This window comes from Camelus ferus, chromosome 5, assembly GCF_009834535.1.
Source record: "Camelus ferus isolate YT-003-E chromosome 5, BCGSAC_Cfer_1.0, whole genome shotgun sequence".
Classification (NCBI taxonomy): domain Eukaryota; kingdom Metazoa; phylum Chordata; class Mammalia; order Artiodactyla; family Camelidae; genus Camelus; species Camelus ferus.
Window position 1 is genome coordinate 91840478 of NC_045700.1, and position 268181 is coordinate 92108658.

The 268181-nt window shown below is 47.1% G+C and overlaps 7 protein-coding genes and 1 non-coding gene across 12 annotated transcripts; 6 read left to right on the forward strand and 2 right to left on the reverse strand.

Annotated features, from left to right (window-relative positions):
• The first annotated feature begins 228 nt into the window (after nt 1-228).
• Nucleotides 229-75177, forward strand: LOC102523029 (UDP-glucuronosyltransferase 1-6). Of its 4 annotated transcripts, none has more exons than XM_014564722.2 (5): nt 18722-19700; nt 70677-70808; nt 71501-71588; nt 71877-72096; nt 74296-74595. In XM_014564722.2, exons 1-5 carry the CDS (start codon nt 18840-18842, stop codon nt 74591-74593), a joined length of 1599 nt encoding a protein of 532 aa, XP_014420208.1. In that variant the 5' UTR covers nt 18722-18839; the 3' UTR covers nt 74594-74595. The 4 variants fall into 4 exon arrangements, with proteins under 4 accessions (XP_006191190.1, XP_014420208.1, XP_014420207.2 ...); XM_014564721.2 differs by lacking the exon at nt 18722-19700 and adding an exon at nt 44830-45725 and having other exon boundaries at nt 74296-75177; XM_006191127.3 differs by lacking the exon at nt 18722-19700 and adding an exon at nt 62284-63187 and having other exon boundaries at nt 74296-75177.
• LOC116663805 (UDP-glucuronosyltransferase 1-3-like) lies at nt 33735-34745 on the forward strand. Its single transcript, XM_032480540.1, has one exon. The coding sequence runs from the start codon at nt 33834-33836 to the stop codon at nt 34728-34730; it is 897 nt and encodes a 298-aa protein (XP_032336431.1). The 5' UTR covers nt 33735-33833; the 3' UTR covers nt 34731-34745.
• On the forward strand, nt 39011-41753 carry LOC116663804 (UDP-glucuronosyltransferase 1-3-like). Its single transcript, XM_032480538.1, has one exon. It carries the CDS (start codon nt 39350-39352, stop codon nt 40244-40246), a length of 897 nt encoding a protein of 298 aa, XP_032336429.1. The 5' UTR covers nt 39011-39349; the 3' UTR covers nt 40247-41753.
• On the reverse strand, nt 55604-56586 carry DNAJB3 (DnaJ heat shock protein family (Hsp40) member B3). Its single transcript, XM_014564704.2, is given in 2 exon segments — nt 55604-55832; nt 55835-56586. Coding segments are annotated over 2 exon segments (450 nt in total). The 5' UTR covers nt 56199-56586; the 3' UTR covers nt 55604-55746.
• Nucleotides 75178-80314: 5137 nt separating the features above from the next.
• On the forward strand, nt 80315-123586 carry MROH2A (maestro heat like repeat family member 2A). Its single transcript, XM_032479181.1, has 41 exons — nt 80315-80396; nt 80628-80809; nt 82196-82327; nt 82540-82702; nt 84720-84818; nt 85406-85557; nt 86105-86248; nt 87319-87411; nt 87650-87728; nt 87856-87969; nt 90201-90277; nt 91191-91310; nt 91621-91731; nt 93575-93722; nt 94703-94743; nt 95257-95398; nt 95652-95704; nt 96032-96139; nt 101296-101415; nt 101615-101737; nt 102862-103014; nt 104178-104300; nt 106024-106103; nt 107697-107802; nt 108587-108682; nt 110692-110796; nt 111943-112065; nt 112650-112769; nt 113575-113727; nt 114160-114314; nt 116226-116385; nt 116457-116662; nt 117009-117146; nt 117744-117858; nt 118950-119096; nt 119198-119380; nt 119902-120057; nt 121671-121802; nt 122442-122544; nt 122772-122837; nt 123316-123586. Exons 1-41 carry the CDS (start codon nt 80315-80317, stop codon nt 123435-123437), a joined length of 5025 nt encoding a protein of 1674 aa, XP_032335072.1. The 3' UTR covers nt 123438-123586.
• A 3099-nt stretch (nt 123587-126685) lies between these two features.
• Nucleotides 126686-139147, reverse strand: HJURP (Holliday junction recognition protein). 2 transcript variants are annotated; one of them, XM_032480541.1, is made up of 9 exons: nt 138984-139147; nt 138714-138780; nt 136280-136335; nt 135103-135196; nt 133193-133257; nt 131925-132017; nt 130668-130746; nt 128147-129737; nt 126686-126940 (listed from the first exon to the last, which is right to left on the reverse strand). In XM_032480541.1, the coding sequence occupies exons 1-8, from the start codon at nt 139077-139079 to the stop codon at nt 128368-128370; spliced, it is 1920 nt and encodes a 639-aa protein (XP_032336432.1). In that variant the 5' UTR covers nt 139080-139147; the 3' UTR covers nt 126686-126940; nt 128147-128367. The 2 variants fall into 2 exon arrangements, with proteins under 2 accessions (XP_032336432.1, XP_032336433.1); XM_032480542.1 differs by having other exon boundaries at nt 138714-138841; nt 138984-139113.
• Nucleotides 139148-180671: 41524 nt separating this feature from the next.
• TRPM8 (transient receptor potential cation channel subfamily M member 8) lies at nt 180672-255175 on the forward strand. Its single transcript, XM_032480543.1, has 25 exons — nt 180672-180761; nt 184096-184169; nt 187137-187293; nt 187924-188101; nt 190608-190780; nt 192591-192765; nt 193592-193659; nt 195583-195780; nt 200312-200414; nt 202497-202615; nt 206646-206936; nt 208532-208627; nt 209449-209578; nt 210957-211102; nt 214026-214138; nt 214506-214722; nt 224374-224465; nt 225703-225844; nt 226908-227079; nt 229153-229330; nt 238008-238198; nt 246335-246434; nt 247500-247533; nt 251839-251931; nt 254830-255175. The coding sequence occupies exons 1-24, from the start codon at nt 180672-180674 to the stop codon at nt 251887-251889; spliced, it is 3288 nt and encodes a 1095-aa protein (XP_032336434.1). The 3' UTR covers nt 251890-251931; nt 254830-255175.
• TRNAG-ACC lies at nt 201713-201784 on the forward strand. Its single transcript has one exon. It is a non-coding gene; the product is annotated as a tRNA-Gly (tRNA).
• Nucleotides 255176-268181: the final 13006 nt, after the last annotated feature.

Genomic DNA, 268181 nt, shown 5'->3' on the forward strand with positions numbered 1-268181 from the left:
TCTTTCTGAGTCTTCAGGGTCCAAAAGCATTGCTTAATAATTCTGTTTCTAAAAGGGCATTGCAGCGCGTGACCTCTGCCCATGGCAAAGATCAAAAGCCATTCTCATCTGGAACACATAATACTAGTATTTCAGCACTGCTATTCATCTGTTGTTCTTATGAGTAAATCATTGGCAATGAATTTTTTTTTTTTTTAGTTAATGTATAAATACACGCCCTTTCCTGGGACAGGTTTTGTGCCTGCACTTCTGGCTATCATGTTACATGAGCTTTGAATCCAGGTAGCTGAATTGCTCTGGGCTGCAGTTAATCTGATGGCTCCTGCAATTTTAACCGGCTTCCTTCCTCTATACGTGTGTCTGCTGCTGACACCTGGCTTCGCTGAGGCAGGCAAGCTGCTGGTAGTACCCATGGATGGGAGCCACTGGTTTACCATGCGTTCGGTTGTGGAGAAGCTCATCCACAAAGGGCATGAGGTGGTCCTAGTCATACCAGAGGTGAGTTGGCACCTGGGAAATTCATTCAATGTTACAGTGAAGACTTATTCCACGACTTACACTCTGGAGGACTTCAATCGTGAGTTCCAGATTTTCTCTGATTTTCAGTGGAAAAATCCACAGCTAAGTTTATTTTCTTTCTTAATGAGTCCAGCCAACAAAATTTTTGATGATTTATTTTCACACTGTAGGAGTCTGTTTAAGGACTTAAAATTAGTCAAATACTTAGAAGAGAGTTCTTTTGATGCAGTGTTTCTAGATCCTTTTGATATGTGTGGCTTAATTGTAGCCAAATATTTTTCACTCCCATCTGTGATCTTCAGTAGGGGAGTATTTTGCCACTACCTTGAAGAAGGCACTCAGAGTCCCATGGCTCTCTCCTATGTCCCTAGAGGCCTCACGGCGCTCTCGGATGTCATGACTTTCAGGGAGAGAGTACGGAACCAAATCTGGCACTTGGAGGAACGTGTATTTTGCCACTATTTTTACAAAAACGTTGAAGATATTGCCTCTGAGATTTTCCAAACGCCTGTCACAGCATATGATCTCTTCAGCCAAACATCAATTTGGTTGTTACGAGCGGACTTTGTTTTGGACTATCCCAAGCCTGTGATGCCCAACGTGGTCTTCATTGGTGGCATCAACTGCCAGGAGAGAAAGCCATTGCCAAAGGTAAGTTACTTGTCCTTTAGCATATTAAGAATAATCTAACTTTGGACATTAAAAAAAAAAAAAGATTCCTTACCAAACTGTGATTTGTCATTTATATCCTTTGCATTTGTAATTTCTTTCTGGTTGACCAAATTATTTTGTGCCAATTCATTTAATTGTGTGTTATCAAATTTTATAAAGCTGCCCTCTCTGATATGTATGTATGTGGAGGAGGAGGAGGAGGAGGAGGAGGAGGAGGTAATTGTATATAATTTTCAGGCTGCATTTTTTAATACTGTTTTTGGAAAAATACTGGAAAATATAGTAAGAAATGGATTTTGGTTAATCCAGTGCCACCCCCTATAGGAAAATGCTTTTAACAATTTTGTGTGCATTTTCCCCGATTTTTCTGAAATTATTAATACATGTGCACATATCGAACATAAATTCTCATACTCACTTTGTTAAAATGCAGTCTACCACCAGACTAGACATATTGTTCTTTTCCTTGCTTATTTGACTTGCCAGTAAGTTGTGGACATCTTTACAATCAGTACACACAAATCTGTCACATTCTTTTAAATAGTTGCATAAAATTCTTTACTTTTATTTTGTAGTTTATTCAACTAACCAATATTAATAGCTATTGTTATTGATAGATATTAATAGCTTTTCCCACTTTTGCTTTTATAAGCAAGATTGTATTAAACATTCTTAATTTCTTTACCTTCTTGTGTTTCTATTGTCTTGTTCTTATCTCCATAAGCGAGAGTCCTTAGGAGTAGGGTTGCTGGGTCACATGGGAGGCACATGCTGTATTTTAATAAATTAGACAGATTGCTATCAAAATATTGAACAACTTGATGCTTTGGTCAGAAGTAGGTCAAAAGAGTTCTGTTTTTGCCTACCCTCTCCACCTCCAGATGTTGTCCAAGTTTTAAATTTTTTGGCAAAAAAAATTCTCCATGGCTGTATCAATTTTTATTTCCTGTTTTCATAGATATATTGGCCATTTGCATTCTCTCTTTTGTGAAGTATGTATTCACATTCCTTAATCATTAAAAAATATTTGGTGGGGAGGAGGGTATAGCTTAGTGGTAGAGTGTGTGCCTAGCATGCGCAAGGTCCTGGGTTCAATCCCCAGTCCCTCTGTTAAAAAAAATAAATAAATAAGTAAATAAAAACCTAATTACCCACCCCCCAAAATATTTTTTTAGTGGAAGTATTGGGGATTGAACCCAGTACCTTGTGTATGTGCTCTACCACTGAGCTATGCCCAATTCCCTCTTAAATCATTTTTATAGGGCTTTCTTTTTATAGTTACCATAATTAATAGTAATATAATTATCTCAAGTCTCTTGAGTATTGGGAATATTAACAACTTTTTATATGTGCTGCAAATAATTTTTTCCTTGTGAATATTTTTAATCTCTTTCATCTGCCCTTATATAGGATTTTCATTTATGGGTAGTTCAAACTGGTTGACTTTTCCTTTAATTGTTTCTGGATTTCAGCTTGTTTCGATCTTTCCAAGCTTGACATACATAAGCATTTTTTCCATATTATGTTTTAATGCTTTAATTCCTCCAACATTAATTTTATTTCTTACAATGAGAACTTTACATGGTATAAAGGTCTGACTTTATTATTTTTCTAAATAGACTGTCCATTGTCCGAACATCATTTAATGAAAAATCCTTTTTCATCCATTGAATTGAAACACATTATCATATTTTAAATTTCCATATTTTTTTGCATCTGCTTTTGAACTTTCAGTCTTGTTCCACTGATTTATCTATTCATGTTCCAGTCCATATTTTGATTATGGTAGCTTTGTAATAAGTTTTAACATGTGGTAGAGCATGCCTCATACTCATTATTCTTTTTTTCCAAATTTTCTTGGTGATTCTCATAATTTACTCTCTTTCACAAAACTGCATATTGTTTTATCTAGTTCCAAAAAATAAAAATAAACCACTAGATTTCTGTTAACATTGTGTAAAATATTTTTACTAATTTGAGGAAGATTAACATCATCTTTTTGCTATGCTTTTTCTATTCAGAATATAGTACTTCTCTTTATTTATTCAGATCTTGTTTTATGTCTGCCAATGAAAATCTGCATTTGACTTTGATATCTTTTATTTTCTCTTATTAAAATTTATTCCTAGGCATTTTATTATTTTTGAAACTATCATGAATAGGGCATTTTTTAGAGAATAATTTTGTTTTTTGCACATTTATCTCGATCTAGCCATATTACTAATTTCTCTTGTTAATCTGTACTATTTCTTTCTTTTTTCCTTCAATTAGAAATAATTCTCTCTCTTTTAAAGGGAAATACCAGGGATTAAACCCAGGAGCTCGTGCATACTAAGCTTGTGCTGTACCACTGAGCTATCCCCGTCCCTCTATAAGATTTCCTAGGTGTACAATATTATCTGCAAATAATACCCCCCTTATTCATACCTCTTATTTTGTTTTACTGAAGTTGAATCATTAGTTCAAAACAATTATTCAATAGTTTATGAATAATTTTGAATAGTTGATTTAGCCAGTTTGAATTAGAGTTTAATCACTTGCAGTTGAAAAGTACTTTTCAAACACAGGAGTAAGATTCCTGGCAAATGCATAGTCTATAAATCCAGATAAAACACCTGGTGGCTTATCTCAGCCTATTCTTTTATTAGGGAAGTACTATTCATTTTTATCGATTGACCTGGCTGCTTGTAAGTCTCAGTGTATTTTGTAATAGGGTCATAGTTTCTCATATGTTGAGGGTTCTTTCTGCTTTGAACTAAGGAGTGGTTATAGATGGATTATATGCTCAGTGAGATTACGTTGTGGACACTCTGTTTATGTAGCTCCTACTACTTAAAGCCTAAATCAAGTCTGGCTGGGACAACATTTTGTAAGGGCCTCTGCTCACTTTGCCTTACCCAGTGAGGGCACCAGGACCCTCACATAGTTGAGGAAGTTTCACCCAGATTAGGTACACACACACACACACACACACACACAGACACACACAGAAGCCAAGACGATAGTGTTGGATTTATTTAGTTTAACTGAATGGACAATACTATAGAGCTACAGTCATCAAGAAAGCATGGTATTGGTACAAAAACAGACATATGGGCCAATGGAACAGAATAGAGAGCCCAGAAATGAACCCACAAACTTTTGGTCAACTAATCTTCGACAAAGAAGGCAAGAATATACAAAGGAATAAAGACAGTCTCTTCAGCAAATGGTGTTGGGAAAACTGGACAGCAGTATATAAAGCAATGAAGCTAGAACACTCCCTTACACCATACACAAAAATCAACTCAAAAGGGATCAAAGACTTAAACATAAAACAAGATACAATAAACCTCCTAGAAGAAGACACAGGCAAAACAGTATCTTATGTACGTCTCAAAAATGTTCTCCTAGGGCAGTCTACCCAAGCAATAGAAATAAAAGCAGGAGTAAACAAATGGGACCTAATTAAACTTACAAGCTTCTGTACAGCAAAGGAAACCATAAGTAAAACAAAACGACAACCTAAGGAATGGGAGAAAATTTTTGCAAACGATGAAACCAACAAAGGCTTGATCTCCAGATTATATAAACAGCTCATATGACATAATAAGAAAAAAGCAAACAACCCAATCCAAAAATGGGCAGATGACCTAAACAAGCAATTCTCCAAGGAAGAAATACAAATGATCCACAGGCACATGAAAAAATGCTCAATATCACTAATTATCAGAGAAATGCAAATCAAAACTACAATGAGGTATCACCTCACACCAGTCAGAATGGCCATCATTCAAAAGTCCACAAATGACAAATGCTGGAGAGGGTGTGGAGAAAAGGGAACCCTCCTACACTGCTGGTGGGAATGCAGGTTGGTGCAGCCACTGTGGAAAACAGTATGGAGATTCCTCAAAAGACTAGGAACAGACTTACCATATGACCCAGTCATCCTGCTCCTGGGCATATATCCAGAAGGAACCCTACTTCAAAAAGACACCTGCACCCCAATGTTCATAGCAGCACTATTTACAATAGCCAAGACATGGAAACAGCCTAAATGTCCATCAACAGATGACTGGATGAAGAAGAGGTGGTATATTTACACAATGGAATACTATTCAGCCATAAAAACAACAACGTAACACCATTTGCAGCAACATGCATGCTCCTGGAGAATGTCATTCTAAGTGAAGTAAGCCAGAAAGAGAAAGAAAAATACCATATGAGATTGCTCATATGTGGAATCTAAAAAAAAAAAAAAAAAAAGAACATAAATACAAAACAGAAACAGGCTCATAGACATAGAATACAAACTTATGGTTGCCAAGGGGACGGAGAGTGGGAAGGGACAGACTGGGATTTCAAAATTTGTAGATACTGACAGGCATATACAGAATAGATAAACAAGATTATACTGTATAGCACAGGGAAATATATACAAGATCTTGTGGTAGCTCACAGAGAAATAAAATGTGACAATGAATATATGTATGTTCATGTATAACTGAAAACTTGTGCTCTACACTGGAATTTGACACAACATTGTAATAATAAGATATGTAAAAATGTAATAAATAATGTGAAAAATGTAAAAATAAATGAAAAAAATAGTTAAGCACTTTTCATCACACATGTGCTAAAAGGGAATTTAAGTGATTCCATATAGCAGAGAACATATTATTTTGTTTGTGTAAATTCAAGCTGCAATGGCAGGGATTGGCAAACTTTTACGGAAAGGGCCAGAGTCAATATTTTAGACTTTGCAGGCCATATACAGTTTCTGTCACATAATCTTGTTTGTTTGTTTGTTTTTGTTTGATTGTTTATAAATCTTTAAAAGTGTAACAACCATTCTTAGCTCATCAGTCAAATAAAAATCAGGTCGCTCAGATTTTCCAGTCCCTTTGAGGTGGGGGACAAGATTGCTGGGCCCCCAGGGAAAAGTCAGAGGTACGACACCTGAAGAAGGGGAATCTAGGAGGAAACATAAAATTTAAATATATTGTAATGTTCTATTCACTCTGAAAAACAATTACATCACCAGTTAATAAGAAATATGTTAGTTTAAGTGATGCTCCTGGTACAAAGCAAGGTTACTCAGAGTAGCAATAAGTTTAATGTAAAACATTAGAAAGATAACCTAAGTCCCTCTGGTCGCCTGTGGGCCCATGGTTTCTGTATGCATTTATTTTTTAAGAAAGGTGCTGCGATTGGGTGCAAAGGTCATGTTTTTGCTACTACAGTTTGGGTTCCAAAACTCCCCCTGCACGCATCTTCTCATCAGTAACAACAAATGTATTGGAAACAGTGTAATTCTGCAAACTTCTCAACCCCCAGGGACCCCTCATGTAGGACTTACACATGTCCCTTGACCCATGTGGCTGAGGGGACAAGCGGTCTCTGTCCTGGCCCAACTGGACTGCCCTTTTCCTCAGTTGTCTCACTTCTGGCTCTTTTCTAGGGGCATGGGCAGAAATCTTGTCCCCCACCTCCGAAGGAATGGGACATTTCCTGGGTCACATGGTTGGATTTTCTCTCTACTGCACACCCCAGTCTGGACTAGAGCTTCCCAAAAGAAAAAACAAAAGCCCATTCTTTCTTCCTGGATAAGATACTTAATTCTATAGACTTTACTTGGAACCTATCGTGCAATTTACCAAGAGATATTGAAATATGATGGTTTCCCATTGAAATTTTCCAGGCTTAAGTTTGCAATCCTACTGGGCTAGGTCTGTGCTAAAGGTCAGAGGGCTGGAGCAGTTCTGGTCCAGGGGACAGACTTGGAAAGTGGATCTGAGCACACAATGTGCAGAAGTGCACAGAAAGGGGAGCTTGGAGTCTAGGGAAATCAGGGGGGCTCCAGAGAGGAGGTGATTCAGACCTGGGATGGGAAGGCTGTCAGGAAAACTGAGGAGAGGCATCCAGCCTCACAGATGGTCCATTGCCAGCCCTGCCTTGCCCATTTTGCTCTCTTGGGCATAGGCCGGTGGCATTTTGGACACCAAGGCTCAGACCGGCCACCCTCTCCTCAGGCTGGGACAGAGCCAGGCCCATACCAGCCTTGGAGGGAAGGAAGGAGCAGGGGCTCAACCCTTTCCAGTGTGACCTCTGTCGGGTACCTGGGGCCTTGCAGAGAGGTCCTCGGCTGAGCTCGTATTAACTTGGAATTACTGTCCACAGACTCAAGCTGGTAGAGGCGAGCTGAAGGCTGCCCAGAGGCTCCTGTTTGTGGCTGTCGAGGAGTGACCGTGGGTCTAAACCTTGCGGCTGTCACTCCGCAGACGGTTGTCAGACAGACAGCTGGCAGAGGCGAGCCCTACGCTCCCTGCGGGGCATCATTGCCTTGTCTGTCTCCCTGTGGTGTGTGCACTCTTGGAGGCCAGGGGTGAGTCTCCATCCTTTTTAAAAATAGTCTTGATTTTTTAGAGAGGAGCTTTAGATTTCCAGCAAAATGAGGTAGAAGGTACAAAGATATCCCATGGACCCCTTGACCTTTTTTCGTCCTTGGGGGTCTAGTCCAGTGCTCAGCAGATGTTTGGTGAATGAGGGACTTTTTGGCCTCGTGGGAAAGTGAAATAATGCTCTTTCTAGAAACTGGAGAGCCTTCCACCTTAGGCCTGTTGGAATTAGGCATGGCTTTCTGCTCTTGGCAAGACCAGGCTGTGGTTCTTTTGCTGGCAAGGGGAGGCAAGTTGCAGGACTCTGAGAGGCTGGGCCTCTCCCCTTTGCTCTTTGTCCACAGCCCCACTGGGCACCAGCCAGCTGCTGCCTGCACCTGCCGCCTCTGCCCGAGGGTGAGGCCCTGCAGCTTCCTGACCCCATACCCAGTTTATTGCAGCTCATGGGTCATCTGGAGCAGGTCAGAGATATATAAAACCTAATGGATTTTATAGCCACCACTTACAGAAAGAAATCTATAAAACATATTGAACCATATATGGTTTTACATATGTTTAGTTACATATGTCTATAAGTATCTATAAAATATATGGTTTTATATATCTATTAAAGGATTATATGTATCCTAAGCTTTCCTATAGCTGAAAGTTTATATAGATATTTTAAAATTTATATATTATACATTTATGTATATTTATTTAAATTTTATATAAAATACATATTATATACAGAATTTAAAACATATGTATACTTATAAATATAACTATAAAGTAAGAATAATTCTCAGAGAGCAATTCTGATCTCAAAGAGGACCCTTTAACAAAGAGCCTTTATATACAACATAACTACACAAGCAAATTTTCATCAAAAGACCTAAGGACACCATATATTTCTCCTGCCTTATTTCAGATGGGCAGGCAGTCTCTTGGTAAGACACACAGTTTGCTGAGCAGTTTACCTTGCTTGAGAACAGGAGTCATAGTTTGAATCTCATCTGTCCTAGAAGAAGGAAACATCGATTGATGATAGAGTGTGCGCTGTGTGTAGGTATTCGGGTGTGTGTGCATGTGTGTTTGTGGGCTGTGTCTCAGGATCCCTGGAGGGAGTTTTCTTGAAAGTTTCCTATCACAGAGTCTCCTTGAGTCTGTCCAGGGGGATGATAGTCAAGGATGTAATTAAATACTTTAACAAGGATGGCAGATCATCATTCAGGAGAACTTTAAAATAGTTTTAAAGGGGAAAAAAAAAAAAGGAAATCACTTCCAGTCTTTTTCAGTTTTTGGTGAGTCCCAGTAGAATTGATTACCAGATCCGCTGGGTTCAGTCTATACAATTCAGAGTAGTTGTTCCAGCTCTGGAGACCTGGAGGCAGCATGAGTTTACACAGCAATAAAAGACCTGTGCTTCCTTATTTCTCTGAGATTCTGGCTCCATTCCAAAAGTTAAATTCAAATTTATCTATTAGTGGGGGAATCTAATGCCCCTCACCATGACTGTTTATTTCTGCTTTTAAATTCTCAAAGTTTTCAGTATACCCAAGAAATAGAAATAAAAGCAAAAATAAACAAATGGGACCTAATTAAACTTACAAGCTTCTGTACAGCAAAGGAAACCATAAGTAAGACTAAATGACAACCTATGTAATGGGAGAAAATATTTGCAAACGATGAAACCAACAAAGGCTTGATCTCCAGAATATATAAACAGCTCATATGACATAATAAGAAAAAAGCAAACAACCCAATCCAAAAATGGGCAGATGACCTAAACAAGCAATTCTCCAAGGAAGAATATGAATGACCAATAGGCACATGAAAAATTGCTCAATATCACTAATTATCAGAGAAATGCAAATCAAAACTACAATGAGGTATCACCTCACACCAGTCAGAATGGCCATCATTCAATAGTCCACAAATGACAAATGCTGGAGAGAGTGTGGAGAAAAGGGAACCCTCCTACACTGCTGGTGGGAATGCAGGTTGGTGTAGCCACTGTGGAAAACAGTATGGAGATTCCTCAAAAGACTAGGAATAGACTTACCATATGACCCAGTCATCCTGCTCCTGGGCATATATCCAGAAGGAACCCTACTTCAAAAAGACACCTGCACCCCAATGTTCACAGCAGCACTATTTACAATAGCCAAGACATGGAAACAACCTAAATGTCCACCAACAGATGACTGGATAAAGAAGCTGTGTATATTTATACAATGGAATACTATTCAGCCATAAAAGCGACAACATAATGCCATTTGCAGCAAGCAACATGGATGTCCCCGGAGAATGTCATTCTAAGTGAAGTAAGCAAAAAAGAGAAACAAAAATATATAATATCACTCATATGTGGAATCTAAAAAAAAAAAAAGACAAATGAACTTAAATATAAAACAGAAATAGACTCACAGATATAGAATACAAACTTGTGGTTGTCAGGGAGAGGGGAGTGGGAAGGGACAGACTGGGAGTTAGAGATTTGTAGATACTGATGGGTATATAGAATAAATAAACTAGTTAATACTTTATAGCACAGGGAAATGTATTCAAGATCTTGTGTAGCTCACGATGTGAAAGAATATGAAAATGAATATATGTATATTCATATATGACTGAAAAGTTGTGCTGTACACCAGAAATTGACACAACATTGTAAACTGACTATAACTCAATAAAAATAATTAAAAAATAAAAAAATAAAAGTTATATTTAAAGTGAACTTTAAGCAAAAAAAAAATTCTCGAAGCTTTCAAACATGCACAAAAGAAGAGACCTTAGGGTAATGAATCTCATATATACACACTCAGGTTAAATAATTTTCAGTATTTTTCTGTAGTGATTCATCTATCTCCTTTTTCTCTTTCTTAAACACATTTTTTGACTGTCATTTTTAAAAGGAAGTCCTTGATATGTCATTCCATTCATTAATACTTCACTAAATATAAAAAGTAAAAGACATTTATTACATGACCACATTATCATTATCACACCTAAAAAGAAATTCTTTAATATTATCTACTTTACAGTCTATAATTAATTTCCTCAATAGTCTCAAAAAGAAATGTCTTTTATATATAGGTCAGTGGAATAGAATTAAGAATCTGGAAATAAACTCATACATCCTTGGTCAATTGATTTTTGACAAAGCTGTCCAAATCATTCAGTGGGAGAAGAATAGTCTCTTCAACCAATGGTGCTGGGGACAACTGGATATCTACATGCAAAAGAATGAAGTTGGATCCTTACCTCACATCATATGCAGGAATTAAAGTGGATCAAAGACCTAAATATAAAAGCTAAAACTCTTAGAAGAAAACATTGGAGTAAATCTTCATGACTTTGGATTTGGCAATGGTTTCTTAGATATAAGATTAAAAGCTCAAGAAACAAACAAAAAACAGATAAATTAAATTTCATCAAAATGAAAAACTTTTGTACATCACAGGACATTACCTAGAGAGTAAAAAGACAACCCACAAGATAGGAGAAAATATTTACAAATTATGTATCTGATAAGGTTCTAGTATCTAGAATAGATAAAGAGCTCAAACCATCCAATTAAAAAATGGGCAAAGGTCTTGAATAGCTATTTCTCCAAAGAAGATATAGAAATGGCCAACAAGCACATGAAAATAGGCTCAATATCATTAATTACTAGGGAAATGCAAATCAATACCACAATGAGATACCATTTCACAGCCAATATGATAACTACTTAATAAAAACAAAAATAAGCATTGGCAGAAATGTGGAGAAATTGGAATATTCATACCCTCCTGGTGGGAATGTAAAATGGTGCAGCTGCTGCGGAAAGCAATTTGGTAATTCCTCCTCTATAAGTGAAACAGAAGTACCATATGACTCAACAATTCCACTCTTGAGTATATTACCTAAAGAACTGGAAAATCAAGTACTGAAATAGAGTGGTACAGGGATGCTCGTAGCAGCACCATTCACAATAGCCAAATGTCCTTTAACTGGTGAATGGATAAACAAAATGTGGTCCATCTGCACCATGGGATATTACCCACCCATTAGAATGAATGAAGTACTGATACCTTCTGCAACGTGGGTGAACCTTGAAAACATAATGCAAAGTGAAGGAACCCAGACACAAAAGACTGCATGTTGTCTGATTCCATTCATATAGAAGACCCAGAATAGGCAAATCCATAGAGACACAAAGCAGATTAGCAGTTGCCAAAGGCAGGAAGATAGGGGACTGGGGAGTGACTGCCTAATGGAGAAGAGCTTTCCTCTTGGGGTGATGAAATTGATCCGGAACTGGATAGCAGTGATGGCTGCACAGCATCGCGATGACTGAATTCTACTCAATTGTGCACTTTCAAATGACGAAGATGGAGAATTTTACGTCATGTATACGTAACCAGAATTTTTTTTTAATGGGAAAAAATGTCTCTTGACAGTTGATTTATTTGAATTAGGATACAAACATGTTTCCCATGTTGCATCATTTCTTCTGGTTCCTCCCTCTTACAAATTGCTGTGGCTTATTGCAGTAACTGGATTGGTGTCCTGAAGAACATTTCATGTTCGAGTTTGTCTGACTGCCCCCTTGTGGTGATGTTTAACTTGTTCCCGTAAACTGGAATTTAGTATGGGTTGGATTGATCTGGGTTCCACTCTTTTGACAAGCACACACATCAATAGTGCCGTGGCCTCGGTATTGCATCATATCAGAAGGCAGCCCATGTCTGCCTGTTCAACTTTTAGTGATTCTGATATTGATCTGAGTGCTGAGTCACATTGTCACCTGTCTGCTTTGGCTTCCCAGAAGTCCTGAGGGAACCAGATGGGTGATCAGTATGGTTTAGGTTGGACGGGTTTTAGCACGCAACCTTTTGGTATGGAATTAGGGACCCAAGACATCGTTGATATGGTTGACAAAGCTCTTTGTCTTTTAGCCCCTGCCCGCCTTGCCAGCCATGTCCTTTTCCCTTTTTATGTTTCAGCCACACTGCCTGCTTCCAGTCTTTCATATCACCATGTTCCACCCTACCTTGGGGCCCTCATGCCACCTGTTCTGGAATTCACAACAGGAATTCCTTCTGGAATCCTCTTTTACCCATTCATGGTTGACCTAAATTCACTTATTTTTCATTTTGGTTTCAATGGCAGGGAGGGTATAGCTCAATGGTATAGTGAGTGTTTAGCATGCATGAGGTCCTGGATTCAATCCCCAGTACCTCCACTGAAAAAAAAAATTGCTTATCACAATGGCGATGAGTGAGTTCTCTGATGACTCTATGCTGTAAACTCCAGGCAGGAGTCACATTTGGTTTTTCCGTTGCCCTATCTCTTAGTACCCAGCCCCATGCCAGGAGCACATGTACTGGATGAATGAAACACACTTGGAGTATAAGGGTGTGCCAAAGCGTCTCAGCCTCAGAAGGTTGTTTTAAGAGGATGAAAGTCACCTGCTCCATGTCAGACTCCTTCGTTTGTGGATTCTGCCACTCCCGTTATGAATACAAAGAGGCTCGCAGGGCCGGAGAAGTGAAAATACTTGTCTATGTCCTGTATTTCAGTCAAATCGTTTTTCAAACATTCAGATCTACTCTCCAACATCTTTCAGTTTTGGGGGAGGGAGCAGAGGACACTGGTCTCTCTAAGAGGTCCCATGATAACTAAGAAATCGCTAGTGGCTGAGAGAACTTGTAGGAAATTTTAGGTTCTCTCTATGGTTCCAAGCTGTTTCTCTGCTGCATTGGCACAGCTCCTACCTAAGGGACCCTTGGCCTTCATGAACGTTTTGCTATGTGAAACAGAGTTGCTGTGGGTGTGGGGGCGGGGAAGCATCAAGGGATTGGGTCCTGTGTTTGATCTGAAATAGAAAAATACTCTGAAGGCAGAAGGGAAGTCCAGGATTCAGCAGAAATTGCAAGCAGGCGTCAGGACATAACACGCTGCGTGGGAAGGGCATGGAACAGGATGTTGAATGGATGTGGGACTCAGTCTTACCTGGATCGTCAGGAACAAGATGACCCCAGCTGGTGTCTACATAGACTTGACTCTAAATTTCACAAAATCTTTCGGCTGACTGTTCTCCTTGACTATCTCCTCCATCCCTCTTCCTTGCAGCTCCCCTGGGACTTTTTTTTTTTTTAACCTCTATTCCATTCCTCTTCTCTCCCTCCTTTCCCATCCACGTCTTGCCTTTCTGTGTCACTTCCTCACCATGAACCCTGCCCTACCGTGGCCTACAAGACTGCCTACTGTCTGACTCATCCATGGCAGGTGTCGGCATTAACAAGTGAGGCACTAAGCTGTGCCCCAAGTTATGGTTTAAACGCTGGAAGGCTTCAGGAGGTGGTGTTTGGGCACATGGACTCTGGAGCCATCCAAGCATGTCTTCACGACAACTCCAGCTCTGACACCTCACAGCGCCATCACCTTGGGTAAGAACCACAGGTTCCAAATAGGCTAAATGGGATAAAATAGTACCATCCCCACAAACCTCTCTTCCAGATCAAATACGATAATGCACGTGAACATTTGTGCTGGGCGTGCGGCGTGGGGTCGGTGACGGTCGTTACTCTGCTGTGACTGGGCGGTGCTGGGTGTTTCCCAGCACGATTATTTCCAACCTTCACTGTATTAACATTCGCCGTGCCACCAGGCTCCTTTCAAAACAACAAGATCAGATGTCAATATCCTCCTCTTGTTGGGAGCTTCCAATGAGTTACTTAACCCTCAGACAGACTGTCCCCTTAGGGAGAGTTTAGAACTTAAATATAACAAAAGCCAATATAGGTTGGTATTATTATTAACCCCCATTTTGCAGAGAGTGAAGCTGAAGCTCAGAGAGGCTGAGTGACTTGCTCGTGGTCACACCTCTGATAAGTGGGGAAAGCAGGATCCTTTTTTTAAAATGAGATATAATTCACATATCATAGAGGTTTGCCCCTTTAAAATGTACAATCTATGTTCTTTAATACATTTGCAGACATGAGTAATCATCATCACTGTGTAATTCCAGATCACTTTCTCACCCCAAAAGGACATCCCTTGACCTTAGCAGTCACTCCCCATTCTCTCCAGTCACTGGCAACCATGAATTTACTCTCTGTCTCTATGGATTTGCCTGTTCTGAACATTTCACACATATACATAGTTCTTTGTGACTGGCTTCTTTCACTTAGTTTTCAAGGGTTATTCATTTTGTAGAATGTGCTGAGATTTCATTCCCTTTTATGGCTGCATACTATTCCATTGTCTGGGTATGCCACATTTTGTCTATCCAATCATCAGCGGATGAACAGTTGGGTTGTTTCCACTTCTTGGCTATGATGAATAACGCTGCTATAAACATTCATGTACAGTGAACCCAGGCATTGTGATTTCAGAGGCCAAATGCCTAACCTTTCCCTTGACTGCCTCCCTGTGCAGACTGGGAACATCTTGGGAAGTGCCCTACCTGTGACCTTTTGGGAAGTTAAATGCAGTGAAATTTGCCCAGGATGAGCTTCACTTAGATCTCATGGCCTCTAATCTCTCATTTGTTGGTTTTCTAGTGTTACAGAACAACACACAGTTGGCTCTTTTGTTATTTAACATAAAAGGTCCTTCATTGAACAGGTATCTATTAAATAGAGCCTTCTACGAGCCTGGCTAAGTGCTGGGGATGTGGCACAAGCAAATGAACATGACCACCAGCCGGAAGCTTGCCATCCAACGGGGAGGCAGACATTGGTTAATTACAAATTATGAAACATACTTTGAAGAAAAGTAAAGGGTCCAAATAGAGCTGACACTAGGGGGCCTTGCAGGACGAGGAGGGCGATCTTAGGAGTTGGGATGTGGGAAGAGAGTGTGCCAAGTAGAGAAGACAGCAGCTGCAGCCCAAAACCAAATATCACGAGATCTTTACTGCTGAAACCTGGGCACGTTCTTTCCCCTTCACCCTTGTGTTCGAAGTCTCCTTACTCTAGTAAATGCAGGTGAGTGGAAGTCCTACTTTGTATCTCTTCTGAGTGGTCCCTTTGTCATGGTTATTTAGTGTCCTGTGCCCCTCCCCATTGTTTTTGGCTTCTGGGACCACCACCCACGCTGATGCAGCCCCTCCCAGGAAGTCATAAACACAGCCCCTACGATAGGACACGTGCCCACTGGAAATGACAGACTGGGCAAGCTATACTTCCCTGGATGGTCCTGTCCCATCCATGGTGATTCAGACTTGACTATTTTGGATCTACGCCAAGACCTGGGCCCGGAGCATTCTGACTTCAGAAGCCTCCACCCTACAGCCTACCTGCCCCCATATCCTCCATCAAATATACTGTCTCCTAGGGAGACCCTGACCCTCCCCCCAGGATGCTGCCATGAATTTACATCTTGGCTGCGTTCCTGGGGCCAGCCCTGTGCTCCCAATGGCCCTTTCCAACCCATCCCTCAGGCTTCTTCTCCTTTCTGAGCCCCAAAGTGCTTTCTGAGCCAACAGGCCTGGGTTAGGACAGGGCCTTGAGAACCAGTTAAGCTGTGCGTGACCAGCTCTGGGCAGGTCTGTTTGAGCCATGCTAGGAACCACCTCTCACCCAGATGGCCTGCTTTCCACATCTATCACCCTATTGGACCTCCCTCAGCAAGGCAGTACATCAGGCAGGACAAACGTGATCTCCCTTGGTCTCAGGGAGAGTTGAGAAGCCTGAAAATCAGGAGATGGATTATATCCTGACCTGTGGGTGGCAAGGCTGGAAGCCAGCTCCAGGCTTTCTGACTCCTCCTCTGGGGTTCTGACGACATGCCAGCTATCACAGAGACTTGCACACCTGAAATCGAACACTTAAAGACCCACGTGTTCTTTTGGAGAAGAAGTTTGTCAATGACCCTATAAGCCTGTAATCTGTCCCTTGCAAAAAATGGAAAACATGTCACTCTTCTGACTAATTTTTCTGGGGTAGGGTGATCATAGTTGCTTTTCTTTAAAGATGTTATTTATGTTAAATTGTAATGCATTTATTCCTGTTATCTTAAATACATTAACAAAGAAGCAATTTTTTAAACGTGACAGCTTTAATTTCTAAAACAGCTCATTTGGGTAGACATAACCCACAGATACAAAAGTTCTGCGGGTCTTCAGTCATCGTTAAAAGTGTCAAGGAGTCCTGAGACTGAGAAGTCTGGGACTGGTTGACCGAGACATAAACAATTCTATTTTTTTCCTTCTGAAGCTGCCAAAATAAATGTTTTACCAAAAACATGCCCTTTCCATAGGCAGCAAGCCTCAGTTTCTCACTTGGAAAAGGATGGTCAGATCTGCTTTTGGGGTCTGTATTGTGCAAGAGTGTGTATGGGTATCAGGTTAAACTGTGTTCCCCCCAAAGAGATTTGAAGTCCTAACACCTGGTACTTCAGAATATGAACTTCTTTGGAAATAAGGTCCTGAGTTCAAATAAGATCTTTGAGGGGAGGGGCCTGATCTAATATGACTGGTGTGCTGAGAAAAAGGGGAACCATGGACACAGACACACATGCAAGGAGAAGGCAGAATGTGAAGGCAGAGATGGGGTGATGCATCCACAAGCAAGGGACACCAATGATGGCCAGCAAACACCAGAAGCTAGGAGAGGGGCCGGGAGTGGACTGTTCCTCAGAGCCTCCAGGACGAATCAGCCCTGCCCACGCCTTGATCTCAGGCATCCAGCCCCTGGAAGGGTGGGAGTGCCCTTCTGCTGTTTGGGCTACCCTGTGTCAGTCTTGGCTACAGGGGCCCTCAGCAAGGGGGCACTGGGAAGTTGTTTTGTGAGCCAGAAAGTGTGCTGCAGTGTCTAGGGTCCTGATGCTAGTTACCTTTTTGTTTTTTGTTTTTGTTTTTGTTTTTGTTTTTGTTTTTTATAGTTAGCTTAAGGCCAGTTTATTTTTAAAAAGGTTATACTCCATTCGTAGTTGTTATAAAACACCGACTACATTCCCTGTGTTGTACGACACACCCTTGTAGTTTATTGACTTTATACAGAGTACTTTGTGCCTTTCACTCTCTCCGCATCTTACCCCCCTTCCCTCTCCCCACTGGTAACCACCAGCTTTCTCTCTGTATCTGTGAGTCTGTCTCTTTTTTGGTATACGCGCTTGTTTGCTGCGCTTTCTAGATCTCGCATGTAAGTGAGAGCACACAGACAGGCTCCCACTTCCAGGGAGAGCGGCCTTTGTGTGCTTCAGACGCCAGCTGGTTGAGTCACTACCATCAGATCCCCGTTCCCTGATGCTTTCCTTTTGTTTTCTATTTCTGCATTTTCTCCCCTTTTAAGTTTTTGCACACAGTGCAGGCCTGGCTTTTTCACTCCTTGAGACTCAAAAGAGCTATTTTTTGACAACAGAGGGCTCCTCAACTCATCCACACAGAAGCTGGCTGCCTGATCAGAGCCAGAGGGGGCGCCTCTGACGGAGCTGCAGATTAGTGGTTTAATTTCCTAATTCTCACAGTCCCCTGGGGGTGGCCGTGGGGAACAGATGCATCCCTATGTGACAGATGTGGCAATTCAGGCACGGAGAGGTGGATTCTCACACCTGGGAAGGAGGACTCCAGAATTCCTGCTCTGAACCACAGTCAAAGAGGGCACTGTGGTCTTGAAGCACCTGTCTGTTAGGATTTATTGTTCTGTTTTCTGATACACAGGGAACCCCCAGTAGCAGTGGTTAAACCAGAAGGAGCAGCGGGGCGGGAAGGTATATTGGCTTCGTCTGTGCCGTGGGTTTTCTTGCAGCCCAAATTTGACTCCAGCCCTCGCTGTGGTGACAGGGTAGCCAGGATTTGGAGTGAACAGCTCCACTGTGCTGTTTCCAATTGTGAACTTGGCATCTGTGAAAGCTTCGTCTCGGTGATGAGAAAAGTTTTCAAGGAAAGGGAGAAGCACTTGACAGCTACTGGTCCCCAACTGCGACACTGATGTTGCAGAATCTGGAGCGCTCGGGGTGGAGGGTGGCGGCGGGCTTCCTGGGGGGGCCCTCCAAGTTGTCCTCCCCGGTGGGAGAGGGAGAGACAGGCTGTGGGGATGCAGACACAAATTAACCTGGAAGCTCCAGTGAAAGCTGATAAGGGCTCTGATTGTTTCCAGTAAGCGGTGTGCTTTAATATTTTGGGTTAAATATTAATTTGGGTTCTTTCATATACAAAGGCCACTCAGAGCAAGGAGAGGTAAGCTGGGTTTGTGAAGAGTCCTGATTAAATCAGTTTAGGGAGACCTGCCAGGAACCCTGGGGTTCTGACTGTGTGAACTGCCTCTTCTTGTTGCTACCTGCGCCTCCTCCAGCATGGCTTGCTGGCTCCCTGCGCTCCGGAGAGTTTCTGCAGGGGCTTTCTTCTTAGCCCTTTGGGGCGTGGCTGTGGGTGACAGGCTGCTGGTGGTCCCTCAGGATGGAAGCCACTGGCTCAGCATGAAGGACATAGTCGAGCATCTCAGCGAGAGAGGGCATGAGATCCTGGTGGTGGTGCCGGAAATCAATTTGCTTCTAAAAGAATCCAAGCACTACACAAGGAGAATCCATCCAGTGCCCTATGACCAAGAGGAGCTGGAGCGCCGTTACCGCTTTTTTGGGAAAAACCACTTTTCTGAGAGATGGTTCCTGAACACCCCTCTGGTCGAGTACAGGAGTAACATGATTGTTATTGGCATGTATTTCCTCAACTGCCAGAGCCTCCTGATGGACTCCGACACCCTGAGCTTCCTCCGGGAGGGTCAGTTCGATGCCCTTTTCACTGATCCTGCCTTACCCTGTGGGGTGATCCTGGCCGAGTACCTGAGCCTGCCCTCCGTGTACCTCTTCAGGGGCTTCCCGTGTTCCCTCGAGCACACGTTCACCAGGACCTCAAGCCCCACGTCCTATGTTCCCAGATTCTATACTCGCTTCTCAGACCGGATGACTTTCCCCCAACGGGTGGCCAACTTCCTTGTTAAATATTTGGAAAACATTTTACTTTACTGTCTGTATTCTAAGTATGAAGACCTCGCATCAGATCTCCTCAAGAGAGATGTGTCCTTACCTGCCTTGTATCGGAAGGACACCATTTGGCTGATGAGATATGACTTTGTATTCGAATATCCTAAACCAGTCATGCCCAACATGGTCTTCATTGGGGGGACCAACTGCAAGAAGCCGGGAGCCCTGTCGCAGGTTGGTGGCTGTGTTTCCTTTGGATTGCCCTGTTTCTTCATGGGCAAACATCCTTCTTAAATCCTCTGTCTCCCCTCATGCATTTGGCCCCTGGAGGGGCTGCCTGAAGAAGGGATGCCAGGCTTGGTTCGAGGGGCCAATGGGAGATCTGAGGCTGAAGATTTTTGTTTTTTTTTTTTTTTTTTTTGGGGGGGGGAGGGTGGAGGTAATTAGATTTATTTATTTGTTTGTTTTTTTTTAATGGAGATACTGAGGATCGAACCCAGGACCTTGTGCATGCTGAGTACATGCTCTACCACTGAGCTACACCCTCCCCTGCTGAGGCTGAGGTTTTGAATGATGCTGAGGCCTGGAACAAAGACAGGGCTCATTTCTGGCCACAGCAGGAGATGTCTTTAGCTGATTTAGGTAATCAGTCACAGAATCATAGAATGAGCCTTAGAAGTTTCCATTCCAAATCCGACACTTAGCTATTGAGGAAACAGGTAAGGCTAAACCAGGAAGACACAGAGCTGAGAGGTTAGGCCAGGTCAAAAGCCATTCTCCTACCTCTGTGTGTCGCTTTTTCCCTGGGCCCTAAACTAGGGGTCAGCACACAACAGTCAGTACCCAGAATCTGCCCAGAGGCCTGGTTTCTTACAGCCCAGAGCAAAGAATGGCTTTTACATTTTCAAAGGGATGTTAAAAATAACAACAGTAAAGAATATGTGACAGAGATGTGTGTGGTCTGCTAAGTCTGCGTACTGACTGACCCTTTATAGAAAGTGTGTTGACCTCTGACCTAAAGCAAGTGTTCTGAGATGCCTTCCTGACATATGGGGAAGAGCTACTTTGGAAAATAAAAACTTATGAGTTTTTTTGTTTTTGTTTCTGTTTTAATATGTACACCTTTAAAAGGCTTCAGATCACTCACATCAGAATTCTTTTTTTAAAAAAGAATTTATTTAATTTTTTGGGGGTGGGTAGGGGAGTAATTAGGTTTATTTGTTTATTTCCATGGAGGTACCAGGGATTGAACCCAGGACCTCGTGCATGCCAAGCATGTGTTCTACCACTGAGCTATACTCTCCCCTCAGAATTCTTTTTTTTAATGCATTTTTTAATCAGAAAGAAAGCCTCCAATAAGTCCCAAAGACCCTTACTACTCTTCTTTAACATCTGCTCATTTCTTTTCTTTTTTTTTTTTTTTTAACATATTTTTATTGAAGTATAGTCAGTTTGCAATGCTGGTGTACAGCATAATGCTTCAGTCATTCAGGAACATACATATATTTGTTTTCATATTCTTTGTCACCGTAAGTTACTACAAGATATTGAATCTGGTTCCCTGTGCTCTACAGTATAAACTTGTTGTTTCTCTGCATCTGCTTGTTTCTTTGCTAACACATTGGACAGTTGGCAGCAGCTGTGGAAGCTGGCGGGGCCAGGGGTGATAAGCTTAACTGGACTGGTTTTAGGAAGCACAGGGCATGAAATAGGAATCCCATGTGTTAGGGAAATTTAACTATGAAGTTAATGAGCAAAAATGTACTAAGAAACATTTGGCATAAGAAGGAAAAAAAATATCATTTTTGGTACCTTGGTACCAATCATCCTATTTTAGTCATATTGAAACTAAATTTGAGTTATATTTAGTCCTACTGAACACCAGACTGTAATGAGTGTGCTTTTTCAGCCCTGTGAACCTTTGTCAGGTGCTTGGCTCACATTTGGACTTCCACTGCAATCTCGTATGTCACCATAGGGAACATTCCCTTCTACAGTATGTGATTATCAATTTGTATTTGTAATGATTAGGGATTAAATCCCAGAGATCAGAATCAAGTTTCTTTTGACAAATGATCAAACTATTTCAACAGTGTGAAAAAAATGTGCACTTTGGAGTCATGGTGATGTTTTGGAATCCTATAGATGTGGTGGCTGCATGACACTGAGAAAGTACCATATGCCACTGAATTGTTCACTTTAAAATGGTTAATTTTGTTATGTGACTTCATCTCAATAAATTACTTAAAAAAGAAGATACATTATAGATTAAAGAAAAGTGCCTGATTTATAGCTAAAAAACTCTAACAAAACACTCCTTAGTAGGCAGACAACATGGTCAAGCCATATATAAATGCAATACAAATAAAAACACACTTGACTTCAGAAATAATAAAAAATATTCAAATTAATATATTCTGAGATTCAATTCTGCTTATCAAATCAGCAAGCATGTTTTATAGGTAACTGTTGGCCTAGCTTTAAACAAATACTCATATATTGCTTTCAAAAATGTGCAAAGCCTTATGAAAACTGGAGTTTGGTGAACCTTCCCTGCATGAAGCTATGATTCACAATTTAGGAGAGTGGGCCCATTCTTAGGGTAACCTGGGGGGCTCTCAGCCTCGCCTGCGTGAAGAGCATGTGAGCCCTGCCCCCTAAGGCACATGGTGGTGTGACTCTGACCCCAGCCTTTCCTGCCTCCTCTGCCCGAGGGGGGGCTCAGCCACCTCCAGGGCTCCCCAGGTGTTGCTCAGAGAAGCCCTTGGGCCACTTGGCTGGAGGTTCCCACTGGGAGACCCTCAGAAGCTGGGCCACGGGGCAGCCTCAGATGTCCTGAAGCCACTTGCCCTGCCCCTGCCCAGGGCCTCTGCTCAAACCTTGTGTGCTTGACACCCGGCCCCAGGGCACTTCTGCTTCTGCCGCTTACTCGAAGGTGCCTTTCCCTCTGTCCATAGGGGTTCTGGTCTAGGCCGCTTGCTGGAACGCTCCCTCTGTTATCCTTCTTGCTTCTCAGTTGAGACCTGTCTGTCCTTGAGCCAACTGGGAGGCTCAGGTTTCAAGTATCTCCATCTTAGAAGAGACTTTCACTGTACATTTCATTATTAGAGGGCCTTTGGAGTGTTTTCTCAGAACAAAGGAATTCAGGGGTAAACCCTAGTGTCATCCACTAGCAATGCAGGGAAGTGCTCACAGCTTTGGAAGGACAGGTTTCCACTCGCCTTGCTCAGGAGCGCACAGACCTTGGAGGCAAGTCCTGGCTGGCGCTCAGGCTCTGGGAGCAGCACAGCCGCTCTGCCCAGGCTGCGCTGCCGCAGGGAAAGAGGGAGAGCTTGGCCCTGGCCTGCGCTGGGGCAAGGAAGGGCCAGCTCTCCCTCCCCTGCTGGTTCCAGGGATTCCTTCCTGTCCTCATCACATCCGGAGGGTAAGAGCTGTAAGACCTGGATTTGAACCTGCTGTGTGGTTGAGGCAAGTGGCTTCCTTCTGAGCGCTCATTTCTCCACCTGTGAAATGGGAACACTCAGGCAGTTGTGGTGTCGAGCGGTTAAGAGTGAGCTCGAGGGAGAACATTGAAAACTGTGAAGGCAACTCAAATGGAAGAGAGAGTTAATTTGGGATGGAATAACAGGATGGGGGCCCCTCAAACAGGAGGCAGTTCCTTTCTCTCACAGAAACAAGCAGACTGATGCTTCGAGGTAAGCTGAGGATGCTGCCTAGGGCCACGGGATGCAGCCGGGAGCAGAGGCAGGGTGAGAACCCGCTCCCGGGTCCCTCTCCCTCCCGCAGGTCCGGCCTTCTTTTTTCCAATTATGCAAGACCTGGAAAGTCTCAGCCTCACAGAGGGAGAAAGGAACTGAGTGAGCCAGCAGGTCTAGCCAGCCTCCCCCTAGCTGTGTGACCATGGACTTGGGCTTATTCAGCTGAAGTGGGGATGATAACACCTGCCTCGCCCTCGCAGCGTTGTTTGAGGATGCAGGGCAGCATGTGACGGTCGGTGGAAACGATGGCCCGATCCTTCTCTTCCTTAGACTTTAGCTCAACGCTGGTTGAAACTTTCTCTCTATGAGATGATAAAAGCAATGTGGTCTTTTGGGGAGCATTTACCTAGAAAACCAGATCCCAATTCCTCAGGACTATGCTCTTCTGTCCCCAGGTTTCCTCCTCTTGTGCTCCAGAATCGTCTAGATAATAGTTCTCAAACAGGGGCGATTTTGCCTCTCAGGGGCAATGTCTGGAGACTTTTTGTGTCACAATTGGGGGATGACATTGTCATCTAGGAGGTAGAGGCTATTAAAACATCCTACAAAGCACAAGAAAAACCCACCCACCTGCTCCCAACAAAGAATCATCTAGGCCAAAATAGCAATAGTGCTGAACTTAACACTCATCTAGACAAATTCTGAGTGCCTACCAGTGACTTCTTCCCAGCTGGACCCCAAGGTGGGTGGTGAGGGGGCAGCAAAGATGCTCTGCCCATCCTTTGAAGCTCACCTTTTTTCCCTACTGGAGTCTCTATGAGCAACACTCACTCAGGCTTACTGAGCTGGGGATTGAAGTTTAGACAAGTCAAGGGAACAAAACCCCAAAATGCCAAGTCATTCTTAATAGGCACTTTTAAGGGTACATGACTTCTGCCAATGTCTACAATGACTTTGATGGATTGGTTCTCTTTCAAAACCCTGTGTTTATCTTTATGATTGGTTATCTTGGAAATTAACAGACATGCAGTACATTCTGACAGCACTGTTTCTGTTAATAAGTAATTTCCAATACTAGACTGAGTCAGGGTTAAAAAAGAAAGAATTCAACATGAGTATCTGAAAAACTAGAAACTTGGCTAAGCAATGATTTAGATGATTCTAGGAGAATGAGGTAAAGTGGGCTTAAAAAAGAAACTTTACTGAGATATAATACATAGACCATACAATTCATCATTTAAACTTTATAATTCAATGGCTTTTTGTATATTTGTAGATTTGTGCAACCATCACCACCATCAATTTTAGAACATTTTCAGTTACCCCCCACCCAAATAAATTCTTTAGTGTCAGTACTCACTCCCTATTCCCCCGTCTCCCCAGCCCCTGGCAACCACTACATTTCTGTCTCTACGAATTTGCTTATTCTGATCATTTAATACAAGTGGAATCATATAATACGTGGCTGGCTTTTTTCACATTGCGTGTTTTCCAGGTTCATCCATGTTGTAGCATCACTTTTTATTGCTGAGTCATTTTGCTCTATGGGTAGACCATACTATGTATATCTACCTGTCATTTGATGAACTTTTGGGTTATTTCCACTTTTTGGCTATTATGAATACTGCTGTTGTGAATGTTCGTGTATAGGTTTTGTGTGGACATGTTTTCACTTCTCTTGGGTATACATTTAGGAGTGGAATTGCTGGATTTGGTAACTATGCTTCATCCTTGAGGCACTCTTTTTCAAAGTGGCTATACCATTTTAAAAATTATGGTAAAATACACATAAAATAAAATTTATCATTTTATTTTTAAAATTATTTTAACTTTTTAAAATTGAGTTATAGTCATTTTACAATGTTGTGTCAATTTCCAGTGTAGAGCACAATTTTTCAGTTATACATGAACATACATATACTCATTGTCACATTTTTTTTCTCTGTGAGCTACCACACGGTCTTGTATATATTTCCCTGTGCTATACAGTATAATCTTGTTTATCTGTTCTGCATATGCCTGTCGGTATCTACAAATCTTGAAATCCCAATCTGTCCCTTCCCATCCCATGCCCCCTTAGCAACCACAAGTTTGTATTCTATGTCTATGAGCCTGCTTCTGTTTTGTATTTATGTTCTTTTTTTTTTTTTTTAGATTCTACATATGAGCGATCTCATATGGTATTTTTCTTTCTCTTTCTGGCTTACTTCACTTAGAATGACATTCTCCAGGAGCTTGCATGTTGCTGCAAATGGCATTACGTTGTTGTTTTTATGGCTGAATAGTATTCCATGGTATAAATATACCACATCTTCTTTATCCTGTCATCTGTTGATGGACATTTAGGCTGTTTCCATGTCTTGGCTATTGTAAATAGTGCTGCTATGAACATTGGGGTGCAGGTGTCTTTTTGAAGTAGGCTTCCTTCTGGTTATATGCCCAGAAGCGGGATTACTGGTAAGTCTTTTCCTAGTCTTTTGAGGAATCTCCATACTGTTTTCCACAGTGGCTGCACCAACCTGCATTCCCACCAGCAGTGTAGGAGGGCTCCCTTTTCTCCACACCTTCTCCAGCATTTGTCATTTGTGGACTTTTGAATGATGGCCATTCTGACTGGTGTGAGGTGATACCTCATTGTAGTTTTGATTTGCATTTCTCTGATAATTAGTGACATTGAGCATTTTTTCATGTGCCTATTGATCATTTGCATTTCTTGGAGAATTGCTTGTTTAGGTCTTCTGCCCATTTTCGGATTGGGTTTTTTTTTTTTTTCTTATTATGTCGTATGAGCTGCTTATGTATTCTAGAGATCAAGCCTTTGTTGGTTTCATCGTTTGCAAAAATTTTCTCCCATTCCTTAGGTTGTCGTTTTGTTTTACTTATGGTTTCCTTTGCTGTACAGAAGCTTGTAAGTTTAATTAGGTCCCATTTGTTTATTCTTGCTTTTATTTCTATTGTTTGGGTAGATTGCCTAGGCGAACATTTTTGAGATGTATGTGAGATAATGTTTTGCCTATATTTTCTTCTAGGAGGTTTATTGTATCTTGTCTCATGTGTCTTTGACCCATTTTGAGTTTATTTTTGTGTATGGTGTAAGGGAGTGTTCTAGCTTCACTGATTTACATGCTGCTGTCCAGTTTTCCCAACACCATTTGCTGAACAGACTTTCTTTATTCCATTGTATATTCTTGCCTTTGTCGAAGATTAGTTGACCAGAAGTTTGTGGGTTCATTTCTGGACTCTCTATTCTGTTCCATTGGTCCATATGTCTGTTTTTGATTTCTTTACACTAATGATGAATCAACAGAAAAAGAAGGTAAAAAAAAATTCCCTTTAAAATAGCACCCAAAGTAATAAAATACCTAGGAATAAATCTAACCAAGGAGGTGAAAGACTTATACATGGAAAACTATAAACCATTGATGAAGGAAATTAAAGAAGACTTAAAAACATGGAAACATATCCCATGCTCCTGGATTGGAAGAATCAATATTGTTAAAATGGTCACACTGCCCAAGGCAATCTACAGATTTAATGCAATCCCTATCAAATTACCCAGGACATAGTTCACAGAACTAGAACAAATCATAATAAAATTTATATGGAACCACAAAAGACCTAGAATTGCCAAAGCATTACTGAAGAAAAAGAAAGAGGCAGGAGGAATAACTCTCTCAGACTTCAGACAATACTATAGAGATACAGTTATCAAGACAGCATGGTATTGGTACAAAATTTTATCATTTTAAATTGTGGAGTTCAATGGCATTTAGTATAGTACATTCTCAGTGTTGTACACCATCGCCACTACCTAGTTCCAGAACATTTTCATCACCCAAAGGGAAACCCTGCCCCCGTTAAGCAGTCACTCCTCATTCCCCCCTCCCCACTGCCTTTTGTAACCACTAATCCATTTTCTGTCACTGTGGATTTGCCTACTCTGGATACTTAATAGAGACAGAGTTATACAATAGGTGGCCAAGGGAAGGTAATAGTTCAGTAATAGAGCACATGCTTAGTATGCATGAGGTCCTGGATTCAATCCCCAATACCTCCATTTAAAATAATAATAGTAAATAATGATAATAAAAAGATAATAATGATAATGTACATTAGATGGCCTTTTGTATTTAGCTTCCTTACTTAGTTTAATGTTTCAAGATTCATCCACTTTGTAGTATGAATCAATATTTCATTTATTTTTATGACTGAGTAATATTCCATTGTAAGGATGTACCTCATTGTTTTAATCCATTCATCAGTTGATAGATATTCGGGCTTCCACTTTTTGCTTTGTGAACAGTGCTGCTATGAGCATTTGTGCAAGTTTGAACACTCGTTTTTGGTTCTTTCAAGTACATACCCAGGAATGGAATTGTTGGGTCATATGGTAATCTTATGTTTGACTTATTGAGGAACTGCCAAACTCTTTTCCACAGTGGCTGCACCATTTTATATTCCCACCAGCAGTGTATGAATGTTCTGGGGAATATAATCCCAGCAGGGTTAACTTTAGAGTTAACAATACTGTATTATATGCTTGAAAGTTTCTTAGAGAGTAGGTATTAGATGTTCTTACGAGAAAGAAATGGTAATTATGTGATGTGATAGAGGTGTTAACTATCCCTACTGTGGTAATCATTTTGCAGTATCTGTGTGTGTCAAATCATCCTGTTATATACCTTAAACTTACCTATAAATAGCTAGTATTTATTGAGTGCTTACTGTATGCCAAGAACAATTCTATGCACTGTACATGGGAATCTCTTACTACATAGATCCTTCTGCAAGTGGTGTATTTTATTCACCACTTTTCTGCAGGTTCTGTCCATGGTCGTTCATGTAAGCTTCTTTCTTTCTTTGTAGCTGTATTATGTGAATATGTCACTGTTCATTTAGCCTTATTCTTGTTAATGAGCATTTAGGTTGTCCTTTTTCCTTTTTTAACATTAAAAATATGTTTTAAAGTTCTTAAAATCTGGGTCTTCTCTGTAGTCTTGTCTCCCCTACCTCCCACAAACATAATGTTTAAATTACACGAAGACCAGGAGGCCTCTCCTCCCAGGACAGACCACTGCCCATTTTTCCTGGGGTCACCTCCTCCAGGACCGTGACCATGTCTTGGGCACCTTTGTATACTTAGCCAGTGCCTGGCTTATGGGAGGTGGCGATACACTCTTCTCAGCTGTTTTGAACACCAGACTATGTACTGTTCCCAGACTACCCCAAGGAGCTGGTCCTTCACTTATGCTGGTTTCTCTGCCTAGAATGTGTCCTCCTCCAAACATGTTCTTTCATTCATGTGTCCTTAACAATTTATTCATGTCTTTAGTAGACCACATCTTGTTACACTTAAATGATTTGTTTGTGTTTATTTTCCCCTCAAGGCAAAGAGTAGGTCTTGTGTTCCTCTCTATCCTTGGTAACTAGCATTGCACCTGTCATATATTTGTGGAATTAAGTAAACACAAAAGTGTCTATGAGAAATAACGTTTTTTTTTTTTTAATTTTTAAAAACTAGAAAATAGAACACACAGAAAAGTATATCAAATACATATGCTCATTTTAATAGATAAATATAAACTGAGTAAACTCCCATAACATTCACTCCAGTCACAAAATAGATGCAGTCAGTGCCAGACACCTGCTCTGGGTACCTGCTCTGTACCCTTTCTACCCTTGTTCTGATTTCTGTTGATGATTATGTCCTTTTTTTTATTATGGTTTTGCTATCCAGCTGTGCATCTCTAAATAATATAGATGAGTTTTACTTGTTTTGGTACTTTATATAATTAGAATCATACTGGGTTTGTTTTCCCCTTGCTTCTTTTGGCCAATTTTATGTTGAGAGATTCGTGTTGTGTGTTCTTGCAAGTTGTAGTTTGTGCATTTTCAGTGCTGAGTAGCATTGCATTGTGTGAATATGCCGCAATTTTATTCATCCATTCTGCTGTTGGTGGACATCGGGTTGTATCGAGCTTTTGACTACTGTGGACAAGGGTACAATGAACATGGTTTTACATTTAGTGGGATTCTTTAGTGTACATATCTAGGGGTGGAGCTGCTGTGTTTTAGGGTATATATAACTTAATTTAAAAAAATAACGAGAAGGGGGGAGGGTGTAGCTCAGTGGTACAGTGCGTGCTTAGCATGCACAAGGTCTTGGGTTCAATCCCCAGTACTTCCATTAAAAAAAAACCTAATTACCTTCACCCGCCAAAAAATAAAAAAGGGGGGGGGGAAAGAAGAAGATAACAAGAAACATTATCCAAAGCGGCTGTATCACATTACATTCCCACCAGCCTTGCAGGAGAGCTCCTATTGCCTTAGAGCCTTGCCTTCGGTTAACACTGTCAGATTTAGCCATTTTTGCTAAAACGTTTGCTACATTGTGCAGTGATATCTCATAATCTTATTCGGTATTTCCTCGAGTGCTGAAGTTATTGGTTATCTGTACAACTAAAGAGCGTGAGGATCTTTTCACATGTTTATCAGTCATTTGCCCATTCAAGTCTCTTGCCATTTTTGTATCGGCAAGGGTAAAATTTTTATACTGGTTGTTTGTCTGCTTGTAAGAGTTATTTATGTAATCTGGATATTCATTCTTTGGCAGCTACTAGGTATGGCAAATATATTCTTTCAGCCTGTGTCCTGTTTTTTATTTGAACAAATTACAATAAACATCTTTGACTGTGCCTTATTGTACTCTTATGGGAATTTCCATATGGTAGATGCGAGGAAGTGGACTTGCTGGGTCATGTACATTTTATTTTATCTATCTATCTATCTATTTATTTATTTTTATTGAAATATAGTTGATTTACAATGTTGTATTGGTTTCTGGTGTACAGCAAAGTGATTTGGAGATACATATATATATATGTATGTATATATATAATATATATTCTTTTTCATTATGGTTTATTTCAATATATAAATATTTTTTTATTTCAAGATATTGAAAACAGTTCCTTGTGCCATACAGCAGGACCTTCTTGTTTATCTACTTCATATACAGTGGTTTGTATCTGCTAATCCCAAATCCTAATTTACCCCTCCCCCACCCCTTTCATCTTTGGTAGCCATAAGTTTGTTTTCTATGTCTGTGAGTCTGTTTCTGCTTTGTGAATAAGTTCATTTGTATCATATTTGAAAGTCCACATAGAAGTGATATCATACGGTATTTGCCTTTCTCTGTCTGATTCACCTCACTTAGTATGATAATCTCTAGGTCCATCCATATTGCTGCAAATGGCATTATTTATTATTTTTTATGGCTGAATAGTATTCTATTTTTAATGTATATGTGTGTGTATACACACACACACACACACATACATATACCACATCTTCTTTGTCCTTTCATCTGCTGATGAACATTTAGGTTGCTTTCATGTCTTGGCTGTCATAAATGGTGCTGCTATAAAAGTTGGGGTGCACATATCTTTTCAATTTGGAAATTTCTCTGGACATATGGGTCTTGTACATTTTAAATGCCAATAATATTAAGACTTCTTCTCCCTTCAGCAATGTATAAGTGTACTTTTTCTTCAAATTCTTGTCTACACTTACCTTCAGATTGAAAGTTTTTGCCAACTCAATAGGTGAAAAAAATCTCAAGGTATTTTAATTTACATTTCCCTCATTAATTATTTATTTAAACATCTTTTTTTTTTTTAAATGAAGTTGTTTGACCAGTGAAGAAGAGACCTGGACTTGACCCCCTCACTTACTAGAACTGATGCAACTTCTGATCACATCAGCTCTTTGAGCAACCCCACCATATTCTTGACTCAGTGAATTTGCTCTTGTTGCTTGCAGTATTATTGGCTCAAATACTGGGGAGATCTCAGGGTATACTGGTTAGATATGGCTTGTTCCAGGGCTCAAACCATGACCCCAGGACCCATTTTTCATCTGTAATTCTTGTGTCTGCTTCCTTGGTGATTACAGCCTTCTCAGGGTCATGATACCCCAGCAGTGGGGGCTGTGGCCTGAGTCCTTTCCTCAGGATTCCTAGTAAGGCGCCTCTGCTTCACTGGCTCTCATTAAGTCACGTGTCCATTTCTGCACTAATCCCTGTGGCCAAAGGGATGAGATGTGCTGAGTAGTTGAAGCCTGGGTTGCACGTTCGATCCCACAGTGGCTAGTGGTCCCTCACCTGAACCATGTATGAGAGTCCAGGGGAGGTGGCCGAGATGAGCCTCTCTCCAGGGGCTCCAAGTCCAAGAAATGCCAGTAGAGATCAGATGACACCAACGTCTAAATAAAATGCCACTGCGTTAATTTAGAATTAGAGAGAGCTCTTTAATGTGACAAGAACACTTTCACTCCTCTGCAGGAATGTTCCTGCCCTCACCCCTCACTCAAGGGTGTTTTAACGGGTTTGTGGGAATAGTTCAGGGGCTGAAATGCCTCACTAATAGCTGAGAACCCCTTTCCAGGGCCCCGTCTACCCACAACCCCCAGATCCATACCACCTTCTCCTGGGCGGCGTGGGATACCCTCTGCAGACCTGCCCCGGGCGTCCTCTGGGCCCCTCCTTTGTGAGCTGCCTTCTTTCTGTGAGTGCCCCCTATTGGATACTTCAGTGACTGCCTGTCAATCTGTTTCCAGCACTACTGCAACCTTTATTCTGGCCCTCACCTCCCACAAACCACAACCGTCACCCTTACTAATCCCCTAAGCACTCTGTGTATCCTCACTTGGCGTGATGTCTTTTTCAGTGGTTGTAAACAAAGGGCCAATGACCACAGTGAGGAAACCCATAAAGTTCACCAGGAGAGTCTCCCCCAGGGTCCACTGCAGTCAGAGCTGGACGCGTCCCGGGACTGCTGAGTCCTCAGCAGGTCCAAGGGGATCCAGCTTGGTTAACTAGCAGCTCTGCCACCAGACACGGTGCCACTAGAGGCGGGGGTGGCTGGGGACCCGAACAGCAGCTCCTGTTACTGAGGACAGTCACGCAGCTGCAGCGGCAACAGCACACTTGGAGTTCCGCCTTCCCCGCGCCCTGCTCTGCTCACTCTCATGCCTTTGCACACGGAACGTGGGACACGAGCAGCCTCGATCCCACATGCACACGGGATTCTGCGTGGCTGTCAGTAGCAGTGAATGGGGAACAGAAATGACAGCTGTAAGCGGGGAGCAGAGGTCAGAAAATGACCTTGGGGCAAAGGTGCAGTTGTGAGGCTGGGATGGAAATAAGATTCCGTAAAAGAGAGCACAGATGTGGCTGTTGGAGGGGAAGTAAGAACACTGGGACCCTGGACTCACAGCCTACAAGGATGGATAAGCCAGGTGCTCCCTGCCCAGTGGCAGCTCATGTGACCCAGGAAGCATCGTGTTGGGCACGTGTTTGCTCGGTGCTGGATTCCGTTATCAGTGAAGTTCCCTAGTGGGGGTCACTTACTCCCAAAGGGAACCCTCAGCCTCTCCAGCACGTGGCCTGGCACTTGTTGTGGCTATGGGGAGCGCCAGGATGCAGAAGAGCTTGCTCAGGGCGAGGGAAGCCTGGGCAGCCCAAGGAGCCCTCTGGCCGCATCCCCAGGGCAGAAAGGACAAGGAGATGTTCAGATGTACTGAGCACGCGTGGCGTCACTCCCTGGGGCGGGGCTGGACTCGTGGGCATGTGAATCAAGAGTTGCGCAGGGGACCCCACATTATGTACGCCTCCTGTGCTGGAGGAATCTGTCCTCACCAGGACTTAGGGCTGCAAGTGACCTTGGAGAAAAATTTGCACATAAACTACGAGACGCAATAAAGGTCCAGATTAATGGACACCCCAGGCCCTAAACAGAGTAGCAGAAGACTTGAGCCTCCAACAGTCAGGAGAAGAATTCAGGGAGCCTGATCTGAGACCAGGGAACGGCTCCCTTCGGTCCCATGGCGAGCAGCCCTGGGGGACAGTGATCTGACCTCCCATGTCATTGCTAAGGGGGGTCTTACCCATTGATGCTTGAGATGATGGCAACTCTTATTCCATGAGGCAGATATAGAATGTCAACCAACACTTCTGTTGTCTTCATCAAGGATCCCTAAAGATAGTTCCTTATCTGACAGCAGCTTCAAGTAGACTCCTCTGTGCACACTAGGAAAGGCGTCCTGGGGTGGGACAGGAATGAGACAGACAGCCAGTGTTGTCTCCATTGAGAGAAAGCTGTCTTAGCAATACTGTCTGATTTCCTGGATGTGCTCCATGTTCCCCATGATGGCGGGAAAGAGTTTTAAGAGCTTCCAGTAGGGTCACCTGCAGCAGAGAGGTTCTGGATGGGGACGAAGGCTGAGGTGTCTCCTCATACCTCAGTGTCACCTTCACAGAGCATGGTTCACAGAGAAACAGGAGAGGATCCAAGGAAACGGGCGTCCACAGCCTCGCTTTGGAACTGGATGAAAAATAAGAGAGTGAACTGGAATGCCCCCAGAGGGAGCAGCAGAGTCAGATGAGTTGTTTTGGAGATAAGAGAGATTGGTCTTTAGCTGGGAGAAGGTAGAAATGTTGAAAGACAGGGATAGATTTATTCTGTAATGATTAATGTAAGGAGGGGACTTGCCTCCAATTACATGCCATTTTGCTTGCGTGGCTGGGAGATAAGATAAAGACAGTGGAAACCACTGTAGGAGGCACAGCCTGCCCCGCAGTCAGTTGCTTCTGGCTCGGGCCACCGCGGCCATGGGACCCCAGGTGCTGGCTGGACTGCTGCTGTGCCTGTGCGCCGGGCCCTGGGCCGAGGGCGGGAAGGTGCTGGTGGTCCCCATGGAGGGCAGCCACTGGCTCAGCATGCGGGAGGCCGTGCGGGAGCTCCACGCCAGGGGCCACCACGCAGTCGTCCTTTCTCCAGAGGTGAACACGCACATCAAGCCAGAGGACTTTTTCACCACGGAAACCTACGCTACTACGTACACGCAGGACACACTTGATTACCTCATGATAGCCCATATTCATCTGGTTTTTGAGAGAGTAAATTTTCTAAAGACGTTTTGGAATACAATGCTAGTTTTGAAAAATGTGTCTATGATCTTTCAAAGGTCTTGCGAGGCGCTGCTGTCTCACAAGGATCTGATCAGGCGCCTGAATGCCAGTTCCTTTGATGTGGTGTTAACTGACCCTGTTTACCCCTGCGGGGCAGTGCTGGCCAAGTACCTGTCCCTTCCTGTGGTGTTCTTTCTGCGTTTCATTCCATGTGACTTCGATGTTGAGGGCACAGCGTGCCCAAACCCTTTCTCGTACGTTCCTAGGCTGTTAACAAGGAATTCAGACCACATGACATTCCTTCAGAGGGTCAAGAACATGCTGTACCCTCTGGCCCTGAAGTACATTTGCCACGCATCTTACACTCCTTACCAACGGATGGCGTCCGAGCTTCTTCAGAGAGAGGTGTCGCTGGTGGAAGTTTTTAGCTCTGCGTCCGTGTGGCTGTTCAGAGGAGACTTTGTGATGGATTACCCCCGGCCAGTCATGCCCAACATGGTCTTCATTGGGGGTATAAACTGTGCCAACAGGAAACCACTATCTCAGGTCTGTATTGGTGCTTTTATTCCGTCCATGTTCCAAGTGCGACCCATTTAAAAAAGGACTTATATTCAGGTACTTATTTATCTACTGATGTTTCTAAATATTTCTACCTCTCAGTCTCTTGCCAACAGTCCTGGGTGAGCTAAATCGTTAAAGAGTCTCCAGTAGTGTGGTGAAGGCTTGTGATGGTCTTTGAGAGGAGTGACAGGAAGGGGTGAGGGTCTGTAATAGGTTTGGGAAGCAATGGTGTGATTCAACCCAGACTGCCCTTTGGTAAAGGCACCACGTCGTGGTTGTGCAGTTTTCTCCAGCTGAGCAGGAGCAGAGAACTTGAGCCGTGAACTCATCCACCGGGGTTTTTGCTTCATGGTGTTCAGTAGCAGGATTTAAGAACTAGCAAATTGCATTTGTTGACACGATAGTTCTTAGTGGTGTAGTGTTGGAAGGGACTGAGGTGTGGTCACAGGAGACCTAAACACCCAAAGGAGGCAGAGGTTTCAGAGAGGTCTAATAAACTAAATGGGAGTGACACAATGGTGGAGAGAGAAGACGGGGTTCCTGTGATCGGAGCAAGAGATCACCGAGTCCAACTTTTGAGAGATGGAACCGTGCTGACGAGGTGTCTTCTGCCCGAGAGTTGGTGTCTGGTGTGTGATGTGGGGATGTACCAGAATTGGACTGCATGTCTTCTACTTGGGACACTGAAGTCATTAAGGATGGTGGGCAGGGCTAGGGAGGAGATAAAACTGAGGCTATAAATGTAATGAAGGTGGGGGTAGGGATGCTGAGAAAGGAGTCTCAAAGGGAAGGGTTTGTTAGGCAGGGTCGACCGCATCACCAGACCTATCCCGCCACACCCCACCCCAGGTTTCCGTGGCAGTAACAGGGCTTTCCTGATCATTCCAGAGGCATCTTACAAAACCCCGGATGTTTGGGTTCAATTGAAATAGGACTCTAGGGGGCTGGATTTGCTTCTTAATCTACCGAGTTAGCCATGTATTTTGCCCGTTTATGCCATAGTCATTGAATTGATCTTAACTGCTATGGCTTTAAATGTCTTCTAGGTTTTGTATTTTTACTGTCGTAGCTCTGTTTATTAATGTATATATTATTTTCAAGAACACCGACTTCATTTTCCTTTTTTGCTCACAACACAGATAATCAATTTTTTTGTGTGTTTATTTTTTGGTCTGTGTTTCTGTTTAGTTTGTGTTGGTGGGGGGAGGTAATTAGGTTTATTCATTTAATTTTTTAATAGGGAGGCACTGAAGACTGTACCCAGCCCCTTGCGCACGCTAAGCGTACGATCTACCGCTTGAGCGCTGCCCTCTTCCTGCAAAGGATCTGACCTACTTGGTTTTCTTCTTCCTTGAAGTGGTGCATTTGTCCCGTTACACAATCTGTATGTATCCGTTAGATTTGTAAAAAGTGAAAAGTCGGAAGGCATTTAAAAATTATTGCCGCTGTTTTCCTTCTAGTTTTCCAATGGGAATATATTGTATGGAGTTTGACTGCATTGGTTCAAGTCTTCACTCCCATTTTTCTAGCTGCATGACCTTGGGTGAGTGACCTAAGCATTCTGGCCTTAGTATTGCCACACTGAGCACACAATAAATATGATCCATTTTCGTGATTTAGAAGATGCCGAGCAGGACAAGGTATGTCATCTGGAGGCATTTAGATAGGTTTGTGCCAATTATTTGTTACACGACAGATCATTTACATTGAAATCCTCAAGTATCATAACAGGTTAAGCACACCGTTGTCATGTTTGTTCCACTAAATGGTCTTTTACTTTGAATTTTGTCACTTTTATTTATTTTGTTTTGTTTACCCTTATATATCACTCCTTTAAATGTTTATGGAAATTGATCTCAAAATATGAAAGATTGAAGTCTAAATCTATTATATGTGTGTTCCTTTTCCTTCTTAAGATTTAGGATGGGTTGAATTATCTTATTGGTTTTATAAAAAACTCTAGGATTTGCTGATTCTTTGTACTATTTTTGTTTTCTCTTCCATTGATTGCAGTTTATTTTTAAATGAATGATATCATCCTTGTTGCCTTTGGTTCATTTTAGAGTTGCTTTTCTCATTTCCTTAGGTAAGCCTTAGGTCCTTGAATGTTTTCTTAATAATGAAGAATTGAAAGTCATAAATAAAACATGTTCTTGATCCCTAGGTTTTGGTATAAATTGCTATCATTTTCTTTTTGTTCACGTTAATTTCTGTTTTTGATTTCTTCTTTGAATCAGTGGCTATTTTTTTTAAAAACAAAGTTTGTTTTATAATTCCTATCTAGTTAAGATATACTGTGGCTATGTTCTTTTTCTTCTAAATATCTTGCACTGTAATCAGGGAATGTTTCTTGTGAAGTCACAAATTAAAAAAATTTCTTACTAGATTTTATTCTGGTCTAGCATAGAATCATCCAATAGAACTATAGTGTGAGCCATGTATGTAACTGAGAGCTTTTTAGTAGGCATGTTGGAAAAAAACCCAGGTAGGAGTAAATTATTTTTAATCAATATTTTATTCAATCAAATATATCAAAAACATTATTCTTTAAACTACACGGAATACAAAATTTTTTTCAGGAGCTTGTTGCCATCACCCCCCCCTCAATTTCTTGAGATACAGTTGACATGCAGCACTGTCCAAGTTCAAGGTGTACAGCAGAAGGACATGACTTCCCTATCCCGTGATGCGATTACCGCGGTAAACTGAGTGAACATCCATCAGCTCGTACAGATACAAAGTTAAAGTGAAATGTTGCCCCAGAGAGTCTCCCCCAGGGTCCACTGCAGTCAGAGCAGGACACGTCCCGGGACTGCTGAGTCCTCAGCAGGTCCAAGGGGATCCAGCTTGGTTAACTAGCAGCTCTGCCACCAGACACGGTGCCACTAGAGGCGGGGGTGGCTGGGGACCCGAACAGCAGCTCCTGTTACTGAGGACAGTCACGCAGCTGCAGCGGCAACAGCACACTTGGAGTTCCGCCTTCCCCGCGCCCTGCTCTGCTCACTCTCATGCCTTTGCACACGGAACGTGGGACACGAGCAGCCTCGATCCCACATGCACACGGGATTCTGCGTGGCTGTCAGTAGCAGTGAATGGGGAACAGAAATGACAGCTGTAAGCGGGGAGCAGAGGTCAGAAAATGACCTTGGGGCAAAGGTGCAGTTGTGAGGCTGGGATGGAAATAAGATTCCGTAAAAGAGAGCACAGATGTGGCTGTTGGAGGGGAAGTAAGAACACTGGGACCCTGGACTCACAGCCTACAAGGATGGATAAGCCAGGTGCTCCCTGCCCAGTGGCAGCTCATGTGACCCAGGAAGCATCGTGTTGGGCACGTGTTTGCTCGGTGCTGGATTCCGTTATCAGTGAAGTTCCCTAGTGGGGGTCACTTACTCCCAAAGGGAACCCTCAGCCTCTCCAGCACGTGGCCTGGCACTTGTTGTGGCTATGGGGAGCGCCAGGATGCAGAAGAGCTTGCTCAGGGCGAGGGAAGCCTGGGCAGCCCAAGGAGCCCTCTGGCCGCATCCCCAGGGCAGAAAGGACAAGGAGATGTTCAGATGTACTGAGCACGCGTGGCGTCACTCCCTGGGGCGGGGCTGGACTCGTGGGCATGTGAATCAAGAGTTGCGCAGGGGACCCCACATTATGTACGCCTCCTGTGCTGGAGGAATCTGTCCTCACCAGGACTTAGGGCTGCAAGTGACCTTGGAGAAAAATTTGCACATAAACTACGAGACGCAATAAAGGTCCAGATTAATGGACACCCCAGGCCCTAAACAGAGTAGCAGAAGACTTGAGCCTCCAACAGTCAGGAGAAGAATTCAGGGAGCCTGATCTGAGACCAGGGAACGGCTCCCTTCGGTCCCATGGCGAGCAGCCCTGGGGGACAGTGATCTGACCTCCCATGTCATTGCTAAGGGGGGTCTTACCCATTGATGCTTGAGATGATGGCAACTCTTATTCCATGAGGCAGATATAGAATGTCAACCAACACTTCTGTTGTCTTCATCAAGGATCCCTAAAGATAGTTCCTTATCTGACAGCAGCTTCAAGTAGACTCCTCTGTGCACGCTAGGAAAGGCGTCCTGGGGTGGGACAGGAATGAGACAGACAGCCAGTGTTGTCTCCATTGAGAGAAAGCTGTCTTAGCAATACTGTCTGATTTCCTGGATGTGCTCCATGTTCCCCATGATGGCGGGAAAGAGTTTTAAGAGCTTCCAGTAGGGTCACCTGCAGCAGAGAGGTTCTGGATGGGGACGAAGGCTGAGGTGTCTCCTCATACCTCAGTGTCACCTTCACAGAGCATGGTTCACAGAGAAACAGGAGAGGATCCAAGGAAACGGGCGTCCACAGCCTCACTTTGGGAACTGGATGAAAAACAAGAGAGTGAACTGGAATGCACCCCACCAGAGGGAGCAGCAGAGTCAGATGAGTTGTTTTGGAGATAAGAGAGATTGGTCTTTAGCTGGGAGAAGGTAGAAATGTTGAAAGACAGGGATAGATTTATTCTGTAATGATTAATGTAAGGAGGGGACTTGCCTCCAATTACATGCCATTTTGCTTGCGTGGCTGGGAGATAAGATAAAGACAGTGGAAACCACTGTAGGAGGCACAGCCTGCCCCGCAGTCAGTTGCTTCTGGCTCGGGCCACCGCGGCCATGGGACCCCAGGTGCTGGCTGGACTGCTGCTGTGCCTGTGCGCCGGGCCCTGGGCCGAGGGCGGGAAGGTGCTGGTGGTCCCCATGGAGGGCAGCCACTGGCTCAGCATGCGGGAGGCCGTGCGGGAGCTCCACGCCAGGGGCCACCACGCAGTCGTCCTTTCTCCAGAGGTGAACATGCACGTCAAGCCAGAGGACTTCTTCACCACGGAAACCTACGCTACTCCGAACACGCAGGACGAATTTGATTATGTCATGATGGGCCAAGTGCATGTGCTATTTGAAAGAGTAAATTTTCTAAAGATGTTTTGGAATACGATGGTAGGCTTGAAAAATGCGTCTTTAATCTTTCAAAGGTCTTGCGAGGCGCTGCTGTCTCACAAGGATCTGATCAGGCGCCTGAATGCCAGTTCCTTTGATGTGGTGTTAACTGACCCTGTTTACCCCTGCGGGGCAGTGCTGGCCAAGTACCTGTCCCTTCCTGCGGTGTTTTTTTTGCGTGGCATTCCGTGTGACTTCGATGTTGAGGGCACAGCGTGCCCAAACCCTTTCTCGTACGTTCCTAGGCTGTTAACAAGGAATTCAGACCACATGACATTCCTTCAGAGGGTCAAGAACATGCTGTACCCTCTGGCCCTGAAGTACATTTGCCACGCATCTTACACTCCTTACCAACGGATGGCGTCCGAGCTTCTTCAGAGAGAGGTGTCGCTGGTGGAAGTTTTTAGCTCTGCGTCCGTGTGGCTGTTCAGAGGAGACTTTGTGATGGATTACCCCCGGCCAGTCATGCCCAACATGGTCTTCATTGGGGGTATAAACTGTGCCAACAGGAAACCACTATCTCAGGTCTGTATTGGTGCTTTTATTCCGTCCATGTTCCAAGTGCGACCCATTTAAAGAAGAACTTATATTCAGGTACTTATTTATCTACTGATCTTTCTAAATATTTCTACCTCTCAGTCTCTTGCTAACAGTCCTGGGTGAGCTAAATCGTTAAAGAGTCTCCAGTAGTGTGGTGAAGGCTTGTGATGGTCTTTGAGAGGAGTGACAGGAAGGGGTGAGGGTCTGTAATAGGTTTGGGAAGCAATGGTGTGATTCAACCCAGACTGCCCTTTGGTAAAGGCACCACGTCGTGGTTGTGCAGTTTTCTCCAGCTGAGCAGGAGCAGAGAACTTGAGCCGTGAACTCATCCACCGGGGTTTTTGCTTCATGGTGTTCAGTAGCAGGATTTAAGAACTAGCAAATTGCGTTTGTTGACACGATAGTTCTTAGTGGTGTAGTGTTGGAAGGGACTGAGGTGTGGTCACAGGAGACCTAAACACCCAAAGGAGGCAGAGGTTTCAGAGAGGTCTAATAAACTAAATGGGAGTGACACAATGGTGGAGAGAGAAGACGGGGTTCCTGTGATCGGAGCAAGAGATCACCGAGTCCAACTTTTGAGAGATGGAACCGTGCTGACGAGGTGTCTTCTGCCCGAGAGTTGGTGTCTGGTGTGTGATGTGGGGATGTACCAGAATTGGACTGCATGTCTTCTGCTTGGGACACTGAAGTCATTAAGGATGGTGGGCAGGGCTAGGGAGGAGATAAAACTGAGGCTATAAATGTAATGAAGGTGGGGGTAGGGATGCTGAGAAAGGAGTCTCAAAGGGAAGGGTTTGTTAGGCAGGGTCGACCGCATCACCAGACCTATCCCGCCACACCCCACCCCAGGTTTCCGTGGCAGTAACAGGGCTTTCCTGATCATTCCAGAGGCATCTTACAAAACCCCGGATGTTTGGGTTCAATTGAAATAGGACTCTAGGGGGCTGGATTTGCTTCTTAATCTACCGAGTTAGCCATGTATTTTGCCCGTTTATGCCATAGTCATTGAATTGATCTTAACTGCTATGGCTTTAAATGTCTTCTAGGTTTTGTATTTTTACTGTCGTAGCTCTGTTTATTAATGTATATATTATTTTCAAGAACACCGACTTCATTTTCCTTTTTTGCTCACAACACAGATAATCAATTTTTTTGTGTGTTTATTTTTTGGTCTGTGTTTCTGTTTAGTTTGTGTTGGTGGGGGGAGGTAATTAGGTTTATTCATTTAATTTTTTAATAGGGAGGCACTGAAGACTGTACCCAGCCCCTTGCGCACGCTAAGCGTACGATCTACCGCTTGAGCGCTGCCCTCTTCCTGCAAAGGATCTGACCTACTTGGTTTTCTTCTTCCTTGAAGTGGTGCATTTGTCCCGTTACACAATCTGTATGTATCCGTTAGATTTGTAAAAAGTGAAAAGTCGGAAGGCATTTAAAAATTATTGCCGCTGTTTTCCTTCTAGTTTTCCAATGGGAATATATTGTATGGAGTTTGACTGCATTGGTTCAAGTCTTCACTCCCATTTTTCTAGCTGCATGACCTTCGGTGGGTGACCTAAGCATTCTGGCCTTAGTATTGCCACACTGAGCACACAATAAATATGATCCATTTTCGTGATTTAGAAGATGCCGAGCAGGACAAGGTATGTCATCTGGAGGCATTTAGATAGGTTTGTGCCAATTATTTGTTACACGACAGATCATTTACATTGAAATCCTCAAGTATCATAACAGGGTATGCACACCGTTGTCATGTTTGTTCCACTAAATGGTCTTTTACTTTGAGATTTTATCACTTTTATTTATTTGGCTTGGTTTACCCTTATATATCACTCCTTTAAATGTTTATGGAAATTGTTCTCAAAATATGAAAGATTGAAGTCTAAATCTTTTATATGTGTGTTCCTTTTCCTTCTTAAGATTTAGGATGGGTTGCATTATCTTATTGGTCTTCTCAAAAAAAAAAAAACCAAAAAACTCTAGGATTTGCTTATTCTGTTTACTATTGCTGTTTTCTCTTCCACTGATTGCAGCTTATTTTTAAATGAATGATATCATCCTTCCTGCCTTTGGTTCATTTTATAGTTGCTTTTCTCATTTCCTTAGGTAAATCTTAAGTCCTTATAAAAATAATGAAGAACTGAAAGTCATACATAAAACATGTTCTAGATCTCTAGGTTTTGGTACAAATTGTTATCATTTTCTCTTTGTTCACATTAATTTCTGTTTTTGATTTCTTCTTTGAATCAATGGCTATTGATTTTTTTTTAAAAAACAAGTCTGTTTTATAATTCCTATCTAGTTAAGTTATACTGTGGCTATGTTCTTTTTCTTCTAATTATTTTGGACTATAATTAGGGAATGGTTTCTTTTGAAGTCACTGATTAAAAAAATTTCTTACTAGATTTTATTCTGGTCTAGCATAGAATCATCCAATAGAATTATAGTGCAAGCCATGTATGTAACTGAGAGCTTTTTAAAGGCATGTTGAAAAAAAAACCCAAGGTAGTAAATTATTTTTTAATCTATATTTTATTCAATCAAATATATCAAAAACATTATTGTTTAAACATACACGGAATACAAAATTTTTTTCAGGAGCTTGTTGCCATCCCCCCCCTCAATTTCTTGAGATACAGTTGACATGCAGCACTGTCCAAGTTCAAGGTGCACAGCAGAAGGACATGACTTCCCTATCCCGTGATGCGATTACCGCGGTAAACTGAGTGAACATCCATCAGCTCATACAGATACAAAGTTAAAGTGAAATGTTGCCCCAGAGAGTCTCCCCCAGGGTCCACTGCAGTCAGAGCAGGACGCGTCCCGGGACTGCTGAGTCCTCAGCAGGTCCAAGGGGATCCAGCTTGGTTAACTAGCAGCTCTGCCACCAGACACGGTGCCACTAGAGGCGGGGGTGGCTGGGGACCTGAACAGCAGCTCCTGTTACTGAGGACAGTCACGCAGCTGCAGCGGCAACAGCACACTTGGAGTTCCGCCTTCCCCGCGCCCTGCTCTGCTCACTCTCATGCCTTTGCACACGGAACGTGGGACACGAGCAGCCTCGATCCCACATGCACACGGGATTCTGCGTGGCTGTCAGTAGCAGTGAATGGGGAACAGAAATGACAGCTGTAAGCGGGGAGCAGAGGTCAGAAAATGACCTTGGGGCAAAGGTGCAGTTGTGAGGCTGGGATGGAAATAAGATTCCGTAAAAGAGAGCACAGATGTGGCTGTTGGAGGGGAAGTAAGAACACTGGGACCCTGGACTCACAGCCTACAAGGATGGATAAGCCAGGTGCTCCCTGCCCAGTGGCAGCTCATGTGACCCAGGAAGCATCGTGTTGGGCACGTGTTTGCTCGGTGCTGGAATCTGTTATGAGTGTAGTTCCTGACTGGGCATCTCTTACTCCTCTAGGGAACCCTCAGCCTCTCCAGCACGTGGCCTGGCACTTGTTGTGGCTATGGGGAGCGCCAGGATGCAGAAGAGCTTGCTCAGGGCGAGGGAAGCCTGGGCAGCCCAAGGAGCCCTCTGGCCACATCCCCAGGGCAGAGAGGACAAGGAGATGTCCAGGTGTACTGAGCACGCGTGGCGTCACTCCCCGGGGCAGGGCCGGGCTCGTGGGCTTGCAATCCAAGCAGTTGCACAGGGGACCCCATGTTATGTACGCCTCCTGTTCTGGAGGAATCTGTCCTCACCTGGACTTAGGGCTGCAAGTGACCTTTGAGAAAAATTTGCACATAAACTACGAGATGCAAAAAAGGTCCGAATTAATGCACACCCCAGGGCCCAAACAGAGTAGTGGAAGAATTGTACCTCCAACAATCAGGAGAAGAATTAAGACAGCCTGATCCGAGGCCAGGGGACGGCTCCCTCCTGTCCCGTGGTGAGCAGGCCCTGGCGGATGGCGTTCTCTGACCCCCCGTGTCACTGCTAAGGGTGGTCTTGCTCGTGGACGCTTGAGATAACGGTAACTCTTATTCCACGAGGCAGATACAGAATCTCAACCAACCCTTCTGTTGTCTTCGTCAAGGATCGCTGCAGATACTTCCATGTCTGAGAGCTGCTTCAAGTAGTCTCTCCTTGAAGAGTCACGAGAGGCGTCCTGGGGTGGAACAGGAATGAGATGGGCAGCCAGCGTCCGGTCCCCATGGACAGAAAGCTGTCTTAGAAATGCCTGTTTTCCTGGATGTGCTCTGTGTTCCCCATGACGGTGGGAAAGAGATTTAAGGGCTCCAGATAGCGTCACCTGCAGCAGAGAGGTTGTGTTTCGAGATGAGGCCTTAGGTGACTCCTCAAATCTCAGAGTCGACTTCACAGAATACGGTTCACAGAGAAATAGGAGAGGATCCAAGGAAACGGGCGTCCACAGCCTCACTTTGGGAACTGGATGAAAAACAAGAGAGTGAACTGGAATGCATCCCCCCAGAGGGAGCAGCAGAGTCAGATGAGTTTTCCCAAGGTAAGAGGGGTTGGTCTTTATCTGGGAGAAAGTAAAATGGTGAAAGACAGGGAGAGATTTATTCTGTAATGATTAACGTAAGGAGGGGACTTGCCTCCAATTACATGCCATTTTGTTGAAATGGCTGAGAGATAAGATAAGGATGGCGGAACAAATGTAGGAGGCACAGCCTGCCCCGCAGTCAGTTGCTTCTGGCTCGGGCCACCGCGGCCATGGGACCCCAGGTGCTGGCTGGACTGCTGCTGTGCCTGTGCGCCGGGCCCTGGGCCGAGGGCGGGAAGGTGCTGGTGGTCCCCATGGAGGGCAGCCACTGGCTCAGCATGCGGGAGGCCGTGCGGGAGCTCCACGCCAGGGGCCACCACGCAGTCGTCCTTTCTCCAGAGGTGAACATGCACGTCAAGCCAGAGGACTTCTTCACCACGGAAACCTACGCTACTCCGAACACGCAGGACGAATTTGATTATGTCATGATGGGCCAAGTGCATGTGCTATTTGAAAGAGTAAATTTTCTAAAGATGTTTTGGAATACGATGGTAGGCTTGAAAAATGCGTCTTTAATCTTTCAAAGGTCTTGCGAGGCGCTGCTGTCTCACAAGGATCTGATCAGGCGCCTGAATGCCAGTTCCTTTGATGTGGTGTTAACTGACCCTGTTTACCCCTGCGGGGCAGTGCTGGCCAAGTACCTGTCCCTTCCTGCGGTGTTTTTTTTGCGTGGCATTCCGTGTGACTTCGATGTTGAGGGCACAGCGTGCCCAAACCCTTTCTCGTACGTTCCTAGGCTGTTAACAAGGAATTCAGACCACATGACATTCCTTCAGAGGGTCAAGAACATGCTGTACCCTCTGGCCCTGAAGTACATTTGCCACGCATCTTACACTCCTTACCAACGGATGGCGTCCGAGCTTCTTCAGAGAGAGGTGTCGCTGGTGGAAGTTTTTAGCTCTGCGTCCGTGTGGCTGTTCAGAGGAGACTTTGTGATGGATTACCCCCGGCCAGTCATGCCCAACATGGTCTTCATTGGGGGTATAAACTGTGCCAACAGGAAACCACTATCTCAGGTCTGTATTGGTGCTTTTATTCCGTCCATGTTCCAAGTGCGACCCATTTAAAGAAGAACTTATATTCAGGTACTTATTTATCTACTGATCTTTCTAAATATTTCTACCTCTCAGTCTCTTGCTAACAGTCCTGGGTGAGCTAAATCGTTAAAGAGTCTCCAGTAGTGTGGTGAAGGCTTGTGATGGTCTTTGAGAGGAGTGACAGGAAGGGGTGAGGGTCTGTAATAGGTTTGGGAAGCAATGGTGTGATTCAACCCAGACTGCCCTTTGGTAAAGGCACCACGTCGTGGTTGTGCAGTTTTCTCCAGCTGAGCAGGAGCAGAGAACTTGAGCTGTGAACCATCCATACTGAAAACAGAATTGTTTCCTTAATTTCTCTTTCTGGTAGTTCATTGTCAGTGTATATAGAAATGCAACTGGTTTCTGCAGAATAAATTTGTAACCTCAACTTACTGAATTCACTGATGTGTTCTAGTTCTTTTTTGTGGCACCTTTAGGATTTTCTATGTAAAGTAAGTATCTTATTATCTCTAAAGAGTGATCATTTTATTACTTCTTTTCCAATTTTGGTACTTTTTTTTCTTTTTGTGGGTAAGGCTTACAGTATTATTTTGAATAAAAGTGACAAGAGTGGGCATTCTTGTCTTGTGCCTGGTCTTAGAGGAAATGCTTTCAGCTTTTCACCATTCAGTGTGATGCTAGCTCTGGGCTTGTCATGTATGTGTTTAAGTAAGTTAAGGCATTTTACCTCTGTACCCGCTTTGTGGAGAGTTTTGTCATAAATGGATGTTTCATTTTGTTAAAAGCTTTTCTCACATCTATTGAGATGATCATATGACTTTTAATCTTCAATTTTTTAATAGGGTGATTGATTTGTAGATATTGTACCATTTTTGCATCCTTGGGATAAATCGTACTGGATCGTGGTGTATGATCCTTTTAATGTATTGCTGAGTTTGGTTTGTTAATATGTTGTTGAGAATTTTTGCATCAATGTAACTCAGCAACATTGGCCTGTCATTTTTTGTGTAGTTGTGTGATATCTTTGTCTGGTTTTGTTATCAGGGTGATGTTGGCCTTCCAGTATGAGTTCAGAAGCATTTCCTCCTCTGCCATTTTTGGAATAGTTTGAGGTGGTCAGATGTTAAGTCTTCTCTAAATGTTTGGTAGAATTTACCTGTGAAGCCTTCTGGTCCTGGATGTTTATTTCTTGAGAGTCATTTTATTGCTGATTCAATTTCGTAACTGGTAATTGGTCTGTTCATACTCTGTTTCTTGCTGGTTCAGTCTTAGGAGAGTGTGCATTTCTAGGAGCTTGTCCATGTGTTCTAAGTTGTTCCTTTTACTGGCATATAAGTATTCACAATAATCTCTTATGGTTCTTCATATTTTTGTAGTGTTGGTTGTGGCTTCTTCCTTTTTATTTCTGACTTGATTGATTTGAGCCCTGTCTTTTTCTTGATGAGTCTGGCTAAAGATTTATCAATTTTGTTTATCTTTTCAAAGAATCAGTTCTTAGTTTCATTGATCTTTTTAATTTTTGCTTTTACCTTTATTAGTTATTTCCTCATACTAACTTTGGGGGTTTGTTCTTTTTTTTTGTTTGTTTTAGTTGCTTTAGGTGTAAGTTTAGGTTGTTAATTTGAGATTTTTCTTATAAGGTAATCTTACTGAGATTACCTTATTCTTAAGGTAGGCTTATATTGTTATAAACTTCCCCTTTAGAACTACTTTTGCTGTGTCCAGTATATTTTGGATCATTGTGTTTTCATTTTCATTTGTCTCCAGGTATTTTTAAAATTTCCTCTTTGATTTCTTCAGTGACCCACTAGTTGTTTAGTGGCATATTGTTTAGCCTCTGTGTGCGTGTGTGTGTTTTCTGCAGCTGTTTCCTTGTAGTTGATTTCTGCTTTCATTGTGGTTGTAAAAGGTGCTTGATATGATTTCAGTCTTAAGTTTACTGAGACTTCTTCTGTAGCCTAACATGTGATCCTTCCTAGAAACGTCTCATGTGCACTTGAAAATAATGCGTATTCTGTTGCCTTTGGATGGAATGTTCTATGTATATCTACTAGGTCTAACTGGTCTAATGTTCGTTTAAGGCCAGTATTTCCTTAATGATTTTCTGTCCAAATGATGTGTTTATTGATGTATGTGGGTTTTTTTTAACATATCCTAGTATTGTTGTTTACTGTCAACCTCTCCTTTTATGTCTGTTGATATTTGCTTTTGGTATTTGGGGGCATATATATTTACAATGGTCATATCCTCTTGTAGAATTGATCCCTTGATCATTAGGTAGTGTCCTTCTTTGTCTCCTATTTTAGTCTTTGCTTTAAAGTCTATTTTGTCTGATGTAAGTATTGCTACCCCAGCTTTCCCATTTGCATCTTATATCTTTTCCCATCCTTTCACTTTCAGTCTCTGTGTGTCTTTAGATCTGACGTGGGTCTCTTGTAGGTAGCATATATTATGGGTCTTGTTTGTATATGAGTTCAGCCACCCTGTGTCTTTTTATTGAAGCATTTAGTCTATTTATATTTAAAATAATTATTGATGGGTATGTACTTATTGCCATTTTGTTCATTGTTTTGGGGTTGTTTTTGTAGTTCTTTTTGTTGTTGTTGTTGTTCCTTCTTCTTTTGCTCTCTTCCCTAGTGATTTGATGACTATCTTTGGAGTTACTTTTGGGTTCCTTTCTCTTTTTTTGTATGATTTATAGATTTTTAGTTTGTGGTTACCATGAGGTCTATATATAGCAATCTATTTCTCTATCTATCATTATATTATTATTTTAAGTTGTCAATTTCTAGTTCAAATGCATTTTAACAACCCTGAATTTTTACTCTCCCCCCACGTTTATTGTTTTTGACATCATATTTCACATCTTTTTGTTTTGTGTAGCCCTCAACTACTTATTGTGGATATACATAATTTTACTACTTTGTTTTTTAAACTTCCTGCTAGGTTTATGCCTGGTTGATATACTTTTACTGTATATTTGCTTTTACCAATGAAAATTTTCCTTTCCTCATTTTCGCATTTCTAGTTGCAGCCTTTACTTTTCACTTAGAGAACTCCCTTTGACATTTCTTGTAAAGCTAGTTTCATGGTAGTGAACTCTAAGCTTTTGCTTGTCTGTGAGGCTTTTAATCTCTCCTTTGAATCAAATGAAAGCCTTGCAGAGTAGAGCACTCTTGGTTGTAGGTTTTCCCCTTTCATCACTTTGAATATATTGTGCCACTCCCTTCTGACCTGCAGAGTTTCTGCTGAAAAGTTAGCTGATAAACTTACGGGTTACCTGTGGGGTCTGAGGTTTCCCGAAGCTGGTGATGGCTTGCTGGTGCATGGGGCCAGGACCCAGGGGATCCTGGTGCTGGTGCCAGCCTGCTTGTGGGTGGGCTTGGTCTTGGGGCTAATGCTGGCTTCCTGGTAGGTAGGGCTGGGTCCTGGAGTCTCTGGCTGCAGGGCCTAGGGATCCTGGAGCTGGTGTCAGCCTTTTGGAAAGTAGGGCCAATGTCCAGGGGGTCTCTGGGCTAGCGCTGGTGCGCTGGTAGGTGGGTCCGGGTCCTGGGCCATCTGATGGACAGGGCCAGGTCTGGTGGCTGGGACCAGGCCCCGTGTGGTGGGAGTTCAGGGAGTTCTAAGGAAGCTGGCCTGCTGGTGGGTGGTCTGTGTCCCCACTCAGCTAGCTGCTTGGCCCCAGGTGTCTTAGTACTGGTTCCTACAGGGTGGGGCTGGGTCCTGGCACTAGTAAGCTAGAGGCAGGATTCCAAAATGGCACTTGCCAGCACCAGTGTCATCGTGGTGGAACAGAGCTCTCCAAAATGGCTGCCGCCACTGACTGTATCACCAAGATGATCTCTAGTTGCCTCCTGCTTCTGTGGGAGATTCTCCAAGATCAGCAGGTGGGTCTGACTCAGGCTCTTTTCAGATTATTGCTCTGCCTGGGGTCCCAGTGTGTGTGAGATCTTGTGTGCACCTTTTAAGAGTGGAGTCTTTATTTCCTACAGCCCTCTGGCTTTCTTGAAAGCAAGCCCCACTGGCCTTCAAAGCCAAATGTTCTGGGACCTCTTCTTCCTGGTGCAGGACCCTGGGCTGGGAAGCCAAATATGGAGCTCAGACCCCTAGCTCCTTAGGGAGAATCTCTGCAATTGTAGTTATCCTCTCATCTGTGGGTTGTCCACCTAGAGGTGTGGGCCTTGATTATACCACGTCTCCACCTCTCCTACACAGCTTGTTGTGCTTCCTTCTTTATAGGTTGTAGAAGAACTTTTATGCTAGTTTTCAAGTTTTTCTCATTAATATTTTCTCTGTAAATTGTGATAATATTGGTGTGCCCATGGGAGGAGGTGAGCTCAGGGTCTTCTAATTCCTCCATCTTGATCACTCCCCCCAATATAAAATTATTAATGAAGTATTTCATATTTTTTCTTTTATACTAAGCCTTCAAAATCTGATATGTACTTTACACTTTCAACATGTATCAATTTGGACTATCCACATTTCAAGTCATGTGTAGCTAGTGGCTACTATATCAGATAGCATATGATCAACGTTTGTAAATATTCCATATATACATACACCTAAAATGTATATTATCAATTAAAAAAACTTCAATATGCACAATTCTGAAAATGATGTCTTAAAATATTTCCCCATTTAACTGAATTTTGCCCAATTTACATTTGGAATTTTTAATAATTTTTACTTTAAACATATAGCTGCTCAACTAGGGCATATAGGTATATGACTGCTGTATTTTCTTCATAAAATTTGCCTTTTAAAAATGTTCTTGGTAAACATTCTTTTACCATCTTAACCATTTTTAAGTGTAGTTTAGTAGCCTTAATTACACTCACATGGTTGTGCAACCTATCTCCAGAACTCATCTTCAAAAACTGAAACTCTATACCCCTTAAACAACACATCCTCACTTCCCCTACTCCCTAGTCCCTGGTAACCACCATTTTATTTTCTGTCTCTAAGCATTTGACTACTCTAGGTGCCTCATGTAAGTGGAATCATACAGTATTTGTCTTTTTGATCTTGATTTATTTCACTTAACATCATGTCCTTTAGCTTCCTTCATGTTGTTTTATATGTCAAAATTTCCTTTCTTTTTTAAGATCAAATAATATCCCATTGTATAGACAACAGTTTGCTTATCTATTCATCCGTCAATGGATATACAGTTTGCTTATCTATTCATCTGTTAACGGACATAGGTTGCTTTCACTTTCTGGCACTTGTGAATAATGCTGCTATGAACATGGGTGTACAAATATTTCTTCAAGGCCCTGTTTTCATTTTTTGGGGGGTATATACCCAGAAGTGGAATAGCTGGATCATCTGGTAATTGTATTTTCAGTTTTTTGAGGAACTGCCATTCTGTTTTCCACAGAATGGAATGCACTGCACCATTTTACATTTCCACCAACAGTACACAGGGGTTTCAATTTCTCCACATCCTGTCCAACACTTGTTTTGCTCTGTTTTCGATGACAGCCATCCTAATAGGTGTGAGGTGACATTTCACTGTAGTTTTGATTTGCATTTCCCTAATGATCAGTGATATTGAGCATCTTTTCACGTGCTTATTGATCATTTGTATATCTTCTTTGGGGAAATGTCTAAGTCCTTTGCCAATTTTTGAATCAGGTCTTTTTGTTGTTGAGTTTTAGTTCTCTATATATTCTGGATATTAATCTCTTATAAGGTTTGCAAATATTTCTTCCCATTCTATGGTTTGCCTTTTTAATCTGTTGATAATGTCTTTTGATGCACGTATTTTTCATGAAGTCCAATTTGTCTATTTATTCATTACCCATGAATAAATTTTGTGTAATTTTCAAGAAATATTTGCCAAATTCAATGTTGTGAAGCTCTATCCTATGTTTTCTTCTAGGAGCTTTATAGTTTAAGTCTTATATTTAGGTCTTTGATCCATTTTGAGTTAATTTTTGTATATGGTGTTCTTAAGAGGCCAACTTCATTTTTTTTTTTTGCATTCAGATATCCAGTTTTCCCAGTACCATTTGTCGAAAAGACTGTCCCTATTGAATAGTCTGCACCCTTGCCAAATATAACTTGACCATATATGTGACATCTATCTCTTTCAACTTAAAAAGAAAACTTTATTAAAATGTTTCCTTAAATTTTCTTTAAATAACACTTAAAAAATTCCATCCAAACTCATTTTTTTTTGATGTAAGAATTCTATCCATTCATACAATATAATTGCTTGATTTTATTCCTTCCCTTTAGTATCAGCTCATTCTTTTTACATAAGTGTTTCCTTTTTCCAAACAATTTTTTTTTTGTTAAGTTGGGAAGTCTCTGGCACTTTTCCATTTCCATGTAAATGCAGTACAGCATCTTTAAATCTCTGTCTTTCCTCCCTCTTTGATTTGTGAGGATCCCTGTGGTTACACTGAGCCTATCCCGATAATCCAAGGTAATCTCCCATTTCAAGACCCTTAATCATATCTACAGAGTCCCTCTGCCATGTAAGGCAACACAGTCAGAGGTTCCAGGGATTAGAATGTGAATGTCTTTGCAAGGCCATTTTTCTGCCTACCATACAGAGTCAGCCTAAAGTTAAGCCCAGATCTTACTGAAAGTTTTCCTCTAACTTATTGAACTTTTTCTTCTGGTTTCTTTTTTGGGAACATCTGTCATTCATAGATTTCTACTTTTCAAGCTCTGTTGCTATCATATTCCTATCCAATTTTATCTTCTCTATTTTTCTGATGCATTCTGGGAGATGATTTCTGGAAAAGCATATTTCTGTCACTGATTTTTCTTTCTGCATTATCAATTCTGAACTTTATTGCTTTCAATGTGCATTTTAAATAATTCATTTTTTTGCTTCCTTCAAGTTCCTGGCTCCCCCACCCATGATCTGAATATTCATTTTCAACAAATAATTTTGTTTTCATAAACTTCCAAAGTAAAGAATTCATCTGAATTTTGTCAAATATAGATACCTTGAATGAAGCACCCTTCCTGATCTTACACAAGTATTCTCATCCACTAAGTTGGGAAAAAACAAATAAAAAACAAAAAGTTTCTTTCTGATTGGGTATATTACAAGTTGCATATTAATAAGAGGAAAGAGCTTTATTAAGTTACTAATAAGTCCAAAATTCAGCTGCATAGGCTAAAGATGGTGAATAGACTTTTCCATTAATGTGGTCATTGACTATTTCCCAGCGTGTAGGCAAACGAGACTGCTGATTATACTGACTGGTGGTAGTTGAAATTACACAGAAAGGGTTTAGAGAGCGGGAGAAGAGGACATAAAAGGAATCTGTGTTTACTGAGACAATAGGATGAGAAAGAATTAAAAATTTCTTCAGAAGTAAGCATTTAGGTGAATGACTTCCCAAGATGAGGAAGGACTTTCTCCATTTTTGGAGACAGAAGAGTGGAATTGCAGGAGAAACAAGATTGATCCCTAATGGTTACTGGAAGAGAGTTATTCTCTGTACCAAATGTTTTCAGTTGTGTGAAAAAAGCTAAAATAAAAACAATTAAGTGCGAAGCTCCAACAGGGAAAGTGGCTGTTTGGATTCTGCTGAGATGACCACAGGTCTCCAGGTCTCTTGGTGCTCACAGGAACACAGCTCTCTCTGCCTGGCTATGTCTGTGGGAAGGTGCTAGTGATCCCATGGAGGGAATCCAATGCTGGGAACTTAAGCTGGTCATTTTTGCACCAGAGGAAATGCCTTTCTTCCACTCTGAAGGCCATTCAAACCTTTCCATAACAAAGGAAGACTGATATACAGACCCAGAGCAGTGCTATTTTTTGAGTCAAGACATTTAAAAAAAGATTTTCAATTTTGAAAATTCTTTAAATAAAATGCCTTTTATTTCTGTAAAAGGGAAACTTTTCCACTTAGCAGAACTAATCCAGGATATATCAAAACTGAAGGCTGTCTTTGCCCTCAACTATTATGACTACCCAGAGCTGTTAAAGACCCATGACCTCTGGGCCACCTTGGTGTGTCAGTCTTACTGGATTCAACTGAAAACTTACCTGACCACTGAACAATGGGGACTTATTTTAACCAACAGTAGAAATTTAAGTGCATTTATTCTGCCCTAACCAGAGTGGTAATTTTCAACTCTTAATTAGCATAAGCTCCATGAAACTGTGCACCTTCCTTCCTATCACCTCAAAACTTCTAACATCCCTTCTCTCCCTGCTTCCCTCAACAACTATGAATGTCTTCACCAGTGTGGGTTCCCTTGCCTGGCAAGCACATGAAAAGGCCCAGGAGTCTGTTTTATTGTGATACTTCTTGCACGGAGCACATAAGCAGCACTGCCCAGGTACCTCAGTGACTGTTTATTTGATATGGGTTTAAGACTCTGTCCCCATGGGAGAGTGGCTGAATCCTGTGTTCCTGCTGTGTACTGTCTGTGTGTCATTCCATGGGGGTTGGACTTTAAGGGACCAAAGGGTTTCCAAACTCAATCTCACATATTCTTAGTTTGTTAACAATGCACTCAGGCCACATGTTGCACTTCCAGTCTGTCGGGTTCAGTTGTCTTTTGGCCCTCATGCCTTACACAAGTCTTTCCTTGGAGATGACCAAGGGGGATGGCGCTTACTTTGTGATGGACTATCCCAAGGTAACCAGACCCAAAAAGGTCTTCTTTGAGGGTATAAACTGTGCCAACAGAAAGCTACCCTTTGAGACGTATTTACGCTGTTTCAAACAGTATTCCAAACTTTCCACTATTCCAAGCTTTCCAATATTTTTGACTTTTGTCAACCTAATTTGAAATGAGATAACATCCTGCAAATGGCAATGGGATAGTTTTGTGTAGCCTTGTGGAAATGCTTTTGACATTTCCAGCAATCATAGCTGTAGAACCAATTTGGATGCAGGCAAGCAATGAGATTTGCATTAAGTTTTTGAGTCAACACCGCCACTGGGCTTTTTTGTTTGCTTTTGTTTCGAATTGCTGTCAAGTGATCTGAATAGTGTCCTAAGGATGCTATTAACCAGTCATATAACTGTGAGGGATTCACCTCACTATTTTGCCTAAGCCTTTGGAGGGAGCATGCTCCCCACTAACACTGACTTCAGTCCAGTGAAAGCGATTTCAGACTTCTAATTTTCAGATCTTAAAGAGACTAAATAATGCATTGTTTCAAGCCACCAAGTTTGTGGCAATCTGCTACAGAAGCCACAGAGAACTAATATATCACTTCTGCCAGGTTTACCTGCTTCTAAAAGGCCTAGGCTTAAGGTTGCATCTAAACTGTCAACTATTACTATGTCACCAGCATTTACGTGGAACTGAAAACCACCCGTTAAGTCAGGAGCACTAATATATTCATATCTCCTCCTACTACATGCTAAAAAATTGAAGTAAACTGATTCATCTTGGCAACGTTAACTTCAGAGCAAACTCCTTGGCTCGAACTTCAAACAAAATGGAAAAGCAAGGTTCAAGGTGCTGCGGTGCACAGTTTGTCCCAGTACTATGAAATAATCACTGTCTGCCTTGGGGTTATGTTTAATAAATAGCAAAGTGCATACAGATATTTACAACAGTTTTAAAGAAAAACAGAGGTCCTATTTGTGTGGTCCCAACAGTAACAATGAATAGGGTGCTGGCGTGACCTGTTTATAAATTCTTGAGTACAGTTGTTTTGAAAGTAGAGTTCACTTGCAATCTTCAAAAAATGAATGTCCTGCTAGTCCTCAGAATGCGCTCTAAGTTATACGTGGACTGGAATCACTTGATGTCAATGTGCAGCAACTGCTCTTTGCCATTTATTATCAGGGACTTTAGCTCTCCGTCTTCTTCCACTTCTACCCTTTCTTGGCCATTCTCAACGACTCTCTTGGTGGTGATTTTTTTGCCATTAATGATTTCGGTGGAAGTCGACACGGATTTGAAGTTGCCCGTCCCACCACTACCGCAAGACATGGAGAAGGAAGAAACGCCCCCGTTCCCCACGGAACCAAAGGAAGTAAATCCTGTATCAAAAGAAGAAAAACTACCTCCAAATGCTGGAAATCCACTGAAAGTGGAGGAAAGGGGTGCGGATCCTCTGCATCTGCTTCCCCGGGAGCTCCTCCGACACCCTAAAATGTTCTCAAGCGAGTCTCCAAAGAAATCAAATGAAAATGGGTCTCGGCCGCCGAAGAACTCCCTGAAGACGTCGGCTGGGTCGCGGAAGGTGAAGACGTCCTCGAAGGGGTCCTCGAAGGGTCTGCCGCCGCCGCCCTCCACCCCGGCCTCGCCGCATCGGTCGTAGACGTCCCTCTTCTTGGCGTCTGACAGCACCTCGTAAGCCTGGGCCACTTGCTTGAATCTCCTCTCCGCCTCCTCCTTGTTCTCGGGGTTTTTGTCCGGGTGCCACTTGAGCGCCAGCTTGCGGTAGGCCTTCCTAATGGCCTCGGACGAGGCCCGGCGGGGCACGCCCAGCACCTCGTAGTAGTCCACCATGCCGGGCGGCCGCGCGCAGCCCGCGGGCCACGGGCTCGGAGCGGCGCGGCTGGCAGCCCCGGGGCGCGGGCCCAAGTGCCGCCCGCAAGGGGCGCCCCTTGTGACGAAGCCGGCGTCTCACAGGCCGAGGCCGCGCCCCAGAACGCAGCGCTCGCGTCCCGGAGTGCACGCCCCGCGAGGCGCTCTGTGCCGTGGTGTTGCACGCGGGCGCGGAGGCCCCGCCCACCGCAAGCCCCGCCCACCAGGGCCCCAGCTGAGCCCTGATCCCCAAACAGGGGCTGTGACGGGCTGCCTTAGGGAATGATTTTCTGAGCGTAGTCTTTACACCAGGCTTCCCGCCGGCCTGAGGTAGTGACGGGATTGAGTTTAGTCCGACCCAGGGCTGAAGGACAGCCTTATCGTTCATCAAATGTCCTAGCATTCGAATGATGCTAGGACGGCATTTCTCCAACTTTTTTGGCTTCAGGACTCTTTTGTTTTTGTGGGTTATGTCTATCGGTACTTACCTCATTACAAGTGCAAACAATCAAAAGCTAATTAGTCAATTTAATAATGATAAACCCATCACATGCTAACACAAATCATATTTTTATGGAAAAATAACTTATTTTACATAAAAAACTCTTTCTGGCTTTATAGAAGTGCTAGACTTTTACATCTGTTTCTGCGTTCAGTATGGTGCTGGACTGCGTGTCAGGGAGCCACTGGGAAACTCCACTGTACACATTAGTGAGATGGGAGGGAAAAAGCCAAATATCATTATTACAGAAATAGTTTCAACTTTGCAAAATTCTCTGAAAAACTCTTGGGGATTCCTAGCGTGCCTTAGCCCACAATCTGTGAACTCCTGGTCTAGTATATTAAAATGATTAAAATTTGCTGGCCATGTTTATAGTGCTGTGTGGGTAAACTTGGAGCACAGTGATTGTTTCCACTAAAAGTGCTGTATCACAACTGTGATTTTCTTTTTGATATTTCTTGACATCTGACTTCACTTCCTCCTTATTCTCTTCCTGACACTATATTCTTTGCTTTGATAAATGGTGAAACAACACCAATAAAGGTCGCTTAGTTCCAAGAGGAAATGATTAACCAATGAACTCAACATTTCATCATAAAGGGCGGTAGATCCAAAAGGGTGTGCCATTTCACCAGAGCAAACTGCTGACTTTGTATCACCTTGAGAGACTGAAGCCCTGGACTTGGCACAGGCTACGCACGCAATAAACAGATCAGGGGTAGAGTGCATTGTGAACAAAGCAATATTGAAAAGTACAAGGTGTGTTTTGGGAGAGTTAAGTGATCCAAATGGCTAGAAGGAGCAGGGCAGAGGGAGGGATCAAGCAGAAGGGCTAGAGAGGAGGAATGAGCTTGGCCAGGGGAGCAGGAGTCCATTCTAGGGAGTTCTGACGGCAAGGCTGTGGAGTCTGAATTCCATCCTGGGCCCTAGGGAGCTGCTGACCAAGATTTCAGGGGCAGAGGTTGTGTAGGGCCATATGGGGGCAGCTGATGCAAGGAATCAAAAGGGACAGGTAGGGGTTACAGTTACTGGGGGCTGAGGCCCTGGAGCAGGACTGTGGGAGCTGGGTTTGAGAAGCAGTGGTAGAATAGTCTAGATTCAGCATTTGCTTGCTTGCATGTGGGGCCTACAGCAGCAGGAGAAGGTGTGTCACCTCCATACAGAGACATTTACTGAGTCTTACTGTCTGCAAAACTGTGGGCTGCCACCTGAGTGACAGAGTGGTTCCAAAGCTGAAATTCTGCTTTCAGCTTTATAAATAAATAAATAAATAAATAAATAAATAAATAAATAAATAAATAAATAAATAAATAAAATGTGAGAATGGGTGTCAGTCTAGTAGCAGAGACAGGTAGGCAATCTGCTAGGCATACAAGGCAGAATAGAGCAAAATGCTGGAGATTTAAGGAAGATGGCTTTGTTTCTCCCTGAAGGGTCCCATTGATTATCTGGAAGGCAACAGACTTATTTACATAGCCCCGTTAGTGACAAGCAGCTCCAATCTAGTCCCATCAAAGGAGCTAGGAGTGTGTGGAGTGGTGGTTTTCTTAGCTATTGACTTCAGCTTTAGAAGGAATCACCTTCCAGGGGGTTCCCATGAATGATCTTGCAGACAGCCCACTCTTTAGCAGGCCCCAAAGCAAGAGCACATTGCTGCCCTACTCTGTGTTTCCTTGGCCACGCATGCTCCTCGACCAGAACACATCTTGCCTGCCCTGTATTTGGTTGTTTGTCTGTCTGAGCCCTCTTGACAGGCATGAACCATCTCTAACTTGGATTTCTGGTCCCAGCTCCTAGCACAGCGCCGGGAGGGCCATTTGGTGAGGAGGGGAATTAGCAATGGATTTTGAGTGTCAGGTCTGCTCAGGTTCCAGACAGGAGCTTAGTAGTGGTGTTTGGTCATAATTCTTGAGAATGAATGTGGGTTGCCCACTATTCATACAGGTAAAGAACAGTTCCTAGTCATGGGTCATGGGCAAAGTCATGACCCCAAACCATCCGAGTGCACAGAGGCCTCAAAAAGTTCTAAGACTCTGAGTGATACAGGAAAGCCATAAAATCATTACAGTGGTGATTGTGTGTATTTACAGCCCCTTTCCTCTGTGTGATCTGCAGATGAACTCTCATGACATCGAGACTTCAGAAGAGTCATTGCCCTTAATGCTTAAACTGGACTATGAATTTCAGCATGGCAGATAAGTGTACACCAATGAGTCTTTTCTGCTGATCCAGGATCTGGGTTCTACGGAGTGGGGGGTGCTTGGGGCTGGGTGTGGAAGGGAAGGGGGAGCTTCACAATGCATGAGTGTGAGCATGGGCACATGTGTGTCCCCAAGCATAAGCCAATACAAGCCTGGAGGTCAGTGGAGGAAGGATGGTGGTAACAGGAAAAGGGACTCTAAGTACCAATTCTAAGTACCAGAATGAGACGGGATCCTGTGAACATGCCCCACAGGGCATCAAAGCTTTAAAATTAGCAGTTTTTCCGTGACTAGAGAGATCCCCAAGTACGGGTGGCCAGTGATGTCCGCGGTTGTAATATTGGGCTCTCTGCTTTCATCCTGGGATTGTATAGAATAACAATTTATCCCAAAAGGAAAGAGTGAAGTGCTCTGTTCTGTGCTCCGATTCGCCCTTTCCTGGGGAGAGGCATTTCTCTTTGGCAACTAACATACTTGCCCCTGACCCATCACCTGCCCTTTGGAGCACCGGCCTGTGCTGAGTATTGCTCTGTGAGTATATTCTCCTTAATCCCAAAGTCCTGCCATCTGCCTGCCGTCCGGTTATGTTTATCGTGTAATGACTGTGGGCATCACAGCCGTGCTTCTGACTTCTGACTGGTTATAAATTTCCTTCTCAGCCTTAACACCGTGGTCTGGGCCCTGCTAGCAGCTGCAGGGAGTTGTGGGTAAGAGGCAGGGCCTTTGGGCTCTAACACCTGGGGCCTGGGTCTCAGCTCTGCCACTTAATAAAAGCAGGCCTCTGGCAAATCACGTGTCTCTGGGAAGCTCAGTGCCTTTGTTTGTAAATGGCAATAACAGCATTTGCCTTCACAGCCTAATTCTAGGGGTAACTAAGCCATGCTGTAACGTGCTTAGCTCCGTGCCTGGCACAGAGCGCATGCACAAGAAATATGTGTTCTTCTTCATTGCTTTTGTTCATCTTTCCCCCTTTGCCTTCAACCAATCATCAGAATTCTCCAAAGTGTTTTCTTTCCCCTGGACCTTGGGCCTGTGTGATGAGTACAGTTTAACTTTTATTGCTTCTATTATTTTGATTTCTTATTTACAGAGTGTTCTCTCACTGTCTCCCTGAATGAGTACAGACCTGTCCTGAGAAAGGCCTTCTGTGCCCACGGAATGTAGCTGGCCTCTTTCCCTGCCATTGTCTGTTCCGGCAGCATTCATTTCCTTCTTAGCCTGCTAAGACACAACCTCTGACGTGTCTGTTTCCCTGTTTGAATCGTTAGTCTGTCTCTCTAGATGGAGCATGAATTCGGGGGTGGGGGCTGGGGGTAGGGGTGGGGACCACATCTCTGGGGGTCTCTGCTGGAGCCTCTAGGCCCTGCACTGTGCTGGGATCAACAGATACCAGCTGGATGAATGATTTAAAACACGATGTGCTGCTTGGGCAGAACCTTGAGTGAGCTACAGAGAAGGACGTACTTAAAGGCTGCTTGCAACGTCATGTTCTTTTCTTTCTGAAAGGCATATTCAGCTTTCAATTTCATTTCTGAAAAGGAGTTCTGCTTTGTTATCACAAAGCCTCCTTTCCTCTTGGATAATACTCTCTTGGTCCATGGAAATACTAATCTAATGGATTCAAAGGTGTTGGAGATGCTTTGCCTTTTCTGTTTACTCAAGAATGTGATTTCATCAAAACAGTATGGTGTTGGCACAAAAGCAGACATATAGATCAAGGCAACAACACAGAAAGCCTAGAAATAAACCTACACAATTAATTAATCTTCAACAAAGGAGGAAAGAATATACAATGGAGAAAAGACAGCCTCTCCAGAAAGTGGTAGTGGGGTAGCTGGACAGCTGCGTATAAATCAATGAAGTTAGACCCCTCCCTCACACCATGCACAAAAACAAACTCAAAATGGCTTAAAGACTGAAATATTAGACATGATACTGTAAAACTTCTAGAAAAAAACATAGGCAAAACATTCTCTAACATAAATCAGAGCAGTGTTTTCTTAGGTCAGTCTCCCAAAACAAAAGAAATAAAAGCAAAAATAAACAAATGGGACCTAATTGAACTTATAAGCTTTTGCATAGCAAAGGAAACCACAAACAAGATGGAAGGACAACCTACAGACTGGGAGAAAATATTTGCAAACGCTGCAACCAACAAGGGCTTAATTTCAAAATATAGATAGCTCATACAACTCAATATTGAAAAAACAAAAGCAGCTCACTCAAAAATGGGCAGAAGACCTAAACAGACATTTGTCCAAAAAGGATATACAGAGGGCCAACAGGCACATGAAAAGATGCTCAACATCACTAATTATTAGAGAAATGCAAATCAAAACCACAATGAAGTATCACCTCACAATAGTCAGAATGGCTGTCATCAAAAAGTCTACAAATTATAAATGTGGAGAAGGGTGTGAAGAAAAGGGAACCCTCCTACACTGTTGGTGGGAACGTAAATTGGTGCAGCCACTATGTGTACCACAGTGTAGAGTTTCCTTAAAAAACTAAAAATAGAGTTGCCATATGATCCAGCAATCCCACTCCTGGGCATAAATCTGGAAAAGATGAAAACTCTAATTTGAAAAGATACATGAACCCCAATGTTCATAGCAGCACTATTTACAGTAGCCAAGACAAGGAAGCAATCAAAATGTCCATCAACAGATGGATGGATAAAGATGATGTGGTATATTGAGGAATACTTTTCCACCATAAGAAAGAATGAAATAATGCCATTTGCAGCAACATGGAGGGACCTAGAGATAATCATTCTGAGTGAAGTCAGACAGAGAAAGATAAATATTATATGATATCACTTATAAGTAGAATCTAAAGTATGATACAAAAGAACTTTTTTATAAAACACAGATTCACAGACATAGAAAATGAATTTATGGTTACCAAAGGGGAAAAGGGGGAAAGGATAAACTAGGAGTTTGGGATTAACAGATACACATCACTATATTTAAAATAGATAAACAACAAGGACCTACTATAGAGCAGAGGGAACTACATTCAGTATCTTTAATTATCTATAATGGAAAAGAGTCTGAAAAGAATATGTATATATGTAAAACTGAATCAGTTTGCTGTACACCTGAAACTAACACAATATTGTAAACCACCTATAGTTTAACTGAAAAAAAAAGAAAGAATGTAATTTGAGTAGCTGAGAAGGAATTCTAGCCAGTTAAACTATTGTTGCCTATGAGAGACCTAATAAAGTTCAGCCCTCTTTATCTCTAAATGTAAACTTCCGGCTGCCTCTTGCTGACTGTCAGCTATAATCATGTGGCCTAATGAAACATTAACTTGGTGTGCAGTTTGGCTCTTGCGTTGTGTAAGCGGGAGAGGGCAAACCTCCGGCAGATGACAGTTTTGGTAGGAACAGCAGGGGCACCATGACAACGGGGTCCTGGGATCCACGTCTGCTTGTCCTGGGACTGCTGCTGTGGGCGCTTGGCCCCGCCACGTCCCAGGGCGGGAAGCTGCTGGTGGTCCCAGTAGATGGCAGTCATTGGCTGAGCTTGGTCAGGGTCGTCCAGGAGCTGCAGCAGAGGGGACATGACATAGTGGTCATAGCACCTGATGCCTCCACGCACATTAAAGAAGGAGCATCTTACACCTTGAGGAAGTACCCCGTGCCATTCCAGAGGGAGGAACTGGAAAAGACTTTCATCACACTCGGGCGTAATGTTTTTGAGAATGATCCTTTCCTGCAGCGTGTGATCAAAATGTACCAGAAAGTCAAAGAGGATTCCGCTCTGCTCTTGTCTGCCTGCTCCCATCTGCTGCACAACAAGGAGCTGATGGCCTCCCTGGCAGCGAGCAGCTTTGACGTCGTGTTGACAGACCCTTTCCTTCCCTGCGGCCCCATCGTGGCCCAGTACTTGGCTCTACCTACTGTGTTCTTCTTGAATGGACTGCCCTGCAGCCTGGACTCTCTGGGTACCCAGTGCCCAAACCCACCGTCCTATGTGCCCAGGCCTCTGTCCTCTAACCCAGATCACATGACCTTCCTGCAGCGGGTGAAGAACATGCTCGTTGCCTTGTCAGAGAACCTTCTGTGCAGTGTGGTTTATTCCCCATATGCATCTCTTGCCTCGGAAGTCCTTCAGAAAGACGTGACTGTCCAGGACCTTCTGAAATCTGGGTCTATCTGGCTTCTCAGAAAAGACTTTGTGATTGATTTCCCGAGGCCCATCATGCCCAACATAGTTTTTATTGGTGGGATCAACTGCGCTAGCAAAACCCCACTATCCCAGGTGTGTATCGGAGTGGGAACTTTATATGCCCGTATTCTTGCAGGTGCTGTGGCTAGATGAGTTTGCACAGAGATAAGCTGAATGAGCACGCTGAGATAGATTCAGATGTCCTCTCGTGTTTATGTCTATCTTGCAAGTCTCCTAGTTCTGAGTTGTAATTTATATATCTTTGGCATTATCTCTAAATTATTTCTTTTATCGGACACTTCAGGGAAGTATACTTTGGCAGTTTTATTCTGCGTGCTCCAGTGAAGTGTAATCAATTCGATGCAACACGGGTTAGACGTGTAGGGCGCTGGGTCCAGAGTTCCTCGCGGAGAACAGAATTGTGCAGCATGCACTTTGCCCTTGATTGGGTCAGGCTTACAAGATTCAAGATTGCAGAAATAATTCTTTGATATCTATTGATCCTGGCAGGGCAAATTGCCTTTATGTTCCTGATTAAAAGTCCAGCCTCTAGGTATTCTAAGAGGAAGCTGAATCCTGCAGTTCTATGTCCTCTAATAAGCAGATAACCAGACAGCCAGGTTCTGACACTGGGCAGAAAGTTTTCATGTGTCTCATTCTCTTAAATGCTTATATGTTATTTTTTTTCCCATCCAGAACTGGAGGTATGCAAAAAAGTAAATCTCAACAGAGGTGAGAGAGGGTAGCAAGAGAGGTCCCTTCAAATGGAGCTTTGGGAAGGATTCTCCAAGGAGCTGACATTTCAATGGGTATTCATGTATTTATGTTTCAAGTATTGGTTAAGGATCTGCTGGTAGCCAGCACTTTCCAGGTGCTGATTCTGGCTCCTACTAAGGGGCTATCATCAGCCTTGCAGAGCAATGAATCTTATTTTCATTGTGCCTCCGACATGATTCATATTTTAAATGGTCATGTAATTTTCATAGCAAGGTGAAACTTCGGGCAGCAGGAAGAACAGCAGGTAAGAAAGCAGATGCTGGGTGGATGTCTCCACCCCAGTGCGGCAAAACAGGTTCTTCTTTGTGGGGCTCTGACTACTCCCCTATAAAGTGGAGAGAGATCTCATAAGCTCTCAAAGCTCTCATGGCAATAAGAGTCTGATACCCTACGGCCTGTTGGACCAATCTGTGTCCAAGGGGGTGGTCTGGTGAAGAAAGAAAGCGGTGTTGATTTTCTGAAAGCAAATGTAGAAAACCATTAATGATTCTTTTTTAGATAGGGGAAAAGAAAGAGGTGAAGTATCATCAAACCAGTGAATGTATCCCAGGTCAAAGGAAAGAAAGCTAGCTAGCAAGTCCAAGCTAGGCAGATATTAAAAAGAAATATTTTTGGCATCATTATGAAGAATCCAAGAGAAAGCAATTGTGTTTCATAATCACTTTGAAATTTAAAACTTGGGAGACATGCATTCATAATGGAAATTCCATTTGAAATAGAAAAGTTTATCTAGAAATCTGCATGGACATCGTCAGTTACACTAGCCTTCTCTCTCTTCCTGGGACATTCCAAAATCTCTCCCAGTTCAAGACCCTTGAACATGCTGTTCCCTCTTTCTGAGATGCTGTTCCCTGAATTTGTTAGGTGGCTGTCTTCACGTTTTTCAGGTCAGCTTCAATGTCACTTCCTCAGAGAGTCCTTCTCTCTAAGATAGCATCTTGTGCTGTTTCCTTTGTAGCATGTTGAATACCTTGATCATTTTGTTGGGATAATTGTTTATCGACTGTCTCTTCCATATGTGTGGGGGCAGGGACCCCTTCTGCCAGGCACTGCATCCTTAACACCTGGCAATGGGTCTGCATGTGATTGATGTCCTGTCAGTATCAGCATCTTTGGCGTGTAATAGACACTCACCAAGTGTTTGTTAAATGAACGAATGAAAACAAAAGGGATATGAACTGAGGACTAGTCATCAGATAAATAGTAATCCTCAACAGTTCTTTATACTCTTACAATTACAGAAAGAACATATGTACACATTTTTTGTTGCTTATTTTATTTAAAAAAAGGTAATAAAGTATCCTCATTGCTCACTTATCAATACATCACGAGTATGGCTCCAGTTCTAAATAGTGCATCTATTTTTATCTGCTGCATAATATTTCATGGCACTCACGTGCCACAGGTTACTTGTTAGGCATCTAGCCTATTCTCCTGTGAGGGAACACTGAAGTTTGTACCCCAGGGTATTTTGTTGTTCTTGTTGTTACTTCAAACATTGCCTTAACAAGGATCAAATATTTTGTAGCTTCCTTCCTATTTGTTCTGTTTATTTCTTATTTTTCTTCTTAACTGTTCAACAGCATTTTGGGGGGTCACTTCTGTGAACATGACTTTTTTTTTCCATTTCTGTCTCCAGCTGGTTATCCATTCACTATTCAGCCATCTCACCAAACTTTTGATTTTCACCATTAAAAATCCCCCCAAACCTAGCATGCAGTCATTTTCCAAAAAATCTGAAATTTGTTTCTTCCGTTCTCAGTTCTATACCAAGTCTTTTTGAATTCACTAGACTCTCTAAAAGCAGCTGAATGATTTCGGTAACAGCAAGAATTCATCTTGCTCCTGATTTTAATGGAAATTGATTTTCATTTCATCATTTTGCATTATGTTTGCTATTGCTTTTTGGCAAATAGTCTTTATTTACTTTAGTGATTTCCTTCTTTATTTAGGAAGTTTAATGGGAGAGGCTGCAGAACTGTATCAACTGCGTTTCTTGATACCATATTTTCTCCCCTGTAAATTTGTCTAAGTGGTGAGTTGCAATGACTGTGCGTTGGCTGCTGCCCTGTTTGGTGCAAGCGAGCTTAGGTTTGAGAATGTCTTTGTGAGTTGTACCTGATAATAGCTCTCTTTGTCCTAGTTAAAATGCTTTTAATTTGAAATTCCACTTTCTTGAGATTCATATCACCATTCCTGCGTTGTTTTTGCTTACATTTCCCTAGTGCCTCTTTAGTGCTCCATGGCTTCCAGTTTCTGCTTTCTCACTAAACAACATGGAGTTGATATGATTTAACCTGGTCAGGCAGATTCCATTAATAGGTGAACTTTGCCTGCTTGCACCTAACAACTGATAGACTCGATTACAACTCTTTTTTTTTTTTTTTCAATTGAAGCGCCGTCAGTTACAATGTCAGTTTCTGGTGTGCAGCGCAGTGTCCCAGTCGTGCATGCACATGCATGTATTCATTTTCATACTCTTACAGCTCTTCCAGATTATTTTCATTTTGCTTTGTCATCTTCCCTCTTCTTGACTGTTGCTGGTTTGTTATGTTGCTATTATCTTTTTTCCCCTTTGTTAATTAAAGAAGGCTACTCAGCATGTCCCTTCCGCTGGTGGAGACCACCTTTTTTTTTTTTTTTCCCTTTTCAGTTTTATTAGGTAGAATTATTACAGTTTGACTACACATATACATAACATTGCATATAAATACATATATATATATATAAAATACTGCACTTTTTTTTGTTTACACATATGTACTGTTCATTATTTCTAAGAAAAGATTAGAGCTTTAGCTTTTCAAACTTATATAGTTATCAAAGGAATGAAGCCAACCACAGAATAAGAATCAACAGAACGTGGTAATCCAATCATAAATGACGGTCCATCTAAGTTATAAATAATAAGTAGTTAATTTGTGTTCTATTCCCCCTCCTAGATTCCACATATAAGTGATATCATATGGCATTTTCCTTTCTCTTTCCAGCCCACTTAACTTAGAATGATGATCTCCAGGTCTATCCATGTTGCTGCAAATGGCATTATTTTATTCTTTTTTATGGCTGAGTAGTATTCCATTGTATAAATATAACACATCTTCTTTATCCAGTCATCGTTGATGGACATTTTGGTTGTTTCCATGTCTTGGCTATTGTAAATAGTGCTGCTATGAACATTGGAGTGCATGTGTGTTTTTGAATTTTATTTTTCTGGTGGAGACCATCTTGTTCCCAATATTCTTGGTGAAAATCCTGAACTTTTCAAGAATAAAGGTAAAAATCTTCACTTGATAATGAGAGTCCATAGAGAAAGCATAGCCTGGTTCTGGGCATATCTTGGGATGCCTGAAAGAATAAAGGTGCTAGAACAGTACTGAGAGCAAAGGCATGGAACTCAAGAATTCCAAGAGGGAGAGACTATCTTTGTGGACATGTAGAGATTGAGAGATGACATCCATGTTAGGTCTGATGGAAAGAGACAAACTGAAGGTCAGTGAGAACAGACTTGAAGGTAACAAGGAGATGAAAGAGTGGTGACCAGGGAAGCTTGCAATATTTGTTAAGTGGCCCTGAATGGATAGTGGTAAAGTGACATGTTTCCAACATACACAATGTTTAATGAGGCTTCTGGCGGATCAGAAGGCATTTGGGAAGGGAACATCAAATAAAAGTCTGGAACTAGAAATACTAAACTCTCAGCAAAAGTCAGGACTTGTACTAAAGGCCTCCTTGGAGTGAGCAAGAATTTTCACTTCAGAGGTGGCCTCATTTGGGGGAAGGGGATAAGAGGTGGGGGGCTGAGATTTATTTCAGTTATGTTGCTTCACTCTTTGGCCCTTCCAGAGGCTGTGAAGCCAGGGCAAGGTTTAGGAGAAGTTTTGCCAAGTAGGGGCTGGACCTCACCACTATCGAATCCCTTAAGAGCTGGCCTGGAATCTGTACTGACCGTGATAACACACTGCTGTTTGCCCTTCTGTGATCTGTAGGTGAACGTTCATGCCACTTAAACTTCAGCCAAGTGCTGTTAATTAACTCTGGGTGTTTATGGCCTTGTGGCTCCTTTTGTGTTAACCACTTCCTGCTGGTTGCTGAGTGGGTGTGGAAGGCTGTGAAGGAGGGAAATTAGACTTGGCTCTTTCTGGACAAGGTTAAAGTAAGAGTGGGTTTCATGAAGGAGTGGGGGCTTTGGGAAATTTAGGTTAGCTGTTTAGCCTCACTCAGGAGAAGAACTTAAAGGCTTGGAGGTGCGCTGTCTCTCCCCAGGAAAGAGGAGTGCGGTGCAGACCTAGGGAGAAGGACTCTGGGAAAACCATCCTCACGATGTTCTTACCACAAACCAAAGTGCAGCGTGGCGGTGGGGAGGATGATTCTGGCCTCCCTGACCTGTTAGATGAGCTCAGTGGGAAAGGTGGAGACACAGCTGCTGAGAGACAGAGGTCTTGAAGAGGGCCTGAGGCTGGCGGAGGCGGACGAGCTGGTGGCATCGCGTTGGTATTCAGGCTGTATCGGTCATACTCAGAATCAAAACTTGGGAGAGGTCTCTGAAAATCGTGTGTGCTGAACCCTGCCTTGGAGTCTCCTGTCTCATATCCGGGGTCACTAGCATCCTGGTTTTCCCAGGACTGTTTTGGTTTTAACACCGGAAGTCCCAGGAACCCCACTCAGTTCTGGGAAAACACACAACACTAATGCCCTTGGCATTCTTTGGAGACTCTCAGGGAATTAATTAGATCATCAATAACTGACTGTTGGGGGAAAATTGCCCTGTTTATGCCCTGTACTCTTTCCTCTAAGTGCCTGCATGTGTGATCATGCAAGTGTGTGTATGTTTCCTGAAACCTGGAGCACTCTGCATTTGGCTCTGAAGGTTGGCAACAGATCAGGCTGAGCTAAGACTGTTGTCCAGGACTGAATCTAGAAGCTTCCTTACTCTCTTCCCTTGACACAACCACCAGTACGTTCCCATTTCAATACTGCAGTTCCTGATTGAATTATTTTAAGCATCCTTTCAGAGCTTCTGTTTGACAACCACCGGTAAGTCTCTTCCTTATTGCCTTAGGGATGGGCCTTTGCCAGGTTGTAAACTCTAATCTGTATTGACTAGTTGGATCCCTGCCACCTCTGATTCTCACCCCTATACACACAGACATTTTCTAAAATCCCATCTTCTTGCTTCATTCAAGGGAACCACAGATCGCTCATGTTCGAGCAATGGTGAGATTCGTTGTTAACTGGAAAATCACTCACAGTTTACAGCTCAAAACCACCAAAACTCACTCAATTAAAAAGTTACTCCTTGATGAAAAAAGGCGACTTAGTGGCAATGCGGTGTGGTTTGCTAAGGGAAGGACTGAATCAACTCAGCCCCCAGTTTTCTAACAGTGCTGCCTTACTCGCAGCAGGGGAGCAAGCTTGTGTCATCTGCAGAGGGCTGATCATGCAGCCCTCTCTCTGTTCTTCATTCCTTATTCCTTGGGTCATCTGGCCCAGAAGTTCTTCAGAAAGCCCCACTGCCTCATTTTGAGCTTTGTCCTTGGATAGGCAAGGCTGTACTGCCCGTGGGTGGTCTTTGATGGATACCTCCTGGGACAAGGGGGCAGCCTTAGAGCTGAGCAATGGACACACCACTGTAAGGAGTCCGCTTCTGGAACAGGACGTGAGTGCTCTGTGAGGGTCACATGCTGCGTGGTGAAGACACTGTCTATTGCTCCTTCCCACTGAGTGGCTTTGGTAGTCAGGGTACACTCACACACCCTTGACCATCTCTGAACTCCACAGAAGGGGCTCAGATCACTGGGACACACTTGGCAAGGGGTTCTGTCTCCCATTTTGTATCTTTCATACCTAGGGAGGAAGGATTTGCTTTTTAGAGTATGGAACCAGCAAAGAAAGATTGAAGTATATTTCAGTATGTTCTTCTTGCTAAAGCAGGCAAGTTGACTTACCCTCTTTAGAAACTCTTCTCCAGGGAAGGTGGAAAAATGCGTGGTTGACTGGTTAAATTTCAGCACCGAGTTGATGTTAATATGATCTTTAAACATCCAAGTGTGTTGGCTGCCACACGGGGAACTGTGATATCAGCTGGAGGGAAGCAAGAGCTGTTAAAGGATGTTTTGGCTATTTGAGGTTTTTCCTGAATCGTGAGTCTAATCTTTAACACTCTCTGTAGCTTTGTGCTTTGACTCCATTCCTTTTTTTTTCCCAACATAAAAAGAATATTCTAGAAGCTTTGAAAAGTAATACAGATCTTTACTGTAGATTTTCTTAGAGAGGCAGTGCAGGAGCTGTAGAGACCGTAGAAAGCTTTCTGAGATCCTTTTTGGACAACTTTCCTCTCCTCCAATGTTTCCTTTCACAGAATCTGCTGAAAGGCTCTCTCCTCTTTTCACGAAGCCCCTTCATCTTTCCTCCCCGCTTCCCTATTGCATTTGGCTGTCTCCGTCAGCCCCCTCCCAAAAGCCTGCTTTCTTCCAAGACTGTCCCAGCTGCCTGAAGCCCAGGGGAAGTGGATCTGGTCTTACCTCTGATCTCTTTTCTTTTGGAAACTTGGCACATTGCCTGGATTCTGCATCTGAAAGAAGAACCAGAGTGACCCCTCCGTAAGCAGGACGCCTTCCTCCCTTGGGATGGAAGGGTACTGGGGAGGGAGGAGTGGTGTCACACAGGCTGGTATTTTGTGTCTCTACCACACACACTCTTTTAATCACACTCTTAAGAGGAGGATATCTGATCCAGACCTTAATGTAAGCAGTCACCAAAGAAATGAGAAAAAACTAACTGGAGATTTCTTTTCTGGTCCTAGGACTTTGAGACCTACATAAATGCTTCTGGAGAACATGGAATCGTGGTTTTCTCTTTGGGCTCCATGGTCTCAGAGATTCCGGAGTACAAAGCTATGGAAATTGCTGATGCTTTGGGCAAAATACCTCAGACAGTAAGAAGATTCTATACGATTTCTTTCTTCCTTCTCAAGAGCTCTGACCCCAGACTTCAGCACCTAAATTAATTCCACTAGTTACGCTTTAGCCTTGGGTCTCCCTGCCACTTCTCAACCATTAATGCAAGTTCTTTTTTGTTTGTTTGTTTGCAATTTCACTCTCAACTGCTCTGCTGAGCCATGGTCCACTTCACCAAGAAGTCTCTTTCTCTCTTAGTGACTCAAAAGTATATTAAGGCAAATTTATTTTAGAAACAAAATGACCAGGATAGTATTTCTTCAGACCGCATAAGAGTAGTTCTCCAAAAAGCTGTGGGTTAGGACACTGGGTTCATTTCTTATATTTCTGCTTTTGTAGTTCTACACCCACTCATTTTATTAAGTAAATATTCCATTGAAGTGCAAAAAGGTGCAAAAGTCATAAATGTACAGCTTGATGCATTTTCACAAATTCACAAAGTGAACACACCCATGGAATCAAGCCTCTGGAGCAAGGCACCGAATGTTAGCCGTCCCCAAAAGCTTTCTTAGTTACCACACCTCCTACCCTTGCCGAGATTATATTCATTCAGAAGACTAGTTACTCTAGTTACTCTAATTTCTAGTAACTAGTTTCTAGTTACTCCAGCAGCAGCCTTATTTTAAAAATCCTATCATGTTCCTCAGCTCTGTTCTTTTGTTTCTGCAAGGTCCTGTGGCGGTACACTGGGACTCCACCACCGAATCTCGCAAAGAATACGAAACTTGTCAAATGGCTGCCTCAAAATGATCTGCTTGGTATGTGAGGAGGATTCGATTGATGTGTACGTCACATCAGGGTTAACTGAAGAAAGTGGCTTAGGCACGGCCGTTCTAAAGGATTGTTCAGCTGGAAAACATCATGGCCAGTGTATCCCACTTTGCTTTTTACTGGGGCATCTCGACCCACGCTTTCTCCTGCGTGTTTCTGCAAGGGCCACCTGTGGATGGCATAGGGTCCTCAGAGTGCTTTCAGAACCTAGATGATGCCAGATTATGAAGCTCAGTGACCTGACTGCTGGCATCCCTCCCTGTTTTGCTTCTCAGGTCACCCCAAGACTCGTGCCTTTATCACACATTCCGGCTCTCACGGTGTCTATGAAGGAATATGCAACGGTGTCCCGATGGTGATGCTGCCCTTGTTTGGTGACCAGATGGACAACGCAAAGCGCATGGAGACCCGGGGAGCTGGAGTGACCTTGAACGTCCTGGAAATGACCTCTGAAGATTTAGAAAAGGCCCTGAAAACTGTCATCAATGACAAAAGGTAAGAGACAAGGTATCAAGGAATATTACTTGTATTTTGGCCATCGCTTTACAATAAATATTCAAATGTGAAAACAAATTAAAATTGAATTTATAAGTAAGATGCTTTTTTTTTTTAATAGAATTTATCACAGAAATGATTTTAAATATTATTTCCCCTGGTGTACTTAAAATTCCAATTTATAAAAAACAATGCCAAAATAATAGATGAGTTCTTGCAGAGAAAGAAGTATTTCATTACAAGAAGCACAATGTCCGTAAGATAAAAACAAACCAGGTGCTTAGAAGTATGGCTTTTCTTACCACTGAAACCTGTGAGAGATTTTGTCCATGGGGGCTTATAAATATATGTGTGTGTGTGTGTGTGTGTGTGTGTGTGTGTGTGTGTGCGCGCGCGCGCGCGCGTGTGTGTGTGTCTCTCTCATGCGATATCACAGACAAAGGCTTATAATAAAAGCTAAGGTAAGTTTGCTCAGGTGTGGCTCTGAAATGATTCAAAGGGCAAAAGCCATCAGATAAAATTATCTCTGCATGAAATTCATTGTACTGCTGTCAACAGCTACTAGTAATAAGTTGATCAAAACCCTATGGGAAGAAGTGACGGCCAGGAGTGAACTTCACCCTGTAATCAGTTATGTGTGTGTGTGTGCATGTACCTGGGTGTGGATGTGGATGTGTCTGTGAAAACCTTCACCCCTTGTTGCTTCATTTTGAAAGAGACATCCATCAGGAGGACAGAAGTGAAAAGACTGGAGTGTGTTCAGATGGGAGGAGACACTACACAGGGAGACACACCAAGTCTGGACATGGGAAAATGGGGGCAACATCATGCTGCTCACATGTGTGTGATGCCAGTGCATAGAAAAGAGTTGCCTCCATCACCCCGGGGTAGAGTGCCCTCAGTGTTGGTAACAACCTGCCCAGAGTGATTGGTGTGGCTCTTACCCATCATTCCAATCAGCCTCTGGCCTCCCAGCTTGTCAGTGTCAGGTCGTGAGGCTCCCATTAGTGGTGTGATTTTGATCTTTTATTCAGTGGGAGGGACAACTACTTATAACTCAAAAATGACTTGGTAGAATTTCTCTGGTACATTACTATTTAAAAAACACTAATCAATCAGCTTACATTATTAACTAACTTCATCTATTCACTTCTGAGCCATCTCTATCTGATTGTGAATCTCCATGTCCCCAACACTGTAAGCTGAGACTGTATCTACATAAAATAAAGAGAAATGGAAAAATTTCCAACATCAGATTATGTAACCAGGCCATAACAGATGCTCAATAAATATTCAATGAATGAATGAAAGTCTAGGAAAATCTACCTTGTTTAAGAGAAGGTTTATACAAAATGAAGATGTTTAACAGGATTTATGGCCAAATATTAACAATACATTATAATAATGTATCTAATAAAATGATGGACATGTTTAAAGACAGCAATGATCATACCTGCTCCTGAATAAGTGTCTTGCTTTTCACTTTCTTCTCTCTTCTCTTTCCCTTTCCTTCTCCTCCTCCTCCTCCTTTTCCTTCTCTTTCTCCTCCTTGTCTTTCTTCTTCTAGTGCATTCATACTAAGGGCTGAAGTGTCTAACCCATTTTGGATTTGGATGTTCTGACTCAGCTATCAACACTGTCCAAAATGAACAGGAATCCATTTTGCTTTAACAGGCTGCATAGACACTGCCTCATGCAAAATTTAGTACCTGGATGGCTTGATGTTTCAACAATTGAATTGAAAGTATGCCACTGTCTTAGAGATGGCCCTTAAAAATGTGTTTTACTTTGGCTAGAGGTGATTGTTTACAATCTCATTGAATGGGAAATCATTAACAATTTCCGACGTGACCTTTTCCTTTATTTCTTTATCTTGTTACCAAAAGGCATTATGATCTAATTCCCTAAAAAGAAAAGAAGAAAAGTAGGTAGCAAGTTTCAAATAATTAAAAATTATAATTTCGGCTTCCAATTTTCTTTTTCTTTCTTTTAGAGATAAAGAATATTGTGTGTGTGTGTGTGTGTGTGTGTGTGTGTGTGTGTGTGTGTGTGTGTGTGTGTGTATGTTTTCTGGTTGTAATAGAAGCTCTGCCAAGTCTGGAAAATCTGGTAGTGTTCCTAACTAGAAGCAAGCATAAAGGGGGACGGTTCACTCCTGTTGGTGTTCCAGGCATTCACACAACTGTCTTCTGTGTTTAGCTATAAGGAAAACATCATGCGCCTCTCCAGTCTTCACAAGGACCGCCCCGTGGAGCCTCTGGACTTGGCTGTGTTCTGGGTGGAGTTTGTGATGAGGCACAAGGGGGCGCCGCACCTGCGCCCTGCAGCCCACGACCTTACGTGGTACCAATACCACTCTTTGGATGTGATTGGCTTCCTCCTGGCCGTCGTACTGACAGTTGTCTTCATCGCCTTTAAGAGCTGTGTCTTTGCCTACAGGAAATGCTTCGGGAAAAAGGGGCGAGCTAAGAAAGCTCACAAATCCAAGGCACACTGAGAAGTGGGTGGGAAATGAAATAGGTTGCAAATTTGCAAACAGATAGAGGCAAGTTAAATTCATGTTCTACTTTTTAAAGAAATACTTTGCCATAAGGTGACATCCCAGAATGTTTTTTAAAAAATAAAAAATGATCTAATGGCTGGTCACACACACAGGCAGAGATATGTGAATATTTTTTCTGCCCTCTCCAATATCTTTAATCTGCACTACACTGTCATCTTTCAAATGATGACTTGCTAAGGAGGCTGGATGGGTTCTTCAATCTGCAAGTACTTTCCTACTCAGAAATGGGGCCTATTTGAGAGCCACAGCTGCCCGCTCCTCGGGTGACAGTTATAACCTCATCTTCTGGCTTCTCTAGATGGCTGTTACTGACTCTTCAAGAACGGTGTATGATTTCTGAGTTTGGAGGGGAAAGAATAAGGTGTGAAACTGATGGGTGATGTGTCTGAGCAGATAATCATTGCTTGTGCCAAATGAATCTGAATTTGATCAAAGCCCAAAGTACGGTGTCTGGCAAGTATATTTTCTCTGATGTTTCCCATAACTAAAAACATATTAATAAATTCATATAAATTATATTTTAGGTGTTCTTTTTATGGATGTTGTGTTTGTCATTAAACTACATGTTCTTATTCCAAAAGTAATGCATGCTTCTGACAGAAAATTTGAAAAATATGGAGGTGTCACATACACACAAGGAAATTACAATCACCATTAATCATGTTCTCTTGAAGTAAGCACAGTTACTCTTTTGGCAAATACGTATACTGACGAATATATCCAGTGTTTTCTAACATTCTTTCTTCACTTCAGTCTATTGTGAATGCCCTTTCCAGGTCTTTGTATAACACTTCATTTGTTTTTAGTGGCCAAGGAGTATTCTAGTGCATGAATATACCAGGATTGATTTAACCCCCACTTCCGGGTGGATTTACTTTTCTTTTATAAAAAAGACCTCACTGAATATCCTAGTAGCTAAGTCTTTGCACATGCCTGACAATTTCTGTGGGAAGTGCCTTACAAGAAATCAATGGTTGTCTCAGTTTTGGTTCCCTTAAGGTGAGGATTCAAGGCTCCCCCTTCCCTGACCCATGGAGTCACAGTAATGGGCTCCTGGTGGCCATGTTTTCCCTCTACAATCCCTCCCTCACCACTCCTGATTGGACAAGGAGTAGACCTTTGGGAAGTAAAGGAAACCCTGAAGGAAAGTGGGGAGTGATGACCACCAAGGGGGCGGCTCTCTGGGGGTGACAGGAGCCGAGTCCTGCTGGTTGGCTCTGGGAGCCAGTGCAGAAAATACACCAGACTTATCCCACCTGAGAGGCAAGGCCCTTAGGGAGCTGAGCGCTTGTCCCAGGTGGTGTCAATTTCCCCGCACTTCCGGTTGGCCACAAGGGCAGGCAAGGGGATTTAAAATCCAGAGAGAGCCCACAGGAGACAGATGGAGGTGCAGTGCTGGAGGTCCGGCCCCGCGCACTAGAGATAGAACACAGGGGTCTGTGTGGGGCACTGATGCGAGGCTCTCCCGGGCAAAATGTCTGAGATATTCCCAAACTGAGTCCAGAGCTGTTCAGTCAGCACTGAGAGAGCCAGGTTCCCACACCCTCTTCAGTATAAAGGAGTATCTTGGGAAAAAAGCGCATCAGTCTGATTGGCAAAAGTGGGATTTTAAGTTCATTATTATTAAAGGTTGAGTTTTTTTCAAGCTCACGAGCCATTTGTATTTCTTTTTTGGAGACTCTCCTTGTCTGTCTTCCTGTGGGGTGTATTACCCTGAGGATTTGGTAAGAGTGCTCACTGCAGTACTGAGAACACCTTTCTGACATATGCGGTTTTTCTCCCACTTGTTTTTGCCTTTAATTTTGTCCACACCTTTGTTGGTTTCTTTCTTTTTCTGCTTTGTGTTACAGGTAGAAGTTTTAAACGTGTAAGCTGCAGGAGGTAGATACAGCTCAGTGGTAGAGTGCGTGCCTAGCATGCATGAAGTCCTGGGTTCAGTCCCCAGTACCTCCATTAAATAGATGAATAAAATAAATTATTCCCCCCCCCCAAATAAAAAAAAAATGTGTAGGCTTCAAATTGGAGCTGAGGCTTTCTCCTGACTCCAGCCCCATTTATTCCTTCCCCAGGCAGCTTCTGGAACACAAGCTGTTCACACCAGTTCCCTCCCCACACTGCTGCGCCCGGTGGTGACTCATGGACTATGTCCTCCCTCCTTCAAGGCCCGTCCTGGTCCACTCAGGGACAATCTCCAGCCTCACTGCCCACAGCTCCTTGCTGCTCCTGCCCCTCCCCCCGCCTCCCCCTCATCTCTCTCAGGGAGCCTGAGCTGTTCTAACCTCCCCACTAGTTCATGCTCCTTTGCACCTTTGTGTTTCTAGTCCTTAGGCCCTCTTGTTTACAGGTAAGAGACCCCAACTGGGATATCGTAAACAAAAAAGGGATCTTTTTGTGAGGAGAATGGATTCCTAAGGATGCTAGGCTCATGGCCAAGCCTCCAGAGGGGCTGGGCTGAGTGGAGCCTCTCTTGCCCCCTCCCACCCCTGTGCACTCTGGATGCCAGCTTTACCAGTCCTGGCCCTCTCTACTCCTCAGTCCCCAGAACCCTCAGTCCTGAGAGTCCACAGGGGACTGATAGGATTCTCCCCTACCCAGAGTTTCGAATTCCTGGGAGAAAGAATCTGATTGGTCCGGCTGGATCAGGTGACTACTACTGGCCCAATCAGGAGTGGTGGGGGAGGGATTATCGAGGGAAAACATGGCCATTGGGAGACTGTAACTGTGACTCTGTGGGTCAGGGAAGGGGGAGCCTTGTGACCTGGGGAGATTCCTCCAAAGGTGTGCACTGCGTTCATCCATGCTTTCCTTGGCCCTTTCATGCATTTAGGCTCTCAGGTTTCTAGAAATACTGCGTTTTCTTATTTTCAGCTCAGTTCCCATAAAGCAGAGGTGGGAAACTCCACTGAGTGACAGACCTTAAGCGTGGCTGAGTTTATGAATTGATTGATCTCGTCCTCTTCTGTCCTCTCTAGATCATGTGTTCAGGGGCTTCTCCCTTTTTGCCACAGCTTGCCCACTCACCTAGTGTGTAATAAATGTAAGGCCCCTTTCTCCACCCCTCCTGCTGGCCACACCTTTCACAATATGACTTTGCAGCTCTTCCTGTCGAGAGGTGGAGAATGTTTCCCCACCCCTCAAGTCCAGACCTCCTTGTGACCTGCCTTGGCTGATAGAATGTGGCAAGGTGATTGGTACAGTTCAAGTCTAGGCCCTGAGAGGCCTTCATGTGTCTGCTCGCTCTCCTGGAAACCTTCCCAGATGCTATGAGAACACCCTGGGCCACCCTGCTGCATGATGAGAGACACGTGTCCTGATCACCCTAGTCTCTTCAGCCAATAGCTAGACAACTGGCAAACATGAGTGTGAGGCCATTCTAGACCATCCAACCCTCATCTAACCCATCAGCTGACCACAGATTCATGAATGACTCCAGTTGTACTTGAGGGACATAGCCCAGATCAACAGAACTACACAGCTGACCCCATAGACTTGTGAGCAATAATAATAAACTGTTGTTTTCAGTCACTAAGTTTTGGGGTAGTTTGTTACACAGCAATGACTAACTAGCACATTCACTTCCTGACCCTAAGTCCATGATCTTTCATGTATGGGGTCTTTAGACCCTCAGAGGACAAAAGTGTGTCCTACCCACCTTTATATCCGCCATAACATGGAGAGCCATGCTTAGCTGTGTGTGGCAGGCATGCAGTCAGGGTCTGGGGGAAGGAGCTGCAACCATGTCACTCGAGTAGTCGTTGAAGGAGAAAAGAAGGCCCACAGGGGAGTTGGAGGAGGTGGAGCAGAGGGGACTTTGAAAGAGAGGGCATGTAATAACTGTCTTCTGGTATCTGTTCCATCATGATCAACATGTCTCCAGAGGGCAGACTGAGGAGCGACGCATGGATTTTGTGGGGAAGAAGTGCTGGGTACTATGTAGAGGAATCTGGGTTTCTGCCCCCTCAGGTTCAGTGAAGTAGGAATGGGCTACTGAGGGTCATGAGCTCCCTGGTATGAGAGGTGTCCAAGCAGAGGCTGAGGGGTTGCCTCTTGGCAGTGGACAGACACTGAGTGGGAATTCTAGTTAAGCAGTCCTGGACCTGGGGGACTCTGGGTCTTACTCTGTTGCCCTGTAATGCATAGAGATTCATGATTTTATTGCTCAAACTGTTGATCTGGACTGTCTCTCACAGCTACAAGTGACAAGGAAATCCTTTGGGCCCCACTTTCGGTTCAGGGAAACAGAGTCGCTGCCTTCCTGTCATTGAAATTCTTTATCGTCTACACTTTCTGCCAGTGGGCCACCCGGCCCCATCCTGCAAGCCTTCCAGGCCTTGGGTAAGGGAAGTCCTCTTCTCAGGACCCCTCTGTCATCCCTGACCCCTCCAGTTGCCCTGATCACACCTCCCCACCCTGGGCTCCTAATCACATCCCCAGGGGACTTGGCTGTGAATCGCCCTTCCCATTTCTCTTCTGCAAACATACCCCACTACACATGTGGGTGACAGAAATGTTGAGTGATCACTTAATGTGGGGTGTTTTATCGCAGGACCCACTCCTCAAAGCCCTGGGTTCATTGAGCTCAGGGAGGCAGTTGGATCTCAGAGTTCCAAGGGTCTGGGGCCCAACGGTGATGATTCTAGTGAAAACCTCCAACCCTGCCAGGGGACCCACTTCCCACCAGAGCTGCGACTGAGGAGCCCAAAGCTGTCACTTCTTCATCAGCCCACCCTGCCACCATCCACATGACCATTGATGTATGTCAAGCAGAGAGCGGAGCTTTTTCTTGTAGTGTATTTTTATTCCGTCCAGGAGAGAACTCTGAGTGAAGGTCAGTAGTTGGGTCCTAGACTAGCTCCTTAAAGGATTCCCAGGAGGAAGGGAGCACAGGATGGTGGAAGGCCCTGGGATGGAGTTTGAGAAATTGGGACAGGAGGGAAAAGGATCTGGGTGCTCATGTGGACACCTGTGTTGGTGTTGTCAGCACTTAAGAAGCTGCTGGTGTCAGGAGAGCCCCTTGCAAGGAGCCGTGAGGGCTGCTGGAGCAGATTTCCAGTTAATCATTAGTTTTCAGTGTCTAGACGAGGGGGAGGAAGGGCCCTAAGTCTTAACGAAGTTCGGTCATCTATTGCTGTGTGACAAATCACCTCCACTTAGTGGCTTAGAGCACTTGTTTATAATCTCAGTTTGCATGATTGGATTCTGGGCATGGCTTAGCGGGGTCCTTTGCTCAGGGTCTCACAGGCTGCCCTCAAGATGTTGGCCTGGCGCTGCCCTTCCTGGAGCTCTGTCCATTTTCAAGCTCATGTGGTTGTTGGCAGAATCCAGTTCCTTGTGGCTGTAGGACTGAGGCCCTCGGTTCCTGGCCACAGGGCCCCTCCATAGGCAGTTACATCAGGGCTGTTCCATTCTCATGGCCAGCAGGGCAGTCGCTCTCTCCAGTCTGCTAAGATGACGTACTATGATCATGGGAGTGGGTTCTCATCCCCTTTGCCGTATTCTATTGGCTAAAATGTGGGTCTAACCAAGTCATGGGTTCCTCCCACACTCCAGGGAAGTGGGTTACGCAGGGTGGGACTCACTGGGGGTCGTCTTAGGGTGTGTCGACACACCGAGTATTTTACAAATCTTATTATCTCAGAAGAGCTTGAGGGAGAGATGGCGGAAGCAGCAATAGACTCAAATGAGGACCTGCCAGAGGCAACAGAGGACCTGGAACCTCTGGCACCAGAAGACAATGGTAAGAAAGTCACGCCCATCCCTGTACTCCTGCCTCATTTTGGCCACTAACTCCTTGAGGGCAAGTCCCAGCCAAGGTCTCAGTTTCTTCATCTGTTCAGGGGACAGGAAGGTCCCCGTCTGACCGTGCCGCAGGGGGAGCTGCAGCTGGCAGGTGTCAGGGAGACTGGGGTGTAGGAACACCCCCTGTAATGCTCATCTCAGCATCACACCTGCATCACCTTTGTCTCAGGTACCTTCCAACAAGTCACAAACCTCCTCAACATCATGGACGGTGAGTCGGCAAAGACGGATGCTGCTGGGGCAGGTCCTGACATGCGCAAGACGCTGGCCTCGGTTATCATCGCGGAGAAGGCCACCACCGAGCCCTCTGTGGTGGTGAACGTGCTTGCCCGCTGCCTGCAGGTGCCGGAGGTAGGGCCTCCTCACCCTCAGCTCCTCCTCTGAGCCCGGCCTCCTGTGGCTGTTTGCACATCTGTCCACTGCTCCGCAGAAGTTTTCTGACCGTTGTAGGCATGGGGCTAGGTGCTGGGGTCCAGAGGTGGGCAAGACTGGGAGGTACTCACTCCTCAACCAGGTCATTTAAAATGCTGATGAGAGCCATCTAGGAAGCAAAATAGGGTGCGTCCTCTTGGACTTGCAAGAGGGTCAGTGCTGAGTCTGTGGGGGACCCTGACCACTGACCATTTGCCACTTACCTTGCTGAGTGTGCCGGACTGAAAACAGTGAAGAGAGAACAGATTTGCAGTCCACACTGGCAGGGCCAGTTGAATGAGCCTGATGGGTGGAGGGAAGGGGGAGGCGTTGGAGATGGAGGAGTCAATGTCAAAGTCTTGGTCAGTTCAAGGGTGGTGGGTGAATCTGCCCTATGGAGTATTAATCATTCTGAGCCCAATTCCGATGTGTTGGCTTTTTTGCCCCTAACACCACCAAGCAATTCCCTGGTATTAGCTGGGTGTCCTACAATTTAACCCAATTCTGACACTGTCGACCCGGAAATAGTGTCAGATTCCACAGGTTAAGGGCTCAGTTGCATAAGACACTACTCCCTTGTCCCAGCTTCAGACACCAGCCATAAGTTTGGCCAACTGGCTATAGATTAGAGGTTCCCATGACCCTCTCCTTGGGTTCAACTAATTTGCTAGGGTGGCTCTCAGAACTCAGAGAAACATTTTACTTACCAGATCACCAGTTCATTATAGCAAGATGTAACTCAGGAACACCCAGATGGGGGAGATGCAGAGGGCAAGTGATGTGGGAAAGGGCACGAAGCTTCCATGTCTTTCTGAAGGGACCACTCCACTCTCCCCAGATCTCTGCGTGTTCTACTAACCTAGAAGCTCTCTGAACCCTGTCCTTTTGGGTTTTTATGGAAGCTTCATTATATAGGCTTGGTTAATTAAATCGTTGGTCATTAGCAATCGATTCAGCTTCCAGCCCCTCACCCCTCTGTGGAGGTCAGGGGGGGAGAATGAAATTCCCAGCCCTCTAATCATAATCTAATCAATTGGTTCTCCCGGCAGCCAGCTGCCATAGTTAGGTGTGGACCAAAACTCATCAGCACAGCAAAACACACCTCTATCACTCTCATCACTTAGGAAATTCAAGGATTTTAGGGGGTCTGTGCCAGAAACTGGACGAAGACTAAACATAAGTTTCTTCTTATAAATTCCAGGTATGTCGGAGGAGGACCAGTGGGAGGGAGAAGATGGCGACTTGGTGTGCTCGGGCGGGGCTGGGTGCATCCCAGGCCCCACTGCCCAGGCCAGGATCTTCCCAGCCACCACGCTTGTTTCCCAGATTTCTACTCAGCGCAAAGTCAACATTTACAACATCCTCCAGGAGGTCATCCAGCAAGAGGGGCAGCTGGAGGAGCACTGCGTCCAGAGGCTGGTCGCCATTGCCTCCAAGGAGATGAGGGAAATCCCAGAGGTAGTGGAGCCCTGGGCCCCACCGGTGCCTGCCCCCTGCCAACTCAGGGGCTGAGTCTCGGTTGGCAGGGCCTGGGATGCCCAAGGCCTTTGTCCAGTTACCTCTTGGGGCAAGAACTGGTTGAGAGGGTCCGAAGGAGCCCAGTGGGGCTGGAGCAGGTGCAGGGCAGAAGCTGGTGGTGGGACCACACATCCGTCTCCTGTCCCCTGCAGGTGGAGGGCTATATGGAGGCAGAGGTGGCCAGCGATACCCTGGTGGCTCTGTCCCGAAACCACTTCAGCTTGGTGATGTATGAGCTGCAGCACCACCTCAAGCCCCTCAACCTCACGGAGGAATTCGTCATCATCACCCTGGCAAAGCTGGCCAACGGCAACGGTAGGGCATGCAGGGCCTCAGCCCCAGCATCTGGCCTCCTGCCTGGTCTCTGCCCTTGTCCCTGCCCCCTTGCATGTCTGTCTCCTCTTACGTTTCTCCAGCATTCCTTCCCTTCTTCTCTGTGTGTCTCTCTGTCTCAGCTGCTAAGATTCCTTCTCTGTGTTTCCGCCTCTCATTTCTGTGTCTTTCTTCCCCATCACTCCTTCTCCTCCAATTCTCCTTCCCCTCGCCCCCGCTGGCTCCATTCTTCTCCCTTTCTCCCTCCCCCTCTGTCTCTTTACTTCACAGACATGCGCTCAGTGCCTGCTTCAGGCAGGCCTTATGGTGAGTGCTGAGCCACAGGTGAGTAAAACACTGTGAGCAAGTAAACAAGGCTGCAGACAACCATCATACAAGAAGGCAGCCATGGAGAGAACAGCCAGGTGGCTGTTTGACATCATGATGAAGGGAGGGGGCCTCATCTCTGTGGGACCTCACTGAAGTGGCCATACTTCAGCTGTGACCTGAAGGGCCCGGTGGTGATATCTGTGTGAAGGACTGGATGAGAAAGGACGTTCCGCATGGAATGTGCAAAGGCCCAGTGGCAGGAGAAAGCTTGGTTTCTCTGACAACTGAGAGGTCACCATGGCTGGAGTCAGAGAGGAATTGGAGAGCTAGGCAGGGTCTAGTGGGAGTGGTGCAGTCTGGGCTTCATTTGAGGGCGCTGGGAAGCTATTGAAGGATCTCATGCTGCGGAGTCGCCTGATGAAAGCATCCAGGAAGACGATTCTAGCGGTGATGTGAATGAAGAGGTGTGGGTGGTGTGCAAATGTGAAGTGACAGTGACTCAGACTCACTTGGTGAGTGGTGGACTTACGTGAGCAGCAGATGGGGCTCCAGTGAGTGGCCCTGCTGATGGATTGTGTGTAAGAGACACAGGAAAGGAGAAACCAAGAACTCCTAAGTAAACTGGGTGGGTTTACTTCCTGAGAGCGAGAACTTGGGGGTCAGATAAAGACTTTCTTTTGTATGTCTCAGGTTTGCATCCCTTGAGAGATGTCCAAGTTCAGAGGTCAAGGGGGCAATTAGTGTGTGAAGCTGAGTTCAGAGGGCAGATCTGGGCTATGCCTTCCTGCCAGGGCGGCCTCAGAGTTTAGGTGGTGTCCAGAGCCACTGACACCAAGGGAGTGAAAGCGGAGACAGGAGAGGGCCAGCCCCTGGCCAGAGAGGCCCCACGCCTGAGAAGGCATCGGGGGACCAGCAGTGAGATGAGGACCGTGTGGTGTCGTGGGGCCTGTGAGGAGGAGGGGGACTCGGAGGGGCCCAGGGGCCAGTTGTGGCCCGCCCTCCTGGCGTGGCTGGGAAGATGAAACTGGAGGGGGCGGCTTGCTGGGGATGGAGGCCTGGCCGTCAGGAGAGAGATGGGGGGAGAGCCAGTGGAGACTGGAGGGGAGAGGACTAAGGTGGCAGCTGAGGGGGCTCTGGGGGGCAGGGGAGGGCAGGGCTCGTGTGTGCGCCGAGGCCGGAGCCTGGAGGGGGCAGATGAGGGGTGCAACTCAGAGAGGGGGAGGGAATCTGAGGAAGGGGAGTTGGGGGGGGCTCAGGGGCGGGGCCTGGAGGCCAGGGTCTGTCTGTCACTCTGTCCTCTTTCTCCTCTCCCCTCCCCCATCTCTGTTTCCCATATCCCTCTACTCTCTTTTCTTCTGTTGCTTGTCCCCTGCTCTCACTTGCTCACTCACTGTCTCTGTTTTTCATCCCAGGACGTGTGGGACACCCAGAGGGGCTGGGAGGGGTTAAGGAAGCCCGCCCGCTGCCTCCTTGCCCGCTTCCTTCCTCCACTCTTCCTCCTCCTCGTCATTCCCTACCCTTCCCCTCCCCCTCTCTTTCTCACCCCCTCCCCCTTAGCCTCTTTACCTCCCAGTGACTTCCGTCCACAGAGGGGCTCCCTGGCTCCGGGGCTGGAGGTGTGGGTGGTGGAGCTGTCCCCTCTGCTGACCCTTACCCCTGACTCCCTGCGACCTCTGCCCCTGGCCCACAGTGTTTGAGTTCATGCCATACATGGGCATCACCCTGGCCACCATATTCACCATGCTGAGACTCGCCAGCGAAGCCAAGATGCGTCAGGTCATCTGCGGGGGTACGTGCCCCACTAGGCCTGCAGGTCTGGCCAGTCAGGGTGCTGGGGAGGGGAAGCAGGGTCAGCAGGTGAGATTCCCAGGGGCCGGAGGCCAGGGAAATGTCTCCAGGTGAGGATTGCCCCTGGCAGGTCTTCGATGCCGCCTACTTCTGACCACCCGGCCCCAGGTTTTGATTACTTAATATTTTTGCGGGCCCAAATCTTGGATACCTGAGAAAAGTAGGGCAAAATGTGTTTGACCTCGGCTGCAGTGGAATCCCCAGGCTGTGAGCAAAGAGCCATATTCCAGCCCCGCCACCTTGACCTCCACACATGAACTTCTAGGGCTGGGACCCAGACACACCCGCGTGCTACCCCCTGGGGGGCGTTTCACACACAGTCATGCAGGGTAAAAATCAGGGAGCTGTGAGAGGGTTGGGAGGGCAGAGAGGGAGGGGCAAAAGATTTTTCTAGCAGCGTCTTTGGCCATCTCAGTAGTCCACTAGTTATGGGAGCGTGTGAGCGCTCCTTCCTGGAGAAGACGGCCTAGGACTGCTTTGTCCTGCACCCCGCCCACCCCGGGGCTCACTGCGCATCCCCACGGGTAGCCATGGAGACCTTCTGTGAGGCGGTGCAGTTTTACCTGCGGCATCTGGAGGACAGCGTGTACCCCGTGATGACCGAGGAGCAGTTTGCTGTAAAGCTGTTCCCCATGTATCGCTATTTCGTGACCGTGTGGCTGAGGAACCATAACCCCGAGGTGAGATGTGTTCTGCTCGGGTGTGCCCCCATGGTCCCCCAGTCAGGGGGGCTGGCAGGGCTGAGACACCCCTGGGTCCAAGGAGATGGTGACCCAAATAGAGGCAGGATCAGGAGCTTCCGATGCTGAACCCCGTGGGCCCTGGGCCTCCAGGAGGCCCCTGGAGATGCTGGTTAAGGGTCCCTGTTACACGCGTGCTGGGCGCTCTCCGGGTAATTTACCTGCGGGAGAGGCTTCCACCCCAGCTCTGTGCTGCAGGAAGTGAGGTGAAGGGTCATATTCCAGCCACCTCCCCTCTCCCCGACCTCTCACATGAACCTCAGAGGCTGGGACCCAGACACATCTCATTTTACAAGTGAGGAAGCTGAGGTCTGCCCAAGGTCACCTAAGTGACACAGCCAGGACTCATGGGGCCTCGGGGAGGCCTAGACTCTACTTCCAAGGTCGCCTGTGTCACGTGTCTTTGATTCCATGGATGGGGCTGACATGACTGGGCCTAGCTGGGGGTCCTGGGCCAAGGGGCCTGGAGACCCTACTTGTGTGATAGGTGAAGCTGGGGGTCATCAAGTCCCTGAAGCCCATTCTGAGCCTCCTCCTGCCCAACGACGACCTGCGGGAACAGGTGTACGACTACATCCCGCTGCTGCTGGCCGAGTACCGGGGCAGCCTGGAGGCGCTCTTCATCACACAGGTGAGGGCCGGGTGGGCAGCAGCCTGGGCCAGAGGCTTGGGATATTTGGGACTCCCAGGTGTCCCATGGGGTGTCTTCTGGGTGGACAGTGGGGCTATGGGGCTGGGCACCTGTAGGGTTTTCAAGAAACAGATGATGCCAATCCAAATGGCAAGAGTGAGGTCCCCTTTGGGTCTTGGAGGCCATGGTGAGGTCAGTTTCCTAGAGCTGCCGTAATAAAGAACCATGAGGCAGGTGGCTTAAAGCAACAGATATTTATTCTTTCGTGGAGACTGGAGGCCAGAAGTCCGACATCAACGTATTGGCAAACTGTGCTCCTTCTGAAGGCTCTGGGGAGGGTGGGCGTGGGTGGGAATCTCGCTTCTTCCAGCTTCTGGTGGCCCCGGGCATTGCCTCACTCCAGTGTCCCCTCCATCTGCACATCTTCTCTGTGTCTCTCTCTGTGTCCTCTCCTCTTCTCACAAGGACATCAGTCATTGGCTGTAAGGCCCACCCTAAATCCGGGATGATCTCATCTAGAGATCTTTACCTAATTTATCTGCAAAGACCCTATTTTCAAGTAAAGTCACATTCTGAGGTTCCGGGTGGACGTGAATTTTGGGGGGACACCATTCAACCCCTGACAGCTTGGAATGCATGTGTGATGGAGCCTCTGCAAAACTGTGTGTGGAGGTGTGACCTGGGCTGATGGTTATTGTGAAGGGGTCACTCATCTACAGACAAGAGGTGGCCCTTTGCTGTGAAAGCTGGGAGCAGAAATGAATGTGACAGATTTGGGGAGCCAAACGTAAATCATTCTGTCTAAAGATCGGCCTTCACTTTCAGGTGAGTGGGAGAGAAAGGTGAAAAGGGCCTTGAATGCCACACGCAGTGGCCCTGGCACTGCCCAAGTGTTACTATGTGTGGGAGTCGCCTGAGGGCTGGTTGAAACAGAGTCTGGGCAGGAGCTGGGAGGCCGCATGTCTAATGAGCTCCCAGGGGATGCTGATGTGTCTGGTCGATGGAAAACGTCGAGTAGCAAAGGTCTAGATTTTGACCCTGAGTTGGTAGAAGGTCATGTGTCACCACAGGTCTTGAGGCAGATCCTGGAGATGTCGGTCACCACCAACACCCCCATCCCCCCAATGCAGCTGCACACCATTTTCACGGAACTGCACATCCAGGTGAGGCCAGCAGGCTCCACGGGGCATGGCATTCTTGGAGTGGATCGGCGGGAAGCGGGCTGCGGTCGGTGGTGTGGCCGACCAGGGCCAAGGGTGAGGTGGTGGTGCAGCCCCGGTCTCGCCCACCTGCCTCCTGCATCCCGCTGGATGGGAGGTTGTGACGCTCCAGCACCTGCATCCCCCTGCCCCCCGATCCAGCTGTGATCTCACCTACCCTCCCCGCACGCCCCCTCCCCAGGTGTGTTCCAAGGCCCCTGCCCAGCAGCAGTACAGCAGCCAGAACCTGGCGGAGATCGTACACTGCTTCATCGCCCTCGGTGAGGCTCCCCCAGGTCCGCGGTGAGCCTCCGGGAGCCCCGGCCCCTTGGAGCCCCGGGCCCGGGGCTGCCTCGTCCTGCTGCTCCAGCTCTGTGGGCACAATTAAAGCGGTCCTTCCCCCTGCAGCCCGCTCCTACCCCAAGGAGCTGATGAAGTTCTTCCTCAGCCAGATGGAAATGAGCAACGAGGCCACCCGGGTGGGGACCCTGGCCCTGATTAGGGCAGTGGTGAGCGCAGATGGTGAGTGAGGGCAGGGAGGCGGTCGGGGTTGGTGGCAGGGTGGGGGGGTGTGGGCAGGTCTCCCCTGTCTCTAGTCCTCCTTCATTTCCTCTGGGCTGAGGAGTCACAGCTCTGGGTGGCTTCACATTTTCTACCCTTGAACCTCACCAGCTCCGGAACCCACCTCCACACCCTCATCCCTCTCCTTAAACCCTCAATCTGTTTCTACTTGAGTCTGAATTTCAAACTGTTGACTCAAATCTTAGTGTAACCCCCAAAGCTAAATCAAGGACTGAATATAAAACCTAGTTACACCATGTAGGTGGAACCGTGAATTCCCACTGACCCAGTGCTGAACCTTAGTCTGATTCTAAATCCCTAAGCCCAAACTCTAAACCTGGCCTTGATATTCAAGGGAAATAACTGTCTCCGGCAGCACCAGCTGCTGCATCAATTTGAACAAGGTTCCCCCTACTGGCAGCACATGGTCTTGCATGACTTGAGAAGAGCTTGGGTGGCTTCAGTTCAGCCCTTCAGCTGGGTGCCCTTGCGCAGTGCACAAACTGGGCAACTGTATGTGAAAGATCTTCTACTTTCTACTGACAGTAAACCCCTCTTTTAAAGAAATGCAAATTTAAGCAACAGTGAGACCCTTTTTTCCTATCTGATGGGCAGAGATGATAAAGATAGTGAACAGAGCTGGTGTAGCCATTTTTCAGTAAAAGGCCAGATAGCAAAAACATTTTCAGTTTTGCAGGCCACAAGGTCTGTGACAATTACACAACTCTGCCATTGCACAGCAAAAGCAGTCATAGACTGCAGAGCGTGGCTGTGCTCCAGTAACACTATTTACGAAAACAGCCCTGGGCTAGATTTGGCCTTAGGGTTATACTTCGCTAATCCCTGGTCTAGAATTTAAGAAACCAGACTCTTACACTTCATTGACAGGGGTGTAAACTGATAAACGATGCTGGGTGCTCGATCAGATAAGGCCCAAAACTCCGGCTCAACAATCCAACATTTGGTCAGTTTTCTAAAGGCAATAATTGCCCAAAGGTAACTGGACAAAGATGGTCATCATGACTTTGGGCATAAAAGCAAAACATTAAAAACAACCTACATGTTTTTCTATAAGGAATTTGTGGAATTAATGATAGTATATCCACATAATGGCATATTACATAACCTATACTTTTTCATGGAAAAGCTGCCCTCTACAATAAGTGTAGCAATACAGAATGGGACAGAATATACAGCATGACCGCGGTTATGTGAAAAGTCTATGTGCCTGTTTATGCATAAACAGGTTTAAAAGGACACACGAACTGTTAAAGGTGGCTATGTTTTACTTTAATTTTGCAATGAACATATACTATTTTAATAACCGGAAAAAGAGGTTTCCATTTTGAAGATAAAACCTCTAAATGGTAACATTCTTCCTTGGTGCCTGATGGCCCGTCACCTTCTACCTTGGCCTCGTTTCCTCCTTTTCCTCCATCAACATTAAATTCTAGTAACATCTAGCCTTGAGTGTAGCATCAGCCTGATTGCTTAACTCTAATTCCATCCATACACTGTCTCCAGAAATTTCTCACAACTCTTCCTCAATTCCCTTAATCTTCCTCCTTCAGTCGGGGGTCTGGTTATCAGCCCTACATCCAGCAAACACACAGCACCCTCATGCACTAGGCACGGTGGTAACTCATTACTGCTCACAGCGGCTCTGCGAGGGAGGTGCTCTTGATATCCACCTTTTACAGGCGAGGCAACTGAGGCACAGAGGGGCTAAGTAGTTCACCTAAGGTCACACAGCTGGGATGTAGTGGAGCCAGGGTTTGAACCCTGGAAGCCTGGCCCCAGAGCCCAGGCTCTCCACAGCTGAGCTTTGCCACCTGTGTTTGTCCCCGGTGTGTCCAGCACCATGTGTCCAGCTGAGGGAACTAAATAGCTCTTAGGGGGAGACTCCGTGCTCAAGGAAAGTCCACTGTGTTCAAAAGAGACACATACAAAGCAGAGGTCAAGGGAGTGAAGCATCAAAACAACGTCCCCTGGGGCTGGGGTGGGGTGGGCACCGAGAACACAGGGAGGTGGTCAGAGTGGCCTCCGAAGGAAGTGCCCCTGGGCTTGTGGGGGTGAGTCTGAGGCCCTAGGGAGGCGCGACTTGGACGAGTCCCCTGCACCTGGCTCCCAGGCACCTCTGCAGAGCCTGGCCCTGAGGCCGACGGACCTCCAGGCAGGTTTTCCTCTTTCAGAGCCCAGAATGAATGTCAGGACCATCTACCTGGCCATCCGGGTAGTCAAGAACACACTCTCCGACTCCCGGTCCAAGGTAAGAGGGTGGAGATCTGGAAAGGGATGCGTATGGGACCTCTGCCAGGGATGCAGAGGGACCGCGGCTGCAGCCTTCCCTGCCCTCCAGCTCTGTGTGGGGAGCCCCGGCCGCCTCCTCAAGTAAGGCCCATGGATGGAAAACCTAGCTTCCCAGACAGCACTAAGTACAGCTGCGGGAGAGGGAGGCCCATCCAAGCTGTGGCCCTGCTCCTGAGGCCCTCAATACCCAAGGACCTAGAGTTTTGCAGTGAAGGGTCTCAGATGCCACCCTGGACAGAGGAGCATGAACCCACCTTCTGGTCAAGCTGCTTGGCTGCCAAAGGGTTTTATAAGGTCTTGACCATATTTGAAAAAAGCAAATAAAGGCTAAAAATCACCGTCTTGGCTCTTCTGCAACCACAGTCCCTGGAGCATAGCTTTGCTTCTGGCCCCTGGGCCGTGGGGGCTGCTGTTTGGGTCATCATGTCCCAGAGAGGGGAGGTCCAGGATGGAGGGGTCTGCACACACAGGGGAGGGAATGGGGTGTTTGGCTGGAGACGTAGGCAGAGCTGTCCTATACCTGGAAGTTGTCAAGGGAAGAGGGAACAGGCTTGATCTGTGTCACCCCCACATATGAGCTCCAGGGAGCCCAGGATAAGAGTCATGTTTTCCTCAGCAGGGCTGCCTGAGGCTGGAGCAGCCCATGTAGGGAGAGTGTGCTCATAGCTTTGAAGGGCTCAGGCGAGGGCCTGGGTGGGCACGCTGTCCTGGGGGACCCCCGGAGGAGGCTGTGGACAGAGTACACAGTAACCAGGTGGCCCTGAGGCCCCTTCCAGACCAGAGCACCCTTAGCCCTAGCTGTCTTGTGTGCAGGATTGGTCTTGGATGCTGAGCCTCTGACCCCCAGCCTGTCCCCTGCCTTGTCCCCTCAGGTGAGGATGGCTATTCTTCGCATCATTGGCCAGTTGGTCCTGTCTGGCTTCCAGGACAGAATCAAAGGCTGGGGCCTGAAGTACGTGTCTGTGCAACTTACCTTATCCACCTACAAACTGGTGAGTGGCCCTGACTAGCAGACTCCTGGGGAAGCTGGACTCTGGAAGGGGTTTCCACAGCATGGAGGCAAGAATGCTGCTCGTTGTACCTGGGCTTGAACCTACACGCATGTACTTTCAAGACACAAGTCCACAACACACACAGTGAGCTGCAGGGGTCTAGAACATGCTGAAACACGTGAGCAGCTGTGGGCATACTGGATACTCAGAATCTGAGTATCGAGCCTCATGGGGGTGAGGAGACCACAGCCAAGACCACGGCAAGACCCTGCCAGCCCACAAGCAGGGACCCATTGTTTCCATCTTCCAGACAAATCGCCGGGAGAGCTTTTATCAGAGGGACCTGGAGGAGAAGATGGTCCACAATGTCACCATGGATACCGTGAAGATCATAACCTCTTCTGTCAGTGGGGTGACCAATGTACGTGAGCCCCACCCACCCACCCAGTGGGCTGGCATGCTGGATCTGACGGCTCATGTCTGCCCTGTGCCGGGCTTGAGGGGAAGAATGCAGGCCCAGAATTCTGCACTCGTGCTCCCATTCCCACCACCTGGGATGACTGAGGGGTCGAGCCCTGATCTTCCAAATACCTGAGAGCTTGTCTTTCAAGATTCAGTTTTAGAGCTGGGTCTTTGTGGGAACCCAGGGGCCCCAGATGCCAGGGCAGTGCCTGGCACACCGTGGACTGAAGAAGTATCAGTTGACTTATTGCCTGAAATGTTTCCATTACCTTAAAGCCTCTTCAGCCCGGGTGTGTGTTTGTGTGCAGGCATGTACGTGTGTGTGTAAATAAGTGATTTTAGTGGTTTAATTCCACAAACATTCAGTGAGTTCCTATTATGTGAAAGACACCAGAGTATATGCTGGGAAGGCTCAGTATTACTCCAGGTTATTCACAGGCTTTTAGGGGAAACACAGGTGTCAACTTCTAGTTGCAATACAATGTGACATAGCAATAAGATAGGAAAAATTTAACATGACAGCGTAAGGAGGGACTCATGGTCCATTAAGTGAGGCCATGGGCTAGATGCTCCTTGTCCAGTGGCAGTTTATCTTAATTGCAGAAATAATAGTAATAATAATATAAATGACTGCAATCCATTGAGTGCCTACATATAGCAGGTACTGTACTAGGTGTGCAACATCATAGAATCTCATTCAATTATCCCAACAACACTTTGAGGTAAAGTCTGTTATTATTACCCTGCTTTTGTAGATGAGGAAACCAAGGCTCAGAGGGACTCATTAATTTGTTCAAGGCTTCTAAGCTGGTAAATAGTGGAGCCAGGATTAAAATGCTCTTTCCAGTTCACCATGCTGCCTCCCTGGGGGAACCCAGGAGCCGAGGATTCGGCTAGAAAAGGGCAAGCAACTTCACTTGTTAGTTAGTAGCACAGGAGCTCACCCCAAACTCCGAGGGGTGGGCGTGGGACTCAGGGGGACCAGGATTCGCTGGGGGTGTTCAGTGATCATCTGAGAGAAAGGGGAGATGGCAGGTGAAGCTGGGGGGCTAGAGACACAGCTCTAAGAGTCTGTAGAGAAACAGAATCAGTAGGAGATACAGATATATGTATGTACGTGTATGTGTATATAGTTTGCTTTATTTCAAGGAATTGGTTTATGCAGTTGTGAGGGCTGATAAGTCTGAAATTTAGAGGGCAAGCCAGAGACTCACACAGGAGCTGGGGCTGTAGTCTTGAGGCAAACTATCTTCTTCCTCAGGGAAACCTGTTTTTCCCTCTCAACTGATTGGATGATGTGCACTCATGGTATCCGGCATAATCTCCTGGAAGTATTATGGACTTTCATCAGATTTACAAAATACCTTCACAACCACACCTAGATTAGCATCTGATTGAATAACCGGGCACACTCACTTAGCCAAGTGGACACAAAACAGGACCATCCCAACTGGCGAGCATGGCTGGGTTGTCTGGCCCATGTCATCTCCGGAGGATCTGGGGTTAGAGGGAGGGCGCTGGTCAAAGAGGATGTGAGGGGAGTGGGGTTGGAGTGAGGCCAGCAGGCAGGGGGGTTGGGGGCCCAGGACTAGCTGACCCCTTCAGCCATGTCCAGTAGGTGCCACTCACACGGCCCTGACAGAGTGGGGCTGGCAGCAGCCTCGGGGCTGAGGTGGTCAGCGGGTCAGAGCGCGGTTCTGGAGAATTGAGGGCGAGGCAACACCATGGGGGAAGCCTGACCTGCCTCCTTGCATGGCCATTGGTTGCCCCAGCTAATCCTGCCCCCTTTCCCCGCCGCCCAGGAGTTCTGGGTGAGGCTCTTGTGCTACATCATGGAGACCGATTACATGGAGGCCTTGACCCCCATCTGCATCAGCCTCACGAACCTGGCAGAACAGCAGCTCCACACCAAGGATGTGGAGGCCAGTGCGACCAGCAGGAGCAGGCACGGTGAGCAGCAGCCCCGCGCCAGCTCACCAGGGTGCCCCAAACCTTGGAAGGCTTCCCCTTTCCAGGAAGCATTCTGGCTTCCAAGCAGCCAGGCCAGAGGCCACCCCTGCCGTATCTAAGGAGATTGAAATTGTACAGAGTTCCTCAGGAAGGTCATTCCTCACGTCCCTGCCCTCCGGCCCAGGCCCCACCTGCAGAGGGCCTGGCTCAAGCTCTCTCCAGGTGTGACCTCTCTGGGCCTCGGTGAGCCAGCTGGGGGAGCTACAGACATTCCCATCTGAGTCCTCTGAAACCAGCCCCACTGGGGTCCCCTCAGATTGAGCACATTAACACCAGACTCTCAAGAAAGTGACCAGGCTGACCTACTTATGGATGACACCGCTGTCACAAGGCAATGGCTCTCAAGGGCCTGGGGCATTGTGGATGGGCATGGCCAGTGACCAAAGGTGACGAGGAGCCTTCCAGGACCCAGGAATGGTGAAGGGCGGAGGCTGCTCTGAGCAACCAGCTAGGCTACCCTTTTAGGGCTTCCTCAAACCCCCACCCCGACTCTGGGGCTGGGTCCTCTCCTGGGCCCCCCACCTGCAGCTTCTCAGCAGGCCTGGCCCTCCCTCACCCATGGGTCCAAGTGCTGTGAGTTTACTTCTCAGGGGCTCATTGCCTCCCAAAGCCAGCAGAGGGAGGTGAAGTGAGGTGATGGGAGACAGACTCTCCCCTAACGGGTCCTGGTGTCCATTACAAAGTGGGCGAGTCCTGAGAACGCCATCTTCTAAGCCCCAGCCCATACGCCCTCCTCCAGCATAAGCCAATTCTAATGATGTTCTTTGTGGAAAGTCCCCTGTGCTGACCATCCTCCATTCTGGGGCAAGGGGATGCTGTCGGGAAGCACCTTGCAGGATAAAGCACGCCCGAGGGCATAAAAGCATGTGCTGGGATGGGCTGGGCAGCTTCAGCAGAGGTCGCAACTTCTTCTTTCTCAGTGGACCTGCCCGCACCGCAGAAGCTGCTGGCCCGTCTCCTGGTGAGTGGCTCACTTGGGCCCTGGACTCCTCTCCCTTGAGCACCTAATTCCCGGAGCCTCCTGGGAGAGGAGGGAGCTGGAAGCCTGACAGGCAGAGCTTTCCAGGTCTCTGTTGGCCCTCTGGGGTAGATGTGGTTGGGGCAGTATGCTCCCAGATTCCTCTGCTTGGCCTTTGAACGGTCCCAAAGCATCCCCAGGACACTGCCTGTAGCCTGCCAGTCCCCAGGGGATCGGCTCAGTCCTGCACCCATGTGTCGTCCTCCTTGTGTTGACCCTGGACACCAATCCCTGCTCCGTGGAAGCCAGGGTAGGGAGGGAGCCCACAGTCCCCCCTCTCATCTCCTTTCCTCCCTGCAGCATCCTTTTGGGGGATGCTCTGATCCCCGAGACTCTGTTTGAAAACAACCCATCCTCTCCAACTCTCCCCTTTATGAGCATGCAGCCAGGTTGAGGAGCGAGGGCCTGGGGCTGCCCAGCCCGGGCACAGCCCCCTGGAGTCTTGGTGCCCTCCAGGTGCTGATGTCATCTCCCTACAAGGGGGAGGGCCGTGGGATTGCCATGCTCAACCTTCTGAGGACCCTGAGCCAGAGCATCGCACCCTCCATGGCCGACATGTGGGAGCTGGAGATTCCGCTGCTGGTCAAGTACCTGGAAGGTGAGGTGCCCGGGTGTGCACCTGAGCCTGCCCCCGTCAGTGTACACGCTGGGTACTGATCACATGACCTCATCAACAGGATCCAAGGCTCCCAGGGGCTGGCACAGTGTATTTTAGTCCTTGGGAAGGTGGGGAGGAAAATGCCGAGTGGTGAGCCCATCTGCGGAAGTCCTCAGACACCTGCTGAGGAGGCGACCTAGGGTGGGGTGGAGGCAGCAGGAGACACTAGCATGTGTGGTCCTTCTCTCTGCAGAACATACTGAGTTTACTTGGAATCAGAAGACTTGGGAGGACAAGCTGATTCAGGTAGAGGCGACCCCACCTGCTGAGGCCAGGGTGGGGAGACAGGGCTGGGGGAGGGCTCCCAGTGGGGTTGGTGGGTGGGGAGTTAAGAGGCCCCTAAGGGACATATTCTCCTTCTGTCAGAGGACTGGGGGAGTACATACGTGTCCACAGCAGGAGAGGACAGAGAGCTTCCACCCTGGGGACCCAAGAGTCCAGGAAAGCAGCACAGGGTGGCAGCCCTCCCGCCAGTCCCCAGCCCACAAAACATTAGCCCTATTTGGGTTAAGCGGTCTAGAGATGGGTGGAGGGGGCTAGAATATGGCCCACCGATGTCTTCTGTCTCCCCAGTTTCTGAGAAACTCCCTCAAGAAGACTCGGGGTTCCAACTGGAGCCTGCGCCTGGGCAAAGAGCTGAACAACCAGATCGAGAGCTTCGACAGCCCCTCCCTGGAGAAGGTTGGTTCCTGGAGGCAAGGCAGTCCAGATAGGGAGGGACAGTAAACCGGAGAGGGTCCCGTGGTGTGTGTGAGGCCAGCTGTACCTGTGGCTGTCCACAGGGTCCTGGGAGGAAAGGCTGGTCTAGACTAGTGGGTTTTAGTTTTTGTTTTGTCCTGTTTTTCCTTAAGAACCTGCTTTGTTGGAGCTGGGACTCTCTCCTCCAGCCACCAGTTTCCCCTTCTTCTCACTTCACTCCTTTCAATATAACAACTTTTGTCAGCAGAGTCAATAGGCAAGGAATGAGATGTCTGAACATGTTTTGGTAAATAGTGAAAAGGGTGAGGATGACATTGAACCACAAAAGGTCAATGAGGGAAGAAGATAAGGCCTGGAGAGGGGAAAAGGAGTGGGCAAGCTGGGATTTGGAGCTGGACCCCCAACTTCTAAAGCAGGACACCTTCTATCAAACGATGCTGCACAACCTGTCCCCACCCCCATCTCCACCCCACAGATTCGTTTCTCACCCCTGACTCATCCAGCTATTAACTCATGGCCCCCACATGTGTATATTCCATTCTAAAAGGGTCTTCACAAAATTATAAACATTGTTGAAAATCAGAGATGATCTCAACCAATGGGAAGCATTTCATGTTCATGGATTGAAAGATAATATATTTAAGATACATTAAGAGGGTGACATCTCTCATTTATCTACAGATTCAACATGATCAAACATGATCCTTACCATAATCTCAGCTGGCCTTTCCCCCACAAGATTGACAAGGTGATCCTAAAATTCATAATGTAAAGGGCCCAGAGTAGCCAACACAGTTATGCTTAAAAAACGAAGTTGAAGGGCTCAGGTTTTGCAATTTGAAGACTTCCTGCATAATTGCAGTACACAAGGGAGTGTGGTACTGGCATTAGGATAGGTAATAGACTGATGGAATAGAATTGAGAGTCTGGAAAGAAACCTCACATTTCCTGTCAATTGATTTTCAACAAGAGTGCCAAGACAGTTCAGTGGGGAAAGAATAGTCTTTTCAACAAATGATGCTGGGAAAACTGCATGCCCACTTACAAAAGAATGAAGTTGGACCCCTTCCTCATACCATACACAAAAATTAACTTATAATGGATCATAGATTTAAATACAAAAGCTGGAACTATAAAACTCTTAGAATAAAACATAGGTGGAAATCTTCATAACCTTGGCTTGACCAAAGTCTTCTGAGATGTGACACCAAAAACATTGAGTGATGAAAGAAAAATGAGATAAATCGGACATCATCAAGACTGAAAACTCTTACGCTGAAAATGGTACCATTAAGAAAGTGAAAAGACGACTCACAGAATGAGAGGAAATATGTGCAAATCTAGTTCCTGATGAGGACCATGTGTCTAGAATATATGAAGAACTCTTACAACTCAATAATAAAATGACAAATAAGCCAATTAAAAAAGTGCAAAGGTTTGAGTAGATATTGCTTCAAAAAAGATACACAAATGGCAAATAATCACATGAAAAAATATTCAGGATCATTACCATTAGGGAAATGCAAGTCAAAACCGCAACAAGATATTACTCCACACCCACAAGGATGGCTATAATAAAAAAGATAATAACAAATATTGGCAAGAATGTGGAGAAATTTGAACCCTTCTATATTGCTGGTGTGAATACAGAATGGAGCAGTGTTTTTGTAAAACAGTTTGACATTTCCTTGATATGTTAAATATAAAGTTACCATATGATCTAGCAATTCTGCTCTTAACTATATATGCCTAGGAGAAATGAAAACGTATGTCCACACAAGAACTTGTACATGAATGTCCAGAGCATATAACCAAAATATGGAGAAATCTCGAATGTTCATCAGTGGGTGAATGGATAAACAAAATGTGGTATATCCCTACAATGGAGTCTTATTCAGTCATAGAAAGGAATGATGTCTTAACATATGGTACAAAAGGATGACCTTTGAAAACATGCTAAGTGAAAGAAGCCAGGTGCAAAGGAACACAGAGGACCACATATGGTATGATTCTTCTCATTTGAGATATCCAGAATAGGCAAATCCATAGAGACAGAAAGTAGGTGAGTTGGTTGGCAGGGACTCGCGGGCATATGCAGTGATTGCCAATGGGCACAGGGTTTCTTTTTTGGGGTGATGAAACTATTCTAAACTTGATTGATGATGGTTGTACAGTTTTGTGAATACGCCACTGAATTTGTAAACTTTAAATGGGTTATTTTAATGGTGTGTAAATTATATCTCAATAAAGATGTTTAGAAAAAGATTTTTACAGGTGTCACTTAAAACTTGCATTTGTTCAAATGTATACCTTTCATAGTTGAGTATGCAAAATAACAAATAGTAAAGTGTATCTTCTATCTCTAAATGCTATAGAGGTGTGGGTATAAGGTTTTATCAGATGTCCATTTAAGGCCAGATGCCCATTTGAAAGAAACGTGTATGTAATATTTAATAAGCAAATGCTTGTAATTCAACCACATTACAGTAATTACCTAGTTTCAGGAAAGTAAATAAATAAATAGGATTTTATTGGCTCAGATAACTTAAAAAGTCATGATTAAATACAGTGGCTTAAGGAATTTCCTCAGGACTCTCTCAGTCTCTTCATCGCTCAGACTGGCATCTTCCAGGTAGGGGCAAGATGGCTAATGTAATGTCCAGACTTACTACCCCAGTAGATAGTCATTCCCAAAATTAATATGCAGAAATCATCATCTTTCCTGTATACAAATACAACAAAAATACAATGTAACGAAGAAAGATCCTAGTGAAAGAAGCAACACACACACACACAAACTGGAAAAAAAAATGTAAAAAAAAGAAAAAAACATAGCAGCAACACAATGTAAAAATTTATAATCAAATAAGATAGCAACGAGATGAAATATATGGAACCAAAGTGAAGAACTCCAAACCACAAGGAGAGGCCGGGAAGCTGCCTGATAAAATTAACACCATCTCTGGTTCTTGGATAGGAAGTCTCAATGTTGTTAAGGTGTCCTTTTTTTCTCAAATTAATCTGCAATACAATTTGTTCCCAGTCAGATTCCCAAAAGGAGTTTTTGTGGAAATGTGACAGTTTTACGGAATTTGACAAGATTATTTCCAAGTTCATCTGAATGGAAAAAAAAACAAAAAAACAAAAAAATGAAAGACAGTAGCTAAAAGCACATTGAAAATGCAGCTTGTGTTTGTGCTCCTAGAACAGATCAAAGATGTAAGTGTACAAAATGAAATACAACCAGGGACCATCTAGAAGAATATGTTGATGAATATTTTTGTAATCTTCGTGTGGAACAGGCCTTCATATGCGTAAAAAGAAACCAAGAAAGACAAAGGAAACAAAAGAGGCCGTACTCTATGAAAATAAAAATGTTCTGTGTGACTGAACAACATCAGTTTGAATAAATTAAAAGGGAAATGAGACATTGGGAAACATACCACTGAGAGGGGTCTGCCAGCTGAGGCTCCTGATACATGGTTGTTAAGAAATGAGCCTATGAAAAGACAGCCTACAGGAAAGGAGAAAATATTTGCAACAATGCGACTGACAAAAGGTTAACATCAAGAATATACGAACAGCTCATACAACTCAATACTGGAAAAAAAAATAGGCGGAAGCCCTAAATAAACATTTTTCCAAAGAAGACATACAGATGGCCATCAGGTATATGAAAAGATGCTCAACATTGCTAGTTATTAGAGAAATGCAAATCAAAGCCACAATGAAGTATCGCCTCACACCTGCCAGGATGGCCATCATCAAAAAGTCTACAGATAGTAAATACTGGAGAGTGTGTGGAGAAAAGGGAACCTTCCTACACTGTTGGTGGGAACTTAAATTGATGCAGCCACTATGAAAAACAGTATGAAGTTTCCATAAAAAAACTGAAAACAGAGCTACCATAAAATCCAGCAATCCTACTCCTGGGTCTATATCCAGAAAAAAATGAAAACTCTAATTCGAAAATATTTGTAAGCCCTCAATGTTCATGGTGGAACTATTTACAATAGCCAAGACATGGAAACAACACAAGTGCCCATCAACAGACAATTGGCTTAAGAAGATGTGGTATATACATACCATGGAGGATTACTCAGCCATAAAAAGAATGAAATATTGCCATTTGCAGCAACCTGGATGGACCTGGAGAATATTATACTAGTGAAGTAAGTCAGACAGAGAAAGATAAATACTATATGATATCATTTATATGTGGAATATACAAATGAATGTATCTACAAAACAGAAACAGACTCACAGATATAGAAAGCAAACTTATGGTTGTCAAAAGGGAAGAGGGAAGATGGGGGAGGGATAAATAGGAGTATGGGGCTAATAGATACAAACTACCATGTATATAATATATAAGCAACAAGAACTTACTTTATAGCACAGGGAATTATATTCAATATCTTATAATAACCTATAAGGAGACATAATCAGAAAAAAAATCTGAAACCCTATGCTGTCCACCTGAAGCTAACACAACATTGTAAATCAACTACACTTCAATAAAAAATAACTGAGCCTCACACCATGCTTGATTTTAAATCCTGCTTCCACCAGTTCCTGCAAGTTTCCTCACCTCCAGATACTGTAATCACATTTACCTTACAGAGTTGTCATGTGGATTACACGAGCTGATAGATGTTTGTTCTTGTTATTTTTCCAAATATACACACGTTCTTACAAACAAAAAATAAAATAGGGGAAATAATCCAACAACGGGGAAAGAATATAGGCAGAAATTCAAAGAGTGGATCATGAGAAGACGCAAAGATGACTAATCAAAGAAACAAATCAAAATGCGAACGTTCCACCTTCAGTGATAATATCCTAAGTCAGAGAGAATGTGGGAAAACAGGTGCTCTTAGACGTGCTGGTGGGAGTGTAAACTGATTCAACTTATATAAGAGAGAAACCTGTCCCTCACTATTTGTAACATGCCTGCCTTTGTACAGTCCGACCCCCCAGAATAACCTGAATATTTCCTTTAAAGGATCTACAAAATGCATAATGTCTGCCCCCTTTTTTTTTAAACCTAGAGGAATGGGTAGCCAACTCCCCACGGCAGTGATCCCAGAGTGGGTCAGAGTAGGCCTGATGCTCGCTTCCTCCTTCTGCCTCTCCAGGGCTTTCTGTACCAGGCCTTGGGCTTCACCTTGGCCGTGGGCCTGGAGGCTGACAAGGTGGAGGTGCAGCTGCTGGAGCTGCTCTACAAGACAGACTACAGTAATGACTTTGACCGGGAGGTGAGGGTGCCCTGCCGTCCCCTCTGGACCTTCAGGGGACGCGGTGTGTGCACGCATGTATGTGTGCATGTATGTGTGCACGCGTGTGTACATGGCATGCAGGAGTGTTTACCTGGGCGTGTGTGTGCATGTGTATGGGGGGGCTCCTCTCTTGCCCCTGCCTGCTGCCCTCACCCTGCCCGGCTGGGTGTCCCTGCAGGGTGTGATTCTGTGCTTTGGCCTGTGTGCCCGGGGCCAGGTGAAGACAGTGCTGAATGTTTTGCATGACTTTGAGGAGAGGATCCAGGAGTCGGAGCAGTACTGGCAGATCGGCGCTTGGCGGGTGAGGCACTTTGCTCCACAGTCAGGTCCAGGGGGCCTCTTAGAACGATGCTCTCCGCATCCAACCGAGGTTCTTGCTAGATTTCAGTAAGGAACTCCCGCTGTGTGTCCTTCACCAAAGTGGCTGAGGTCCGGAGGCTGCCTCTGACAAACCTTTGCTCTCAGATTATCTGAAGAACATAGGCTGGGTCTTTTCTGAGCCCAGAGATTATAAAGGAGTCCTAGCTCCTGGCTACTCATGGTGACCCCCTTTGGCCAGCAGCAGGGGTCTTTGCAGGCCTCACTCCAACCCCCTGGATCTGAAGAAGCTCTCAGGTGGTGCCCAGCAGGTGCTTGCCGTGTGCTGGGAGCTCTGCCTCAGTGAGTCAGTGGAGCTGGGATGGAGGGGCTGTAATGTCCACTGTCCTACAAGTGAGAGCTCAGAAGCAGGTTCAAAGGCCCGCAGAGGACCAGTGCGGATGCTGGGGGTTGGACCACACAGCCGATGGGCGGCCTCCGGAGGCTGCCCCTCCAGGCCATAGGGTGCGGTGCCACAGGTTGGCTGAGTCCCCAGTGGGCAACCATCGAGAGTCACTGATGCCTAAGGTTTTGCCTTGACCTTGGACCCTTGCCCTGGGGGTTTGGTAGTTTGAATGGGGAGATTTGAGAGTGTCCAGGCTTCAACCCCAGCTTCTCTACAAAGTGAGACCTGAGAGCTGGATTTCTGTTCGAGGCCTGGAAGGAGGGGGACCCCTTACCCTCCTTCCTGGTGGGCTTGGTGGCCTCTGACACCTCCTCCCAGGAGAGCAGGGCTGAGGCTCTCTTCCCACTGCATCCCCAGCATCATGAGAGCCCCTGGCCCAGAGCAGGTGCCCGGCAGGTGAGAGGATGAGTTGGGGCCCAGCAGCCTCTGTTTAGGGGTGTCCACGCAAACCACCTTCTCACAGCTAATGGGCAGTCGTGGCTCTGGTCTGACTTGCTCACCGCTGTACACCCAGGGCCTGGCATGTAGGGCTCAGTAAAGACACGTTGAATGAATGAGTGAATGAGTGAGCATTTCAGGCACCCAGGAAATAGTCAGCTGAAAGATCAGACCCTCCCTCTCCATCCGCTCAGTGGTTCTTCCCCTTCTCGTTGGCCTTGCAGAAGGACCACCCCTGGAGGCGGGAGACCGTGAAGGGCACCCTCATGGTGATGTACAGCTGCGTGGCCTCACATTGCCACCCACAGATGCTCCTCACCCACCTGGACAACCCGATCACTGCCAAGATCATTCATCACTACTCCAGCAGCTGCCAGGTAAATGTGGGTTGCCACACACCCACTCCGGTGCCCAGGGACACCCTCCTTGAGCCGGGCTGGCAGAGAGTCACTCTGCACCATTACCAGGACACCCCCAGCCCCACCCAGGGGACATCCAGGAGTCCTACTTGATACCCACCGTTTGGGAAGCCCTTTGCCACAGTCTGTGCTGTTCTCTGCAGCTGTGGGGTTAGGGCCGGGGGGCATCCCCCGCCCTCGATGGCTGGGCGGGGTGAAGGTGGGTCCCTGAAGTCACAGCAAAAGCCCCCCACTCTGCCCGGCCTCTCTCACTCCCTCTGCCCTCACCTCTGCCCCTCACCTCGACACCCGACCCCAGCCCTTTCACAAGGCACAAGAAGTGTGGTTGTCTGCAGAGATGCAAAAAGACTGGCTACTTTCTTGGAAAGATAAGGAGGAGAAAACAGAGGATAAAGCAAACATAACCTAAGTTTTATTGTTTTTAAGTTTGCAGTAAAGTACACATGGGATTTGCCATTGTAACTGTTTTTAAGCACACAGCTCAGTGGCATTAAGTACACTGAAACCGTTGTGCAACCATCACCGCTGTCCACCTCCAGACCTAAAACCAAACTAAAACTCTGTCCCCACCAACTCCCCTCCCCTCCCCCTCCCTCCACTTCCTGTCTCTATGCACCTGTCACTCCAGGTGTCTCATATAACTGGAATCTCACAGTGTCATTCTTTTGTGACTGGCTTATGTCATTCAGCATGATGTCCTCAAGGCTCATTCATGCCGTAAAGGCAAAAACAATTTTATCTCTGTAACTTATTCTGCCTCTTCGGTAACACACAGGGCTCGGAGTCCCCGGTCCGCGAAGTTGCCCACTGACCAGCATCGCTGTCCTTGGGCGCAGCGCGGGGGTCTGGGGGAGGCAGCACTTTCTGCGGGGCACTGGAGGGTGGTGTGCCCTGTCCAGGGCCTGGCCCGTGTCCCCACAGATGGTAAATGCTCTGTCAGGTGGCTGGAGGACAGCATGGGGCTGGCCGTCTCTTGGAGCACCCTGACGTTGACTCTTCTTCAGCTGGGGGAAGGAGCATCCCATGTGGCCACAGGGTCCAGGAACATGGGCTGGCGCCTGGGGTCTCTGGGGCTCACTCACAGCATGCCCCTCCGGTCCCTCGTCTTGGTCTGTGCATAGGACATCTACCTCAAAATAGCCTTCTTGAAGAGTATGGTGCAGGTCACCAATGCCATCAGAAACATCAAGGACCTGGAGGACTTCCAGCTTGCCCAAAAGGCGACTCTTACTGGCATTATAATGGTAAGCTGGGAACTTCCTTGGTCCTGGGCGGATTTGGGGTCTAACTCTGCTGACCGGCTTCTCCCTGGTCAGAGAGAGGCCCTGAAAGCATCTGAGGGACAAGGGGGTGACGGGGGTCTCTGAAGCCCCTCCTGTCTCAGTTCTGCTTTGATCCAACTGTAAAACTTCTGGGTGTGACATTCTGGAATCTGATGAAGGGTTTCATGGCCAGAAAACAGTCTGGAAAACAGGGTTGAAGACCCCGCCCCTCTTGGGCCCTGTGATGCCCCAGAGACGGCCAGTTCAGGGCTGGGAGACAGAGTACCCTGGGTCAGTCCAGATATAGTCCCAGTATTTCTGCATCGGAGGGGTCGGGGGTAGGGATCTTTTGCAAACAGGACTTAAAGTGTCACTGAACTCAGATCTGGCTGCTCGCTGCTTGAAAATCAACACTCGAGAGGCAGATGTTGGTAGAAAGGAAAGTTGCTTTTAATCAGAAAGCCGGCAGTCTGGGGAGAAGGTGGGCTCATGTCCCCAGAGCCAGCTCCCCAGGTTCTGTTCGGCCATGAAAGGTTTAAAGGAAGAGGGGAAGGAGCCTCAGCTAGTCGCTGAGGCGGGAGCAGACTTGGAGCCGCCTCTGGCTGTGCGCAGGCTCGCCGGCTTCTCGTCATCTTTCTTTAGTGCTTCCTTGTTCACACAGCTTGTATGTGAGATTCCTGAAGGGGAAGCCAGGGAAGAGATCTGGTCACCTGTTCTTTACTTAATCTTCATTCTTACTTTTTTGAAGACAAGGTACTGTGGGGTCAAAAGAATTGAAAGGTGTGCTAGTCAGAGTCAGTCCTGCTCAAGAAGGAGCAGCTAATGCCATGTCTGCAGTCTGGTCATCGCGCAGTTAGCCTTCTCCCTCTGGTGACAGTTATAGTGTCGGTAAAACAACTCAGGAGTGTGGTCACACAGTGAGTCTGGGACTCTGTTGTCCTCATCATAATGGCTTGAGCCTGCTCTTTTGTGACTCAGGGAGGCATGGGAGACGCCACTTTTCTACACACAGGAGGCAGGGGACGTAGGTAGAGGCTTTTGCGCTTGGGAGGGGGGTGGTCCGGGCAGAGTTCTGCTCGGTTCCAAAGCTATTTTTGCACAAAACTCTGTTAAGATCTTGAAAGTGTCAATGGTCCAAAGGCAAGAAGCCGTGACAGGGGGCTGCTGAGGGTGTGTGAGGCAGCCAGTGTTCCTGGTCCCCAGACCTCCTCACTCCCTGGCAATGCCTTGGCCCCTGGAAGCCACTCCAGCCACTCCTGGAGGGAAGTGAGTTGTGGGTGGAACAGGAGGCCCTGATTAGGAAACACCCAGTTGTTAGGCTCCCGCCGGGGGCCGGGAACTTTATGCCTGTAATACCCGCTGGCCTGGCCCAGTGCTCATTTCCATGCACGGGATCAGGAGCGGGAAGCGCCTTGCCCAGGACACACAGCCAGCGAGTGCAGACCTGATCCAGGAGCCCAGGCCTCTCTCAGCCCCACTCCTCCTGCCAGATTTTGCTGCCTTCCCTACCTAGAATGTCGAAGGCCACTGACTGTAAAAAGAATGAAAATGGTGTGGGGTATCAGAGCTGATCACACAATGTCAGGCCTTCCTGGCTGTCACCCCCGAGTGCAGCCGCCATCATGGTCACTGTCGGCCCAAGCCACTCGGCTGCCTGTCCCGGGACTCTGGGTGGCTGGGAGCTCACTCCCTGCTCTCCGGACAGACGATCATCAAGGCAGAACCAACTGACAGCCTGGTTTCTCCTGTACGGACGATGGCGATGGAGGCCCTCTTGCACCTGAGGTGAGCTGGGCCCCTGCCTGGGTCCCAGATGCCTCCCCTGGGTGGAGGCAAAGTCTGAGACACCCCCCCCCCCCGCCAGTGCTCTGCGGGGGCTCGCACCTCCTTTGCCCTCTCCTCCTCTGTAGCCAGCAAGTCGGGATGCAGCTTCCAGGGCAATGGGCCTTCCTAGGAAGTGGGGAGGTCTGCTCCCACCAGCTCTTTCCCATAATTCTCAGCAATACTTCAAGTCAGGCTCTTCTCTTTGGATTGGGAGGTGAATGGCTGGTGGTGGGTGGGCTACTCCTTGGTCCCTTAGGGGATGTTTTGAGCTAGAAATCCCACAGTGGTGATGCATAGCACAGCAGGGAAAGACCGTCCTTCAGGTTGGGCTGGGCTCAGTCAAGGAATGTATTTATTGATCCAGTATTGATACAGTTAATACAAAGTAATAGAAGGCTGAGGTTTGCCTTCTGGGAATTGTCTGTCCGCTGGTGGGGCAGGGGAAGGTGCGGGAAGAAAGGTGTTTGTAAATGAGTATTTGAAGTGGCCAAGTGGGCTCTAGGAATTCTTCACCTATGGCGTCAGAGTCAACATTTAGGCTCATAGCAGAACTCTCTGTCGCTTTAAGAGGGAGCACATGGGCAGATTTCAAACAAAATTCACAAACATCCCTTCGGGGACTTGGAGGTAAGAAACACACACACAAGGAATTACAGGTCGGAGCTGAGTATTTGTAGGAAAATAGCTAAGTAAAACCAAACAAGGGGGCTGCTAATAAGATGCCACTCAGTCGATATAACAAAGGCTGTCAAAGGCCTTGGTGGGAGAGTTGGCTTTTGACTTAAACAAAATGACCAGATTTGGGTAGGAGCTGAACTGGCAGGGTGAAGTGCAGGACCCCTTTGGGGGCAGGGATTTAAAGCTGGTGGTGGCTCCCAATGCTGGAGGCACAGCAGAGCCAGCGGGGAACTTTGAGCGGCGCTGATACCCACCCCCACCCTAGACCCTTAAGTAAGATCCCCGGAGCTGGGCATGGCCCTTGAAGCCCTTAATTGAAAAGCCCTCCTGTGATCTTAGTGGGCACCTAGGCTTGAGAACTGTCTATGAAGTGGGCAGAAAGAGAATGAGCTAGCACGCACCAAGCAGCTAGCTACCACCCCAGAAGGTTTATTAAAACACCGACGGCTGGGCTCCATTTTGGAGTTTTTGGTTCGGTAGCTCTGCGGTCGAGCCACAGAATCTGCATTTCTAATAAGCTCCAGGTATTACCATTGAAAACCCCTGGGCCAGGACCAGCCTGGGAGGCAGAGTCCTTGGTTGTGGTTAGGGAGGAGTGATGGAATGTTCCAGAACAGGAGAGGGGCAGGCTCAGCACAGGCGATAAGTAGGAGAGGTGGCCCTGGGCCCCTGAGTCTCCCCATCAATCACAGACAGTCACTGGATACTGGTGGTGGGTGGATCCAGGGCCCTGGGAAGGGATGCAGGTCTGAGCCCCCAACCAGGGATGCTGGCCTCTCCCTCATTCTCTGACACACCTCCACACCCCAGGCTGGGCAGAGGGTGGCGGGTTCTCAACCCCCCACTGACTGCTCCTCTTGTCACTTCTTTCTCTAGCAAACTGAAGCCTTTCTACTCCACAGAGGAAAGCAGTGAGCTGATGGATATCAGTATACATTCTGTCATTTCTCTCCAACCCCCAGGAGAAAATGAGTCCATTAAGGTAGGTCCCTCTGGGTCACCTCATTTTCTGCGTCAGGACTTGGAAGTTCACATTAACACGGGCAGTGCCGAGAGCCCACCGTCCTGAGCCACCTGGGAGTGGCTGGAGGCAGCAAAGTGCAGCAGGCTCTGTCAGTAAGTGTAAGGGAATGCTGGCTGCTGTAACAAACTTCGAAATCTCCATGGTTTAACATGATGAAAGTTTATTTCTCCCTCACATTAAGTCTAATTGGCAGCAGAGGTGGCGATGAGGCTGCTTCATGCGGTTATTCAGGGACCCAGGCTGACAGAGGCACCAGCGTCTCCAACGCATGGCTCCTAAGTCCCTGTGGGCACTGATACCCAGCTTGAGAGAGAGCCTGGAGGGTTTCTAAGCCACTTTGCCCATCTTCCACTGGCCAGAACTCAGTCACATGGCTCCACCTGGATGCAAGGGATCCTGGGAAATGTAGTCCTTGCCTGGATGGCTGGTTTCCAGTAATGCTGTGGAAAAGGAGGACAAATCTTTTGTGGGCAGGTCGCCATCTGTGCCTGAAGGTCTTGGCCCCAGATGAGGGGTCAGGAGACCTAGGCTCTAGGAGTTCGGTTTTCCCCTTTGTAAAACGGGTCCCTCTAGAGGTTGTCTCACACGTCACATGAGAAGCTAGGTTTAGAGAACTCAATCTAAGCAAAAGTCAAAGGGCGATTATCAGACCATCTCACAGTACGTGACCCTGGAGTGGACCTGCACAGAGTCGGAGTGGGTGGCTGTGTGTGGCTCCAGCTCTCCCCTCTCTTGACCGCAGACCCTCTATGTGAACACCCTGTGCGCCCTGGAGCAGCTGATGGAGGGCCTCATGCAGAGGCAGCTGGACCCCAAGGGGCTGCAGGAGATGGTGCATGTAAGTTGTCTGGCGAGGGGCCAGAAGCCAGGGTGGCTACCCCTCCCAGAAAGCTGGCTTGAGAGCCAGAGGCTCTGTGGGAAGCAGGGGTACACATTAAAAATTGATTGGGGGAATTTTGTTTAGATAAAACTTCAAAGTGGCTGAGAAGCTGCAAGAATAGTACAAAGAACTCCTGTACACTTTTCAACCAGATCCACGGTTCTTAATAATTTTGTGACTTTCTTTTTCTTTCTTTTTCTCATTCACACACACACACACACACACACACACACACACACGCCCCTTTTGAATCACATAGTGTTGGTTGCTGACATGAAGGACAAAAATGTTCTCTTATATAACAACAACACAGTGATCAAAACAAGGAAATTTAATATTGAAGCAATGCTACATTCTAATCTACCTTCTAATTGTCCCAATAATATCCTTTTAAGTTATTTTCCCCCAAACCTAGGTTCTAATCTGTATTATGCATTGCAATGAATTGTCATGTCTCCTCACTCTCTCTTTCAACCTGGAACAATTCCTCAGCCTTTCATTGTCTTTCATAATGTTGGTATTTTTGAAGGGTGCCAGTAGGGTTTTTTCTTTTTTAATTAGGTTGTTTACTTTCTCATTATTGAGTTGGAGGAGGTTTTAGATGTTCTGAAAACAAGTCCTTTAGGTGATCTGCAAACATTTGCTCCTGGTCTGTGACTTACCTTTTCATTAATTTCAGTGTCTTTTGAAGAGCTGAAGCTTTTAATTTCGATGGAGTCTAATTTATCATTTTTTTCTTCTATGGGTCATGCTTTTCGTGTCATGTCTAAGTAATCTTTGCCTAACCCAAGACCACAAAAATTTTCTCCTAGATTTTCTTCTAGAACTTGGCAGTTTCAGGGTGTAGAGTTAAGTCTATGATATATTTTGGGTTAAGTTTTCTTTTTTAATATGAATCAAAGTTTATTTTCTTTTATTTTTTTGCATCATGGATAACCAATTGTTTCAGCATCAGTATGTCAGCAAGACTATCTTTTCTCCATCGAATTACCTTTGCATCCTTGTCAAAAATCAATTGACCACGTATGTGTGGATCTATTTCTGGACACCCATCCTGCTCTATTGATATATTTGTCTTATCTTTACACCAGTGTCATCCTGTCTTGATTCCTACAACGTTACATTAAGTCTTGAAATCAGGAGCAGACAGTAGGAGTCGACTGCCTTTGTTCTTTGTCACTGCGCCCCACAAATATTATATGTTGTGTTCTAATTTTATTTCAGTTCAAAATACATTTTAATGTCTCTTTCGACTTCTCCTTTGACCCATGGTTATCTAGAAATTTCTAATTCCAAATATTTGAGAGTTTTCCAGAGTTTTTTTTTTTTTATTCCTAATTTAACTCCTTTGTAGTCTGAGGACAGAATTTGCATAATTCAAGTCCTTTTAAATCAATTGAGACTTATTCCATTGCCCAGGTGTGGCCTGTCTTGGTGTATCTGGAAAGTGTTCTGCTGCTTTGGGTGGAATGTTCTAGATATCAATTAGGTCGGGTTGGTTGTCCGAGCTTTCTGCATCTTTCCCGATTCTGTCTCCTTGGTTATCAGTTATTGAGGGAGAAGCTGCTGAAATCTCTGACTTCCACTGGGGGTTTGTTTATTTCCCCTTTCAGCTTCATCAGTTTCTGCTTCGTGCTTTGTTAAACTCTGTTACTAGGGACAGTGACCACACAGGCCCCGGAGTGCGGGCTGGGCTGTGTTCCCGGCCTCTCACCCACAGGCAAACATTTGGGACAAAGCCAAGCTTGTCAGTCCAGCGCCTTCCTGGTGGGGTGCTGGGGGTGTTCTTTCTTCTCTCACAACCTCATCCCCCTAGGGGTGCGTGGGGCCTGGAAAGAGACCAGCGTCTAGAACCACCCAGGCCCTGCAAGTTAGACTCTGAGTGGGAGAGACCAGGAGAGCAGGCCAGGGAAGGGCTGGCCTCTGGATTTCAATGTCCCTTTCTGTGTTTCACGCTCTACTTGTAGCTCCTGGAAAAGTGGATCTTGTCGGAGAAAGAATGGGAGCGGGAGAAGGCCATGAACCTCCATCTCCACCTCATGCAGGTCTACGTCCAAAGTGTTGGCGTCTGTGTGAGTCCAGAAGCCCCCTGCCCCCCAGCCTGCCGCTCTGACACCCACAGAGAAATTCCTGTCTCTATTCATGAGAAGAGGAAATGCGTTTGAAATCAAGTCCTGCCCCTGGAAGGGTCCCCTGGCAGGAGGCTGCCTCGCTTGGGAATGGCAGAGGACGCTCTGGGAGGAGCTGGCCCTGGGCCCTCGGGTGGCGAGGGAGGGGGTGGGCGTGGCGTGGATCGGGTTTCATGGGGCCTGAGGTGCATGCAGGGGTGAGGCCACACCACTGTGAATACCACCTTGGTCAGGAAAGTGAGTATATACTTAGATGAGAAAATAAATCACTACCAAATCACACATTTTACAAAGCTTGACAAGTGCCACAAGCATCACAACATCTCGAGAAGCGACGAGGTGTTCTGGCTGGTTAAGCAGCTGACACGGCTCCGTGAGCCCCTGCCGCCCGCGCTTGCTGGCGTCACACTCTGATGGTCTGGTCTTCAGGGACAGTGTGGGTAGGACGGGGGTGTCCTGGGGCTGGGGTGTGGGGACAGGCCTCACAGTCTAGGGCTGGTGCACAGTGAGAACAAGGTGGGCAGGACCCCAGTCCTGGAGCACCTTCGGGGGGACCCAGGCCCAGCAAAGCAAGGCCTGGGCCAAGGCCAGTGCTAAGTAACATCTGAGGGCAGGTGCTGCGCAGAGTGCGGTGCCTGAGTTCTCTGTCGTGGCTCTCACGACGTTTCCTGAAACAAGAGGCACCATTATCGCCTGTGATTGACAGACGCCTCTGATTTACATGAGGGCCGGAGGCTAAGCACCCAACCCAGGTCACACAGCGAGGGAGCGGGGATGCCCAGATTTGAAGCCAGGTCTCAGTCACAGGAACCAGGTGGGCGCCCAGACGCAGTACCTGGGCCCGAGGTCACAGGGGCGAATCTGAGCAGACTTCTTGGACCCTGGCTACTCGACCTCCAGGGGCGCAGCTGTGGGGCTCGGGAATGGAAGCTCAGGCGCAGGCAGGCGGTGGCAGCCTCCCCCTTCCCAGACAGGAGTGGTCTCAGAGCGTGTTTACCCTCTCTGGCTGCTGGTTACACTGCCTTCGGGCAGCACCACGTGTGCTTGGCTGGACAGACGGTGTGAGCCTTGAGGTCTTCTGTACTTCAGATCCCTCTGAAGCTGGGGCAGTTTGGTGCCCTGATCGGACTCATCGCCCCATGCACCTGTGACTCGCACAGAAGAACCCGCATGGCCTCAGTGGACGTCCTGTCCCGCCTGCTGGACCTGCACTGGTATGGGGAAGGCAGGTCATGAGAACCATCGTCTCCAGGCCGGGAGGGTTAACACCAGCAGCGTGGGCTATGGGGCTGTCTTGGGGTGGGGTATGTGGCCTCTCTGTGTAGACAAACAAGGGTGACCAGCAGGGATGGTGGAGGGGATGCAGAGCTCACTGAGATGGCATGGAAGCTCCCAGAAGGAGAGGCTCATTTGGTCAGCTGACTCACTGAGGGAGTGTGCTGGGCACTGAGGAGCCCCACTGGACACGGTCAGCTCACAGGCACTAAAGATGCAAAACTGGCCAGAGATGAACTCAGAGGAAAGCAGCGTGGTGACCTCCAGAGGGGGAGAGCTGGCCTCTGGCTTGGCAGCTGGCGGAGCGTCCGTCATAGGAGGGCATCCGGGAGAGCTGGCGTCTGAGCTGTGCGGAGAGGTGGTGCGAGGGCAAGGCTGTAGGATAGGAAGTCCAGGTGCTGGAGGGCAGTCCAGGCCGCGGATCCAGAGCGCCCCGAGGGCTGGGGCAGGAGGCCTCCATGATGCGGCCTGTGGCCCGGCCTTTGTCATGGCTGGTCATGCCTGAAATTGTATTCCCACCAGCAAGCCAGACCTGCTCCTCGTGGGGTGCTTCCAAGGAGTTGGAGCTTGAGAAATGTAAGGAGGACCTGCAGGGCTCAGACATGGAGAAGATTTTCAGTGCATCCTTCAGAATCGCCAAGGTGACGAGCCAGCAAGGTTGTGTGGGCTGTGGTCTCTGGGTGCCTGGGCCACCTCTAGGGGACAGGACCTTGCTCAGTTCCACACCCTCATCTGGGGGTCACGGCTTCTACAGCCCTTGGTCAAATTCATGCCGTGTGTATTTAAATGGCCTGTAATATGTAAGGTCCCCATTGTGGTGCCTGGCACATAGTAGGTGCTTAATGGCCCCAGGCTGTCTTCTCTTTGTCCCTATCATGTGCCACACTGAGGGTGGAGGGGGCCCCGGAAAGAACTGAACATGAGGCCCTGCACCCAGGTGGTGGTACATGGGCAGGCTGATGGTGCACTGGTGACCGGAAGCATCCAGAGCCGCCCACGCTCTAGGAGCTGCAGAGAGGCGAGGTCCCTCCTGCCTCACGGGGCAGAGGAGACTTTGTGGAGCAGGGCGGGTGTGCATCGGCAGGACAGGTGAAAGGATGTGGGGGCTCAGGGCATACCCTGAGCAAAGGCTGCAGGGCAGCAGAGTCAGGACAGGGAGGGTTTGGGGAGAAGCTTCCTGTCCGGGGTTCACTGGGGTAGGTGATGAGGTGAGGGAGAGGTTGGGGTGCCTCCTGGAGGCTTTGAAGTAGGGGCTGGTGACTGAGATGGCCGGAGGCTGGGCTGGGAGGCGGGAGGAGGCAGTGGCAATGGTTTGAGGGAGGATGGGGGCCTGGGCTGGGGCCGTGATGTTGGGCAGAAGAGCAGGGACGTCCGTGGTGACAGGTGGGCAAGGAGATCCTGGGGTCCTGGTTGCCAGACCCCGGGAATGCCCTGCTCTTGTTTTAGGTGGCCTGCTCGCAGTTTAACTGTGATGAGGTGGTCTCGCTCATCCGGAAACTCTGTGAGAACATCGGGGCCACAGAGCTGCAGCACGACAGGGCCTCCGCCGCCTGGATGGGCACCTTCCTCCAGATGCGGGTCAAGGAGCTGGAGGACAAGGTGGCAGAGCCGTGGCCTGGTCACCTGGGGCCTGAAGCTGCCTGGTGCACCCAGCCTAGAGGGACGGGCAAGGGCCCAGCCTCACTGGCTGAGGAGTCCCTCCTTCCCCGCCCCCCCGTCCCCCCCCCCCCCCGCAAGCCCATGGCTGTAAAGAGGAAGAGGAAGTAGTGTTCTAGAACAAGAAAGAGCACGTGGAAGGTAGCTCGGTCAGTAAGTGGATGGTGGGCTGGAGGCCCGAGGCTCTCTCTCCTCGACCACACAGCCTCCCACACCGAAAGTCTGACAAAATCCTGCAAGAGACTAGAGGATGCCTTGGAGGGGGTGCTGGTGGTTTAACCTACCCATCTTGGGCAAGAGTCCCGGAGGAGGGGTGTACAGTGGGTGAGGGCAGGCGGTCCACGAGGGCTGGGCTGATGCCCTTCCCCTTCCCAGGTGGCTGAGATCCTGGGCGCCATCCTGGTCCACCTGCCCGTGGTGGAGCAGCCGGAGGTGCGGCGCATCCTGACCGAGGGCATCCTCCTGCTGGCATACCACCACCAGGAGACTGTGCTCACGTCGCTGCTGCGGCAGCCCCTGCCCATGGAGAGGTGGGTGCCCTGGGGGTGGGGCCAAGGCCTCCAGCTTCACCCAGTCCCTGCCCGACTCACCACCATCAACACGTCCCGGAAGACTTGGGTAGTGTCTTGTCTGACCCTGGGGCAGGTCAAACCCTCTTCCTGAATCGCCGTCAGCGGTACAGCTTCTGGGAACCTTGGACCTGGAGTCTTGATTTTACAGCTCCATCCTATAACTTCCTGCATCACCCTCTCTGGGCTCAGAGAGGACTGAGTGGAGGACTGAGCTTGGGGCCGGATAAACCACAGGATGTGGCCCCATGGCCCGAGCAGGCCTCTGGAGAAGCTCCACTCTGTCCTCCCTCCTTCCCCACCAAAGTCCTGAGAGTGAAGTGACTGGACCAGGTGCCCAAGGGAGGAATGACAGAGCCTTAGGCCCCTTAGGAGGCCTCATAGTAAAGTAGGGCAAACCCTCCTTCTTAAATACACAGTGTTCAGTCCTGGTGTCTCTGTCACAGTGTCGCACAGGCAGCTGGCAGGATCTCACCAGTTTGGGGAATGAGTATGTTGGTATGGTACTGGAATTCACTGGGGAGGGCCTAGAAAGAGCTGGGCAGGTGTTCCCAGATCAGTGGAGACCGAGGAGCAAAGGGCAGCCTAGAGACTTGGTGGAGGGAGATGTGGCAGATGCCATGGAAGATGCTATGACCAGAGAAAAGAGAGTTTGGAGCAAAGTCATCAGATCTAGAAACTCCCAGGCTGCCCTGTGTGAGATGCAGGCCTGGCTCCACCCTTGAGCTGTTTCTTGGAATGACAGCCCTGCCCTGGGTCCAGGTGGGAAGGTGGTACAGGTGGCTTGATTTAATGAGGGTTAGCCCCTCTTGGAGCAGTGCTGGGGTGGGGCCTCTGGCTGGCGTTTTTGGTGACCATGTTATGCTGGCTTTCACTGTATTGGTTAGCTATTGCTGAGTAACAAATTGCCACCAACTTGGAATAACAGCCGTTTATCACCTCCCAGATCCTGTGGTCAGGAGCCTGGGCTTGGCTGAGCTGGGTCGTTTGCTCAGGGTCTCACAGTGCATCGAGGCATTGGTGGGCTGTCTTTCTTTCTGGAGCCCAGGTCTTCCTTCACTCTCATGTGGTTATCTCTTGAGTCATAGGCCTGAGGTCCCCGCCTTCTTGTTTCCTTACACTCCCAGGGCTTCTTTCAGAGAAGCTGTTGCTAGTGAGTGTGCTATGCCCACCCTCCATTCAATTCTTGCCACCAGGCTCCCTGCCACACCCCCCACCCAAAAGTCACTTCCCTGCACTTGAGTATTTGGTTTTGTGGATTCAAACAGGCAGTTTGATCCTGTTGTATTTGTGGTATTAGTGCTTCAGAGCCCACCAGCCCCCACCTGCTTGTACCTGTTACATCACTGTCCTGGGGCCCTTCCCTTCTTGGCAGGGCTGTGGGCTTGGACTTGGGGATCAGGCTGTAGTCTGGCAGGTCACCTGACCTCCACAGGCCTCCTTTCCTCTTCTGTGGAATTGGAGACGGAGGCTCCTTCCACACTGACATGTTGGGATGAGTAAAGTGATGCAGCATTAGCAAGCTGCCTAGTGCCCACCCGACATGGCCGGGCACTTGGAAGCTGTGACAGGACACATACTTAAAGTCATCACACAGTAGGTCCGGTGGGGTCTCCTGGGGTCCCCCAGCAGCAGAGCTGGGGCTTCCGAGCGGGGCCATGGTGTTCCCAGCAGTACCGTGAGCAGAGCACATGGCTGGACGTGGAGCTGGGACCCAGCTTCTAGTTGCTCAGGCTTTGGTGGCTCACTCCACCTCCCTGAGACCCAGAGTCCAGCCCGTACCCAGGGGGCTGCCCTAGAATCCACAGGGGCTCTGACCCACCAGGACTCATGGCCCCAAACCCACAATCCTTGTCCCCTGTCTTTGGCTAGCCACCTGATGGAGGTGTGGCTGGCTGTGGTGGAGAATGTGCCCCTTGCCCGGGAGATGCTCCGCGGGCTGATGGGCCGGCTGCAGTTGAAGTTCACGCCCAGGGCCAACGCCACCTCCAAGGCCGACATCTGGCGCCTGGCCGCAGTGGACCCTCTGATGGTGAGTCACAGGGCAGGCCCTCCTTGGGGGCTCAGTTTGAACCCCGACACCTCTGGCCCTTCTATCTGCAGATCCTGTGCACCATCTACCTTCTCATTGAGAAGATGGACAAGGGCGACATGCTCCCGGGGCTCTTCCCGGACCTCGTCTACACCCTCCTGCTCCAGCTCAGCAGCAGCCAGGAGCCGGAGCCCGTGTCGCCCGTCTTGAAAACATGGAGAGTCGTCCACACGGGGACTCTTCCCGAGGAGATCAACCTGCAAAGGTACTCTCGAGGGTAGGTGGGCGTTGGGTGCAGAGCAGCAGGCCTGGGCTGGATGCGGCCTCATAGAAATCACTGGACTCCAAGTGTTACCTCCACCGGGAAGCCCTCATCAACCCCTCCTGGTGGGGAGGCGTTCTTGGAAGCTAATCTTACTCACAGCCCTCCCACCTATGAGTCTAGCACGGTATGGTTTTCAGAGTTTGAAGACTCACCCTCTCCCACGATGGCTCTTGGCCCCTTGAGTGAGGCCCCTCTGGTGTTGGGCACCCCTTCCCAGGCCTGGGTGTGGAGCGTGCCCCTCGGAGGCGTGATGGGTGCTCCTGGCAGGGCAGCCACGCCATGATGTGGCTTCTTCCAGGATCACGATCAAATCCATGCAGCTTTTGTTCAGGAGACTCAACACTGAGCCGCTGCTTCACAGCCTGGAAGAGCAGGGCATGTGGGTGCTCCTGGAGAGCAGCGAGACGTTCCTGCAGGGAGTGAGCCTGCTGGCCAGGTGGGCACCCAGCTCCACGGGGCAGGGCGGTGGGGGCTTGCAGAGACATCTCCTTGCTGCAAGGTCTGGGTCGTGGCTGAACCCCTCACTAGAGGGGATGGCTATGTTGTCCTGTGTCCCAGACTCTGGGTGGCAGCAGGGTGCAGGCAGAGAGCATCTTTTCTTCCAGCCCTTCCTGCTCCAAGGCAAAAAAGTGAGGTCCAAGGCAGGTGGGGTGTGCCCGAGGTCACAAAGGGCTTCTGAGCTGGGCGGGGACTGGGAATTACTTCCTGGATCCTGAGCTCTTATGGGTGGCCCTCATTCTGGTCCCTTTTATTAAAAGGAGATGGAGGGGGGAGGGTATAGCTCAGTGGTAGAGCGCGTGCTTAGCATGCAAGAGGTCCTGGGTTCAATCCCCAGCACCTCCATTAAAAAAAAAACAAAACTTAATCCCCCTCCCCAAATAAATAAAAGATACCTTTTAAAAAAAGGAAGTGGAAAGTCAGTACTGCAGTGACCCCTGACCTCTTAGGATACCTGACCCAGGGCGCCCTGCCCCAGAGCAGCTGTGCCCTCAGGAGCTGAGAAGCCCCCTCCCCGCGGTGCTGTCCTCTGCAGGCTGTGCGTGTGGATCGCGGAGGGCTGCGGGCAGAGGCTGTCGGAGCTGGTGGTCAAGGGCATGGAGTCGAAAACCCTGAGCTGGCGCATCAGCAGCACGGCGGTCTGCGCGGAGGTGAGGCCGCGGCGTGGGAGTGGAGGGGCAGGGCGGAGGGCGACCCCCGGGGTCTCCTGGGGACTCTTCTCAGGGGCAGACTCCCTGGTTCTGAGGGGCATTTGAGTCTGGTGGAGGGGCAGGCGAACATCCCTCAGTGTGTGTTCATTCACTCATTCGCTCCTTCGTTCATTCATCACATGAGTAATTTGGGGCAGGCACTACGGGATGCGGCCTGGGCCCTGATGCATAGCAGATGATGGATGTGTGCCGTGGTGAGTGCGGCAACACCAGGGAGCCAGAGGCGGGCTTCCCTTTGGAAGGCGAGCCAGGCTTTGCCAGGCAGGAAGGGGTGGGGGTGATAGCCGCTGGGGCCCAGCTACCCTTCCATGCATTTGGGGCACTTATGGGTCCTGGAGGAACTGGCCAGAAAACTCTTAGGAGAAATTCTGTTGGCTGCCTGATGCCCAGTGTGCCGTAGGGACCAACCACTGACCGAACGCAGGGGACAGCAAACTTGCTCTATAAGGGGCTGAGGATTTTCAGTTTTGGAGGAACCAATTAGGTCTTTAGTTTTCTTAAGGTTTATAAAACACACGTGCACACACGCATGCCGAGGGCTCCCCGTCGACTTGAGGTCCTGGCATTTTGCGTGCCGGCCGGTAGTGACCCTCTGAGTCCCAGATGAGTGGAATCCATGCTTCTTGTGCATTCCTGTTCAGACACGGTGGGCAGGGCGGTTGCCCACGGTAGCTGCTCCCATCGTGTTAACTGAAGAAATAAATGACGAATGAGTGTGTTCATAGAGGTCACCCTAGCGAGCGTTTCTGACGTCTTTCCTTATCAAATCCTCACAGCAACCCCATGAGGCAGGCCCTGGTATTGCCGTCCCTTTACAGATGAGGAAACTGAGGCTCAGAGGGGTTGAGTGGCTTGCCAGGGTCCCACAGCTGGCCGGCGGAGTAGCCAAGAGTTGGTCCCGGGAGCTGGGGCTCAGAATCCTCTCCTCGTCACAGAGACCACGCTGTGCAGGGACTATCATCACACGTCCCATTTTGTGGCTGAGAACTGGGCCTCTCTTGGGGATAATTGTGGAAAGTTCTCCTTTCCAGTTCATGAGCTACCCGATCCTGTACCAGGAGAAGCTGCTGAAGCCGGCGGTGCTGATACTGGAGAAGGGTGTGGACCAGGAGGATGAGGCCCTGCGGGTGCTCTCCCTTCGTGCCCTCGGCAACATGGCCCTTGGCGCCCCCAAGAAGGTCCTGCGCCCAACCCTGAACCCAGGACCCAGGGGTGCAGGATCGTGTGTCCTGGTCAACCGTGGGGCTGACAGCTCCCCGTGCTCTGACCCCCCCACCAGGTGAGGCAGTACCGGAAGCTCCTACTGAAGAAGTGCCTCTACTCCCTGAGGGGCCCCGTGAGCACCAGCGTGACCTCCGAGGGCATGGAGGCCCTGGCCAAGGTCTTGGCTGAACTGCGGGAAGGGGACATGGGGCCGGCCTTTGACGCCATCTCCGAGCGGTGCAGAACCTTCTTTGACAGTGTGAGTCCTCACTGGAGACTAGCTCAGCCCCTGGCCCTCGTGGGGTCCTGCAAATGTCTGTGGACGCATGGGTGCTTCTAATCCCCTAAAGAAGAGGTGTGTTCTGGCGCGAACTGGGCTGCAGGTCTGACTTGCTGCCGATGTATCTGCCAGTTGTTTGATCTTGCGATCTTGTAAGAAATGAAAAATCTTGTTCTAGGACCCATGGGACCCTCCTCCCCTGCTTTTACTTCCTGGCAGCCGCGCTCTTCGGGCACCTGTGACGTGTGGGGTGGGGATGCTGCCGGGCGGGCAGATGCAGTCAGATCCAGCACAGCCCTCGTCTAGGGAAGAGGAGGTCACCCATACCAGAGTAATGCCCTGTCCCGAGTGCCCTGCAGGAGAGGCTCCATTCTGATGGAATGACCCAGAAGGCTTCGCAGGGGCCAAGCCATTTAAAAGGGTCCACGGAGAATGGCTGGGGTTTTGTTGGGCTTCTTGCTTCCCGAATTTCAGAACTTGTTTGTACATCTCGGCCACAGGAGAGCGAGCTGCTGCGTTTAAAAGCCTTCATCCTCTTCGGGAAGCTGGCAAAGGTGGTCAGGATTTCCAAGAAGCATTTCTTCAAGGAAGAAGTAAAGAAAGCCTGGGTCCCCCTCATGCTGCATTGCCAGGACCCCAGCTCTGAAGCAGCCCAGGTAAGACACAGCTGGGCTTTGTGTCCGAAGTCTGGGGCCTGCTGTCCCCAAAGGGAGCACATGCTTGGGGTCCAATGGCTCAGCTAGCGGGGCTCCTCCTACCGCACTTAGCCTCCCCGCCAGCCCAGAGCCCACAGTCTGCTGATTCCTCGCGCCAGTTTGGGGAAGGGACCATTCAAGACGCCCACAAACTGGCTTATTGAGGAGTCTCGGCTCTGTCGGGGGAACACGGCAGAGTTTCCTTCTTCTGCAGGCACCTTCACCAATCGCCCTTTCTTCTATCAGATCCTGTAAGTTGCCATCACTTTGGGGAATTACGACTCAGTCATGTTTAAAACACACCTTAAATCTCTCCTTACCGGCTCCCAGTGGGGCGGGCTTGTGCTGGGGCTGCCAGCAAAAGTGGAGGGGGCCTGGCTCTCTGAACATGATTCTCCCCCTCTCCCAGGCTCCTCTGTTGCTTTGGGGTGGGAGGAGGGGGAGACCCCCACCCCTCGTTTAACTGCTGCCTCCTCAGCTAACACTGGCTGGCTGGGGACACATACGTATGGAACGCCCCGCCCCACATACCACCCAGGACCCTGATCTCTGTCTTCTCTCCTCCCTCTAGCCTGGGGAGAGCGGCTGGGGAGATGGCTGAGATTAGGGGAGGTTCTGCCACCACCCAGTAAGCCATGGGGATACAGCCGGCCTCCAACGAGGGGTTCTCAGCAGGGCACTTTCAACTAGTGCCTTGGCCCCCGTTCTGGGGTCACAAGTCCCTTCAGTTCTGTTGCTGAGGGCTGCAGGTTTCCATGTGGGGCATGGGTCCAGGTAGCATCCTCAAGCTGACACACTCCGGACTCAGGGTGGCCCCCACCCCACCTCCCTGCCCCGGCTCTACCTCGGGGACACTGGTGACCCAGGGCACGAAGTGTCACGTCTCAGAGACTCCACTCCTCACTAATCCACACTGCCTTCTGTCAGCAGCTCACACTCCTTTCCCATTTCATGAGCAGCTGACTTGCAGGGCAGGGCTTCAGGGAAGGGAGTGACCAGAAGGGTGACCGAGAGACTTTGATGAAGGAACCACAAAGAGCAGAGACCAACACTGGAAGGCGCTCACCCGAGGGGTCACTGCTGCCACTCCTGCTCCTGGATGAATAGATACCCCAACCTCTCTCCCTGCTCTCAATCAGTATCGCCCCGTGGCCTAACCCCACTGGAGGCCAGAGGCGGGGGCCTGGATGCTGCGCACCCAGGGACGGGGAGAGCTGGGCGGGGGGGATAGGGGGACGAGAAAGCCCATCCCATTCTGATCCTGAGGCTCCGGAGGGGCAGGTCCCCGGCAGGGCTGCTGAGGGCGCCAGGGTGCTGGCTAAAGGGGTGAGGGGGCTGCACCTGTCCCCAAGGGGCTTTTCAGTAAATGCACATGCAGATGTTATATATGCTGGCAGGGCTCGGGTCCTAGGCCCCCTGCCCTGGCCTGCCAGCCCGCCCTTCTTTGGCTTCCTGAGGCTTTTCGGGGGCTGCCCTCCAGCTTATCTGTGAAATGCCAGCCCTGCGAGCCCCGCCCCTTGTGGGGAGCCCCTGGGTCTGCCTGACGCCTCTCCTGCTGTCCTGTGTCTTTCCAGGCCTGTGTGGTTACCATGTTCCAGTGTGTGCACTTCTGGGGCTGGAAGGCCCTGGAGAGCTCCTTGGACAAAAGTGATGCCTTTGCAGCCAAGGAGATGACCGTTTTCCAGATAACCCTGTGCTCTGTCCTGGTGAGGAAGCTGAGGGGGGATGGGCCCGTGGGAGGTGGCCCCCACCAGTGGCTTGGGGCTTGGGATTTTGCTGCCACAGTCTTCATCTTGTGACCCTGCGTTCACCTTCTAGACATGAGGTGTCGAGACCAGCTCTGTCCACTAGAAACAGAATGCAAGCCACATACTCATTTTGAAATTTTCTAGCAGCCATGCCGAGAAAAGTGAAACCAAATTTAATGGTAGATTTTATTTAACCCAGTATATCTAAATCGTTATCATTTCAACGTGCAGCCAGCATAAAATTATTAACACAATAGTTTATGTTTCTTGGGCACTGTCGCCCGTATCCAGGGAGCACTTTACGCTTAATTCAGATTAGCTACATTTCAGGTGCTCAGGGCCCTCATGTGGCCAGTGGCTACCGTACTGGGCAGCGCAGGGTGTGGGCAAATGTAATCTCTCTGGGCCAGACAAGAATAACAGGGGGCTGAAGTCCTTAAGCTGTCCGGTTACTAATTTGCTGTGTGACTCTGGGATGCGCACTTGCCCTCTCTGGGCAGACCCTCCAGCATCTGACGGATGTGAACGCCCTTTGTGAGCGGTCAGTCTCCAGGACCTCACCCTTCACGGCTCTGAGTGACACTTGTTTTTTTGCAGACGCAGAAAAAGCCTGCAGTTCTCTACAGCTTCTTGCTAGAAACAATGACCTATGTTAAAAGTAACTTGTCAAGGATCAGAATCGCTGCATGTAACCTGGCAGGTGAGCGGGCAGCTGTCTCCTGATGCAGGTGGGATATTGAAGGCCACTGGGTCGAACCCAGGTCTGGGTAGGGGGCAGGTGTTGGGGCCCCAGGCTCAGGGGGAAGCTTCCTCTGTGTGTCCTATCGCACTGTGGTCCTCAACTAGGCGTCTTCAACCCTGAACAGGTACCCTCATCTCTCGCTGCCTAACATTCGTGTGATGAGTATTTCCTGGCTATCATTTCAGGAATCATTATGAAGCAGATGCCTGCACATTACCTGAAAAAGCTGGACTTTCCAGCGTTACGGAGTTGTAAGTAGTGGAGGCTCAATTATGAGTCAAAAATGAGTCCACTCAGTTTATTTGGGAGCTGAGTGAAACTGCCCGAGGGAGAGTCAGCTGACGCTGGCTGTATTTGGGGGCCAGGGCACAGGTGGATGAACCTGCCCCCAGTGCTTTCTGCCCCTCCCCATCACACTCATTGACGAAATGCCTTGCCCTGGTCCCCACGACTGATCCACACAACAGCTGGGCTCTGTGGGTGATCTTTCTGCCCCTGTTGGAGAAGTAACGGAAGCCCCCAGAGTTGGAAGGTGTGTGAGAAGACACCTGCCGTCTTCTGAATCCAAATACAGGGGATTGAAGTCCGCAGCCCCTGTGAGCCCCCTGCCCTGCAAGCCCCTCGCCCACAGTTGGCTTCCAGGACCTTCTATCAGCTCACGCTGCCCAGGGATGGTGGAGGGCGCGGGCCTGACCTCAAGGGTCCCAATTCTCCTGTTCACGTTCACAGCTCTGCAGGAGCTACAGCTGGACTCAGATCCTGGGGTCTGGAGGGCAGCCCTGGAGACGCTCAAAATCTTGGATACCTGTAGTCAGCACCAGTGTTTGACTTCCCCAGAAAGAATTTCCTAGGTGGACTGAATGCAAAATGTAACTCCCCAGAGTTTCAAACCCCACCACCGCAGCGTGAACCATTTTGAATTTAGTTTGTAAGAAAAGCATTGTTCTCAAATAACCAGTGCCCCTTTCCCTCCTTCCATTGAAATAAACCTCCCTTGCTATTTGGAGAGTGGATTCCTGACTACAAAGTGACAGTCTCCCAGAGCCAAGACAGTGGGGCAAAGGCGAACTTCGGTCCTAACAGGGGTGCTTCATTCTTGTGTCCTCTGCGTGTGTGTATGTCAGGCAGCCAGCCCCTCAGCCCAGAGGATCTGGACCCCACTTTGTGTCTTCACCTGTGTTTCAGTCCCAGCCACGCAGACAGTGTGTTCACTGCCAGGCACTCTGCCAGGGTAGCCAGGCGAGCCCAGCTGCTGTCAGGCTTCTAGGGACCTCGCTCTTAAAGGGAAAGGAGGCATCTGCCAGCCACTGTGATACACACACACACTAGGGTGAGGGAGGGCGGCTGCAGGTGGGGGCAGTGCTGGTGAAGTGCAGGGGGTCTCCACAGCCTGGAGATAATCCGGGGGGAGGGGGCCGGTGTCTCAGGGTGGAAGTGACACCACTCCAAGTCTACCCTCACCCTTTCCACATCAGGGCCAGGCTGGGGAGGGACCCAGCGAGGTCTGGAGCAGAACCCAGCTGAGGGTCAAAAAGGAAAAATTATCTCCAAGTCCAAGAAACCGGGGCAGAGGGGAGGAGAGCAGGGAAATTCTTCCTATACTCAGGCCATCAGCAAGACAGTCTCTGGTTGTCCCCAGAGCAGGTGAAGGTGGGATTTCCAAACCATTCCCACTGCAGCTGCCCAAGGCGGTCACCACCCTGGGCCCCATGGCGGGAGGGCTGCTGCGCGGTCGGTCTAGGAAAAAAACCCACACCAGTTTCCCAGAGGAGCGGTCTCACACTGGAGTAGGCAGTGAAGTTATTTCCTGCCGAGGGATTGCGGCTGGAAGACTCGGATACCACTGATACAGTGGGAAAGGGATGTGCCCTTCAGTACAGGTACTGGGGGAGCCGAGCAAGTGTGCAGTCAGGTCTCGAGTCGAGTCCCTTCATGCCGTGCAGAACATTTCCAGATGGTTTATAGACCCAAACCCAGAAGGCAAAAATGTAAGACAATATATTTTTGATCCTGAGAGTAGGGTCGGTTTTTTAAAAAAAATTATTATTTATTTATTTTGGAGGGGGTGGTAATTAGGTTTATTTATTTTTCTAGTCAAAGTAATGGGGATTGAACCCAGGACCTCATGCATGTTAAGCAAATGTGGTTTTTCTTTTAAAAGCAATAGAAGCAGTAAAAATAAAGGATTAACTTTTCTGTGTTAAAATATAACTGCTGTACAATAAACTGTCATAAAGCTAAACAAGTCACAGGTGGAAGAAGTTCCTTGCAATTGATATAAAACTAAATTGGATCATATAACTGGATTGACCTACAGAATACAACCAAATCAGCAATACAGCAAATTAAAAAGCAGTGTCATGAGAGGACCCTCGAAAAGCCAGTCCCCCCAGGAAGGCAGGCAGACGGCAGTGCTGTGCATTTCAGGCACCCATCACGGTGGCGCTGGCTGGTGGCAGCAATGTACAGAAATGGGAACTTTTATGTTGCTGGATAGAGTGCAAACGGGATTAGCCATTTGGGAGAGCAATTCGGCAAAAATTACGGGAGTTGAAGACACACCTCTCTGTGACCAATCACCTCTGGGTGGAGCTGCAGGTAGACCTGTATATGGATGGCTGGACACGTTCTTAGCAGCAAACATCCAGGACAATGGGCACCAGCCACCTAAGGAACTCTTAAGTCAGAGACACACCTGTGCATCAGCTCCCGTCAGATGCAGACGCCTCTCAGTGAAGCAGAGTTATAGGGTACATTTAGCACTAAATTATTCCTGTAGACTGTTCTGTATGAGGTCCTTTGTTGGCAGATCCTACACATTGGCTCAGAACCATGCCCAGTCCCTTCTGCCTCACCTTCCTCCACTAGACGATAGAGCAGCAAGAACTGTTTTCCAGCCTCTCTGGCAGCCAGGCTCGTCCTGGCCAATGAGACCCAGCAAGCTGGCTAGGTGTGGAGGGGGAGGCCAGGCACAAGCAGTTTAGGACAAGGATGACAGTTTTCCTGAAGAAGGAGGGTTTGTTCTCAGGAAGCCACTGGCATGAGGGAAAGGTCAAAAACTGCAGGGGCCACCCAGCCTGGTCTGAGCCAGAGGTCCCCTGCCGGCCTGCGTGGAGGGAAAACAGGCCTCCTATGAGGTGTGAGGCTCCTGGCCAGGCTCTCAGCTACAGGCAGTGCAGGCCCTCCCGTTCACAGGGCTCTGGACTGGGCGTGCCTCCCGATTCACACGTGGAAGCTCTAACCCCGTGTGATGGTAGCCGAGATGGCACCTTTGGGAGGTAACTGGGTGTAGATGAGTTCATGAGGGTGGGGCCCCATCACAGGATCAGTGCCCTGACAGAGGCACTGGGGCGTGACGTGGTGAGAAGGCGGCCATCTGTAGGGCCGGGAGAGCGTCCTCCCAGAGCCCGCCACGCAGGCTCCCTGGTCGCAGGCTTCCGGCCTCCAGAAACAAACTTCTGTTGCTTAAGTACCCAGGGTTTAGTTTTTGTTAGGGCAGCCAGAGCTGACTAAAACACACAGTGCAGGAGGGAAGGGTGCCTCAGCCCAGGGAGTGGTCGCCTTGGGGGAGGGGGGCGGGAAAGAAAGGAACATAATTTAATCTTGTCTCTAACATTTCACTTATAAAATCCATAATGCACAGCAATATATTAACAACCGTTTACTCAGGATGGCTGGCACATGAGATTTGTCACCGTGTTCCAAATATCTGAAATACTCTGTTAAAAAAGTCACCATGATATCCTATTATAAATAGCTTAATAAAAGTCATCATCCATCATGGATGCCAAGGGGCTGCGGGGGTGCTTTGGGACCATCACAGGCTGTTTAAATGCAATGTTTTCATCTAAAGACATTAAGATGTTAGGAATCATGTTTTATAGGTGAGTTTTATGATGATTCAATCTGCTACCTCCTAATGTGGGAGATACCAAGTCCCATGGGTGTGAACTTAACAGACGAAACAGCTGTGTCTTCCTTCCAGGATCATTGTGTCCAGGGCTTAACCTTAGAGAATCCTCTGGACATCTCTAAATTTACCAACAACAACAACAAAAACATGGGGAAAATAGGCCTATAAAGGATAATGTTAAAAACGTTAATTGAGCAACTTTATTCAAATAATTTCTATACTAAGAACTCAGAGTCATCTCAATGGAACCAATTTCATTGAAATTTGCTTTGAAGGGCAGGTAAGTGAAGCAAATTCTCATATATTCCTTAGAATTAAAAAAAAATACACAAAGCACAAAGGGAAAGAGGGAAATATTCTAAAATAACTTGGCTATAGATTTCCAGCTTTGAGTCAAAATCATTTTTCTCTTCCATTCTGAAAGATGTGTTGTTCTTTCCTCTAGAAGAAAAAAAAGAGAAAATGATTTCAGTACAACTCTGCTAAGATTCCCAGTGCCAGCCTCCAAAAGCTTACATGTTGCATTTACTCCACTGAGTAGATATACATTTTTGAGAGTCGTTATAGAAAATGCTACCACGCTTAAGAAATGCCCTAAGGAGTGTAAAAAGGAAAGTCACGGTAACCTCTCAAGCAGGCACTGCAGCCTGCTGGTCAAGACCGTGGGCTTTCAAATCCCGGCCCAGGCACGCGCTGCCGGTGTGCGTGCAAGAGTTAAGACTTAAGCTACATTTCCTTATTTATAAGAAGAGCTCGCACCTGCCTATTGCACAGAACCCCTCTAATCAAAGGGTTCGTGTGGGGATTAAGTAAGGAAGGTGTAAAAAAGGCTCAAGGTGGCCTGGGGCACAGCAAGCGCTCAGATGTCAGCCATTAAAATTCCTCGTGTGGTCACAGCTCATGAAGATTTGGTCCCTTTCCTCAAGAAATTAATGATGTAAATAGAGAAAGAAGAAAAAATACAGAAGATAGTTAAGTGTGTTTATGCCGTAGTTTCAGAAGCTGGCCAAACCAAACTCAGTCAAATCCCATCAGCAGGTGGATGAGTGACGTGGACTCGGAATAGTGTCGTCCGAATGCCGGCTGGCGACGCTGAAGTGCGTGCTGGGAAGCCTGGCACTCCCGTGAGAAACCTGAACTCGCGGAGACTCGTCCCTCCCACCTGTCCACCCTCAGCTTGTCTCTGGAGGAAATAAATGGTGCACGCTCGTTAAAGCTTCGGCTTCAGGGATGTGCACAGGCTAACTTGTGGCCGGGTGGGTGGGCACGGGGGCTTCAGGCCCAGCGGGAGTGTGTGGCCCGGCCCCTTACATGCGTGAGATGCGGCCCTGGGGGCTCTTCCTGGACCGCCTCCTGCTCTGCCCACATCAGGGAATCCAGCAGTGAACAGAGTCGTCATTTCCAGGTCAGCCTTCCCTCACAACACCTGCTTTCTGAGTGTGAGATGAAGGGGCTGGAAATGACAGTTTGCCCAGGATGGACAGTGCCTTAAGGGCAGCTTTTTAGAAAAATCCCCTAAATGCAGTCTGTTGGAAAATGTGTGAAAAATGCCGACTTTAAAGGAAAAGAATCTGGGAGAAAGTCTGGAAGATTTAACACGTAAGGATCCTGCTATAAAATACCCACATCTGACAGACAGAAACGCACCTTCTTCTCTTCCCAGTTGGGCTGCAAAGGGCCAACCTCTTCCCAGGGGCTCAGGGTGGGCCTGCCCGCAGGGGAGAAACCCCGAGGTCCGGCCCATTGTCCGCAAACCTGAGGGTCTGACAGTCGGCGTCGTTTTGTGGGGAACCGATGGTCCCCACTGGCATCGAGGGCAAAGGCTGCAGAGGGAGGGGCCCTGACAGTGCTTGAGCTCAGGGGACTTTTTATGCTCCACGGGATGTGATGGTGACAACTTTGGGGGACCATGGAAGCCAGCAGTCTGAACTTAATTTTCCAAAGAAGTCTTCTTTTTGACACCGAAGTCTCACACTTGCTTTCTCTGGAGATGCTCCGGTACACGAAGGCGCCTGCATCTGCTGAGGCGATTTTTGGCAATACTTCTGATGGAGCTTGTCAAATTTTTCTTTAATAACATCGTAACGACCTTTTGTAGAGCCTGGAGGTTGTACCCTTGGTACTGAAATGGCTCTGCTGAGTGATCCTGACTCTCTCAATCTTCCCAGATCATTTCCTTGACAAACGCGGCCAGAGGTCTGCTCCGAGCGGCCTGGGCTGAGTGCGGGGTCGGTCTTCGAAAGGGAGGGGAAGGAGCCCCTCTCTGGCAGGCAGCGACCAGCTCTGACAGAGCTTTTGCCCAGGTTTTCAAAAGCCTCACTTAGCCTCTTAGCTTTTGCTCTGAGGAGAGGGCTACCTGGCCTGGGGGCTTCTAAGCCCCGGTGGCCACCTTTGCTCCCTGGACCCCCTGTGTACGCACCCACAGCTAAGGAGCCAGTGGGGTAGGTCAGACACAGCTGCTTCCTGGGACTCAAGCAGTATTCCCGGTGAAGCCTGTCAAATCTGATCTCAATCTCCCTGTGCCGATTCCCCGCCTCGCCCCACAGAACGCTGGGCCTGGAAGCTATCTTCACAGGAGAGATTAACCACTTCAATGTCATAAATCTGTTTTCCTGATCAAGATGATGCACTGCATTGGAGTCTAAGTAAGTCAGTGAAGAACGCTTCTGGGGTGTTCTCCAAAGCTCCTTCCAACTTGGGGCGAACGCCTGGCTTTGGGGTCTGTTTACTTCTAGGAAAGCCTCTCCGGATTTCAAACCTGTCTTATGGCCAGAAACATCGAGTAAGTTCTTGCAGTCTCTTAACACTGCCACGTCCTTCCCGGGCCCGGAGCAGGGTGGATGTCTCTCCTGGGGGCTCCTCCGGGCGTGGCCGCCTCCTCGGCAGCCCGTCCGGTTCGCCCTGCTCTTGCACCTGTATCTCCGTCTCGAGTTCCAGTTCCGGCCGATGAACGTCTTGGTGGTGATGACGCAGGAAGGCCTGGCGCCCAGCAGCCGGCTCATGGAGTGCAGCATGCCCGCGTACAGGTCGCTGAGCGTTGCGTTGCAGATGTCGTCGGCCTCAAAGCACTGGCTACTTGAGAAGCTGCTGGCGCCAGTCCCGTGTGAGGGGGGGCTGTCACTTGTCGGCACCACAGCCAGGTCGGCTGGGCACAGGGGTGAAGCATCGCCCTCTCTGGGAGATGAAATTGGCTGAAATGGGCCAGCAGAGCTCTTTTCAGAGATGTCACCACAGCGTCCTGGAGAAACACACACAAGGCAAAGCCATGTTACCATTTAAAACCTCCCAGGCGCAGAGATCAGGAGACTGAAGGCTGGATTGTGACCATCATGGTTTTCTCCCCAAGCAATGCCAAGAACAGAAGCAAAAGGAAGTCTCACAAATACTTGGGAGTAGACACAGAGGTTTCTTTCTATCAGACCTAAATTTCAACTCTCCACCAGCTTTCCCAGGAGTTTTCCTCTCCCTCGTGACGGTTTAGAAGTTGGTTTCCTTTTCAAAGACTGACTAGAAACCAGAAAATCACGGCTCTGTCCGCCTACAGGGCTGGGGGGAAGGGACAGGACTCCTGAATATAGCAATTCGTTCGCTCTCACGTTTGCATCCTGATAAATGTTTTATACGTTAAGAAGATAAAACTAAACCAACAAAGACAGGGATCACTCTAAAATTGAATACGGACAGAACAGATGCCCCTGGCTGTACATCAAGCCAACAACCACGGAAGAAGCGAACAGAATCCGAGTAACTCTGAACGGGCTCCCCCTGTGGGACATCGTCTGAGGATAAACGTGCTGCGTGGGGATCCCGAACCTTCCTGAGCACACTGGCAAGCAGGTGGGACAGGTGCGGTGACTCTGACATCACCTCGTGCTGCACAACCACCCAAATGAGCGTCACCACCGGGGGAGGGAGTGGGTGACTCTGTAATCAGAGTCGGGGTCGAGGCACTACCCATGGAGACAGGTCAGGGGACATAGAAGCCAGAGTGGAAGGGGCTCCTCTAGGCTAAATGTGGGATGGCCTGGGCATCGTCAGTCTGAAAACTGACAATGGATTCTACCATGTGAATCAAAAAAATAAAAGTCCGTAAGTTCTTATTGATCCTAGAAAAGCCGGGCTCCACCAAAAGTGAAAGGTCCGAGCAGTGTTTTTACGTCACACTCACGGCGGGCAGGCCTGGCGGGCGAGGCCAGCGAAGGGCCCAGGGTCACAGGCGAGTCCTTCCCCTCTCCGGAACCGGCGCACTGAAATCAAAGCAAAGGACCTTAACAAAGGAACTGTCAGGTGTCGACTGGGGTGCACGACGTGGTCCCTCCCAATGCCAAGCCTGCAGGAACCGCTCTCCCAACAGCAGATGGCGCATCTGAGCAGCAGCTGCAGCAGTGACACGTGTGACCGTGATGAGAGTGGCCGGCTGGGCTTCCAGCAGTGGTGGGAAGAGCCTGGTAAAATCCAGGAGCTTCTGCCCACGTGGCCTCTAGGGCCTCCCCCACCACCACGGCCACACGTTGGCTGGGAACTCTCTCAGGAGGTCTGGTGGCTTTTCTTCCTCCACCGTTTCCTCCAACAGCCAGAACCCTGGGGGCCAGGTGGCTGGTGGGATGCAACAACAGCCCCAAGACAATAGAGCCCTTCCCAGCCCTGGTCTCCTCCCGCGACTGATGGGCAACCAAGAGGACACGCTGGCTGCTCCCGGACACAGGTCAAAGGCATTTCCAGCACATCCGCTAATTCAGATAAAGGCTTCTCACTGTCAGCAGCACAATAAGATGTACACATTCTTGCTACGCTGGCTGCCTTTGAGATAATTTATTATTCCACGACACATACTTCCTACTTGCTTGGTATTAAAATGTCTTTTGGTCTATGCACTGATACCGGCAGAACTTGGAAAACTACAGAGCTGGCATCCACACGTGAACCTCCTTCTCCAGCTTTTCGCTCTCCTTCCGGCAAAGCTCCAGGAAACCAGCTGCAGTGGAACCTGGGGGAGGGGCTGGTGAGGCTGCCCACCTCCCAGAGGGCTCCCCGCACCCACCATCGCCCCTTACCCTGGCATCATGGCTGAAGCAGGCGGAACAGGCACCTTGCTGCCGATGCCAGCCCCTGCTGGCTTAGCAGGGAGGGAGGGCGGGTGGTGGGAGCTACGGCTTCCCTAATCCTGCAGCCCAAGGGCACAGGCTCTACCAGATTTCAGGAGCTGCCCTGGAACACAGCGGACAGCTGATCACACTGCCCTGGGGGACCGTTCACCAATGAAGAGCAGGGGCTGGGGAGCCAGTGAACAAAATGGTTTGGAAACAACCGCTCAGATGCTCTTTACAGGCTCCCAGCAAGTGAACGAGACATGCTCACACAGAACTCCACACGTCTCTAGCCCGCGGTCCGCCTCTGTGAGGCTGCACTCGGGGAGACAGCGTACCCCTGAACGCCCTTCGTCCTGCAGCAGGGCATCCACTTGCGTCAAGTACTTCTTCCTTAACTCGTTTTTCAAAGGGCTCCACGGCACTGCAGGCTGAAACCAAAGAGAAGTCCGTCAGGGTGCGCCCGCGCCCTCGGGTACGGCTGGGCCCCTGAACTCTGCAACACCTGGCAAGCTCATTCATGAACAGGTCTTAAGTGAAGTTCCTCAAAGTCGGTCCTTCGCCTCCTGCTGTTAGCAGGACAAAGGGGTCCAGCCCCTCTGAAAAGCCACCTGATCCAGGAATCTGACTTTAGGGACTTTATGCAGTAGTGGAAATCCAGAAGAAAATGAAAGGACAAGAGACAAAACATACAAGTGTGGAGAGGTTTGTGACAACACTATTAGGCCTGGGGAAAAAAAATGAAGCAATCAATACCCCTGGGTGAGTTCAGAACTCACTTACCAGAACTGACCCCAGTCGGTGTGTGTATAAGGAGAGAAGTTTGGCGCTCAACCCAGGGCTGCAGAACGGCGGCCTCTGCTACCCCACTTGAAACAGGGGGTCTCAGCCTCCACTGTGCACCTGGGTGGGGCCGAGTCAGGGCCCTGGGGCTGCAGGCGGTGGGGAAGGGCCAACACTGGTTCTTGGCCATCCGGGACCGCCTGGCCCCTTCACTGCCATCCCTACACAGCACTCCTTCCTCCCCAGGGCCACTACCTAGTGCTAGGCAGACACTGCAAGTCACACACGAGTCTGCGGGCTAACCTCTGGACAAAGAGAGCGACTTTAGAGGAAAACCACACACCAGTGATTCTAGCGCCTGACACACGGGGTCAGGTCAGACGCTCCCAGTGGGTTCCGTCCCGTGTGTTCCTGTCCATCCTGAGAGCTGATCTGGAAACACTCCCTGGGGCCCCTTCCCCTGTGACATTGTCTCTACAGGGGAAGATTGACTTAGAACAACTTTCAACATTGCGAGGCCAGTCAAGGCCAATGGCGCACTGGGAACTGCAGCCAGGATCGTTCTGTTTGCGGAAGGAAAACCACCCAACATTCACGTAAGTTCAGTAAATCAGGCTGGAACCGGGGCAGTAAGTGTCAGAGGCCAAGGGCTAGACTGAGAAGGAGCGACTTGCTGCCTGAGGGGACCTGAGTGGAGGGGACAGAGACTTGAGGGGCGGTGCTAGCAAAGCGTGAGCCTCAGAATGGAGGAAGACGCAGGTGACGAGGACATGTACTTGCCGAGCCCCAGCTCTGTCCCTTCATTACGAAAGGCAGGTCTTACCGTTAAGTTCCCAGCGATCACATCCTCCTGGTATAAAGTTGTATCCACATCACTGCTTTTTGAATCTAAAAGCCAAAAAGGAAATTTCCATCAGAATTTAAGCAAGCTTGCATTTTTCTCTCAAGGACAGCTTTTGCATCACTCGGGTGTGTTCTGTAGTTAACACTCTCATCGCTTCAAGCGTGCCCCTTTCATAAAGGCGCTGCCATCGCAGGTGGCTAGTGGTTACCACATTGGACCGTTCAGCTCAAGGATAACCATTTCTAATTATTTTAAGCAGTCCGGGAAATTCATGGACCTAAGGATTTATGGAGTTAAAATTTGGATTAATACCAGTAAACAAATAACACCCATGAGTAAACATCTTCATTAAGGTTTTCTAGTTCTGGACGGAAAGATCACTGGTTTCCCTTTTAGGATGAAACTCATATTACTGACTGCCTGGTGCAGGCAAGGGCCCAGGCAGAGCGGACAAAGGCTGCCGAAAGGCCAGTCTCACCAGACAGGGGTTGCAGAACAAGGGCGAGGTCTGTAATGACACAGCGGTTTAGCTGCTGCAAGGGGAGGAGCCAGAGGCGCAGGGCTTAAGTAAGAGCAGGGGCTGCTCCAGTCTAGGGATCAGGGGCTTCCTGGAGGCAGTGAGGACAGTGGGCAGGTCAGGCATGGTCTGAATTCTGCTCTTTCCCTAAGAGCAATGGGGGCCACTGCAGTGCTTCAAACAGAGAAGCCGTGTAACCAGATTCCACGTTCAAAGGTGTCGGTGGGTGAAGTCCAGGAGCTGGCACTCTGGGGGTGCAGGGGGTGCTCAGGGCAGAGGAACAGGAGAGGTGCTGGTGGGAAAAGGCACAGGACAGCGACATCTTGGATACAAGGAAGAGGGAGGGGCTGAGACAAAGAGGACATTGAGTTCCGCTCATTCCTCAGGGAAGACGGTGGTGGGCTGCGTGCTGAGGACAAGTCTGCTGGGTTGGCTTTTTGAGTTTAGATATGCAGTCTAGACAAAGTGTGCAAGGAGAGAAGCCGCTGGACAATCAACACACGCAGATGGGGTCTGGGCTGGGGATTCCACCAGAGTGAGGGCCAGAGGTTGAGCAAAAATGCACAGCTCTCAGGAGAGGGCATCTTTGAAGATGGGGGGCGGGCTGATGGAGGGGCCAAGAGGGAAGGAGGAAACCCCGGGAGGTCCGGAAGGCACAGGGCTGTGAAGCCACAGCCAAACTTTCCAGAAGCTTCAAATGCTACTGAGAGGGTAAAAGGATAAAAATCAAAGAATGCCAACTGGGATTCAGCAAGCGGGTCACCGGGAGCCTCACTAACAGCTGTGCTTTTGAGACGGAGCCTGAAGCCAGAAGGGGACCGGCTGAGGAGCGCGTGGAGGCGGTAAAATGGGCAACTTGTACAGATGAGGTTGTGCAGGGAAGCCGACCAGCGGGTGGGAGGGAGCTGGCAAGGGGCACCAGGCGGGAGAGCGCTGATCCCATTCCCTGTGTGCAAGGTGGAATCTGATGGGATGTGTCTGGGTGGAGGGAGAGGATGGGGACAGGAAGGAAGGTGATGGGCGGATTCTGAGAACAGGCTGGGACAGTCTGGGTGGCACGCAGGCTGAGGACAGGACGGGAGGAGGCCCTACAGTAACAAGGCAGCAGGAGACAGGATGCCTGCAGGGCACAAGGACTCTGAAGGAGCTGGCGGCTCACAGCATCACCGCACAGGGGCAGATCTAGGTCTTAGCATGACTCTGAGCTAGACAGCTCCCTAGAAGAGCTTAGAAGGAAGGAACGGGGCACTTTCAAAGGTTTTAGATTCTAAAATACTCCTTGGAAAAAGTCATAATGAGGAATCCAGGCTTGAAATGTTGACAGACACGCGTGTCCCTCCCAACCTGGCTTCCCAGCAGTGGGGACACTCACCCTCAACTTGTGTGCAGGACCAAGGATGCTCGAGACCTCCGGCTGTGACCTGCACAGGCTGATCTTTCCTGCTGCTTGTCTCCTCAGGGGAGCCCTCGAAGTGCGGAAGGAGAGAAGACAGGCTCGTTTCAGTTGTTACACATTTCAAAGCTGCTTTCAAGTAACGCACCTACACTCCTTCCTTCAGGACATGCGAGAACAGGAAGTTTCCCCTAGGCTTCTCTTCTAGAACGTTCCGGTATAAAAGGCCTCAAAACTCCCAGCAGGGAGTCAAGTTTCCCCTTGGAAAAGGAACAGAGCTTTCTTCCTCTGGTCATGCCAAGGGCTGCTGGCCTCAAAAACCCCTTGGATGGTGAGTGAGAGAGCAGAGAAAGTGAGAAACAAGGGCACGAGGGAACAGGCCCGACCTGGCCCTCATAGGGGGCTGAGCTCAGAGCCAAAATGAAATAGGACAGAACTGTCACCAGATCAGCAGGTGGAATCCGGAAGTTCAAGAGGCCCCTGGGGGACTTTTCAAGACCTTTGTCTTAACAATGGGTTTATCTCCAAGTCATAAGGCCTATAATTTCTTCGAAAGCTTTAGCAAGTGGCAGGACAAGACTCCCCGCGTCTCACAGGCCAACTGTCCAGGCTCCTCCCGTGAACAGAGGTCTCACAGCTGCAGTGTCCGCGGATAAACTCGGGAAAAACACACCTGGTTTGAAAGGCGATGAACAGCACACAGCACCCTCCCCCTAATCTCCTCCTCGCCTCTTCAGCAGAGAAAAAGAAGCATTTTTCTTTCTCAGAAGGACCTGGGTTGGCCCTTCCTGTAAGGACAGAACAAAGCCTGCTGGCAGCTGTGACAAACGAGGGGCCAGGAGAGGTCCATCTGGCCGACCCCGCCTTGCACGAGGGGTCCAGGTGTCAGAGCCTGCAGCCCACGGCAGGGGCAACAGGGGCACGGAAGGGGCACAAGCATCGCGAGCTCCTCCTTGCACTTGACAAGCAGCAGGAGAAATGCAGCTCAGTAAGTCCTTCGCACACAAGAAAATAGGGCCATTATGGTGACAAAACCATGGAACAGCCCGCAGCGGCCTCAGAAGCCCCGGGTGCCTTTACAGCCCGTCCTGCCTCTATTCACATCAACCTTCCTCCACAGCAAGGCCTGGGGGCAATAGCATTTGACACGAAATACCTGCATTTGTCCTGTGCTTCTTTCTTTTAACAGTCTTCCACCCCAAATTCGCAATCCTTAAGAAAAGAAAAAACAGACCACTTAAGAAATCATGGACACTGAGTTTCTGTTCAACCTGCGTTCAGAGAAAACCCAAGTGACAGGCGAAAGAAAGATCTGATACAACCAGGACAGAACCAAGCCAGATTTCTGATACTCTGTTGTTTCTCATCTTTGTGAGATTGAAGGTGTTTTAAAAAATCAAGACTAGACAAAAATTTGTCATTAACGGAAGTCTCTCGTTGAATCCAGCATTAAGCCCCGAATGAAACAGAAACAAGGAACATACATACACCAAGCACGTCCTCAACATAGTATATGACTGAGGGCAACCTCTGCCCCATGTACAGAATAACTGCTTTCTCAGGGCAATCCACACGCTACAGAGCGGGCCCTAGACACAGGGGTAAACACTGAGCGTTGGAGTCCTGCCATTTACTAGCCAGCAGAATCCGGGAAAGATACTCAGTCTCTCCCTAAACCTCCATTGGCTCCCATGTAAATTCAAATGAATAAGGAGGGATCAGTGGTTGCCGGGCTTGAGATGGCTGTTAATGATGACAACAGTAGCAAGAACGTACACGACGCTTACAATGTTCCAGGCTCCGTCTAAACCCTGTCCAAGTACCCCTCACTTCCCATTCACAACTCACTTACATGCAACTCGTATGCTACTCCTAACAGCCTATGGGATAGGCATCCACAAGTTCACTGTGCAGATGGAGACAGAGGCAAAGAGAAGGTCAAACAGCCCAGGCTGCTTGCCCACGTGCTGCAGCCAGGCTGTGAACCGCGGGGAGTGACCCTGCTCCTGACCGCTGTGCCGCGTGGCCTTTCCAGAACTGAGGCGCCGGGAGTCAAAGCAAGGCTTTGCCACTTGGGCTAAATGACCCAGGATAAGGTCCTTAACCTCTCTCCACTGTGTCCTCTCCTATGAAACAATAATGATTCTAACAGAGCCTACCTCACAGAGTTGTTAAAAATCAAGGACCTGAAACTCTTGGAAGCATAGGCACATACTGAGCTGTCGACACACGTGAATGACTGTCACTGGCCTTTACTATTGTTACTCTATTATTATGACTTTTACCATTGCTGTCTTCATCATCAGTGTGGTAGTTAGTTCCAACCTACCCGATATAGTGCTGTCTTAAAGTGGGAATTCAGCCTGCAAGGGTGGTCGGCTAGCATTTAATCAGAAAGGCCACTCCCTGAGTACCTCTCCAGGCTACGGGTCTGGGGAGCTGTGCTCTCATCAGTTAGGAGTTTGTTAGAACCCAGACCCACTGAATCTGCACCCAGTACTGCTGTCAGAGGCCCCAGGAATCTGCTTCAACAAGCTCCCCAGGAGGTCTTCTACCTGACAAAGTGTCGGCTGCTCTCAAGGTATTCAGATGCTTCACCTACGGTTCTCATCAAACTGGAGTCAGAAATGTTTTTACTGGTGAAATAAGCGGTGTTCAAGGTACATGGATTGACCTAAATATTCCAGACACTGCCCATCCTCACATGAACAGTCCACGAGAACAGTGAAGCCTGCTGACAACACTCTTCTACACTCTCCTGCATCCTGCCCTCAGGTTAGATCTGTCACCACCTGACAGGCCAGAGTAACAGAAACCCACCGCTGGAATACCTTAGCTTCTGCCTGCATAAACCTTTCACCCAGGATATGGCTGGGTCAGCTAAAAAAGCAGAGTTAGGACTTCATTTAATTACCAATTGTTTTGTGCCTGTCTGTCCAGTCCACAGCGGAACTGGGTCTGAGATGCACTTTCATTAGTAGATAACAATGCGTCGATAATAAGGCTGAACGGCAGGAAATGACCTCACCCAGAGCAAACTTTCTCTAGCTATTTACCAAAGAGAATCCAGGGGGTTTTTAAGTCAGTTTGCAACATCGACCACTAAACAGAATGGCTTCTTCTGCCTAGATTCAGGTCAAATTCCAAAGTACTCAAAACCTCAAGTCAAGCAAGTCAAATAAGAGTCAATACTGAATGTTGACCAGTGTCAGGCACTGTTTCAAGAGCTTCATCTCATGTAACTGTCACAATATCCATGCCAAGTAGGTACTATTGTCATCATCTTTCCATTTCACAGATGAAGAAACTGAGACACAGTCTGGCTAAAGCACCTGGCCCAAGCTGACATGGCTGTTAAATTGCCAGGCAGGGGCAGTTTTAACCAGGATGCATCTGTGTGTCTTCAGAATTCTGTTTTAATAAGTAATTTAACTGATTTATTGGTTCAAGGGAACTAGTAATGTTTTAGTACCTACTAGGTGAATGAGGTTTATTTTCAAAAGAGCAGGGACAGCATTTCAAACTTCAGTAAGACACTATTGTAGTCACTGTTAACCGTAAATATTCAGAAAGGGGGGCTGCCTCCGTACCCTGGGGCGTCTCGTAGGTCAGCGTGGACATCTGCACCACTGGGGCGTCCTCGAAGGGCTGGTTGTACTGCGGGAGAGGAAGGGGCATCCCGTCAGATCGGAAAGCCGCGAAGAATCCTTGACCCGGGCTGAGAAGGCGCCAGAGCGAGGCTAAAAACCTGGGGCTCCCAAACCCGCTTTCTGCCCAGCAGCTCCCAACCCTGTCTCCTCCCCCTCTCCGTCCCGCGCCCCCTGCTCCCCGCCAGCAGGCCGGTGGGGGGGGGGCCGCACCTTCTCCATCAGCTGCTGCATGCGCCTCTGGAAGCGGCGGCGGCTGTCCTTGAGCTTCTGCAGCAGCGCATCCTCCCCTAGGACCTCGCTCTTCATGGTGCGCGGAGACCCAGGCCCCTACTCCCGCGGGAAGCCGGACAGGGGACCTTTCCCGGCGCCGCGGTTCAAATAGCAACTCCCGCCCTTCCGGCCCGCCCCTCGGGTTTCCCATTGGCTGTCGCGGAAAGGCAGGGCGCTGATTGGGCCTTTCAAACATGTTTGCGCATCTTTCTCCAGGCCAATCCGTGCCCAAGTTTCTGGCCCCGCCCCGCCTGGGGCTCGCGCGCTGGACCGAAAGGAGTGTCTGGGTCGCCGCTGGGCGCGGGCACGTTGACAGGCGAGTTCTTCCACTGCGGCGGCTCCCCTGCCTGTCAATCAACAGTGCCACATGAATATGATTTCCCCTGTTGTCCGCAGGAGACATCCGGTGACCTTCGCCGGGATTCGCCGCCGATGGGGGCATGGCTTCCTCACCCCGCCCGCCAGTCCGCCTCTGGTCCTTGCACGATTAGAGGAGCGGAGGGCCAAGGAAGACACCGCGGGATCACGAATACAAAAGGAGGCAGCAAAAGCGAACATGCATTTAGAAAGGAGACATACCATCAACGTCACAGAATCCAGGAAAATATAATAACAGTATTTTTATTAACCTCCTGGCACACTTTTTCGTACATAATTTTTATTGCATTCTCGGCTCCAATTATATTAATTTTGTAATATTTTCTCAAGAGAATGGATAATTCTGAGTCATCGCGTAGCCATATTTATATGCTTGTCTGATGTGATTAGCAGAATAATGTGCAAAAAATAAGGGTATAACTTTGGGCACGATTAGGACCCTTAGATGGGGCTCTCCACCTCCTCTCAGCCTGCACCCCAATTCTATCATGCGATCCATCAGAAATTAGGGGAGCAGGGGGGCGTGAGAATATAGGGCTCATGTAGGAAATACATTGCGATGAACACTGAGATGTGCCCCTAAACTTACCCTCTTCAAGATGCCCAAGCTTGGGGGAGGGTTTCAACCGACGCCTTCTGTCTGCCTCTTCAAGGATTGCCTCAGTTGTAGGGAGCCCCTCATCCAGGTCCTGCAGCCCCAGGGCGGCCCAAATCCAATGATAGATCAGGTGGGAACCTGAAGGCTGGACCATCTCAGCCAATGGAGGACAATCTGATGGGCATCCTAGCTCCTGAGCTCTCCAGGAAATCGGCAGAGGCAACTTGCCCAGTCTCGATTCTTTCCCTCCCTTCCACAGCCCCTAATTTGAAGGGCGCTCCCTATTGAGCACCCTGCACAGTAACTCCGTCTCGCATCTGCTCCCTGAAGAATCCTACCTGTTACAAGGTTCTGAATCTGCACATCCCATTTGTAGCTTTCCCAATTTTCCCAAATAGGCTCAAGTTTTCTGTCTCCTCCTCCCTTCGGAGGCTCATAAATTTAACATGCTGTTCCTTTGACTCAGTGCTTCCACATAAGTTAGCTTCAAACGTTTAACTCATCACATTTAGAAACCTGAGATGTCCAAATCGGCCTCTTCTAGAGGTGGGTCCCCACTCCTAGGAAACTACTCCTAGATTTCAGAGCTTCCCTCCTTCCCTTCGCTGACCATCCAAGGATCTGCTTCTCCCCCAGGGGCTCATGGGCAGCTTCAGGGAAATGATTTCTTAATCTCAAGTTCATGTGTTTAATGGAATTCTCCCACACATGCCCCTTTTGGCCATGCTCCTCTCAACCAGCTAAATAAAGCCCATGCATTGGCCTGCTGGTCTCCCCAACCTCTCTGACCGGCTTTTCCCATCCCATGGTCCAAAGCAGTGGTCCAGCTAAGGAGGAAGGAGCCCTGCACAATGCTCCTAATTTGACACCATTCCTAGAAACACCACCCCCACCCCACCTTAGTAACCTAAACCTGTGGCCTCAGGAACCAGACCTGCTTCACAAACTGCCCCACCACTGCTCACCGCAGTGTAACAGGGAAGGATCGCAAGTCAGCTCCTCCCTTGGCAGCAGAATTGGCTGGGTGCCACACCTCGGAGTCTCCCGGTGTTTTGGAAGCTGGCAGAGATGAGGGGATGCTCAGCTCTGCTGCAGCATCTCTACCTCTGGCTGTACCTGCACAGCGCCCTCTGCCAGCCTGACTAGAATTTTCACCCCTTGAAGTGCTGTTAGAATTACATTTATGTACATAGGAAATAATTCTCACTGGAGTAATTCTATGTCAGTTCTCATAAAATGTGCCTGAATTTTATAAAATTTTATATAGTAAATGGGGATTTATTCTGCAAAGGGTTTTCTTGTACATAATTTTTTTCTTTTCTTCTTTTTTTGTGGAGATACGGGAAACCGTGCACATAATTTTATGTTGGAAAGGTGTGGAAATGTCACCTCCTGGGACATTTCTGTGGTTGGAGAAGAACAGCTTTTGGCTGGTCCCTGGCGTTAACATAGAAGCGGCTATGTAACAATGAAAATGTCGCTCCCAGATGAATGATCAACCGCAAGCATCAAGCCCCATCCATTAGGCTGCCAAGAAAAGGGTTTACTCTCCTCTGTTGTTCCAAGGCTGATGGAAGCAAAGAGGCTGTAAATAGCCAACGACAAATTGACTTTCCAAAAGGTGTCAGTCAAAGCTCACAAAATGTGTTTATTCTTTGATTTAATGAGTCTACTTTTCAAACTCTATCTTAATTAAGGTTGTTGGCAAGGATTTAGCTGTAAGATCTTTAGTGAAGCACTGTTTCTAAAGTCCAGTACTAGAAGGATAGTTGAGTAAATGGTGATGGGTCCATAACTGTGCTCCACTTAACAGCAATTTTGAATAACTGTATTTAATGGCATCTAAAATATTACCTTTTAGAGCTTACAAACTTGTGTAAAATATGCCTGCCTTTAAAAATATACATTATATGTTTTAAAAATTTCAGTATGTATATATCAGAATGTTTCCAGTGTTATTTCTGGTTAATGGGATTATGGGTTCTTTCAAATATTTTTAAAATAGTTTTAAATAGTTTTCCTTAGCTGCATTTTCTAGGATGAACATGTACTCTGCAATTATGAGCGTGCATTACTCACATGATAAAAAACCCAGGAGAATCAATTGTTACGTATTTATCTACAGAATTATTTATCCAGGTAAGACACACTTGGCTCCACACCTGCTCGCATACAGCTGGTGCAATACAGAGCCAACAGCAACACACTCTGTTTGGTTCAGTTATTCAGGGTGGTCACGTTCTATGATAGCTTCTGGAGTTTCTACTGAGGTTGTTTCGAGGGTCCTCACTTGGAAGCAGTCTGGGTCATCCTCAGACCAACAGGTGCACTCACTGGGCCCCTTGTTTTCAGACTCTGTCTGTCCTTTTCTGCTGTTAGGTAAGTCTGCCTCAACAGTGATCTGAGTTCGAACTAGTTTCACTGAGCTCTCATTCCTGCATTCTTGTTATCCTAGGATTTATAACCACACAGGTCTTTGTTTAAAGTAATTAGATCTAGGTCTTTGTATAAGATCCTTAGACCTTTGGTTTGGAGATGAAACATTGGAACATATTTGCTTATTCTCCAGCTGCTTGCTTTGTGTGCCTGTGTGCCTGTGTGTGTGTGTGTGTGTGTGTGTGTGTGTGTGTGTGTGTGTTTATATGTATGAAGTCTTATTTCAGCATTCTCTTACATTCTCATCTTTGAAGCCAAGTCTCCCTAAAACCAAGTTCCCCTCCTGAGCTTATGATTAACTTCTCTGTCCACAACTTTATTCCCTTTCTGGTCCTGCCCCTGTTCCCCTCAGGATTGAAGAGTATCAAACAAAAGGGGGGATTGAAACTGAGCAGAACCCTGTGGGGCCCTCCTGGGTGAAAAAGCCCCTCTGTGTCCCCTGTTTCTTGTCTGTAGAAAAAGGCTTTCTGCTTCTAGGCCTTCCCTTGGTTCCAAAGAGGAGACTCAAGCAGTTACTAATTAGGGAAGTTAGAGAATACAGGAACAAAGGAAAGGCAGTTGAGAAACAAACAGTTCAGCATTGGAAGAGAGCTCTGGTTCCCCCTCCTCCAGAGGTAACAAAACAATCTGACACGTGTCTTTGAGTTGTTCTGCGGGAACTAAGGCCCTCCTCTCCCCCAGGTGGATGACTGTGCCTACATGCTGAGACCCCAGGCTGGTTGGAACCAGAAGTTTGATGATTAAGATTCCTGGGACACCACTCCGGTTACCTCACCATCATCTAATCAGGAGAAACTTATGTACTCCTGCAACCCTCACCTCAAACATTGCCTTTAAAAACTCTTCCCTGAAAGCCATTGGGGAATTCGAGTTCTCCTTTCTTGGCCCAGGATTAAAACTTCCTCTGCTCTAAATTTCAACGTTTCAGTTTGTTTGGGCTCCCTATGCATTGGGCACATAGACTTGGTTTCAACATCTTCATTATATCTGTAATTATGGCTTCCACTTAACTTCTAGTGTGATTTATCCATGTATTCTCTATCTCTTCCTGAAATTGAGATATAACTGACATATAACACTATGTTAGTTTCAGGCACACAACTTAATATTAGATTCCATATTTGTATATATTGAGAAAAGATCACCACAGTAAGTCTAGTTAGCCTCTGTCACCACACATAGTTACAGATTTTTTCCTTGTGATGAGAACTTTTAAGATTTACTCTCTTAGCAACTTTAAAATACACAGTATAGTATTATTAACTATAGTTGTCCTGCTGTGTATTACATCCCCATGACTTATTTATTTTATATCTGGCAGTTTCTACCTTTGGACCCCCTTCACCCATATCCCCCCGCCCACATCTGGCAACCACCAATCTGTTCTCTGTATTTTTTTGGTTCCACATGTAAGTAAAATCATATGATGTTTGTCTTTCTCTGTCTGACTTATTTTGTTTAGCATAATATCCTCAGGGTTCATCCGTCACATTTTCTTTATCCATTCATCCATAGATGGACACTTAGGTTGCTTCCATGTCTTGGCTGTTGTAAAAAACGTCACAATGAGCATCGGGGTGAAATATCTTTTTGAGTTAGTATTTCTGTTTGCTTCAAATAAATACCTAGCAGTAGAATTTCTGAGTCATATGGTAGTTTATTTTAAAATTTTTAGGAAAACTCCATACTGTTTTTCTTTAAAAAATTAATTAAAATTTTTTTTTCTTATTTATATTCTGGAAATTTATTTGTTTTACTGCACTTTTAAAAGAACTATTGCTCAATGTTTCTTGATCTACCCTACACATTTTTTTTCCCTTAATTTCTTGGCTTATCTTTATTTCTTCCTTTTACTTATGTTCATTTGTTTTATCTTCACTTCTTGAATTGAAAGTTTAATTCATTTACTTTCATATGCTCTTCGTGGACACACATGAAATGCAGGGATCTCACTAAATTGTATTAATAAAAGGTGCTTTAAATTGTTTTATACTATTTCCAATCTATATATTAACAACCATTAAAACAGTTTTGTAATATAACAACAAGCTCTTTTTTTGTCATGAAAATTCAATATTGAAATAATTTACTTTTGAGTTACTGGTTCTAATTCGACATACAACTTCCATATGACACCCAGTGACTCACCGCGGAGTGCATCTTCCTGAGTTCTGGCTTCTTTTCCCAGACCATTCTCTGTTCTCCATCTCCTATGAAGAGATACGGTTCCAGGTCTTTCATTCTGTTACTAACGATGCAGAGCTTGGTAAGATTTCAAGTCTGGGTTACATCATTAGCCTGTACCATGACACAACATAAGGAAATTCTTGGACATGACTCTAAAAATAATGTCCGAGTCATTTGGACAAATATCAATGTCCCTAATTTTCTCCACTCTGACAGTCCACAAGTTGCCTCCTCGTCTTATTCTCCCTTCAGTTAAATTGTTTCTCTCTCCTTCATCACGTTTGTGTAAGTACGGTCTCCTGAGCCTCAGTGCTAGCTCTACAGGCTAGGGTGCATCCGCATACATGTTTCTAATTATGGTGATCAGCAGTACCTCAGATATTTCATTTTCTTGTATTTTTTCTTAAGCTTGGCTTTTCATTTTCTTTCATGCTTTTTTTTTTTTTTTTACAGTATCTGAGCTTAAGTATTTCTATTCAGAAATTTATGTTATTTTATTATAAGCTGCCTTACTCTTTCTCTTTTATATTATCATTAGGATATTTGACTTAAAGAGGTGCTGTATTTTCATATTATTTACGTAGTATATAAAATGAAGACACTTTATGTTACTCATGATCACTTCAGTATTGTAAAGGGGTCAGGAAAGCCTTTCCAAGACAAAAGATATAAAGATAAATATATTTTAAAAGAATGTTAATCCATAGAATTGAAAATTTTTCTTAGATAAAATACCTATGACAAATTTAATAGGCAAATAACAAAATGGGAAGAATAGCTCCATTATATATTATACAGTGCTAATAATATTAAAATATAAAGAGGAACACAAAAACCCCAAAAGAGAAAAGGACAAAGTTCATAATGGCAATCAACAAATGATGGAGCAGAAAAGGCCCATAAACACACAAAATGTTCTGCCTCAAAACCAAATTTAAAACTTTGAATCACCATTTTGAACTATCAAATTATTAAAGACAAAGAGCAATGAAAATATCGGTGAGAATATGAAGTGAACACTTTCTCATACTTTGGGAGAACGTTAATTTATACAATATGTCCTGAGATCAATTTGGTGGCAGGTATAACAGAGCCTTCAAAACATGTTTATTCTTTGATTTAATCACTACTCTTTGAAAACCAGCCTAAGTAATTAAGAAGGTGGCAAAGATTGAGCAGTAAAATCTTAAAAAAATTTTTTTTGCTTTTTTACTGAAGTATAGTCAGTTTCAATGTGTCAGTTTCTGGTGTACAGTGTAATGTTTCAGTCATACCTATACGTACACATACTTGTTTTCATGTTTGAGCTCTAGAACCTTCAGTGAAGCACTATTTATAAAGACCAATGCTAGAAGGATGTTCTATCTGCATCTGTTTCCTTAACTACAACTTTGGAGAACTTATTTATTGCCATCTAAAATGTATATGATTTTTTTAGTAGAAAAGTTTACAAACATGCATTGTATATCTGCATTTAAAATATATACATTGCATGTTTTAAATTTTTGTGTGTGTATGTATCAAAATGTTTCCAGTGTTATCTCTTGGATGATGGTATTGTGGATTATTTTAAATATTTGTTTTTCTTAGCTACATTTTCCAGAAAGAAGATGTATTCTGCAATTATGAGTGTGAATTACACATGTAATAAAAAAACAAGCAGAACCAATCATGTGTTTTCACCTTGGCTCTACAAAATCAGAGACCATTTATCCAAGTAAGACACACATTGCTCCAAACCTTCTCAAACTCCTTGTATATTTTATTGTGATGGTACCTCACCTCCCAGCTTTTACCCAGAAATAATTTTCCTGGGGAAAGTAGGGCTCCAGGTCTCTTTGGTGTGTTCCCACCTCAGTTTCATGTGGTGGGAAATTGCTTTTTATTCTTCACCTTAGGCTTTTTGCAGTACAAATACACTCTTAGGGTCATGATTAATGTGTTCTAATGGGCTATCCATTTTAAAAATCGATGAAAGAATTTACTTTAAAAATAGAAGGCAGTTAGATTGATTTGGATGACCTGTTTTTAATCAACCCCATTATTTATGGATCTGGAACTTTCAGGATGTCCTTCTCTGATATATCCAAGAATCAGCTCTTCTCCGTTCCTAGGTATGAATAATTTTAAAACAAGAAGCACCAGGTTAATTGATAATTTGCTAAATACTTAACATTAGCTACCTTAGAAATGTTCTAGGATCACATCTCCCCTTTCTTCTCTCATCAGCCCATCACAGTTTCTTCTTGCTTCCCATGGTTTACTGGGGTATGTTTGAAAACTACAGAAGATAATCTGTTCTGTTTTTTAAAAAACATCTTTATTGTGGTGTGGTTCCTGTACAGTAAACTACACATATTTCAGATTACACTTGGATGAATTTTGATAGGTGTACACATCAATGAGACCACCACCACAATCAAGAAGGCTAACATTTCCATCACTCCCCAAGAGGTGCAATTTCAAAATTTCCAGTTTATCCCTTCTCATCCCCGTATCCCCTGGTAACCATGTTTGTTCTCTATGACTGTGAGTCTGTTTCTTCTTTTGTAGATAAGTCCATTTGTGTCCTTTTTTTAAAGATTCCACATATGAGTGATATCACATGGCAATTTTCTTTCTCTTTCTGGCTTTCTTCACTTAGAATGACAATCTCTGGTCCATCCATGTTGCTGCAAGTGGCACTATTTTATTCTTTTTTATGGCCAAGTAGTAGTCCATTATATATATAATGTGTGTATACATATACACCACATCTTCTTTATCCAGTCACCTGTTGATGGACATTTTAGCTGTTTCCATGTCTTGGCTACAATCTGTTCTGTATTTTGAAAAGTTTTAGTGCATCCAATCCTTATTCAAAACGAACTTTTTGTTAATAACGTTACTTCTTCTTTCAACCATCCTTATCTTTATATGTCCAACCACTGACACCATTGCTTGTAAGGTTATTTCTTGCAAGAAATAAGAATTATTTCCGTCTCTCTCACTCATTACAATTATTTGTTAACATTATCATAAAATGCACAGAATTTAGGTTTTTTCTTTTTTTTAAGGAATTCTCACTTGTTTTTTCATCTTCCGTATTTCACATGTCTTGCTTATTATAGCCCAGATTTTTTTTCTTTTGCTGAATAGGATATGCAAAACATCAGTGTACATGTACCTTTTCCGATTAGTATTTTTGGTTTTTTCGGATATATGCACAGGAGTGGCATTGCTGGGTTAATTGATAGTTCCATTTTTAGTTTTTTGAGAACCCTCCACACTGTTTTCCACAGTGGCTACACTAATTTACATTCCCACCAAATGCTCATGTGCTCATTATATGCTCTTCTCAGAGAACCAGTGGGCCTCATGGATGGTTCAGATAGGATGACTCTGTTTTAGAAGATGTAAGGGGATGGGCAGATGGATCCTGGGGCAGTTCACTTCCTGCAGTAATAACTTTAGTAATAACAACACTATTCACAGGGCAGAGACTGTGCTAAGTGATTTACATATATTGTATCTGCTGATCATCTCCACAAAGGAGAGAGATGACCTGCCTTGAAGACCGAATTTGGAAATTTATAACCAAGGCTACCTGGGGCAATTGGTTTGAGCCTCAGTTATGTCAGCTATAAAATGGGAATAGTATCTACATCATGGAGTTATGGAGATTAAATAAAACAAGCTAGGTAAGAGCAACTGGCACCATGCTTGGCATAAAGTATAATGGTTTCTAAGAATATGAATTCCTAACCATGCAGGTGGGGGGCTGGAGAGCAGACAGAAGAGGGGCTCCTTCTAAATCACACCCCCAGCCGTGAGTGGCAGTGAGAGCAGTAGGCCTGTCCCAGGGACGCAGAGAGGGAAGAAAGCTGGGTGGAGACACCATTTTCTAAGGAACATCCCAAATCTTGTGGTTTTGCTGAGGCCGGGAAAGAAGTACCAACTTATTTTAGAGAAGAATCTAGCTTTATAGTTTTAAAAAGCCACATGGAAACCAAATAAGTATTAGTGCAAATAAGAGGGCAGAGGTCTCTAAATGGCTCTGGCACAGAGACTTGAGCTAAATTACTTTCCTTCTCGTCTTTTTGGAGGGCAACACTTTTGTGTTCTCCAGGTGTCGGCTTTGTGCTTTCTGTCTTGGCTCTTACAGGACACCTACCGAGTTGCGGATGGAGCCTAATGGACCATTTTGCCCCAGAGAGCTCTGATGCATCACACTTTTTTTGCCACAGCTCTGAAACAGCTGCAAGCAGGGAATGCTGCCTTTCAGGCTGTGGCTTTCCTCCTTATCAGAGTAGAAGGCTTTTACTAACTTTTCTGATGGCTTTGAGAATTACGGGGAGGACATTGTAAGCTGCGGTGTTGCGTTGCGTTGCATTCCCTCAACGGCTGTTCTGTTGGAGAGATGAGGTTCAGCTCCAGCCAGATGACCCTCTACAGCTGAAGCCATCCCTGCAAGCCCAGCCGCTTGGTGTTTCCCTTCTCCATCTGCACAGGAGGGCGGAGGGTGCAGACGCTATACTTAAAGCATCATGAAAATGTTCTCATTTCTTTTCTGATCAGAAGAAAGGAAATGGAGATAGCTCAGCCTGGATAATATTAGTCCCTATAGCAACACAGTCATAACAATACAAGTTTTAGTATGTGTATATACATATATATATATATATATATATATATATATATATATATATATTTTTTTTTTTTTTTTTAATGGAAGGAGAGATCCACACAGGCAACATTATTTAGGGCTCAGGAAAGTCATGAGGCAGCTCTGGCAAGTCCTGGGCCTCAGGGCTCTGGGCAGCACAGCACAGCATCCTCTAAAATCAGGAAGCAGGGTGTTTGCTCTTGGCAGACCAGATAATTCTTTTTATTCTATTGACATTTCCTCACTCCCTTCTGCCTGCCCCACTACCCTCCAATTTACTTAAAATTTTTATCTTTAATTTTATCTACTGCCATTCTGGCATCTGTCAGTATGATGGTAGTGTTTATCACCTTGCCCGTCTAATTATAAATTAGCATCATTAATTTCCCAGAGTTAAATTATCCCGGAACACACTTCATTTGGCCAAAGAGCTTTGGTCCTTCTCCTGCTGCAGGGTTTTATTTTCATTGATCGTTGTTAAGTGAGCTTGATCTGTGATTTCTTTTCCTATCTTGTTCAGGGTTTTGTTGTCTTAGCAACTTTTGCTTGGTAGAGTAAATGGGAAAGTTTCCATCTTGTGTGGGTGTGTACATGAGTGTATTTTGAAACCACATAAATAACACGAGGATTATTTATTTAGCAAATTGGTAAAACTTTCTGGTAAAGCTTCTGTGATATCTGAAACATGTTTAACATATAATAAATGTCTCCTGCATAGTTCTTTTGAATGATAAGTCTACTTTAGCATTTCCCAAACTGTGTTTCATGGGAAACTTATTTTGCAAGATCTTTAAAAAAGTTTTCTGGTTGGAAACTCTGGTTTAAACTAAGTTAAACAATTTTCTTTACAAGATTGTCAGAGCGTTTGTATGCCAATTACATCTTCAAGACAGATTAGCATATTGATCACATCTCAAAATTATAACACCTTGATGTTCTGCAGAATACAACATAAGGAATATTTTTTAAAAAATTCTTTTTTGTTTTTTTGTGGGTTTTTTTCCTGAAGAGGGGAGATAATTAGGTTTATTTATTTATTTATTCTTTGAGGAAGTACTGGGGCTTGAAACCAGGACCTCGTGTGTGCTAAGCACACCTTCTACCACTTGATCTATACCCTCCCCCACCATGGAATATTTTTTAAATATTTATTTTTTGTCTCTTCCCTAGATACTTTAATTTTTTTTCTTGTTAGCATGTTGATTGCTATTTCCCATTTTTAATATGCAACTTTCCTTTTTTTGATGGACTGGAGAACATATAACAAAACTTATGAGAACTGTGTCAAAAATAATCATACATAGATTTTTCACAATCTCCATGAGAGTCTGAGGAAGTTTTTACAGGTGGAGCAGTTTCTCTGTGTTATATATTATATATTGCAATGCCCGTTTTGGTGACTGAGGGGTCAGTTTTGCTTCTTCCCTTGTTCTTGGCCATGTTCTCCACATGAGCTGTCCAGCGCTCCTGCACATAGCCATGTGGGTATTAAAATTACAATGTAAATGAGTTAAAATAAAATTCAATTCAAATTTCAGTTACTCAGTCACACCAGCCATGTTTCAAGTGCTCCATTGTCACATGAGGCCAGTGGCCGCCATGTTGGACAGAGCAGATATGGGACAACCCATTGCTGTAGAACGTTCTGTCTGATGCTGTTCTAGATAGTTGATCACAACAGGTAACAGAGGAATCTGTATTTTAAACCAGGACCCATTACTGGCATTGAAAGGGTATCTATTTGTGATCTTATAAGTAATAATTATGTCTAATTTATCACCCATGTGTCTGAAGTGGGAGCTCCAAGTAGAAGCAGGCAGTGCTGCTCGTACCTGCTGGACCAGTGTTTGATGCGGGCTCACACTCAGTAAGAATTTGCTTCCTAAATGCCTCAGGAGTGTCAACTTCATCTGTCCACAAGGCTGTGAGTGCCTTATGGAAAAGGACCACGTCTTTGTGCTCCAGAGAGCTCCATGGTACTAATCCCAAGGCTCAGCATGTGATGGAAACCTGTTACCCACTAGAACAAAGCGTCATTCTGACGGGGCTGTCACTCATATGGCCGGACCTCCTCTGCTGCAGAAGTGAGGGTGTGGCTTAAGATGGACCAAGGAGATTCCTCCCAGAGATTTTATCTAAAGATGCTGGGAGAAAGAAGCCCTTTTCTTCTGGATTTGCCAGCTCCCAAAAGCTGTCTGGAGCTCACTAGTCCCCAGGGCTCTCTCCTTATGGCCTCTAGGAAGCCACCTGCAGTAGGGGAGAGTGAGGGCACCACTCAGAGAAGCAGAGCTGGGTGGGGAAAGTGGTAGGGAGTGGGGCGGGAGTAGCAGAAGGGTTTCTGAAGCCAAACACAAAAAATATTAACCGTAGTTTGAGATTTATAAATATTAGCCACTATATATGGAAATAGATTAAAAAAACAAATTTCTTCTGCATAGCGCAGGGAACTATATTCAATACCTTGTAATGACCTTTAATGAAAAAGAATAAGAAAGCGAACATATGTCTGTATATGCATGACTGGAACATTGTGCAGTACACCAGAAATCAACACATTGTAACTGACTGTACTTCAATTAAAAAAAAGAGGGGCAAAGAAGAGGTCAAAAACAAAAACAAAAACCAAAAAACAACAACAACCCAGACAAACAAATAAAAACCCAAAAGTATTAACTGGAAAAAGAAATGGATACACTTGACTACTTTAAAAAGTAAGAACTATTCGTTAAAAGACAACCTGAAGTAAAGAAACAAAGAAAGACATCTGCAAGCAAAAAAAAGAATATATTCTTTTGAATACATCAGAATGTGTATCAATAACATATGTATGTTCCAGGTCAGTATGAACCAATCAATAAGAAGAAGACAGACAGCACAATAGAAAACGGGGCAAAGACTGGAACAGTGTTCCCCGTCTCAACAGTGGAACCCTGACTGGCCAGTGAACATGTGACAAGGTGCCCTGTATCATTCATAGTCAGGCGAATACAAACTAAAACCACAATAAGACACCATTACACACCATCTGGCTGGTAAAAATTTTGAGGTCTGGTGATAACGCCAAGTGCTGGCAAGGACGTGAAGCAGCTGGAACTTGAATACCTTGCTGATAAAAATGTAAGTTAGCTCAGCTGCTTTGGAAAATCCTTGGGTGTTATCTACGCACTTGCAGCCAACCATCCTACTCCCATCTAAGGGGTCTGTACCCTGTAGAAGTTTACATACCCCAGAGAAGCTCAGGAGCAGGTGCACCGAGGAGCACAGGAGAGCATGCCCATAGCAGCCTCCGAGTAGAGCCCAGTGGCAGTAGTTCATTACGGCTGTCAGAACAAAAGACCACGGGCCGGGCGGCTTAACCCGCAGAAGTTCACCTCCTCACAGTTCTGCAGGCTGTGAGAACAAGGTGTGGGCAGGGTTGGTTTCTTCTGAGGCCTCTCACCTTGGCTTGCAAATGATGTCTTTCCCCTATGACTCCATAGAGTCATCCCCGTGGGTCTGTGTCCTAATCCGTTCCTACAAAGACCAACTCCTGCGGGACTAGGTCCCACCCGCATGACCTCATTTTAACTTAATTACCTTCTCAAAGGCCTTATCTCCAAATATGGCCACCCTTGGAGGTGCTGGGGGTTAGGAATTCAACCTATGGATTTTGTGGGGGGAACACAAGTCATCTCCTAACACAAACCCTGTGATGTCAGTCAACAGGAGAGTGGATAAATGCATTGTGGCATATTCGTCCAATAGTGGAATCTATTGCAGTGTAGACGGCTGAACTAACCATAGTGGAAACCATGGATGAATCTTCCAAAAACAGTGTCGAGTCCCAGAAGCTGTGTTGGATGCTGTAATGGGCCACGTAATCTCCTCAAGTAAGGGCTCGGCGTCTCAGCTGCTGGGAGTTCTTCCAGCTGGTGCCTCTAGCCCTAGGCTCCTCCAGAGGTTGCTTCAGTCACAGAGGGCTGCCTCCCCTGAGGGCACACCCACCAGGACAGCCCAGGCTCAGGACTGACTGTTGCAGCATCCTGGCCCAGACTGGGGCAGCTCTGAAGGACCCCACAGGTCCGCTGAGGCTGTTGCTGGACCTGAATTGCGGCTCAGCCCTCTGCCCACTCTTGCTTCTGTCCCCCACCCTTCCTGGCACAGGAGTTGGTCCCAAGGGCAGTCTTTAATACATATGCTGTGCTCGAACCTCCATCTCAGTCTCCTTCCTGAGGACCCCAACTTGGGACAGTTGGTTGGGAGTGGTCCTAGAAAGGAGGTTGTGTTAGTTACCACAGGCTGGGTGGATGGAAACAACTCATATCTACTCTCTCGCGTTCTGGAGGTCAGAAGTCTGAAGATGCTGTCAGGGTTGGTTCCTTCTGCAGGCTCCGAGGGAGAATCCGGTGGCTGCTGGCAGTCCTTGGTGTTCTTGGCTTACAGACACATCCCTCTAATCTCTGACTCTATCTTCACATCACTTTCTCCCCTGTGTCTTCTCTCCTTCTCTTTTCTTACTAATATACTTGTCATTGGATTTAGGGTTCACTCTAGTCCAGGACAATTTCATCCTGAGATCTTTAAGTTAATTACATTTGTAAACACCAATTTTTCCAAATACGGATACAGTTATAGTTTCCAGGAGACATATATTTTTGAGGGGCCACAGTTCAATCCATGACAAAGGGGACAAGATGGGGTTTTAGACTCTGTCCTGATGGGATCCAGGCACAAAGTGAAGTCCAATTGCTGCTATGCTCTCTGGTGGTGAATGGGATGGAGGAGTGACGGGAGGGGATGTGTTCGCTGGTGCAACGTTTCAGGCAGTTGGGAAGTGTGGGTGAGGTAGCTGCCGTAAGAACAAGAGTTGGGTGGCTATACTAAGCTGGATGTAGACAACAGGAAGCTGAGAGCAGGGGCTTCCTTGGCAGCACAGAAAGAGGCTCATCTCCTGCAGGGCCAGGACTGGGTGCTCAAGATGGCTGAGCTCTGGAGAAGGTGAAATCCCCAAACAAGGGGGAGGTGTTTCTGAGCTGTCAACAGGGAACAGATTCCTCTAGGTACGCCAGGGGTTGGTAGGTGCCAGTTTGGGGCAAGGTTCATTAATTACACACCATAGCCCAAGCACTCATCTACCTGACCGCTCCGAGAACACAAGAATGCTCTGAGAGTACCAGGATGTGGGGGACATCATCTCCACCCTCCTAGAGTCACAACACAGCGAGGAGCGGCACTTATGGTCTCGTGACAGGACTCCGGGAAGCAAAGGCCATGAATTGGCTGTTCCAGGTGAGAAGGGCTCTTGAAATAAGAAGTGCTTGGATAAGAAGTGCTTGGACCTTCAAGGCTGAGTGTAGGGGTTGGCCAGGCAAAGAAAATGGGAGAGAAAACACTGGGGTGAGAGAGCAAGGCAACAGGCAAAATGTGGAGGAGAGGAAGCACATGAGGAGATGGGGCACTAATGGTTTAGCCTGATGGGAACGTGAGGTCAGAGGCAGCTGTGAAACAGAAGAGACCACTGGCCAGTTGCCGGCATGCAGAGAAAAGCCAGGAAGGGTGAAGGGAGTTTGTGAGGTGGGCTGGAATTCAGTAGGTTGAGCTAGTCTGACAGTTTTCCCAATTAGTGGGTCCACGCAATAGAGTTCATCCTGAAGTTAAAACAATCTTCCCTGACGCCACCAATGCCACTACATCTATCTTGGAGGCACCTTCACCATTTTTTCCCTAATGCTTCTTCCCAGACACTCAAGAAGCTTCTGCTCTGTATAGAGTAGGCACCTTTGTTATCATTAGAGATCCAAGAACTGAAAATAGCACATAAGTAAAAAACAAAAAAGGGAATTAAAAAACTGCATATTAAATATCATCAACTTGACCTGAATTTTGAGAGCATGTTGCCCAGGGGGTTGACCAGATGTCATGAAGAAACCTGGAAAAGTCCTGGTAACTATGCATGTGGCCACAACCTCCAATGAGTAATCTAATCAGGGGGGCATTTCTACACTAGGACAATTACTAAGATGCCCATTGTGTTGGACTACCCAGGATATTCTTAAGAATAGCATCATCTCTGTAATCAGAGAAGTTAATGGCAAAAAAAAAAAAAAAAAGTAAAAATTTTCACTGTAGCTTTAGGAGTGGTGAGTGGGGAAAGTAACTTCACTGTAAGGACCAGGTTAATTTTGAACCAAACGTGTATCCTTGCTTTCCATGTCAATCATAAGAAAAAAAAAATCTTGAAGTGGAATCTGTAATCTGCCCCTTTAAAGAACACATCAAAGCAGCCAGTCCTAAGTGGTTTTCAGCACACAGCATCACAGGACTCGATAAATAATTGATTTAAATTAATGGCCAATGAAAGAAACATATCCTCACTGATCTATAATTACTGGAAGCAACTTCATATATTTTTCATAAAAGTGACTTTTCATTGCAGTTTTTTTTTCTCTAAAATTCCATGTATTTAGAATTTAAATTGCTTTCAATAATTGCTTTCAACTGCTTTCAGTGACGGAGCTTCTCTGTCAATACAGGCATCAGAGAAACCTGTGATTTGGTGTTCCTTTCTTCCCTTCTGATTCTGCCTGACTCTCTGACCTGCAATGGTGACACCAGAGAGAGAGACCGGGATAGGTCAGGGACACCTGCGGAGACACTTCAGCTGCCAGTCGTTCTGAGTGTGGCTCCCAGTGAGCCTCGGGGGAATGTCATTGCTTCGGAAGTTTGCAGGCACAGAAGCCAAATCTATGGTCAGCATGAGAGTGAGTTTACGGCCCAGACAATTGATGGTTCCATTGGGTCCGATGAAATGAACATTTTAAGCAGTGACTGAGATTTCGGCTAGTGTTCTGAGTTAACTTTGCCAAAACAGTCATTCAGACAAAACAATAACAACAAAACCCCAGTTCTGGTCTGGAAACTGATGTTTGTTATCAAGAGCATGGTTTCTGGAGTCGGACAGAGCGATTCGATTCCTGGCTCTGACTAGCTAAACTTGGGCAAGTTATTTCATATTTTTGAGCCTCAATTTCCTCAACTGTGAAATGGAATAATAATACCTATTCCCCAGGGAGAGTTAGAGGATTGAATAAACGGAAATATCTAAAGCTTTTGATACAATGACTATATGTTAGTGCTTGAACATCAGTGAAGACCATGGAAATTGGTAACGAGAAGAGCTCTGTCCCCAAGGCATGTGCATGTGCACGGTGATCCAGATGTATCATGTGAGGAGAGCAGTAAGAATTTAAAGCTCTTGGAAAGCTTAGCAAATCATGACACGACTATGAGAGTTTCAATAATCAAACTTACCAATGAAGAACCAATTCATACAGTGGTTTTCTTTTGATGTGCTTTTGAATATATTAATGGCAAATCTTCTGCTAAGTATTACACATTGGAAAATCGTATTTCCTATCATTAAAAATGATTCCTGACCAGTTTGAAGCCATGTGCTCGGGAACATCCAGCAATTAGAAACAAAGCCTGAGGATCTGGCTAATGGTTAAACAAATAAGAATTCCAGAAAACAAGTGTTTGGGGTATGAATGCACTGATGTTTTTTCTTGTCCTTTTTCTTTTACCTTCGCTCCCTCCTTTTCTTCCTCCTCCACACCCCCAACCCGAACCCCCTCATTTTCCTTCTTTTGTTCCTGATTGGCCTGGGAGGCTGAACCTTTTGCACCCTAGGATGAAAAAGGGAATTTTTCTTATTTTGATCTTACAGTGAAGCATTAAATGTCACATCGAGGCCGCTGAGGTCCAGATCAAAGTGAATAAGATCCCTCACTTGCTTCATAGCTTCTGGTAGAAACTGGCTTGTTCACAGACCTTGTTTTCTCTTATTCCTGGTCACACAGCTAGATGACATCACCCAGCCTCTCTTCAAGACAGGTGTGGCCGTGAGGCTGAGTTCTGGCTGGTGCAATGGCGTTGCAAGCAATATTTGTCCCTTTCAGGCCCAGCCTTGTGATGTCGCAATTTCCCTGTGTCTGCTGGATTAACGGATGATCTTACAGGACTCCAGTGGGGGAGTCGGGGGGTGTGCAGAGTCACAGAATGGACAAGCCGGGTCCTTGAACACCACGTGGATAGCTGCCTCTCGAACACCCAGCCATATGTATGTATACCTATAACTGAATTGCTTTGCTATTCACCTGAAACTAACATGGTAAATCAGCTACACTTCAATAAAAAACAAAGTTAAAAAAAACATAACCATGCTGTCTGGAGTTCCACCATATTTTCCATCTTTTCTCTGTTATCATAATTAACATAATAATGACCAATAAAAGTAATAAGACAGAGTCAATAAATAGCACCATGGAAGCATTCTTAATTGGTCTCCACTTAGCTGAGTCACCAGATGTGAACTGGTGCTTTTAACCTGCTCTGTAAAATCTGCAAATCCTTGTTGCTACAAAGTCACTTTTTAGAAGGCCTTTGAACTTTTCCTGTCACCACTAAAGGAGGCTGATGAAACCAGCTTTGGATGTGTTTGTTCCCGAACACTGTTTCTGATGGTTTTCCTTGATGTTATATTGATATAAATTAGTTAAATACTCCATAAAAAGATGAAAAATAAATATGAAAATTGAAGTCTCTCTTTCTATGGAACTATATTAGTTTTCTATATTATTTCTATATATCTTGCAGTTGTAACAACTGACCACAAACTTGGTGGCTTAAAACAACATGCATTTCATATATGACGATTCTGTGTGTTAAAAGTCCAACTCGGTTCCCACAGTGCTAAACTTAACCTGTTGGCTGGGCTGTGTTCCTCTCTGGAGTTTCTAAGGGGAAAATTGTTTCCTTGATTTTTCCAACTTCGAGAGGCTGCCCATGTTCCTTGAGTCACAGCCTCTTCCTTATAGCATCTCTCTGACTGTTTCCATCGTCACATCTCTTTATCTGACTCTGACTCTCTGTAAGAGGACCCTTGTGAGTAATGACCTTGGCCCTCTTGGATAAGCCAGGAAAATCCTCCTATTTTAAGGTCAGCTGATGAGTAACCTTGATTCCCCTTTGCCATGTGATCTAACATAATCAGAGGTTCTGGGCTTCAGGACGTGGACGTCTTTGGGGGCCACAATTCTCTTTACCACGTCGTTTAAAACTTGATGCATCTCAAGAGTCTTCAGATTTTTGCTTGCTCTTCAAAGACACTACACGCTGCTACCAGTTCTGATCGTGTTGGTGAGAGAGTTTCTACTGCGATTGCAAAGAGCACGGGTGGTAGTCAGTTAGAAGGAATTGCACGTAACCCCCCAAGCCAGACTGGACAGCTTGGTTGATTCCTCCTCCATCTCATAGGCTATCACCCAGACCTTCTAAGGCTGTAAAACCCATCCCTCCTTTCCATCATCTCTATCATTCTCGTCTCTCATTGGGACCAAATTGTTCTTCTTTTCATTCTTAACCTGACCATCGGGGAGACTCAAGGATGACTTCCTAAAATGCAGCCCTGGAGATGACCTGTGATAAAGCCCTTCAGGGCCCACATGCTTGCAAGGTAAATTCCAGTCTCCTCTCCCAGGCTCACAAAAGGCCCCCTCCCACCTGCTCAGTGACCTCCTCCGTGACCCCAGCCATCACCTTTACGCCAAAGTCCAGCCGTACCCATCTGTTTGCTAGTTGGCATGCTGTGTTTGGTTCTTGCTCCTGTGGGAACATGGGGGAGGGAGGGCAGCTTTTTCTCACCCCTCTAGGCTATCCTGCTGCCCCTTCTGGTATTTCAGTTATCCATTTCTGCATCTTTGTCCTCGACTGTCCTGAGATGCTTCCAGGCAGGAACCAGGTTGTACTAGCCTGGGTGACTTCAGTGCTCAGCGTTAGGCCAGTATGTGGCTGGCGCTCAGTTAGTCTTAGGCTAATGATTGAATTAAACGATGAACAAAGGAATAAATCAGTGAGTAAGGAAAGAGGGTGAATATAGTGGGGGGGTTATCTGAGCGCAGGCACCAAGGTGGAATTGCCACTGAACCACAGAGAGCACTGCTCAGATCGCAGCCACCTGAGAACAGCAGAAGGTACTCACAAAACAATGTCAAGATCAACAATACGTTAAGGTTCGAGGTGCAGGGATGGCCAGATACAAACTCGGGCAGGAGAAAAACCACCCCAGGGAACAAAGAGAGACCTGCACAGACGGCGCATTTCCACACGTGGAAAACTGTCTTCTGTGACTTATTTTGTCCATTTGGCTTTTATTGAGTCCTACTGTGTTCCAGGCTCTGCTCCAGACCCTGGAAAAGGTCTGAAAAAGACGTAAGAAAAGACGAGGCTGCTGCCTCCCCGGTGAACCTGATCAAAGGCTGGAGGGGGAGAGAGGTGATCACTAACACACTGTGCAATCTTAGCAGCAAGTGGCGATCAGTGCAATGATGGAAAACAAGATGGGGCAACATGACACAGAGTGACTGGGGTGAAGGATCAGGGAGGGCTTCTTGAATGAGGGGGCGGTTGAACAGAGTCCTGGAAGAAGACAATGATGTTTTGAATATCATAAGTGATGATGGTAAGCATTTCGGAGTGCTTACCGTGTGCCCAGTACTATCTTGCATGTGTCACATGTATTAAACAATAACGTCCTCACAACATATCTCTGAGGATGGTATAATTATTTCTTCCATTTTACAAATAGGAAAACGGCGTAGAGGGAGGTCAAATAACTTGTCCAAGGTCACACAGCCAGTACTGAGGGGTGGTCTGACTCTCCAGAGTCCAAGCTCACAATTGATTTGCTATTAATAAAAAAAAATAATAACCACAGTGAACATTGCTTGAGAAAATGTACTGCTCTACATGCTCCCCATAGGCTAACCCATTCAGTCCTCACAAGAACCCTGGGTAGATACTACGACTATCTTCACAGGTGTAGATGAGGAGACAGGCACAGGGAGGCTGAGACACTTGCCCTAGGTCACACAGGTGAAATGGTGGAGGCAGTCCCCTTTCTGGAGCCTGAGCTCTAAACTCCACCCTGCACATCCTTGAAGAAGCCACGAGCTAGAAGATCTGGGGAAGAGGGTTCTAGACACGGCAGATGGAAAACACCAAGGGCATGAGGGGAGACGACAGGAAGAAGGCAGGGAGGTGGGGTCGGCAGTGGCCATTGTATGGACGTGGGTTCTATCCTGACTAACAGGAGCCCGCCTGAAGGTTCTAAAGAGGGGACTGACATGATCAAACAAGGGCTTTAACGAGACGGCTTTGGAAGAGAGGTGGAGAACGGGTCATGGGAGCAAATGTGGAAGCAGAAGACTAGCTTCTAGGAAAGAGACAGTGGAGCCTGGCTTGAAGGAGGTAGCAGCAGTGTGAGGGAGATGGCTGGGTTTGGGCTTCGCAGAATTGGAATCTGAGGCAGAGCAGACAGGAATCACCGGTAGATTGGGTCATGGGGGAAAGGGAAGAACCAGGGATGACTCCAGGTGGACTCCAGGGTGGAGGGGCGCCAGGTGTCAGGATCGGCTCTGGGGGAAGGCGGGGGTTAAGGGATGGGGGCGTGGCTTGAACTCAGACACTCTGGTTGGGACCTACTAAGTCTGAGATATGCTTACTAGACACATAGGTGGAGATAGGACATTCCTGAGAAAAGAACTTGTCCCCCAAGGGTATGGCCGGAGAGGGCAGCTGGAACAGCCTTGACCTTTCTTTGCGTTTTATTAGGACCAACCTGTCTCCCTGCGCCTCTTTGCTGAGCAACTCTGAGTGTGTGAGTGTGTGCATGGCTGCGGATGTATGTGTGTGTGCGTTTATCGTGTGTCTGCGTGCACGTCTGTTTCTCTCTGTGTGTGTAGGTATGTGTTTGTGTGTGTGTGTGTGTGTCTGTGTGTGTGCACATGCGTGTGTGCCTGTAGCAGAGAAGTTAGGCAAAAGGACTCCAGAAACACACAGCCTAGGTTCCAAAGCTGGTGCCACCACTTGCTGGTCACGCAACTTTTGGCAAGTTACTTAACCAGTCTGTGCCTCAGTTGTATTATCTGTAAAATGGGGATGATGATACTAGTGGCTCCTCCCGCCAGCTTTGTGGGGAGGGTCCCTGAGTTGGCACACGTAAAGCATGTGGCTGACGTGGAACAGGCTCTCCATCAACGTTAGCTACTGGCACAGGTGAGCGCGCGCGCATACACATAATTGTACAGAGAGTTTATGATGGTAAACTTGTTAAAAATTAGGAATTCTATATTGGATGAATGGTTCGATCCTTTCTTTCCTGCATCAGAGGTTACAGAACGGATAAGAGGAGAAAAGCGTAGCAGAAAGCCTGTGCTCGGTCGTTGGCTGGGACGCCTCAGCGAAGCGCACCGGAACCCCGCATCAGACGCCAGTTTCTTCTGTACGGCTCCTGCTCGTCTCAGTCTCTCATGTCCAAACTTCGCCTTCCATGTGTTTGAATTTGCAGCCCCTTGCCCGGATCCTGGCAGCCAGCCAGCCCTGGCCTGATGGATGGGGCTTTTAGGGGCCAGCAAACTCTAGCTCTCACTCTCACCTTGGAAAATCTTTCCCGTCAGGTTACTTCTGGGGCAAATATCTGGGGTTGCTTGGCTATTTTTGTTTCTGACATTTGAACTCTGTCCACTCAGGGGCCACTCTGTGGGATGGTAATATTCCTAATAATCCTAATTGTCCACCGTCTTCATGTTCTTCTTTCCATTAGACTTCATCACCCCAGCCATCATGCTTTTAAGTAGCATTCAAGCATCCTTCCTGTCTTGGGATGGTTTCTCATCCCCCAAAGCAGAAGGAAGACGAGGCAGGTCTGCTAACCCAAGTGGGCCTGGCGTGTGTTTTCTTCTCATGCCATTACCACATGAAAGTGGTCATAAATTAGCGAGATCTAATTTTGTCTCCTCAAACAAAGTTTCGGTAATTTGGGTAAAAGGGAAGAAATTGGTTCTTACTGCCTAGAGCTAGAAAATGGGACAGAGCAGGGTCATATAGGCCAAATGGACCACTGTGTGAATTTCCAATATACAAGGAGTTTCATTTCCTCTCATCCTCAGGCGCTGAAGCAGACTTGGACTGGAGTCAGGGAAGAAACATTTCCTTAAAAGACATCCTTCCATCTTACCACCCCATCTGCTTTGCGTATTCAAACTGCAGATTTTTTGGGTATATATATATATATATATATATATACATACATATAAAATATATTTTTATTGAAGTATAGTCAGTTTACAATGCTGTGTTGATTTCTGGTGTACAGCATAGTGATTCAGTCATACATGAACATACATATATTTGTTTTCCTATTCTTTTTCACCATAAGTTACTACAAGTTATTGACTATAGTTCCCTGTGCTCTACAGCATAAACTTGCTGTTTACCTATTTTATATATATCAGTTTATTTATCCCTTCCCACCCCCTTTCCCTACTAGTAACCATAAATTTGTTTTCTATGTCTGTGAGTCTGTTTCTATTTTGTAAATAAGTTTGTTAGTCTTATTTTTAAAAGATTCCACATATAAGTGATATCAGATGGTATTTTTCTTTCTCTTTCTGGCTTACTTCACTTAGAATGACAATCTCCGGGTCCAACCATGTTGCTGCAAATGGCATTATTTTATTATTTTTAATGGCTGAGTAGTATTCCATTGTATAAATATACCACAACTTCTTTATCCAGTCATCTGTTGATGGACATTTAGGTTGTTTTCATGTCTTGGCTATTGTAAATAGTGCTGCTATGAACATTGGGGTTCAGGTGTCTTTTTGAATTAAGATTCCCTCTGGATATATGCCCAGGAGTGGGATTGCTGGATCATAGGGTAAGTCTATTTTTAGTCTTTTGAGGAACCTCCATACTGTTTTCTGTAATGGCTGCACCAAACTACGTTCCCTCCAGCGGTGTAGGAGGGCTCCCTTTTCTCCACACCTTCTCCAGCATTTATTGTTTGTGGACTTTTTAATAGTGGCCATTATGACTGGTGTGAGCAAACTGCAGATTTTTAAATGCAGTTTCCTGCACAGCTCTTTGAAGTGATCTACTTTAAGTCTCATCCTCTTTCTAATTTCTGTTCATCGACATCATTGACAAGCTTGTCTGATCACGGAGTGTTTATGCTCTGCCGTCAGAGCACACTGTCGTGTGTAAGGAGCCTAAACCCTCTCAGCAGCACTGCATATTCACTGATCCTTTCCTCTGCGTCATGGCACCTGAGCTGAGAGCTTTACAGGTGGTGTTAGAGGTGAGGGAGGACACTAGGCTCAGAGGGGTCAGGGACCTTGTTCAAGGCTGCCCTGGAGCCAGGACTTTACTCCCGACCTGTCTCCCAGAGGTGGAGTGCTTGATGACTACAGGATTCTGCCTTATTTGGAGAGATTTCCTGTAAAAGCATAAGGCAACTCATCATTGTTTACACCTATGTTGGTGAATATCAAATACTTGATCCCTGAGCCTGAGTTTTTCTCGGTCCTTGTCACTTCAGTATGTCTATCATCTCTATCTCTGTTTCTGTCTCCTTCATCCTCATCCCCATTATCCCCATCTCCATCATCTCCATCTCTTTATCTGTCTCTATCTCCATTTTTATCTCCATCTCTATTTCTGTCTATAACAATGACTACTCATTCTTGTTTCCAGGCCTCACTGTGGGTTCTCATGTGAAAAGCAACATGGCTGAGGTAGGAAAATCACTGGGGAGCTTCACTTAGCTCCTTGTGCCTGGCGTAACTGAGGAAGGCTAGCCATGAGCATGAAGGAGTTTCAAATTCCTACTTCTTACCAAATCACTCAGTAAAACCTGCCTTGATCTCTAAAGAGGCCTAGCCTGAAAAATGCCTGATGCCACTGAATAACCAGAGTTTTTATTTGGAGCCCAGTGCCCACCTCCATCAGTGGCTGCGAGTGTGCAGATCTCCTTCCTCTGCTCGACGGGGACTGAAATGCAGCGAGAGAAGCAAGAGGAGCCCTGCTGGTCTTCCCTCTAAACGTCACGTTTGGGTTTCTAGCAGTGGGAAGTAGCCTCCTCCTGCAGTGGGGCCAGCGGGGTGCCTGTGTGCCCACGCAACTGGTACCTGTGGCTTCTCTCTCACTCAGACCTCGGAGGAAGCCTGGGATCCCGGTCGAGAGGCAGGGCCAGGACCTGCCTGGGACTCCAGCTGCCAGCAGATGGTCAGGGGAGGAGGCAAGTTCACGGAATTTGCAAGTGTAGCCTCCACACGAAGGGCGGACTCTTCGTGTAAGGCCCCAGTGGGCCTTCCCACCCTGGGCCAGAGGCCGTGTCCCTGCAAACAGCTCCAGTGGGGCCAACTCAGTCAGAGGGCGGGGGAGAGTTGGCCTGAGTGCCTGGAGAGAAGGGGACCCCAGCGGACCAGGATGCTGGGAGTCTGGAGAGGGAGCAGGCTGGGGAGATGGACGGGAGCCAGATCAAGGCCCTCGCACACCTGCTGCTGTCTGGGCTCCCCTACATGGCCGGTGTGTGTCTCCTGTAGGGAGCCTGTGTGCTGGCGCTGGGCAAGACAGCCTGCTTTCAAGAGGGGCCCCTCGGGGGCCCAAGTGGCCAAGAAATCTCTCCCATGACCCGGGGGCATGCCGTATATTTACCGCATGGTGTATCTGCGGGCCGTTTACGACGCTCTCCTGTATATACGGCGTGCATATGTGTGCAGGACACAGAGTGGAGCACACAGCGGCGAGTAAACACGCAGCCAGAGCAGCAGAAGGAACCCAAGCTCTGGGTGAAAAGAGCGTGTGTTGACCTTTTCCTTCCCTTGCAGACAACGAGCCTTGTGGGTGACAATGGGGGTGCCCCATGGAGTGTGAGCATTTCTCTGTGTGGTCGCCCAGCCCCTGCCAGCTGCCCTTGTCCCCAGGGCAGCACTCTCGCCGCCACCCAGCAGGCTGTGTTTTTGCCTTGTTCCTGCTGGGTGTTTCTTCTGTTGGCCCTTGTTTCTTCAGAGCTGCGGTGTCTGACTCAGCCGACCTTGATAGTCATCAGATTCCTGGTCCAATAGGCCCAGGGTGGAGTCTGGAGCATCAGTTTCTACCTGTGCCCCTGAAAGGCTGATGCAGGTGGTTGTGGGTCATGAAGAGAAACCCGGCAGTGAGCACGTCGGGGTTCGTCTTCTTTTGGGGATGGGGCAGCTGCACAACAGAAAAAACACACGCCCTCTCCCTGCCCCCGTCTGCAGAGTGGGATCCCAGACACGTGAGCGCTGAGTTGGAGGGGACCAAGGAAGTCAGAGGGAGGAAGGACGCTGACGTGGCCGGTGCATCCATTGTGGCTGCCTTTTTCGGATTCCCCCCAAACCCTGACACAGCCTGAGACACAAGCTTTATGATCCCATATGACTGAGGAGCTGGGACTCAAGGGATTGAGCCGTTAGCAAAGGCTCAGAGTCAGTTTCATTCAGTATTTTTAAAAATTATTTTCCATTGTGGCAACACATACATCATGTAAAATCTGCCATGGTCCCCATTTTGAAGAGTCCAGTTCAGGGGCACTCATTAAGTACAGCCATGCCGTTGCACAATCACCACTACTGTCTGCTTCCAGCCCATGCAATTTTGACATGTTTTCTCACAGCACAGAAAATAAGGAAGCGAAGTTGAGAACCTGGTCTATACATCGAGCTGATGGACTCTGCTTATTGTCTGGGGGCAAAGAGGGCTCTGGAGGAACATGCCGGGCCAACATCATTATTCACCTGTGAAACCTGCTTTGGTGATAAAGATGGACGAAAACATCTCTACTGCAGCACTGAATTTGCTCAGAGAAGCCACCTTCTGGCACTGAAAAATAATGCAACGACTTAGCATTTAAACATTCTTTAAAAAAAAATCATGTTAATGCCACAGTAAAAGAATTTGGGAATTTTGTTAAGTCTTGGATAAATTGGCAAATCTATAGGTTATATACTTATACCTACACATCCATACTTTATCTGTCCTGTACGTTGATATCTACACCTGCACATCTATAGCTCTACCTATACACCTCCGCCTCCATCTCATCTCCATCTCCACCTCCATCTCTACTTCCATCTCCATCTTTACCTCCATCTCATCTCCATCTCCACCTCCATCTTTGTCTCTATGCCTTCCATTGCATGGCAGCATTTATTTACAGCAAGGATCCATTCACTTAAAACTTTCAGGACTTCCTGAAAACACTTGAAAAGAACTTGTTTAGGCCAGGTGATACCTTATTTGTTGTGGATACAAGTTTGGAATTACAATGAAAATTGGGATAGAACAGAGAACTTGATGGTTTAATACTCAGAAAATGAATGAGAAAAGTTCACACTGGCTTAGTTAGTCTCAGTGTGAGACTAGGACAGGGTTACTTGGCTCCCGGTATTTCCAACAGTTACAGTAAAACCCCATTTGGGCTCTCCTCAGAAGGACACGCTCACTGTGAGTTGCTGAAGATGGAGACCTGCGGGTGGGGGGAGTTGCCAAAGGCACCCCTGGGAATTCTCTGCTCTTCCCCTGGGCATCTGTGGTGGTCCTGGCTGTCCCCAGGGAAAGGTTGACAATTCCTTCAATACCCGACCTGTAGGAGTCTGCTGGGACTAACAAAACCTTAACAAAATGCCACAGACTGAGTGGCTTCAACAGCAGAAGTCTATGTCCGCATGGCCCTGAAGGCTGGAGGCCCAGGATGAAGTCTTCAGGCTTGGTTTCCTCTGAGGCCTGCTTCCTTGGCTCATCTTCTCCTTGTGTCTTCGCAGGGTTTTCCCTCTGTGTGTGTCTGTGTCCTAACCTCCTCTTCTAAAAGGACACTGGTCATGTGAGATCGGAGCCCACCTGAATGACCTCATTTTAACTTGATTGACTCTATAGAGATCCTCTATCCAAATACAGTCACATCCTGAGGTTGCAGGAGTCAGGACCTTAACACGTGGATTGGAGGGGGACTCAATTCTGAATGGAGGCTGAACCCAGCTTTCTGGGGGAGGCAGGGAGGCTGAGCTGTGGTGACGGGAAGTGTAGAGTAGGCCCAGTATCCAGGCCTGTCCTGTCCTCTTGATGCTCAGAGAGCCCGGCTTGCCCGAGACCGCACAGGGACTGCGACTGCCTGGAGACAGTCCTCTCCCCCAGTCCCCTCCCTTCCAGCTCCTGATGCATGTGATTCTCACCATGACCATCTGGGACCCACTGGGCCAAACCTGAGTTCCCCAGCCTGGTACTCAAAGCCCTGTCATTCTTTCATTCTTCAGGACCACACGTCCCTCCGGTCCTGCCTGATTCTCCCCAACACGGTCCCTCTTCTTCCAGCCTCAAGCCAGCCTCCTTCTTCTTGGGTCCTTCCTCTCTAGGTATATTTTAAACCCAAGATGAAACTGTACATCCTGTTTGTAACCCACACCAGTGACTGGGGAACATGTATTTTGTTCTTTCAGTGTAAACACTGTTCTGAGCCAGCACGTGTAATGACTCTGCAGTGGCTCCCCTGATGTGAGCACCACCCTTCTCCCGTCTCTCTCATCCTCACCTCTCTGCTCATCTCACTTCTGCTCTCAGCTTTTCCTCTGCCAGCCTGGGGTCACTGCTCCGTCGCCATCCACGAGGAGTATTCCTCTAGAGATCAGTATGCATTTTCTACTTTAGTCTCTATGATTTTCTAGCTTTCTGGTCCTTTTTAGTTCATATTTTGGTTTTCAAACTAAATTTTAGGTTCTGTTTTCAAATTCCTTTGTATCTCTGAAAACAGCAGGACGGATGCTGTTTAGACAGCAGGCTAAGGACAGAGAGGACTGGACCCATGGCCTCGTCTGTGTGCGCATGTGCACAGGGGGCGGCAGGGGGCAGGAAGGAAATTGTAGGGGGAAGGGTATGGGAGTTTTCACTCCTAGTAGTCACATTAAGGGTGATTTTGAGACTTCTCTGGTTCTCTCTGTTTCTGGCTAGATCTCTTCTCACATGAGCCCTCATTCATATGCGGCCCCTGATGTTTCCAATTTTCCACAGTCCTTACCCTTCCCGACTGCCTCACACTTGGCCACTCCATTCATTTTCACTACCTGTCTGACTCTTGGAGTATTTGAGTTTGTGACCCTACCTTCGGTTTTCCTTAAAGCCTTTCTTTGTCAAAGGAGTTTTCTCCCTGAATTGAATACGTTCTTTTTAGGAGTTACCATTATAATTAATTATATCTCATCTTTCCCTTTAGACCCTGATCAAATCCCTCTGCCTTTGCAAAACTGCCCCTTGACTCTCATTGTGTCTGACCTCCAGCCTCCTTGCATTTGCTTGACTGTATAATCAAATTTTAAATTATACTATCCTATTTCTACTTGCCTGAAGCATATACTTCATATATGAATACAAGATAGAAATAACAGCCAACACTCAAGGAGCATTAACCATAACAAAACTATTTAAATGATGTTTGTGGTTGATGATTTAAATAAAATGACTGAAAATTACCCACTAACAATGATTACTTTCTCTCTCCTACTGGAGCTTTCACAAAGTATAGCTTAAAGGAGGCAGGGAAATAACTGTAAATTAATAAAGCCAGCCTTGCTGAATTTTCAACCACCCACCCCCAATCCCTGCCTAGCTAGCCCAATGCTGAATGTAAGTTGGTGTGAAGAAAGTTAACAAAATCCGCCAAAAAACAATGGTTGTTAAACTTCTATTTAAGAATTTTTTCTTATCTTAATTAAAAGCTTTTAATCTTAATTAATCTTGTCATGACTTTCCCTAATGAGCATTTCCTAGTTCATTTGTGGTTTCTAAAATGTGCCACAAATTGTGGAAATTAAGCTTTAGTAGGTTTAATACTATGATATTATCAGCAAGTGAAGAGTGGGGATTTCATTCTTACTTTAAGAGCATTTAAAAATACTCTGTTCTATGAATATGCAGTCTTTACTCAAATTCAATTGCTAAATTGCTAATGTATGCCTTGGTTTTAGTGTCTTCTTTCAGTGGCTTGAGTTTTTTTGTTCATCCTCTTAAAGGAACCTCAGGGTGGAAGGCGGGGCTGAGAGCTCAGGTTATAAAAACCTCTTGTCCCTGCAGGCAGATCAGAGGAGCAGGATCCTTGGAGTGGAAGCAAATCCTGCCTGATAAACCTCCACTGGTACGTTGTCTGCCTTTGCTTTTCTTCCTCCCATAAAAGTTGCAATTGATAACTTGCAGAATCGATGTGAGTTCAGTCTCTGAGAAGGGTATCGGTTAGTTTTTCTATGAAGATAAGAAACTAAAGGAAAACAACATTTAAAATTTCTCAAAGATCTGTGTGGATAAGCAAAATGCTAGTTCACTGGTGTATTTACTACGCATTTGGATTTATTGAGAAATACAGAAACCTGTGCTAGATTTTTGAATGATTTAAAATATATTTGTAGTTTTCTTTTTTTCTTTTCCTGATTGATAGAGTCAGAAATTTCCTCAAATAAACTTTGGTAAAAAAGTCATTGACATCTTGCAGTCTGCAACTGACTGTCTGAACCAATCCTGTGTTCTCAAACATACTGGGAACATAATAAAACAGGTTGTTCTTAAGTAAAGACTATGTTGAAACATAAATTAGCATCAAGAAAGAATTCATTCAAATGGTCACTATTCTTTGATAATAAAAAAGAAAGAGGTATATTTGACTTAATTTTACACACTGTGGTTCCTGTAGTTTTTTTCAGCTTCTGAAACATGTTTGTTGCTTGTGTCACTTAGAAGCAAGAGAGAAATACTGAGGGGTTGGATGAATAATTAAAGGTTTTATTTCTATTTAATTTTGAAGCCATTATCGCTAACGCTGACTTTCTCAACGTGAAGATTTGTGAGCGGCAAGTGAGAGAAGGGCTGTTCCTTCAGTCTATTCTATACGTGCTCTTACACATCGGCTTATTGTGAGCGGCGTTTTAGCTCATCAGTGCCTCAGAGTGTAAAGAACTTCCTTCCAAGGTTATGACTTTGGATTTATAATTCTGCAAAATTTGTTATCATCCATTATTACTTTTTTTTGGTCTTGCCTAAGAATTGATGTGATTCTTGGCACTTGTGAAGACAGCAGCGTCCCAGGCACCATAGGGACCCCCTGCCTTTCCCCTTTCAGACAATATCTCTCCACATCCTCTGAGGCTCAGATTCTACCTGCTGTCTCTCATCGCTGCTCTTTGGTGCAGGGTACGTGGGACTGATGGAATTGAGCCTCGTTGGCTTTTGCCATTTTCCCAGTTTTTACCCATCTATTCAGATCTCAAAAATGTGGCTGACAGAGGCAATTAGAAGAGCAGGGTCATTCCTGAGACAAAACAGACCTCAGTTCTTGTCCAGTGGTGAGTGAGACGTGGAGGCAAAGGTGCACATTAACCCTTGCAGGTCCCTGTCACTCTGGCACACAACGCTGTAGCACTTTTGCCAAAATGAGGATTGAGAATATTTCTCTGGATGGTGTCATTTATATTTGGAGCCTCTGTAAGTGTCACACTCATCATTACAATGAATAATTGATGGAGCAAGGAGTGGAGCTGGCTGGGGTTTGGTACGAGGCCTTTTGGAACATTCTAATCAGAGCATGAACAATTTAGTTCCCCTCTCATTCAGTCTTAATCAGGAGAACTTCTTATTTATTCTTTTTTTTTTTTTTAAACCATACAGAGATTTAGAACTTGAAAATGACACTTTAGTAATAGGCAGGCTGAAATGAAATTCTAAAAACATGCCAAATGCCATTCTTGGGTTAGGACAATAACATAGATTGATTTCTGTTTTGTTTTTGTTTTGGGCTCACAAAATACAAGAATATTCTGCTGTTAATGGGTGACTTCTAGACTATTTGAAATCTTACATGAGCATCAATAATAAAATAATACCAGATCAGCCTCTCCCCAGCAAACAAAACAAGGTTTCTAATTACTTGTATTTTGATAGTGTGTTAATACAGTAAAAATAACAATATATTCCTTCACAAAGAGGTATTAAAGTAGCACAAAGTAGCTTACATTTTATAGGTTGAACTCTCAGACCAGCCTGCACAGGTTTGAATTCTGGATCCTCTCCTTATCAGCTGTGTGACTTTGGGGAAGTTACCGAACTTCTCTGTGCCTTGGTTTATTCATCTGTTTAAGTGGGAAAATAATAACTCATGTAACTCAAGAGAGGACTGAAAGAGATTGAAAGAGTGTAGCCTAGTGCTTGGCCCTTAACAGGCCTTAGAGAAGGCAAAGCTGTTATGTGTTCCCAGCCTGATGAAGACGTATGTTTCATGTGCTATCAGGACAGATTACATTGCTCATAAATTCAATATTTTTGTATTTTGCTTAATGAGCTTTAAGTGCCTGTCATTCTGAAAACTGTGTATTTATAACCAAGCTTGTCTCATCATTGGACGTAGCAGCATTAATTTGTGCAGTTAGGCGATGAGCCCTGGGCTCTGAGGCCCAGGCACTGGCAGAAACGCAAGTCTAGTTTTGGTAGCCATTCAAACATCATGCACTGGGTTCCCCCAGAGGAGACATCACCTGGAACCATAGTATAATATCGAAACCAGGAAACTGACGCTGGTATAATCCACAGATTCTTATTCTGATTTTATTTGTGTGTGTGTAGTTTCATGCAGTTTTAGCACGCGTAGATTTGTGTAACATCACCACAACCAAGTGATGGGCCTATTCCATCACTAGAAAGATTGCCCACGTCTTTATGGCCTCACCCTTCTCCCCACCCCCACCCCGACCTGCAGGAGCTCTTGGTACACTGGGCTCGGGGTCAGCGCACGTGGGTTTGATCTTGCTTTACGGATGCTGTGAAGCTTGCAGTGGGCCATGTTGGTCTCCTTGCTTTGGCCCCTAGCAATTAGGGTACAATTTCTAGCAACACCCCACAAGCAGGCTTTCCATGTGCCGGATGAGTCCCCCATGTCACCAGTGTCTCTCATTTTATGCTCTGTTCATGTCTTTCTCCATTCCTTTGTATTCAGTAATCTTAGTAAGTCACTTTAAATCTTTAAGCACTGAGATGAAATCCATTTATTATTTAAATTCAGCTCCCCCTTCCCACCCCCTTTCTTGAACTGCTGAAGGTTGTGTGGGTGCGGTTTCCTTCCTCCTCTTTGAATTCCTGAGTGTGTCTTTCTGCTGCACTCACAGCTGAATTGGCTGAGGATACAATCCACAGATTATAATCTTTTCCCTCCAAAAACTGCAAATTTTGCTACATCTTTTAGCTTACAGTCTTGGAGAAGTTTGATGCTAGCCAGATTTCTGCTCTTCTGTAATTTACTTTATTTTTCCTGCTATGTTGTTTATACAGTTTTAGGTTTATTCTTATCCTTAAATGATTTCACTAGGTACCTCTAAGCCTATCAATTTTGCCTGGTATGAGACTCTGGGATTTTTTTTTTTTCCAAAAGACTCAATTCTTTCCTTAGCCCAGGGAAGAGGATTTGTCCTGCTGGCTTTTGACTGTTACATCTCCTGTGCAGAAACTTTTCTTCTTCTGAAAGAACTGACACGTCTCCTACATGACACATCTCTGTGCATGTTTCCCGTGGCTCCACAGCAAGGAATGGAGCTGCCTGAGGTGACAGCTGATGGGCAGAGCCTTGTGGCTTATTCTACCTGCACCGTCCCTACCCAGATGCTGCTTGCATCAGGGGTCCCTGTGCAGGACGCCGTGGGCTGGCATCCACTGAGCATCTGAGCACATCCTCTCGTGTGACATTGCGTCACATGCTGATGCCAGTCCTTGCTACTGCTGAGTAGGGTACCAGCTCTGCAGAAATAAGGACAGGAGTCAATTCTGGAAGGAACTTCACGGATGGCCACGAGATCTCTTTTCTGGGCTTCCGCCCTCCTCCTTCCCTTGCCACAACTGCCTTCCTTAGGCATTGCTGACCTGGGGAGGGAACACACCCCCTGGGGTGCTGTCCATTCCCTGGGGGAGGCTGTAATCAGAAAACAATAAGAAAACAACAACAACAAGATTTCCAGGGCTGAAAGAAACAAACCCCCAAACTCCACCAAACTTGAGTTTGCACATTAAACAGAGCACGTGATCAGTGCAAACATTTCACACGAATATCTGGTCACAGTCAATAAAACATGAGAATTTAAGGAAAAGGGGGGAAAAGCATATAAGTGTTGGGCAGAAAGAATAAAAGTGAGGTTGCTTTCAGGGCTTTCCTTTATAAGATCACAAATCTAGTAAGAACAGAGCTGTTTCTATGGTGTTAGTGGGTAAAAGTGTTGGTCAAATTATCCACCGGTGAATACAATAAAAAGGCATTTACACTGTAAAAAAATCAATAACCAGTAACCTCAATAAAGAGTCAGGAGACCAGAAGGGGGCGCTCTCGCGCCCTGTGATGACAGCAGAGCCCAACGGGAAGACTGACTCCTCTTCTTTCCTGGCAAGGACTCACTAACCAAGAGCCAGGGACTCTCTGTTTACTGCCACCCTCCCCACGTCCTTTTCCCTTCATAAAAGCAGTCTCCTCCTCTTGCTGCGCAGGAACTTGCCTGTGGTTCACCCAGAAATGCACTTCTCTGCTGATCTCGAATAAACCCATCTTTGCTGGAGAAACATCTGGCAGTCTACTTGTTTCAGGTTAACAATATGGATGAAAAGCTCCTAACACACCCCTCTTGTGCATCACTCCACTAAAATCATTCCCTGGGAACATCTCCTGATGCTGACAGATGAGTCCAAGGCGGACAAGTCGGGTGTGAAAGGACTCACACTGGGCATGGACACCAGTGATGCATGGAGGACACAGTCTAAATGAGTGTTGAAAATACAGAATAAAAATTAATATGAATAGAAGTATTATTCTCGAAGGTGAAAATATGGATCCAAAAAGAATAGTTCATTAATATCAACGTGGGTCAAAACCCCCGATTGGATGGGCCACTGGACTGAAGCTGAGAAGCTGGGGAACCAGTGCTCAGAGACTGGGCAGAAGCAGTCAGCAGATTTCTAAAAAAAAAACAGACTTTTACCAACACCAGCTTAGCGTACGGCGGGGTGCCCTTAGAAAGGAGGATCGTTGTGGGTTCTGTCCCTCAACCATTTCCTAGTTTGTCTGATTACTTCCTCCGTATTTCTGCTAAATCAGATGACTTAAGAGTCCTGATTTGAATTTTACATTTATGGGACCCAAATAAAATAAAATCGAGGAGTCATATGGCCAGGCTTGGCACGATGCTATATTCAAAAGATACTCAGGTCCAATAAAGAAAGAGCAATGGAAATAAATGCGGGTTAAAGGGTGTGGTGGGAGGTGGGCTTCTAGGTTGGGACCCCCACCTCCTGAGCATTCATGCCATTGTGTGGTCCCCTCCTCTTGAAGGTGAGCGGGACCTACTGACTTGCTTCTAACCAACAGAATGTGCCAATGATGATACAGGATGTCACCTGCATGAGTAGGTGACAAAGGCCTGTGGCTTTGCCTGGCTAGCAGACCCCCTCTACTGCCCTGTGGGCACGCACGCTTTGATAAAGATGTTGCCATGTCGGAGAGACCCAGGTGGCCAGAACCTCCGGCCAGCAGCCAGTGAGGTGCTAAGTCCTCTAAACCAGCAGCCCTCAAGGAACAGAATCCCGCCAACAACCACATGAGCTTGGAAGCCTGTCCTCTCCCTCCAGGCTTGAGACGAGATCCCAGCCCCTGCTGGCACCTTGAGGGCAGCCTCGAGCAGGGGCTCCAGCTCCACTGAGCCCAGGTTCCTGACCACAGAAGCTGCAAGATCGTAAGTGCGTTCTGTTGTAAGTAGTCACATTTTGGGACAGCAATAGACAACTGATACGGATGGATGGACTTGGAAAAATGTCCAAAAGATGCGGTCCACTCATCTTCCCAAAGCCGTAAACTCGCCATGGCAGCCACTTTCCCCGTCAAGTCTGCAGTCTCACCTCTCCCTCCCCACTCATCCTAGCTCTCCTGCTCATACTCCCTGTCCCCACATTCCACATGTGTCCCCCGCGACGTCTCTGCATCTTCGTAAGCCTGTTTAGCTCCCCTAGGCTACTCCCAAGTTTTCATCCCACACGGGTCCCAGGAGCTGAGCAGATAAAACCAAGTTTCCTGGTGAGCGAGGGAGGGGAGCGGTCAGGATGCTTGTGCCTTCCTGTCCCAGATTCTTCCTGCCACACAGCTTTTCCTCCTGCTCTTTACTTGCTCTGTTTGGGAAGCCCTGCTACTAGTAATAGGAGAATTGATAAAAGCACCAATGTTTACATTGTTCAAGCAGTCTGCCAAGCCTGCTGTAGGCACCTCGTCTTTAATCCTGACAGCAAATCTATGGCGGGGTGGGGAGACACGTTTTTAGAGATCAAGGAACTGAGACCCAAAGGGGATAAGTAAGTTGCTAGTCAGCTGGTGGAGCCCAGCCCCATGCTTGGATTTTCCTGGCTCCCAAACTCAGGCTTCTGTGCTGTTTTCTGTGTCTCCAAGTTTGATTTGATTTGATTAATAATAGATGTCTCTTTGAGTGGTTATTTGAATTCCCCTTGACATCGAAGTTTTCATTATTGAAGGAAAGTCTATATTTTTGCCGGAACTTTTGGATCTCTGGCCTGCGCTGTGATACCATGCTTTCCCGATGCCCTGGGCAGCCCCACGATTTCTCCGAAGTAGAGTGACCGAATGAATGGTGTGTGTGAGCTACACGAAATCCTCCTCCTCGGACAGCGTATGACATTCTGGGGCAGGCGTGGTGTCACCCTACTGGAGTACTCCTACTTGGGGAGGTCCCCTCGGTGGGGCTTGTCCACATCCAGGGCTATCATTTTCTTGACTTCATCTTCCCACTCCTCAGTGAGAGTTCCATGGATTCAGAGAAATGCACTCTGGGTTAAAGGGAAAGCAAGAAGACAGGTCTAGACTTGAAACTCATGCTTTTCAGCATTATACTCTCCTGCCCTCTAAATGGGTGGAAAGTCAGTGCTTCTTTCTAACAAATGATTAAAAAAAATTTTTTTTTTTGGTGGGGAGGTGGTTAGGTTTACTTATTTATTTTTTAGCAGAGGTGCTGGGGATTGAACCCAGGACCTTGTGCACGCTAAGCATGCTCTCTGTCACTGAGCCATACCCTCCCCCACCCAAGTTAGTGCCTCACTGATGTGAGAACTAAAGACCACATTTCTGATCCAGAGAAAGAAGTAGTACCCGAGAGGCAGCGTCAGTGAGGCTTCAGGACCGTCAGAGTTCTACAGAATGGTCAGATCGTGGTATATTATGTCATGCTGGAGTCCTGGAGTGACGCCATCACGGATTCCAAGTTGCATGTGAAATTCCAACCCCTAACTGTTGGGTTACTGGGAATAAGTCTATCACCTTGAATTTTTGGAGCTTGGCAAACCATCACTTCCATTCAAGAGACTGAAGCTGCCGACGTCCCCCGGCTGCTGTGCAGGGAGGCGGCCGGGAGCAGATATGCAGCAAAGCTCCGGAGCAGATGCGCCCAGCTGCTCTTCATCAGGGGAACCTGCTAGGACCATGGGGATGGAAATCCGATGAAGCAGCACTGTTGCCACTGATGTGGAGAGGGGTCCTGAGCCCCTCACAGCAGCAAAGCCCTCAGCCCTGCTGCGGAAACCACCACTCTAGACTTGGCTTCAAAATAACTCCCCTAGGGTTTCAGAGCCCCCAGAACTCATGCAGTGTCCCCAGCCAGCCTCTGTTCTGGGGGGCACTGGCATTTCTTCTCTGGAGCACAAGGGAGATAGCCCAGATAAGACCAAGGGGTCTGGGGCTGGTAGGGAGTCAGTTTCATGTCTGGGAATGATTTCAAAGAATATGCTGTGAAAGAAAAAACCAAAATTTTCATCAGTATTTATTATGTTACTGTTGACTATCTTCTCCTTTTATCTTCAGCTTGTCATTTATACACAGTCGATCATTTTAGTGCCGATGGCTTCACGGCCCCCGCCTGCCACACAAAGTCCTCCTCCATGCTCTGTTATTATTATAATGATTACATTACTTGTATTTGCCCTGTACTTTGGTCTCTCCCTCCCTGCTCGTTTTCTTCCCCCAAGACTTGAACATGATCCCACTTCTTGGGAGGAAACAAGTCAGCCACCAACCCCCCTCCCCTCGAGCTCCACCCTCCCTGCCCCGTGCACCCCTCACGTGCTCCTGCGGAGGGAAAGGTCCTGCACTGGCTGTCCTCAGTCTCTCACCTCCACTTGCTGAAACTGTCATCACGCAGGTCTCTGGTTATTTTTGCCTTGTCCAGCCGCTAGACACTTTTCCTGTTTATTGAATACATTTTTCCAGATTACATAAGCAATAGATTTAATTCTGGCAAATATGAAAAGTGAAAGAATAAAATTAAAATCACCCCACATATAGCAATGGTTAACAGCTGGATGTATTTACTTCCCGGTGCCTTATACACATTATCCGTAACGTGTTTACATCTCCTACTTTGATAGCTGCCTTTCCTGAAGGTGCGTCACATGTCAGCCACCGAGGCAGTTTCAGAGGGAAGCTGAGAGGGCAAAAGAGTCACTCAAAGTCACGGGGTGAGGGTTGAACCCAAGCTGACCATCTCTAAAGCCAGAGCTGCTGACCACCGTGAGTTCTTGCCTTCTGCTTTTTTTCCTGCTCACAATAAATCATGATAATTTTCCGTGTCATTAAAATATACCCCCTTCATGGTAGCATCCTCTTACTGCTTCGGGTGCAACATTCTCCCGCTGATGGAAATTTGGGTCGCTTCTGATTTCTCCTGTAAAATGAGTATCTTTTGAGTAAACCTTTTAGTATGCTTCTGATGATTTCTTTTATGTAGAATTCTCCAAAACCAATTCATTGGGTCAACAATGATAATATTTAAATATCTTGTTACATGATTGTCACATTGCTTTGCAGGCAGGACAGTCACACGAGAGCCTGTCCCAGTACACGCTTCCCAGCATCAAACGCTGTCCTCAGAAAATATGTCCCCTGAGTGTTTCATCATTGCTGGACTTCCCTGGCTTTCGTGTTAGGAAGGTGTGGTGTGTGTTCGTGTTTATTAGTGGTAGGAAGGCGTGGTGTGTGTTCGTGTTGATTAGTGGTTTGGGCTCCCTTGTTTGGAAGATTCTGGCTCGTTTACCCATTTTTCTGCTGGATTTTGTATTGTTCGACCCGGCGCTGGGATTTATTACTTTTCCTTAGAGTGTGATGTGCCGACTGGTTTCTCCCTGGTGTGACTGTCACTTCTTCCTCCTCCTGGTTGTCACCCTACTTTTCCAGTTCACCCCCTATAGGCGTGGGCCACCCTCTTTCCCAAGGTTCCCTGGGGGGTGTCCCCCATGGCCCCCCTCCTCTCCTCTCCAGACTGGCCTGGAAGCCTTCAGTCCTGGGCATGATGGCCCTTCTCCCAAAGCCCCTTCCACACCCAAGCCTCAACTCCTGAATGTGTTTAGGAGGTTGGGAGACGCTACACCTGGAATAGTTGTCATGGCGGGCGCTGTGAAGGGCGCCTGGCCTCGTAATTAGTCAAGTTGAATATAAAGTGGCCTCAGAAAACCAGTTGGAAACTAACACCGAATAAAGGCGTTTGAAATGTCAGAATCGGGCAACTTCCTGCACTCCTTACACGCGCTCCTATTTCTTATTTGACTGAAATATGATTTAAAAGCCCGAATACACTTTTCCCTTGCAATGAAATAAGCAGTTTTTTTTTCACTGTGAGCACGTAAAATCATTTCCTGGCCGTTGGAGCCCTACTTAGAAGCAATTTGCTGCAGGGGGATCATAGTAAATACCTTGCAGGATTGATTTGCGGTTTTACAATAATGTATGTAAAGTACCAATTAATACTCTGAGCCTCTCTGTGAGATGCCTGGGGAGAGAAGTAAAAGAAGAGCTGCTCGTTTTAAACAGCCTGGCCCCAGGGTTCCGTGAGCTGTGAGAGGCATCCTGTCTGCGGTGTGGGAGGGTTTTGAGGCCCGGACAGGCGATCCGATCCGGACGCGGAGGAGCAGGAGCGGGGCGGAGGGATGGGGAGCTGTGTGGCTGGGCCGTGGGTCTCAGGCCTTCCCACGTGCAAGGGGCGTGGAAGGCAGGGCGGGGGCCAGTAATGCGCAAACCGAAGGAGGATTCGGAGGATGGGAGGGAGTGTGAGGCAATCACTTAAATTATTCACTCAGTCAATACTGGTACATTTCTGCTCCGTGCACTGTGCCAGGCTCAGGGAATACAGTGCTAAACAGAGAGATCTGGTTTTTGACTTAAGCAGATGGACGAGGCCAAACAGATCATGAAACAAGTCAGGGTGCTCACAGCTTGGTGGGGAATAGAAGGTCCAGAACAGGTCACCTGCGCCAGCCTGGGCACCACTGGGCACCTCACTGAAGAAAGGGTGTGGAATCCGAGGTCGGGAGGATGAGCAGGAGGTGACCCAGACGGGGAAGGTTTGGGGAAGAGGGTTCCAGACCGAGAGTGGGGCCCAGATGGGAAAGGCGTGGCCCAGTGAGGAGCCTGGTCCTGAAGGAGAGGGAGGTGGGTGCTGTCAGGCTGGGGAGGCGAGCGGGGCCCCAACTGTGGGCCAGGGGAGGGGCTGGAGAGGGCGAAGGGGGTGGGGTTGCCACTTGGAGGTGGTGATGACGGAGGCGAGGATGGGGGGGAGGTCACAGGCAGCTGCGGGAGCTCCGTCCCAGGAAGAGACACAGGGACACGGATGTCGTGTCTGCTGTGTCTGCTGAACAGCACGGGGATGTGGAGGCTCTCCCGGTGGGGAAGGGTCTGAGATGGTGTCTGGGAGACGGAGAGGCACGGAGAGCGCCTGCTGCTCGGAGGGGCGGGTCTGAGCATGGAAGAACGGGTCGAGGGCAGCCTGGGACGAGTCTCCATGGCGCCTGAGGCTTCCCTGACGCCGGGGCTAACGGCCTGCTCCCCAGCCTGGGAGGAAACCGCCGGGTGTCCCTGGGACCCATGTGCTGCCTCCAAGTCTCAGGGTCACCCAGGGCACACTGGCCCTCAGGCCCTGCTGGCACCGCCGGTCAGGGTCCTTCTCCCACCTCACTTGACTGGGTCAGGGCAAGCCTCCTCGCCGTGGCCGCCGCCACCAGCCACGTCCTCCAGCGGATGCAAGCCCCAGTTCTGTAAGTTCCTTTCACTCCAAACCCGCTAACTTGGAAGGGGCTCTCTCGCACCCCGATGTGTGGTGGTCTGTGATGCGTGATTCCACCTGGCAGAGGAGGGGGACACCCAGGGAGTCTCTGCCCAGGCGTGAGGGGACAGGGAAGGTGTGCAGAAGAACTGGACTCAAGCTGAGTCCCGGAGGACCAGGAGGAAAGAAGCAAGAAGAGCAGAGGCAGGGGTACCATTGGCTGGTGGGGGCGGGCGGGTAGGGGGCACCGCAGACGCTGAGAGGAGAGGCAGGAGGGGAGGGCATCTTGGTAAAGCTTGCAACTGCGCGCCCTTGCGCTGTTTGTGATCCAGACTTACCCACCCCCCCTTTTCTCCACAGGAGAACAGATGTCCCTCCAGGGCACCCGGCTCAGCATGAGGAGCAGAAGGAACGGCACGCTGGGCAGCACCCGGACCCTGTACTCCAGTGCGTCTCGGAGCACAGACATATCCTACAGCGAGAGCGTGAGTCGAGGGCGGTCCCCACCAACGCCCTTGCTACGTCAGAAAGCATCACTTTGCAGTTAGGATGATTTGGGGACCAATACTCCTTCTTTAAAAAGATCATATCTCATTGTACAGTATTTTTTTTCTGTGGATTATTTTTGTCAAATGTAGAGGCATTTTCCCTTCTGTGTCCTTTTCCAACCATTCCTAATTTAAAGATTGTGACTGTTGCCTTAGGTTGTTAAAGAATGCACTCGTTCGCTGACTTTATGAAATCTTCAATCCCACACTTTTAATATTCATATTTAACGCTTGATGTTCTTGCTTCCAGCCCTGTGGGTTCACCTTGGAAACGCTCCTTGAATCCCAGTCCTTTTCTTCACCCTTGTGGCCGGAGGCTCCTTCTGGGTCTGCATTTGTTCTTGTCATGGCTTCAAATTAATCTCCTTGGCACCTGTCCCTCCTCATTCCAAGCCCGTGTCCGTGCTGCTTTCAGGATGTAGAGACCCTACTGGGGGTGAGGGTGCCGGCAGAAGATCCTCCTCTTTGTGCTGCCCCTCCCACCCCTGTCCTCCCCGCGCCTTGAGGCGTCCCAGCAGGCTTTCTGCTCACTCGCAGGTCCTAGTGAATACTCTTGTTTGTCAGGAAACAAAGACAATGTGCCAGTCTGACACCAGGGCTCCCCTTGACTAGAGTGTTAAAAATCAGGCTAGTGGCTAGCTTCGGAAAAAGGAAGGAGGAGGGGCTGGGAGGGGCCTCCTGGGGTGCTGGCCATGTCAGTGTTTTGATCTCAGGGGCCGCTCCTGAACTTGCCACGCCCAACACCCAGTGCCTTCCTAGCTTTTCCACCTGCTGTGACCTTGGCCCTGGCCCCTGAGAACTACACAGTGGGTAAAGGATGCTGGTGGGTTCTCCAACGCCCCCCTCCTCCAGCCTCCACAGTGAGAGAGCTCTGGGGGTTGGGCAGAAAACGCCTTTCCAGATCACACTTGGATGCAGGCATTGGTGCCTCCGGGAGGCAAAGGCCGACTCTCTTGCCCTGCTCCTTCGAGACTTCTGGATGGATTTCCTGCTTCGCTCAGTGATGGACTTTGGGTAGAACTTCTGAGACCACCAAGTACATCCCAGTTCTGGGGGGTCCTGTTTGCCCCTAAGAACATATGCCTCTGCAAAGTGCATTTTAAGAAGGAACTTTTAGCAACAAGGCAGTTTTTCTCACCAACCCTCTTCCACGATCATTGATTTCACAAGTTTATACATCTGTTGAGTTTTCATCATCTTTGTTAAGTGGACGTAAAATTAGTGAAGTGCATAGAAAATGTTATGAGGAAGAAAGGGCGTCACAGGTTTTCAAAATTTTTGCATTTAGATGAGTGTAGAAGTTACGTTTGCTTTCCACATTTTTATTGTAAGTAGAAAAGAATGTACAAATGTAAATTCCCAGCTTAAGGAGGAATCGTAAAATGAACACTTTATTCCCCCAAGATAATAGCTTTTATTTATTTATTTATTGGTTTATATCAAATTTTTAAAAAATTGTAGTATAGTCAGTTTATAATGTTGTGTCAGTTTCTGGTGTACAGCACAGTGCTTCAGTCAGACATATATACATGCACATATTCTTTTTCATAATTTTTTTCATTATAGGTTACTATAAAATGCTGAGCCTAGTTCCCTGTGCTGTACAGAAGAAATTTCTTGTTTATCTATTTTATACATAGTAGTCAGTATCTGCAGATCTCAAACTCCCAATTTATCCTTTCCCACCCCCTTTCCCCCTGGTAACTAAAATGAACAGTCCTGTACCCACCACCAGCACTGCAGGAGTCCCCGCGTGCCCTCCGTGTCAAAGGGGACCACTCTCCTAAATTTTGTGTTCCCCATTCCTTATTTTTATTTGTAAGTTTATGATTTGAATATATGTCCATAAACAATATGTGGTTCGATTTGTCTGTTTGGATATATGCAGAATTACACAGGAAGTATTCTGTGAATTCCTGCTTTGCTCACCATCCTGTGTTGGTGATCCCTCCACAGTGGGCGGCCTCAGTGGTTGTTGACTGACTTGCTGACACACTGCACCCCATCACGTGCATGTTTTTCCAGCCTAACAGGAGTGAACATTTGGATTTGGGGTTTTGCTTTTAGGAGCAGGGCCACCCTGAACCTTCTTAGATGTGTGAGCCGGGCCCCCTGAAGAGCGTTCTTTGGGTTAAGGCTGGTGGGTGACAGCAAGCACCTCTCCCTTGCCAGGACTGGGTTTAAGACACAGGACTTATGGGGAAAATTCGTTCAAAAGGCCAGTAAGAGGGGGCACGTGGTCCCCATTCTCTGATGTCTCAGGACATCAGAAGGTGGGTGCCAGCCCCACCTCCAAGGGGCAAGACAGCCACCTAAAGCTGCCCGCCCAGTGCCAGGCGTCTGAGCTTGCAGGTCATTCACGGGACACAGGGGACTGTTTCTAGGGGCGTAACTACTGGCAGTGGTGGTCTGTTTCCCAGAGGGGTTGGGCCAATCTCCTTACCGCCCCGAGCGGCATTTGGTGTCAATGCCGCTTTAACTTTTCCAGCCTAGTGGGTGTGTAATGGGATGTCCTCGTGATTTCACTTCCCATTTGCCTCATTACTGATGAGGCTGAGCTTCTTTCCATGTATTTATGGGCTATTCGTGTGCCCTCTTTTATTCAATGCCTGCTCCTATCTTCTGCCATTTCCCCACTGGGTTGTCTGTCTTATTCTTAATGATTTATAGACCTTTACATGTTCTGTTTACCAACCTTATGATGCTTCATATAGGTTGCAAATATCTTCCCCCTCTTTGAGGACTGTAGATATTTTTGAAGTTTTTTTCAATGATTCCCAAATAGTTTGCTTCTGCCAACTAAAGGGAAGCTTGTGGTTTTGTCAGAATTAGGTCCCGGATACGCCCATGGGGGGACAGATGTGATTCTCGAAGGAGTGCTTGGAATCCATCCTCTTTTGAAAAGCAAGCATAAGAAGAATGGGAATTTGCAATAATACATTATTGATGCAAAGCTATCAGCAAACGCTTACATTCCCCCAGCAGCCTTACAGTCGGAAAAACATACTTTGTATGTGTATAATGCCATTTGTTATAAGATGATGCCAAGTAACTTTTAGAAAAATTTGCATTTAGTTATAAAAATTTAAGTGTATGCCTCTTTTTACAAAGTCTGTGTGCTCTGAAAGTGTGAATGCATGCTGGATGCTGCGGGTAGGTGGCGAATTCTTAAAACCTTTGAAGTAGGTGTAGGTCACATTTATATTCATTAAAAGCGGCAGGGGGTGAGAACGTATTAGTGATGCATTATTCCAATGTTCTTTCTCCAAAGGACTTGGTGAATTTTATTCAAGCAAATTTTAAGAAACGGGAATGTGTCTTCTTTACCAAAGATTCCAAGGCCACGTAAGCAACAATTTTCCCTCCGTTTTTGTCACCATGTTCAAAAATAAAATTATTGATCGCCATGACAGCCAACAAACAAATGCTCACTAGTTCATTATTAAAGTTGTTTTCATCTTGCAATTCTCAGAAATGGCGTGTGAACAGGAAGGATTTGGCAAGCAGCTTGTCCCTAGAGAGGCCTCGTTTCATTTCGTATTTTTAGCTTTGGAGGTAGTTGGTAAAGACTCCAAAAGAGGTTGTCACTCTCTTCAGTATTTCCGCGTGCCCGGGAGCCCGTGGCAGCGTAGCTTCCTGTCTCATAGAGCTTGGCGGGTGGCACCCAGCCTGCGCACACGAGGCAGTTTGACTGGCTCCGCTGTCAGGTTCTTGACTGTGGTCCATCCCATCGAATCTGGATTTCATCTCCTCGGAGTCTCGTGTGTTTTGAAACACCAAGGCTGAGTCACAAAAGCCCTGGGGAGCAGCCCCCAGCCGCTCTGCCCGCGGGCAGTCCTCAGCGAGTGTTACCTGCTGGGCCAGTGAGTGAGAGGACTGACCACTGCTCTTTTCTGGAACGTGCCCCGCGTCAAATGAAGCGATTTTAGCTTTCCCTCCCTCCGGTCTCACCCCTCTCTGCCCCCGCCTCTTTTGCCTGCTGGGGATAGGAGACGGGCTGGCTATTAACTGATTGGATAGTTGCTGCTGTCGTTTATAGCACCGACTCTGTTGAACAGAGACCGTGAACAGACCAAGGAGGTGAGAACAAGAGCGGGCACGTTAGAATCAGCCTTGGATCCAGCCTTGGCCCGGCTGCCTGCTCGCTGCATGACCTCGAGCCAGTCACTCTCTTTCCTGAACCCAATCCTCTTATCCTAAAACTCTAGCGAAGTATACACCCCGAGTTGCCGTAAGAATTCAGGGGGTAAGATGTAAAATTCCCACCAGAGAGCCTCAGCACGTGGCTGGTTCTCAAAAAATGTGTTTCCTTACTTTGTACAGTTGGAAAATGAACATGGGAAAAGCTAAGAGAGCTCTGTTTTGTCTTTGGTATAAACTTAAGTCATTACGAGGCATCTTGACACAGTATAAACTCTGTGAATCCGCTACGCACTCCCCACGTGTCACTGAAAGATTCTGCTGTTGATCTGTTTGTTTGGTTAGCAGGAAACACAGTTTGGATTCATTCATTCATTTATTCAACAGATATTTACTGGCTAATGGCTGCGTCAGGCAGACTTTCTGCGCTTGATGCTTCATTCTATGAACACTGCGAGGTAGCTGTTAGTGCCCTGTGACTGACAAGGCGAAGTGAGGCCTGGAGGGGCTCAGGATTTTATCCAGGGTCACGTGACTGGCTGGAGCTCGATGAGTTGAACCCAGATTTTTGGTTCCTAGTTGTGCATTCTTTTTATTCCCAGCTCCCAACCCTTCTAAGAACGACACTGCCTTGGGACACCACAACCTTTTCAGCTTCCCAGTGAGTGGAGACAGGGCCATGTTCTTAGCAATTTCGCCCAAAGTCCTGGGCCCACGTTCATGGCTCTTACTGGCCTGGCCTGGGCCAGGCACTGGCTCTAATCCCTGGGACTGGGCGATGGGATACGTGATCGATCAGCCTTGAGTGCTGTGTCCACATGGACCTAGGGTGGAAAGGCATGATTCCTGAAAGGGAAACCAGGGCATTGCTCCTGGCAGAAGGAGAAACGGATGCAAGAAAAACCAGTCACTGCCCACTTGTGTCCAGTGAGCATTTGAAATGTGGCTAGCGCAACCAAGGAACTGAATTTTTAAATTAAATTAAATAGCTACCTGTGGCTAGTGGCTGCTATCTTGACAGTGTGGCGCTATAGGATTTGGACTTGTTTGGGGTAGAACTAGCCTCCTGATTCTCTCCTGTCCTCGCCATCTCTCCTTTCTGTCACTCCTATGCCTTTTCCATGTATCTGTGCTCCTAATGCCTTCCTGGCATTCTTCCTGGCCTCTTCACCATTTGTTAACCAAATCATGCAAATTGCTGCTTGGAGGGCTACCAACCCAAAGACCACCAAGATGGAGTCGGAGAAGTGTCTCAGTCACCGTCACCTGAGACACAGGCCTACCCTTGGAAGGGAAAAGGGCTTGAGTCGGTCGTCAGTTATAGCAAGGACAGGCAGAACAAGGACTTCCCTCCCCAGTCTTGCAATGGGCTTGGGTGGGTGTGGACAGATCCCAAAGGATAGTGGGATGATAACAGCTAAAAAGAGAGGGGAGGAAGCCAACTTGGACCCTAGTGGGGGTGACTCCGAGACCATCAGGAACAGTCTAAGCTCAGGAAGTGCCTCCAGGCTTTGTAAGAGAAAGGATTGAAGAAATTGTGATCAATTCTGGTGGACATTTTTCCTTGGCCAAACTGAGTGATGCCCCAGGAAACTGTCCCAAAAAGGAGACAAGATTGCTGCTGGAGGAATGATTTTGGATACAGGTTCTTGCTCAATTTTTATAACTCTAGAAAATATTGAACGTTTTGACATGTAGTTTGAGTACAGACAATTTCCTTACTCTAGTAGTTAAGACTTTCAGTTACAAGGAACCCAAATTAGCTTAACCTAAACGGGAAGTGGGGGGACGATTTACACTAAGGAAACAGAAATGCCATGCAGACACTAAGAGAGAGAAGTGGCTGGGAGTGTAGAATGGTCAGGACTGTTGCTGGAACACGTGGAGACTAAAGAAATCTTCTCTGTCTTTGTGCCCCCTGCTCCCTGCATCCAGCTTTCTTCTTTCTCAGAAGCGATACAGTTGTATCGCCTGGATGGTCCACATCACAGGGATACAACACTAAGACAGTTTTTAAACAACCGAGATGATGAAAATAGGCTGAAAATCAGATGTGACGGTGAAATCTCTTTGTGTTTATTTAAGCTGTGTGGTTTATTTTAAGAAATGTGATGAAATCTTTGGGTAAGTTTAATGAAATCTGTTCCTTCCTGTCAATATCATTCCGCTCAGGGAAAACGTGTGCAAGTGTGGCTATGCCCAGAGCCAGCACATTGAAGGCACCCAGATCAACCAAAGTGAGAAATGGAATTACAAAAAACACACCAAGGAATTTCCCACTGATGCCTTTGGGGACATTCAGTTTGAGACTCTGGGGAAGAAAGGGAAGGTAAGCCATAGTTTTCTGCTTTAACTGGCTAATCCAGGTGCGATTATGTGCAACAGCAAAGCTCAATGGGTGATGACGGCTTGTCACCCAGGGTCCTTTCTCCAGCCTCATGTAACATCCATGTTGACCCTCACTGTCACAAAAGGCCCCACAGACGCTTTTGTGAATCGTGTGATTTACTTGGCATATGACATTCCTGAGAATCAATGTGGCCTTGAATAAGGTGACATTTCCCTCTACACACCCACACTGCAGGCTCTTATGCAGGATTTTACAAAGATGTTCAATGATTGTTAATGGTGTCTCCTTAAATCTTCCTGTGTCCTCCGTCCCAGGGACATAACCACCCAGAGGAAGCTGGGAGCTGAGCCTTGAATCCTCACATCCCTAAGCCCTGCGGCTGCCGCTGGAAGGTGACCCAGCTCCATTCACTCTGTCTCTTCCCAAGGCCTCTGCCCCAGGATGGGCCACCTTGCCTGGCTCCCTCTCCCCTCCCGGAGGAGCCGGTTTGCTGGGCTGAGCTCGATGCTCAGGCGAACACGTGCGAATCCTGACGCTTCCGCTCGGGAGCATTCCCCTGGAGGAATGATTTGGCGTCCAGGTTCTCACTCGATTTTTTATCCCCCACAGTATATCCGACTGTCCTGCGACACGGACGCGGAGACCCTCTACGAGCTGCTGACCCAGCACTGGCACCTGAAAACGCCCAACCTGGTCATTTCCGTGACCGGCGGCGCCAAGAACTTCGCCCTGAAGCCGCGCATGCGCAAGATCTTCAGCCGCCTGATCTACATCGCGCAGTCGAAAGGTGCGCGCGGCCCCGGGCGGCGCCGGGCGGTCCCTGCGGCGGCGGCGTTGGCGGCGGGGCCGTGCGGCGCGGGCTGCGCCACGCCGGCTGCGCAGCGTCCCCGCGGACCGAGTGCCGTTCTCCGTGCAGTTCCTAGCGCGGAATCCAGAAGCTCTGGAACTGTGTGCTTCATCATTGTTTCAAAACAAGCTCCTCAAGTGGAGGGACAGACAGGGAGCCCTGGCAGATGGGGGGCTGGGGGAGGGGAGCGGTGAGGGTGGTTCCCACAGTAGCCCCCTTAGAATCAGCTTTAAGATGCTTCCTTGTGGGTAAATTTATGTTTCTTTTAATCTTATAAGATTTTCATTTCGTTATTTTTACATAGAAGCTTTTCCCAGAGTATTCCTGGCCAATCAGAAAAGTAAGTTTAACGTGTGCTCTTTGGTTTTGAGATCAGTGGTGCGCTTGGGAAACAGTGACAGTGCCTGGCAGGTTGTGAGCACCACGTAATTGTCTGATAGAGATCAAAACAAATCACCGTGGCTTTATTTGAAATAGTCAGCTAATTTTTTTCTTTTTAACTTTTTATTAGGAAAAATTTCAAACCTACGGAAAAGTTGGAAGAATAATACAATGAATATCTGTACACCCTTCATTTAGATTCACCAGTTGTTAGCATTCTTCCATGTTTGTCTTATCTCTCTCTGTAACTATCCAGATGTCATGATTAAAAAATCATTTGAGAGTAAATTTTAGGTATCATAATCCTTATCCTTCAGTATGTCAGTGTGCATCTCTGAAGAACAGGAATGTTCTGTCACATAACCCAGTACAACTTTCAAAACTGAGAAAGTTAACACTGACCGATTCTGTTATCTGAGAGTCTACATTTTAATTTTGCTAATTATCTCAACAATGTTCTTCCCATTCAGCTTTTCATATCATAGAAAACCAAAAAGCTTTCTTTCATCTTGAACTGATCTGTATGTAGCCTTTCTCAGTCTTTCAGGGCTTTTTTGAAGAGGATAGGCGAGTTGTTTTTGCAGACTTCCTTCCATTTGAGTTTGACGGATGTTTCCTCAAGATTAGATTCCATTTATCAAAGCCTAACGTTTATTGTATCAGTTTATCTAAGGCTAACATTTAAAAAACTTCTTAATTAAGAATATTAGTTGACAGAACTAAGGTAGCATGTCTTATTTTAGGTATGTTCTTCCTTAATGTCAAGAAGAAACTGTGTCCCCCTACCCCCCATTTATTCTTAATTTCCTGACCAACCAGAAGGGACCCCGGTAGGTAATTACTTTGTTATGAAGCCTAGCAACTCAGCTTCCTTACTACTAAATCTGTGTACACATCATTCATTCATTTAACACATACTTATTAAATGCCTACTGTGTGTAAGGAATTGTTTTAGGCGCTGGGGATATAATAGAGCGAAGCAGACAAAAATCCCTGAGCTGGGACATCTTAGATGAAGTGAGGGGCCAGAGCTGGGAGGTTAATGGTTAATTGTCTCATGTGTGCTGCGCTGGCCCCGTGGAGTGCTATTTTACTTCTGTCATTTCATCTGAAAGGGGGATGTTGACAGCTGAAATCTGTCCAGAGAAAGGGGCCTGGGTGTGGGGTCTGGGACTCACATTCTGTGAGAATTGGCCAAAGGGATTGGGTCTGAAACTTCTAGGGACTACATCACATTTGCCTTAAACCATTGGAAGGACTTTTATGTGGGAGATGGCTCAACTAGTTCCTTCTGGCAAAGACAGCAGTAAATCAGAGAGTGGAGACAAGTGAACAAAAGAACTTTCTAAGTTTGGGGGACAGGGCTGCCTCAGGACCCCTGAGGCTTCTGTTACCAGAGCTAGTCAAGAGAGGCTGGGGACCAAGCTTCCGGCTGGATTCCCTTGTGGGTAGCATATTAGACTAAGGGCATTTCCAACTTTAGATTCTATTATTATGTGAAACAATATTTTCTAGGTATTTTACTTCAATTTTGAAAACAAAAAGGAAAATGTGCAAAATCCTTGACATGGTGAAAATCATCAGATATAAACTTTGAAATACCACTGTGCAAAATTGTGTAACTGTAAAGTTAAGTTGTAGGCATCAGGGTCATGCCAGGAAGACCACTCAGATCCCTGGAAGTGGGGGGAGTAGCGTGAGAGCAGAGCACTCCGCTTAGCATGGTGACACTGCCTAACTTGCTCAAAGATTCAAACCAGGCAATTATTATCCATAAAAAGAGGCTAGTTAAAGACACAGCCCTGCCCCACCTCCCAGAGAGTCTGAGGACGTGGATCTAGAGTGGAGTCTAGAATTTGTGGGTTTTTTTTTTTAAACCAGCATCTCTTGGAAACGCTGAGATCCGTCCCTCCTTCCTTTCCATGTGGTCGTAGGTCAGGCCTGTTCCAAAGTGTGGCTGCAGTCCTGCTGGTGCTCACGGGGGGAGCTTCTTCAGGGGGCTGTGAGCACAGGACGGGAAGCTGACTCAGAGCCACGGAGCCTTGTGTTCCTCTCTTGTTGGCAGGCGCTTGGATTCTCACCGGAGGCACGCACTATGGCCTGATGAAGTATATCGGGGAGGTGGTGAGAGACAACACCATCAGCAGGAGTTCCGAGGAGAACGTCGTGGCCATCGGCATAGTGGCCTGGGGCATGGTCTCCAACAGGGACGCCCTCATCAGGAACTGTGATGTCGAGGTACCAGCCGGACGCGAGGAGGTCTGCGAGGTCACAGGGGTGAACGAGCATGGCACGGGGCTCTGGGATGGAGGCAGCTCGTAGGGGAGTCGGCCTTACAAGGAGCACCTTTGGAGCCTCAGGAATTAAAAACAGGGATGACATAATCAAAGAACTCCTGGAAAGGCGTTACCAATGGATGTGCTTTGTTCATTCGAAGTTGTTCCCAGGCAATTATGGTAGAGTCAGGTTCTTGATTCTTTATAACCATGACCTGAATCCACACCAAGAGGGCTCAAGCCCAGACCACGGTTGCCTTCTTGCTTGGCCACACTCACAGGAATTGAAGTGACTTCTGTGGCCCCTGGTTAATTTGGCATTAAGAGGGCTGTGAGACGCCCCCTTCTCCAAGATTTCCTGTGAGCATGTTTAGAGCGTAATCAAATGTGTACTTCACGTTCAAAAGACAAGGTAGACGTATGAGGTTTTGTATCAAGTGTGAAATTTTGAAAACAGCATTTCTAGTGAGTTGAGGACCACATAACCAACTGGTCTTCTATACCCAGCAGCTTTGAGCCAGATGATGAGAAATCCTGATTTAATCTACACCTTCTTCCATCTGGGATGCCTCAGAAATTTAGGCAGTGAATCTTCAGGATTTGGGAAATTACCATGGTTCTTATTTCTAAAAATTATCTGACTTCTGTGTCTGTAACCACTTTGGAGTTTGCGAGGGGCAGTGGGAAGTGGGAAGGTGTTTGCTGAGCCTCTCCCAGGAGGCGGCGGGTGGGCGGTGGGGAGGAGGGGCTCTGCGGGCAGGGAAGTCTGTGCGTCACCACCCCTCTCCTAGATGCACAGTCTTGAGCAAGGGCCCTTCTCTGAGTTTTTATTGCAATCTCCTTGTATTGTTACGGGATAAAATTGAGCAGAGTGCTTGGGAGCTTTTACCCTGCAGTTACCAGGATCCGAGGATGCTCAAGTCCCTTTATAAATGGCGGAGTACAATGAATGTGGTCAGGGCTTTTTATCCACGGGTTTTGTATTCCTCTTCTGTTAAATGCCTGGCTGCCTGTCTCGCAAATATGATCTCATCTGTCATATTCAGGACTCTCCTGATTGGAGCTCCTGACTGGGCAAGGGCCACTTAACGAACTGTAACATTTGAATTTTACTTTTCATTCTACCTTTGTTCTGACTGTATAGGTGTTGTTAATAGAGTCAATAACCTTCCTCTCCCCACTGAGTTTTCAACTTAACCTGTGTTCTTGGAGATTGGGTTGAAGCACCTTCTAGGGCAACCCTGATACTTTAACAACTAAATGAGGGCCAGGAACTTCTTTCTTTATACGCCCACAGAAGTTTTTATTTCTCTGGCATTAAGTGTTGGGACAAAGTATCCTATTCATTTTCTAATCCCTAGACCCTGGCCTAGGTCTTGTCATATGATACATCCCCAACAAATACGCGGATGTGTGTGTGTGTGTCTGGAAACACACATGCTTTCCTGAATGATGTCCGTTCCAGTGAGTTTATCCAAAGGAGCACAGGGTGATGGAATAAAAACCAGATTGGGAATCTGATTCTCACATTGCCACCGGTCATTTATGTGACAGTAGGCAAGTGACCCAACCACGTCAAACCTTCATTTCTTCGTATTTAAAATGATGGCCTTCACTGTGAGATCTCTAAGACCCTTCTGCACTTAGGATTCTGGGAGGAGGCATCAGTGTAGTCGAACCCAAAGGGTTAGCCTTCATATGAACATATAAAAATGTCATCATGCATTTTGGCCAACAGATAAATCTAAGACAAGTTTCTCTGTGCTTTTCAGGGATATTTTTCAGCTCAGTACATCATGGATGACTTCAAGAGAGACCCTCTGTACATCCTGGACAACAATCACACCCATCTGCTGCTAGTGGACAGCGGCTGTCACGGGCATCCCACAGTTGAGGCAAAGCTCCGGAACCAGCTGGAGAAGTACATCTCCGAGCGCACTATTCAGGGTCGGTATTTAGGAGGTGGGATGTCCGACAAATGTCACTAACAAGAGGAGCAGCAGCACCAGCCGTGGCTCCTAATTATTGAGTGAAGCCTGGTGAACCCACCCAACTAGGTGTCCGTCTGCTAAGGAAGAGCTGCTGTTTCTCTTCTTTAATGCACTAGAAATGCTTCTGCCAAGGTTACGGTGATGTGTACCCTTCAACGTGTAGAACATTGACAAGGCCGCCTCGTCCCACCCTGGTTTGTCAGTGTAGCGACCTGCTGTCTGTTCTGCATGCAACATTTAAGGGCACATAAAATCCACTGTGGCAAATTTGTGCGGATAAAGCAATGCAATTAGCTAGGGTATAAATGATAAAAACCACCCACTAGCTTAACAGTGGATGGTTTGCTTCTTGAATACTGGCTACTTGTATATATTAGAACCACCAAAAACATTGGTTTCAAGGGGAGAATGCGGCAATTGAGTGCAACACATAGTTATGCAATTTTCCCACCCTCTCAAGAAAGTATAAGACTGTGCAATTGAGTGAAAGTGTAATTATTGTAAGGACTAACTTGAACCTGGCCTTCATATATATCAGCCAAAGTAAGTCATTGACAGACTTTAGCAAATTGCAGCATGACCTGTGTGATGCTGTTACTGGTTTAGGGAACAGAGATGCATCCATTGTGATGAGCTGGTAGGTAGTCAAGTCTGTGAGATCTGCAGCCATCAGACCACATCCTGGGCCCACGGGGCAGACACTGCTGGTCCCCCCACTTCTTTGAGGTAGGTGAGTATTTCTGATGAGCCCAAATTAAGTTTTAATGTTTTCTATCCTGCAGATTCCAACTACGGTGGCAAGATCCCCATTGTGTGTTTTGCCCAAGGAGGTGGGAAGGAGACTTTAAAAGTGAGTCTTGGTTTGGTTTTCTAGAAGATTGGTTAACAAACTTAGTCAACAAATTTGTGTTTTCAGGGCTTTTGATTACTTTCTTTTCTATAAGCAAGTAGGTAGCATTTTCCCACCACACAGTGTGTCCCTAACAGGCTTGGGTTGTTTCCTCAATTGAGAAGATTTAGGAAGAGACTTTGCAGCGACATGAGTAGCCTCTATACTTGATGTTGGCTTTGGCCAACAACCTGCCAAAGAGAAGTCTCAACATTAACTCACAAGACTTAAGGACCTTAACCAGCATGTGTGTTGGGAAACCTTGGCCACCCCATCTGTGTGGAGATGAGCTGCGATCATACACACCTAGGGTTACATGAAATTTCTGGCAGAGTTATTTAGAATTGTAATCTAACACTTCCCTTTGTTTATTTTCTGTAAGAATGATCTTTTCATTCATTCATTCATTCATTCATTCCTTCATCAGCAGGTATTAACTGAACACCTGCTATGAGAGCTACTGCTGAGACCATTATTAAATAAAAATCTTAAGGGGAGGGTACAGCTCAGTGGTAGAATGTGTGCTTAGCAGGCACAAAGTCCTGGGTTTAATCCCCAGCACCTCCATTAAAAAAATAAACTTACAAGTAAAATAATGAACCCCTCTACAAAAAAACAAATAAACAAAAAACAACATAAATAAAAGTCTTTCAGGGAAAGATTTTTCAGAGAAAAATTAAAATAAATAATGTAATAAAATAAATAAATAAATAAAATAAAAAAAAATTGTTTTTCACTGTGAAACAGTACGGAGATGCTTGAAGAAGCAGTCACGTTAAAGAGGGAGAGAGGGGAAGAGAAAGTAATTGAAGGTGGTTACATTTCTTAGCGCTCTCTCAAATTTTAGATTTAGGATTAAGGTTCCCAGAGAGCTGCTGCAGTCCTGGGGCACTGCCTGTCCACAGCATTTCCCACCAAGTCTGCTCCGCCTTCTCACGGCTCGCAGACCTGGGGACAGGAGAGAGGAGGGGAGCAGGGAGAGACTGTCAGCTGAGCTCTTTACTCTTGGCATCCGTCAGCTGACCTGTTATCATCCCGACTCCCACCCCCGCACTGCCCTGACACCCACCTTCAGTGCAGGTAGTGAGGGGAGGGCGGACCCCAGCATGGTCTGTGAGTGCCCTCTGACCCTGTGAGTGCCCTCTGCCCCCGCTGACGGAGGCGCCGCACCCTTCACGGGCGACATCCTCTCTCAGGGAGACATTTCACTCCTGGCTGAAGGAAGGGGCGTCGTCCTTTCTTCATACCCATCACTCACACCACTTTGTCTTGCTGTCAAGTGATCAAAATTCTTCCGACCTGATTCCCCTAGGCTGGTCAAGGGAGCACAAGTGTGGTAGGTGTTTATCCAGAAAGCAAATATATTTTTATTTTCTTTTAATGAAAGGGGTAAGGGAAAATATTTGAGGAGAGAAATATGCAAGACAACGTAACAAAAAAGTGTGGCTGCCACTGCAGAGATATTTTTATACCTTAAAGTATGAATATTATTAACCTCCATCAGATAAGTGATCAGTGACAACGTTGGGTACCGTCTTAAGAGCCGTCGTCAAATCTACAACGTCAATATTGGGATGAGCAATGTTGTATATGGGGGTATTTTACAGCACTTACTTATGGAAGCCTTGCCAGCCACACGTGTCTTTATTAGGGAATTTGGTATTAGCGCAGGGTGTCGTACATCTGGCTTGCATTTCTCATTCTTAAAGCGACTGCAGATATTTGCTTTGCTTCTGATTGAAATTAAACCCCCTAAAGGGAAAAAGTGCAGAGATGTGTCATTGTGATTTGTTAACCAGCTTGATTAGAACCTGGGTCCCGAGCTGGGTTCTATTCACCCTCCGTGTCTCTTCCATCTGGCCAACTCTGTCTCCTCTCCCCTAGGCCATCAATACCTCCATCAAAAGTAAAATTCCCTGCGTGGTGGTGGAAGGCTCGGGGCAGATCGCTGATGTGATCGCGAGCCTGGTGGAGATGGAGGACGCCCTGACGTCGTCCATCATCAAGGAGAAGCTGGTGCGCTTCTTACCCCGCACAGTGTCCCGGCTGCCGGAGGAGGAGACTGAGAGCTGGATCAGATGGGTGAGTGGTAGGGGAGCAGGTTCCCGGGAAGGGAGAGCGTCTTCAGTGCCCGGCCCTACTAGTGGCTGCGGGTGCTTTATGCTTTCTCAGTGACTTTGAATCTGCATTCTGGCCCAAACCAGATTTTTTCCTGGAATTGAAACTCCCATAATTTTTTTTTTTTGTGTGTGTGTGTGAAATAAAGTGCGATGTTTATTGTAGGCAACAAACAAGAAGTCCAGGCACTTACTGTTCAAAAGACCCAACTCCCTGATGGGTTTCGTGGAAACATTTTTAAAGGCGAGATGAAGGAGGGGAGGTGAAGGCTGCAGGATCAGCCCGTGCACAGTTCTCTGTTTGGTTGATGGTGAGGTCACAGAGCGGTGTCGCAGGGGTTAACACCGTCAGTCCTTAGGCTCCAGCCAGTCTGGAGGCTACGCTCATGTTCATCACGTAGTAGTTACGTCTTCCACTTGGTCAGGGTTTTAGCATCTGTGAAACACTCAGGAATGTGCATCGGACACTGTTATCTATGTCCTTCAGGGGAGAACTAGGTTCTGGGACTGCCATCTGGCCGATTTACTGTTTAAATTGTTACCAGTTCTCCAGGCTCGGTTGTTATTTTTGTCACCACATGTTCACGTCCTTTCAATCATTTACTCTTTTTTTTTTTTCCTTCCAGTTTTATTGAGCTATAATTGGCAGGCAGCTCTGTATAAGTTTAAGGTGTGCAGCATAATGATTTGACTTACGTAAATCATGAAATGATGACCACAGTAAGTTCAGTGAAAATCCATCATCTCATATAGACACAAAATTGAAGAAATAGAAAAAAAAGTTTTCCTTGTGTAATGAGAATGCTTCGGATTTACTCTCATAATACCTTTTATGTATAATGTACAGCAGTGTTAATCATATTATCATGTACATTACATCCCTGCTACTTACTTACCTTATACCTGGAACTATGGACCTTGTAGTCAAAAGGACTACCCTCATCCAACGCCCCGCTCCCATCCCCACCTCTGGTAACCACAAAGCTGATCTCTTTTTCTATATATTGTTTGTTTTTGAAGTTCAGTTGACCTACAACACTGTGTTAGTTCCTGGTGCACAACATAGTGATTTGATATTTCTACGTACATCTATATATTTTTTTAAATTGAAGTATAGTCAGTTACAGTGTGTCCGTTTCTGGTGCGCAGCACAATGTCCCCATCATCGATCATTTGCTCTTGATCCAGGCTGCTTATGGCTCGGGGAGGCCTGGGACACTACGGCTTTTCTGCAAACAAGAAGCAGGCAGAGGACCTGGAGGCGGGGTGTGCGGTCCTGTCCTGGGAAGGCCCCAGAGGGTCCCACTCGGTTACAATTCTCCCTTTTTCTTTGATACTCCTCAGTCCTGATTGGAACGGGGTGACAGTCACTCTGGCTACTTCCTGCGGAACGAGGTGGAAGTCCGTTTTTCAAGATGAGAGGAGAGAAAGTCAGACTTTCAAAGAATTCTTAAGTCCCAAGCTTAGCATCAGTATTTGGTATTAGGAACGCATTACCCCTGTTTGATGAAGTTCACATAATTTGACTTGCCTACTCTCCATACCTCATAAAGGGAGGCACACGGGGCTAAAAGTCTAGTCTGTTTGCAAAGCTGAAAGTCCTTCTTACTCCGCGTCAACAAGCATGGAGCGTCTCTGTTTTGCGTGTCTCAGCAGTAGGGAGGAACAACTCCTGCCCACTGCGTTCCCCCTCCCCAGGTGTGTGGTTGACAGCGGATAGCAGAGCCCGAGTGCCCTGCAAGGAGCATGTCTCAGTAGAGAAGCAGGAAAGGACTGCTTGGGCAAGGCCACAGTCATCAGTTGGCCATGCTACTCCCCACCCTGAGTAACAGTGAGTGAAAGGGTGGTGAGTACCCAAAGGCTTAATTTTCATGGAGGGTTTCCTCTGTACGAAAATACACGGGTGAGGAAATTATGTAAAACCCAGAGCAACTGTACGTTTTCAATTTTCCACGAATTAAGACCTAAGCAGTTTGAGTCATTCCAGACATACCAAGGGGGCAGTCCCAAAGTGTAGATGTCAGCTGAAGACATTGTGTGTTGAGCAGTGTACTCCAGGTAACCTCCTGTGATGGATGGAAGGCATTCAGCCGTCAGTTCCAGGATGCTCATAGAGGAAGGAATGGACAACTCTTAGCTCACCCACCAAAGGGGGACCTAGGTTCGTTCTAGTAACTTTCTTCTTACTCCTCATGCAAGTTGGACTGTAGAGTCCAGACCAGGTCATGGCCAAGGGGCCGTGTCACCTTATGGGCACCCACAGCCTTTATGAAGGATTTTTATTTCTGCTTCAAAGAAACTGTTGCAGGAAATTCATCTGAAGTAGGCTAAACGTCAGACACATTCCACCTTCTGCAATTATTTTATCCTTTCTGGGGTTCATGTCTAATTCATATTCATATTTATCATAATTATAATTAGATCAATCAGAAGACATACGTCAATAGTAAAGATCAGTCTGGCATTTTAATTACGCACTTATGTGGGCTTTTGCCGTTGGTGGAGCTTTCCCAAAGACCGAGCTCGGGTGGGATTATTAATTAATGAATGTATACAGGCAGTCACATATTAATTGAGCACCCTTCCAGGGTAATTGTAGGTGACCTCACTGATCACGTGGACAGCCAGCCCCCAAACCCGGCCTCGTATCTTCCAGTCCCCTTGGAGAGACCCAGTGGACTTCCCACTGGGACCACACCTCCTCCCCGCCCAGTGCCGTCTTACTCATTCTGCTGCACCTGTTCCCCACCTTCTCGAACACTTGACCCTTTGCAGTCTCCCAGTCTCTCGGTCAACCTAGATGTCATTCACTCATTTCAAACCCATTCATTTATTCAGTTGCCGGGCTCTGGAACAGGCGCTTCAGAGAAGATAGTGTCCACAACAGAGGGAGTGCTTGTTTTCAGGGAGGAAACAGAAACTGAAAAAAGATTCTTCTCGCGTGATTACAGTACAGTGCATTGTGTAATTTCAAACCGGAACGGGTGTTCTGAAGCAAGACAGTGTGGATGCACAGGGGCGTGAGCCAGGGGAGCCTGGCTGGGAGTGGACGGCTCTCTGGGGAAGGCTTCTCAGAGGAAGTGACGTGGGGGCCATGATCTGCACGATGCTGAGGGTTGAAAGGCTGAGGACTGGGGATGTTTGGTGAGAGCAGCATGTGCAAAGTTCCTGAGCTACAAGGCTTGGCCCACCCGAGGAGGGGAAAGATGGCACCGCGGGTGGATATTGTGGGTGGAAACCGGAGAAGCCATGCCAGGGAGTCCCTTGAACACTGTCTTCAGGTTTTGACCTTGTTGTAATGGTCTTGCTTTGGTCTTGTTGTAAAGTGTGATGGGAAGTCACTGAAGAATTTGAAGCGAGGTGAGATGTGATCAGAGTGTGGTCAGGAAGTCTGACTCTGGCTGCCGTGGGGGGTCAGGATTGGAGAGGTGGGAGTACACGGCTGGAGGGGGGATGAGCCAGGAGCTCCTGCAGCGTCTCTGGGTTCCATCAGTTTGCTCTCTGTCTGTATTCACCTTCTTTCTTCCTTTCCATTTTGGAGGAGAAGGTGTCTCGCCCTGTCTGTGCTGCCCACCCCCACTTGCACCCCGGAATCCCGGGACCTGGACCCCCCCCCACTTGCATTTCTAGCTGACCCCTTTCCTGGACCGCTTTCCTTTGCCTGAACAAAGGCTGCCAGCGTGATCAAAGGGCCCCTCCCTTCCTGCTGCCAGCCCCTCGTCTCTCCATCAAACCCACTGTGCTCCATGTTTTCCTGCAGTTTTCATTTACCTCCTCGTCATCCTCAGATGCCTCTTGAACTCCAGCCCTGCCTTTCCCAGGAAACTGCAGCCTTCAGGTCACCTCCTAAAGTGTGAATCCAGGGGTCCATCTTAGTCCACGTCTTCACCCTTCCAGCCACCAAGCTTGCCAACGCCTGAAACCTTGTAGTCAGGGTGTCTCCCCCCCCCCCCAGCTCTTTAATCTTAAAAAACTGTTTTAAAATTAAACATTACAGAAGAATCACAAAGGCTAATATAGCAAATTCCTCATCCCTTTATTCAGTCACCAGATTGTCTTGGCTTTTGTTCACACTTGGGTGATTTCTCTGGTTTTCTGTTATCTTTTCCTTTTTTACTCACTCATGCAGCACTTGAGCGCCTACCACGTGCTGCCAGGCTTTGTCTCACACACACGCGCGCGCGCGCACACGCACACACACACACTCTCACCCCCTAGTCAGTGAGTCTCTCAGCTTTTTGAAAGAGCCCTTTTTCTGTGTGTGCCCTTGTAGACCCAATACTTATTCTCGTCGTTGTCAAGGACTCACTGTTCCAATTTAGAAACTAGACGCTGTGGGAACAGGTGCTGTAGGGGAGTGAAGAGGATCTGGAACATTCCTATAGGTGGTCTTGAAAAACAAAATGGAATGAAAGATTCCTTACTCAAAGAGCGTAGTTTATGTTCCTCATGCCTAAAATCATTGGCTGACAACTCTGCTTTTTAAATCTTACCAGCTCAAAGAAATTCTTGAAAGTTCTCACTTATTAACAGTTATTAAGATGGAAGAAGCTGGGGACGAAATTGTGAGCAACGCTATTTCCTACGCATTGTACAAAGGTGAGTAAGAACAGCCCCGCTAGCAGTTTCAGCTTCCTGTTGCTCTCTGTGGCTTTTTAATGAGTTGCATTTATTTCTTTAAACAGCTTTCCTGAAATATAATCTAGCACTTAATTTTGTTTATCATAGATTAGAAGTTAGAATATACTGTTGACCTGCTGAGTTAAATCTCCTTGGTTGTATGTATTTAATAGAAGAATTTTAATGTCATTAAAATCCTGGTTGAATATGATCACAGTGCTCTCTGCAGAGCTGTCTCTAACAGTGGTTTAAAACCCTTATCTGAGTGTCAGATGCCTTGAGAATATGATAAAAGCTATGGGCCTTTGTCCCAGGGTTCCACATATATATACACACATGTTTTGTTGAAACATAGCCTCTGTACCCCACTTACTGAACTGAGACTTGAGGGTAGAGTTTTGGATAAAGTAGAAAAGGCAGCTTTATTTCTTTGCCAGGCAAAGGAAATTACAGTAGGCTAATGCATCCAAGACTATGAGCCTGCCTGGGAGAGAAGGCTAGGGATTTAATAGTAAAAGTTCAAGAGGTCACAGGGCAGAACTAGTTTCCATAGAGATCACATACAAGGTAACAAGTTGTTGCAAAGTTGTTCTTGTTTCTGCAGATGCAGGGGTCGCCTTCCCTCTGCTGGGTATGAAGCTCACCTCCAGCTTTGGGACTCTCTTAATATCCTTATTCCTAGAACAAAGGATGCATAGGAAGGGGCTCTATGGAAATGAGCTCTAGAGAAAAACTTGTGCAGCTTAGTCAGGTTGATAAATGCTTTTAGCCTTTTAAGCAGGCATAGGACCTCCTACTGCAGCCTGAGTCCTGCAGCTTGAGCAACAGGATACAAGGAAACCACAAGGGGCCAAAACCAACTGCAGACATGCACAGTTGGAGTGAGTTATGAACAGCAAGATGGGCAAAAAACCCAACTGCTGTTTCTGAGGTGTCAGGTCAATGGGAGGGCACTGGGGTCAAAAGCAGGGCACTGAGCATGACCCCTGCACACAGCACCATGTGGGGGTTGGGTGGACCACCCAAGCCTCCCTCCTCTCCAGCCTAATCTTAGTCAGCAGGAGAATGAGAAAAACCCTTTAAGCCATTACATAGTTAAGCAGTTACAAACACCATTACAGATACCAGATGATCACCGATGACAGAGGGTCCTGCTCGGTTATACGTGCACACATAGTTCACACACATAAATTATTTTGCATTCAGTTTCAGGGGGTTTACAGATTTCCTGAAGCTTATGAATAAAAATCAGTTTTAAAATTCTCATGTGTATGGGAGAGGGGATAGCTCAGTGGTAGAGTGTGTGCTTACCATGCATAAGGCCCTGGGTTCAATCCCCAGTACCTCCTCTATAAATAAATAAATAAATAACCTCCCCCCTCAAAAAATTAAAATTAAAAAATAACAAAATTCTCATGTGTGAACTTTGCTGTCTTAGAATCCCACCAAGATGGAATTACCTGAGGTAAGTAGACCCTTGGCAAAGACCATGTAGAGTTGAGCTGCCAGATTAACATATGTAGGGAATGCAGAGCAGGACAAAGCACCTAGTAACTGCAAGTTCAGCATTAGCTATTCATTAGAATCATACTTACTGTGCTTGTCAGAAATTTGGCTGTAAGGATATTTATTTAAATTATGGGTATAGAGATACATAGGCACAGAAAATATTAGCTCTGGAAGACAAGTAGACCATTGTTAGAATATAGCTCATTATTTCATAGATTAAATTTGGTATAAGTGAGATGTGGTCCTTGAAATGTAACATTTATGGAATCTAAGTCTATTCTATGGAGAAACAGCTATATAGCATAGTTTTAGGATAGGAGAGATATTATTGCCTAAATTGATTCTTATTAAATACTCTGGGACATACAGAATATGGATAAGAATGAGTGAAAATAAACTCGGTGAAATGACAGCTCTGAGTGTCAGATTCTAAGAGAACGTGCTTAGAATCTCCTTTGATAAATGGCTCTGATAATTGGCCATATGGAATGGATCTGACTCTCTTATTTCTGAGCATTTGGTGAGCGGATTTTTTTCTCTGTCCTCTTGTAGCCTTTAGCACCAACGATCAAGATAAGGATAACTGGAATGGGCAGCTGAAGCTTCTGCTGGAATGGAACCAGCTGGACCTGGCCAATGACGAGATTTTCACCAATGACCGCCGATGGGAGGTAAATAAGAAGTCCCCCTGGGTTATCCAGCGTCAGTTCTGGTCCATTTCTGACAAGGTCTTCAATGTCAAATCTTGTAAAAGAGTGTTCTGTCCTGGTACATCAGTGTTGCCAAGCCTCACTTTTCTCATCTGTTGTATGGGATAATAGCATGGACTTAGTAGGTTTGTTACGAAGAGATGATAAAAATAAATGCCCTAACTTAAGGTAACACCAGTCCACCAGTATTATCCAAAGTTTATAGCTCTTCAGCCATGATGTAAGAGGTGATTCTCTGTCCGGTGTGAGGGACAGATTTCCTCTTGGGAGCTGATGGACGGAAGTATAGGGGAGAATATGTGCAGGGTGATTGAAGGGGGTTTATCAGAAGTAGCACGACCAAAACTCAAGATGCCGGTAGTCATTTTGCATCTTGTCCCACCTACCTAGCCGAGTTCTGACAAGAGGATCGATAGCAGTGAGACGCATAAGAGAAAAATAGAATAAGTTGACTGAATATATGCAATGAATGTCTTAAAGCTAGAAAGTCAGGAATCCCCAGGCAATCAAGACCCTCCAAAATGGAAGTTTTATGTCCAAAAAAAATCTGTATTTTTTTTCTAGTAAACTGACTTTTTTCACTTTGAATTTTCAAAAATTTAAGTATAGTTTATTTACAATGTTGTACTAGTTTCAAATGCAGAACAGAGTGATTTAGTTATATATATATATATATATATATATATATATATATATATATATTATTTTTCAGATTCTTTTCCATTATAGGTTATTACAGGATGTTGAATATAGTTGTCTGTGCTCTACAGTAGGTCCTTGTTGTTTATCTATTTTATGTATAGTAATGTGCATGAATTAGTCCCAAACTCCTGTTTATCCCTTCCTCTCCTCACCTTTCCCCTGGGTAACCATAGTTTGTTTTCTATGTCTGTGAATCTGTTTCTGGTTTATAAATAAGTTCATTTGGATTATTTTTTTCTCACTTGGAATTTGATGAGAGTTGCAGGACTGCATTTTCTAGCCATGTCCTCTGTGTACAACTAGAGTTACATCTGCCTTAGGAGCTCTGTTTCATGGGAACAACTATAAACTATGACACTTGACTCTGCAAGGCAGGAGCTTCTTTATTTTCAGCTCTTCTGAATTAAGTCATTAGCAGGTAGTGAGAATTTAATTTCACGTGCCTATAAAATTGTATGAAAACGTAGGCGCATGTATTCATAACTTTCATCCTTTGCAGTCAGGTTCAGAAAGCACTTTTAGGCCTACCATTACTTAGTCAAAGATGAAGACTTCATTTATATTAAAATGGATCAATTTTAATAGTAGAATACAAATAAGGTAACGGCTTAGGGGTTTTTAAATTATTCATTCCTTTAGCAAACATTACCTTTGTTTGGCCTTTGCAGTCTAATGAACCCTGCGGCACATTGCAAGTCTTCAGTTATTTGAGAGAAAGTCGAACTGGAAGTAGATCCAGTTAATTGATTCATAAATGAATCCCTGTGTGTGGAACGTTCTATTTAAGTGAGGTCAGATGGCACAAGTAAACTCAGGCACATGCTGAATGGTACATTTAATTGTATTAACTCGGCTGAGGGTGAAGGGCGTAACGGTTAGGCGTGCGGACTCGGGAGCCGGCCACTGCGTGCCTTCGCCCCTGCAAGCGACTTGATCTCTTTAGGCCTCAGTTCCTCAGTCAGTGGCGAGTTGGAGTCAGCTCATGCTGGTTTCACTGCTACCGTTTTTAGGGATTTTTGAGTCAGTTGTTAAATGCAGTCGTTACTAAAATATATATTTTATTAAAAAATAAATAATATACATTTAGAACCAAATACATCTTATTAAAAACAAAGGTCATAAATAACCAGACTCATCCCTTTCTCATTATTTTACTACGTTTACTGTGACCTTTGCTCTCAAGATTATGCCTGTTGTATCTGTGGGCTGGGACCACTACGTGCCACCCCTGATCTAGTCCCAGTTCCGCATTCAACGATGTCACACTGGTAGCTGAAAAGTGGCCACGGTGGGAGCGTTTACACCACAGGAACGGGCAGACGCTACCAGTCGGGGCGTTGTGTTTTCTTCCACAGAGTTGGTGGTCAAACATTGGCCAGCACACCACTGCTCATCTGGAAATGGAGATAGTGATAATAGCAGTGCCTGCCTCGCTGGATTGTTACGATGGTTAAATCAGATAATGTTTCTAAAATGCTTAGAACGTTGGCACATGTTAAGCCCTATATACGTCTTTCTTTAGAAATAAAAATCTTTGGAATAGTGGTAATATTTGTGTAACCTCGTTCACTGGGCCAGTTCTCTTGGCCCTCACACCAGCCACCACAGGGATTATCTCATTTCAGTGGTTAATAACCCAAGGCTCCATGGGGACCATGGGCAGGGCCTAACTGATGGCATTTTTAGGGCCTGCTCTCAACTTGAATCTCTGAAGCCTCCTTGACCTGTGTTGTCTGATTTCATCCCCACAAGCGCCTGTTTTCCAGAAGAGCAAACTGAGGCTCAGAGACACAATCTTGTTCGGTCACATGTAAGGTCATGGTGGAACCAAGGGTTGGACACAAAGATGTGTCTGACTGTCAAGCCTTTCTCTGCCCCATGTGCTGGTGGTTCTCAAAGGGTGGTCCGTGGACCGGCGGTGGTGCAGGGAGAAGCGGGAACTTGTTAGCGGTGCGCATGGTCCGACTCTACCTCAGACTTGCCAAAGCAGAAATTCCAGGGTTGAGAGCAGCAACCTGTGCTTTAATAGCCCTCCAGATGGCTCTGATTATAGTTTGAGAAACACTGCCTTATGCTAAAAGAATGTGTGGTCAATGGAAAGGCGCATAGATTTAGAAGGAAACGTGAAAGGCTGGGCACAAGGAGCACTAGCCTCGGGGACAGAGGAGCAATAGCAGCGGCTGTTGTCCCCAGGGCAGCCCCCTCTTCCCATCCCCGTCCCACCTGGAGCCACAGTCGGGGGACTCAGGGGACCCTCGGCAGTTCCCTCTGCAGGCAGTGTGTGATCCCTGTGAGACCAACATCAGACAGAAACAGGAGCTGCTAATGCTGCCCTGGGCAGGGGCTGTTCCTGAAGCAGGGGTCAGACGAGTCAAGTGAGGAGAGGGCTGGGTGGGCTGCAGGGCCCAGGCTCCCAGGGCCGCTGCCACTTGGCCCCAGCTGACGGTTCTCTGTGCTGTCAGAGCTTCCGGTGTTTCCTCATGAATCTGGATTTTAATGCTGGAAAGGTAGATTTTTATGAACCGTCTAATTTTTAATGTTGACAATTGAATCAGATTGTAAGAGATACTCTGGAGGACCATCAAAATGTATCTGAGAGCTGGTGTAGCCTGTAGACCACTGGGTGCGTCTGAGGGTCACATTAATTGTCTTTACGAAGATTCCCAGTTAAGCTTCTATGGGATGGGGTTTATCAGGAGCCCAGGCAGTAGAGATAAAGATAAATAATGACCAGGTATAGTTGTCAAGTGTTCCGATGACTCATGATTGTGTGACATGACCAGGCATCAGCCTCGTGGCGCGTGAAGGGCAGCCGGATGATCCCCATGGCAGGGAGGGAAGAGCTGGCTGGCGGTTGGCTCACGATCGGTGTCTACTGTAGACTTCAGAGAAACGGTGCAAGCTGTAGGCTAGCCCCTTGCCCCTAAGGGAGTGGGTGCTTCCTGTGTGCTGGACACTGGGATACAGTTCTTGATCAACATCGTCCTTAGGTGGGCGTCATTCTCCCATTTCACTTGGCAAGAGGCCAAGTCCCATCCAAGCCCACATCTGGCTGATCTCAAGGATTCCGCCACGCTGCTTCCCATGTCCCCACGTTTGAGCTGTAATACAATGTTGTGTTGTGATTGAAAAAAATAAATTTTATTCCCAAAGCAGAATTGAAAGTGAAGGTGAAGATACCGATGCTATACTTTGTGGCTGCAAATGCAATGTGGCTGAGAAGGAGAATGCTTTGTGTCTCCTTGAGTGGACTCGGGTTGTGAGTTCTCTCTCTGCTCCTTCTCCTCAGTCCGCTGACCTTCAGGAAGTCATGTTTACGGCTCTCATTAAGGACAGACCCAAGTTTGTGCGCCTCTTTCTGGAGAACGGCTTGAACCTGCGGAAGTTCCTCACCAGTGACGTCCTCACCGAGCTCTTCTCCAACCACTTCAGCAGCCTGGTGTATCAGAACCTGCAGATCGCCAAGAACTCCTACAATGACGCCCTCCTCACGTTCGTCTGGAAACTGGTTGCTAATTTCCGAAGAGGCTTCCGGAAGGAAGACAGAAATAGCAAGGATGAGATGGATGTGGAACTGCATGTATGTACTGGGTACCGTTGTTTGCTTGAATCCTCCGATGTTTAGCGTCTTCTTTCAAAAAATGTTTCTCTACCTCCATCTTTCCTACTCCCTACCTCATTGCCGTGATGTAGTTAACACGTTGGGGTTGTTCACTTTTTCTCCTGCCTTTATTTATGCTAGCAAGTCCAAGTGAGCTAACAAGTGGCGAGCTTTCTTGCTTTATTCTCTGTGCCATATTTCAAACTAGTTGTTGCAGTGTTTCTTAATTGCAAAGCTCGGTGTGACACACTTTCTGAAGTCATCTAACAGGGAACAGGGACAAACAAATGACTGCCTGCTCATACTTTTTGGATATGATCTGCCTAAAATAGTTCTCTGCTACCCCTGCAGAGGACTGGAGAACTGCCGAGCATTCTTTTGTGAATAAAAGGGGCAGTGGATATTTCCAAAGGGATAAGCCAGGTTTCCATTTGAGAGGATGTGGTGAATAGATCACCTGTATTCTCTTGGAATTTCCTGAGGCAGACCCAGTTTCCGACTGAAAGCACCTACAGCTCTTTGCTGAAGGTTTTGTCTGTTGGAGCCCAGTGATGGCTGGAAGCTGGTGTATAAATACCCCAACAGCCTCCCTGCTCAGAGGAGATGGTTCTGAGGCATGTGTTCTACACCAGCTCCTAGGTTGCCTCGTGGGATTAATCTCTGGTTACCAACCATGACGACTTGTTGATAATGTTCCATTTGTGGGTTCTTTCTTTTCCAGTTTCATTTTCTCAATCTCTTACTGGTTTCCCTGGGATCACCTCTCAAACTACTTGTCTCAAATGCTCGGTTGCTTCTGGGGAAACTCAGACTAGGTCATAATTGTTTATAGTTCTTGAATTTCAATGTATGTGTCTGTGTGGCAAAAATCTAAAGGAGCTGGGTATTTGAAAGAACTGGACGTGTTTAGAAAGCTTCTGTTTGATGTGATTTATGTTAAAACTGTCTGCAGTATCTATAACTGTGCCAGAAACATTTCGGATCTTGGTAAAACCTGTAGGGAAGTTTAAAAGGAATATATCCATATAGTTGCTTTTTCTCTGGAAAGGTTCCATTGGAAGATTTGGGAGGCCGAATAGGAGCTGAGATTCTAATTGATGTGTTAGGAATTGAAACTTTGAATAACGCTCCAAAGAAATGGGTATAATTTTATGTTGTGATGGTTGAACTTAAATTATAGGAAAGTTAGAATTTAGTTCGAACGATTTTTCTGGATGAGAAAGGGAGTTATGTGATGCAAAGGAACTGCTTTCTCTTCAGCCTGTCAGAAGTCATTCAGTTTTTAAATTGCTGTCAGCACGTTTTTTCACCCTTTAAACCTTCCCATCTACTTGTACGTGGACTTTTATGACAGATAAAAGATTCTGGGTCAAATTATACCACCTGGTGAGTTGTGGAGATGAAAGTCACATCACTGTGCTATTAAAATGGATTCAGACACCAAGTCATAGAGCCCTGGAAACGTGGGGCACCCTGCTAGGGCATCCTGACCCCGTTTTCATTCTTGTGTTAGTGCCGCTGCTAAAGTGATGTTCCGTTTGCATGGGCTGACCACGTGTTCTAACCCCTCGCAGGACGTGTCTCCTATTACCCGGCACCCCCTGCAAGCACTTTTCATCTGGGCCATTCTTCAGAACAAGAAGGAGCTTTCCAAAGTCATTTGGGAGCAGGTAAATATCCAGGTCCATGGCGAGTGTATGCTTTGCTGTGGCTCTTCTGACCCTCTCAAAACTTACGTGCCTAACCTAAAACACCATCAGTACAATGGGGTGTTTGATGTTGGTGGGTCCAGTTGTGCCTGTTTCCATGGGAACAGAGATGTGCTTGGGATGAGAGGTCCTTGAAAAGCCTCTGTGCTTGGTGGGCAGTCCAGTAGGCACCTGCTTCTTAGGTGTGTGTGGATCTGTGACTGTTTTCCAACTGGGGGAGGTTTTTAAGTTTAATTTAAAAATTAATCCCCAGCTTTATTGCATTGTGGACAGGAAGGAGGGCCTGTGCAAATGTTGCTTTGGGACATGATTGAGACTTTTCTTTGTGATTCTGCATGTAGTGATTTTTATAAATTATTTATGAAGTGGAAACGAAGCTACATTCTCCATTTTGAGAGCATGCAGTCGGGTACTGAGCATTGATTCACACCCAGTCTCACTGACCGCAGCGTCCGGTCTCCGTGTCCTTGGCCGCTTCCCCCTCTGAGCCGCGGCGGTGCGATGGCGCGTGGTCAGGCCCCCCACTGTCCTACTGTCAGCGTCTCCTGCATTTATCTTGATATTTTCTTTTTATATGCTGATTCCACGTTCAGGACTGCGAGTATAGTCAGGTTCAAGACTCTGTGCACATTGCAGATTGTACTCGGTGTCATTATGAACAGCTCCGATTTTTACTATTTCCTGCTTTTGCCACGAGTTTGCCCTTGTCTTGTCTGACTGATGCTGACTCCACCACGTCAAGGGATTACAAACTAACCCTAACATTCTCGCCCCTCTGAAAGACCAAGGGCTGCACCCTGGCAGCCCTGGGAGCCAGCAAGCTTCTGAAGACCCTGGCCAAGGTGAAGAACGACATCAATGCAGCTGGGGAGTCCGAGGAGCTGGCCAACGAGTACGAGACCCGGGCAGTGGGTAAGCCTCCTGGGATGGGAGCTGCGGCCGCTACAGGCAGGCGCCCGTGGCACTTACTGGCTTTTCCAAGAATGCAAGTGGGAAAATGTGGGCTCTCTCATCCCACAGCCGCCCAGGGCCACGCCCAGGCCAGATCTGAGTAACGCCGCACCACAGGGAGCTTTGGGCTGTTTTGTTTTGGGGATGCTATTCAGAAACCGTGGCAGGTGTGGGATTTTACCTGACTTGCAAGCTAAGGCAGCCTGCCAGTTCCCTATACAAAGACTGATGGAGACCCCAGACCCCTGGGTCAGGGACACACGTAACTTATTACCAGTGGCGAAGGCAGAACAGTATCTTGAAATGGTCCCTGTGTCTCAGTTCCCTATGGGGTGATGTGAATAAGGGCTGGTGCTGGTGGCTCTGCAGCTCCCTAAGCTTAGGAGACTCAGAGCTTCTGTGAGGCTACAGGTGAGCTGCCCAGCCACAGGGTGAGGTCTCTCATTATCTGGACTATAAGGGCGCAGAGGCATCGCTAAGTGTGACGTGCCTGGAATGTCTGTCCTCTGCCGTTCACCTGTCCTCCATCAAAGCTTGTCAGTTCACCTGCTCCGAGGGCTCAGACCGTGCGGGGATGTGAGAAATCCAAGACCAGTTGCCTCCAGCAACAGAGAGTTTCAGGCCAGCTCAGGGTTTTCCTTTCCACTTGGGAGTTTGCCGCGTGGTTCGCTGCAAAATACAGGCTTATTTGTCTGCTGTCTTAGCTAATGAAAAAATGCTCTTGAGTTTAGCTTCTCTGGGTTGGAGTAAAGGTGTTCAATTATTTATTTTAATGTATTAAAAATCTGAAGATATAACTTGCTTTCTGTTTGACTTCAACAAGGCAGTGGCTCCTAATATTTTGACTTTCAAGACATTTCTTCTGAGGATCAGCATTTTAGTCTGTATGTGATAAGTCTCAAAACGCAGGCACGCCCTCAATGCAGTAGGCTGGGTTTTCTAACATCATTTGGGGGTTTCTTGCACTGTGCTTTATTTGCAAAGAAACCTCATCAGGAAAGCCCAGAAGGCAGATGAGATGGAAGGGGCTGCCCTCTGAAGGGGGCAGAAGGCCTGGGTCCTCTCCCCAGTGGCTGAGCCCCTACCCAAGAGGGCATTCAGTGGGCATTTCTGGACAGCTGCCACCAGGAGGCGCTGTGCTGGGCGTGTGGTGCTTAAAGAAGGTCCCCTTGTTGGGCGGAGAGTCCTGTTGTGCTGGTGTTCCTTCTCTATGCCTTGTGCTCACAGCTAGGCTTTTCTGGAAGTCAGGGCTTGGTAGGGGAGGTGGGGGCGGGCAAGTTTGGTGTATTGGTCAGCCCCGCCTCCAGCTTCCCTCTCTCCGGTGATAAATGTCCCTCAGAGCTGTTCACAGAGTGTTACAGCAGCGACGAAGACTTGGCGGAACAGCTCCTGGTCTATTCCTGTGAAGCTTGGGGTGGGAGCAACTGTTTGGAGCTGGCGGTGGAGGCAACGGACCAGCATTTCATCGCCCAGCCCGGGGTCCAGGTAAACAACACACAGTCATCAAACATCACGCCCAGAAAGGGGCCTTTTCCATCAGATGCTGTTAGCAGCATATGAAAATATAATTTTAAAAGGGGGAGGGTAGAGCTCAGTGGCAGAGTGCCTGCTTAGCATGCATGAGGTCCTGGGTTCCATCCCCAGTAAGTCCATCAAAAAGTTAAATAAATAAACCTAATTACTTGCCCCCTAAAAATAATTTTTAAAAGTTAAAAAAAGAATGGGAAAGGGTATATAGCTCAGTGGTAAAGTGCATGCTTAGCGTTCACGAGGTCCTGGGTTCAACCCCCAGGACCTCCATTAAAATATATAAATAAGTAAACTTAATTAACTGCCCCCCTGAAATAAAAAGCCAAAAACAAAATTAAAAAAACCCCGAAAACATAGTTTAAAAGATGTATGTATAATTTTAAAAATGAATCTTCTCCAATTTAAATGCCACAGCAGGAGAGTTGGGTGATGTTATGGAGACGACAGGGCACAGGCGTCGGTGGAGATCCTTGCTTCTGGAGATGGTGCAAAAGAGAGAATATTCCTTGCATTTCCACAAAGCAAACAGGACAGCCCATGATTATGAGCATGTCTCTAACTGGGTGTGGTGATGGGCCAGGTTACACCAGCTCTCTGGGCCTTAGTTTCCTCATCTGTAAAATGGGCGTAATAGGGGCAAAGGAGAGGCTGCTGTGAGGATTCAGTGAGGACATGCGAACTGTGCCCTCTGTGTCGGCCTGTTCCTGTTGCAGCTGTTACTAGTAGAAATGGCAGCAGAGAAACTAGAGTGACTGTGGGTTCAGCCAGTGTAGAGGTTTCCTGCCCTGAGTTAAATCAACAGTGGGTTGCACCTGGTGTCCCAGGTTTTGGAGGGAAATTTTTGACCCACCGTCCCAGCTGGAGGCGCCTGGGGTGAAGGGGAGGAGGGTAGGGAAGAGACGGATGGACGCACGCTGGTCTGCACGCAACTGATATGCGCGATCACGTTTCATCTTCCCAGCACACGTGGTGGTGGACGTCGTCCTATTTTACTGATGGGGACTCGGGAGCTCAGGGAGGTTGTGGAACACTCCTCAGGTTGCTGCTAGGAAGTAGCCATGCTGGGGCTTGATCCCGTGATGATTGTCTGCCTTACGGACTTCGCATCAGTGCCACGCAGCCAGTAACTAGCGGGGTTTATGAAAGAACTCCGTCTGCCGCTGCCGCTGAGCTCGAGTCCATGGACGTGGTCCTGGATGCTGAGACTCACGAGGCGTCTTGCAGCCGCTCAAGTGCAGCCTCTGCACCGCGGCGGGCTGGAGGGAGGCTGGCACCGGGGTGGGGGTGGCCCGGGAGACCGCCACAGCCGCCACGCTCTGCTCTCGCCCCGTCTTGCTGGGCCCTGGGGAGGCTGACTCACGCTTCCGTCCAAGTTCACCAGTCCTGAGGGTTCCAACCAGATGCCAGTTCATTGGTGTTTATGGACAGTCTTACTGCCAGGCCCCTGGGACCGGGGAGCGTGCTTCCTGTGGGCGGGCTGCTGCGTGGGGTCAGCTGTCCCTGGTGGCTGTGGGACTGAGCTCGTGGGGAGCTTTCTGTGATCGGGGGCCTCATGGTGCCGCTTGGCGATGGCCTGGCTGCCCATCACCCCGGCTGGATCACGAGAGTGAGGACTGGAGATTCCTTGTCTTTGTCTGCCCCGCGGAAGCAGACCCCCAAACGACGTGGGTGCAGCTAGTTTGTCCTGGACGTGAGTCCAGGAGGTGTGTGAGGGGAGTGGGGGCAGTGAGATGAGGGGAGGGGGAGGGAAAGGGAAGAAAGCAGACACAGGCGTGCTGGGGAGGAAGCTGTCACGGGGTGCGGCTTCTGGGGGCTTCTGGGAGCCCCGTGGACCTGCCCCGGTGTTTCCCTCCTGAGCCCGAGGAAGCTGGCGTTCACCCACCAACTGCAGCTTGTGGTGCATCCGGGGCTGCCCCTCGTGGGCCGGGCACACGCTGGGCCACAGCTGCCCAGGCAGAGCGTGACAGGGCTCCCCGGAGAAGCCGTCCTTTCCCAGAGGGAAGTGCCGGGGTGGGTGGGCATCTGGGTCCGAGCCCTTCGGTCAGTGCTGGGAAGGCCTCGGGTGCCCCCCTGCTTGGCCACAGAGACACACCAGCCCCCTTCTGACTGATGACAGTCTTTTTTGAGAGCTGTGTGGTCCTTCGATGTGGCCCAGCCTAGCCTCCCTCCTTGTGTGCGGACTCAAAGTACGGCTTTTCAGGTGCATTGCAGCTCGAGCTGGTGTGGAGACACCAGTGGTCTCTCCCTTCCTGACTTCCTTTTAGTTTCCTGACAAGTGGCACCTGTCTGCCGCCAGCAGTGGGGGCTATGCAGATAACACTGAATGTGTGAATTTGTGACCTTTTGGGAGAGAGGAGCTACATAGACGCTTGTTTAAGCTTACATAATAGGAGTTAGGGCTGGTTAAAATTCGTAGGTTTAGTGAATTTGGACTCATACAACCTCTAGGTTAAAGTTCATAGAACTCTACTATGTATAAAACAGGTAAACAACAAGGTCCCCTGTTTAGCACGGGGAACTGTGTTCAACATCTTGTAATAATCTGGAGTGAAAAGGTTATGAAAAGGAATATATACATGGGCAACTGAAACACTATGCTGCACACTAGAAATCAACATTGTAAACTGACTATACTTCAATAAAAAATAATAAAAAAGTTCATAGAACCCAACTTAAAAAAGGACCGAAAATCAAACAGGATTTTAAACAGTTTTATTGTAGCCCCTGAGAGTCCAGGTAACTAATGTAAAAGAGTAAGGACGTTGCCTCCGAGAGTAATTATTTGGGGGAGGTTTGAGGGCTGGGTGGAACGGTTGCATGCCATCTGGCATGTCATTGCATTAATGAGGACCTGTGTCCTTTTCTCTGTTTCCTGTAGAATTTTCTGTCCAAGCAATGGTACGGGGAGATTTCCCGAGACACCAAGAACTGGAAGATTATCCTGTGTCTGTTTATCATACCTTTGGCTGGCTGTGGCTTTATCTCATTTCGGTATGAAACCGAGGCACACATTCAGTTGTGTGTGTGTGTGTGTGTGTGTGTGTGTGTGTGTGTAAAGGATTGTAAGGCCTGGAACTTACGACGTTGGCTCTCTTCTGGGGTCTCCTCCGGTTTCCCCTGGGTTTGATCTCAGATGGATGGGAGCGGGGTCACGTGGTCAGTATCCGAGGCAGAATTTGGATTTGTTGATGACGAAGTGCCAAGGGCTGAGTTTTGGCTGAGTCCTTCTCAGAACAGTTTGGACCCCTCCCCTCCCGGGGCCAGCTTGGGCTCTGTATTCATGTGTGTTCAGGAGGCGTGTTGTAGCCCACGCAGTGTGTTTGCTGGGACACTGACGGTGCTCCCCGTCCTGGTCCAGGAAGAAGCCCCTGGACAAGCACAGGAAGCTCCTGTGGTCCTACGTGGCCTTCTTCACATCCCCGTTTGTGGTCTTCTCCTGGAACGTGGTCTTCTACATCGCCTTCCTGCTGCTCTTCGCCTACGTGCTGCTGATGGATTTCCACTCCGTGCCCCGCCCCCCGGAGCTGGTCCTCTACGCGCTGGTCTTCGTCCTGTTCTGTGATGAAGTGAGACAGGTAAGGGCAGCCCCCAAGGAGGGCACCTCCTTCTCCCCCAGGGGCTGGCGTCTTCCTCATGCCAAGCAGGAGCAGGCAAAGTCCTTGTTTCCCCCAAATGAATGTTCCCGTTAGGTGGCCGCCCGTGAGCGTGGAGATGTGCTTCCAGCGTCTCAGTGTCCACAAGCTGTCTTAGCACCAAGCCCGCACTTGGCTCTCTAATGAATGTCGGTTGTTGCAGATAAATAAGTCAGGTCAGGAATGTGTTCAAAGAGCGGGCTGACCTTGGGCTGTAGGCCCGCTCCTGCCATCAGGAGCCGCTTGGGACCCTGGCGCTACCGTGACAGGGGGAGGCGGCTCAGTGAGTGCAGGGGACTTGGGAGGACTTTCCAGCCCACAGCCTCTTAGCGCCCAGTGTGTCGGGCTGACACTGCTGGAAAGTCACATGAGTCCTGCTGGCTCAGGGAGTGCGTGTCACTCACGGCGCTTCTCTGCAGTTTCTGGGGGTCTGCGCTGTTCGGCACCTTCTTCCCGCCCTGGAAGCCAAACTTTAGCCCAGACCTGGCCCGTAGCAGGTGGTCTGTTAGTAACTGTTGAATAAATTAACGGTGGTGGTGAAGGTCAGTGCTGTCCCAGATAATTGTTGCAAAATTGTAGTTTGCAAAATGGGGGAGGGCTGCGGTTGCTGTCACCCTTGCTGTCCCTTCTCAGCCCAAATCCAACTACACAGCGATTCATCAGGTGTGTCCTGCGTACTTACAGTTTACGAGATACTGTGCCAAGCGGTACAAGGTACCTGGAGGGGCAAAGGGTGCTGTTCTGGACTTCACAGAGTTGCTGCCTGTGATCAGAATCCTAAGTTGGTTTCTACTATCATGCCAACTCTAATAGACTTTTTTTTTTTTTTTTGGTGGCTTCTAAGGGCCCTGGGTTGTGAAAGATTCTGAGGCTCTGTTTTTAGCAGGAGAGTATCTTAATCAATTAGCGGCATCTACCACGGGCACAAGGGGTGGCAGGCATCCTGGCACCAGGGCCCTGGATCTGCCTTTGCTTGCCGAGCAGGTAGGGAGGTGCAGATGTGGGGTGGAGGTGGGGTGCAGGTGGGGGTCATTGTTGAGCATAAGATCATCAGGCTTTCTATCTCCCAGCAATTCTCCCTCAGGACGGGGTCTCTGTGACGTCAGGTCAGCCTTGTGGGAGCCCTGGCATTGGCTCAGGAGGACACAGTCAAGTCCAGGGAACTTTTTTTTTCAAATTTTTTGGGAGGGAGAGGTAGTTAGGTTCACTTGTTTATCTATTTTTAAAGGATGTGCTGGGGATTGAACCCAGGACCTCACGCATGCTGAGCTACACCCTCCCCCTGGGCACTCCTGTGTTAGTTCATGAGGGCTGCCGTGACCAAGCGCCTCCAGCTGGGTGGCTTAAACAACACAAGGCCATCGCTGTGTCGTTCTGGTGGCCGGAAGTTTGAGGTCCAGTTGTGGGCAAGGTTGGTTCCTTCTGAGGGTATGATGGAGAATCTGCTCCAAGCCCCTCCCCAGCTTCTGGAGATTTGCTGTCCTCACACCCATACAGCTTCTCCTGGTGTGTGTGTCCCTGTGCAGGTGTCCCCTTGTCATAAGGACACTAGTCATATCGGATCAGGATCCTACCCAGCTCCAGTGTGACCTCATCTGAGCGAATTACAGCTGCAAGGACCCTATTTCGGAACAGGTCACATCCTGATACTAGCGTCTAGGACTTCAGCTTTTTTTTCAGCTTGCTGCATGTCAGCAGCAAGGGAGTGAGGATACCCCGCTTGAATGAAGCAGAGAAAGATGAAGGAGAGCCAACACTTAAAACAGGAACGGGCCCAGGCCATCTCGAGAAAGTTAACCAAGAACCTTTAAATTAGGCACTTCTGAGTTCTGTTGTCATGGGAACCAGTGCTGCTCCAAGTCCCGCGTGTTCCCCCCAGGCCCATGGGGTCAGGGTCCCTTTGCTCCACTCCCAGCATGGTTGACCGCCTTGCAGAGGCACATCAGAGAGAAAAAGATGGCCTTTGCAGGTGAGCGTTTGCAGAGGGAGAGGATGGAATGGTGAGGTTGGAGGGCTTTGTCTCACTGGAGGGGGAAACCCTGAGTCCCATCTCGTCTGAGAGGCCAGCAGACCTCTCGTCCTCTGTGGACTGGGGAGGCCCAGCGGGGAAATAAGTCTCCAGCACAAAGAAGTGGAGAGAGAGAGCGAGGGAGAGAGAGGGAGGGGTGGGAGGGAAAAGCCAGCAGGAATTGCAAACAGACGGCACTGGTAGTAACTTACTTAATTTCTTTGACCTTTTACTTCCCCATCTTTCCTACTGTGAGAGGTTATATTTGTTCAGTTTCATTGAGATACTGTTGACATCCAGCACTGTGTAAGTTCAAGGTGTTCAACGCAGTGACTTGACGTACGTATCCTGCGAAATGATCACCACAAGGAGTTACTAAGTGGACAGCGAGGACAGGACACCCCATGTGGTGGCCTCGCCTATCTCATCTGGCGTCCGCTCCACCAGCGAGTTCCTTTCCACTTCTCCAGCTCCTCCCACACGCCCTGCTCTTGCCCAGATTTGGGTGGCCTGGAAGTGACTTGATTCAGATGTTTGTTTCTTACTCATATCTGATCCCCGGGGACTAGTGCAGGAGTGGACGTTGTCGTGTTTCTGGCAGGTGTGTGTATCTTTTTTAAAGAAATCAATTGATGAGGCAGGGTCTTCCCGATTCAACTCCAGAGCCCTGCCACGACCAAGAGTAAGAAGGGGGCCGTGAGGCCAGAGCTGGGCAGTCGGGGAGGAACCTGGCATGAAGGGGCTTGGGTATCCTTTTGAGCAGAGGGTGCTGTTGGCAGCTGCTGCTTGGAATGGTTGGTAAGAAGTAAAATGTTCTTCCTGATCCTGGTGCCCCTCACTCACACTCCCAGCATTTCTCCCCGTGTCCCTATTCCTGACCCTGCTTCCCTGTTGTTACATTAAGTCCCAGAAGCTGTGGTGTGAGTCCGAATGTTATTTGGATCCTCCAGGCATCTAAAGAAGTGTGAGGTCTAGAGAGAGGACTTACCCTGGGTTTCTCTGGAGGGCAGGGCTTGGCCTGGATGGAGATGCAGGGAGAGTCATCCTGGCTTACACCAAGCACATCATTCACCCACTCTTTCTTTCAACCAATATTTATTGAGCACCTAGTACATGCCAGGCAGTGTTCTAGACCTTGGGGATACAGCAAGGAACCAAACAGGCTAATATCTCTGTCCAGTATGGACATTCTACCAGTTAGAGGTGACCAGCAGGGTCCCTTCTGGGAGCTTTCAAGGAGAGGCGGTGAGCAGCATGGGCAACACCGAAGAGCGAGCCTTACACTGACCGGGGGTGTTACTGAACTCAGGTCCGGCTACTAGCTGCTCGAAAGCTAACTCGAGAGACAAGTGTTGGTAAAAAGGAAAGGTTGCTTTATTTAGGAAGCCGGCAACCTGGGGAGAAGGTGGACTCATGTCCAGAGGCCAATACCTGCCCCTGCTGATCAGAGGGCAAGAGCTCTTAAAGGGGAGTTTCAGGGGGGCCCCGGAAGAGGGAGGGGGCTACGTGCAGAACAGCTCAGTCAGCTCTGACAGTCGTCTTGAGGTTAGTCATGCGATGGTCTGATCAGTATCATCTTGGGTGTTTTAAGTAGTTAATTTCCAGTTCCAAGGTGGGTTTGTTCCCATTTCTTTGAGGCCACTTCTCAGAATTGTGCAAGATGGAACAGCTTCTATTCATGATTGCAGTCTGATCATCATGTAGTTAGCTTCTTCCACCAGGTGGGGGCTCTGGTATCTACAAAACAGCTCAAAGGATCTGGCTCAGTATCTCCAGCCCTTGAGGAGAAACCGGAGATCCTTGACTTCACTTAATGACTAAACTATTATTTGGTCTAATTTGCCTGCTTTCCTTGGCTTCTGCATTTTCTCATTTCTCTGATTAAACTTATTCTTTGCCTGAAGTTTTCTACAGGCAAGAGGCAGACAGAGGACATGGAGGTTGAGAGGGGTCTGTCCTGGGAAGGCCCCATAGGGTCCTGCTCCATCTCAGGAGGTTGGCTGAGGGGACTTGCGATAGTAAAATTTAGTCTTTAAGTCACAAACATCTCCCTCCAAATTCGGATGTACATTTAACTACTCATTACTCATTCAGATCAGGCGGGAGGCAGACTCAGGACAGGTGCATTTTGCTTGGAGAGGGTCCCTGGGCGGGTGGAGTGGGTGTATTGCTGCGGAGAGACACGGAGCAGGGACACTGAGTGGGAGGGGACGGTGGGCAGGAGCCTCGGGGGAGGGAGGTGGCTGTGGGGGAGCCGGGTGAGCTCATGTGCTTCCCAGGTGCTCCCTGGGCCTGAGTATGATGCCACAGGGCCGGCTGAGCCCCAGCAATTCTCCATCGTGGGTGGTGTCTGACGACAATAAGGATGCAGAGCTTCGTCCAAGCGTTTCCTCCACGTCTTTTAATGGGCAGTTTTAGCCCAGCAGTCCTGCGTGTTAAAGCGGTGGTAAGGGAGGTGCCTGTGCTTAGGTTAGAGCGCAGGGTGAAGCCCAGCTCTGAGTTCTTGGTCTGTGAGCGCGTCTGAAAGACACGGCATTGCAGGTTCTTGTCATTAAAGGACTCTGACACTCGGGGGCGCTGTTTCCCTTCAGGTCTGCCGACTCCCGCCTTTGGAATCCCCAGTGCGGATGTTTTCCTCAATCAGTTGTGCTGGCCTGGTACTGTCTTAATTAACCTCATTCACACTTGTTAGCAAAAATCAAAACCAGGCAGGGTGTTACCTGTTTCCGATTGCGTCTGGGTGTTAAACACATGCTCTTCAGTGTCTCCCTGTGTTCCCTTCGCTGAGGGCAGAGGTTGCTACATTCATTGGAATTTTTAACCAAGACAATCAGTAAGTGCAAATGTAGTTGCTGAATAACCCAGGTCTGTTAACCAGACTGTGAATGTTTGTTTAAAATGAGCGAAGTCCCATTTTCCCTCCGTGGCGAGCCCATTCAGTCGTCAAACCCTTGAATCCCCAAATCCTGAGAGATGTGATGACATGTGGTCCTGATGTTTTAGGAATATAGCCTGTCTCTGGCATTCCATTCTGAAAAGAGGTCGCTATTCCTTTTTTTTTTTTAACTTTTTTTTTTTATTATTTTTTAAACATTTTTTTATTGAGTTATAGTCAGTTTACAATGTTGTGTCAAATTCCAGTGTAGAGCACAATTTTTCAGTTATACATGAACATGCATACATTCATTGTCACATTTTTTCCCTCTGTGAGCTACCACAAGATCTTGTATATATTTCCCTGTGCTGTACGGTATAATCTTGTTTATCTGTTCTGCATATGCCTGTCAGTATCTACAAATTTTGAATTCCCAGTCTGCCCTTTCCCACCCCCTGCCCCCTTGGCAACCACAAGTTTGTATTCTATGTCTATGAGTCTGTTTCTGTTTTGTATTTATGTTATTTATTTATTTTTTTGGATTCCACATATGAGCGATCTCATATGGTATTTTTCTTTCTCTTTCTGGCTTACTTCACTTAGAATGACATTCTCCAGGAACATCCATGTTGCTGCAAATGGCATTATGTTATCATTTTTATGGCTGAATAGTATTCCATTGTGTAAATATACCACATCTTCTTTATCCAGTCATCTGTTGATGGACATTTAGGCTGTTTCCATGTCTTGGCTATTGTAAATAGTGCTGCTGTAAACATTGGGGTGCAGGTATCATTTTGAAGTAGGGTTCCTTCTGGATATATGCCCAGGAGTGGGATTCCTGGGTCATATGGCAAGTCTATTCCTAGTCTTTTGAGGAATCTCCATACTGTTTTCCACAGTGGTTGCACCAACTTGCATTCCCACCAGCAGTGTAGGAGGGTTCCCTTTTCTCCACAGCCTCTCCAGCATTTGTCATTTGTGGACTTTTGAATGATGGCCATTCTGGCTGGTGTGAGGTGATACCTAATTGTAGTTTTGATTTGCATTTCTCTGATAATTAGTGATATTGAGCATTTTTTCATGTCTTTATTGATCATTCATATTCTTCCTTGGAGAACTGCTTGTTTAGGTCATCTGCCCATTTTTGGATTGGGTTGTTTGTTTTTTTTCTTATCAAGTCGTATGAGCTGCTTATATATTCTGGAGATCAAGCCTTTGTCAATTTCATCTTTTGCAAAAATTTTCTCCTATTCTGTAGGCTGTCATTTTGTTTTGTTTATGGTTTCCTTTGCTGTGCAGAAGCTTGTAAGTTTCATTAGGTCCCATTTGTTTATTCTTGCTTTTATTTCTGTTGCTTGGGTAGACTGCCCTAGGCGAACATTTTTGAGATGTCTGTGAGATAATGTTTTGCTTATGTTTTCTTCTAGGAGGTTTATTGTATCTTGTCATGTTAAGTCTTTGATCCATCTTGAGCTGATTTTTGTGTATGGTGTAAGGGAGTGTTCTAGCTTCATTGATTGACATGCTGCTGTCCAGTTTTCCCAACACCATTTGCTGAAGAGATTATCTTTATTCCATTGTAAGTTCTTGCCTCCTTTGTCGAAGATTAGTTGACCGAAAGTTTGTGGGTTCATTTCTGGGCTCTCTGTTCTGTTCTGTTGGTCTATATGTCTGTTTTTGTACCAATACCATGCTGTTTTGATGACTGTAGCTCTATAGTATTGTCTGAAGCTTGGGAGAGTTATTCCTCCAGCCTCTTTCTTTTTCTTCAGTAATGCTTTGGGAGTTCTAGGTCTTTCGTGGTTCCATATAAATTTTATTATGACTTGTTCTAGTTGTGTGAAATATGTCCTGGGTAATTTGATAGAGATTGCATTAAATCTGTAGATTGCCTTGGGCAGTGTGACCATTTTAACAATATTGATTCTTCCAATCCAGGAGCATGGGATATCTTTCCATTTTTAAAAATCTGTAATTTCCTTAATCAATGTTTTACAGTACTTCATGTATAAGTTTTCACCTCCTTGGTTAAATTTATTCCTAGATATTTTATTACTTTGGGTACTGTTTTAAAGGGGATTGTTTCTTTACCTTTTTTTCCTGTTGATTCATTGTTAGTGTAAAGAAATACAAGTGATTTTTATACGTTAATCTTGTAACCTGCTACCTTGCTGAATTCTTCGATTAGCTCTAGTAGTTTTTGTGTGGACCTTTTAGGGTTTTCTATATATAGTAACATGTCATCGGCATATAGTGACACTTTTACCTCTTCTTTACCAATTTGGATCCCTTTTATTTCTCTCTCTTGCCTGATTGCTGTGGCTAGGACTTCCAAGACTATGTTGAATAGGAGTGGTGATAGTGGGCAGCCTTGTCTTGTCCCAGATTTTAGTGGGAAGCTTTTGAGTTTTTCACCATTGAGTACTATGCTGGCTGTAGGTTTGTCATATATAGCTTTTATTATGTTGAGATATGTTCCCTCTATACCCACTGTAGTGAGAGTTTTTATCATAAATGGATGTTGAATTTTATCAAATGCTTTTTCTACATCTATTGAGATGATCATGTGGTTTTTGTCCTTTCTCTTGTTGAACAAACTGATCACTAGAAATGAAATCGAATTAGCAATAAAAAAACTCCCTACAAGTTAAATTCCAGGACTAGATGGCTTCACCGGGGAATTCTACCAAACATACAAGGAAGGAATCGTACCAGTCCTTCTCAAACTCTTCCAGAAGATTGAAAAGGGGGGAATACTCCCAAACTCATTCCATCACCCTGATACCAAAACCAGGCAAAGACACTACCAAAAAAGAGAATTACAGACCAATATCACTGATGAACATAGATGCAAAAATCCTTACCAAAATATTAGCAAATAGAATCCAACAGCAAGTAAGAAAGATTATACATTGTGATCAAGTGGGGTTCATCCCCGGGACACAAGGGTGGTTCAACATACGCAAATCAATCAATGTAATACATCGCTATTCCTTTTTAAGAATGTCATCTTACTGTGACGGTGCCTCTGAGCCCCAGAACTGATCTACTTAGGGTTCTTCCTGTCACACAGCCTGAGGCTGAGCCCAGCTGGGGCTGCCCCGTTGCCCTGAGCCTACCTGCCTCTCAGACCAGGGTTTCAAAGAGGGAAGCGGGAGGCAGGTAGAGCCTGTCCCAACCATCCTCATCTTGCGCAGGGTCCTTGGTGGGTGATCTGTGTCACTGGGACCACCCCCATGCATCGTTACAGAGCCTGATTCCATTTCTGAGTCCATGAGGTCAGCCATCCCACAGCAGGACGTGGTCAAAGCAGGCTACTCCCACCTGGGTTAATTTAATGTTTCCCCGGTGCTTGATTTCATTATGCCCTCACCCGCCTCGTCCACTGAAATTGCTATTTGCATTTATAAATGAGTGCAAGCAAATGCTTCTTGAGAAACTGATAATGTTTCCTGTATCCCTCACAAGTCTAAGACTGGGATCAACGCGGGGCCTAAAGAACAGGGTGATGCTAGAGAGAGGAAACCACGTTTCAGAACCCAGAGACCTGCCACTTGCTGGCTTTCTGCCTTTGAGAAGGCTCTTTTGCTTCTTTCTCCCAGGCCTTGGTTTCAGGTGCAGAATAGGAAAAACAATATCTGAGTATCAGATGGACCCACACTGACGAGTTCATTTAGCAGAGCTGAAAAGCACCGTGTTCCTCTGATGACACTTCCGTGCTGTTGTTTCCCTGCCTTGTACAGGGCAGTCTGGTGGTTCCCTTAGCTGGGCTCACTTGGACCTTCGGTCTCACCTCCCCTCAACCTTTATGCTTAATTTTAAATGTGTTTAATGCCTGTCTTTCCTGTGGGCCAGTGGATTCCTTGAGAGACAACGTTGCACCCAGTCTGATGTCTGTGTGTCCCAGGAGCCCAGCACTGGTGTGTGGAACCCCGTGGGCTCTCAGTCAGTATGTTTTGAATGGATGGACGAAAGAAAAGTTTAGATGACCACCCTGGAATCTCTCAAACCCAGTGCATAGATTGCCAGGGAGGCTGTCCAGGTACAGTTCTAATGAATAATCGTCCCGCTCTCTTCATCTCAGTGTTTTCCTGACCTGCTTTCTTCTGAGAAATTATAACTGATATTTACAAATCATGAGAAAAGGATCATTGAGACACACTGTTCACGTCAGTCATTTCTGTGACCACATCTGTCCTCATAGGTGCCACACGTAGCACCTGGGTGCAAAAAAAAAAAAAAAAGATGTTTTTGAAACTTAAAAAAAGTTTCTTCTATCCAGATGTTTTACCTCCATGTGCCAGACAATTTTTACAATAAACATGCAAATCCATGATGAGCATGGTATGAGTAACACCCTCTAGAGTTGTGCAGTGCACAACCTACACCACTGTACATGGTCACCAGGGGTTCCATGTTTGCCCATACAGGTTGTGCTCAGTCTCTGCAGGTTCATCTTTAAAGAACAGAAGGATGCATGAGCTTTTTTTTTTTTTTCTCTCAACTTTGTTAGCAACACTTGAATAATAGAACAGCAGGCATGCAGCCTACTTCCCAATCCCCTTGGAATAGCATGGGGTGTGTCGTAGGGCTTACATTGTTGGCTCAAAAAGGATCTGGAAAAAAAATGGGTGAAGACTAATAAATCTGGAAGCAGTGGAGGTTTCTGAGCTGCTGTGTCCTCTCTCCATCCCTGTCTGCACTGCAGTGGTACGTGAACGGGGTGAGTTACTTTACCGACCTGTGGAACGTCATGGACACGCTTGGACTCTTCTACTTCATAGCTGGAATTGTGTTTCGGTGAGTAGTCCTCACCACTTTTCCAAGTTCCATGTGTTTTTTGGATTCTCTTGGGTGAAGAGATGAAGGAAAGGCATCTTAAGCCCTAAGATAAGCCCCCCCAGCCCTAGTTGGAGATCGTTACGAATGCCCATGGTCTGCCTTTTTGAGACAGCTTGGTTGGCATAAAATTGTGTCTCCTCTCTTCCCCACTCCTGGTGACCTGTAGCTGAAAAAGGGTTCTTCAGAGTTTTTCTTTTTGTGCTTATAAAATTGAGGGAGAGATCGTTAGTGATTGAGGGTTGTGGAGAACAAAGGAAGATGTTACACGTTGCACAGTGTCTTCATTTTGGGCCGTGTAATCTTCCCACGTGCGCTTAACTCCAGCTTGAATGTTGGTTCCAGAGTCTGTCCTTCCAGTTACAAGAAGGTTTCCTCAATCCCTGAGCCGGAACTGTGGAATTAGAAAAATCAGTTGAAAATGATGGTTGAAGGCAAAAAGCAATGTGCACTCCATGTGGTAGAGAAGTTGGGGTGCGCCCAAACCATGGCTCCCCTTCCCCAGGCCCGCTGCCTCCGGGCCTGCCGCCCCCACATAGCTTCGGGGGAGAGCTCGCGGTTCTGCTGGAGCAGAGAAACCTGACTGTTCATATTTACGCCTGCCCAGAAGGCGAGGGCTTGCAGTGAGTGCTCGCCGCCCAATGTGAGCGGGCTCAGAGCTCAGTTTCCTCTTCCAGGAACGTCCCTTTCTGCTCCGGTTAAAGGCCTAGCATCCAACCTAGTTGGTTGGACATGATTTCTAGAGCATTCCAGTTAAAAGCTCATAGGGCTTTCAATGAACACGCTGGTAGGCAGTTAGCTAATTGGATGGTCTGGTGCAAATGAGGTAAGTTTCATTAGGGAGAACCTGCAGGGGTCAAGACCCAAGGGGGTGGGGTCATTGCAGGAGTCGTGTGAGCCGGGAAGCTGGTGAGGAAGGGGCTGAGTTCTGCGGTCGTATTTAAGAGGAACGACTAAAGTGTTGGGAGTCTCGAAAACGCTGTTTCAGGCGATGTCCTCGCCTCTCCTGGAGTCCAGAAGGGCAGAAATCATGGCCTTATCTCTAGCAGCTGACGGGAAGGTGCAGCCCCTGGCCAGTTCCCACTTACTTTCAGTCCCCTGGTCTGGGGCTGTTTCTTCACCTTTGATTATTTTTAAAAGCAAAACTTTGAATTACTTTGTCGGCATCTTACAAAACCTGTCCCCCCTCTTCCCGCAGGCTCCGCTCCTCCCACAAAATCTCTTTGTACTCCGGGCGAGTGATCTTTTGCCTGGATTATATCATATTCACGCTCAGGCTGGTCCACATCTTCACTGTCAGCAGAAACCTAGGACCCAAGATTATCATGTTGCAGAGAATGGTAAGAATGGAGAACACTGGTGGCTGTCCTCCGTCTGGCTGCGCCCAGGGTTCCTTTACTTGTTGAGGGGAGGATTTTGCCCACAGAGGGACAACTGCATTTCACAATCAGTAAGGTTTGCTTTCTTTGATGGCTTTTCATCAGGGGCTCCTTCCAGTTACAGTTTAACAAAAGATAACTGTTAGGAGCCACTGGCATGATTCAGTTGCATTGCTGATGAAGATATCTGGTTAGATTTTACACTTTACCAAGTGCTTTCACTAACAGCTGAGGCTACATACGGACTTTTATACCCATTTTATAGATGTGGGCAGTGGGATTCAAGGAGGTTAGTATGTATGCAGTGAGTTGGAAGCATAGCCAGGACTGGAACTTTACCTTACAACCCTGCGATAAAGACTTCGGGAAAGTACCGCCAGACCCGCTTCACGGGGACGTAGAACCGGGAGATAATTACATGCCGACGCTGTTGCTTCCCTCAGCTTGTCTTCCGCGTGACCCGAGCCTCCTGCACTTCTGGCTTTAAATCAGATGGGCATTTGGATGAGCTCATGTGGAGGTTCTTTTCCAGCACTGAGGTTCTGGGAGTTTGTGGTTTTAACTCAAAGCATATCTGGGGTATCTAGTCAGCATGAAGTCATGCTATGTGTGCAAAACATTAAAAAAGATGAAACTGTGCATTCTTGTCTAATAAGGAGAACTTTTATTTCCTTAAGAAAGACTAAGGCAATAACTTAGGGGGTCTGCAGAATGTAAGTGGTAGGGGAGCAGGGGCTCCAGAGTTGGGACCCTCTTCTGCCCTCTGGCTGGTCTCATTCAGAAAATTTCTGCTGCTGAGCTGGTTTGGGGACCTGCAGGCAAAAATGCATCCATTGGTTTTAATGCTGGGACACAGCTGTTCTGAGATGCAGAGGTGATGATGGCCATGTATAAAACCTGAGTGAGCCAATTTTGGGTGGCAAGTTCCCGGGGCCCCAGAGCTTCTGCCCTTTTGCTCGGTCAGCTGAGTGGGCCGGCCTCCCTGGCGCGGTCCTGACGTGGTCCTCCCGTTCTCCCGAGACAGCTGATCGACGTGTTCTTCTTCCTGTTCCTCTTTGCGGTGTGGATGGTGGCCTTCGGGGTGGCCCGGCAAGGGATCCTCAGGCAAAACGAGCATCGCTGGAGGTGGATCTTCCGCTCGGTCATCTACGAGCCCTACCTGGCCATGTTTGGCCAAGTGCCCAGCGATGTGGACGGTGAGCCTGACCTGGCCTGGAGGTGGGGGACAGCTGGGAGGAGGCAGCTGTTGTCAGAACTGGCCTGCAGGGCTCCCTGCTCTGACTCTTGGGTCTGTCTTAGACACACATGGCTGGAGTCAGGCTGACACCTGGAGTGGGCAGTAACCCTCAGAACCTTTTCTCTCTCCTGAGCAGGATCCTATGTCCTCCTTGCAAACATGTGCCCGACATTTCAGCCCATAGTTTCTAAACCTTCTTGAAAATAGTGTTTCTCGTATTTCCAACAGCAGCATGGCCAAAGACAGCAAGAAGCCTCACTGGTCTAGAAACCAGTGTTGCGAGCTGTCTCCCATATACAAGACAGGGACTGGGCGCCCATTTATTTCAAAAAGTGCAATACTGAAAAACTTGCACTAGAACCTGGAATTCAAATGTGTGTGCCACGATCTTTCAGTGACAGGTGAATGGCAGCACAGATGGCACTAATTTGGCCACACCCAGTTCACACAAGGAAAGCATGGGACACGTGAAGACTGATGTGTGTGTGTGTGTTTAATGGAGGTGCTGGGGATTGAACTCAGGGCCTCCTCGATGCTAAGCATGCGCTCTGCCGCTGAGCTAGACCCTCCCCAACCTTGGCGTGTGTTTTGAATAAACTGTCTAGAGCATCTCTGTGGTGCTGACAGTGGCCTGGGCTCACCGCGTTCTGTCTTGTCAGGAGAAAATGACCCCGACTTGCCCAGGCCTTGGCTCACGTTTCTCAGCTCCCTGGTGCTTTCTCGATTATCTTCGTGGCCTCACGTGGTCTTTCTGGCCTCTTCCGTTGCAGCCTTTTCCAAGGCCTTAGAAACAGCTCTTTTCCAGACAGCGATGGAAAGGCACCTTGTTCTTATTAGCCCCCTGCTGCACACTGTACTCGCCATTTTACAAAAGTGAGTGCGTTGGTCCTCATGACAACCCTACACAGCGGTGCTTTTAGTCCCGTGGGAAGCAGTTCATGGGAACTTAGCACGTGGCAGGCGGGGTTCAAATCCTGATCCAGCCACATGTGTGGCCCTGGGATGCAACTTGGTAAAACAAGACCTCACTCACATGCTCAGACGAGGACCTCTAGCCCAGAGCGATTCTTAGAGGACCAGATTCCTACACCCACTGCCTTCCCTGAGGTTTCTCAGATGCGCCTCTCCAGCCTCCCTTCCAGACTCAGACTTTCTCCAAGGCCCCCATTCTAGGGTCTGTCACTGCCAGTCACATGGATGTGCAGATCAGAAGCCAAGATGTCACGTCCTTGACACCTCCTATAATTTCATCCCCTATGTCCAGTTCATCAGCTATTGTTGTTGATTTTATCTCCTGAATGTTTCTGAGACCCAGCCACTTTTTACCATCTCCACCACCACTACCACAAGCCATCCTTGTCGTCTGCCCGCATGGCTCTTAGTCATAACCTCCTCATATTTCCCTCTGGCTCCCTGTGATGTGTGCCACAGACAGAGTGATCCTTGAAAAAAGGGAATCTGATGTGTTGTCCTGTGTGCTGTGGCCTTTAGAGCAAAGATAAAAATGTTAACATGTCTGGTCACTGCACATCCTATTCTCTCATTTCTACCTCTTCAGCTCCCCTACCACAGGGCCTTTGCATGTGCAGTTCCCTGTCTGGATGCCTGGGCACCCATCTCTCCCCATTCATGTAATTGGCTCCTACTCAGTTTTCTGTCCTCAGTTCAGAGACACTTCCTTCTTGTGGAAGCTGTTCGCGGATAAGCTGTTTCAGTTTGTCCCCACAGAGCATGCTGTACAGTCCTTCTCAGCACTTCCCAGGGGCTGAAATGGTCATCTTGAGTGGTTGATCATCTGCCTACCTGAAGAGGTTACAAGCTCCCCGAGGGTAAAGACCATGTTGCGCTTGCCCTTCCTTTTATCTTCAATCCCAGTGATGTCTGTGGCTTATAAATACGCACCAAGTGGATGGACACGTGACCCTGAGGCTTACCCCTTGTTTGGGCAGAGCCTTAGCACAGGGCCCGACAGACAGCACAGTCATCCCCGCCAGGGGGTCCTCACTCTGCCTTTCGGTTTCTGCGTCCTCAGGTACCACGTACGACTTTTCCCACTGCACCTTCACTGGGAACGAATCCAAGCCGCTGTGCGTGGAGCTGGATGAGCACAACCTGCCCCGGTTCCCCGAGTGGATCACCATCCCCCTGGTGTGCATCTACATGCTCTCCACCAACATCCTGCTGGTCAACCTGCTGGTCGCCATGTTTGGGTACGCGCTCACCGGGGACCACGCCGTGCCCGGCCCCAGGAGCAAAGCGGCAGAGGGTCCTCCTTGAGGAGCTTGTGGTGGAGGTCTGCGGGGGACTGGTGGTCTGGCGTGGGGAGGGGCCTTGAAGGGACTGTCTTAAAAATACAGTGTGTCGCTATCAGCTGTAGCATAAGTTTGTTTGACACCAGAGACGAGCCTGTGACCCCCTCCGGGATGTTCAGACTGTCTGTTTAGCATCCGTTTACCAGTCTCCCCCAAAGGCCACCATGTGGGCATGCTGTTGACCACAGTTAGCTCATCCTGAGTTCTCGTTTTCCGTGGACTCAGTGGGGTGGATTCTCAGCCTTTAGTTAGTTGCTGCTTTAAAATGTTTAGTTTAAATATAAAGCAAAAGAGCAGAGTCAGCAGAGTGACTCTCCTCTGGGACTCACGGCTAGTGAGGCTGGAGGGAGGACGTGGAGGAGACTCCAGAGCACTTTCATTGCCCTTGGCCATTCTCCTTAAAAGACTTACGTCTGTCTTTTCCCTTCGTCTTTCTTAGGAAGGTTTCAGAGGGTCCCACGTGGTGGTTACGATGCGGGTACCTTAGTTTTATGTTGTTGCTATAAGATAGGTGGGTATATTGGGTCCATGAATTCAGGCACAGACAGACAGTTTAGAAACAAAATACAAATTAAAAAATTGTCTGTTAAGCCTTGGAGGGAAAAAAAACAGTAGTTGAAACCGGAGACTGAGAAACTAGGCAAGATGAGACAAACACATTTGATTTCGTTAAACTGGTGCTTCAGGTACAAGATACCTCAGGCAGAGTCACAGGATAAAGGACAGCCTGGAGGGGTGATGTTTAGCAGATGGTAGCAAAGACTTCTAAGTCCTAACACAGAAAGAGCCCCTGCAAATTGGTAAGAGAAAGATGACCCAGTGGATAATTGGCAAAGGAAATACAAGTCAGAGGGATTCACATGGCCAGTCGTCCTCGAGAAAGGGGCTCCACCTCGTGGGCAGCAAAGGTCAGGTGAAACCAGCGATGATCACGTGCTGGCTTAGGATCTGTCAGGTGAACACACATTCCGGGAAGCGCTGGGGAGGATGCTGGGAAGTGGGTGTTGCTGCTGGGAACAGGAATGGTGCCTAACTCTTTGGAAAGTGATCTGAAAATAGCTATTAAAAAATAGTCAAACTTTTGACTCAACTCCTTCACATCTGTCTGGGAATCTTCCCTAAAGATATAGATACAAATCCCTTTCTTAGGTTATTCTTTGATGCCTATCAATGTGGAGGATGGCAAAACAAAGAGCATTGTATGGGGACCAAAGAATACTATGCAGCCCTTAAAAAGAAAAGGCAAGATCTATATTTATTAACATGGAAGGATGATGTTTTGTTAAATACCAAAAGCATAGTGCAGACTTATTTTTTGTAACATAATTTTGTTTTCTGACAATGAAAAATAAGAAAGTAAGAAAATCACGTATATATTTCACTTATCATAATGATCACGTATTACTTCCATAATTTGGAAGAAAAATAAGAAGGTACTTGTCACATAGAGCCCTGAGGGGCACAAGGGTTGTAGAGGGGGGTTACCTGTCTTTGTTGGTCAGTGGCCTCCCTTTGAGTGTGGCTGGGTGGGGGGACACCTGCCTCTGGGGACATCACCCTTCCAAGGGGCTGAGCAGTGAACGGTCATCTGGTCCAGGTGTACTGGGATGTCCTCCTCCAGTCCAGCTTCTACTCTGTGCCTGCAGTACTGCTTCTAAAATGTCACTTCCCCACTTAGAATTCTGGAAGGATTTCAGTATTTCCCACTAGTGTTCAGAGTAAATTCCAGCCTCCTCAGCTTCCTCCCAAGGCCATCCGTGACCTGGCCTTTGAAAACGCTGTCAGGCTTCACCCTGCTATCTGTCCCTGGCAGGCATCCCAGCTGTCCATCACTAAACGGGCTGATCTGTCACACCTGACGCTTTTGCAAATGTCATCCCTCTGTCGGCGTTACCTGTTCCATCTTGACCATCTCCTTCCCGTTCCTGCTTGCTCTCTGTGGAACCCGGCAGCATCCTTTACCCGAGTGGTCCCTTGGGCCCTCCCCACTGGGCGTAGAGACTCCGTGGGCCCCCTGCACAGCGACAGCCTTCTCTCCTGCCAGACTGTAAGCCCTGGAGGTTGGAGATTGTGCCTGACTCAGCATCTGGCCCTTCATGGGTTTATTCGATGAATGAAAAAAACAGATTCTTCCCGCTTTTAGTTCAGTATTCAGCTATCGGGTCGGAGCTTAGCTTCTTGATCTGTTATTCACTGAGAAGTGTCAGTGGTGAGTGTCAGACCAGCAAGGGGTTCATCACGTAGATGAAAACATCTGTTCTGTGCCAGGTGCCTGGGCCACTGAGACCCTGTGGCCATTGGTCCCACCTGGCCTTAAAGTGGGGATGTGCAGTCCCTCCCCCATCACTGCCCCTAAAACGTGGCTGGGGGAGGACTCAGGAATCCAGACACCTGTGTTGCTTATGGGGAGCCGGACCATGTCGGGTTGTCAGAGGTCCCCAAGTCCGAGCTTGCAGAGAGAGGTGGCAGAGATGGGTGGTTGTGTATCCACGCGAAGGCAGGAAATGGAGGACCAATTCCCAAATGTGAAGCAAGAGTGGGGAGGACACAAGAGGGTTTGGGGTCCTATTTTGCAGTGATGACATGTCCTGTCATCTTTACATTGAGCACTGGATGGTCCCTGTAAAAACCGACCACTAGCATAATTCCTACAAAAGTTAAACAAAAGGGCCGACAGCTCCCAGCGCCGTGACCTTTGGGCTCCACTGATTCAGTGCATCTCCAGAGGCAGCCTGGAATATTGCTCAGAGCCTTCCTAAGTCTGTGCTGTGCGCTGCTCACCAAAGCCATTTTTGAGGATGGTACCATGTTTGTAATTCATTATCCTCATAATGGTCATAAAATGACAGAATTTGGAGCCGAAAGGCCTTGGAGGTGGGCCTGGTATTTTCAGGGTGTGGAAGTGAAAGTTGGTCAGCTCAGCCCCCGTGGCCCTGGCCTCGCTGCCGGCCAGCTTGCCTGCGTCCACTCGAGGCTTGAACTTGAGTCTCTTCCCCACGAGGCCCGAGCTATCGGACCACATCCCGCAGTTGCCCCGTTCAGTGCTTAAGGGTGACGACTGGGGGACTCCCCTCCCCTTGGGGGGCCTCCTGGGTTTGTCTTAGCCTAAACCAGAGGGCTTTCTTTGTTAATACCGATCTGGGAACTTGAAAGCAGCTAGATGGGCCCCCTTGCCATCCTGGGGCTAACTCGTCCGAACACTGTTTCTGATGCTTGTGATGGTTGCTCTGGGCCCACTCCGCATGGACAGCGCCAGGCTGTGACCCCGTCTGGCTCTGCGTCAGAATATTCACGTTAAGAGCTTAACCGTACACGATGGTGCATTATGAGCTGTGGTGTAAATGGACACTTGGGGGTTTAAAGTGGTCCTGGAATGCTCTCTAGATGGCATTCAGCGGGGAAGGGAAGTGGATGTAAACATCTGTGAATATTCTGCACTAAAACCATCCATCACAAGCCCTGTGTGGCTCATCAGAGGCACGAGGTGAACTTAAGGTCCGTAGGTGGCTCAGGGACGTCTTAACACGGAGCTGCGATGCTTACAGGCGCCGTGTCCTGGGGATGACTCCACCCGAGGCGTTTCTGCTGAAAAAGACTCGTCAGGCGTGCCCTGATCTATGACAGTTTCTAAGAACAAAATAACCTTTAAAATCTTAGGAATAATATATGTTCATTATGAATATGTAGAAAAGTACAAAAAAAGAACATAATCACCTGGTGCAGACGAAGCGTCAGGGTGTGACTTCGACAGCCCCAGGGAGGCTACTGAAATGGGGTGAAAAGAAAAAGAAAGCAGATCATTGTAACAATAACAACAGCTAATAGTTACAGAGACTACTCCATGCTAGACGCATCCACGTGCTCTGCATGCGCTGCCTCATTGGATTATCAATTATTTTTATAATTATAAAATTATAATTGGCTTTATAATCATTTATAAATGAGGAGATGGAGGCGGAGAGAGGTTAAAGCTCTGCTGTCCAAGGGAGGAGCTGGGCATGTAGACACAGGCGTATAACACAGCAACACAGCAGCACGGAAGGGCTGTTTACAAAGGACTGCGGTGCACAGGGTGGGGGTTATCAATTGATATCCGGGGTGGGCAGCAGTGAGTGGAGGAGACGTTTGCTTGGAGGACCCCGCGAGTGTTGGTTGGAGAGGGAGAAACGGGAGGTGAAGCTTGTCCGGGGAGAACCAGCCCCTGAGGGGCAGGCAGGCAGGGGCTGCGTGATGGAGTGTCTTTCGTGCCATGTTAAGGAATTTGAACCTTTCCCTGCAGGTGAAGGGAGATTTCACGGGTCTTTACCCTGGCGAATGGCACAATCTTAGCTGTGTTACTTTGACAGAAACATACTAAACACTTAGCATTTCAAAAATCAGTGCAGTGAGATCGCTGGCTGTCACTTGCTGTTAGCTTTGTACCTGCGTGTTTTGATGTTGTGGAGCCAGAGGAACCAGGATGTGCAGGACGTGTTAACATGCCTGCTGGGGCGCTGCGTGGGTGCAAAACTCAGGATCACCAGGGGTCCCGGGGAGGTCCTGGCTGGATATCGCTGGCGTGTCGGGGAAGAAATGGCAGGTGGAATAACATGAAATCTGTGAACAGCCTGGAGGAGGGGTTTACCTGATTGCCATCTAGGTGGCAAGTTTCTTGTATTTCAGTTTTTTTCTGAAATTCTGCTGTTGTCTTAGCACCTACTTTTTTTGTGTGTGAATTTTTTTGCAGGCCTTCCACTCTGTTCTGTGGATCAGTCTTTCTGTTATGGTTTTTATGACCAAATGGCTTTAATTTCTGACTTTTTTCTTTTATCATGTTAACATCTGTTGTACACGTGCCCCTCTTTTTTCTTATTCAGAAATTTCCTGGCTTTTCTTGTACATTTAATCATATGGAGGAACCTCGGGCTCATCTTCTGAAAGCCTTTTCTCTTTCCTCTTCCAAAAATTTTTTAAAATGAATTTTATTGTGCTGATGTTAACTTTATAAAATCATTTCGGGGAAGCTGACATTTTTAAAAAAAGAGCATCTCACCATCCAGGAAAAAAATGGTGTGATTCCCTATTTATTCAAATGCATGTATTTTGTCAGTAAAGTTTTATGACTTTATTCACATGCATCTGGCTGGTTTTTTGTTACATTTTTCCCCCCCAGCCATTTGTGGTTGTGAACGAGATATTTTTTCCATTATGTTTTTTCAATAACAGCTTCTTGATATGTAGGCAGGCTACGGAGCGCTGCTTACTTATTTTGGACTGAGTCTCCCTGCTGAATTCTTCTCTCTCTTTTCCTTTTATCACGTCTGGAAAGTTTCCTTCTGTCCCTCATTTATTAGGGCTCCTTTCTTCTTCTTTTTCTTTTTTTCTTCTAATCAGAAGTGGATGTTGCAGGTTGCCAGGAGACATTCTAGCAACAATTGCAACGGTGTTTCTCCTTTTGATCTATGATGTATTATGAAAATGATGAATTATAGAAATGACCTGAATTTTCAGTCGTCCTTCTGTTCTTCGGTCAGGCCCATTACTCTTTAAACGCACTATTGAATTTTGTCTACGTACGAAGCAGTCTGAGTCCTTAACGTTTGTCATCTCTTGGTAACGTTTTCAGTGTCGGTGAATGTCAGAGTCTGTGTCTCTATGAAGCTCCCGCTCCCGCCTCCTCCCCTGTTTGACTGAGACATTCAGTGCTCTTAGGGGACAGAGCTTAGCTGTCCCCACTGAGCTCCTGCCAGCTGGGTGGCAGAGGGCACAAGGACCACGGGAGATGTAGCAGCAAAGGGAACCTTGCAGAATTCCTCTCAGGAACATGGCCGATAGCCAGTGGTTGGCAGGGAGACTGAAGACCATCAGAGCTGGGTGGGTGGGAGCCTGGATACGAGAGATGGTCTCTGAGCTACTCTGGACATTGGGGCTGGCTGAGGTGGGTGTGGATGTGTTGGCTCCAGAACTCAGCCTCTCCTCTACAGAAATGGAAAACAATGTCTGAAGGATATAAAACTAATTTTAGCAAACAATTAAAGCAGTCTGAAGCAGTGCCCAGAGGTCAGCCTTCCCTGGGGAACCTCATGGTCTCGTTGGCTAAATTTGAAACTGACTCTAGAGATAAAGAACAATCTGGAAGGTTTGGGGTTGGATTTGGCCCCCAGGTCACAGTTTGCCAATTCCTTTTCTAGATGCCCTGGAAGACTTAAGCTGCTTTTCAAGACCTCTAAGTGGCCAGTTAAGCCAACATGCAAATCTCCTCCCAGTGGGACCCTTCTCGGCCGTGGTCCCACTGGAAGCTCCCAAGGAAGGGAGGAGAAAACCCCTTCCCCAGCTCTAAGCATCCCAGGTGTTCTCCCTTCAGTAGGAGTTACTGATTCCTTTTGGCTAAAACCTCAGAAAACAACAGTGGATGCATTAAAATGGATGCCGTTTGTGTGTGTGTTTGAGTTTGGGGCATTGGAAAGAGCAGTCAGCAGAATCCATTTCTGGGTAAGTATGTGTGATTTTAAGATGCTCCCAGGAACTCCTTTGAATGGTGATACTTATTCTGGCAAAAAGTACACAGTAAACCGTGATTCCTGGCCGGGTCTGCGCCGGGACGTCACCAGTCCAGGCCTGCCCGCTGTCCTCCCCTGTTGCAGTGACAGAAGCCTGCAGGGCCCTTTGCACACACAGCATCCACGGGGACTAGCGAGGACAGATCATGGTGCTTGGTATTAGCCTCAAAGCAACCTGACCTACATTTGGAAGAAACGCCAGGCTCACTGCCAGCGCCAGTTTGCTGCACTCAATACATCACAGTCCTGTCTGCTTTTCACCTAAAAATTCTACCACGTAGAGTTGACACATGGATCAGTCAAGAGGCCGTGCTGCACGCCTAGTGTAGCAGTGATGCTCAGTGCGCCACAGCTCCTTCTCTTTAACGAGCACACGCCGTGAAGGCCCGCCCCGCACGCCTAGTGTAGCAGTGATGCTCAGTGCGCCACAGCTCCTTCTCTTTAACGAGCACACGCCGTGAAGGCCCGCCCCGCGCGGAGCCCGCGACTGGGGGTGGAGCTCAGAGGCGTCTGGTCCCAGTGAACTCCGAGATGAGCAGAGCCCAGCTCGTAAGCAAAGCCGCAGCCACGATCAGTGTAGGTCAGGGTTTTGCTTGTGTGTGGCCTTCTCTGCGCTAAAGGCGTTGACGTCTTAGCTGTAACGTGGCGAGGGGCGAGAGCGGGGACTCACAGCAGACGTGTCCCGTGCTCTGCCTGCTCGCCTCATTCCGCTTTGGCTTTGATGTTTGCACCAGAATTTGGAGAATTTAATCCATCCGCCACCAGCATTTGCTTATAAGTGACTTATAAGGAGCTTATAGGGAGTTCGTTGCTGCCTCTTTGGCTCTTGAAAGAGTGATTTGGTGTCAGCAATAAAAGTGTCTCGGGCGGTTGAACTTTAACAAATGGTAAAGTGCCTCACAGGTGTCTTTTACTAAGTGATCCAACCAGATTCTTCTGAAATGGAGCACGCAGATCAAAACGTTCCCGCTTCACCCCCTGAGGCGCTGTTACCTAGTGACGGAGCAAACAGGCACTGGGCTGGGTTGCAGGGTCCGAATTCTGACTTCATCACTTTCCTGTTGGGGAATTCGGACAATTTGCCTCCCTCTGCTGTACCTCAGTTTCCTGACCTGTTCGTCATACATGGTGGTGACACTTACATGTTAGAGAGTTGTCTGTATTCAAATCCACTAATACAACGAGACTGCTTAGAACAGCGTCTCGTGTGTAACATGTGTTAGCTAGCTTATAGTCTTGGTTTAACTTGTAAACAGATAAATCAGGGGTATGATTAGACATTTTCCCGGTAAGTAGACATGTTTCTAATTCTTTGTTTTGAGGATCTGTTTCTCCCTGTGAATGGCGGTTTACATGGTGAGGTTATGTTGTATGTATAAGTTTGAGCCTAATTATTTTCACTCATGTATAAACATTTTACCTAAGTATTAAAATCAGTCATAAACATAACTTTTAATGGGTGCGTAATGGAATCAGGTTGATTAACCATAACTCGTGGTACGTTTTCTTAGTGCTGAATGGTTCGATTGCTCCATTTTGCTGGATGGAAGGTGGGGGCCGCTAGTACACGTAGGGCCGTGGCAGACAGCTGTGTGTGTATGTCTATTCATATATTTTCTTTTCTCAATATCCCCTTGTTCTTAGGTTAGATTTCCAGAAGTAAAATCAATGGGTCACAGGGATAAATATTTTTAAGGCCCTTGATAAATATTAACAAATTGCTGTCCCGGATTGTTTACAATTAACGCAACAACGGACTAGCAGAGAAAGAGAATCCTTGAAAGGTCTTGAAATAGAAATAATTTTAAAGTTCTTGGACATTTTTTTGTGATTAAAAAAAAAAAAAAAACCCATACAAACAAAAAACAAAAGCCAGACCCAGTTTTGGCCCAGCGGAAGGGCTGAGTTGTTCTGGCCCCGATTCCAGCGTGGATTCTACGCCCCTTAATATCAGCATTTGCCGTGTTCGGCAGTGCTGGGCTGGGCCGGGCCGGGCCGTGGGAGGCTGAGCCCTGCCCTTCTCCCCCTCCCGCCAGCTACACCGTGGGCACCGTGCAGGAGAACAACGACCAGGTCTGGAAGTTCCAGAGGTACTTCCTGGTGAAGGAGTACTGCAGCCGCCTCAACGTCCCCTTCCCCTTCGTGGTCCTCGCCTACTTCTACATGGTGGTCAAGAAGTGCTTCGGCTGCTGCTGCCAAGACCGGGGCGTGGAGTCCTCTGCCTGCTGTGAGTGGCTTATCCGTTTGCTTGGGCTCCGAGGCGGTGATTAATTTTGGGGTCCTGCCTCAACAGAGGGGCTTATTCAGTCATTCCACCCCTCACAGGTGTCTCTCTGCAAAGATCAGGCATCAGGTCTCCCCAGCGAACTGTTCAAGAGAAAGAGGAGATTAAGAAAGCGTAGATCCAACGGGGTAGCCTTGTTTGGGGCGGGGGGTGGGGGAGCTCACTTTTGGTCGGACATAATAATAATTAGGGTGTTGGGCAAACAGGATGGATGGGTTGGTGTCAAAACGTGACTTTGTTCTTGCTTCTCTGTTGCTTCTGTGACGTTTATTCTCTGGGAGACCTCAGCTCTGACTCCCGCAGGGCTCATGGCTTTTCTGGTTGGTCTTAGGGAAACAGAAAATCCTACATCACTTTACTTGGTAAAACAGTCTCAATGTAGACATTAGGACGCTCCGTCCAGTAGATTACCCGGCCCAGAACCGCCACTCGGAGCGGGGACTCCCCCTCGCGCCGCGCCCCGTCTCCGCCCGCGGGGCTGTCAGGGAGGGTGGGCTGCTGGCTTTCCGCTCCTCTGACTCCCTGCCCTCCCGCTCGCCCTCCAGCTGCCGTTACTGACCTCCCCTGGGTCGAAGCCAGGGAGAGCGGACAGGAAAGGGCAGAAGTGCTCTCTAGAAGCATGGTGCTGTGCTAGGCCGGCCCCCTGCTCCTTGGCCTGGGGTGTGATTAAAACAGACCCTCTGTTGTGTGGGCACTTGGCGGGTCCTTCAGCCGTTCCCTGCCTGGCCTCCGTCCCCAGCCGTAGCTTCTGGGACTTGGCAGCGCGATCTCCAGAGGCGGCTCCCCCCAGGTGTCTGGTTTCTGGGACTGGGCTCTGCACAGACTCTCCCTGCTGCGGACCCACTGCCTTCTGGAAGGCAGGAGTCAACACGGCCACGAGGTTTGTTCTCTCTCATGTGGTCACCCACCTCCTCAGCCCTGACAGACTGTGGGCAGGCGGGTCCCCACCCAGCCCCTCTCCTCGCCCCTACTGTGGGAGCCGGAATCTCTCACCCTTGACCCCCAGGCACACCCAGGTTCACATCTCTGTTGGCTGCAGGGAGCAGGCATCCAGCTCTCTTCCCCACATCACTCCAGGTTTTGTTTTCTTAACTCTCCATCCTGGAGCCACTAAGCCAGATGAGTCCTCCTCACCCACAGATGTGTTTCAGCCAAGCTCAGCACAAGGGAGGGGGGAGCCTATTCATTCATCTGGATGTTTGGACACAAAGGAAAAGACAGAAAGGGCACCGCTGGTAAACAGCGCACACTTTGCCCTCTTACCAGAGGATCCGTCCCTGGGGTGGCTGGGGAGGGGGTGCAGCTGCAGGGCTGGCTTCTGCACAGCGACGGGGCCAGGCCCTTCACGGTCCACGCAGTTCTTTTCATTTCTTTTAAAAATCAGAAGGAAAAACTTTTAGGCAGCAGAAAATCTACTGGTACATACTTGTCTTTCTACCAAGCCAGTCATACAATATGCTTACTATTTTCTTTATCCCGGAAGCGGCCCATGTCTGCAAAAGTGCCAAGAGCCTAGGGCGGCCAGCCTGCCCTGGTTTGCCCAGAACTTCCCTGTCTTGGTACTGAACGTCCTGCGTTCTGAACATCCAGTTAGGGTGACCAACTGGTCTCAGTCTGCCAGGGACCATCCCTGTTAGCAAACTGCAAGGCCTGCATCCCAGGGGCCCCATCAGTTCAGGGGCTGCTGGTCACCCTAGCAGGGCCTATGAAAGTCATCACACTGGCCCCATGTGCTGACAAGGGCTGTGGAGATAATGACTCAGGTCGGACCCAGTATTGGTACCTGTGGGATTTCCTTCCCATTCCTTCTTGAGGAAAAGCAAAGAAAGGTCCCATGGGGTCTCTGAGCACGTCTGTTGTGTAAACAACCCATTGAAACTTGGTCGCCTGAAGCAACCAGCATTTATCTGCTCATGATTCCGTGGGTCAGTCCTTGGCCGGGTCTCTGTTCCTCGTGGTGTCTGGTCATTAGCAGGCGGGGCATGGCCTGGCTGGTCCTGATGTCCACACGTGTAGGGTTGGCTGGGCTGTCATCTGGGAGACTCAGTGTCCTCCAGTTCAGGCTCCCATGATTGGAGGCTAGACTCCCACAAAAAAAGCAGCTGGTGCACAGCCTCTGAGGGCCTTGGCTCAGGAAGGCAGATGACACCACCTCTGCCACGTTCTGTTGGTCAGAACAAGTCGCAGGCCTGCCCACATCAAGAGAGTAAAGAATGAGGGTCCACCTCTTGGTGGGAGAGCAGCCTACACTCTCAGGGTGGGCAGAATCTGTGGCCCTACTTTGACATTTATCACACTGGGTATCCCCTGAACAAGCTGGTCGAGCTGATCCCCTGAGGGTCCCCTCCGCCATGCCAACCTCTCACAAGAAGGCAAGATTGTCATCACCCTCCCCACCCGGGCATTGCGGCGGAGCTGAGCTGTGCATGGGAGGGCAGTGTGCATGGGGGCGTGCCTCTCATGAGCTCACCTGCCGTGTTAGACCTAGATCTGACACACTAGAAATGAAAACATTTATTTCACCAGGTAGTTCTGAGCAGTCCAAAATTATCTTTGCCTTGAACAATTTAAAATAAAATTTTCTAAGGTATAACAGCTATAACTGCATTCACCACAGGGAAATGCTCAGAATCTAGGCTGACTTTATGTACATATATTGGCCTATTTGCTGTATCTTTATTGCTTCTCAAAAGCTTGGGCAATTGAGCACAGATCTTTAAAAAATAGCTTCTTGATCTTTCTCAGTGCTTAGCTGCTTTTTCTTTGCCATTTTCTAAAACTGATATATTTTCACGAGTCATTTGAGTATCTGCTGTGTTTTCCTTGCTTGAAATAACCTTTCCTGAGCACTTCCTTTCTGAGCAGATGTGGAGGGTATAGAAAAGCACAAACTTGGTTCCAGAAAACGACCTTTAGCAATTTGGGATAAATCTGTGCCCAAATTTGGGAGAAATGGGTGCCTCAAGGTTAATGACTTACCCAATTAGTCTTATCACTTAGACTCTAGACAGCCCCCAAGAATCAATGAAAATATTTAGACTCTAGACAACCCTTAAGAACCATTGAAAAAATCCTCATAATATGTCTAAGTAGGGAGATAAAAGAGAGGAAAATCACTGAGTTCTTATAAATTCCAAAAGCAGGAACCTACCAACCTCATTTCCCTCTATAGTTATCTTTGGGAGATTTTTGTAAAACCTGCCCTACATTTACTGCGAATCTGTGTTTAAAAACAGACAGAGTGCAGGGATGGATGGACATGTGACAGGGAAGGCAAGCCACACATGAAGAGGGACCTCCCCTAGCTGAGCACACAGACAGGAACTACTGTGAAGGTACTGCAGGAGGCATTCATTCCTTCACAAACGTTAACTCTCAGTTCTGTGGATGCAGCCGTGTTGGGGGCTGGGCTCATGCACCATAGCCCAGAGAGTTGCCAGACCTGGGACGAGGCGGTTAGTGTCACAGGGAGCCTGCCATTCAAGGAGGGAAGGGGGCCTGGAGACCATTGATTCAACAAATATGTGTCAGGCACCCACCACACGGCAGCTGGGCACTGTGGAAATGGTACTAAAAAAGATAGAAGCTATCCTTGCCCTCAGACAAGACTCATCATCTCAGGAGAAGAAGGAAAATGAAATAGCCATCATGGAGAAGTGCAGGAAGAGTTCATTTTAGAGAATTTGCAGGGTGCCATGACAGCACCCTGGATGCTTAAACCTCAGACTAGAGTGAGTCAGGGAAGACTTCCTGGAGGAAGGGGTTATTTAATCTGAGACCTAGAAGATGAGTTGGGATTAGCCAGGCAAAAGTGTAGAAGCTGGGAGGGGCCCACAGAATGAGGAGTGGTCAGATGAGAGGGGAGAGGAGTCCTGGGGCTGGGGGTTGCAGAGAGACTAATGAAAGACCGTGGTCCAGGTCCCACAGCCGGGTTCTAGCTCCACACAGTCTCCCTGCCCCCTGCCCACCACATCGCAGTGTACCATCCCGGGTCTCAGGGTAAGGAAGAAGATGCAGACAGAAGACGTGACAGTGTAAGATGGTAAGACGGATCATGGCACACACATCACTGGACCCTTTGCCGACTGGGCTTGTTTCCCTCCAGGCGGAAGTGAACGTCGAAACTCCGCGGGCCAGTAACAGACATCTCCAGATCCCTGTGTACAGTGCAGTCAATTTAGGGTTTGTGGAGCAGGGCGGGACCTTGAGATGTGTCCCCCCTATTGGGGCACTAATGGGACAAGGAAAAGCCTCTGTTAAACAGCAAAAAAGACAAAAAAAAGGGTGTTGGGTGCAGTTTGGGAAAGGGAGACTCTAAGGGAGAATCTGGCACAAGTAACGACAGGACTGTGGTTAGGCTGGTCTTGTCTCCTATTGATTTATGTCAGAACGTGTTAGAGATTTTCCACTTGGGGCCTTGTTCCTGCTGTTCGCAGAGTTGTGTCTCCCAGTGGCGGCTGGGGGTGTGTGTGTGTGTTGCCATCTGGTTTTTTCTGTGTTGCACCTGGTAAAATAGAAAGGGACCACCATCCTGGGATTCATGTTCCATGCTGGGCTGATCATTCCTGCCCTTCAGTGTATCCCAAATATTTTGATGATTCAGAAAGTAAAGATATGAATTTTACTAACCCAGACATGATAATTGGTGGTAGTTAAGAAAAAACTTTAACTTGCCAAGAACTATCATTTGTGTGTGTATGTGTGAGATTCCTTAAATACATAGAAATGGAGGAAAGATACTCAGGAGTGTGACCTTAACTATTAGTCATAAACTACTTCTGTGCTGTCCCTGGAGCCGTGATCCTCAGAAGTCTGGCTTTCAGAATGTAAATGTACCCACGACCCACACCTTGTGTCACAGTTTAAAGAACCCTCTTTGTTAACTCTTTTAACAGCATTATTTCAAGACATTTAAATGTCACCTTGGGGATGTCATTAACTATCACACATACGTAATTGTCTTTCCTAATGAAGAAAAGTGTTTTGACAGTTTGGATAAGCCGCTGTCTTTCTCTTCAGCATTTTGCCTTGGCAGAGAAAGTGAGTCATTTCCAACTGAAAGAATGAGAAGTCTTTGTATCAGGGATGGAGACTGAAAGTTGAGATCTGGAAATTGTATTCAGAGACCACACCCAAAGATCAGAGGTGTGCAAGGAAGTGTCTCAGACTGCCTTCAGTCTGTCTTGAAGCCGTGTGATGGGTGAATGTCTGTAGAACCTAGGGAGGGCGGAGGGGACCGATCCCTACCTTCAGACTTGGAGGCAAATGCAAAATAAATTCAGAAAATGAATTGCCAACCTGAGGCTCTGGCAACAAGATTCATATTTTTCCCTGAGTGATTTCAGAGAAAAAAACAATAATGGATAAAAGTTGCGGGGAGGAAGATTTTGATGCAGCAGAGAGAAAAAGCAGTATCTAGCACACATGCTGCCTGGAAGTGATGTGAACCCCTGTGAGGCAGCAACTTCCCGTGGCCAGTGGGCTTGCAGCTGGGGTGGGTAGAGGGGCGGTGAGGGACAGAAGGTCCATGGTGCTCAGCCCAGGATCCGGGGAACCAGGAAACTCCGTGTCTGCGTAAGGCTGAAACAGTTCTCCGGAGTCAGGATGGGTTAGGAAGGCAGCACGAAATGCATTACATTCTTTCCAAGCTTATTTAAGGATTAAGCACAATGAGGTCATGAAAACGGAAACGGATCTCCCAACCTGGCCAGCAGGTGGACAGGAGCTTCGGCTTCAGAAAGCAAACAGCTCAGAAATGAGCCACGTTCTTCTGCACCTGTCTCCCTGATGGGCCCCCAGGAGAGTGATGCTCTCCAGCCACTGGAGGAACAGACAGTGGGCCATTGATGTTCTCTTCAAACGGTGCTTGGTCTCAGGAAGGAATAAAGAAGTGCAAGGAATGGAGACCGCAGGGCAGGATCCTTCACCCTCTGTGCGGTGATAGCCAGAGACCGGGAGCCGAGAGCCCAGTTTGCTCCCTGGACACTTCCGGGGGCACCTGGTCACCACCTGATCATGTTTCCCCCCTTGGGGATTGCTGTTTCCAGAAAGCGCAGCCTTCTGTGGTCATCAGACTCTCTCGTGGTGACTCATTTCCTACAACTCTTTGCATTTGCCTCCAGTGATAGGGAAGTCATGGAGATGAAGCTTAAAATCACCCTTCTTTAGAGAAAAATGCAAGATATTTCAAATAGCTTTCAGAAAAGGTCACATCGAAACTTCCATTTTTGGTACTTTTTTGGTGACATCTTCAAGTAATATGCTACCCAGTAATTGTATTTTTATAAAAGTTTTGTTTTTCATGATGGAAAAAGTAATCCATATTCATGTACAGAACATTGGAAAAACACAAAATGGCACAAATAAGAAAGAGCAAGAACACCTGCAACCCACCATCCAAAGATAAATACCATTAACATGCCGGTATTTGTTATTCTTGTGTGGGTGTATAATGATTTGATCGCTCTGTGCACACACATTCGAGATCGAATTTGTTTATTTAACCAATAGTACGTTGTGAACATTCTCCATGTCCATAAAAATACATCTGTATGACAGTTTTCAACTGGACTGTTCCAGCTGGTGGCTGTACCGTAACTAATTTAACCAGTCCCTTGTTAAACACGTAGATTGTTTCAACTCTTTTGTGATCCTAAAACACTCTGATAAACAGTTTTATGTATTCATTTTTGAGCACATCAGTGATTTCTTTTTGTATCAGTTATTTCTACAAGAGAAATGTCTAGGTGAAGTCTATGCACACGTTTACGTCTTTTGATACTGTCTGCCCCTCTTCCCATCTCTCATTGCCTAAGACTATAATAATCAACAGATTTTCTCCGTATGTGGGAAACCTGTTTATTTGCATCTTTGCCAACACAGGGTGGAGGCATTACTGTCGGCCCCGCTGATTTTCCAGTTTGGTTGCGAAAATGCCGTCATTGTTTCAATCAGCATTTCCTTGACGGCTAGAGAGGCTGCACATCTCGTCATTGCTCATTCTTGCTCTTTGGTCATCCGAGTTCAGGAGCACCCATCCCTTCCATGTTGGTTATTAAGTATTCTTGTTGGGCTTCTACATACATTTTAGTTTGAGAAAAAGACATTGGAGATGACTTTTCTGGGAAAAATATAACTGAAAGAAATCCAGCTGGGAATTGTTTTCTAAAGTGAAAGCCCGCCATTTAAAACTAAATCTGTATTGCTATATAGGGTTTGCTAAAGTCCTGCCACTTGCACATTAGCTCTGCCTTTGACTCCTAATTCTTTTTTACACTGAGGAAGATTTTTACCTGTTCCTAAACTCTAATGTGTTGATGAATAAACTAAAAAGTGAACACTAGATAAATTTTTTTCCAAGTGGACACCTGAATGAATGTATGTGATTTTCTTTTCCCCATGAATTCGTATCGAGGACTTCTGTCTGTTGCACTAGTACCTGAGACACAGGGGACACGTGAGCTGTTCTCTGGTTTGCCTGCCATCTGAAAGGCCAAGGCACTGTAAAAACTTGAACTAAGAATTTTGCTGGAAAATGTCACTGACCAGTTTTGCAGCATGGCTGGCTTAGGGGAGAGGAAAAGACTAAACATAAGAATTTTCCTTGAGGTCTGCAGCCAAACTGCGTATTTCAGGAGGACAGGAATGGTGTCCAGGGGTTATTTTTCTCTCCTCCAAAGTTTCTACCCCAGTTTTAGGTTGAGAGTAAACGATCCACCAGTAATTATCCAACTGAATGATTGGTTTAGCGTTTTGATGTCATCAAAATGGAAGAGGAGCATGTATGAAATGTGAGAACCAAATTCATTAGTGAAATGATTTTGGATGGAACTCTATTTAGAATAAAGATTGCATTCCTATCTCGTGCAGGCAGCCCCAATTCCTCATTGTTACCTAGAAGTTCATTAATATTCCATCGCTCAGCTCCTGTCACTAGTCTGGAACATTAGTCAGATCAGCCTGTGCAGGACGAGTCGAATTCTGGTTCTGGAGTCTTGCAGAATGCCTAGCAGGTGCTGATTTAGGAGGGAAGGGGCAAATGAAGCAATCTGAATGTTTTTCTTTGTCTTATTATTCAAGGTTTCAAAAATGAAGACAACATGACTCTGGCGTGGGAGGGCGTCATGAAGGAAAATTACCTTGTCAAGATCAACACAAAAGCCAACGACACATCAGAGGAGTATGCCAGTCGTTTATTCTTGCTTGGCCAGGTGCCTCTTGTGCATGGAAGCTGGTAGAACAGAGGCAGCTTATTTGAGCCAAGTCTGTAAGATTTGCAGCTGAGAGCAATGGCACCAAAAAGATGCTACTCGGGCAGCTGAAGGTGACAAACACATAAGAGTGTGTCAGCCCTCCAAGAAGGGCAAAGGCCACCCAGCTGCCATCTGGTTGTCCTTCTGATTGAAGGGAAGAGAGAAGTGTTTGAAGCCTGCAGGGCAGGGCCTTGGGACCAGGTGACGAGTGTTAGTCCCTGTGCCACGGCTGCAGAGGTGGATTCTGGGAAGACCCGCAGGTCGTGGGCAGTGGACATCACCTTGCATGTGCTGAACAGGTATCTCTGTGAGGAAGAAGCAGAGAGATTAGAAGATGGTGAAACCGTTTGGTTGACCTGTTGCACACTGTCCCTAGAAGTCCCGAACATCCTTTATGAGTCACATGGAGTTGTTATAAACACCCCGTGGAACTAGATAAGTCACTGACTCCGTAGATGGTCCTCAGGAAATGTGGGATGCAGGGAATCTAGGAGCTTGGTGTTCGTGTTCAAAGTGCAGTGAACAGGGTTAATGGTCAGATGTCACTCTCCCTGAGAGCTCCAAACACACATCAAAATTCAGAGTAAACAAAAGAACAGCTAGTCGCTTTGCTGGGTGCAGCCCAGCTGTCAGGAGCATGGGATGTGACGTATGCTCCTTCTCTTTGAGTAACACAGCAGAGGCCCTAAATTCTCCCCCATTCCTAGACTCGGGGATTTTAGTTCTGGAAGGAAGGGATGGACTTTACAGGTCATCTCCCACCCCTCCCCCGAATAAAGGGAGCATCTGTCTGCTGTACTGACAGCTGGAGTAAGAGTGCAGTTCTGTTCCGCTTGGTTATTAAGAAGAAAGTAAAAATGGTAAAAGCCGCTGACGTTGATTTCGTTGAAAATGAAAATGATCTGTATTTTGTTCTTTAAAAGACTCTAAAATGGAGCATAATAGTCTTTCTCTCTCTCTCTCTCTCCTCTCTCTTTTTAACTTCCTTGAAGAATGAGGCATCGTTTCAGACAGCTGGATACAAAGGTACGGTTCTGTTTATAGTTTGGGGAATATTTTTTAAATCTGTTATCTTTGAGCTCTCAGCTGGAGGCCAGTGTCCAAAAATAGACAAGGTTAATTGTTAAGAAAAATGCATGTGACTCTGTCCTGTGTTCAGCACCCTTCATTCACTGCAGAAGGTCTAGGATGGAATTGCTGGGATGGCATTGCTTCTCGGAGGCTCCCAGCCCACACGGAGCAGTCCTGAAGTCCTGTTTCCACGACCTCTGAAATCTTACCTGTCTCTGTCTGACCCAGGGCCCCTCTTCTCTCTGTCTCAGCAGTAGAGGCAGGCGTAAGATGCTTGCAGTTACAGGGACCACCAGAAAGGCTCTGAAGAATGGGCTGGGGGCCTGGGAGCCTCCTTGCTAGCCTTTGATGCCACACTAATCTGTCACCTACTTAACCTGAAATGCAAATGCACGGATACACATGTGAATTAAGCTTAGAGAGAGCCGGCTGCCTCCACCGTGAGCTGGGTAGCCTGGAACTCTGATTTGGCTGAGCAGAAATGACAAGCGATTCACAAATGCTGGCTCCCTGTTAGGCTCTGAAGAGGAGGCGATGCCTGGTAGTTCTCATGGTGTTTTGAGAATGGCTCCTGGGTGATGGCTTCACTTTTCCTCCCAGTGCTGTGCTGCTTAGGGCAAGATAGTACCCCATCCGGTGTGGGGGTCTCCAGCACCCAGCACCGCCCACCTAGTAGGGTCTCAAGGAACATTAGTTGAATGAATAAATGAACCAGAGGAGCCGTCCTCAGAGCTCCGACATGAGACTCTGTTCAGTTCACAATTTCTTGTATATGCATTTATGTGTTATTTGCCACCAGCATCTAAAGAATCTGAGGCCGTGTTTCCATGGCCTCCCCTCCTGAGTCGGGTCCTGTGCAGGACGGCGGGCCGATGCCTGGGGTCTTCCTCCCCAACCCCCGTCCCCCCGCCGCCAGAGTAGCTCTTCTGTTTCTTCCCAGCCTTCCCTGCCCGGAGCTGCCTGCATACGTTAGAGTCAGCTACACAGATGATGGCGCCTCGGTGCTGACACACGAAGGTTTCCATCACAATTCACTTCAGTTCCCCGTTGCTGCGTGACAAACAACCCCACACTCGAGTGTCTTCAAACAACCGCTTCATTTTGCTCTTGCTTTTCCGGGCCCGGAGTTTGGGAAGGGCTCAGCTGGGCATTTCTGCTCCGCGTGGTCTCAGCTGGGTTGACTGGGCCGGGCTGGGCTGGTGGTGAGGCCAGGCTCTGGCCCCGTGGGGCTCCTCCTCATGGTCTCTCTCCCCCATGTGTCGTCTGTTCCATGTGGCTGGGGGAGGGGTGGTGTGTCTCTGGGCAGCTGCCTTTCTTACATAGTGGCTGGCTTCCGAGAGAGAGGAAACAGAAACCGCCCAGAAGCCGCCAGTGCTGGTGTCTGAACCTGACGTGACCTCACTTCCACCGGAATGTCTTGATTAGAGCGGCCTGAGGCCAGCTGGGATCCTGGGCGGGGGGGCGGGGGGGAGTACGCTCCACCTCTCCATCACCGGCCTCCCGACATGGGACTGACACAGGGAGAAAGGACCTGGGCGGCCACGTTTGGAGATGCGCTGTCACCGGGAGTGTATCTTGTGACAGCTGCAGTCCTCTGACTTTCAGCTGAGGGGCTAGGGAGCCCCTGTGTCATTAGAGTTGTGTCTGCACATGAACAGTCAGGCCAGGTCACACACCGTGGTTATAACCAGTGGAGAGGGAAAAGAAAAGCCCTGGATATTTTAAAAGAAAATTTAAAGAACATTAAAAGAGTGTATAAAAGGAACAACAGGGGAACAAGCCCTAGGACTGAGTAGTTACATTAGATGAATATAATATGTGGTACATAATGTATAAAGCTTACATGATTATGTACGTTTTCTTCCTCATATATTTATATTTAGATATATTGTTTGCTGCGTCTACGTACTGCATGGCACGCAGTATTTACTGAGCACCTGCCACGTGCCAGGCCTTGGGCGAGGTGCTGTCAAAGTGGCCGTGGTCCCCAGATTTCATGAATGGCCCCCTTGTTAAGTGGCTTGGGGGTAGCAGCGTTTTCAAGCAGGATTATGGAGAATTGAAGAGCAGTAACGCCCTGCTCTGCGACATCAGGCGCATGTTCCAGATGGCCCGTGTCCGCATCACTGGGGAGCGGGGGCAGCAGGTGAACCCAGAGACGCGTGGAGTGGCCCAGGCAGTGGAGACGGGGGGCGTGGACGGGGGATGCTGAGCAGGAGGAAGCGGGGAGGCTGGGTCGTCCTGTGCAGGAACTTGCTGGCCTCTTCAGGGATGGATCCCTGTGCCGGGAAGCCTCCGGAAACACACTCCTTTCAGAGAGCCCTTTGAGTGGTCAGAGTGGCCATGTAGGAGCGGCTGAAACAGTCTGGTTCTGGGAGTAGAGATGCGGGGGACTTGTCTAGGGGGATGTGTGTGTGGAGAGAAAACAGGCTACTTTTGTTTGTTGTGTTGCGTTGTTTCACTTGTGGCTTCACTTGTGGTGGCTTTGAAGGAGCCAGTGGACAGCTGCCCCGGCGTGGGGCTAAAGCTTCTGCAAGCCTTGGTGCTGACCCTGCTCTGGGCACAGAGAACCAGCAGGATGGCAGCAACCGGGGTCAGGGCAGAGAGGCACTGGGGTGGGGGTGATCAGGACGTCCGGGTCCTGGACCAGCCGGACTGACTCCCAGGGCCTCTCAGCCTGTGAGGGTCTGGGCGGGGCGACACCCCAGGGAGCAAGAGGAAGTCTGTGTGATTGGAGTCACCGTTGGAGGCTGTCCACACAGGCGCGAACCAGGGCTCTGTGGGGACCTCTGAGGACCCCCTGGGTGTCCAGCCTTCTCTGCATCCCCCTGCCTGCGGGGCTCAGCCCCTTGGTTCCCACAAGAAGCCCATCTACACCATGCATTTTGCAGGTTTTGGTAGAATTTGGGCAGATTCCAGGGAAACCTGCAACCACACAACCCAGAGTCATCGGGTCATCGGCGACCACCTGGGATTTCACTGCCCCCTCCCCCTTCTTTCCTGACCTCAGTCCTCTTCTCACCCTGTCTCCTGCCCTCTCTCTCCTTTCTGTTCGCTCCTCCAGGCTCCACCCCTTCTCTTCTGAGCAACACAAAGGCTCCCCTTTCTATTCACAGAGAATTTTAGGGATTGCCTCGTGTTTCAAGTGCTAGAAGTCTTGGGCCCTACTTTGAACAGCTTTTTAAAGTCATTTTACTGTCAACAAACACAGTGAACAAAAAGATGTATCCATCTTACTATCACACCAGAAAACAAAGTCGTTCACAATTGACCTTAAGTCTGAAGTAGAGATTTTACCTCTGCCTTCTTTATTTTAAGCAGCCATTAGCCCTTATGGTTTCTTTCTTTTCTTTTCTTTTTTTTAATTGTAGTACAGTCAGTTACAATATGTCAGTTTCTGGTGTGCAGCACAGTGTCCCAGTCATGCATATACATACATGTATTCGTTTTCATACTCTTTTTCACTTAAGGTCAGTACGAAGTGCTGAATATAGTTCCCTGTGCTATACAAAAGAAACCTGTTTTTTTTTTCTTATGATTTCTTTTTGTTCTTTTAAAAAAAGAGTTAAATGAGTTTAATACTAGAAATAAGCCCAAGTTAAACACAGAGTTTTCTTTGAGTGAGTGATGTAGCAAGTTGGAAGCCAACTGCACAGAGATTGTGATGTGTCTGTAGCTTTTATCATGTGTAACAACATGAAATGCAATTTGAAATGAGCTTTATGCATCTTGTGTAATAAACTTGGGAAACATGCATGTATTGAAAATAGTTTTATTGTGCCTTTTACTTAAGTTGTTTTACTATTTATCCTTTTTTTTGTGAGGGGAGACACTATTTGCAAAAGCTTGATTAGTATTGTATCATATTATTTTCCTTAGTATTAAAGCAAAACTCTATTGATAGATTTTAATTTGATTAGCATTAGTTACATATAACAGTACTATTTGATATATTATTTCTCTGTGTTGTCGAAATCTATCATTTCTATGTGGGAATCACTAGTGATTTGTATTTGGGTAAAGCTAATCCTAATTGGTACGAATGATTATTTACTAGTGATACAACTTCAGAAAGTTAGCGATGGACAGGGTCCGACATGTCACCTGCCAGTCATTGTGACCTATCCCAGGCGTGAGCTACACTTGGCTAGTTCATGTATAGTACGTCTGTTTCATGGAAAAGCCATAGAGTAATCATTTAAAATTTAAAGTTGGAAAATTGATCTTAAGACCAGTTATATTTTTTTTCCCCTTCCCAAGCTAAATGATCTCAAGGGTCTCCTGAAAGAGATTGCAAATAAAATCAAATAAAACTTCGTGGACTCTAATGGAGAAAGATCTAATTCTGGCACGGTAAGTCGTTTCAATGCCTTTTTGTTGCTCTGAAAATTTACATGTTTTAAGGCTAATTCAAAATTGTGATTTTTTTCTCAGTTATTTTAATTGCACATTATTTGAAAATAATGCATGGTGTGAACATTTTCAACAATGTAGGGATATAGGAAAAACCAAGTAGAAGCTGCCGTCACGTGACTTTCCCCGCCTAGCCTGCCCCCCCACCTGAGGCTGGCACACCTGGCAGTAGGGGACAGCACCCACCCTTTTGGATGTTTAAACAAAACACTTGCAAACTGTACAGCTATTTTGGCATTGAGCCAAGGTCACGCTATTCTAGACTTCAGACATGCACCGCATTCTCGTGACACATCATTGATGTTCACTGCTGTGTGGGATATCCAGATTATGGTTCTTTGGGTTGGTTTATTTTTATTTCCTATCAAATGCATGTTGATCACATTTTACTACCAACAGTGTTTTAGTAAAGCTTTCAAGGTTTTTTTTAGCAAGAGCTCCTTTGCACAATAAAAATGTAATTAAGTTAACCAGGCAAAATTGAACCCAAGGCTTTGCTCCATGCTCTTACTATTTGCTTTAATTATGTTACCCCATTACCTGTCCAGATTCTAAAACCAAATGTTCAAAATGTTGTCAGGGATGTGTAGAGCTAGGGAGAAAACGGCAATGAGCATGCCATTTGATTAGAATTTTTTGAGCAAGTGAATTGCAAGGAATGGGAACACAGTTAACACTCCCTCCCCTCTTCTCCCCTCCCCCCCTCCCTCGCCTCCCTTCCTCTCCCCTCCCCTCCCTCCCCTCAGTGTTTACTGAGCGCCTCCTAAGTGCTGGGTGAACTGTGCTCTGACCCATGCTAAGGCTCCACACTGATCGCTGCCTCTGCGTTATACCCACGTGGCAGAGCTGCTCCCCCAGGGTGACTGTGTTGTAGGGGTCATCGTGTTGTTGTTTCCTTTCAATGTACCTGGGCGCGCAGTATTTTTCCTTGGGGTCAGACAATTATAGATCATATTAAAAGCCCTCTATCCTGGAAGACCTTGTAAAAGCAAGATTCATGCATCTTATACATACTGTGAAGGCAGGTACAGCCTCCCGAGTGGCTCACGCAAATAAACCTGTCTGTTTAGGAAGAATGTATTGCCATCTCTTCCACCGTGGTGTTTAATAAACACAATACTGTACCTTATAATAAGTTATAATGTGAGTTCTGAAGCATTTGTTGTTTTGTTTAATTTATGAGCTGAAATATAGAAAAAAATTAGGAATAGACAAAACAATTTAAAATGGTTCAAAAAAAAAAAAACCATAGAGGCTGTAATAATCAGAAAAGATTCAAAATGAGATGTACACATACACCTCCTGAAGCTCTAAGCTCCTCATCTCTCCTTTCTCCAAAAAAAATGTTGACGTTAAGGAAAATGAGCAGACAGACTGGTGTCTTAGCAGCTTGCTTTTTGCTTCCACTTAAATTTTTATTAACACATGGAGAGTGCGTTAGTTGATGAATGGAGATGACCTGGGTGAAGGACGTCACGTCACGCCCATGTGGGCGTCTGTGAGAGAAGTGATGGAAAGGGTGTATAAGAAAACAGACCCCAGAAAGTCTTCGCCACGGATATTTTTTTTTTTTAATTTTTTTGGTTTATTGTTTAGAAACAGTGAGTTTGGCATGTCCAATTTTTGGTATACTTTTTACTTCTGGATGTAAGAGCCATTTTCTTGTTTTGATGTTGTCTGTCTAGCATATCTTTAAGTTCACTGAAAATGTAATTTTCTAGGCAACTACCTGTCTGCTGCTAAAATTTTTTTGATTTTTTTATTGTAATATAATTGCTGTACAATATTATATAAGTTATAGGTAGACAGTATAATGATTCACAAGTTTTAAAGGTTATAATCCATTTATAGTTATTGTAAAATATTAGCTCTATTCCCTGTGTTGAACAATATATCCTTGTAGCTCATTTTATACTTAAGTAGTTGTACCTTTTACTCCCCTACCCCTGTGTTGCCCCCTCTCCTAGCCCTGTGTTGCCCTCCTCCCCACCTGGTACATGATGCTAAAGTATTATTCTCGTAGTGCCTCTCTGATACTTCTTTCTTTAGAGGGGTAAGGGTGTCTTTCCTTGGGGCGAGGGCAAGGGAGGAGAATGCCAGCTCAAGTGGGTGTGAGCTGGCCCCAGCGGAGGTAGGGCAGGAGTGGACATTCAGGGGAATGTTTTTTTAACCAATTTCCTCATCTGGGCTCTCCGTCTCAAATCAGCCTTTGATCCAGTAACTCGGGATGGGACATTTGTGTATATATTTTTCCCTCTCCCACACTGAAGCTCAAAGGAAGTAAGAACCACGGTGAGGGAAAGCTGTTTGTTTTAATGTACCTTTATACCCTCCTGATGGGGCTGGGTGGGAAGTGCTTCCCTGAGGCCACCAAATTGTTCGATGACTACGTAATAATCCCCTGGCCCTTGTATTTGCTGCACTTAAATTCTAGTTCACTGAGAGAATTTGAAGTTCCTTTGGGAGTCATCAGAAAATTCTTTTCAATAAATTATTGCAGTTCTTACTTTATTATCAACTCGTCCTTTATTTATGCAGAAACCATTCGGCAAATAAAACATTGGGAAACTTTCTGGGTCTTAACTTTGACTAAGCTAAGCCTTGACCACTCAACCACAGGCATTCTGTTCACACTGGCAAACTGGTCAACACTCATGTTATTAGGAGAAAAAAATGGCTCTTGTAATTACTTCAATACCAAAAGACAGTCTCTCAATTTTTGGTAGTACGTTTGGACCCATTCCCCGTATATTATGAACGTGTTTTGAAGCAAATTGTTTCGTGAGAATGGAAGTGGGAAACCGTTCTTAACACAGTGTTCTTTCTTTGTTTTCACAGGCAGTGGCAGACATCTCAGCGCAAAGGATTCCAGGGGTATGACTGAACAATTTTGTTACTGACGAAATGAGAATTGTTCAGGCCCCTGGGTGCACAGCGATGGTTTTAAAAGCCAAGCGTGAGCCGTCTGAGAACAGAATGTGTGACTGATTTCACATGAGAAGATGGACGTAGAGGAAGAATATTTCCTACGATGTGTTTCGCCTGAAGGCTGCCCTGTTACTTTCTGAGTCTCAGTGACCAGAACTTGCTGGAGATGATTTAAACTGTACCCCTGTGTCCTCCTGTCCCCTTCATGTTCCTCCTTTGACTCCTGCATATTACAGAACACCTCTTCTGGGAATAGGGACTGGGCCATGCTTTCCCCCCTGTGCGGGCATTTTGCTTCCCTCCAAATGATCCTCCGCTATTTCCCTTTTTTTGTATTATGTGACTCATTAGCTGGCGTATTGTTAAAAGTCTCCCCAATCAGATCAGATTCTAAAGCACGCTGCAGCAAGAGGACCCTGCTCTTTTCAGGAGAGACTGTTTCCATTTCTCATTGTGCTTTTTATCACTAAAGGAGGCCATGAAGCCGCATCTCGCCGGGAACTCCGCCTGGAGGACGCAGCTCCTTCCCAGCAATGTGGAAAGTCACCAAAGAGCAAGCCTGACGGGCGCCACTGGCTTTGTTTTCACTGGATGACCCTCTTTCTCCTCTTTTTAAAAATTATTTTCCCATTAAAAATAATTCATGGACATTATAGAAAATTCCTAGATATTATTGAAAATGTAGGCTACGTGGAAAAGTAGAAAATACAGACTCCCTACCTAAAGGTCATCACTGCTAACGAGTCAGGAGGTTTTTTTAAGTCTATTTTTTTTCTATGCATGTTTTGTTTCTCTTTAAAAATTTTACATAACGTCATCACACCACACATACCATTTTATATAAGCTTTTTCACTTAATATCTACTCGAAGATGTTTTCCTTATATTCATAGTCTTCTTAAACATTACATTAACAATTGCATAATATTCAGTCTCTAATGATTTCCACCATGTTGGTCATGGAAAGTGGTTTCCAGTTGGTCAGTGGGATGAGCCACTTTGGGCATAAATCTTTCTCCGCATTTGGGAAAATTCCCCATGGCCGGATTCGCAGGAATAGGTATTGATTATCAAACTATTTACAAGGCTTTCTTATAAAATGTTTAGCAAATAGAAATTATTAATGGATATAAGATATGAGATACATGTGCCTAGAAGTCTTAACATAAAACATATTTTACCCTTAGTTTAGGAAGAAGCCAATATACTTATTTCAATATTACAGATGGTGAAGACGTTGGTATAAAATTGGAGAGATTATTACTGAACACTTCTGGTCCCAGCTCTGTCTGGAAGTGGTGGTATCTTTGATCAAAAGAGATGTGCTGAAAGTTACTAAGATAATTTAAATGTCCATAATTAATTTTTTCTGCTTTGAGTAGACTATAAACTCAGTAGCTAAATGTGGAAATCTTAGAAGGAAGCTGTTCAAAGATTATCAATTTAGAAAAACTACAAAAGCATGAACTGAAAAAAATTTTTTCCATTTTGTCTGGGCAGTAGTTAAAAGTAACTCCTCACAACATTCATAATTTCAATAAATGAACACAGATCAAAGGTGTCTTTTTACTTAAACTTTGTTAATGGTCTAAAAGGGAATCTTAATAACAGGGTTGACCAGTTCATGGTTTTGGATGCTGAAAGCACATGGGATAAAATTTATGTGACAAGAATTGTCAATGAGTGGAAATTTGAAAATTTCCGAGTCAGTGAGAGAATTTCACTTTTTGGTTTACTCTGGCAACTAGAATACCTGCCTTTTCTGAAGCCACCAACAAGAGGCTGTTTTATCTCCGTGCTGACTGGAAAAAATAAAGTACGCGGCACTGAAATTACAGAGTGACCAGCATCCCACGTCTTACCCTCAGTTCCAGTAGTGAGTGAATAAAACCAACACATTAAGTTGAAAACCTGCTAGGAGACAAAACTTAGCCCACTGGCTGACCCCCATAAATGCATTTGTCCACATATTCATGTCTCCTCTGACCAGGTTTTTGTCAGTGTGAGAAATAAGCCTCTGTGCATGTCGGTATCAGTGGCAAAAGCGAGTCTCCTGTTGACGCTGACGACAGAGAACTTGAACGCTACTCGGAATTCACTTGTTGGCGAGGGAACTGCTCCGTGTTGTCAGCTCAGCGTGCCTGGTGGATGTTTTTGCCTGGTTGCGCTGCTGGAAGTCATTATTTTAGGTGTAGCTCATGAAAATAGCACATGTATTGAACGGACCTGTAATCAAAGGTGCTATGTGTTTGTCCATGGCGTGCTCCGGTACACCCCTGCCGATAACCCTGCAGCTCGGTTTAAATGAGTGTGTTTAACGAATTAAATAGTGAGGCTGAAATGCCATGGGTTGCCTTTGTCATTCTGTTGAGAGCGGGGAAAAACTACAACTCCTTTCTGCAATCAGACTCACTTCCATGGGGATCTGATTCCCAGAGTTACACGAGCTGACTTGGCGAAGCAGATGACTAGAACATTCTGATGGGATGCAAGCAGAGGAACATCCCTTGTGGTTCTGGTTCTGACCAGCAAGGCCAGGTTTGGATCCCATGGCCACCTTTTGGTCCCCCAAGTTGTGCTCCCATCTGTAGCTCAAGGGTCTGCATCTTCTCTGCCTTGAAGCCACATCCACTATGTTGCCACCCCTCAGACATGCGTAGCTGTTCCTGAGCTTACAGGGGTCTCCTGGGAGGCTTGGGATCTGTCTTAGGGCCAGCGTGGGTGTCTTTTCCTCACAGCCCCATGTGGTGATGGAGCCTCAGGCCCAGACTGGTACATGGTTTCCCTGCTGAAGACACAACCACCTTGGTTCCAGACAGACTTGGGGAAGTGTGTCTCCCTCCCACCATCCCTCCTCGCTTCTTGGTCCATGTTGGGGGCTGAACTGTGTGGTTGTCATGGAGACAGCCCCATCCACAGCCTCAGTCTCAAAAAGGCTTAGAAGTCGAGCCCTTGGCCTAGCTGGAGCTGGATATTGGAGACAAATGTCCCATTGCCCTCCCCGACCCCCCGACCCAGGCATGCGTGGACTGAACTAGCCTTTATTCTCTTGAAGATGGACATTGTGAGGGGAAAGCAACCTTTGGTGGTCCGCCCCAGTTTTTGATCGGACCTCAGTGACCTCAGTGGACTTTCCTGAGCCCCAGTTAGTTTAAGATCAAGCCGGGGCTTTGGGATCACACAGTACACATTTATAGCAGCAATTAAAAAAAAATCAGTTTTTCCACCCTGCAGAAGTCCTGTCTGACTAGGAGAAATTTCTTTCGTTTCCTCCTATGTGCAGTGTATTGTCACTAAGTGTCCACTGTGGGTACTTTCTGGCCACTGAGAATAAAATAAATAAAAATTCAAATACAAAAATCAAAATTAAAAAAAACAAACAAACAGAAGGCTCTGTGCTCCACCGTCTTATAATCCATTAGAGGAGACAAGATTGATTTAAGAAATGGACACTGTAGGCAGTGTGCCCAGGGCAAAGGCATGGGATGCAGACCAAGGAGACACCTGTGTGGGGTGAAGGGCGCAGGAGGCACCTGCTTCTGTAGTAGTCAGAGGAGATTGGCTTCCTCCTCGTTCCTCTGTGTTTGCATCAAAGAAATGCCTTGAGAAGCTCCCTGGAGTGGGAGTGAGACCCAAGTATCTAAAGACAGTCGCTAATTGCTTGTGCACACGCAGGGCTGAGTTGTTTGAAGTTGCTGGGGGAAAACAGAGGCAGATTTATTGAGATGGGGACACAACTCAGAGGTGCAGGCTAGGAGGGGCACATAAAGGGAGTGCAGGGCGCTGGTCTTGGGGCTCTTCCTTATGATGGTGCCAATCATCAGAAAAGAAATGCGCAAACTGTGAAGCAATCATGGCGGCAGATCTCACGTGATCATCTAGACTAAGGACCACATCATGCCTGTGAACCACCCACAGGCTCCCGTCACACTGGCCTGTAGCAGTATCCTTCCAACTCGTGTCTCCATCAAAGCTCTCGCCTCTCCTCCTGATTCTTGGCACTGCCTGAGAGTTCTTTTCCTGATGCTCCAGACGGTGCACCCTGTCCCCTGCTCATGAGACTTCAGCGGCTCCCCATTTAGTTCCTGCCCACCTCCCTCACACGGAGCTTACGACATTGCAGCCGGGCCCTTACCCACCTCTGCACACCCATGACATGACCTCCTGGCCTCATCCCAAACTCCAGGGACAGCCGCCTCTGTGGCTCTCCGGGTCTGAGCTGAATGCTGTGTCCTCCTCCCTGCCGTTTCTTACCACTGACTGCCCAGCACTCTGCATGCTAGGAGAACCGCACAGCTTATACTGGCCTGCCTTTCCCCTGGAGTTTTTGCCTCTTTTGTTTCATGCCTCAGTGGATCGTCTAATAGGTAGCAGCGTAGTGCCATCGTTCAGAAATATGGGACAAATTTACCTTGCAGTGAATCCCAGCTTCGTGGGTTGTGGGCTGTGTGACTTTGGGAAGGTTACTTAAACTCTCTGTGCCTCAATTTACTTGTCTGTAAGTGACCTCCTTCCCTCAGAGGGTTGGGAGGATTAAATGGGACACTTCACGGGTTCTTAGGTCCGGGCTGGCATTTCCTAGCTGCTCAGTGAAGGTGAGCACTGTTTACTGTCACCACTGTCAGCTCTTTCTTTGTTCCACATCTCTTCCACCTTTCTTTCTGGCAAACTCTTACTCGATGGTCAGGGCCCAACTTGAGCCTGCCTTGATCCTCCACTCCCAGTGCAGCATCTGGCAGCTCTGTCCTCAGATAGCTTCCCAACCCTTCTACCTTATGGCTTTGTAGAGGACAGAAGCATCTGTGTGTCACCTGGGTGCTGATCGGGGACTTCTTGAGGCCACAGGCCCTAGTCTGGCCCCCTTCTAGATGCCTGGCACTAAAGGATCAGCACCTCACTCACTGACCTCCCTCCTGGCTGGGCGTCCTGGTTGGGAAGTTATGGTTAACACTTCCCGCCGTGGTCCGTTTTGTGTCTCCCTCCCTCCTTCGCTGTGACATTCTGGAGGGAAGGGACATTGTGCTGTGGGTGTATTTGACTCACTGAACCTAGATGGTGCCTGGTCTGTGGTGGGAGCTCAAGCAGGTACCTGTGCGGTTGGATTGAACCAGTCACCGTTCACTACATGCCCTGTGGTTTCTTCATTATTCTTGTTCCTCCTCCCTTCTTAGCTGGTTAAAATATTACTCATTCCTAATTAAGCACCACCCTGTCCTTTACTTGCACCCTGGGAAAAGGTCACCAGTCTTTCTCCGTGTGAGTCTGGAACCCAAGTTATAAACCTGACTGTAGCCCTGGCAGCCTGTCCCTGGGGTTTCATGGTCACTGGGTAGCGATCTGTCCCCCTGCTGGATTAGGAGTTCTTGTAGGACGGAGACCTGGTCTTTCTCACTATTTCATTAACTTGTGCCCTCAGACACATACGCTGTGTGCCTTATTGTGCCCTGATACCACCTAACCCTGTCCCTGGGGATCTTACTCTCTGCGGGGAGTCCTGGTCTTGGGCGATGATGGGGACTGGAGCACAGGGCTCCAGGGAGCAGGTGTCAGGGGCTCCCAACCTAGTTCTGGGGGAGGGGCTTGAGGGATCCCCAGAACCAGCGAAGCAATAAAGAGGGTTAATCCAGAGCAGGTGAGGACTGCTGGACGCAGAGGGAATACACGGTTGAGAGCGTAAACTTGAATTGGCTCATCTGGGTTTAAATCCTGACGCTGGAGGGGACTCAGACCTCAGCCTGCCAAGCAGCCCCTACCCACCCAATGTTAGCATTGCACCCGTGGGTCACCTACTCATTGCCTTTAAATTCTGATTCTGTGTTCTCGGCAAAATGCTTCACCGTGCAGTTTTCCTGTGAAATTCTCCCTCACGTGTCAGTAAAAGTTTTTGCCAGGGAAAGACGAAGACGGGCAGACTCCTCCAGGGAGCCATCCCCGTACGGATAAAGAGGACGGGGCCTCCCGCAGGGGTGCAGGGGACCCAGCATGGGGGGCACTGGGGCCCGTCTTCAAGGGCGCCTTCCCGCCCTCAACCTGAGTGCATTCTTCACACAGAAGAGCACAACTTGTCTTTATTCTTTAAAATATGCAAAAAGGACGTAACTCCCAAATTAAAGAGATGCAGTGCATGTGTGTACACGTGTGGGTACACGTATATGTGCATGCACGTATATACTGTTAAGAGATGGGGGAATAGCGTTTGCAGTAATTTTGTGTGGATGGAATGAAGTGCTATGTGCTCATCCGCCTTCCTGCCTTTAAGCGAGGACAAAAGAGCAGATCGCGTCACAGCAGCGCTTAGCTGATTCTTAACAGCAAGGGTGCCCGTCCCTGTTTCCCGCCGCCCTTCTTTCTGCTCCTCCAGCCTCCTCCGTGCTTTTCCTTCCCCCATTGTCTCCCTTGTTTCAGTTCAGCGCTGGCAGATGGCTCTGGTGTCTTCTTCCCTTTTCCTGGGAGAGGGGTGACGAGGAAAGAGAAGCTGCCCTTCGAGGCTGATGGAGGGGGCTCTCGCCTCCAATCTCACGTCTCCCGTCCCCCTGGTTAAGCCTCCAGGCACGCGCCATCCCCCTGCAAAATGAAAATCCCCCGGGCTCGCTCAGCTTGGCCTTGAATCTGCTCGGCGGAAGCTGCAATCCTCTCTTATTATTCCAGAAATGGATTTTCTTTCAAGCCCCACTGTCAGTTTCTTTCAGGCGGATCAGGCAATTTATGGATGCCTAAGGAGCCGTGTGCCTTCAGTGACCCAGAACTGAGGACACTCGGGAGTTCCCGGCTCCAGGCGGTGGGGGGTGGCCTTCAGCATCTCGTCCTGGTTTCCCTAACAGCCCAGCTCCCCCGGAGAGCCCAGGCACCAGCTAGCATCCTCGCTCCCTGCAGACCTCCCCCGTCTCTACCCATTAAAGCCTCGGGCTCTGACCCCTCCTGTCCTTGGAGCGTCTGGAAGCAAGACACTCTCATTCCATGTGAGGGTTGTTTCCAGGTCAGGAGAATAATTTCCTTCCCCTCCTGAGAGCACTCTGTGTTCCCGCTCCAGAATCCGATGTCTCTTTCTCATGAACTTGCCTCTTTGGAAGCCCCTTAATGGAGTGACAGACACAGTTTCTCCCCTGATTAAAAAGAGAGAGGCTTTCATTTTCAGACTTGAAGTGACTTTGACTTGGATGGAAGCAATTTTGAGTTTGAAGAAGGGAAGATAAATTAACTTTCATCAAACACTCTCCTCCCGCCTCTGTCTCCAGTGTGCCCCGGTTAATTCTCGAAGAATGCGGAAACCCACGGGCGAGGTGGATCCCTTCAACCTCCCTGGGCTCTGCCTCCTCATTAGAAAAACGAGTTGAGCTAGGTCGGTACCCAGGCTCTCCCCTCTCTGAAACACCAGCATTTTGCCGCCACTCCCTGAGTAAGTGAAGCAGGACTCGGCTTTGGTTAGAACCCTGAAGAGTCTTCTCTTCCTGGTCATTTCAGTTACTTCAAACTGATTTCTGTAAATGTGGCAGGGACGAGAGGACAGATGCGAGATGAGGCATGCTGGCAGTGCTCTTCGTCTTGCCTTGGGCAACAGCCTTCAGAGCGCTCCTCAGCCACCTCTTGTGGGAATGATCCTGGCGATGGAAAATGAGGGGCAGACACCAGGCAGGACAGGGGAGAGGAGGAAGGGGGCCTGGCTGGCTGGGTGTGAGAGCGCGTTTATGGCAGTGGAGAGACTTTGGGTCTTAGCCTACGTGTGTGTGTGCCCATGCATGTGTGTGTGTACATGTGCGTGTGCACGCATGTGTGTATGTGTGCATGTGCATGCGTGTGCACCATGTATGTGTGTGCATGTGTGCATCCATGTGTATGTGTGTACATACACACAAGCTGTCTGGAGCCCTCCTTGTTCTCCTCTGTCCTACCCACTCTCTGCAGTGGCCGCCTCAGACCACCACCAGGATCCTCACTGTCCACCACTATCCTTGAAACCTCTGCCTCCCTCTTTGCTCCATCTCCTGCTTTGCTCTTGGCAAATAGCTTTACTTTCTACCTCCCGTTCCCATGGGTGTTCTCTCAGCCTCCCTCTTCCAGGTGCGCGGACCCCTCCCTCCCATCCAGGTCCAGCTTTTCTCCTTCCTTCCCCCGCCCTTTGTCTTCTCCAAGTCAAGTCCTGCCTCCTGCGCTTTGGAATCCATCCCCCTGTGCTTGTCAGGAACCTCCCTGGATTGGAAAACTTCTCCTCCTCCCTTTCTTTTTACCCCTTCCCTACTCAGTGGAATTCTTCCCTGTGGAAGTATTTCTGTCTGCTTCCATCTTCCTCATCCTCAGAATGGAAACCCCCTGCCCTCTGCCTTCCCACAGCCCTTCCTCTCCTCCCTCTCACACACGTCGTCCCCGGATTCACGGTCTCCGTGTCTCTCCCTCTCACTCACGGCTGGGCCGTCTCCACCCTGCCCCCCAGCCCTCTCCTTCCTAAGGTCACCAGTGGGTGCCCTGTCTTCCATCCCCGGGCCATTTTCCCCATCTTCCTCTGACCTCATTTTCAGCAGATCTGACACTGTTGACAACTCCCTCCTTCCCTTTCGCTTGGCTTTCTGGAAACCACCATCCACAATTTCTCCATGCCTCTGTCAGCATTTCCTCAGTTCTGCTCTGCTGTCTGTTCACGTTGGCTTCCTCAGGGCTCCGTCCTGGGCTGTCTCCTGGTGCCGCCCTGGGTCCTGGTGCCGCCCCGGGTCCTCTGTTCACACCCATGGCTTCGGTCACGGTCCAGGTGACGCTGATTCCCGGATATATACAGCTCCACCCGTATTTCCACCTGAGCTCACATCTGCTTGTCCGACTGCCTGGCCAGCGTCCCTACTTACCTCTCTAGTGTTCCCAGCGGTTGTGCCGGACAGACAACCTGGTGTCATCACTGATGCCCTCTTGACTCCCCACTGAGCAGCTCTAAGTCCAACCACCACTCCCCTTCTCTGCTTAAATCTGACCACTTCCCTCCTTACTACCCTCATCCAAGCCACTGCTTTCCCTGCCTGGGCCACAGCAGCAGATGCTGACCCCTCCCTCTTCACCTAGTCACCTCCTAAGCTCTTCTCCACATCGAGACCAAAGTGATGAAGAAGAAGACTGCTCACATGGTGCTCTTGTGCTGAACCCTTGAGTAGCTTCCCATTGCTCTTGCAATAATGACTGAGGTTGTTGGCAGAGCCTGCAAGCCTCAGCGTGCTCTGGTCCTGTTTATCTTCCCATAGCTCCTGTTTCTCTGCCCAGCCCCTGGGCTTCAGCATCTGATTCAAGCTCCCCCTCCCTGAACCCTGACCTTCTCAATACCTCAAAGGGCACCACTGAGAGGTAAAAGCAATGCTATTAATGACTAGTCTGTAGCAACAGGCGTGAACAGGACCATCTTGGGAAAACTGTGTGATCCCTCCGCTCAGGGGTGAATAATACCGCCTCCTGCCCCGGGGCCTTTGCTCATTCTATTCCCTCTGCCTGGGAGTCTCTTCCTTGCCTCGTCACACTTTCAGAGTGTCGCCGTGACATCCTCCGAGGTGCCATTGAGCCCTCCTCTGGGGGTCTTCCTCACTGCAGCCATTTGGCCCGTGTTTATGGGATCCTGGGTGGGTACTGATATCCCCACTCAACTGTAAGCTCTTGCAGACAGGAACCACCTCTGGGTTTGCTCCTGATACATGTTCGGCGAGCAGCTCAGGGCCTGGCACGCAATTGCTAAATGATGTTCAACTGGGGAGCGTGTGGTTAAGTCAGGTAACCGCTGTGAGACAGTTATCCACCGGTTGGTTGCTCGTCCTTCTGCACATCCGCCTTTGTTTCTGACTATTCAAGGATTTTTGTATGATGAACAGCCTTGGAGATGGAAATTATGTCTTCCTTCAGAACAAAGAACAGGGACCAACCTTCCATATAACAAAGATAACTTCCCCTGGGGAAAAGCGCAGGCGTGCCTACTGCGCCTTAGGAAAGCCTCGGGCTCTGCAGGAGCTGGCGCTTCTCCGCAGCACAGCCGCCGGCGCGTCCAGGGCTCGTCTGGCTCTGCTCGTGCTGCCTGTGGGCACCGGGGCTCAGGCCACGCAGGCAGAAATCGCGGGCGCTCTGGCTGCCACGGTGAGTGATGGGTCCCTCATCTCTGACACCGGAGTCTTGGGTTTCCTCCCCGTATCCATGCCAGTCGCATGGTGGGTGAACCCTCAGACTTTTCACTGGTCTTGACATTAATTAGCGTAATTCTGTTTTATCCACTGCATGTTTCTGGGACTTCAGCATCCAGATGTAAAGAAATGAAACGTGAATGCTTTGAGAACAATCCGTCTGCTCCTTCCACACAAGCCACATCCCCGGGACAATCCCCTTGGGAAACTCTGAAGCCATTGATGGTTTGCCTCTCTCTCTGTTTGTTCTCTTTTCCTCCTTCTAATTCTGTAAATTTTTAGCCCTCCTAGGTCTTTAGTCTATATTCTATTCCCTTTCGAGTGGGTAAACTAATTTCTCCCACAACTGTTTGCTGAATTTTATCTTCCTCTGAGTGAGGAAAACATCCAAGGTTTAGTAACGTAAAGAAGAAAAAGCCTTGAGTCAGAAGCTGGGAGACAGCTGTTAGAGTCGCTCAGGAGTGACAGGTTTACGCGAAGTTGGACAAGTCACCAAACTCGCTTCCTCATCTGAGTTTGTTCACTCAGTCATTCACTCACTCATTCATTCAACAAACCACTTATTGAATTATTTGAAGTAAACGACATCACTGCTGTCTTCAGAAGACTCACTGTCTAATGGGGGAGGCAGACGCGGGTACTCAAGACCCCAGCACAGTGAAAGGCCTGATAACAGAGGAGATCCTGGAGAGCCGCCGCGGGGCCCGGGGGCGGGGCAGAGGGGCAGGAGGGGTCAGCGTGGGCTGGGGCCTGAGCCGAGCCTGGTGGGGCCATGGCTGGCCATGAGGAAGGCTGGGAAAGGAGGGAGAAAGGCCCCGCCGTTCGTGGTGAGCCTTTACCTTACTTCCCTTCCTTACTCTCCTCTTCCTCGACAATCAAGCCTCTAGTGTTGTCCCTAAGAGAGAGCCGTTATCACCCCGGGGGCCACGGCACGTGTACCTAGTGGACGGCAGTATCCCCACCAGGTGAAGAGGCCAGCCCCCGCCTCCGGCACAGCCCTGCTGTCTGGGCCGGGTAGCATCCCCCATGGGGTGGCTGTGGGGACACGAGTGCTCAGCACCGCCCCTGGTACAAGGCAACCAACATCCAAGGGCCTGCATCAAAACGGGGTGGGGGGACGACTTTGGAAATGATTCACATTACTTTCTTTTTGGTCCCTTGGAGAATATGACCATCTCCCCAGTTGGCCCAGGATTTCCACCTGCCTGGGGTGGGAGGAGGGGCTGAGCTTAGAAATATCTCAGAGTCCAGCAAGGGGGCAGAGGTAACTGTGGGTTTCTAATGTGCATAATAGGATTGGACAGCACGAGGTTAGCCCTGGAAGGTGGGGCATTGTCTAGAGGTGGGATGACAAATTCTTTATTCGCCTTTTCTGTGTCTTCTCCCACCAACACCTGCATCACAGTCTTTAGAAGGAAGACAAGGGTGATTCGGGGCATCTGGTGAGAAGATGCAAGATTGTCATTATTATTTACAACTATGTGAATCAAAAAAGAGTTTCACAGCCTCAGTCACCTGGACTGCCCTTCCAGAAGCCTGCAGCAGGAGAGAGCAGTGCTGGCCCCGAGCAGTTCCCGTTTCCTCTGGTCCTTCAAACAAGTGCATGCTTGGAAAATGTCTGTTCTGAAAATATCTATATTTTATCAAGTAGGAAGAAAATGTGTTGCTATTTCTTGCTCATTTCAGAGAGATACAAAGTGAGCCCAGGAATTTGGAAGCATCCCAGAGCTTTTAGATACATCTTTGGAGCGCGTTCAAAGGTTGAGCCTGCAAACATGTCCACTGATTTAAATTTTTAACAGGAAAGTGTGTTATTTTAAAATTATCTGGATTCCAGCCTCATGGCAATGCTGTTGTGCTTCCAAGGGGTTGGTACAGAGTTGGATGTGGTTATTGGAAGGTAAAAGCCTGCGAATTATCTTTTGATGGGGGGTTCCTGAGTTCTTCAGTTTTCTTTGCTCTTCAGTGGTGCTTATTTGCTGGTTGTGAAAATGGAAACGGACCAGGATTTGCTCCAGATCTGAGCACCTGGAGTTGAGTGGCACCAAGATGCCAATAAGGTAAATCACTGCATGTCTCCCTTTTGCAGTGGAAGGTGATGTGGTGGTGGTGTACATTTAAAAGATTAAGAGATGATAACTGTGAAATATTTGAATTATTTCCTCCCAGTCTTGAAATTTTAAATATTTCTTTCTTTTCCAAAACAATATTTGACATATTTTAAAAAGCCAGAAAGCAACACAAATCTTGTAGTGAAAAGAGCAATCCTTACCCTACCACACCCTAACTAAGAACTGAGGCAGACACTTAAAAGCCTTTGCTTATATGTTCTGCTTTTTCATTTTCATCTTTCTAAATAATAGGCTGATACTGCTTTTTCTTGATTTTTCAAATTCTTGTGACTTCAGCTTGTGAAAGATGAGAACCCAGCTCTTTTTGTCCTGTCTCTACCCCCCACCCCACCTCCATGCAGTAAACACTCTTCTGACCCTCCACCCTCCCAGCTATTATTGTGTAGTGTGTTTGTGGTGGTGACCATATAAATGTTGTTCACAGCAACACCACCTTTCCTTTCGTGGTTGTCACATGCTCTGTGTCAAATATTTGAGTGTTAAATATTTGGGTTTCTAACCTTCAGGGTACATGGCAGGACGTTTTCCCTGCTCTTTTGAACTTGGGTGGAGTCATATGACTAGATCTGGTTGGTAATCTCCAGATCATTTAATTGCTGGTATGAAATTCTCTGCGTTTCTCCTTATACCTGGCATTGCTAATCACCGGTGTTCAAGAAGACAGTTGCTCTATCAGCCTGGGTCCTTTTGCTACTATGATGAGGAAAGCCCCTTTTCAATCCACAGTGAGCATAAGCAAAAAACATCGTATTGTTTTCAGCTACTGTGATTTGGGGGATGTTTGTTACCAGACTGTAACTGAAGTTTTCCTAACTGATAATTCTTTCTTGAAGAAATGCTTATTTTTCCTGAAATATAATATATAATATAAGATATATCTCTGTACCCATCAGAAATAACTTTAAATTCTCCACTAAAAGTATAAATCTCTTCTCAGTATTCTTTGTCAAGGACTCTTAATTTATTATTTTCTTTGGAACTTTCCATTCAAG

Excerpts from the sequence above, each read along its gene's own strand:
- LOC116663805 (XM_032480540.1), top strand. The coding sequence starts at position 33,834 with ATGGGACCCCAGGTGCTGGCTGGACTGCTGCTGTGCCTGTGCGCCGGG.
- LOC116663804 (XM_032480538.1), top strand. The coding sequence starts at position 39,350 with ATGGGACCCCAGGTGCTGGCTGGACTGCTGCTGTGCCTGTGCGCCGGG.
- LOC102523029 (XM_006191127.3), top strand. The coding sequence starts at position 62,324 with ATGACAACGGGGTCCTGGGATCCACGTCTGCTTGTCCTGGGACTGCTG. Across the intron at positions 70,809-71,500 it reads TGGGCAAAATACCTCAGACA|GTCCTGTGGCGGTACACTGG; the intron begins GTAAGAAGATTC and ends TGTTTCTGCAAG. Across the intron at positions 72,097-74,295 it reads ACTGTCATCAATGACAAAAG|CTATAAGGAAAACATCATGC; the intron begins GTAAGAGACAAG and ends TTCTGTGTTTAG.
- MROH2A (XM_032479181.1), top strand. The coding sequence starts at position 80,315 with ATGGCGGAAGCAGCAATAGACTCAAATGAGGACCTGCCAGAGGCAACA. Across the intron at positions 110,797-111,942 it reads TCCAAAGTGTTGGCGTCTGT|ATCCCTCTGAAGCTGGGGCA; the intron begins GTGAGTCCAGAA and ends TCTGTACTTCAG. Across the intron at positions 121,803-122,441 it reads TAACCCTGTGCTCTGTCCTG|ACGCAGAAAAAGCCTGCAGT; the intron begins GTGAGGAAGCTG and ends GTTTTTTTGCAG.
- HJURP (XM_032480541.1), bottom strand. The coding sequence starts at position 139,079 with ATGAAGAGCGAGGTCCTAGGGGAGGATGCGCTGCTGCAGAAGCTCAAG. Across the intron at positions 132,018-133,192 it reads TGATCGCTGGGAACTTAACG|CCTGCAGTGCCGTGGAGCCC; the intron begins GTAAGACCTGCC and ends CTTTGGTTTCAG. Across the intron at positions 130,747-131,924 it reads AGGACGAAGGGCGTTCAGGG|TGCGCCGGTTCCGGAGAGGG; the intron begins GTACGCTGTCTC and ends CTTTGATTTCAG.
- TRPM8 (XM_032480543.1), top strand. The coding sequence starts at position 180,672 with ATGAGGAGCAGAAGGAACGGCACGCTGGGCAGCACCCGGACCCTGTAC. Across the intron at positions 190,781-192,590 it reads TCAGGAACTGTGATGTCGAG|GGATATTTTTCAGCTCAGTA; the intron begins GTACCAGCCGGA and ends TGTGCTTTTCAG. Across the intron at positions 214,139-214,505 it reads TGTGGCTTTATCTCATTTCG|GAAGAAGCCCCTGGACAAGC; the intron begins GTATGAAACCGA and ends GTCCTGGTCCAG.